Consider the following 288,358-nt stretch of genomic DNA (forward strand, 5'->3'; position numbering starts at 1 on the left):
GTCCATGCCTCGTATCCGGTTGGCAAAAAAAACCGGATCGGGTGAAAGGATCCCATGGCCGTAGGGATGCAGATACAGTGAAAGGATCTTTAATCCCGGCATTCCACACGATTCCATACATCCCGTAATCCACCGCCAATCGAGCAGCTAAAGTTCGGAATTTTCAAGTAGATATTGGCCGTTGACCTGGCACTTATAGTTTGTTACTGTTGATTTTCGTTTCAGCATAGTTTCTTCTGTTTTCCAGGTGGTTACGGTTTCACAGGTACATTTCCTTGATGATTTTTGAAGTGAAACGTCTTTGGGCGCGATGGGTGTAAAATTTCAAGGCCAAAATTTAATGTAAATGTTTTCGTGAAACGTTGTTGTGAAACAATTTCCGGCGCTAATAGGTTGCGGACGGTGCAGAGAACTTGTCGGGCCGCTATGCGTCAGGCGGGCTCCACGTGGCGGTGTGCGGCTCAGGTTGAACCCCGCCATGCTGCAGGGATAGGCGGGTCGCGGCGGTAGGGACCCGGCTGTGCCTGACGCCACCCCCGACTGGCTGGCATCTAGCACTGAGTGCAAGGTGAGTATTTGGGCAAAGGGCGACACAACGAGGTTTGAGCTTATTGTTATGAACTGCACCACGGGCCATATTTGCAAGAAAATGTCCTTTCAAGTACGTATTATTTTGATATTACTTGTGCAAATCTGTATTTTAAACAATGTCATATGAGTATTGTTTGTTGTGTAACAAAATAAACTTTTTTTTATCTCCTGAGCAGTTATATTGGAGTAATTTTGTTATATTGTTTATTAATTTATTTAGAAAATTTTATTTTTTGTTTCTTTTTCTCTTTCTGCCATTTTATCCCTTACGATATACTTACGAGTTAAGGTTTGAATTGCCAAAGAGGTTTCACTTAATTCACGTGTTCCGAGTGACATGGCACTTTTTTTTTCTTCAGTATTTTTCACATCAGCTGTAGTTTTGTAATTTAAGACAGGTTTAAGACTGCATTTATAACAGCAAGCAAGTTTCATTATAAAATTGTAATTCATTACACGATTTATAAAATTGTATGTCATATGACAAATAGCTAGTTTACTTTGGCTGAGCAAGAGAAGATTTTGGCTGCCAAGGTGGCGTTAAAAAAAATTAGGGTTTGATTTTGAAATTTTAATAAAATCACGATTACCTCACAATTAAGCACATGCTTATTCTATTACCCATTAATCTAGTAAGTTGTAAGATATTAACTTTTCCTCATTATACCAAACTCACCCTGGGTAATACTTTGCTAAATAGTGGGGGTGAATTTCAGAAATTGATAAATGAGTTAGTGTTGATTTGATAGTTTGTAATTTCTATCCAATGTCATCTCTCCTACATTATTATTTAAAAATAATATTTACCTTTTTTCCACCCTGTTAGGGTAGAATGTCAGACAATGCTAAAAATCAATTGATAATGTTTGGTTGTTTGTAATTCATTTCAAATATCTTGACTTTCACTTATTATCTTTGGAAATTTACTTTTTTTTCATTATAAATCCAAATTTACCCCATTTTCACCACCTTAGCAGTTGAATTTTGAAAAATGAGCAAACACAATAAGTAAATTTGTTTGCATGTTGATCAAACGTATTTTACACACACACACTCTATCGCATATTCACTCTCACACACACTCACTCTCTCAACTCTCACTCACACTCATTCTCTCTCTCACACACTCAACTCTCTCACACACACACAGTTTTCTTCCTTAATTTTTGATCACACGAAAGGATATGAACCATGTGTTTAGTTATGCATCCCTTGCAAGTACGAGGAGACGGAGTTTGTCACATTCATTAACCCGGGTGGACACCACATCCTTGATCACCCAGTCTGAGGTCACTGTCAGCATTTAAATGCAAGTGAAGCAAATCAACGCATGAGAGAACTGTGTCAAATTGGCACCAATCAAATAAAATAGCATAACAACAATCATAGAATTTATATGTTTAATGTCTGGTAAATAACCAACAAAGTCATACATGTTCCACACCATAAAGTTCCAGAATTATATTATTTATATTTAAAAATAAAAATCTAAATTTAGTTTACAATAAAATAAAATTCTATATAAAACCAATACTACTATTCCATGCGCACCCTCACTTACATTTTTTTCTGAGCTAAACACTTGTATGTATAAAAAAAAAGTTACATAGAAAGTAAAAATCACTACAATGAATGTTGACAGACCTTGCGGTTTGATCATTGTTACTTACGCATTGGTAGAAACAGTTTCTGTGAAAAAATATATTCTGTTAAGTATCTGCTTTGAATCAACATTACTCTGTTATTCTTTAAATTATTTAAGGCATAAATATAATATTAATTTTCACATTCACAATGGCACAAAACAATTACACGTGTATAATTATTTGCAGGGAAAATATATTCCCAACGCATATCAAAATTCAATGAAACATGTAGTTAACAGAGTGTTGCAAAGTGCAAAAGCTAATGCTGGCTTACTAAATACAAAGACCCAAAATGCACAATAAAATGTTGTAAAAAAAAAAAAAAAATTCACATTTTTTGGAGCTATTATTATTTGAAAGAAGTACTTGTGTTTTAATGCAATCACATTTACTTTTGCACTTGACAATCCAGATATACATAATAAACATAATGTTTTGAATCACAACTGATTGTACCTCTCTTCTCATTACTAAAAATTCTGATAAAATCCTTTAACAGTACATACAATCTCTCAAGACTTATTAATATAATTTCTAACAGGAACAATATTTTACTTAGCCATTCAAATACATTTGAATACAAATTTATTATCTCCAGTGCTACAGAAGTGAGTAGCAGCAGTAAAGAGATTACAATCTTAAAGAGTAGTACAGTACACCGAGTCTGAGTGCCTACCCGTGCACACCTGGATAAGCGAGCTCAAAAAATAAAATGTGTACGTCGAAGGGAAGGGTTCAGACAAGCGTAAACCCTAATGGCATCACCTACGTCAGTGGTTACTAAACCCATAATCTCGGCCCGAACTAGGGAAACAAAGAGTATAACTAGGGACTGGAAATTTCGTGGTTTCGATGACCTCTAGGATAGACTCCACGATCATCCACGTTCTCGGGAAAATTACACCAGCCTCATTGGCTACTGACTCGTGACACCTGCTAAACTGGGATGCTTGTGATTCGGTACTTCTTACGTTGAGGGTCATTCATTGGCTCAGTCTTTTAGGCAAACTGTGTTCCAATCACTGAAGCGGCAATAAGTTACACGCACCTGGATTCTAGCCTATCGCGAAATGAAACCGCGAAATTTTCCGGTCTCTAAGTATAACTATTAAAATATTTCAATAACATGTGGAAGGTCACCTCGCCAGAAGAGGAAGAAGGGGGAAAAAAAAAACTTGTTTAAGGTTGCAATAGAAAATGCTTGGGAGCATGATACAGAAATGTGGTTAGTGTAAAAACAACAACAGTGATACAACGCAAGGTAGGAAAAACGTCAAATTTAAGCAGTACAATCATAACTCTGTAAAATTAATTACTTGTAGCATCGAGTGTTGGATATTCCCACGAGCTAGCAAGAAGCTAGACGCAGTTGACAGGAGATATCTAAACAAAGAAATGCCTGGTACAACTCTGCATGGTGAGTGTTAAGTGCAAGAATAAAACTTAATTTGTTTTGTAACTCTATCTTTACGCCACACGCACTTAAAATCATCACATTTAATTATACTCTATTTGTGGCTCGGAATAAATAAATATCATTAATTAGTCAACATTACACACCACAAAGAATCAAAATTGACAAACTAGTTTCAAGTCTCGATAAAAATCTGTACAATGAAAAACTTACTTTGCTGTTACGTAGTTCCGAAATCCAAGTGTTTGTGTTTATACAAAATTATGGTTGATGACTTTATCTTGGATGAAAATCGCAGAATGCAACAGGCCACCCTCTATGTTTTAGTATAGTGTCATTCGTAACATTTTAAAACACTTCACTGCTCCATTATTTAGTGTGAGTGTCGTGACGAGCCCAAGAAATTCCACAGCTTCGTGTACAACAATAAAGTGCATTGGATTCATCTTGATGTTTGCGGTGGTGGACCTGAAAGTTCGGAACGACATAAGATTAACAGAAGAGAGGGTCTTTGTTCAGGAGCTAAAGTTTTTTTTATAGCAGTTTTTGCTTCCTGAAAACAGCACAATTTTAACCCGTCTTAAGTTACAATCGAGGAGGAAGGAGAAGATAGCCTCTTGCCACCGAGTGTTAGGGGAGGTCTGTAGCAACTATCTTCAAGCACACAAAAACATTTTTTGTTTGTTTTGATATTGTAGCCAATAAAGAAAAGATGTTTGGTTCACATCTCCAAAATAAAATTTATCTGGATAGCATTCTTGCAATACTGACAATCTTTTTTTACACCCCATATTACCGCAAATTACCCTTCATTTAATGCCGCCATACTGCGGCCCTGTGCATTACAGAAAAAATAAACTTTCCTTCTTCCGATACTTTCTGGCATTCCACAAGCTTTGCTAGAATACACAGCACATCATCATGGCAACATTAGAAACAATATGCACGGTAGATTGGTAATTGTGGACGTACCTCCGCACCTGACCAATCTAATAAGTTCCCCCGCGTAGGAAATTTTTTTTAAATTTAAGACTGAACTATGAGAGGCCTCTTTTTAGAATAGGTTTTTTTTAAACACAACCAATTTCTTGCTTTGTCAAGCACTTTGTGCTTGTAATTTTTTAATCACAGAAGTAAGTAGAATGAATTTTCAAACTAGTGTTCATAGAGAGCCATGTTTCAGCTTGAAGTTTTTTTTCTGATTCATACTGCAGTACATTGGTAGTGGCAAAAAAAAGTAGCCCTCCTACAAAACCTTTATAGCAATATTGTATAAAAAAAATTTTTATACAGCTTCTATTTCGAGGGTTGGTTCTAGCTTAAGGAGCATCCTTAGAGCAAATATAAATACAAAATCTGTACAAAATTGATATAGAGTACCACTAAATTAATAATGTGGTACATATCCCACAATCCAAATAATCTAATGCGCACAAAAGAACACACATTGTTACTTTATCACAATGATGCTAGGGATTAAGGTACATTGTTTACGTTACATAGCATGTAACATCCCTACTGCCACATGATAAATATTAAATATAAAATAATCATTTTGTGTAAGAACAAAGTAAATACTTAAAACCAAATATACTCTACAAAAATGTCAGTTTTGCTGTACAATTATTAAAAAAATATTAGACAACACACGTGCAAGTTTTTACTGCTTCTGGTAGGGTTTCACATGGATGTGGTGGTGAGAAATACGAAGGGAAGCAGTTGGTTGTACTGAACGCAGCCAGCGCTGGCCTGCCCGAAAGAATGATCAGGATCACTTGTTCCAAACCAGCTTGAAGAATGAACTAGGCTAGATGATAAACATAACGGAAAAGCGAAGGAATGAAGACCGAGGTAGAAAACTCAGAACCCTGGACCGTACCCCGTGGCACCACGACATCCAACCCGGTAACCACCACAAGAATCCCCACCGAAAATGTTCAAGCGCAACAGAGTCTTGAGGACCCAGATATAGTACCACGGCAACAACCACGTGTAACCGTAACGCAATTCGACAGTCGCTGCAAACAATGCAAAGGTGTCAAAACCACCATTAAGATGTGACGACTGCAGGCAAAGTCATTTCATGATGCTCACTCGAGACAACCCAGCACACACACTTCCAAAACTACGAAAGCATCAACAGCTACATCAGCAAACAACCCTGAAATAAAATATTGCTACAAACATTTCAAAATACACGTTAACTCAACCAGTATTGACGACTTTGTGATTAAACACAGTTTTTGAAACTGACTGGTTTACCCACAATCGGTACTGCTGAACAGTCTCCAATTTAGATCTCTTTAAAACAGATTGGACTCTCCACAAATCCTCATTCATTAGTAGATTCGTGCAACAACATAGCTACATGAAGTAGGTCGTAAACAGAATATAAACATGTCAACACATCAACTTGAATAAATATATAACAGTATATTTTATGTCTAGTAAGTATTTCACTAGATTCTTCCAAATATTTCACATTCAGCATCCAGAATATTTTTCTCACTACTACTGGCAATCCTCAATCACAATTCATAACCACGGTGGAACTACAACGGTGTTCTGAACTGAAAAAACACTGTCATTGTATTCACATATCTCAATAAAAGTCAAGTACTTTTCAACAGACAAACTGCTCAGACATTTCCATACAAACTGACAATGCCAAATTAGCTTGACGGTTTCCACATACTCACACGTTCCTTTGGGACACTGAAAAGAATAGGCCTGGGAAAGACAATTATTGCCAATGTAGTTCTGTTCACTAGGAAATAAAAAAAACAGTCATTTTCAAGGCTCACTGCCAGTCGGAAACTGCGCGCGAATCACTGTGCCACGGACTCTGTCGCCTGGGACGAATGTTCGGAGTCTGCTGCTTTCAGCACCACTGGAGCTGCCACGGTGGTGCCGGAAAATGCCATCTCCACGCTCCCAAACGTACCGGCGGCCGGCGGAGAGCTCGCGGCAGCCCCGCCGGCAAAGCTACCGGCTTCCGACGCCGACGTGTTCCTCACGCCGTCCTCCGCGAACTTCACCAGACTCTCCATGCTCTCTTTGTCGAAGTGACTCGCCAGCTCACACAGCGGGTCCACCGGGTAAGACATGGAAGTGGCGCTGATCACAGTCTCTCCCGGGGAGTCCTGGACACGATGGCGCTTCGGGTCGCCATAGATGAGACTGTGGATGTTGGGCGACGAGCTCCGGTCGCGGTGCACCGTCCCGACCCCGCTCTCCTGCTCTTCCAGGAACCTGTCCATGTAGTCCGTGATCCCGGGATGCAGGTTGTACTTCTTCTTCTCCAGCCTCGCCTTGTTGGCGAACACGTCGTGACGTTCCGTCTTCTTCCACAGGTAGTAAAACTGGACGAGTTCCCCGACGGACCTCGTGCGCACTTTGTTCTGCTGAATGAGGTGGAAGTTCTTGCCGTAGCTCCGCAGACCGTTTTCGAAGTTGGTGCACTCTTCTTCCGACCACAGGCTCATGGTGTCTGTCGGCTGCACTGCGTTCATCCGTCGCCGCCTCAGCGCCTCCTCCACGTTGTACCCGCACTGCAGCAGCAAGTAGAGTGCCTGCTCGTCGTCCCGCGTGTGGGTGCCCGTGGGGATCACGCTCACGCCCTGCGCGTTGTTCTGCAGCGACTCCCGAGCCTTCACCAGGAACTCCTCGATCTGATCTTCCATCATCTGGCTCGGGTTCCACAGCAATTTGTCGTCGTTTTCGTACGGCAGAGCATCGTCGTACTTGCACAACCCTTCCGGGATGGCCGCCTGGAAGTCGCTGCCGACCATGATGGTCTTCCGCCACTCTTCGTCCGGAATGTAGTCGTAATCCTCGTCTTCTTCGCTCTGGGGTCTCGACAACCGCAGCAGTCGAGCAGGCCCGACGGTGTCGTCCATCGACTTCTCGGGGTGGTCGATGTACAACTGTTGGAGTTCTGAATGGTTCGTCTTTTCTTCGACCTCGTCTTCCGCGGCGACCCTCTCCATTTCGTCGTTCTCCGGGGTGGTCTCGTGATTGGACGTTTCGGAGCTGCTGGACTGCATGTTGTCTGCGCCCTGGTCGCCGTACCCATACATGGCTAGCAGCTGCTCCAAGGGCATATCACTCTCGCGCTGCAACGTGGACACTTCCACCTGTGGGTCCTGCGGTTCCTCGAGAGCTTCTTCTTCGTCTAGTGTTCTCTCGTCGTCATAGTCGTGTATCATCATCTCCACGGGAGGGTCAAACTCCTCATCGTCATTCTTCTGAGCGGTGCCGGTGGCAGCACCTGCAAACACATCACCAATCTCAGCATACCAGCCACGGCGGCTTCAGATCATTCTTTTCAACATCAATGCCCTACTTTATTTTTTTACATACAAACAACAGAAAATCATCAAGTCTAACCTAAAAAATTGAGTTCCTATGTCTAGCACAAATAAATTCAGTGTCACATTAACTTTACTGAACAAAGTTATGTAGGGTAGTTGTACACAACCATGCTGTTGTCAATGTCACACACACACTCATATGCCTCTCATTGTTTAAAGAGTGCACAGCTACGGTGTGTTCAAGAAGCTTTTCCATACATCAATTGTTGCTATTTTCTAAACAAATTCATATATTTTAACTGGGTCTAACAAATCTTCTGTAGAACACATTTAGCCGTGGCGTGCACATAAGCATCGCCATCTACCTAACAACAAAATGTAATTACGCAGTTCTGTAACACGCTGCTAAATAGCAGCACCCTCACGTGCTGTTATATTATAAACACTGAAACACTTAGGTTCATTATAATATTCTTCTATGTTGTAAATCAAATTCTTTTAAAATGTTGTGCAAGATCCAGTTAGATAATTAGACACTAGGTATGGCTGTGCATTTATCCTGGGGATGACAATAATTGCATGCTGTATGTTCTAATATAAACGTGAGTTACCTAACGTCAACAAATACTGCAGACTCAAAACTTGACTTTTTACATAAATACCAAAACCTTATCTTCTGTGGTGCTATTTAATACCATTTTTTGAGGTAATCATTACTCCCAAAAAAGCTATATAAATTTCGAAAGCATAAGAAAATTAATATAGAGTATTCCATAAAATAATATGCTATGCTCAAAACAGCAAAAATTTTAATTTAAATTACATTAAAAAAAATTGTTAAAATCGTTTAAAACAAATAGTGTGTTTCAATTACTGCGCCTAAGAAATAAATAATGAATATTATCAGATGATGCTCTTGAAGAAATACAAAAGGAAAAAGTACAGCCAAAATTCTCAATCAAAATTTTACCTTACAATATACAAAAAAAAAAAAAAAAAAAAAAAAAATACAAAGTTGAGTCTAAAAGTTTTTGATTTGTGATTTATATCTGGCAACAGAGCATGCCGAGACAAGGACAGCGTAAATGGCAGACACTGTGCATTGGAAAGAGATAATAAATGCTCTTTTAAAAGCACACTGCAAACTAAGGATGAGCACTGCTATAATATCTGACCTCCGTTCACTGAGACGATGTTCCTCCTCTGGGGTCGAGATATCTTCTGTACGGGCTGTCTGTCTGTCATCTGGTCATCACAAGGTGGGGATCCAAATCTTCACTCACACATGCGCACATCTGAAATATGAAAAAAAAATTAGACAATGGTGTACCCAGCTAAAAACAGAAGGGAGGTGGGGGTAGGAGGGTTTACTTCCCAGATAATGCAGTGTCTCTATTTTGTATTGAGTTCCCGTTCAAAGTGTTGAAACACTCACAACCAATTCAAATTTAATTTAATTCCTTCACTTTTTATTTTTCCCACTTTGGAAGACCGAAGAGGGCTCCCCCCCCCCCAACACACCCTTTGCCATCCATTTCACCCTTGTACGTCCATGTGTAACTGAGAAGTGAACTAATTAGTAACTGGCATGGTTGGCAAAGACTTTGTAGTAATCTGAAGCACACCGAGCTTGAATATTAGAAAAATAATCGCAAACGTTTAGCACAAATCAACCTCAACATTAAAAAAAATTCAACAATCCATGTGATTTCAGAATACGTGCAGATGTGTCACTCGTACAAGTTCTAACGATGAACATGACCACACCTACAAGTCTTGTTTCATTTATGACACACTTTTGAATTCATCTTAATCTCTACCCGAAACTGCGTGCAAATCGTCTACAACACTGACTGCCTGCCTGGTTCTCCCAGAACATTGACTTCTGCAAGCTGTTCCTCACAAGTGAGCCACGAACTGGCATTAGGGTGTAACTGCCTAGCACCTAAACATGAAATAGTGCCGCAGAAGTTCCACGTGATTCTGAACATGTGGGCGTTATATAGGTTTTCAAATGTTTGGCCGATTGATACACACACATAAGGTAAACCCAGACCCAAACACACACGTATGTTCTTTGAATGAATCTTGCAGAGGGAAAGAATGATCAACAATTTTTCAAATACTTTACAACTGCATAGAAAAGTGGTTAGGTCAGCAAAATTCAAAATACTACAAATAGTGCAGAAGATTGGTTACATGGATAATAAAGGAAGACTAATGTGTTCAAAAATTACAAATTCTTAAATTTATTCCTTTTTTATTTTTTCTAAAATGTCGCAACTCTAGGAATAACACAATTTCCATATTTTGCCAGAGACGTAGTTATACTCCGCCATAATTAAATGCATTACACAACTATCCTTACATCTAGTGCCGAATTACCCTGAAGTATATACTTATACATACTTGTCCCTAAAGTGACATCACAGGGGCTGTCTGAACTAAAAGGGAAGTATGCAAGTAAATGAACCTGTGTTAAAGCATCGCAACTTTCATAAAAGGGTTTTTAAGGATATATTTGATATGCCATATATTTAAAGAGTTCAAAATCATTTTCATTTCATATTTGACTATTATTAAAATTTTTTATTAACTAATAAATATTTAAACACGTTCACAAGAACGATTAAACTAATAAACAAACAGATAAACTGATTGAAACTATAAAACAAAGGTAGAATAAAGTTATTACCATAAATTCATGTAACACTAATGTTAAAATTTACTAATTTCAGTTTAACATTGTTTTCAAAATAAATTTAATTTGTTGAAAAAGAAAATAAACAACCTTTTTGGCTAGCAAATACTATTTCAAGAGGTTAGTCATCGGGGCAAGTGAAGTTTGCAAGGATACAAGTACACAACTGTGTACTTAAATTCTGGCACGGCCTAAACAGAGTATAAAAGCCTACTGTTCTCAAGTTAGGAAGAATTATGGTCAGGATATGAATGGAATAACACATTTCAAAGACCCAAATACAATTTTTCTTTGAAAAAGTGAGCAATAGTATTTTATTCAAAGAATTAACAGACTTAAATTCATTATGAACTGAACTCTAATAAAATTCATAATAAAAAAACAGCTAAAACTTTTTCAGGTTATTAAGTTACCTAAAAATAAAATCACTACAGGTATATAAAAAAGTTAACTACATTATTAGCACTAAACAATATTTTGTAAAGAGTGTATAATTTAAAAAAGAAAAACACAATTAAAAGTACCCTTTAAAAGAAGTATATCAAAACAAAAGCGTTTAAAATTCAACAAACATAAACACAAAACACAATGATCACCTAGCCAAATCCACAGATATGGATCAAATATTGTAGGAGGACAATATAGGAAAGTCGTCAAAAAAACGAAGATACGTTTTTCAGTGTACTCTAGCGGCAAATCCTGATTCTACGTCGTTAGTAAATATTTGTTAATGGGTAATTTGGCCATTTAGAATGTACGTTTTCCCCCCAGGTTTTCTGCTATCAGGGTTATTTATTATGACAAGAAAAGTTCCTGGAATGTTTGGGTGCATCAATTACGATGTTGTTAACTGCTCGAAGTCGTTTGAAGTTAAAATTCTTTAGGCACATTGGTGCCAAATTAGTCATTTGAACACTGGGGGACATATTAAGCTTTTTTTTTTTGCCAAATAAATCTCTGTGATATCAAAAATGTTTCGGAAAACATTTTATAAATTTTAATAGTTACATAAATAAATAGTCGTAACTTAAAAAATATGTTATAATTTTAGGACTGTAACTGTTTCTAAAAAAATATTTCCAAATTCCTGAAAGATGTGTTTAGCACTGTGGTATTATGCGTGAACAACGACCTAGAGATATATAGACTGCTTATCACCCTGCTTTCAGCGCCAATTGCTGCTGTCGACGGCATACTGGGGAACTACATCCGAGCGAGAGAGACAGAGAGCTGATTTGACAGAATGGTGGGCAAAACATAGCTGTAAAAGCATTGGTTCTTATGGGAGAAAGATGCAAGTTGCTAGTAAATTCCCTAAAAATGTAGGTTTTTCGCAATTTTACAGTTTTTGAGGGTAATAATTAAATATGGAACGAGTGAAATATAATTTTAAATACAGTTTCATCGTAATGCGACGTGTAGGTACGACATTAAATGCGCTATAAAATAGCTAACCCCTCTTCGACCCAAAGTTTGTGATCAATAAGTAGATCAGTTATTGAACCTATTATATATGTATTTCGTATAGGTAATTTGATACATTACATGGAATTTATCTCATTACTAAGTACCTACTATTAATTTAAAATAATCGACTGCAATGGAATAATGACCACTTTTAAATGATTTGTGTGGGTTTGTTATTATTGTAGTCGTATTCGTTCATTACGAGTTTTAGTTGTGTCTTTACTGTTGATATTTCAGATTCAATGCAATTAAATAATTAACTTAGTACACTGCCACTTTTCTGCTGTCAACGTACGTCGTCTGCTAACAAAGCACTGTTTGCCCACCATTCTGTCAAATTCAATTGGAATCAAAGATGGCCTCCCACTAGCAGTCTATATATCTCTAGGTCGTTCTGCGTGAATAATGTACACAAAAAAAACTAGATCCTAATTTTTTACATAATTTTTCGTGAAGTTATTTACGAACTAAGCAATTTACAAAAATTCAGTTTTAAAGTTTAGTATTTTGCGTTGTTAAAAGTTGTAAGCTTATTGTACTTTTGTCATAATGTTTAAAGTTAGGTCATTTAACATGATATTTAAGTCAATTAATTTTTTAGATTGTGAAAATGTTTTTCGATTATGAATACATTTTTTTTTCATACAAATGTATCGCATATGAATTATTTATTCTACGACAACAATATTTCAGACGACGAGAGCTATGCCGATATCGCCTATTATAATACAAGAGAATTTGAATTTCGCGGACATTCTTCAGGCCAAGCCGCTAGGATTGCCTCAATTAGGTGTCGCCTGCGTTCGTCATGTTAAAAGGTTTAAGTTTTCTATTTTGTTATACTAAAATATTTTCTTTTATATTTAACTCAATTTTAGTGTTTCAAATTATAATTCAAGATAGTTTATGATTAAAAATTAATGAAAAATATTCGAATATTTTTATTGAAGCCACTTTAAAACTAAAACCAACTATAAATATTTTACTTTTCTAAACGCGTTTCTAAATGGTGGAATATGGCCGCATTTATTTCATTTATCGAATGTTCACCGAGTACAATCATTTCAGATATGACTATTTAGAGATTAAGTGAGGAACGACTACTATATTAAGTACTTAAACAATTATTTAAATTGCTTAAAATATTCTCCAGTTAGTTCTCTTTGACCCAATATAACATACTATATTCCAAATCCACATAAGTTAGTAATTTTTTGAATTGAATTCCACTTAGCTTTGAGTATCGATTGTAAACGAGTTCAATTTAGTTAACGCGCTTCGTAATAGCAAATATCATAATATTACAATATTTGGTAATAGTGCGTCTTACTATCGAACAATCGATACAAAAGTTTACGGTTTTTTTTTTTTTCGATCTCGTACAGCATAGCTAAAATTTTTGCTAAATTTTTTGTGTCATTTAACACAAATTTCACAGCCACGTAAGTTTTGATAATCATACTTAAACATTTCTGTTTTCATGCCCATATTAACACCATATATTAACACAAAAGTGGGTTTATCATAACCAAACCATGCATCGATACATTTCTTCCGCTCAAAAGTGTTCTGTCAAAAATGTGGTAGCTGAGCCATAAAACATTCAACTTTTTGTGAGTAAGTCTGGGAACAGGTTAAACTCCAAGAGCCGTGAGATTGTATTGCATCCGTATACCTCAATTGGACGAGATTTTGTACGACACGTTTCTGTGGGCTTTGAGCCAACGTATGAAAGAGAAGCTACCAATGAATAACCATAGGCGGAAGTGTGACTATGGAGTGAAAGTGATTAAATTATTTGCGAAATGTTACAGAACCTAGGAATAGAGTATATTCCAGGAAATTTGTCAAAATTATTTAAAAATTTAAAAACTATTCCTCAAGTTTTTGAATGGTATTGTGCAATAGAGACTGGTTATGGCAATTAGCTTATGCAGGGGGTGTTGGGGATTGCTCCCTCGTTCCTCAAAAAAAAAATCCCATTAACAAATTGAAAAAAATCAAAAGCTACCAGTGGGAAAAGTGGGTCTACCCACCCTCTCCCCCCTGTTAAAGTCTTAATTCGGCTCCTGGTTAAGGTAATATTTTTTGCTCTTGTAAACAGGATTTGAATCTGGAGTTTATTCTTAGTTTTAAGATGCACTGTAGTGCAGTATAATAATACTAATATTATAAAGCTGAAGAGTTTGTTTGTTTGAATGCGCTAATCTCAGGAACCACTGGTCCGATTTGAAAAATACTTTAAGTGTTGGATAGTACATTTATCGAGGAAGGCTATAGGCTATATTATATTATCAATAACATTAGGGATCCTTACTAAAAGTCCAATTTAGAATCAAATGCGTTGGAGGGGGTTAGATACAACATTCAGTACACGTACGAAGTGTGTGTTGACAATGCCGCAGGTGCTAGAAGTTTATTTCTTATTGCCTATTAACATTGTTACCACGCACTAGATGCCTTATCATTCTTAATTTTCCCATACAAGTAAAAAACACCCGTGTGATATTAACAACGAAGCAATCAGTACCCTCATATAGAATACATAGAGATAGTGTGAGGTGTATATGTAGATACAAAGAGATAAATACAGATAGAGAGATACATAGATATATAGGACTATAGATGTAGATAGAGATAAATATATATTTAGAGACATGGCTAGATTATTTGTATATATGTGTAACTACTTCAAACATATTACAAAACAAAACTGAATGAGGCATTGCAATGCATGCCGAGCATTAGCTAGATAATGGAATCTTTTCAATATTAGTAATCCCTTATTTTTCAGTTTTTTTTTTTCTATATTGCTTTATAGAGTCTAGATTACATACAGACCAGGTAAATAACTATAAACTGGCAGAACAACGTGTGTCGAGATCTGAAAGTGATATAAATTATTTTGCACACTTGACATTCAAATTAAGAAGACAATTACTAACTACATCTGATCTCTAAACAGTTCCCCTTCACCCTGTGTTCAGCTCGGGCAACGCTGGGTACTGCAGCTAGTAATAATATAAACTCATTGAGCCTACTTATTTTGTTTTTGCCAATACATACATGTATTTTGTGCTCGTGTCTACTTCCTTGAAGCACTTCATCCTTGTTAAGAAACTTGCATTGAAATATTAACTGACTGGTACAAAAAGAGATTAAATTTTGTAGTATACATTGAAGAGAATGACAAAGCCAAATATAAATTCATACATATTTTAAAATTATCTAAAAATGTTTATATATCAAGTATAAAAATTTATATATAATTTTTAGTGATAGTATACAAACATTTTTAACTATAAATGAACTTCAAATGATCGTCATAAATTACATAGTTCATGTTGTCTTTGATACTGGTGCAGATCATTAAAAAAATTTTAGTTTGTAGATAAAGCTGGATTGTTTTAGATTTTTTTATTTTTTTTGCTTGTGTGGTTAACGGCTTTCGCTCACAACCAGAACTATTTATTTATTCGAAGCTTTCTTTACCATATCGTATCAATCAAATCTCTGCATGTAAATTAACACCCATGCCTTAACCGGGACTTGAACCCAGAACCCCTCGCACCGCAAGCCGGTGTGCATCCGACTGCGCTACGGAGGTCAGATTGGTTCTAGAAAAGGTTATGGGCCATTTAAACTTGAGCAAGTATTGGCCAGGAGTGTATGCAGACATTCATTTCATGGGATGGGGGGGGGGGGGAGGTGACATCCCCCTCCCATTCCTACCCCTGCCTCTGCCCCTGATTTGGGCCATGGGCCATGCCCGGTGTATACGTCTCTTGAGTGTTCATCATGAAATGCAAATGAGTTTTAGTAATGTTTAAAAAGTGAAACAAAATCAGTAATGAATGTAATAACCTGTCTCCCAAATACATAATGATTCATGATACACCTCATTGGTGGCAGGGATAAATAATGTGTGACAGTCGTGTTGCACGGGTTGTGTGTGTTCAATCCCAACATCCTGGCATGACTTACCTCTATGAGCTCTGAGTCAGTACTCCAGTGGTTCGGCCAAAATGTTATATTGCCTTAAACCTTTGTGCATAACCGTTTCACGTAAAACACCAATCAAACAAAAACAAACCAGTCTGTAAGCTTGAATGTTATGCACCGCTACCATTGTTTTTGTCCATGTGTGCTTGCATGTTTTACAGAAATAAAACTTACTGAAATTTCACAAAAAAAAATAAGTACACAGTAAACCCCTATTATATATAATGTTCATGCCTATAATGTTTTCCTGCTTATAAAGGACATTTTTTAAAGTTCCAACATTTTCCTCATAAGAACAATGTATATACATCCTGTGTGTAACATTTTACGAATAAGTATTTTGTGCTTATAACATTTGTTTTCAAAAATTCTAGTAATGCAAAGATTTTTTTTTTAAATCTCTATGTATTATTATTATTATTATATTATTATTCACAGTTTTGTGTCTGTTGGCACAGATTTTCTTACATTTCTTGCAATTCTGGTGTATTTTCAGATGTACATACATAGTTCTTCAACATTTTAGTTTGCTAACCATTCTGCGATGACAAAAGAAAAATAAAGCCTTTTAAATTGTTTGTAGAGATGAAGTCATTTCATCGTAGATAAGAATCCATAAAAAAAAAGTTTAAGTGGTTCAAGGTACATATACTCCAAACGTTATCATGAATTGTGAAACAGTTTTCCAGAAATGTGGCAGTGTGTGTGTAGAGACCTACAAGCTGAAGCACCCTGAAGTTGAAGGAAAATTTTTGGCTGGGTTGAAGCAAATCGGAGCATTGAGTGTACCCATCAGTGGTTTTAACGTGAAATTTATTTATATAGCTTGATGAGTCCATTAGTAAAAAAAAATTCAAACCCTGACAAGTGCTAAATAGATATTTCCTGCTCATAATGTTTCCTTAATTATAATTTTTTTTTCTTTTGCCCCCTTAAAACCATAACAGGGTTCTACTGTACAAACTTCTTGTGGTGCTATACAGTAAAGTGAAAAAAATAGAAGGAAAAAAAATTAAACCTCACTTCAAAAATATTAACTGAGAGTTGAAAATACTCAAGCAGTGTCGGAAAAATGAGTTAAAATAAATACCAACCCATCATTACTGACATAACCAGTTGGGAATAATGAGTGTTTGGTAGAGTGTTGTGCCTCACTGTTTTGCACAAAGACTTCAGACGATAGGACCTCCCTGAGTCTCTTGGGGTACCGGCTTGGTGCTTGTAAATTGGTGTCAATATGTGAAGTTGGGATGGAACTCTCAATCCTCGACATATTAGGGTCATGGGATAGTGATCTTGGGATGAAAATTAGGTACCCAACTGTGAAATAAGTGTAGTCTGCCTTTGGGCTGTCAGTAATTTATAGTTAATATAATTTGATTTAAAAATTTTTAAAAATTATGTTTTGAAAATTATAAGTGACCTTGTATAAATCAACGTTTACAATGATTGAAAAAAAAAAATTACTTCTAGGCTGACCAACAGAAAGATCAAATTTTTTACAATTTTTAGATGTTACTTCAGATTTTTAAATACATATGTCATAATCTCCATCCAAAATATAATAATTTGTTTGTAGGTTACTTGATTATGCCTGTGAATGTAATAAAAACGTAGGTGCCTTGTGCCTTATTATTCATTTTAAACCATAAGTAGGTAAAATATATTTTTATTCCTCCCCAGACACCACTACCCCCTATGTAACCCGAAACGAGTGTATCTGTGGGTAAACACACAGACTATGTGGGGAGTCAGCGAGCTGTACAGAGTGTGTAGTGCATTATGCAGTCTGTGCGCACGTGCAGTGAGGGATGGTGCACCTGAGTGCGCGTGTGTTTCAGCGAGTCATGCTGCCGGTCTGTTGCGCAACAGCATGCACGAGGCGGCGCGAAGGCCTCGCTAGCTCCAAGGTCCGCCCTGATAAGCCCGGCTGATGGCGCAGAGAGACATGCCCGGCACGAGGGTGTGCGTGGTGGGGGCGGGCGCGGCCGGCCTGTGCGCGGCGCGGCACCTGGCCGAGACCCCGGGCCGGTTCGTGTTCGCCGTGTTCGAGCAGACCGCCGAGGTGGGCGGCACCTGGATCTACACGGACCACACCGGCTGCGACGACTGCGGCCTGCCGATACACTCGAGCATGTACCGCGACTTGAGGTGAGACCCCTTTGGGGGTGGGGGGCGGGCCGACTGAAACGAGCACACGCCGACCCAGGGCTACCCGCAGGGGCGCAACAACAGGGGGGGGGGGGGGCAAGGGTATTTTGCCCCCCCCCCCCCCCCCCCCCCCTTCTGAAACTTTGAAGTGGAGGCAAACGGGGGCAAAGAAAATGCTGTGTAATCAATTTTTAGATAATAAAACTGCTTAAATAGCACCATTTTCCACCTTGAAATGCAAATTTTCCCGCCCCCCCCCCCCCCCCCTCCCCGCTTCAATAGGAGGGGATCGATGATTCTTTATAAAAAGGTATATTGCCCCCCCCCCCCCCCTCCCTTGGAAATTTAGTTTTTTGCGCCCCTGGGCTACCGTCACATCTTTTAAACGCTGCAGCTGATGTACATGCTCTCCTAGTGTCGAAGTTCCGTGTCTCGAGTGATGAACCCAGCACGTTGATAACTTAATGCCAAGAGAAAGCTAAAACAGAGGAACAGGGTAGTCTCATGCTTCAAGCTAAAGACGTAACCTACCTGAGACATGTACTCGGTAGCAACTAAGCCTGATTACTAGAGCCAAGATTTTATGGTGTTGTAAAATTACAAATTTCATCATTAAATTTACAGGGATTAGGTCTTTATCATCATCAAAAAATTAAAACAAGTGCATATCAAGCCCAATTATATTGATAAACTGCAACAGTTTGAGGTGACACACTTCATATGAGTAAATTAAACAATACTACTACATAATATATTGATGGAAGTAAGTTAATCAAAATTCTGCAACAAAATTTTTTTTTATCGTAACGTGCCCACCGTCGGACATAATTCTTGTATGGTGGGCACAACACACTTGGACAGATACAAGGTTATCGCTGAGAATGTATGGTCTCCCACCCTCTTCGGCCTCGCAGCAGACAGGACAGCCGCAATTGGCCAACGCATGAGGACGAAAGCAGTGACAACAATACAACAAGCACAAATACAGTAAAATAAAAATATATTTATATATATGCAATTTTAAAAGCCCAAAATTTTCATACATGTACATTTTATTGTGATGTTTCTCTATGGGTCTTGGAACAATAACTTTATATAATCAGCTGCTTATATATTTACTTTACTTTGAAAGCACCATACATAGAAACTAATTAATTTTTTTTACTTTGTACATAACATTTTAGGTTTTTAAATAGAAACTTAAAATAAAAAAGATTTATGAAATGAATTGTGTATTTTAATAGCTATAATGAGGTAATTGACGTGAATTTAGCTGCATTTCGGTGTTATGTGGTGTTGATTTCCATTTCGATGTTTGGTGGTTTATTGACATCCATTTCGGTGTTTGGCAGTGTACTTACTTAATTTCGCTGTTGTTTCGGTTTTACAGCTATTCACAGTATAATCTTGTCTCTTCTAATTACTCTTGCAATTTCAAAAGAATTTATTTTAATTTAATTACCACATACATAAAAATGTCTTTATGTATTTCATTCCTACGTAATGTTTCCACATAGGTATGATAAATTGTGTAATTTTAGTGAGGTATGCTTGTAGACTTATCAGGTATATATTTAGTGCAGAATGTAGACATGATATTTGTGTTGGTTGGCATGTTTTCTTAAGTAGCAATTCTTTTCTAGGACAAATCTCCCAAAAGAAATAATGGCATTTAATGATTATAAGTTTGAAGATTCACCTGACTCATTTTTGCATCACAGTGATGTATTGAAGTACTTGAAAAGTTATTGTGAACATTTTGCTCTGTACCAATTTATTAAGGTAAGCTTGCAGCATTATGTGTCTGTGTTTTTTTCTTAAGAGTTTTTGGGTTTGCACATTCAGGATTAGCTAAACCTCATATTTGTCATATGCAGTAATTCGAAAATTATTTGGTATTCATGAATAATTCAATATCCTGTATTCATGAATAATTTTATATTCGGTTCAACATTTAAAATTGAATAATTTAAAAATTATTTGTTATTAGATAGGTCTATACCGTGTGGGACTTGTTCACAAAATAATTTACTGGAAAAAAATGTAACATGTATGAAGCTAAGATTATTTATTGAGAAATTTTGATTTATTTTCTGCAACATTGTTCACATATAATTTTTGTGTTTTAATTTACAAATAAACAGTGATTATGAGTTAAAATTATTAATAATACTCTATTTTATGCATGTAAATATGTATTGTGGATCAATTTTTCTTGGACTCCTGTGAAGTGTGGAAAAAAAAAATTCTCTGTATGTTAAAATTTGAGTGGAAAAATATTTCTGAATATTTGCAAAAGCCTAGTCATATTTAGTTTGTATAAATAATGTGTCAGTGTGTAATAGTGTTACACGGTAGTGTTTATATTGTTTTACATACTGGTACAAGAAGTAATCACTTATGAGGGCACTATTATAACAATTAAGCAAAGATAGTGGCCAGTTTCTCCATCCTTCCATTCCTTTGCACTTTTGGTGCGGTATCAGTTTGCATTAAAGAGATAAACTTATGTCCACGTAGAACTCATTCATTACTTAACACCAATCACGTCGAGCAGAACAGGACGGTGGGAATCTATGGTCGTTGAACCATAAAACATATTACGTATCTGCACCTTACGTAAACCCACCATATGTATCTGCAGGATAAAGTGGAATAAAGTAGACGAACATTGTAGAAATCATACGTGAGAATTTTACAGCGGTGTTAACAAATGTATTTGTTTGAAAATAAATAAAAACAGGTTGCACACACATTATGGGTTATGTATGCTGTTACTTCATTCCTCATAATGAATGAATGAATGAATGAATGGTTTAATATCTCCCTGACATCGTCATTATTCATACGCAGTAGAACGGCTGTAAATATACCTAATGTTTTATGAGACAGGGACATGTATGACGTAGGCTGCAGGATATTTTCTTCTTCTGTTATTCCAGTTTCGCACGCACGTGAAGGAAGTCAGGCCGGTTGATAGAAACGGCGAACAGGCGTGGAGGGTAGCGGTCGAGGACTCTGCAACGAAGGAAGAGAAGGTGGAGGAGTTTGACGCAGTCATTGTGTGCAACGGGTACACCTGTTTTATTCATTCATTGTTCCTACACCAAAAAAAGTCGAATCACGAACATGCTAAGCTGATTTTTATATCTATCCGCAGTCAGTATTTGAAGATCAAGAAAATTATATTTTGTTTTATGCAATTTAATATTTGCTTGTTACAAAGTGGAAGCAAAAGTTTGTACACAAATAAAAAACTTGCATCACTTTATTATCTCTCGTAAATATTGTTATCTAATTGTGTACAATTGTGCAGACATGTGCCTGTTTATAGAGATTTCCCAGCACTGTTAGAAACAGATTGGCAGAGAGGTGATTAAATATGTATTCAAGTGCGCTTACATCATCATCTTGCCAGTAAAATATGGATGTATGAAATGTTGGTTCTTCAAGAAGTTTTCAAATGCAACCATTAATAAATTTTATTTATTCATCTAGGATCACAACAGAGCGAAAGATTGGTGGTTGTTATGACCATTTGTCCTGTCTGACATGTCTGTTCTGCAAAAAAAAAGAGTTTGCCTTTTCAAATTTTTTGTATCTCTTTGGTTCAGTATATTCTTTCATTGTGAAACCCTTCTTCCTCCTTAATTGGAAGAGGGGTTGCGTCCCCGACTCACTCTGGGCGCGAAGGGAAAAAATAAATATTAAAACCAGGCATAAAAAGCTAAACAATATAAATTCCCCACACCACTGCCCAGGGGTCAGGCCAAAAACTTCAAAGGATATAATAGCAGAGTAACCATTAAACAAACAAGAGGCAAGACTGGACGTATGTTATTAAAAAATAGAAATTTGCAAAAATAGTATTTACTATACATAACCATACAAGCTTAGTTACAAAAGCTGACGTTAATAATGGCAGCATCTTATCCCCATTTGCGATACTAACAATAACCTTTAAAACATCATAAAAATATAAATACTGATAACAACAAGTATAAAAATATATAAGGACGTGAGGCGTGGCCACTATAAAATATCAAAATTTACTGACTGCCCTAATACCAAAAATCAAACAAGACAATCAATACAAATATATAAAAATTCTACAATAATAAAACTGAAGTACAACAAATTTATTTAAATAAAGTTCTTAAACTCTCAATCAACGGTTTAGTCTTTCTTCTGAAGTTCGTTGCTAAAGACTTGCCAAAAAACAAAGTTAATATCCTAGGCGTGCGCTGGCTTCCTGACCTTCCTCACCAACTCCAGAGTCTAATGCCACGCCGGGCCATAGGTACGAATTCACAAAGGCGTGAACGATGATCAAAAAAAAATTATCTTATTTTTAAGGGAAATGTAGCGAAAACTCTTCACGTAACATAACCATGTTACCACAGAAGTATTTATCATATACTTCAAACAAAGTCTTACTTCTTTATTAACTTGCCAATGATTTCATAAAAACGTAGAATGGCTGCACCAACCAACATCAGGCTGCGCATGTAGCCCAATAACGATCGCACCCATTTAATAATACTGCACAAGCTGATTATATTAGCTAAATGCAACTTTAAGTATGCAAATTCCGAAGACTAGGTCTCAAAAACAAATTGCAAAATGTTCGTTTCTTCCAAACTTATACTTTTATTACAACTACAGGCAAACGGGCGACCAATTTAAAAAATCCCAACACTGGAACAACGTGTGAAACGAATGGGCCTCTTCACCAAACAGGCTAATAAAAGTTCCGTCCAAATAAAATTTAGTATGGGAAAATACACAGTTCACTAGGTTTGCCAAAAACCAGTGCAGCACCACGAGGGTAAAAATCAAAATTGCGGCCTCTCTTTACCTTGATAAGTTCAGTATCACAGGGCAAACCATTGCCCTGTCACCCAGCGTGGAGCCTCCACCCCCATACTCTTCGTCGCCCGTTGCCGTCCGGCACACCAGTCCGCGCCCTCACATGGTTCTGTCCTCGACGGTCGCTCGCCACACACTCCACGCGGCCCCAGCTGATTTTCACTCCCGGCAAGCCGAATGTCTGACGTCATCAGCCAACCGCCGGGCGCTCGCCAAGTGGCATTTACGTGAAACACAATCGATGTTCTTAAACTCATAATCGATAGCTACCAAACGGCGTATAACTAATTAACAGAAACAAATATAATTAAAAAAAATTTACAGATAAATTAACATTAATTAAAAAAGGCGTAAAAATACGTGAAATAAAAAACCATGTAAAACTAGAGACCAGCAACAAAAATAAATTACACGTAAAAATGTGGCCCTGCCGGCCACAACTGCTTTGTGATTGTCAGCTGATACCAATCAACAATCCATTCCTTCTCTAAATGTTCTATCCAGTTGGATCCCTTTCATTGGCGTTAATTTTTTTTAGTAGTTATTTTGCCAAGTTGCTTATTAAAACAAATGGGGGAAAAAAAAAAATCATAATTTTCAAAATTATCTTGTGCAGGATTTAATATTTCCAGTATTTGCTGTGTTTCATGCATTATTTTCCACAATTATTAGAGCCATGTTCAAATAATTAAAACTGAAAGACAAAGTGATGTTTATGTTAGTTTATAACTGTGAATGTAATTCATGTTTAACTCTGCCAGTAGATTTCAGTTGATGCGTTGATGTAGTGTATATATAATCTTGGTAATATTTAAGGGAAAATTGAGAGAGTCTTTCAGTGCTCATGATGGATGCTTATCATCTAACCTCAATAACAAGCAAAGTCACGTGTTTTCATATTGCAAATACACTTACATTACAAGGCTCGGACACAAATTTTAACATAGAATTCTTTAAAATATGTGAGCGTGATAAATATAAGCAAATTGTGTTTTACATTACATTTCTGGACACGAATCACGCATCCACATCCACCACTAGAATTACTAGAGCAGCCATGTCAACTATTGAATTATTTGTTCAGAAGACTGAAATTTTAAACTATATAATGAAGTGGCTCCGATGAAAGGCAAAAAGACTTGAAAAATACTAAACTTTGGTTTTAGACCTGATCTTCGACAAGTAATTTTATTAAAATACTGCCCATCATGTTACAATTCATTAAATGGTTAATATTATAAATTTTCTCTTTGTAATTGTGAGGTTTCACTGTACATCACAGATGACAGCACAGTGATCGTTAACACATTTCTGTGTCTTGACGTCCACTGCATTCACGAAATCGCTCCTACCAAATGTATACAGAGAGCTAAGATATTACACACCAATAAATGTTTAGGGACTATAGTACTTTTATGTTTGTATTTCTCTGGGCAAATCCGGGTTACAAACAGTCACGATATCAAATCGTAACAGCTTAAGAAAATTGGGAAGATGTATTTGTCTGTCCTGCTTAAAAATTTTTTGAATAAAACAAAATACTATTTTCAGAAAAGAAAATTTGTTATTTCATGGCAGTGCCCTGAGCAAAAACATTCATTCATTGAAACATAGTTTTCACTTTGGAAAAAAAAATTAGAGCTCAGAACCAGTAGAAACTCAAGCTAGTACTATTATGGTTTGAGAAGTGAGGAATTTCGATCACTTTGTCTCCATGACACCATCCTATTTCATGTTGCTTCTGTTAAAAAATTGTTAATTTTTTATTTGCAGGCATTTTTGCACACCGTACATCCCAAGTATCCCAGGCATTGAAGATTTCAAAGGTGTTCCAATACACAGCCATGTCTACCGCAACCCTGAAATATACAAAGAGCGGACTGTCATAATACTTGGTGCAAATTCATCAGGGGTCGATATATGCCTGGAAGTGTCAAAATATGCCAAGCTGGTAAGTTAAGTTTGTCAGAAGTATATCTGTGGATGCATTCAAGTACTGTGTGTTTTTAACAAGGTTTGAACTGCTAGCAAACATACTCTGCTACAAGATAACTAACAAGGCAGCTACAGAGAATCACAATGAAATTAATTTGCCAGTGCCAGCCTAGTCAGTCAAAATCTTTATCTCTTGAACGGTGAACTCACCTCCTTCCCTAGGAGTGAGCCTAACAGACTTGCAAGTTACACCGTAGGTCATGCACTAACAGACTTGCAAGTTACACCGTAGGTCATGCACTAACAGACTCGTTACCAGGAGCCCGCCCAGTGAGCCCTGAGCTCACTTTAACTCTTTACAAAACCCTTGGCCCTTTCCTCCTACTTTCCAGAAGGTTTCGGCCCAGCCGACCCCAAATTTTGCAAACAGGGTACAAAGTAGCTGAGTGGACCCCACGTCGCGCGCGCTGCGAGGGACATTACCCTAAGTTGGGCCGCAGAGCGACCCAGAAATGTCGGCACGAGGCAGTGTCGGACGCGCGACCGGCCTCAACGTCACGCGTCGGTGTGTGCGACGCCAACAAAGCCACCGCCCGGGCCTGCCACTTGCTCCCGTCACCGACTTGTGCCGTTGCGTAACTGTGCCAACCCACACAGAGCCTGCACTGAGGAAGACAGAACTTTAAAGACTGCTACGCCAAAAAATTTCAGGAACGCGACAATGTTAACCAGTGCATTTACTACCGTACTGATTTGACAGTGTCTGAATAAGTCCTAATGGAAGAGTTGTACTGCGCACCATAAGGAAAAAATTAGTCATCCGTCTGTTATGCTGGAGATGGTGTGGCAGTATAAAAGGCTCGTTTTCATCTTCTGTTCTCCCCTCTTAATCCAAGTGTGGTCCTGAATTCGAGTTAAAAGATTACTTTTTTTTTTACTTCTTTCCATTAAATAATTTTGCCGATAACAATGTACACATTTCCATTTGATTTTGCGAATATTTAAAAAAATACTATTTTGATATTCGTTTTGCATCAGAAAGCTGGCATTCGCGCAGGTCAGGGCGTGAAAGTGTTGCACTTGGGTCGCCAGTGGGGCATGCGTGTTGGAAGGTGTACCTGAGCCACAACCTGCCCCCGCTGGGAGTGAAGGCCGACGGCGTGGCCCAGGCATCGTTCCCCAGCAAGACCGAAGCACGGAAGCTCGACAAAGCACTGCCCTGCAACATAACGCAGGTCGCCGGCATCGAGAGTTTCTCCGGAGGTGCGTTCGTCCTGCGAGACGGGACCAAGTGCCATGCTGACGATTTGATTTTCTGCACAGGTTGGTGGACATTAAATTTACGTTATTGATTGGTTTAAGCATCGGAGAGCACGGGGCTGGTTTTGGATGTTCGTCGCAGACATTCTTTGTCGCGTTAGCTGCTCTTTTTTCACCTATATTTGTTTGCAGCTTGATTATTTATTTTATTTTATTTTTTATTTAAAGGTATTAATTACATAACTTCACCAAAAAAAAGTGATTTCAAAGATTTTAGTTTGTTTGTCAGAAATGGGTGGAGATTTTGACGTGATACCATCTTACAAATCGATGAACGCCGGCTGCACGCACGAAAAATTGTCACGTTCCGTCTGAGCCGAGCGTGCAAGAACCGGCCAACCACAGTTGCGAGAATATCTTCTATAATATCAAACAGGTTAAGGCGGGCTTTTTAACTAATTGTTTGTGATTATATTTAAACAAATTATTTAAATTAAATTCGCAAAAAACTGTAAATAATATTTGAAAATTAAAAAGTATGCAATTTTTCATCAATGTTTTCTTATGACGTTATCACGTCAAATTATCGTCCGTAAACCGACTTTACAGACAAACCTTCCCCCGCCTCTTTTTTTTTTTTTACGGTGGATTGCGATAAAACCAATATAGCACCCAAATTACATTCATTACAACACTGACGTGTGACGTGCAATGTGCGGCGCACGCCTTTGGTTGCTAACTCGTTAGCCCCTCTCTTCCTGAACATGTGTGTGAGCCGTGGCAGATGGGCTCGAGGTAGCCCGTGCCCTCTGCCCACAGTCGCATTGCCCGTTGCCATGGCGACCACGCCAGCATCTTTAATGTAAAAAAAAATTCTCAAATTTAGAAATGTTCTATAAACAGTTACTTTTTCAACACTAAAGGTATTAATATCGAAAAGCATTAAAAATCTTAAAATAAATACAAATTTTTTTTGTGTACCCTTTCAATACAAATAAAAGTTTCTTTGTTACCAAAACCGAAGTTACAAAAAAATTGAAACTAGTGAGTCTAAAGAAAATTTTGATTGTTAATTGTGCATTGAATGACCTTATATTAATACATAATAAAGCAAGAGATACTTTTGTGATCACAGGTCTTGTTTCATAGGTTATGAATACGCTTTTCCATTCCTGCATCCAAGCTGTGGAGTTGTTGTGAAGGACAAGATGGTGTCACCGTTGTACCAACACCTGATACACATAGACTTCCCGACTCTATGCTTCGTTGGACTTCCGATGTCCGTGATACCGTTCCGCGTGTTTGAATACCAGGTGAGTTGTCACATTCGTAGTTGGGCTTCGTATTAGGACTTCCCGTTGCACAGAGGACTAGACTGCTGTGGCAGAAGTGTTTCAAATAAGCCTGTTCAGTTAAACAAGTACATATATGTCTGGATGTCAGTCTGCGAGCGATCTGGTGCATTGCACATCATGTGACGAGAGTCGTTTATTACGTATCACGGTATCAGCAGTTGTAGTTTTGAAAATACATGTCCTAGTTAAAGTAAAATTTGATAGTTTGTTTAGCAAGTTATTACTGTTCTCTGTAATAGCATGTTAACTATTTTTATTTCCTTGAACAGATTGAATGATTTGCTAGTTAATATTATGTCTCTCAAATAAACACGCAGAGGATACCTAAGATATGAGAGTTTAATTTTACATTAAAGTCACTGCTCTACAATGCTAGCTAGTGCGAGGTTAATTTGATACGTGTTTAACTTAAATTGTGCTTAAAAAATCCAATTTGTAAGTCATTGGTTAGCAGTCCAATACATAGGTAAGTGAAATTTAAATTTTATCAAAACCAACTTCATATTAGTATTTATAGTCCGGAAAATAGCTTTGTAGGGCTCAAAAGGTAACTATAACTATATTGTGAAGTTCTGTGTGTGTTTTTAATTTGAAAGATAATTTTTACTCTGATAACTTTGTTTTATCGATGTGTGAATATTGATGTAATTTTAAAAATAAATCACTTGCAGTCGACATTTACATCGGATGTGCTGGCACTCATTAAAATTATACTTAGTATTAAATAATGGTCATTACAACATTAGGCAGTAGAAAGTTTAAAGTATAATTATTATTTTATCATTAGGTGTTCTAATACTCATACACATTAAAAAAATTTAATTATACTTTATAATTGTGTGTTAACTAAGATCAAGATTTGAACAAAAGCAAGTTCTTAAAAGTGTAAATTTTGTACACAACTGAGCCAAATTAGTAAAATAGTCCAAATTAATCGGGCACTTTTGAAACTATCGAATATCAGTATAGTTATTACTGGGATAATAATCAACTCCTTCCAGCCTGTGGCCGGGTGAGGATAGTAAACTGTCTCCATCTGCTTCTGGCCCTCCACCATTCTTCCTTTGCTCTTGTTTCCTTCTTCTCTCTCTCGCACTCCTTTAATCATCTGCTCTTCCCACCTCCTCCTTGGTCTTTCTTGCGCCTTCTTCGTGTTTACTTCAACTCCATCATTTTCCTAGGCAGCCTCTTTTTTCCTATTCCCTTCACATGACCATACCATCTCATTTTTTGCTTTTTCCATAATCTCATTCAAGTCCTGTACTCCTGCTCTTGCTTGCACCATTTTACAGGAATACCAAATAAAAAATAATACAAAGTTCAATAATATTTCAGACAAGTTGTGATAAACTGCTGTGTGGCAAGGAAAAAATACACTTACTTGTTACTGTTTAAAAGGTATCTGATACGTGATACCATGATGCAACTGTGATTCAGATCTCATTTTCAAAAAATCATTCAATATTAGACAAAGATTAATAAGTTATACAGTGTTATTGTTGGTGGTTAAAGTAAACAAACACCTGTACTGGGGAAAAAAAAATTTAATAAAAATAGTAATTTCGGTCCCAGTTCTTAGTTTTGCCGGTTATTGGCAAGTTAACCAGCACCAAGTACTCATAATGTAATCCCGGTACCAGAGAAACTTTTACAGCCAAACCTTCCCAAGTGCAATAGATTTTTGGTAGAACCCATAAAACACCATTGTAGGGGGACATATATTGCCGACGACCCACGCCTGTTTTTGTAACTTCTTTTTCAGCACCACATGAAGAGTACCGTGTTTTCTCGCATAATCGTCACAATTTTTATTCTAAAATCAAGTTTAAAAAGTAGGGGTGCGACGATTATGCGGAAAAAAATTTTTTAGTTACCTAGATAAAAACAAAACAAATTCATGGAAAGTACGTCTATTTAAAACGTGAAGTATAAAAGAGCACGCCAAACTATTTAAATTAATAAGTCATGCAACAAAAAACCTTTCAACTTTAAATAGAAGAAACAAAATCTGTGATCCAAATGCAAGCCGAACGAACGCTTAACTATCACAGCAGTAAGTACACACTCCACGAAAGAGAGCGGGCCATCAGATGTAGTTAACTCGGCACTCGACAGAGAGAGTGCACTGTATGCATTCAGCGAGATATCGATATTCGGCTACGTGTGCGCGCTCTATACGGGAAGCAACATAACCAAACATTAATGATTGCAACGAGCGCTGGCTACATTTTTGTAAGTGGTACACCGCGGCAACACAGACGAAAAGATGACGGTTATAAAGTTTAAAAACGTTTAAAAAAAAATTTACACATCAGACAACTTAAGTGGAACCTTGTTACTACAAGAGCCTACAACGGCGGCAAAAATTCTCGTAACGAGTACTCGTAATAACTCAATATAAAAATTAAAGTCAAGTTAGATTCTGGACCGTCCAAACAGTCTTAATTTCACACCGTCAAAGACCGGCGCCGTTCGAGATCACGGTGGGAAGGTATGTAAAGCGGTGAAAAAAAAAAAAGGAGCAAAGGAAGGAAGAAAGGAAGGGTGTTGGCTGGTCTATTTTTATATTTACCCCTCCGCCGTCTTAGGATGGGAAGCAACTGGCACCGTCAAGAGAAAGAGGGAGGGAAAGAGAGAGAGAGCGCATGTTGTTTGTCACCAGTCCGTCTGGCACCCGCGTAGCCACATAGCTGTCCGTATTTACTGCGTGAACATTATTTTTTTAACGGACTGTGTTTTTCCTTTATAGAAGATGCCATTCAAATCACTCGTACTTACGAAAGGGCCAACAAGGAGGCACTCGTAATAACCGGTTTAATTTACTATGATTTACGTAGTCAAACTGACGCATTACAAAACTGTCGTAACAACGAAGGTCTCGTAGTATCCCGTACTCGTAATAATGAGGTTCCACTGTACATATTTCCGTTAATTAAATAAGTAAGAGGTAATGTCCGAATAAATATAAGATTTCTATTTTAAAATACATCGTTTTATACTGAAAAAATACCCACACAAAATGCTCGGAATCTAATAGCGGGACCAAAAACATCATGCGATGTTCACGCAAGTTTTTTTGAATCCAAATTTTGACGACCAAAAATATGGGTGCGACGATTATGCGATAAAAGAGGGTAGAAGTAAATGTTCATAAATATTTGAAAATTCCTGGTGGTGTCAGTGCACAGTTTTCATCCCCTTCCCATCTATCGTCTTCACATTCTTGGCCTGGCCTGCCTAGATGAAAAGATAACCCCACCGGAATGTGTCGGAACATAATAAATATAAGTGTTCTTTATGCAGGTATCCCTACCTTTTTTTTTTGTTCATCTTTTCACTTGGAGACATGGATGATCATTTTAACTAAAATAAAACTATCATGATTTATAGTTGGTTATTACTCAGTGTATGTAGGTGTTTACTACCACTTTTGCAGACCTTCATCACTTTTAACTCAAACAACGAATAATGTGTGTATATCCTTATTCAACAGACCTTTTGTTAACTGAAAGGTTACATCCTTTGCCCTTTATGATACATAGATAACTTGCTATTACTTTGATGTGTTGCTACTTCCATGTTAGTTTTGTTATTTTTGAAGTGAAACTTCTAATGCGACTTCCAACAAGGTTGCGTTAAACGTTTAATGCTACCATGGAGGGGGTATGAAAGCACTGTTGCGTTCAACGCTCCTGGGGAGGGGGAATGGAAAGAGACAGAGCGAGAGTGAATTCATGGCACTCGAACGCATGCGCGTAGTACCTATACCTGTTACAGGCCAGCGCGAGCGTTAGCAACGAGTAGCGTCCAATATTCCAACCACATGCGCGTGGTATTCTTGCTATGCAGCGAAGTTAACTGTGTGAGCGTCGTGAAATTAGCTGAAATACATACTGGTTGTTCTATTTTAATTTATAATATTCATTATTTCATTTACTTGTTTTTTTTTTAGTTTGATTTGATACAATATGATTTCACTAAAAATCAATTTCTACCCCTTCCTATTTTCATTTCCACATTACAAAGTTTCACTTCTTCCGCGCGGAGGGACTGCACGCACTATTTTTTTTGTAGTTTATTTAATCTCTTGTAAACAGCGTCTAAGATGCGACTGGAAATTGTGTGGTCAACTTAGAACCGAGAACTGGGGGAAAAAAAAAGTATAAGTGACACGTCTGTCGGCTCCAGGTGACGTTCTTCCTGAAGACGCTGGAGAAGAGCGTGGCGCTGCCCAGCAAGGAGGACATGCGCGCTGACACGGAGCGCGAGCTGCGGGACCGGCTGGCCAGGGGCATCCCGACGAGGCACTTCCACCGGCTGGGCGACGGGCAGTGGGCGTACCTGGAGCAGCTGGCCCGCTGGGCGGGCTGCCCCCCGCTGCCGCCCGTCGTCCGCAAGATCTACGAGAAGACGGGGGAGCTGCGCCGGGGCAACCTGCTGTGCTACAAGGAGCACAAGTTCGCCATCACCGGGGACGACAGCTACGAGGTCTGGCGGTGAGCCCGTCGGACTACCCCACCGCCCCTTTCTAGATGCGTGCGGTATTTCATTCAGGCGAAAGATGGTGCTAACAAATGCAGATATATTATTGTATTTTACAATATATTTTTATAGCTGAACCTTAAACATGTACATTGAAGTAAAAAAAATTTATACTCTCATTCTTTTCCATAGCCATTCTAGATTGTGAGGCAGTGACGAAATATTTCAATTTCTTTCATTGGCTAAAAATTCCGTGGCATTTATCTGTGATAAAGATCATTGCAATACTTTGAGGTCTGGGCTTGATTTACTTTGATACGAGAACTACTGCATGGGCGCCACCGTATGAAAGGGCACACTCCGGCAGAGTCTCCTCACGGGGCGTGACGTTGCCCGTGTGGGAGCGAGATTCAGACCCTTTAAATTTTGCACGCCAATCGCCAAGACCTGGCTCGCTCTCAGTGTCGGGCACGCTTTAACGATTAACGCAGTGTGGCTCTCGGGGCGTCCCACATGCCGCCGTGCAGTAGGTGTTACTCACACATGGGCACAAGAAGAAAGGCACACCATTTAAATCATACGTCTAGGTTTATTAAGAAGTTACACGTTACCATATGCATCGTCCTTTAAAACAGTTAAAAAGTCAGAGGCACGAATCAAGTATATGTTGCGGTGTGGTTCGCACATTTGGCCACACAAGAATTACGTAAGGGTGGTTAAATACTCGTGGAGAGTAATAAGAATAATTATTTAAACAGCCTGCCAGCCGAGATTAGCCCTGAGGAGAAACTTAAAAAAGATCTAAAGACTTAAGAACATGAATGTAAAACTACTTATCAGTGAATACAAGCGGTGAGGTCCCCGGGGTGCTGGGCATCTGCTCTCGGCCGGTGATGACGGACTGGGGCGAGTGAATGCTCTGCACGGGCCACACAGCGTCTCTCGCTCCGAACCAAACTACTGTTATGTTTTTATGATAGCGTGCCAAGGGTTATTAAAAACTGGACACACAAAACACACTTACAGTCATTGCGTGCTTTCTCGCGGCTAGAACGATTAAAACGTAAGTAATTTAAAAACTAATATTCAAACAGACTAGCTTCGGCTGGACTCAGGTCCACCTTGGGAATGTTCGGTGCTGTCTTTATTTTATGCAATATTAAATATAAGATTTATCAAACAAAACCGTCCGGGTAGATCTGCCGTGCCGCAAAATGCTTGGGATAAAAAAAAATAAAGGTTTACAATTTATTTTATAATTATGTAAGGGGACGGAGCACTGAAGCTACGGCGCCCTCTCGCGGGAGTCTGTGGTGCGCCGTTCAAACACACGTCACGCAGCACACATGCATGTGCGTGTCGGCGGTGCCAATGCCAGGAAGGAGTGGTTAGGGATGTCGTGGGACCGCAAAGAGAGCGGAGTCTGACCAGGCTTAAAGAGGCAAAGCCCCGGTCGAAATCAACCTAATGGTATAAATATGCTAATTAGTTCATGTGATTTGTTTTCTATTATAGTATTAATTGCTTAAAAAAATGATAAATCTTATTTTGCTAAAAATAATTATGGAAGGTGAAAAAAAGCTTGCAGTACATTTTATAATGAAAATTTTTTTTGACACTTGCATACGTTTAAAACGGTTAAACCTACACACCTTAGTCTCCTCAACTAATATTAATAATTTATTACAGATGTCACAATGCCACTTTTTTCAATTATGATGCTGTCAGGCAAAGTTGTTTTTTTTTTTTTATGTATTAGATGAAACCATGTTGTAAATAGGATAGGTTCCTGCTGTGTGTCATTTTGTCTTTAATTTTCGGCCATAAAATAGTGAGGTCACCTCTTAATGTCCCACGGAGGCATGTTACTTGTTCAAAGACTGCATGTCAGTTCTGCCCAGTGCAGAGGTGTGCGTGACGCAACCGGCATTGTCACCCTTAACTCGCAGCATGCTTTTTGAAATGCTCGTGTGCCCAGCTCTCTCAATAGGCATTAATTCTCCATTATTTTACTTGCTGAGGTAAAATTTCAAAAACGATATAAAGTACCACACAATCAACGTAGAAAAAATTTATTTGGAAAAACTTGTGCACAAAGCACTATAATATGACACATGTTAACAAACAAAACGGAATATATATACTATTTACTCACTGCTTCAACACTAGACCTCGTTTCAATAATCTCTGCTGCATCATAAATTACTTCAAAAATTCAGTATTAGAACATGCGGTAGTTTCAATCAGGTACTTCAATCACATTATTTCTTCATAGACAGCATATATAAAAGGAACTTTAAAGAATTCAATAGATCTACAAACAAAAGTACTCAAAATAGTCTAAATGTTCTATCAACTACATATTTGCTTTTACATCAATAGATATGTTGCCCTAATGTGGTGAAATTATTCAGCATGTTGTTTGACACAAAAGTAGACGATTGCCCAAAAGTTCTTTTTCTTCCATAAACTGTGCCGCAATACAACCATTTGTAAACACAGCCAAAAGTCAACATTTGACATACTATGTAAACGAACAATTTCATGTGTCATCTTGCTCGACACAAACAAATGGAATGCTGAATGCAGCTTGAGGCAGACTATGAGTTCTGCGCTGGCTGCTTTCCAGACATCTCTTCGTCCAGCTTCTTGCGCTCGCTTGCCACGAGCAGTCTCAGCTCCTCCTGCGACATACCGACACTGCCGTCACGATACAGCACACTACAGCCAGGTTTCATCCCAAGAAATTGCCAGTGTCAAACAAAACATCCATTAAATTAAATCACATTTCCCCAGAAGCAACAATGTTAATGCCCCAGGTTATGTTCCTAAACCTTCTGCATTGCAGCATGGACATAAAATGTTTAACCTCTAAATTTCAGACAGCACAAGAATTCTGTTAAAGAAACTTGGTCATAAAAATAATATAACAACACAGACGAACGTAGAGGGCTAACAATGACGAGAAAGATTAAAAGCAGGCAACGCAGCAAACATATAAACACTACGATGAAGATAAACAACACGACACTAGCACTGACGAACAGAAGGTTTCGGGAACTGGACATCTGTGACTGATATTGGACACTGGGAAACTATGGGTTTATATATGTTAGAGCTCCTCTCCTTGCACAGCCAATGGCAGACGAGGGCTATCCTGATTGGCTGTGCACAACAAAGGGTGATATTATTGGCTGATGTATTGCTGTGAGGGTAGTTGGTTCGCAACTGAGTTGTGTAGTAAATTATTTTCTTTTTTAATTAAAGGTATCCATATATTTTTTAATTCAACATTTTGTAGACTGATACTATTGTTTTTGTGAGGATAAATGCTGATTCCTTAAGTTTCCTTTTAATTGGATGTTCTTCCTGTATGAGAGATGCAGCATTGTCCCAGCGTATTCTATGGCTGTTAACCCAGGCATTTTCGGCAAGTCTAGAATTTTAGTTTCAGCCTTCTTTTTGTTATTTTTGTGCTCCTTAATGCATGTTGGAAGGGCCCTGCCAGTTTCTCCTATGTAAATGCAATCACATTCGCAGGGGATCTGATACACACAGTTCTGACATTGAGACTTATCTATGGCTGGTTGTACTTTGGTAATCAAGCTTTTGATAGTGGATTTGACTTTCAAAACTGTTCTTAGTCTGTGTTTGTTTTCCAAATGTCTCTTTTCTTATAAGAGACCACAAACATAGGGAATAATCAATGTGCCACTTGATTTATCTGTAGTTTTTTGTTGAGTGATTTGGGATTTGTTTGATGTTAAGTGCTGTTTTATGATGTCAGGTGGGTGGCCATTTGCTAGAAGTTCATACTTTAAGTGATTTTGTTCATCAGCAACTGATTTCTTGTCGGAACAAATAACTTAGCTCAGTTGATTAAAGTATGAATTATGCCAGTTTTGGTGCTTTTCAGATGGTTGGAATTGAAATGAAGGTACTAGCCTGTAACAGTTGGTTTCCTGTACACAAAATCACCACCAAAGTGTACAGGAAACCAACTGTTACAGGCTAGTACCTTCATTTCAATTCCAACCATCTGAAAAGCACCAAAACTGGCATAATTCATACTTTAATCAACTGAGCTAAGTTATTTGTTCCGACAAGAAATCAGTTGCTGATGAACAAAATCACTTAAAGTATGAACTTCTAGCAAATGGCCACCCACCTGACATCATAAAACAGCACTTAACATCAAACAAATCCCAAATCACTCAACAAAAACTACAGATAAATCAAGTGGCACATTGATTATTCCCTATGTTTGTGGTCTCTTATAAGAAAAGAGACATTTGGAAAACAAACACAGACTAAGAACAGTTTTGAAAGTCAAATCCACTATCAAAAGCTTGATTACCAAAGTACAACCAGCCATAGATAAGTCTCAATGTCAGAACTGTGTGTATCAGATCCCCTGCGAATGTGATTGCATTTACATAGGAGAAACTGGCAGGGCCCTTCCAACATGCATTAAGGAGCACAAAAATAACAAAAAGAAGGCTGAAACTAAAATTCTAGACTTGCCGAAAATGCCTGGGTTAACAGCCATAGAATACGCTGGGACAATGCTGCATCTCTCATACAGGAAGAACATCCAATTAAAAGGAAACTTAAGGAATCAGCATTTATCCTCACAAAAACAATAGTATCAGTCTACAAAATGTTGAATTAAAAAATATATGGATACCTTTAATTAAAAAAGAAAATAATTTACTACACAACTCAGTTGCGAACCAACTACCCTCACAGCAATACATCAGCCAATAATATCACCCTTTGTTGTGCACAGCCAATCAGGATAGCCCTCGTCTGCCATTGGCTGTGCAAGGAGAGGAGCTCTAACATATATAAACCCATAGTTTCCCAGTGTCCAATATCAGTCACAGATGTCCAGTTCCCGAAACCTTCTGTTCGTCAGTGCTAGTGTCGTGTTGTTTATCTTCATCGTAGTGTTTATATGTTTGCTGCGTTGCCTGCATTTAATCTGTCTGGTCTATGTTAGCCCTCTACGTTCGTCTGTATTGTTATATTATTTTTTATGACTAAAGTTTCTTCAACAGAATTCTTGTGCTGTCTGATATTTAGAGGTTGAATGTCAAGTGTCTGAAACTTTTTTATAAGGATTTTTCCATGTATAACAATACAAAATTGCATTGGTGTATGTCAAAAATAGTGAAGTAGTGAATAATGTAGTAAGAGTGTGATGCTAGCTCCTAACTGCCATCATTTTAGGTGTAAAATTTCCTCAAAAATATTTATTTTGAGGAAAAAAATTCCCATTTCAACTGGAAATTTCCCATTTTTGTCCTTAAAATGCCATTGGCTTAGACATTCCGTAATGAGGCTTGAAATTCACATCTACATGCCTCTCAAGCTTCCGAGGTCTTGACCTTTACAATTTGGAAACCAACACCATTTTTAATTATGGCGTAACTGTTGCAATTTTAGCTACGCCATCATTAAAATCCATAATTATTATGATAGCAAATCTAAAAAATTTAATTAATAAAAAATTATAAAAATATTGTTAAACATAGGTACTTCGTTCGAACTCGGTGAGGGCAATAATAAAAGATGGCAACAGATTCATCCTCCATGGAAGCCACTGACAGACTGACTTCCCACCACTAATGTCACGGTGTATATATCGAAAGCTAGTATGATGTCACATCAACCATCTTGTTTTTGCCCGCTAGAGTGCATTAAGAATTTATTATAACTGTGGCGCCTGCCATCTTGACTTTTGGGTGCCATCTTGAAAATCTGTATTTATTTAGCTATAAAGTTGGGAAAAAATTCCAAAATCCGTTAAAAATATTTGCAATTCATGTACTGATTGATCGATTAGTTCATATCCTTGTTTCGATCCCTGGCGATGCAAAAAAATTTAATTTTGTGTAAAAAATAATTTTTATAAAATATGGTGGTAGTCCTAGAAGCTTAGTTTTCTAGCCAACCAGCCTCCAGTAAGCCGTTATGACAACAATCTTGGAACTTTGTATTTATTGACCTAGAAATTCCACTATTCATCAAAAATATCACTCATTAATTTACTGATTCATTCAATCAATATATGTCCTTGGTTCGATACTTGATTTATGCAAAAACAATTAATTTTATGGGAAAATAATAATTTAAATATGGCGAATAGTCCTAAAAGCAGCTTAGTTTCTTTGCCAACCGGCCTCCACTAAGCAGTTATGACCATCATCTTGGAAATTCGTAATTAACTAGCTATAAATTGGGAAAAAACCTTTTTTACAAATACAATTTAGTACATAATTTCTATTCTACTAAAGGAACACTTGCTAATGTTAGCAATCTTATAAAAATTTAGTTTTGCTTTGGTTTTGAATGATTAATTTTTAGCTCCAATCAGTTTACTGAAGACAGAGACCAGCCAGATGCTTTGTCTACATAGTCTTTTTCTTTCCGACTGATTTTCTCGATACTGTGTTTAACAGACTGCTTCTCATAGTAGGAATTGTAAATGAGGGTATTCACTGTCTTCAATGCACACTTATTCACTTTGTCCTCCTTTTGCCGTATACAGACAGTGAATATTCTCATTTACAATTCCGACGATGTGAAGCAGTCTGTAAAACATAGTATCGAGAAACTCTGTCGGGAAGAAAAAGACTATGTAGACAAAGCATCTGGCTGGTCTCTGTCTCCAGTAAACCGATTGGAGCTAAAAATTAATTATTTCAAACAGAAGCAAAACTAAATGTTTATAAGATTGCTAACTTTAGCAAGTGTTCCTGTAGTAGAATAGAAATTATGTAATAAATTAATTGTATTTGTAAAAAATATTTTTTTCCCAAATTTATAGCTAGTTAATTACAAATTTCCAAGATGGTAGTCATAACTGCTTAGTGGAGACCGGTTGGCAAAGAAACTAAGCTGCTTTTAGGACTATTCGCCATATTTAAATTATTATTTTCCCATAAAATTAATTGTTTTTGCATAAATCAAGTATCGAACCAAGGACATATATTGATTGAATGAATCAGTAAATTAATGAGTGATATTTTTGATGAATTTCTAGGTCAATAAATACAAATTTCCAAGATTGTTGTCATAATGGCTTACTGGAGGCTGGTTGTCTAGAAAACTAAGCTTCTTTTAGGATTACCACCATATTTTATTAAAATTATTATTTTTTACATAAAAATAATTTTTTTTGCATCGCCAGGGATCGAAACAAGGATAAGAACAAATCAGTACATGAATTGCAAATTTTTTAAAATGAATTTTGGAATTTTTTCCGAATTTATAGCTAAATAAATACAGATTTCCAAGATGGCGGGCGCCACAGTTATAATAAATTATTAATGCACTCTAGCGGGCAAAAACAAGATGGTTGACGTGACGTCATACTAGCTGTCGATATATACACCGTGACATAAGTGGTGGGAAGTCAGTCCGTCAGTAGCTTCCGTGGAGGAAGGATCTGTTGCCATTTTTTATTATTGCCCTCACCGAGTTCGAACCAAGTATGTAAGTGTGTGTTTTAAACAATATTTTATTAATTTTTAATTAAATTTTTTAAAAATTAAAAAATTTTTTTTCGATTTGCTAGCATAATAATTACGTATTTTAATGATGGCGTAACTAAAATTGCAACAGTTACGTTATAATTAAAAATGGTGTTGGTTTCCAAATTGTAAAGGTCATGACCTCGGAAGCTTATGAGAGGCATGCATGTGGAAATTAAGCCTCATTACGGAATGTCTAAGCCGATGGCATTTTTAAGGACAAAAATTTGAAATTTTCCCTTGAAAAGGGAATTTATTTACTCGAAATAGAGAAATTTTTAGGAATTTTGAGAAAATTTACAGCAAAAATTACGTCACAATCCAAGATGGCGGTCGGCACCAGGCACCACATCCTGAACTCTGTGCTCGGAACAATTATACACTACTAACTGTATTACATCTCTTTTTTTCTCTCTCAAAATAATAAACAATCAAACACAAAATTTAAATATATTTGAACGGTTAAATGTATATATTTAAAATTAATATTCAGTATTCTAAGTTTATTGTAAATTAGTTAATTATTATATATTATGTAATCAGGAATTGTTTTTAAATGATAAAAGTACTGTAGCAGGTGGTTTGAGATTTTATACCTCACACAATTACGTACTTTAACTGTTTAACATATTTGAATTCTGTGCTTAATAGTTTAATATTCTAAGAAAAAAAATGAAAATGAAAAAAAAAAAAAATTAAAACAGTACACGTGGGTATCAAACCCGAGCCGGCAGACTGCCAGGACATGCGTTTGACCTCTGCACCACACCACTGACTTGACAATACTTTAAAACAAATGCCTGAAACAGCACTTCTACTTAAAAAATGTAAGCCTTACCAAGCACCCAAACAAATGGGGAAGGAAAAAAAAACTGTGGCAGGATTTTGGAAATATATCATATTTTATACTAAAACTCTCATTTAACACAATGTTAATTATGGGTTCAACTAATACCAGCGCCGTTAGTTCGAAGGCTGCAGTGAGCTTCATTGAGCCGACGCAGAATAAAGGTAAGTTGCCAGACCTATTTATATGATCATGTTCAAGAGCGAGGGTGAGAGAGAACACAACAGTGACATGATTGTAATCTGTGACTTCACCAACTGAGATGGACAGTGCTTCATCCGTCATATCGCAACTACGCTGGTAAATATCCACCAGTTGCAGAGCTGTAAAACAAGAAAATGTTCGTAACCATCCGGCTCTGTGACTACTACAGCAAAGTTTTCAGCGGCACATGCATGTATGGGGCTGGTGAAAACAACCCCTCTTTCAAAATACTAGAATATTTTAAAACTAGTAGGTAGATTTTCATATGTTGGCACTTTCACGACACGTGTGTGCAAATTGGCCTGAAGTGAGAGCTCGCATACTTTCAGATGACAGATGGTTATACAATTAATGTTGGGGGGGGGGGGGGGGGAGAGAGACTTGTACTCACAGCAACATTTTCTTCTTCCCATAACTAGAGGCTGATTTACTATGTTATTTTTTGATACATGTAAATATTAGTTTTTTCTGAACGCAATGGAATAGTGAGAATTAAATCTGTATTATTAGTTGAAAAAACAATGATCACACAGTGCCTGTACAATGACACGTAGTGTTTTATAATGGTTAATATGTGGTCCATTTTAAAAACCAATATGAAATTACCAAACTTAGGGAGACAGTGGTTAAGAAAACACTGCTCTTGAGCAATGATTTTTAAATATCTTATTTTTATGATTTTCAAAATTAAATATAAACCTTAGCAAGATATGAGAGTATTAATATTAGCATGGTAATAATCATGCTGGATTTTAGAGAACATGGTAATTTTGGCACAAATTGGAGAATCTGGGGTAAAAAAAAAACATTATTTTTGTAGAAAATTTCTTTTGGTATTGTCTCCTGTCAATCAGAGAAAAAATTTGAAATAAAATACTCATTGGCACTACACCTGGCCGTTTTATAAATTTTATCAACACAGTATTTTTCCATGATGAGGAGTTGGCCCATATTGTTCAACCCACCAGCCCGACCATGCATGGCCATTAAAGACATTGCCAGCTGGGTGGCTTCAGGGGCTACTAGGGCCCACTAGGGACTGGAGAGCACTCACCTCCCAGCCCAGCTCGCCGGCCAGCTGGTAGCAGCCCTCGTCACACTCGCCCCGCCAGAACACGTCCCTCGTGCCGGAGTCGAAGTCGAGGCCGCCCGACGCCCGGAACCACCTCTGCACGCCCCGTCGCTCCCCGGCCTTCTCCCGGTTCACGAGCAGCCGCGGGACGGACTTGCCAACCCTGCACCGCAACACTCCAGTTGTACCGCTGTTAAGCTCGGGACAAACAGTAGATCTTCCTCGTTTCAAACAAGTTTGCACAAATTACTGGACACATCAAGTGACTCATAGAAGAAAAAAAAAATAATAGAAAATAGCAACTACTAAACAAATATTGATTCTTATCTTCTGAAGCATTGTGAATAATTTCCCAAGTCCAATAAAAAAAGACAGTTTGACAACATTTTACCAAATTTAAAGAAAAATTATGATGAAAGAGACTCTAGTTTAAAAATTACATTTTTATAATCAGTGATAAAGAGAGACAAATATTCATGAGCAGAAAAAAAGAAAAGAATGGTTAGGAAAAAATAACATTGTGTTTAAGATACACGTACCTTGCATAGCTTAACGCACAGGGCGTAAACCAACTAGGCAACAACTAGTGATCATAAGATGAAGAGTCATGCAAACTGTAGGAATCCAATCACAGACCTTTTTGCCAAGTGAAAGATGCCTTAGGAACCTGTTTCAAGGGCCTACTAGTTACGTTTACAACCGTCTTATCTTACACATTAATAATAAATACATATTCACACCACAACCAATAGTAAAAAAACCACTATTGAGATTGAAAAAGCAAACATTCACTCACAAGTCCAGGAGAGATGCGAATGGCTCAACTACCAGGGATGAACCCAGAATAATCAGCAGGTCGCACTGGCTGAAATCTGAGCGCGTGAGGGCAAAAAACCGACCAGGCAGCCTCTCCCCAAAAAACACAATGTCTGGTTTGACGACTGCGGAACAGGTGGTGCACTTTGGGACGAGTTCACTGGCTATGCGCTCTGCAAAACATTGAAAGCACACACAAGGTATTATTCAAAAGCGATTAAAATATAATGGTAAAATTTTTTATTAAGTTTAAACTGTAAAGTTAAAGTCCTCAAACTAATTAATTTAAATTGTGTAGTTATTAAGTTTAACACCAATAAAGTCAAAGCTAACAAAATATAAGGTGAGAGTACACAGAAACTTGTGGTTGACTTCTCGTTTGAATCTCCGTGACAACATGACAACACTCAGTAAAATTTAAAAAAAATAAAAATAAAAAAAAACACACTACTAACAGGCATGTGAAAATTACAGTTTTTTTTATGCAAAGGAAAAATAATGAAATGTTTCAAATACCCTGCAAAGTCAAGTTGAATTGCGGATACGGTTCTCAGTGAAGCAGTATTACACTTATTGTATAAAATACAGGATTGAAGTAAAAAGTAAAATAGTCATTTAACATTTGTAAAGTTTGAACTGTTTAAGAGATCAACCAATTTTGACCTATGTGTAACATCAATTATAAACATTTATAAAATAACCATGCAAAATATTAAAGCAGAGATTCATAAAAGCAAACAAGAGTGCCACCTTTTGAGTTTTTTTTTAAGTAACCAACTTTAGTCATGCAAAACATATACAACATAAAAAAAAAAAACTATATTTATGAGCGAATCTTAGACTTCCGATGTTTAAGAGTTTTGCAACAAATGCGAAGCTTGGCACTACAACCGAAGCTTCAATAAAATGAACAGCAAATTTCCTGAAAATCAAATTGAATATTAAAATGAGCTTCGACTGATTCGCTTGATCAAAGCTTCGCACAGGCCTAACTAACATATTATATTAAGTTTTGGAAAATGGTGACCCATAAAAAGGTTAAAATAAATTAATTAATATGTAATGAATTTTTTTTTCTTTCTTTCAAACTGCTGCATTATGGTAGTGGAGTGAACTGTAGCATGAACCCAGCCTGCCTCTCATCCAGTCGAGGGGGTAGAACCTGCGACAGCCCAGGCAGTGGGAGGAGGCGAAGGAGCCGTGTGCTTCGACAATCTTCTCGGCCGGCAGCCCGGCGGCCCTCTCCAGCGTGTCCACGTTCTGCACACGACGCCACACGCCCTCAGCACTGCGGCTGTTCTACTTCTCTGCAGAACACAAGTCATCAAATGTTCACGCTTTCGCAAGGGTGGACTTAAAGGGAGGAGGGGTTCAAGCCTGAAATTCTACAAGGTGGCCACTCTACATGGAATTCTAAATTCCTGGTTATTTCCAGGTTTTAAAGGCTCTGAATTTAAAAATTCCGGGCTTTGCCTTCCATTATTTAAAAAACAAGTCCTGCTAAAGTTGGGCAATTCAATGAATTCAACAAGCAAATTTATTATTTGATGTCTTGCATGTATAACATTCTAACAACCATAAGAATTTCTCTCTTGTTTTTAATCTCTTAGGAACACTTCTTGTCACCATGGATACTCATAAAAGATATTCCAAGAATTATGAGTATAACAAGTAACTTAATTTCTTTCGAAAAAAATGTACAAATAAAGAGTTATTGTTAAGTATATATTGGGACATAGCTACTTTAACATCTGTAGATCTAAATTTTCTGCAAAATGGATTTAAAAGTTAAGTGTTATAGCATCCAAAATCCAAATATTTCTCACAGTTTTCTTAATTTGACAATTCACATCACAAAATTTTAAAATATTTCAGTCACTCACTTCGAAGGAACAGAATCTTCAGTTCACAGTTATATGAGACTCATGCACACACAATATATACTGTTTAAGAAAACGTTTTGCTAGTAAATTTTTTTTCCCCTCGTCCTTCCTGCTATCCACATAAGCATGGGGAAATTCGCGCTGCTTCCAGCATGGGATTTGTGAATGAAAACTGCTCCAGACAGCGAGAGTGTTGTCTGTCCGTTTACGAAAAGCACTAAGAGCTGAGGACAGATGAGATCATGTATTTCGTTTTGAAGCTGTGTTTTTAGAAAATTGAAAATGGTTGAAATTTATGTTTTTTTTTTTTTTTCAAAAATAAAGTTTAGGCGTTGGAACACCCGTACAGATCCTTGAAAGCACTCAAAGGAGTTGCATTACTCATTACCAGAGACCTCCAAAATTCGCTGTTTCTATGGCCTTCAGGATAGACCGCACACGCCCCTGTACACTCCGGGCAAATAACGCAAGTTCATTGGCTGCCGACTTGTAAGTCGTCCCAGCTGGCTTGTCCGTGATTCGATCCTTCTTTGGTTTGAGCGTTTATAACTGGTTGAGATTCGATCCAGATGAACAGTAAGCCAGTAGCAAAATTATCTTAAGAGGTATTATGTGTTTGAATTCTAGCCTATCACTGAATGAATCAGCGAATTTTGCAGGTCTCTACTCATTACACCTTTATCGTCATTTCTCCGCCACGTAATGCTACGGTCACCGCTCAGATCTCGCAGAGAGCGACACAGCGACACCGACCTGAGTGTAGAGGCGCAGCAGCAAGCCCTTCTCGTGCAGCAGCCGCACGAAGTAGTGGCACGGCGTGGGCTCGAAGCGCGCCAGCAGCAGCTCGCGGGCCAGGGCGAAGAACGGCTCCGGGTTCCTCCTGAAGAAGCTCAGGGTGAAGACGGCCTCCGGGTAGGGCAGGCGGTACTCCCGCAGGCTGTCGTACAGGCCGACGCCGGGCGAGCGGAAGTCCGGGATGCCCGCTGCTGTGTCACGTCACACACGCAACGGTCGGCTGCTTTAAGGGCCATCGATCCCTGGATTAAAAGCACTTAGGTAACGCTTTCCTGTCGTTAGATAGTTCCTTACATTAAAAATATGAGTTCCTGTAACAAAAAAAAAGAAAAAGAAAAAAAATTTTAAAATGCTTTTGTGGAACTTTTAAAATTAAATTTGACTCATGCTTTGCAGAAACTCCGGCATTAAGGAAGTTCAATATGTTTTTCAATAGACAGGTTTTTACTTAAGAATAAAGTATATGGAATGCAATGTTGTATGAAGTTTCTTTATATGGTGATTTAAAAATACAAAATATTAGTTTTAAAATCCTATGCAAACACACTTTTTTTCCAAGTTGAACTTTAACATCTTTCAACACTAAATTAAAATGAGTAATGTATTAAAATGTAAAAAAAAAAATGTTAGAACACACACCATTTTTTAACATTTAAATGATGTATATCTTAAACAACGTTGAAATTTAATTGCGTGGATTACTTGCTGGAGAAGCTGAGATAAAAGCTTGCATTCTTCTAACAGATGCCCTCTAGTGGCAAACAGACAAACTTCTTGGACTCGCCACACATTATCCCTCTGCCCCCTCATCCTGGTTGTATGAATGGAGCTGAGGCGGGTTTGACGCCCTATCGGTGGTGGTGACTCACGTGGTCTGCTCGCAGGCCATGGGGGGAGGGGAGGGGGCGCACAGAACAGCAATGCCGGGCACAGTGCGTTGTGCGCATGAAATAATTTTTTACTTATCTTGAGTGAGGTCGTAATTCGCAACGGGTAAAGTGAAGAGGTCGCAACAGACTAATTAAAAAGTCAAATACCTATGTATGATATCCCGAAAACTTACAGGTTACACAAAAAAAAAAAAACTAAATGAACATCAGGTAGTTTTTTGTGCAATTCATTTGCATTCGTTACCTTGGTTATCGATTAATGTTCATCTACTAAAATGTTTAAAAAAGAAGATAAATTATTTGTTCTTGCCTAAACAATTTTACTGACGTTTATATTTGCTTACAGCCTTTTTATGATTTTTTTTTACTGTAAATTTTCTAAAAAAAAAAAAAAAATTAACATATTGCGGTTTGTAGTCATGATTTGTCTGTTATTTTAATCTTAATTACACAGTTTCACGCAAGTTGCTGACATCTGTCGAATTAATCTAAAAGTATTGTACCAGCAAAACTGCATAAACGACTCTAACCAAAAGTGAAGAGCGTGAGAAATATTCTGTTTTCAAATTTGAATTGCCATGAAAACAAGTACCAAATGCTGGTTAAAAGATGATACAGCAAATCACTAGTAAAACAATGAAAAAAACAACCTAGCATGAAATTCAATATTCTCAACTTAAAAGTTATTTATAAAGGCACTGTCACATTGTCAAATATCTGTTTCCAATATATTTGATAACAGAGTTGGAGGGGTAGTATTGGGGTGGAAAATTGCTCCCAATTTTCTCCATCAAATAAATTTGGACAGATGACTTCAAATATGTTTTAAATCATGTCACACTATCAAAGTTTTGTTTTTGTCTCAGTTATCTCATTTTTCAAATTTAATCTCAATTTTGAAATTAATGCATCAAAGTGCTGGATGTAATTATGAATTTGTTACTCTATTAGTGCATTTTTAGAGTTTTGAAAATACATAATTTTAATTCACAATAATATTCATTAAACAATGAAATAAATGTTGATTATTTTTGAAGTAATAGAAACATAATTTCATTTTTACACATTTTTTTTTCGCACACTATATTTATATTAAAATTGTTTTAGTTACCTCACTTTAAAACCTGTAATTGTCCATACGGTGTTCTCAATTTTAAAGAATCTTCGTGACAGTAAAGGATGTAATTTCTGTTTTTGCTAGCACGATTTTAAATAGCCGATTTCATTCAACATCCAATATATTTTAGAACTGTCCTGTATGGAAAATGTTTGATGAAAAGTTAAGTCATCCGACTTGTCAAACAAGCATGCTGCGCTAGTGACTTTTTTGGTGACGTCTTAACCATCCAACTTTATAGCACCATATATTAGAGGGTGTTGGAAGCGAAAATTTGACAGTTTGACAGGGTCTTAAGCAGTATAACCCAAGCAACACACAGACTAATATTTACAGGTTCTTTCAATCGCATCATACTTACAAGTTGATATTCCAGCACCAGCCATGACAATTATGTTCTTGCATTTACCATGTAGGATATACTGTGCGATGCCATTTAGAGAAATATCTTCAAGGATCTACAATAGTTGAAAAATAGCCTATATCAACATGCAAGAATTAGCCTTCACAACTAAAACAACAATAACAACAACTAGCAGTTCACCCTGAACTGAGACCTCAAACATTTACGTAATGTAATGATCAAAGTTATACCTACTTATTATCATATCTATGGGCACTATCCTCTTTCAATTCCAAGCCAGAAATTAAAGTAATGTGTGCAACTTTGAAAGTTATTTTTGAAAATTAAATATATTGAAAATCCATTAAACAAATTCGCTATATATGAATAAAAGAATTTTATTGGCATTACCTCCTTACCTACCAAATTTCATGACAATCCAATTAACAGTTCAACAGTTATCGTCAGACAAAGTCACACACATCTGCATACATACAAACACCAAATAGTTCTGGTTGTTTGGATGAACTTGTTTTGCTTTGTCAATAATAATAATAATAATAATTAAAAGATGCTTGTATTTTTCTAAACTTACTGTCATTTGATATTAAAAGAACCAAGGTTGTATTTACTCCGCATTATCTTCCTTACTGAAAGAAATTCTGGGAAATCCTATTAATAGGTTATGTATTCGTACACCACAAGGGTGAAAATGCACAAAAATTCACCCTGCTAATACTTCAATTTCCAACCTGATGGCTCAATAGTTACATATATTTCAAAACTTGCAAAACAGTTTCAACTTACTTGTTCCTGTTTTTGCTCCTCATCCGAGGATAGCCTTAACTTCCTTGCGAAGAACTGCCACACTCTTCCGATGCCGCTAGTTCTCGACGGGCTCCCAGACTCCGAGTGCTCGGCTGACCTAGGTGGACTGTCGTTGTCCAAGTCTAGTAAAAAAACAAAACACACCCCTTTATTACAGTACGTAACTTTTAACACAACCATACACCGCCGTTAAATTACCCAACCATTTAGGAATTTTACTGAGGGTGATGTTAGTGGTAGCTTGCTGGAAGTGAGCAGGATAAATAAATTAAATTAATTATATTGGCACATAGAAATAATACCACCTTGTGTGCTGAAGGAGGCACTGGAACACTACAAGTACGTACGTAGTTTCATTAACTGTGAAGGTTCTAGAGTCGTGTCTCACAGGAAATAAGTTAATTATATCGAAGTGAAACGTTGGGTAGGTCAGCTACATTAATAACACACAAAATCTTTGTTACTATTATAATTTATGTGTTTTCATGTAACTGACCTTACATAACCAACCTTTCACTTGATTTTCTATTCACCTTAATTTCCAGAAGCTGCGACAAGTGAAAAACCCACTTGCACTCAGTAAAAAAATAATGTAGCCTAGAAAGCAATAAAATAATTAGGCTTGGATTCCAATAAAATTTATTTGGTACACATCTTACGTTGCCACTTTTCCACAAAATTAAAATAAAATTCTGCAAATACATTTTTCCAACACTAGAGACATTCCTGTATTTACCCTAAAGACAGCGTTAAAAAAAAAAAATTAATAGTTCATGAGAAATCACACTTTCAACTTACTTTAAAATGCCTGTGCACTGATGGTTCCACTGCATTTATTGTTAACCCATACGGGTTTCTGTGTTTATATTGGAGAACTTTAGTCAACAGAGGTATTGTTTTATAATGAAAGTAGTTAAGTAATATGACAGCATATTGCAGTCGTAGGGAAATATTAGCGTTTATATTTTCTGTTTGTTTGTTGACCTAATGTGTTTGAATTAAGGAATTTTTTAAAAATATTTTAATTTAAAACAGAGGGTATGTGCGGGGGACTAGATGTCCGAGGAGGGAAGTGTCCCGTCAGGAGTGCCCCAGGGCAGCTGCTCTTCACCATCATGGGGAATGACTTAGGGGAAGAAACAACGATAGGGGATTGGAACGTGTTAGGTGAGGATTGTGTATTGGCTAGTTGTGTGGCTCAGTTCAGGAGAAGAGTGAGAGAGAAGTAGGGGTAATGCTTGCCACCGGGTTTTCTACCCATTCTCAGCAACAATAAAAATAAAAATAGTGTTTTGAATCACGTACCAACAAACATTCATAGGTTACGTTTAGTGACGTACAAAAAATACTTTAAAATATTGTGGACGGTTGGTTGGGTTAGTATAGTGACATTGAAAATACTGTGAAATTGCGTTACTTTAGGCTATCGACGTTAAAAATACTTAAAACTACTGTGGATGGTTGGTTGGGTTAGTATAGCAACATTAAAAATACTATGAAATTGTGTGAACAGTTGGTTAAATCTTAAATTGGTAATTCGTTAACAACCATAAGAGAATTTTAGTTTTTTTTAAGCTAACCTTACCTAATCTACCATTCAATACTTGAATAAAGCTCATTAAAACAAACACACAAACCGACGGCAGCAGCGGAAGCAGCAATGCATAGGTATTGAAATGTGAGATAAAAACTGTGATTTCTCAGAAACTAGTAGAAATTTATTAACACTGTTTCCAAGGTAAATACAGGAATGTCTCTAGTGTTGCAAAATGGTATTTCCCTAATTTTAATTTTAATTTTGTGGAAAAGCTATGACGTAAGATATTTAGCAAAATATTTTTTTACTGACGCTTTGCAATATTTCATAACCACCTTGTTTTAGCACTGTTATTTAAATAAAGCTATAATTATTTTACATGAAAGGTTTGCTTGGTAGTAATGGTGATTCACAAGTTTCTAATAGGTGCAATGCTACTAGCAATTTTTATTTCCACTGATTCCTTGAAATCTTAATGCATTCCTCATAACAACAATTTACCCAGTTACTAACCTAGGTTAGTATGATAGGGCAGGATGTCATCTCTGTAATTTACATGTCTAGCCTAGTTTATCACAGCTTTGTTGTATTTAACATCAATCACTACAGTAATTTTTAGAATTGCTATTCAGTAAAAATAAAATTCTAAGGGAAAAAAAAATTCTTTGGTTCACTGGATTACATTTGATGATTCTGAAAAACATTCCAATATTTCAATAAGTCTATCGGTTGTTTACGGTTTTGAACAGTTAGATAGGTACATTACAATTAGTTTAATCGTGAGGTCAGGTTAAGTTATCTGCATTTAAAATACTTAACGACGTTTCTCGGGTCAGATAGTGATCAAAAACACATTCAGGGAATTTTATACTTTATTTATTTTTTGATGAGCACCTACTCTAGAAAATCTTCCTGATTTTTTTTACCTACAGCCAACAACTTAGTTGGAATATTATTACACACAAGAAAATATTACTTACCGCTGTTTATTTCTGGTTTCATCTCAATTGGGAAGAAGGAAAAAAACTTGATGTCTGTTTAGCCGAACAAAATAAATCCTCCAAAATTAATTATAAAGGTATACGTCACAATACACATTTCACACTCCCCTCACTGACGTACGCTTCTAATGTTGATATTAATTATGTTTAAAAATACTAATGTTAGAAAAAAAAGTGAAAAACAATACAAAGTGCAAGGGAAACCTACGATTCACTCGTCCTTCACTCACGTTGGCAAGCCTTCTTTCAACAGACGAGAGAGCCGAACGTCCGATCGAGCATCTTTGGGTTTTTTTTTTTTTTTTGTTCATTGTAAATAAATATACAACTCATGATAACTAATGGTCAATTAGGTTAAGTTAGCTACATTATAAATACTTTAAAACATTGTGTACGGTTGATTTGGTTAGGATAGCAACATTAAAGATACTGTGAAATCATGTAAACGGTTTCCCCCAAATAAATACACCTGTTGTGGTACAAAAAAAAAGAGATCATGAACTTCGGGTTTGGCTCCCTCGTCTGTGAAAAGAAGGTTTGCCAACGTGAGTATTCGGGTATGTCCAGAAGGACGAGTGAATCGTAGGCTTCCCCAAAAGGCAATCTATGGACTCATTAGGAAAAGAGCGTCCCAAGTAGGAAACATGAGAAAATTAAGTTTTGAGGTTTCAGCGTTGGCTATATAAGCTAATAGGTACCTATAAAATGTTGGCACTTTTGAGTGTTTTTTTTTTCATGGAGAACGTTTTTATATTTGTATGCTATCCATTTTTTTTGTAACTCTCTACTAAATTAGACTTGCCATACGTCCCGGTTTCGCCGGGACAGTCCCGGATATACTGGGTTGTCCCGGTGTCCCGCCCGGTTGTTGAAATTGTCCCGGTTTAGATTCAGGGCACAGTTCCTTGGAAATAATTGAGCAAAATTATTAGATCAGAGAATGATTAATCTACTCTTGTGTGATCAGTAACATTTTGGTAAGTAACACTCTTACATGACTTATGGAATTGAAATATGGGGAAATAGTAGTTTCAGTGTGAACATTTTTAGATTACAAAAAAGAGCTATTCGAATTATTTGTAATAAGAAACCAAATTCCTCCTGTAAACCAAATTTTCGAGAACTAAATATTTTACCATATTACTCCGAATATGTTTATCGTTTACTGTTATTTACAAAAGAAAATGTGGAAAATTTTAAAGAAACTCATTTTATCGATTATTATGAAACTAGGTATCAATATAAACTCAAACCTAAGTGTTTTAAAACTACGTTATATGCAAAGGGAGTTCAACATAAAGGTATTACGCTTTTTAATAAGTTGCCTAAAAACTTATTACTTCTAAACAATCATAATGAATTTAAGAAAGAACTCAGAAATTTTATAATTAAAAAAATTTTTTATTCAATATCAGACATCAATGATTTTTAACATGTTATTATTAGATATGTAATACAGGCCTTTTGATATATTTATAATATAGAAAACTTTATTCATTGATTTTAATCTGTGATTGTAATTTGTAATGAGTGTTGAAAAAGGAATTTATGTATATATTGTAAATATGCATACTTATATTAATTTGACTAAGCCCATATCCCCAAGTGTATTATGAAACACAGGCCTTTTGATATATCTATAATATGGGAAATTTTATTCTTTAATTTTAATTTGTGACTGTAATTTGTTATGAGTAGGTATTGAAAAAGGAATGTATGTATATATAGTAAATATGTATACTTATTTTAATTTGACTAAGCCCATATCCCCAAGTGTAATGCTTGTAAGGGGATCTAGTGGTGGATTTTAATAAATAAATAAATAAATAAATAAACACAGTAATACAAATGTACAGAAGTCGGCAGCAGAGAAGTCCTTTGGAGGCGAAACCTGCAGTCGACGTAACCTTGAATCAACCAATACGCATCCCGCCCCCGCGTGATTGTCATTGTCAATATGTTTCCCCACTAGCAGCGCCAAAATATACCTACCACTTACGAAACTGCCCGACTTGTACCGAGCACTAACGGAATCTCGCGGTAGTCGCCAAGTGAAAAATACGAGTGGTACAACAAGTAGAAAACTGTTTTGTTTTGTAAAAATATCATGTTTGTGTACCATTATGAATAAAATAACAAAGATTATCTATTCTATATTTTAAGTGTTTTTTACATTACTGTTTTAATAAACCCCCCCCCCCCCCCCCCCGAAACCGACATCCCTAAAACCTAAAGTAAAAAAGACAGAAATGTCCCGGTTGGTCCGTGAAAAAATATGGCAACCCTATACTAAATGGCACTGCAGCGTATCAGCTTCTATATCGTTCAACCGATCATGTACACCAAATTCCGGTTATATATAAATAGAGATACATATATTCTGAGATATAGAGAAGAGAGAAAGACTGAGAGAGATCAATATAAATAAGAGATTTATATAGAAATGAAAAAATTACAGGTATATAGAATTAGAGAGAGGGAGAGAGAGAGAGAGAGAGAGAGCGAAACCTTTGTACATGTGTACTTCAAACAAATAAAAAAAAAAGAGTCATTGCAACCCATACCAGGGATTAGCTAGATAATGGAATCTTTTCAGTATCAGTAATCTATTAAAGGTAAAAATAGGCTCTGTATCACTCAGATGTAGACACTCAAGTATGATTCCTGCCAGGTATTGGAGTATAACTCGTGACACTCTCGCCACATGAGCGAGACAAGCTAGCGATCATGGTCAGCGAGAACCCAGATGCTAATGTGTGATGCCACACATGAGTATCTCCCCCCCCCCCCCCCTTTTTTTTTTCCCCTCAAATCATTAACATATTTGTGCGAAGTAAAGCTGTGCCGTTTACATTTCTGGGGAGAGAGGGAGAACAGCAGCTTTTCTTTGTTGGCAAGCGTTCTGTGAGCTCAACACCAGTAAGGGGCTTGGCAAATATTTATTAATGCTTCCATGAAGACTCCCAAGTGCTATCTGCGCCATTACACAACCGGAGGCTCACTAGAAGAAGCAGCTAGCGTACCAGGACGACTGCACCTGGCAGTTGGTGAATGCAGCAACACCTGTTCCAGTGCCCCAGGTTTGTCTCCCTGCGAACAACACTGCATCTCTCAGAGCCTGATTTTTTGAAGTAAAAAAAATCTTTGGGTACAATGAGAGTAAAATTTCAAGGCCGACTTTTAATGCAACGTTTTCTTGAAACGTTTCTGACGCGAAAATGACAGAGAATTAGGTAATTGGCCAAGAGAGCACTATGCTATATACGTTGCTGGGCTCGTTTCCGTTCTCCCCTTTGTGCAATGATTAGTCCCCCTTCCAAAAAAAAATAGAACTGAGAGAGATAGATGAACGAAAGATGTCAGACAAGACAGAGTGTGCGCGGATGCGCTTGTTTCAGAAAAATATGTATAGGTATGCTAAACAGTCAGCTGTGAGTGCCCTGAATTTTTAATTTGCTACCAGCGCGCTCGCGTTCTTCCTCGTTCAACTTGTAGCATAGAGAGCGCATTTGAGACATTCCCTGCATTTCCCGAATATATAGCGCTACAATTTATGAAGTTCATATTTCGTTCAGGGATTTGGTGTGTTCCAAATGGTAGAATTGTTTGAAGAAACAATAACACACACAGTTTGTACTAATGGTGTATTTCAACAGTGAGTAATATTTATTGTTAATAACCATTATTAAGCCGGGTCATTCAGGACGCGATTGGTGTGCTGGCAGTAGACATGAACCTAGAATAATCCGAGCCAACCATGAAACACAGACACAGACAGTGCCACAGAGTTTTGACTTTAAATCATTTCGCTCTAGTGACACAGAGTGCGTCTCTACTAGCAAACCTAGGAAACAGTTCGACTCCACAGTAAATATTTACCGCAGAATTAAGTGTAAGTATAGTTCTGCCAAACGTCGAAGTGTTAACCCTCTCATGACTCTCATTGACATTTTAAACTTTGAGTTGGTTTTGGCGATGAAAAAAAAAATTTAATTTCGAGGCACATATAGGAAACTGGGGTATTTGCGTGACTTTCTGTTAATTACTTCATTATTTTTATATTTTATTTGTTGCGCGTTTTTCTGTGTTCCTGACTGCAGACAAATGAATGAGGACATCCACTGCACTTCTGTCTTGCAAGGCTGTCTGCTCGTTGCCCTAACGACATAGGACCAGGGCTGTTGAGACCCACCAAGGTCCTGGAGAGCAAATAATTAAATTGGGCTTATTTTCATTCACTTAATGTTATGTACAATTAAATATACATCTATCAACAGGCTAAAAGTTACTGTTGCCATTACCATGACCATGATCTGGAAAAAAATTTCATAACTTGTAAGGTTCACGACGGATTTTTATCAGCAATAGAATTGTAAATTTTTATTCTACTAACAGGTCAGGACCTGATTAACCCTTAGGCTAATTAGTCTGCAGCCTAGGGCGCGGGGATCGGGGGGGGGGGGGGGGCTGAGATCGTGTCTTCGCATGCATTATTAATCTAGCATCATTGCATCTACTACATATTTCAACTAGACCGAGACAAAACACTAAAACTAAATGGGCTGTGAACTGAAAAAGCTTGGGACTACCTGATTTTAACAATAAATTTTGAAAATTTTAAAAAGCGCGCGTAAAACAAACACTGACTTGTCACCTGGCAGGGGGCACGTGCCTCATATTAGCCTGGAGCGGTCAGAACTCCTGATCAGTCGCTGAACAGGTAGACACAAGCGTGGAATAGGTACTTACCTCGTAAATCAGCAGCTCGACACCCTCCAACATCTTCCTCCATCATTGTAACCCCTCTTCATGTGGGGAAGCCTTCTTTTCACAGACGAGAGAGCCAAACCCCGAAGTTCGTATGCTCGCTTTTTTTTTAATTTTTGATTTCACAGTATCTTTAATGTAGCTATCCTAACCAAATAAACCGTCCACAATGTTTTAAAGTATTTATAATGTAGCTAACCTAACCTAATTGACCATTAGTTATCATGAGTTACAATGAACCAAAAAAAACAACCAAGATGCACGATCGGGGGTTTGGCTCTCTCGTCTGTGAAAAGAAGGCTTCCCTCTTCATGTAGGCCCTGCCCAGGGTCTTACTTACCCTTTTTACTTCGTCACGGGCGTTAACGCAACAGCCATGCTCCACTTTGACGGATTGTGCAAGGTTGGGGGGGGGGGGGGTGGACGGGGGTGTGGCCCCGGCGGGTGCTTACGGCCATGAGTGGGCAGGAAATTATCTGTTACTGCGGCCGTGACAGGCGGGGGCCGCCCTGGCTTATCAGCGGCGCCGCGCCTGGCCCAGGGCAGATCGCCGCAGCCCGGGACCGCAGCTAGCACCGCGCAGACGACACAGCTCCGCGCCTCCACGGCTCCCCGAGCGAGGTCAGTTCTCTCGCGGCCCCACACGTGGGGGCGCCGCCCCTCGCCGCCGTGCGATCAGTCCATTTCCTAACACATCATCACAATTTCATTTCCAACTAAAACCATTTTTGAACGTGATAACGTCATGAATCGGTGAACGCCCGGCCTTCACGCGCGGAAAATTTGTCACGTTCCGCCAGCGCCGAGCGTGCGAGAACCGGCCGACCACCGTGCGAAAAAAAAAAAAAAAAAAAAAAACCTTTATAATATCAAACAGTTTAAGGCGGGCTTTCTAACTAATTGTTCGTGATTATATTCAAACAAATTATTTAAATTAAATTTTTCAAAAAACTGTAAATAATATTTGAAAATTAAAATGTAGGTACTATGCAATTTTTCATCAATGTTTTCTTATGACGTTATCACGTAAAATTATCGTCCGTAAACTGACTTTACAAACAACCCTCTATTATAATAATCTTATGATCTGATTATAATTCATTTACAACACATAACTTAATAAAACATTTTTTTCCATAGCCCTAAAGAATGATGTCGACTAGAATGTAGGCTACACCATATATATATATATATATATATATATATATATATATATATATATATATATATATAGACTTGCCATACGTCCCGGTTTCGCCGGGACAGTCCCGGATATACTGGGTTGTCCCGGTGTCCCGCCCGGTTGTTGAAATTGTCCCGGTTTAGATTCAGGGCACAGTTTATTGGAAATAATTGAGCAAAATTATTAGATCAGAGAATGATTAATCTGCTCTTGTGTAATCAGTAACATTTTGGTAAGTAACACAGTAATACAAATTTACAGAAGTCGGCAGCAGAGAAGTCCGTTGGAGGCGAAGCCTGCAGTCGACGTAACCTTGAATCAACCAATACGCATCCCGCCCCCGCGTGATTGTCATTGTCAATATGTTTCCCCACTCTAGCAGCGCCAAAATATACCTACCACTTACGAAACTGCCCGACTTGTACCGAGCACTAACGGAATCTCGCGGTAGTCGCCATCTCCAACAGTCCACCAGTCACGTACTACAATAGCGTGTACACGTGTGCAGTATTAGTTATTAATTTATTATTAATATTAAGTATTAACTATTCATCGTCATTTCAGTGTGTTTTACAGGAGTTAAATATATAGCCTTAATTGATTTAATAACTATATTTTAAGTGTTTTTTACATTACTGTTTCCATAACCCCCCCCCCCCCCCCCCCCGAAACTGACATCCCTAAAACCTAAAGTAAAAAAGACAGAACTGTCCCGGTTGGTCCGTGAAAAAATATGGCAACCCTATATATATATATATATATATATATATATATATATATATATATATATAAAGGCGAATGCTACATACGAAAAATTAACCCAAAACGGCATATTTCATTAAAAAAATTAAATAAGGACGTGTTTAGTAGAAAAAAACTTTTACACACAATTAAATTTAATATGGAGAAAATATTAATTTATTAACAATAATGTGCAAAAACATGAAGTATTAGAAATAAAATAATTTAGGGTAGGTACTACCCCATTAATGTACAACTTGCCAAACCCCTCAGTTTAAAAAATAAAATTCTAAAAGGTCTTGTAAACGTGACTTACACGTATCGCATTAATTTTAAGATTTACAATGACTTGCGTTGTTAGCAATATACTTGGAAATTACTTTCTTGTTATTAGAGAACATTCAGGCATTTTACATACCGGGCTCTCCCGGGAAATCAACCCCCGAAATTGTGCATTACTATTTTTATTGTTGCGAAACAATGCCTTTACAAAACCACATGCGCCATAGTGTAGTCTAGGTTTTCCAGTGTGACATATACTCATCGAAAATTCTGATATAATCGTTTTCTGGAGCATGTTTTAAATATTTCCTTCAATTTTTTTTTTATGGAAGTGTTTTTGACCCAAACATATAAAAATATAAAAATGATCTTGTAAAACTGCCCACACAATAAGTTACTTTCAACACTCGTGACGCCTTGTGTTTAGCGCTTAATAGCTACTTATGAATAAATCAATAAATACGTTTCGTCTATCAATAAATTTTTTTTTATCTTCTTGCTATTTTTCCATAGTGTTTTTCATGGAAACGTCCTTCATATGTATTACGTGTAAGTTAATTATAATTGCTCTGATATATTTGAATAAACAGTTTCTCAGTGATTTAAAAAAAAAAAATCATTTTAACGAATTAGATGAGAATTTTCTAAAGTTAATCATGATAAACATTGCTCATTGGTCCAATATACTTACTCTCTTTTTCAAAGCAAGTACCTAATACGTTTTTTTTTGTTTTGTTTTTTTTAACCATCCGGAATAATTTGGCGCATGGGGATCAGAAATGAAAAATAAATTTTTTCCCCGTTTGTTTTTAAGATTTAAGTCCTTTTTTTTTAGTTTTTCATAACTCCATATTATAAAATTGAATTTCATATGGCAAGAAACAACTTTTCTATAAGGGCCCGGATTTATTTCTTAAGTATTACAACCGATAAATTTTTTAGAACCATACCTGAAATGCCCTGACATCAAGTGCACTTATATTTAAGCTTGAATTTCTATTAATTTAAATGCAATTTCTTCCCCTCAACCCCCCCCCCCTCCCCACACCCCCACCAAATCATTATACTCGGACTGCGCTTAACGCAAATGTCTTTCCCCAGTTTTTACAGGTGTTTTAATTTCAAGTTCAATGTATTTTATTTTAGACTAAACAAAACCGACGTAAAGTTCTGTAGTGCAATTAAATTAAACACAGAATATAAAATTTGTATTTTAAAATAAAATAAAAAAAATATTCCCGCTCAATGATAGCCGTTTTAAGCAACATTAGTAAATCCAACAGTTCAGGAATCAATTTTGATGATTTCTAAAGTGCCTTACTACATGTAAGAATAATTTCAAAGTTTTTCATATTCATTGTGCTCGATTCGTTCGTTATCGTAACAGACCCACCAACAGAGCTGTCTCGTCAGTTGACGCCTGAGCTGACGAAATTATCATAAAATAATTTTACTTCAACTATACTGAAAGCTGTAATCCTATTGGCGCTGGTTGCCTGTGGTTGCCGGAGTGATATGCTAGGACGTCGCCTCATGAAACCTTCCAGCCAATCCCTTCCAGCCAACTTGCTTGCAATGCCGAAATTGTGCGGAATCTGAGGTCTGTCATTTGTAATCTCATAAAAAAATTTCGACAGAAGAATTACGTGATCTGCAATCTCTTTTTCCTGGGCAGTGTTTAATACTGATGGTCTTCCTATATTAACTTTTGAAAGATCGTCTGATTTCAGTCGTCCATGGACTGATGCATATGGAATTCCATAGCATTTAGCTGCTTGCCGAAATTATTTCTTTTTTCCTTCTACTGATTTGTCAGCTGCAATACATGTTCCAGCATTCCATGACGATTTTTGTGTTCGTGTTCTATGCCGAGGCATCAGTGAAGGGTACTACATAATTGTAGTAAAAAATTGTATATTATTAACATTTATTGATAAAAATACATTTTGGGGTAATTCCGATCAGCATTGATTGGATATACCCCGAACTACAATGTGGCAACAACTCGCATCTTATACAGCTGACGGAAAGTTAAAGCAATTTCCAAGTTCATTATTATCTTTATACTTCCTTTTTACGTATGCACAAATAATTCTAGACCTTACTTATACATACTTTATTATCTACCTTACATAATATGATCAAGATCTATTAGAAGAATTATGGACGAAATAAACAAAACATTCTAGTTGCCATCTCTAAGCAGGCAGTGTTGCGCAACCTTTCTGAACGTTCTTCATTTATGACCCGCTAGAGATTAGCGTCTTACAGGCGACTTAACTGAAGCGAGATTTCAGAGATCGATAGTGATCGGAATTACCCCGATGATCGTAACTCTCCCACTTTACCCTAAGTATAATTGTTTTTGATGGAACTTCTTTTGAAGAAAAAAAAATGATTGTCTGTAAAGTCGGTTTACGGACGAAAGTTTAACGTGACAACGTCATAACAAAACATTGATGAAATGATTGCATACTTTTATGAATAAAATTGAATCATTTTTATTGAACTATCACTATTTTTTGTATGGGTACAAAGAAGGAGTGAAATGAAATATACAATTTAATTGATAAATTTACTTTTATTTGCACTCATTAATTCAAATATGTTTATTACTTTAACGAACAGATTATTTTAACTATAACTTTTATACATGTTTGCTAGTTAACTTCTTCCAATCTGTGTTATTCTGTTAAGGATAGGACGATGATAGGAAAAGTAGGAAACGAATGGGAGTGTTTCAAGGATGATGTGAAGGAAAATGGTTACCCAACACCAAGATGCAGTCAAAAATAATATATTTGCGCCACGGACTCTGCAGCAATGCTAGGAGGAACGGGTTAGCAAAGAGAAATGAAAATGTTACATTGAAATGCATGAAAACAGAATTACGCCACGGACTCGGTCGCAATGCTAGGAGGTTCAGGTTAGCAAAGAGCAATATAAAATGAGCGTCACGGGATACAGCGAAACGGGACAATGTTTGTAACGGGAATCTTTTTCTTGCGTGCAGACGGCGTTCATCGATTTATTAGACGTTTTCACGTCAAAAAAATCAGGCTGAGTTAATTTGGTATTAATATGCATCGTTTTGTCACATCTTATGTGAATTAAGTGATAAATAAAAAAAATACAACATTTAATCGAATTCTTCATATCCGATCGACTCTATAATTTACACGTAGTATTATTGGAAATGAAGAGCATGTGATCAATCACACCACTATGTCAATTAGGGCCAAAACCATTGACCAAATGTATGCGTAAGTTATGTACCTAGCCTGCATATGCACCTGGCGTTTCATTGCGAAGCTAATGTTCGCAAAGACAAGTCAACGAAAAACCGCAATCAGTTGCTCAAGTTTCGTACACATCTGAGTTGCTCATGACAGAGAGGGCGCTTAGCCTCGCCACTGTAAAAATGTATTTTGTGTGCAAAATATGGAGCCATCGCTGATCGAAACAGTACATTTACGAGTAAAATTTCTTGCCTTAATCATCATGGCAGGTTTCTAAGTAAAAATTCAACAGTCAGTTAAATCAGCAAACACTTTTATCTTATCTCGTTTTTTTTAATAGCTGTTCTGTCACTGCGATATCTGTTACGAAATTTCTTTACAACTTTATCAGCCTAACATACTCAACCAATTTGATATAGCTTCACAAAGAAGTAACATCAATACTTTATCTTGATTTTTAAAACTATTATGGGAGCTGAGTCTTTTCTTGACCTTCGTGTATCGTAACCTTCAAACATCGTAAGAGCTGGTAAAAGCTCAAGGTCCAGTTGTCGTGTTGTACTGCTCCGGCGTGCTGCAGAAGGCAGTGGAGAACCTTCGCGGTATCACCCTGCCGAGCACGGTGCCACACCGCAGATTATCGAGCTCGGAGCCCACCATTAAGGCGACCGTCTGCCCGGGCATACATAGCTTTAGGGGGAAAAACCCCCACGTGATTTGAATACTGCTTGATATATCCGAGTGGTATTTGTTTACGAAAAGCATTTAACGATGGTGGATGAGTAGTCCTGTTTTCATTTTTGACGTGATAACGTCTCTTATAAATCGATGAACGCCAGCTGCACGCACGAAAAAGCATGACTCATTGTCACGTTCCGCCCGAGCCGAGCGTGCAACAACCGGTCAACCACCGTGCGAGAAAATCTTCTATAATACTAAACAGGTTAAGGCGGGCTTTTTAAAAGCAGCAATTTAAAAAAATTAATTTATTTGTCCAATTTCGCCATTTCAAATTAACAATTTATCGACATTGATTTGATTTCAGTTTATTTCTATAACTAATTGTTTTTGATTATATTTAAACAAAGTATTTAAATTAAATTTGCAAAAACTGTAAATAATAAATGAAAATTAAAAAGTGTGCAATTTTTCATCAATGTTTTCTTATGACGTTATCACGTAAAATTATCGCCCGTAAACCTACTGTGGCCGGCAGGGCCACATTTTTACTTGTAATTTATTTTTGTTGCTGGTCTCTAGTTTTATCTGGTTTTTTATTTCACGTATTTTTACGCCTTTTTTAATTAATGTTAATTTATCTGTAAATTGTTTTAATTATTTGTTTCTGTTAATTAGTTATACGCCGTTTGGTAGCTATCGATTATGAGTTTAAGAATATCGATTGTGTTTCACGTAAATACCACTTGGCGAGCGCCCGGCGGTTGGCTGATGACGTCAGACTTTCGGCTTGCCGGGAAGAAAAAAATCAGCTGGGGCCGAGGGTTTGTGCCGAGCGACCGTCGAGGACAGAGCCATGTGACGGCGCGGACTGGTGTGCCGGACGGCAACGGGCGGCGAAGAGTATAGGGGTGGAGGCTCCACGCTGGGTGACAGGGCAATGGTTTGCCCTGTGATACTGGACTTATCAAGGTAAAGAGAGGCCGCAATTTTGATTTTTACCCTCGTGGTGCTGCACTGGTTTTTGGCAAACCTAGTGAACTGTGTATTTTCCCATACTAAATTTTATTTGGACGGAACTTTTATTAGCCAGTTTGGTGAAGAGGCCCATTTGTTTCACACGTTGTTCCAGTGTGGGATTTTTTTAAAAGGTCGCCCGTTTGCCTGTAGTTGTAATAAAAGTATAAGTTTGGAAGAAACGAACATTTTGCAATTTGTTTTTGAGACTTTGTCTTCGGAATTTGCATACTTAAAGTTGCATTTAGCTAATATATCAGCTTGTGCAGTATTATTAAATGTATGCGATCGGTATTGGACTACAGGCGCAGCCTGATGTTGGTTGGTGCGGCCATTCTACGTTTTTATGAAATCATTGGCAAGTTAATAAAGAAGTAAGACTTTGTTTGAAGTATATGATAAAAAACTTCGGTGGTAACATAGTTATGTTACGTGAAGAGTTTTTGCTACATTTCCCTTAAAAAAAAAAAATAAGATAATTTTTTTTTGGTCATCGTTCACGCCTTTGTGAATTCGTACCTATGGCCCGGCGTGGCATTAGACTCTGGAGTTGGTGAGGAAGGTCAGGAAGCCAGCGCACGCCTAGGATATTAACTTTGTTTTTTTGGCAAGTCTTTAGCAACGAACATCTGAAGAAAGACTAAACCGTTGATTGAGAGTTTAAGAACTTTATTTAAATAATTTGTTTGTACTTCAGTATTATTTTTGTAGATTTTTTATATATTTGTATTGATTGTCTTGTTTGATTTTTGGTATTAGGGCAGTCAGTAAATTTTGACATTTTATAGTGGCCACGCCTCACGCCCTTATATATTTTTATACTTGTTGTTATCAGTATTTATATTTTTACGATTTTTTAAAGGTTATTGTTAGTATCGCAAATGGGGATAAGATGCTGCCATTATTAACGTCAGCTTTTGTAACTAAGCTTGTATGGTTATGTATAGTAAAAATTATTTTTGCAAATTTCTATTTTTTAATAACATACGTCCAAAGTCTTGCCTCTTGTTTGTTTAATGGTTACTCTGCTATTATATCCTTTAAATTTTTTGGCCTGACCCCTGGGCAGTGGTGTGGGGAATTTATATTGTTTAGCTTTTTATGCCTGGTTTTAATATTTATTTTTTCCCTTCGCGCCCAGAGTGAGTCGGGGACGCAACCCCTCTTCCAATTAAGGAGGAAGAAGGGTTACACTACTTTACAGACAACCCCCTTTTTTAGTTTTAAAATTATTTTGCTGAGAGGCGGTTTCTAGGCATAAAACTCCAGGTAAAAAAAAATTCTGAAATCACTCAAGGGACTTGCATTACACTTTCATCCTCATTTCCCCGCCATATAATGTAATGGTGCACCACTTAAAACTCATAGTTACCCCATGCACGACGAGAAGACTGCGCGCCAGTCCACAGTCTCGGGCTTAAGGGCGACACCGCGCTAGGAAAACCACAGAGCGTCGCACTTACCGTCTCGCCTCACCAACACACATACACCCGCGACTTTCGGGCCCCCGGTCGTTCCACAATGACAAGGAAACGTTAAAAACATTTTCACAAAACGGATCACAAACTCATAAAGATATTTACGTTTCACTATCCGTCTGACGCTTCTATTGTACGGAAACGTAACAGAGTGAGATAGAATTTGAAGGTTAACGAAAAAATGAATTCAGTGGAAAAAAATGTTTTGTGATACGAGAACATAGCATAGTCATGATTTACATTTTTTTTTTTAAATAAAATAATAAACCACAAAGTAATGACAGAACATTAGTTGTACTTGTGCGTGAAACGTATTTTACCGTGTATATAAAAAGTAAACAAATATGGGTACCATCGCGACCAAATACTAGGCTTCTATTGGTCGCACGGAAGAGCTGGCCGTTGTAGATACTCCCGTTTCACTCCGTTTACGTGATACATCTCCGCTTCCGTGCCATTGTAGATCGGGCCTAAAGCTTTGTCTCACACGACAAGTTAAGTTTGTTATTCCAATTTTGTCATTACTTTTAGTTAAGGGATTTTTTCTTTAAATTGATTAATATAGCCCTTTGTGTTTGTTGTTGGGTCACAACTTCTTTCTTCAGATATTTACCAAACGTTATTTTCCAGCTGCAAAAGGTCACGCACTTGCTTAACCATTTTACCGCTAATATATATCTTCTAGTAGGGATATTATTGTTGAAAAATTTTGAGACAAAGCATAAAATGCAAGAGAGCTATCATGGTAATTGACAAAACAAGTATTTTAATAATAATAAAAAATTACATGAAAAATAATAAACGAATTGGCGTGAACCCAAATCTTACAGTAAGTACGGATTGGTTGCCAGATTAAAACATTGATTTAGTTCAAAAACAAGAATTGACTAAGTGTATTGCTTGTCTTTTCTTCTTCTTGTAATGGGATTTACTTCAATAGTGTGATCTCGTAAATAAAACAATAATTGTAGAGATTACTACCCGCATGCTATACATATCAAGTTAGGTATGTAAAGATAATATTAAAAACCTAATTTCAATTGCAATCGAGATATTAACTCACAATTTTATTGAAAAATAACAGAAAGTAAGCATCATGATACCCCAGGATAGGACACTACCTCAGTGCTGTTAGATATCTTATTAACAAAAGAAAATAATATTTTTAATGTTAAACATAATTTAACTAAATATTAGTCGAAAATTTGTTCAATGTACTCACGTATATGTACCTTGGAAATATTTACAGATGCTTCAGTTCTTATTTTATGTGTGTGTGTGTATGTATATGTGTGTATATGTATATATATATATATATATTTCAGCTTACGTTTTTTAAAAAATAACCTTGACAATCACTTATGGTCTAGCCGTGCTGATTCAGAACGTAACAGGGCTGGCTGACTTGACGATGAGGGTGATAAATTACGATTGACGTGTCGTCATCAGAGTCGTTGGCCGCGACTAGGCGAGATTGGAGCAGCGACGGAATGAATGGGCTGGAGAAACTGGAACACCCCGAGACAACCTAAGGACTCGAGACGATTCAGCGTACTCCTGGAGCACCGTCGACGGCGGTTGCTCCGGGCAATGATGGAGCATGTATTGTGACTTCCATGTTCTCTGTACTGGTGTTTGCGTTAAATAATGTGGATTCCTTGCTTTGGTTTGATTGTGCTGGAGTAACCAACGCTCCATAAACGATAACGAATGACAAAACTGTTTTGGCGGGAGAGGAGTTCTTCGTTTGAGACTTATGTTGCCACACTTATAAAATAGTAACATTATATAAGAATATTAAGACAATTAAGTTTATTTATAATAAAAAATCTATAAATTTCCTAAACTATTTAATTTTGCATAACTTTTTTTTTATGAAAAGTGTAGTTGATCTATAACTATGCATTTTTCATTGATATGTAAAATCCAAGGAATTCTTTAAAGGAATCAAGCTAGGCGAAAGTAAATATTGCGAGATGAATTTGAGCATTATTGTAAATAGCTATTAATTTACAATTCTAGTAAGATTTATTATTTACTTCAAGTAGTACTAAATGGAAACATTACATTCAAGATCACAGCAAAATGAAAGGTGGTGATCGAAAGCAATATTATATGTATCCAGTCAACTTCTTCAGCATAGACAGGCATGAATTATAGAAAACGGTAATTGAAATTTTAGCCAACAAACAAGTAGCCAAAAGGAGTCCCAAAGTTCTGCTAATCAGAATGAATGTTTAAGCATTATTGTAAACAAGAATGTACTATGTAAGAATTTTTTCATGTAAAATGTAATTGCTTTATAATGAAAGTAGAAAGGAAAATATAAAAAGCTGTCAAATTAACCTGGCAATTATATTGTGGTGTTTCAGAGAGTAAACAATGGCTGCAGAATCCAGTGCCCTGACCAAAGAGGACTTGAAAGCTCTACTGAAACCTACTCTTGATGCAGAAAGAGCCAAAATAGAGGATATCTCAATAAGATATCTGACCAAACCGGGAGACAACTATGGCAGCACTATGCTGGCTATTGACGTGCGTCTCTCACCAGGTCCTAGGACTCTCCCAATTGTAGCGAAGATGCTTCCCAAGTCTATAGCTCTGCAGGAAGCATTTCAATGTGAAAGGACAGTGAGGAAAGAGATTTACTTGTATACGCGGGTTCGTCCTGCCTACGAGCAGATCCAGAGAGAAAACAATGTACCAGAAGACAAGTTCATCGATGTGTTTCCTGTGTGCTACGGTGCAAGAATTTCCTCGAAAGGTGATTCAGGTCCTGTCGATGAGACTTCTGTCATCCTGCAAGAGAACTTGAGGACCCAGGGTTTCGAATGCGGGGATCGCACCATCGGCCTCAACCTGGCGCACTGCAAGCTCGTGGTCGACAAGTTGGCGAGATTCCACGCGACGGCGGTAGCTATGAAGATCAGGAAACCAGAGTTGTTCAAAGAAACAGTTATCCCGGCGGCTGATCCTCTCGTCATGGGTGATGTCGACATAGTTGGCATTCAACCACTTAAGAACATTCCCGAATACGAAACAATGAAGGAACGGATCGAAGCTGCAGTGAAGAAAGGCTGTGCCCTCTTTGGCACTCCCCAGACACCCAGAGAACCGTTCGCTACAATTACGCATCTTGACCTCTGGACGAACAACATCATGTTCCAGTACGATCCTAGCTCCTCCAAAGATCACCCGACTAGTTTGAAGTTCGTGGATTTCCAGATAACTGGCTATGGTTCTCCGGCCAGGGATCTGCTGTTCTTCCTGTACTCGAGTGCACAACTACAAGTTCTGTCCAAGCACTACGACTACCTTGTTCGTCTGTACTACGACAATTTCGTGGATTGCCTGAAAGTTCTGGGATGCGACACCACTCCTTTCTCGTTCGAAAATTTTATGAAGGAAATGAAATATGCATCTGCAATAGAGTTCTACCACATTGCGTTCATGTTACCACCAATCAGTGTGGCTCCTGAAGATGCAGTCAGCACAGCTGACATGACTCACGACGACCTTTCATCATTTGCGAAAATCGGGAAATCATATACAGACAGAGCAAGGAAATTTATTTTGGACTTTTCTTCTAGGAACTGGATTTAAATTGTTAATGTTTCCAGCTTGAAATGTTACAAATGTATTCTACTTAAGGAACTGCATATACCAATACTTGTTAATACTGATATGTCTCTAAAATATAATTGCTTAGTTAAAAATATATTTTCTCCCATGAATATCCTATAATATAAAAATGAATCGAAAAATGTGTTGGTAAGCGCATAACTCAACAACGCCTGGACCAATTTGGCCAATTTTTTTTAAATGTTCGTTGAAGTTCAAAGATGGTTTTTACAGCGAGAAAAATTCGAATAATTGCCGGAAAAACCCTAAAACCAGCCCTTTTCTTTTTCCCATACAAACGTTTTCTAACTAAAACGAGCACTCATTGTTGTTTAAACAATGTAGGTATGTTCCTAACGTCAAAGAGTCAATTTGCACTTAATTACCTCTGTACAAAGTTCAATCATATCTATCAAAACAATGTGCGTTGGAGCACAGATAAACAAAAAAAAAACCGAAATCGAATAGTTCAATTTGGTCGGCTTCGCGATATTATTTCATTTGTTTTATTTTAAAATGCATCAGTTTTCAAGTCATTACATCAGTCAAACAAAACCAGCGTTACCAAAAGTATTTCATAAGTTTAAGTTTTTATTATTTCATTTCCCTATTTTAAATACGGCTTGAAGGATTTGAATCCAAGTCATATCAAATTTTAAAAAAAAGTTGAAGCAACAACAAACTATCAATGTCAGTGGGTTTTTTTCTTGGATTTTAGGTTACCTACCCTAATGAGTTTGCTTTTGTCAACTTATACACGAAACAAATTCTTACCTATATAGTGTTTTGTGCAGTGTTCATTTACCTATGATCGCTAATTATTGCATGTGACAAAATAATCTATAATATAGATATGCCTCCTATTAGACGAATCAATTTAGGTAGAAGAACCCGAAATGCTACAAACCAAGCTAATTATCGATCTAATCATGCACTACAATGAAAATAAAAATTATTATGTTTCACATGATTAACAATAAAGAGATTACTTATTTTTTTATTTATCTTTTTATTTATATGTTTTATTTAATTATATTTCTTATTCACAACACCCTATCACCAGGGTGACGGTTCTGTTCAGGAGAATTTTTTGCCCCGACTATAAAATATGTATGAACAAAAAAATGTCACATTACAAATAATTTTGACAGGACTTTATTGCAATTTAATTAGGCAGTACGAAGTCTGCCGGGTCAGCTAGTTAGTTATAAATAAGGCTAAATGCCTATTCACTTCCTTTTCCATTGTGTTTTTAGTTACTTACCAAGAAACATTGAATTGAATTGTTTATATTTAGAATATATTATTATTATCTTTTCATAAAATATGTTTATAATTCTTTGTTGTGCAAGTGATGGAAGATCCATTAGTTTATTTAAGAATATTCTGTTATCTCTGTGATCTTGAACTTGATAGATATGTGTATTCCTGGCATGCTTACACATAAGAATGCAATTCATTTGCTTGTAAGAACTACCATAAAATCAAAAGTCAATAAAACTTCCGAGAGGCAGAAATAGTTTAAAGGTTCACGTTCGCGTAGTCGATCTTATCCTCCAACATTGCTTAATTCAATGAAGTAAACTCTGGAACGAACTTGAATGCTGCACCAATGAAATGTCCACCCACCTAAACACAGTGTTACTGAACTGGTTTGAATTTTATTATATAGGCCTACACCTCGCCCATGTGTCGGTCACCATACCTCAACTCAAGTGCCTCTACTAATACCCCATATTCGTTCTGGTCTGGAACTGGAATGGTCTGCAGCAGCTCTAGTGGAGATCCTCGCAGGGCCAAGACGAGTGCCGTAGCCTTTTCTTCATCGTCCCACCCATTCACTTCAGCAGCTGCCTCGAACTGCAGCCTGTAGACAGCCCACGAGGATTGGCCATCAAAGGTGGGTGGCTTGAATTTTGGGTGACATGTTGCGCCTTCCACCTTCATGTCTCCGGAAGATCTACTCTGTTTCGTAGCAGATGTAGCTTCCTTGAGCATCCGACGGCATTCTTCAGTTACCGGTGCTACTCGCTGTTCGGAACCTGCTAGAGTTGAGGTAGCTGTTGCGCTGTCAGTTCTTCATGTTCTGCGAGATGCGCTTTGCCTTCGAACTGTGTGCTAGTTTATTCGATCTTCTTCATTTATTATTTGTTCTTCTTGATGTCCTCTATCTCTGTCTTCATAGCATTCTTCATCTCCTCTTGGCTAATCTTCTTTTAGGTCTTCATCTCTTCTTGGAAGTTCTTCCTCTCTTCTTGGCAGTTATTTTTCATTCTTCATCTCCTCTTGGTTGTTCTCTATGTTATAATTCAAGTCCTCCTGGCCCTTCTTCATTTCATCATGGTTACTCTTCATTTCGGCCAAGAATGCCATTACATTCTTAAGTTCGTCAGCAGCCATCTTTCTTTACCACATAAAGTAGCAACCTGTCACTATAACTACTATTATATGAACTACACTATAAATTGACCTACGAACTAATCTAACCTTTAACTTCACTACAAATACTCTCAAAACAAACTACATTTCCTAACACTAAATGCAATCTTGAAAATTTTAAATCACTTTTTTAAAAATTCACTATAAACTAATTCTAAATTCTGTAACTAGGGCTATCCCACTTCTGAAACCAAAATGTTACGATTTATAACGAGGGGAGAACTGGGTTCGTAAGGGATAACCTAATTAAGTTTTATTACAGGTTTATTGATTACTAATATTGAAATTAAAAATAAATAATCGAACTTAAAAATGTCTGATCACAAATCACTGGCACTTAAAAATGTTTATTCACAAGTCACTCAATGTCTGTTCAGTTCTGCAGTTCGCACTCCTCACAGAAGCTAGGCTTAACAGTGGTTCGCCCCTTACCTCGCGCCTGTCCACACATGCAGTATCCAGCCACTCAGACGTTGAACTATCACGATCCAGTCGAACACCACGTCGCGCCTTTCACGAGGAGGGGAGAGGGTCTCAAACAGTATTCACTGATGTCGCACTTCCCTTCTTTCGGAATACGCTCGGAACTCCCGCGGAGGCAGGCGTCGCTGCTTAAGTACTTACGGCGCCCTTCTAGAACAGACGAGTCGCGTCATCCTGGGCCGACCCGACGCACGAACAGTCAAGAAGGGCGGCGTCCATTCTCTCTGCTCCGCGCGGCGGCCCGCGGGAAATCCCAATGCCGTTAACAGCGCCGAGGCATGACGATGAACGGTGCTTCGGAGGGGGAAGGGGTAGAGACGACCCTTGTAATCCGCCCAGACATGCGTGGCAGGTCTTACGTCTGCGTACGGCACGGGACATGGCGAGTGACTCCAGTGGCCGTACAGGGCCGCCAGCCAGCTACAACCTGTTGCGTGTCGCAGTCTTGTGTTCGTAACAATACTTTGTTTAGGACATTACAATAGATTTTCAAGAAAACAGTTAAACTTTACATTCTGTTTATTTTAAATAAAATTGTGATAAATAATTATATAAAATAAATTAAATATAATTTATATAACTCAATATTAAATTAGGTTATTTACTCAATTCAAGTATTTTAATAATGATATGTAAATAATGTCCCTTCAAAATTTAAAATACTATTTCGCTGCTAACTTAATCGAAGCAAAGTTTATAAAGAATTCACTTTTTTTATATAAGGAAAATGTAAATAAGAGAAAATTGATGATACATAAATTTCTTAGTATTTTTTTTTAATTTATCCCCTGCTGAAAGTATTTAGCTGGTTACAGTTACCATATTAAATATATAACAATAATGTTTGGTAGGGTTAGAAAATATTACTTTGGCACCAACTGAGCAAACTCATCCCGGTAAATCAGACCACTCGCCAACCACATGTCGTTGTATGAATGCTATAAAATAACTTAAGTTTTGTTGGAAATAATTAACTGGAATTAAATTTTCATTGTACTGCTTCATAATAAGAGCAGATACAAATGAAACCAAATGTGTAACCAGACCAACTATTGTCATGTTTCAGGAAGAGACAATGGCCGCAAAATCCAGTGCCCTGACCAAAGAGGACTTGAAAGGTCTAATGAAACCTACTCTTGATGCAGAAAGAGCCCAAATAGAGGATATCTCAATAAGATATCTGACCAAACCGGGAGACAACTATGGCAGCTTAATGCTGGCTGTTGACGTGCGTCTCGCACCAGGTCCTAGGACTCTCCCAATTGTAGCGAAGATGCTTCCCAAGTCTGCAGCTCTACAGGATTATTTTCAATGTGAAAGCACTGTGAGAAAAGAGATTTACTTGTATACGCGGGTTCGACCTGCCTACGAGCAGATCCAGAGAGAGAACAACGTACCAGAAGACAAGTTCATCGATGTGTTTCCTGTGTGCTACGGTGCGAGAATTTCTTCGAAAGGTGATTCAGGTCCTGTCGATGAGACTTCTGTCATCCTGCAAGAGAACTTGAGGACCCAGGGTTTCGAATGCGGGGATCGCACCATTGGCCTCAACCTGGCGCACTGCAAGCTCGTGGTCGACAAGTTGGCGAGATTCCACGCGACGGCGGTAGCTATGAAGATCAAGAAACCGGAGTTGTTCAAAGAAACTGTTATCCCGGCTTCTTTACCACTCACGTGGAATGACACAGACCTTCATCGTACACAGCCACTTATAAACATTCCGGAATACGAAACAATGAAGGAACGGATCGAAGCTGCAGTGAAGAAAAGCTGTGCCCTCTTTGGCACTCCCGAGACACCCAGAGAACCGTTCGCTACAATTACGCATCTTGACCTCTGGACGAACAACATCATGTTCCAGTACGAACCTAGATCCTCCAAAGATCACCCGACTAGTTTGAAGTTCGTGGATTTCCAGATAACTGGCTATGGTTCTCCAGCCAGGGATCTATTGTTCTTCCTGTACTCGAGTGCACAACTACAAGTTCTGTCCGAGCACTACGACTACCTTGTTCGTCTGTACTACGACAATTTCGTGGATTGCCTGAAAGTTCTGGGATGCGACACCTCTCCTTTCTCGTTCGAAAATTTTATGAAGGAAATGAAATATGCATCTGCAATAGAGTTTTACCACATTGCTTTCATGTTACCACCAATCAGTTTGGCTCCTGAAGATGCAGTCAGCATAGCTGACATGACTCAAGATGACTTTTCAAGATTAGCGAGCTTCGGGAAATCATATATAGACAGAGCCAGGAAATTTGTTTTGGACTTTTCTTCTAGGAACTGGATTTAATTTGTTAATGTTTCCAGCTTGAAGTGATAAAGATGTAATCTACTTAAGGAACTGCATATACCAATACATGTTAATACTGATATGTCTCAAAAATAAAGTTGTTTAATTAAAAAAATATTTTCTCCCATGAATATTAACTAAAATAAGGCTAAATGTCTATTCACTTCCTTTTCCATAGTGTTTATAATTACTTATTAGATTGAACTGAATTTAGTTGTTCGTATTTAAAAATTTTTCTTGTTATCTATTCATATACATAATTTGTATATTTATTTTTGTGCATTTGATGCAGGATGCTTTAGTTGATTTAAAGACATTAATTCCTCTCTGTGATCTTGAATTTGATAATTATGCCTTTCGGGAATGTTAACACATAAAACTGCAATTTTTTTGCTTGTAAGATCTACCTTAAAATTAAAAGTAAATACATCTTGCAAGAGACAGCAATCGTTAAGGGTTAATGCTCACATGGTCGAATAACCCCCAACATTGCTTAATTAAAAGAAGTTAACTCTGGAACAAGCTTGAATGCTGTACCATTGAAACGTCCACCCAAGTAAACACGTTGTTACCGAACTGTTCTGAATTTTACTCACGATGTTAACGTGTACCTCGGGAATGTAAATGAAAACAGATGCGTTTCGAGTGGGGAGGTTGATGCTGAACTGGACGACATGCATGGAGAGTGCCATAGTAACGAGGCTTAACTATGTCCTTAAGGGTGAGATGATTCGTGGGTTCCCTCGTCCTGGTACCAGGATATTCACACACGGGAAGCCTGCTTTTCACAGGCGAGAGAGCCAAACGCCCCATCGTGCATCTTCGGTTTTTTTTTGTTTCATTGTAAATGTGTTGATAAAAGGATACTAATGGTCAATTAGGTTAGGTTAGCTACATTATAAATACTTTAAAACATCGTGGACGGTTGATTTGGTTAGGATAGCTACATTAAAGATACGGGAAAAAAGCGAGCATGAACTTCGGGGAACTTCCAGGTGTCCCAAAACCCTGGAGGGTTTTAGTGGATTATAAATCAGAAGGAAATAAAAAAAATTGTGTAAAAAATACAGCTTTTTATATTTAAGTATAAATATAATGCTCTATTATTACCTCATGTCAGACGAGTGCAGAATGCAAGACATTTATAAATAAAAATAAACTTTATGGCATTTCAAAAAGTAATCAACGGCCGAAGATTCGAGTGTACTGATCAAAGAGGACTTGGAACCTGTTGCGGTCTACACTTTATGTGGAATAAGCCAAATTAGAAGATATCTCATTAAGATATCTGACCAAAACAGGAAACAAATATAGCAGTACTATGCTGGCTATTGATGTGTGCCACGCACCAGGTTCTATAGGACTCCCCCAGTAGTAGCGAAGATGCTTCCCAAAATCCAAATATATGCAGGAATCATTTCAATGTGAAAGAATGGTGAAGAAAGAATATTACTTGTAATTGCGAATTCGACTAACCCATGAGAAAGTACAAAAAGAAAACACCATACCATAGAACAAGTATCGCGATGTGTTTCCTGTGTGCTACGGTGCGAGAATTTCCTCGAAAGGTGATTCAGGTCCTGTCGATGAGACTTCTGTCATCCTGCAAGAGAACTTGAGGACCCAGGGTTTCGAATGCGGGGATCGCACCATCGGCCCCAACCTGGCGCACTGCAAGCTCGTGGTCGACAAGTTGGCGAGATTCCACGCGACGGCGGTTGCTATGAAGATCAAGAAACCGGAGTTGTTCAAAGAAACTGTGCTTCAAGCAGCTGCTGGTCTTGATAAGATAGACATGGATCCTACCCCTGCACAACCACTTGAAAACATTCCCGAATACGAAGAATTGAAAGAGCGAATCAACACTGCACTGCAGAAAAGCTTTGACTTATATACTTCTGCTAGTCCAGTAGTACCAAACGAACCATTTGCTACAATTACTCATCTTGACCTCTGGACTAACAACATCATGTTCCAGTACGATCCCAGCTCCTCCAAAGAATACCCCACAAGCTTGAAGTTCGTGGATTTCCAGACCACAGGGTATAGTTCTCCGGCCAGGGATCTGCTGTTCTTCCTGTACTCGAGTGCACAACTCCAAGTTTTGTCCGAGCACTACGACTACCTTGTTAGACTGTACTACGACAATTTCGTGGATTGCCTGAAAATTCTGGGATGCGACACCACTCCTTTCTCATTCGAAAATTTTATGAAGGAAATGAAAAATGCATCTGTAATAGAGTTCTTCCACATTGCATTTATGTTACCACCACTCAGTATGGCTCCTGAAGATGCAATCAGCACAGCTGACATGACTCACGACGACTTTAAGAAAGCTTGTAAGTTTGGGTCGACTTTTTTAGGAAGGGCTAGCAAATTTATTAAGGACTTTGCTTCTAGGAACTGGATGTAAAATCATAATTTTTAATGCTTTTCTTTAAAATAATGACCTTTTAGATTTTTAACCTATAATGTAAATTAATTATATAAATAAAATAAATAATTGAAATTAAAATATATACATATTTTCTGTAGGGCAATGATAAATTAATTGAACTGAATATTCTCTTTTCTAAACATTGCAAAAACGTAATTATGATTTTTTTTAGTAGTCCTCTTTGTGATCTAGTTTTCACCATATACAAAATGAATTAAAATTTATTACAAATTTGGATTACGTTACTTTGATCCTTGTCTGCGAGACAGCATGCAACACTTGTGTTTTGATAACATCAATACAGCAGATTTCATGGTTTTTAATGTCGTACAAATGATTTATTTTTGTACATTTAAATTGTCTTGGATTTTGGGATAAGGCTTACGGACTAACTTTACAAACTGTTCAACCCAGAATCGACGGTAAAAATTTATTTCGGCTGGTATCGAACGAAATCCTTTCCCATGAACTAGCAGTTTATTGCCAATGCAGGTATGATGGCAACTGTTTGCTTTAATGGCGATAAACTAAATTATTGATTTTAACTAATCTTAGTAGGCAGAATGATTCCTTAGGTTGTAGCAAATGATTAGAGAAATGGTTAAACTGAAGACAATACTTTTTATTAAACAGTCAATATTTGAGAGACAAAATATTTTTTTTCTTACCATAGTACATACATCACATAATAGACATACAGTTGTTCATCCAATGGGGAATTGGTTTAAAGACAATCTTCCCCATTCTGATCGCAACTTCCTTTGGCTAAAGTTTACTGAAGGACAAAAACCTTGGGAAAACAATTGTTTCCCTTCTCCTTAAACAACTTCAGATCCGCCACTGCCAAGATTCTACCATGTGATGTATAGACCTATAAACGTAAAGGTAGGTTTCAAATTTACAATAGTAAATTAAGTAAAAATACATCTCTTCAGCCATAAAAATACTAAAAGGCCACTCTTCAGGTTACCATAGATCGTTCAACTGCTTGTACTGCTTACATCACTTTACATAATTTGACATTTTTCTTCACTAAAAATAAAGTTTTCTTTACCCCACTTACTTTTCATTTCAAGTTAAACACGTAACTAGGAAGTTCTGTGCTCAAAATAATATTGGTGAAAATCTCTTCTCCATTTTTGATAAAGTTATCGTTTATTTAGGGATGTTATAAAGTTCCTCCACTTTCGTTTTATTTTTCACTCTGACACAACTGCAACGTCAGATTCGGATTGCAATGATTTTTATCATTGTTACAATTTTTTTTTTTATGAATTCGTGGCATCCGAGTTCTGTCAGGAAGTTTGAAATTCCGAAGCACGTTTGCGCAGTCAGAAACATTTTCACAACCACAGTATTTTAGACGGTTCGACTAGACAACAGTACGTTCAGCGTCGGGATAAGGGCATAGAGCAATGATGATTATAGACTAATCCTGGTATTCTACAGGCGATTCAATCATTGGCTTATTGGCTTCACACAAAGTTACAATGTAATCACGCAGACGTGGCCACCCCCTGATTCACAAAGTTGGGTCTGAAAACCTTTTTTGCTCGGAAACAAGAACAACCTGAAACAAGGACGGTGCTAACGGAAAGAGAGAGGGTGAACGCGCAATGCAATCCACGGCTGGGACCCGACATCCCGACATGCGGGAAACGGGGCGGACGTTGCCGTGCGGCTAGGTTCCTCGGAGAGGGGGGGGGAACTCCCGGTTCCCCTCTTCATTGCGTGGCTTCTCGTCTAACCTCCCACTCCCCCCACCCCTCCCTCATGGCGGCGCGGTGGCAGGACCAGGGGAGGCGTGTCTGGACCGGCACTCCGCTCCGCCATTGGTCGGCCCGAGGCGGGGGGCGTGGCCTTCCCTCGGCGGCTTCACTCGTCGTCCAGGCGCAGGCGTCATATGTCGGGCAGGTGGTCGAAGGTGGGCGCCGGCTTGGACAGCTGGCCGAGCTGTCCCAGCTGTCCCCGCGCCTCGGGGCTGGCCAGCTGCGGCAGCGACGTCGACCCGTTGCTGTAGCTCGCGTTCTGCGCACACCCCCCCCCCCCACCCCCACCCCTCCCTCATTCACGTGTCTCACAAGAGCCTCCAGAACTCTCTGATCTCAGCTCATTATTCCCTATTTTCTTTAAACGTATTTATTTAATAGTTTTGTTGTTCATTTAGAAATTTCAAGGCCAATATTTATTTGTATATCATTCACAAATCAATTTTTTTTTAAAAATTGTGGCACTGACATTGTAAAGGAGGTAAGTGCGCGTAATTCACCACATTGCCATTTTCTCCGGGAAAATGAAGGCTCTACCGAAGATGCGAAAGCGAACGTTAACCAAAAGTACCGCAAATTTTTTAATCATAATAGGTACGATAGAAATAGGTCAGAGGTAGTGTAGGTATTTATATTCGTCAAAAAGTATTTTTTTGGCGTGACAACGCCTAATAAATCGATGAACCCCGGCTGCACGCACGAAAGTGTCCCGTTACGCACATTATCCCGTTACGCTGTATCCCGTTACACTCATTGTACGCTTGCGCCGCATCTAGGTATCTCTCTTCCACTATATTGGAACAACCATCGATTAGACTTTTTCGGGGCGCATTAAACTTGAAACACTCCCATTCGTTTCCTACTTTTCCTATCATCGTCCTATCCTTAACAGAATAACACAGATGGGAAGAAGTTAAATAGCAAACACGTATACAAGTTATAGTTAAAATAATCAGTTCGTTAAAGTAATTAACATATTTGAATTAATGAGTGCAAATAAAAATTAAATTTATCAATTAAATTGTAGATTTCATTTCACTCCTTCTTTGTATCCATACAAAATAGTGATAATACAATATAAAAAAATGATTCGATTTCATTCATAAAAGTATGCAATAATTTCATCAATGTTTTGTTATGGCGTTGTCACGTTAAACTATCGTCCGTGAACCGACTTCACAGACAACCAATTTTTTTTTTCCTGGAAAAAATAAATAAATCCTAGTCCTCGGCCAGAGAGGAGAGAGGAGAGAGGAGAGAGGAGAGAGGAGAGAGGAGAGAGGAGAGAGGAGAGAGGAGAGAGGAGAGAGGAGAGAGGAGAGAGGAGAGAGGAGAGAGGAGAGAGGAGAGAGGAGAGAGGAGAGAGGAGAGAGGAGAGAGGAGAGAGGAGAGAGGAGAGAGGAGAGAGGAGAGAGGAGAGAGGAGAGAGGAGAGAGGAGAGAGGAGAGAGGAGAGAGGAGAGAGGAGAGAGGAGAGAGGAGAGAGGAGAGAGGAGAGAGGAGAGAGGAGAGAGGAGAGAGGAGAGAGGAGAGAGGAGAGAGGAGAGAGGAGAGAGGAGAGAGGAGAGAGGAGAGGCGCTCACCCTGGAGCGGTCGCGCAGCCGCCGCAGTCGCTCGAAGTGCTCGGTCTCTGCGCGCGGCAGCTTGAAGCTGTAGTCGCAGAGGTAGGGGTGCAGCAGCAGCTGCTCGCAGGACCAGCGGCGGGCCGGCTCCACGTCCACGCACCTCTGCGCACAGGGCCACTCTCACTCTCTCTCGCGGCCGGCCACTCAACCCCAGGGCCGGCGCGTGATGCACGCGCCCTCTGTCCTGCGCGGTAGAGCGTACAGCTGGGAAGCCTTCGTTTCACAGACGAGAGAGCCAAAACACGAAGTTCCCCCGAAGTTTACATGATTTCACAGTATCTTTAATGTAGCTATCCTAACTGAATCAACCGTCCACAATGTTTTAAAGTATTTATAATGTAGCTAACCTAACCTAATTGACCATTAGTATAATTTTATCAACACCGCCATATTTATTTACAATGAACAAAAAAAAAACCCAAGATGCACGATCGGACGTTTGGCTCTCTCATCTGTGTAAAGGCTTCCCGTATAGTCTTCGACCTAAGACACACTTAGGTCCTCCCCTAAACTGGACCCTCCCCTTACACACTTAGAATAACTTAGGCTAGGAAAAAAAATCTTAACTTTTCATCTCCTTCAACTCAACTGCAGTGTGTTCTAAGTCAACGCTTGCACACAAACATGTAACTTTTGGCATGCAACGTTTGGGTTTGAGGTTGAGCTGACCAGCTTCGGAGGTATCATTAATTATTTTGAAACCATATTTACCCTTTTTTTTTCCACCCCCTTAGGGTTGGCAATCTGTAAAATTTATGTTTACCCTAGTGTTCGAGTTAGCCAAATACCTCACTAATAAAAAAAAAAACGAGTAATAAAAATCATGGAAGTAGTTTTAGATTGATGCCGGAACAAGCTGACAAACACAAAAATAAAAATTCCTCTTTAAAATTATGTTAATAGCCATTTGCAATAGTTTTATCATAATTTCATTCAATGTATGAACTTTTTTCCCCCCTAGAGTGTAGATATTACGTAATTTTTAACAGTAATGTTTTATGCCATTTTTTTTTCGGTGAGCAATAAATATTTTCAAAACAGTTTTAGATTACAAAAAAAAAAAAATGTTAGTCCAAAAATAATTGCCATGAGAGAATGCATTTACCTATTAGTTGTCCAAGCCCCCAACCCCCCGCGTGGTAGACTCTTTTCTACTCTGTCCCAACTCTTCTTCCAGATCCGTCCTTCTGTTTTCCCGTAAGCCTCCTGCTCGATACTAATGCATGAAACTTTTGCATCCCGCATGTCAGAGCCCAGGGTTTTTCCCTGTGTCTATGCAGGTTTTACCTGGGCCCAACTTATCTAGTTTTTAGTCTAGTATGGTCAGTGAGGCGCCAATCGCTGCCATGGCTGGCCAATTGCCCCTCCTAGCACATGATGCATGCTTCCTCTCCCGCATGGCTTAAACCCTGCGTGATTAGAGCGTATGGGCTTCGGCCTGAGACGCACAATTAAGAGTCTTTCCCTAACCCAGACCCCTCCCAAACTCAGTTTTTAGTTAGGTTAGGAAAAATAAAAACAAAAAAAATCCTGTTAGTATTTCCAAGTACTTCTGTTAAGAGTACTGAGGGTTCTCGACCCTGTCTCGTGACAGAGCCTAGACTTTGAATATATATACTGTATAGAAGTCGCCAGCCCAGGTTAAAATTTCTAATACGGTTTTGAGGTAGTTGGTTAATTCACCGCCGCAATCGCCACCATCTCTAGGGCATCGACTTGTGGTGGTCCCTAGCGGACAAGTGTCGAACTCTTCAAACACCCCTTCCCCCCTCCTGTTGAACGACCTTGAGCTGCAGTGAATGATGGATGGTGTGGTGCGGGGAATGACAGCGGGCGACAGTGCTGCGCTCTAACGTGTAAATAACAACTAAGACGATACAGGGCGTTACGGCAGCGCACCGCAGCGGTGAAGTTCCCAAGCTGCTCATCATACGCTCCTGAAAAACGTAGAGTAAATCCTATCCACTCGCGACTTCTACACAGTATATATATTCAAAGGCCTAGACGAGGGTTCGGGTGGAGCGAGGAGTAACCCCGGAGGTGAGGGGTGGAGGGGGCTGCTCGCCTTGAGGAAGTCGAGCGCGCGGGCATCGCCCCGTCTGAGGCGCGCCTCCAAGGGCTCCGGGCTCCCGGGGTCCTGCAGCGTCACGCCCAGGAAGAACTCGTTGGACCTGAAGATGCTGAGTTGGCGCGACGACAACTCTCCTGCGGGACAACACACACACACACACACACACATTATACATACCTATATAGGGTGCATGTATACACTCTTGGTGGCGTTACAACTATTATTAGTAGAGACCGGAAAAAAATTCGCGGATTCATTTTCGTGATAGGCTGAATTTTCAAACCATGTGTACAGTTCTGCTGGTTCTGCTATTGGCTCGCAAGTTTAACTGGAGCTCTCTGGGCCAATGAGATACCTACTATCGACCAAAGAAGCGTCGAATCACGAGCTACCCAGTGGAGACGCCTCACAATTTAGTACCCAATGAACACGCGTGTTTACTTGAGATGTGCAGAGGATAATGGAGGCTATCCTAGATAGAGGTCATTGAATCCGCGAATTTTTCCGGTCCCTAATTATTAGAAATTTATTTATTTTATTTATTAATGTTGTGAGATGACTACCAACAGCGATTAGCCATGGTGGTAGCCACCATACATAAAAACAAACACACACACACAAAAAATGACAATTAACAAATACAAAACAAAATTAATTAAAAACATTGACACATACACCAGACACACAATCTGAAGTTATACCTAGTGTGAATAATAATTATTCAATTATTGAAACATAAAGTAAAAGATAATACAAAAGGAAATGTAATGCATTACAACACCATGGAATGCAACCAATTAACAAAAATAAAATAATAAAAGGACTGGAGTGATGATATAAATACGTTCAGTAAAGTACAAAATCAATCAAAATTAAAAAATAATATCAGAAGTCAATATCAATATAAACACGTGTATATATATATTTTTTTTTTTTTTTTTTTAGTAAAATATACGAGATGGATTTTAATTGACAATGAAAATCAATATTAATGCTGAAAGTTTATTCTAATTTTTTTTTAAAATTATTTATTGCAAAATAATGATGTAATTATGTATAATGCAAATGAATTACACGAACGGGAGCATAACCTCATTTATGTAAGTACACTTGAATTTAAACTTGGAGAAGTTTATAAACATATTTTTTTTATTATTTAATATTCACAATAAATAAATTTTGAAAGCACTTATATGTAATTATATTTGAATTAAGTGAAGGAAAGGCGTGGTTCTACGGAGAGAACGGCACAACGCCGGCATCGAACCCGGCCGTCGAACGCGGCCGTGACGGGTGGACGTCAGAGCCCGAGGGTGGGAGGGCAGTTGGAAATGACGGGATCCACGCGTGACGTTAGAACGACAACACTTTCAAAGGTCATAACTTATAATTCTTCGAACAAACCACATAACTTAAAACTCTTATAAGTTAGAAATATCATAACTTTGAAAAACACAACGCCGAAACACATAACTTAGAAATATCGTAACTTAGAACGCCCTTAACTTATAACTGTGACAAATTAGAAACCACAAACTTAGAAACACGCATCTTAGAAACTGTAACTTAGTAAATCGTAACTTGGAACTACCGTAACTCAAGAACACACGCTTTAGAACCGTTATTACTTGGAGACACAGAAACTTAGAAATATACAACGCCGAAACACGCAACTCAGAAACCACATAACTTATAAATTTATATGTTGTTTGTTTCTAACTTGTGTTTTTGACGTGACAAAGTCTAATAAATCGATGAACGCCGGCTGCACGCACGAAAAAGTGTCCCGTAACGCGCGGTGTCCCGTAACGCGGTGTCCCGTTACGCGGTGTACCTTTGCGCGGTATCCCGTTACGCGGTGTACCGTTACGCGGTATCCCGTTACGCTCATTGTACGCTTTCGCCGCAACTATCTCTCTTCCACTCGATTGGAACAACCATAGATTTGACTTTTTCGAGGCACATTAAACTTTAAACACTCCCATTCGTTTCCTACTTTTCCTATCATCGTCCTATCCTTAAAAGAATAACACAGATTGGAAGAAGTTAAAATAGCAAACACGTATAAAAGTTATGGTTAAAATAATCTGTTCGTTAAAGTAATAAACATATTTGAATAAATGAGTGCAAATAAAAGTAAATTTATCAAATAAAAAATTGTAGATTTCATTTCACTCCTTCTTTGTATCCATTACAAAATAGTGATAATTCAATCAAAAATTATTCAATTTTATTCATAAAAGTATGCAATCATTTCATCAATGTTTTGTTATGACGTCACGTTGAACTATCGTCCGTAGAACCGACTTTACAGACAACCAATGTTTTTAAAAAGTGACGACAGAAGCGCGTGGAGGACTCGAGGACGGGCAGTTACCCAGGCACTTCCTGATGAGGTACAGCTGGTCCACGTCCGACTTGCCGGGGAACAGCGCCTGTCCCTGCACCAGCTCGGCGAACACGCACCCTGCGGGACACACACACTCCACCTCAGACAAGCACCTCCTGCGCCTTCGCGAGACACTCCCTGGGGAAACACTCGCCACCAAAAAACAACAAAATTATAGCCAAACATCAGCAGTTTAGATGCACTGACTGGCCATCTGATAAAAGGTGATGGGTAGAGACCTGCAAAATTCGCGGTTCCGATGGCCTTCAGGATAGACTGCACATACCCCTGTACAGTAGCGGATCCAGAGGGGGGGCTAAGGGGCTCAAGCCCCCTCCAAAAGCATCTGGGTCCACTATTTGCTTTAGTGCTTGCCTTGATAAAGCCTAGCCTCAGCTGGGTCAAGCCCCTCGCAAACCAAAATCCTGGATCCGCCACTGCCCCTGTACATTCGGGCAAATAACGCAAGTTCATTGGGCTGCCGACTTTGTTGAGTCGTCTCCAGCTGGTTTTGTCTGTGATTCGATCCTTCTTTGGTTTGAGGGTTTTATAACTGGTTGAGATTCGTCGAGATGAACAGTAAGCCAATTGGTAAAATTATCTGAGAGGTATGTGTGTTTGAATTATAGCCTATCACCGAATGAATCCGAGAATTTTGCAGGTCTCTAGTGATGGGTTAATTGGTTATTTGAGTAAACAACATCTATGTTAAGTCACTTTCAATAACTTTCAAGCAGGAAATAAGCCACCAATTAGTGACAATAGACAGGAGGTAAGGGTCCAGTGGATCAGCTACTCCAAAAGCAAACTCCAAAGGGTCTCTGGGCAGTAGGCTACTCAATAGAGTCCATTCTCAGGCATAAAAGAAAACAAGCCTATAAATCTCTGAACCTCAGCATATTAGGAGCAATAGGCTCCAGCCTGAGACACGTCTGCAGTCTTCCTTAACATAGACCCCCCACCCAAAAAACACACTTAGTTTTAGTTATATTAGGAAAAAATAATTATTATTATATCCCATCCCTGAATACATCTGCTGTAATGCAGAGCGATGTTTTAGTACAAAATTACGTTTTGACATGACTAAACCCCGAAATCCAATACAGAATTAAATGTAATTAAAGTGGAACTTTTTTTTTCGCTAGATAAATAAAAAGAATATTATTCAAGTATACGATGTTTCTGTCGTGTGACTTAGTGACACTTGCAACGTCCCAAAATGTGTCCGATGGATGGACACTGATCGCCGATTGGTCCACGTGTGGTGTGGGCGATGGTCAGAATACATAGGTCAACTTTAACTTTTTGACCCGATCTGTGTCCTTTTTTAGCATAGAAGAAGCAGAACACTCATGATATCTGCTGTAAGGCAAACAAAAACAAAAAAAGACGTTGCGGTAGGAAGCCAAGTAGTCCAAGATGAGATTTTGAATAATGATGTCCGTTTGCGAGACCGAAGCGTTTCAAAGGCCGAACGCAGGAATATATATTTTTTTTTTGGCAGTGTGATTAGAATTCAATTACTAGCATTTACGTTTTGCCTTATCGAATAAAATAAATATTTTTTGACTCCAACAACTTTCACAAGTTAAATGGATATTCAAAATTTGGCTGCGTTCTGATTTACAATGGATGAAAACCACAAACAAGAACAATCTAAATCTGGTGTCTACTTCATGAATCAGTAGTTTCGGACATGGCAGACAATGTGAGGGCATCCACGCAGGGACGAGTACACGGGCCGCCAGGGGCGTGGACTGTCGCACTGACCGATGGCCCAGACGTCGACGGGCGGGCCGTAGAGCGTGTCCCCCACCAGCAGCTCGGGCGCGCGGTACCAGCGCGTCGCCACGTAGTCCGTGTAGCTCTCCCCGGGACCTGCAACACCACTCCGTGCATCTGTGCCAGCGAGGAGGGACGGACCAGGGATCTGTGCCAGCGAGGAGGGACGGACCAGGGATCTGTGCCAGCGAGGAGGGACGGACCAGGGATCTGTGCCAGCGAGGAGGGACGGACCAGGGATCTGTGCCAGCGAGGAGGGACGGACCAGGGATCTGTGCCAGCGAGGAGGGACGGACCAGGGATCTGTGCCAGCGAGGAGGGACGGACCAGGGATCTGTGCCAGCGAGGAGGGACGGGCCAGGGATCTGTGCCAGCGAGGAGGGACGGGCCAGGGATCTGTGCCAGCGAGGAGGGACGGACCAGGGATCTGTGCCAGCGAGGAGGGACGGACCAGGGATCTGTGCCAGCGAGGAGGGACGGACCAGAGATCTGTGCCAGCGAGGAGGGACGGACCAGGAATCTGTGCCAGCGAGGAGGGACGGACCAGGGATCTGTGCCAGCGAGGAGGGACGGACATGGGATCTGTGCCAGCGAGGAGGGACGGACCAGGGATCTGTGCCAGCGAGGAGGGACGGACAAGAGATCTGTGCCAGCGAGGAGGGACGGACCAGAGATATCTTAATTTGTATTGATTTATGAATAATATACGTCAAAGGCTGAACACAAACGATTGATTTAAAAATGTATTCATCACGATTAAAAGCTCAGGGGCTTAATAGGGAGGGGCTGGGAGGCGGGGCTTGTGCGACGGGCGCCGCATTTTCGGGAGGGGCCAAACCTGCAGAGTAATTGTTACTACAGATATTTACTTCAATATCGTAGTGTTAGAACATAAAAAAGGGTTGGAGAGCAGATGACCTTATTTGTTATGAAAGCCACATACATGTATCTCTTCAAATATATAAAAACTGGTATTTATCGCAATGTATTAAAAAAGCTGCAATTAAAACTATTTATGTAGGTACCATTTAAGTTGAATCAAAAATATTTGGAATAGTGGGATTCATATGGGTGGCAATATGAGGTGTAGTGTTTGGCTGGTTTGCCCCGCGTGGAAATTACGTAGTCTGGTTACGTCCTTGCTCTTAGTTCGTTCTAGGGTTGATTTAAAAATTGGCCTGAAAATGGTTAAACAAACACGCATTGAAACACTCGATAGGTTATACTTATAGTCCCGGAAATTTCGCGGATTCCTCTGGCCTCAGGATAGAATTCAAAGTTATAGGTGTGCTCGACCCATGTTTACTTTCCCATTGGTTGATTTCTTAGCGAGAACACTTTTATCCTTGTTATTTGGCACTACCTGATTCGCTTACTTCTCTCCTAGCTGGGCATCGTTGGCTCACGGTCGTAGAGGGACGTGTCCAGATAACTGCGGTCCAATCACGAACACAGTGCGACAGTGTGGAGGTTTGCATTCTAGCTTGCGACTAAACGAATGAATGCGCGAAAATCCCGTGGCTCTAGTTATACTACGAAGCACGGGAGCGCAGTAATGAAGGACGCGGGGAGACTCCGACGCACGAGCAGACGAGAAGCGCGGAGCACTCACTGATGACGCGGGCGAAGCCGAAGTCGCAGAGCTTGACGACGCCCTGGCTCGTCAGCAGGATGTTCTCCGGCTTGACGTCGCGGTGGATGCAGTTGTTGAGGTGGCAGTAGGCGACCGCCTGCAAGGTCTGCCACACGATCTGCCGGACGAGCGGCTCGGGGCAGCCGTGCATGTGGCGCTCCAGCTCCGACAGCACCGTGTGGTCGCAGAACTCGAACACCAGGTGCAGCTTCTTCTTGCGGCGGAACACCTCCAGCAGGTTCACCAGGTTCGGGTGCTTCAGTCCCTGCGAGCACCCCCCCCCCCCCCTCCATCACACACGCGGGAAGCCTTCTTTTCACAGACGTTAGAGACAAACGACCGATCGTGCATCTTCGGTTTTATTTTTGTTCATTGTAAATAAAAATGGCGGTATTGATAAATATGGCGGTGTTGATAAATATGGCGGTGTTGATAAATATGGCGGTGTTGATAAATATGGCGGTGTTGATAAATATGGCGGTGTTGATAAATATGACGGTGTTGATAAATATGGCGGTGTTGATAAAGGTAAAGACCATAAACAAGGCAACGGTATTTATTTGTAATTGTTTTTAGAGGAAAATACCTAATTGAAGAAACGTACTCCGTGGATTTGAATATTTTTTCATACCGTATAAAATCTAGAGAAGTCTTTGTCTTCCACAAAATTTTTCGGGACGTCCCATATTCCCTTGCAATTTTTCGCAACTGGTAATTTTCAGGTAAGGAATTATGCTATTTCTGATTGATTTTTAGAATAGGTACTGAATCGTTTTGTATCTAACATGTTTGTAAAAGTTACGAAGGCTTTATACTAATGGTCAATTAGGTTAGGTTAGCTAGGTACATTATAAATACTTTAAAACATTGTGGACGGTTGATTTGGTTAGGATAGCTACATTAAAGATACTGTGAAATCATGTAAACGGTTTCCTAGCCCTGGATAGCTACATATTAAAAAGTTATTTGCTAAGCAACCATAAAATGATTTTACAGTATTTGTAATGTAGCTATACTTACCTAATATAACCAACCTTTCACAATGTTTTAAAGTATTTATAATGTAGCTAACCCATCATATGCTTCTTTTGACTATAAAAAAAACAGATACCGTTTTATCTTCATTTACTGAATAATTATTATTTAAATTACTTCTTGCTAATTTTAAGAATGACATCTTATAAGTTAAACCCGCGCATTTGGAGAATAAATGCCCACGAATTTTTTATTCCCCCAAATAAATACACCTGTTGTGGTACGGAAAAAAAAGCGAGCATGAATTTCGGGGAACTTCGGGTGTGGCTCTCTCGTCTGTGAAATGAAGGCTTCCCTCAGACCCACACCTCACACATCCCGCACACAACACAAGTACGTCGACCGTCGCTACCTCGTCCCGAACAGTTTTCAACCTCAGTTTCTATCGCCTAGACTATTTGTAATATTCAGTCACTTTTTTTTTTTTAATTAAATGGTTGAAACCAAGATTTCTTTGAATTACATCTCCTTAAAGAAAAAATAAAATTGAAATTTTCGGATGATGCTCTTGATGAAACACGCCAAGGAAAATTTTATCACAATATTCTCATTCCAATTTTTTTTTTAATACAATTTTTCAGATACGTTAAAATTTTTTCCTCCAAAGTCGTGTCTTGAACTTCAGTGCTCTATGGCGTGCGTCTGGCAACAGCGCAGTCCGAGGAGGGAGAACGCTCTGCAATGGGAAGCCTTCTTTTCACAGACGAGAGAGCCAAACCCGAAGTTCATGCTAGGAAACAGTTTACATGATTTCACAATTTCTTAAATGTAGCTATCCTAACCAAATCAACCGTCCACGATGTTTTAAAGTATTAATAATGTAGCTAACCTAACCTAATTGACCATTAGTTATCATGAGTTACAATGAACAAAAAAAAAAACCCGCCGAAGATGCACGATCGGTGGGTTTTGGCTGTCTCGTCTGTGGAAAGAAGGCTTCCCGACGCTCTGCAAGGGACCAACCTTGAGCAGGCGGATCTCCCGCAGCGCGATCTTGCGGATGAGCGGGTCGTCCTCGGACTCGACGAACTTCTTGATGGCGACCAGCTGGCCGGTGTCCCTGTTGCGGCACTTGAACACCATGCCGTAGCTGCCCTCGCCGATCTTGCTGATCTTCTCGTAGCGCTCCATCAGCCGCGATGACACCCGCGACCTTTTGGGAGAACAAACCCGGGACTCCCGATCACCACGTACACTCCCTCATGGATCAGCCGTTTTTTATATACGTTTGAGTGCTGCAGGGATTGACTTCAGCGAGAGGGGCAGTCGTATTTCTCTGAATGTATATAACATGGTTTAACTTATCGTAACTATATCCAAAAGTTTTATTTATTTTTTTGACAAGACCGCCAGGTCAGGTAACATCCTTGTTCAATCCTGGTTAAGATTAGGCCATCCAACTGTAAATTAATGATGATAACAGTCTTCCTAAGTTTCCTTATCCATGGGCGTCGCAACCGAGGAGGGGACGGGGAGGGGGAAACGTCCCCCCCAATAATAAAAGTCTTCAATTTCGTCCCCTCCAATAATATATTTAGTTTCGTAGTTATATTAAAGAAATTATTTCTGTGATATAATCCATATGTTGCGCATGGTGCATTTAGTCCAATCGTGGTAACGTGAGCACTTTTTAATTCGATCTTCGTGTAGAATAGAAATCAGGTCCGATACCGAATACAGATGTGTTAACTGTGTTTTTTTTTATTTACAAATTTGTTCTCTGATTTTTTTTTTTTTTTTTTTTTTTAGAAAAAAATAAATTATATATTGCAACCAACTATAATTAGAATATTTAGGAAAGAAAAATGCCTTAAAAAAAAACCTTTTTGCACCTTCAAACCCCAAATTTTCCCGGGGTCCTTTATTCCCAGGGGATGGATATTCCTCAACAACTAAATCAATTGAAGTCGTCGTCCCCCCCCCCCCCCCCCTAAAAAAATATATCCTTGCGACGCCCATGGACGTGCAATACAACAGCTCTTCGTGCAAACCATTACCTACAATCCCGCTTAATGCTGCTGACCCGGGCAGGGCAAACATCCCGGGATACAATTTTCTCATATTTTTGGTTTCTTGCAAAATACGAGTCAACCATTGGATCTGCATGTGTAGTTATGTGCTTGAATTAAACTTAAAATTGATCAGCTACAACTTCACTCCTAACAATTTCTTTTTTCTCGTAGGATCAGTATGTTCCAACAATATCAAAAAAAAAATGTTCACCCAAAACTTAAAATCTCTTTTTTTTTTTGTTTTGTAGGAAATCACCAATCTCGGGAACCATGGGGCCTATGGAGCGGCGGTTTTATCTCAAATTTAGTTTAAAATAAAAAGTTAATAATGAGTTTTTCGCTACCAAATATACTGTTGAAACTATAATATCCAAAAAGCACCAGGAATTTTGTTGGATAACTCCAGATTCGGATTCAACATTTAAAAAAACATAGGGAATGATAGTAAAACTGACTCCTTGATTTTTTTTTCAGCGTAAAAACTACAATTTTCCTGTAATTTTTGTTTGATCACTAAAACCTTTTTGTAATTCTACATAGCCATGCCCGAGTTATTAGCTTTGTATTTGGCTTTTCATATTATTGTTAGAATTTGTCTTAGTGTGGTTTTAATAAATCGTTTTGTGGGTGCCCACAGGTTAGTGGTCTGTAATAGTTTTAGCTTTATAGCATAGTTATTTGGGTATTATATTTTTACATATTCCCAAATTATTCCTACCTCGTTTAGAGTTAGCACAGTGAACGTAAATAAATATTTAAATTTATTTGCTACTAGCCTTTAGTTAAGACTTCATCAACTTTATATTTGTTTACTTAACATCTTAATTTTTTTTTTATTTCCTGTTGGTGGGAAAACAAGGTACGTATGTTTTTTTTTTTTTTTAAATAATATGGTAAAGTTTAATTTGGTTTCGAAACACTTAACTGCTGCTTCCAGTGGAGAGTCGTTTCTACAATATTAAGTAGTGTTTAGACGCATAACACAATGAAATTAACCATCAACGAAATACCTCTGTATGCCATATAATGACATTATTAATGGGACTCTTGTTAAATACTTAATGGCAAATAAATTTCCATAATAATCGCCTATGTGTTTTAAAGATACGTTTGGAATGCTGATCATGAACGAGTTAACACTTTCATTATCTAAATTTAAACATTTGGATATGTACTTCCTCACTGTGTAGTTACTACATTAAAATAGCTATTACTAATGTACGGTGGTTGCGCGTGTGATGTTCCGAAGTTTGGGAATATGATCACCTCAGAGTAAGCAATGTTGTGATCAAAGCGGCAATCACATTCTGTACTTACCAATGCGTCATCCTTTCTTCCGGGTGTCAATAAGATAGCCGTAAACTCCTTTGGTGTTCCATTGTTAACAGGGAAGTTACAGTAACATCGTTGGAATACTTTAGTGGTTGCTCAAAATCTCACTCCATCTATCCTGGAGGATTCTTTTCAGCTGCAAGTTCAAGTATACGTAGCGAAGGCGTATATTTTATCTTACATACTTAACTTAAAGAAATAATCTATCATGGTCTTTTTGGTAAGGAGCAAAACCTGTGTCTCTAAAAAATCACGGATAACTCGAAATCATTGGTAAATGGAACTAATGCGATTGCAGTGTTTTTTTTTGACGTGACGTCTAATAAATCGATGAACACCGGCTGCACGCAAGAAAAAGTGTCCCGTTACGCACATTGTCCCGTTTCGCTGAGTCCCGTTACACTCATTTTATATTGCTCTTTGCTAACCTGAACCTCCTAGCATTGCGACCGAGTCCGTGGCGTAATTCTGTTTTCATGCATTTCAATGTAACATTTTCATTTCTCTTTGCTAACCCGTTCCTCCTAGCATTGCTGCAGAGTCCGTGGCGCAAATATATAATTTTTGACTGCATTTTGGTGTTGGGTAAGCCATTTTCCTTCAAATCATCCTTGAAACACTCCCATTCGTTTCCTACTTTTCCTATCATCGTCCTATCCTTAATAGAATAACACAGATTGGAAGAAGTTAAATAGCAAACATGTATAAAAGTTATAGTTAAAATAATCTCTTCGTTAAAGTAATAAAATATTTGAATTAATGAGTGCAAATAAAAGTATATTTATCAATTAAATTGTAGATTTAATTTCACTCCTTCTTTGTATCCATACAAAATAGTGATAATTCAATAAAATTTATTCAATTTTATTCATAAAGTATGCACTCATTTCATCAATGTTTTGTTATGACTTTGTCACGTTAAACTATCGTACGTAAACCGACTTTACAGACAACCAATTTTTAACAGTTAAATCTCAACACAGAAAAATAGTGCTGCATAAAATATTGATAATTTTCTCTCAGTACCACCACACTCATTATTATAATAATGTTAGGAATATAATTTTATGTATACCTGACATTATATTGTGTGTATAGTAAAAACATTTGAAATGAATCGCATGCTTATTTTGCAATGGTGTGATATCGGCAGTACTGTGAGATTGGCGAGAGCGAATGGGCCGAGAGTGGCCAGTGGTATTGTTGGCGGGCCTGTCGCAGCATGCTGATGCCCCTGTGCGACCCCCACACGGGCATGCTGCTCCCTGGCGGGCAAGGACGACACCACCGTCTCGCACCTGGAGGTGACGGAGCGCGAGCCATGAGGGAATAACGCAGCACGTCTATAGGTTGCTTGGCCAGCGGGTTCCGTCCACAATGCAGTCGTCATCTTCAGGGCGGGCCTTTACTCTCGTGTCATCGATGGCGACTGCGCTGCGGACCGAAACGCCTGTGCACCCTTCCTTCGCCTTCCACGCCTCCCCAACACCCATAAGTAGAGACCTGCAAACTTCGCGGGTCCATTTCGTGATATGCTACAATTCAAATAATTACACCTTAGCGCTGCTTCTGCAATTTGTTCACTGTTAATCTGGAGCAATGAGGGCCAATTAGAGACCCTCACTCATAGAAGTGTCGAATCACAGGCCACCCAGTCGAGACGACTCACAAGTCAGCAGCCAATGAACAGGTGGCATTTGCCCGAGTGTGTAGAGTGTAGTAGAGTCTATCCTGGAGGTCACTGAATCCGCGAATTTTGCAGGTCTCTACGCCATAAGCCAATCGGTCTCAGAAAATGGCCGCCAAAGCCTGTGGATCCGTAATGACGTAGCGTGCACCCGTAAACATAAACTTCAGCTATCGCAGCTTCCTCGAGCTGGCAGGATGTAGGGCGGGAGGAGGAGGGGTCGGTGTCATGTGATCACGCGATGGTAGCCAACAGCCGGAGAGAAGCAATCCAGGGCGCCGAGGAGGCCAAAGAGGCCGAGGAGAAGATAGGGGCGGGACTAGACACGAACCATGGCACGAAGGCCGATGAGAAGGAAAGCCCCGATGATTATACGACTCCAAGCAGTTCATTTAATTGCATTTGACACTAATTCTGTGGTGTTATGGAAGAGAGGGTTAAGTCAAAAAACATCAAATTTTAAGAGAGGTGGAAGAAAGTCAAGGATTATTTGAAGGATATGCCTTTTGACACTTTATATGGTTTGTAGTTTTGTGTTGCCTGTGTAAAATATCAATAATTAATAATATAACGACTAATATTTGATCGTGAAAATAATTTTAGACTTTCTTCCACCACTCTTAAAATTTGATGTTTTTTGACTTAACCCTCTCTTCCATAACACCACAGAATTATCATCATTAGAAGAATTGGTGCGTAAACTCGGACACAAAATTTGAAGTAGAACAAACTATTCGCATTTTCAAATACAAAACCGAAATTTCTGGGCGCGAATCACACACGTACATTCTGCGTCCGCCGCCGGAACCGTGAACATTGCTTGCCAGCCTCGACTGAAGATGGCAGCACGAAACAAACGGAAAATATGAACTATTAGAAACGGCTCCGGGGAAAATTATTTGAAAAAAAAAAATTGGTTGTCTGTAAAGTCGGTTTACGGACGATAGTTTAACGTGACGTCATAAAACATTGATGAAATGACTGCATACTTTATGAATAAAATTTAATCATTTTTATTTTAATAATAAAAGAATAAATACTTGAAATTATACTAGTAATCAGATTTTTAAAATGCAAGAATAATTAAACTTTATTGCCGAAATTGTTGTGGTAATAAACAATGAAAACCACATTAACTTTTCACTTCACTTTATAAACAGTCGAGTGGAAGAGAGATAGATGCGGGGCAAGCATACAATGAGCGTAACGGGACACAGCGTAACGGAACAATGTGCGTAACGGAAAACTTATTCGTGCGTGCAGCCGGCGTTCATCGATTTATTAGACGTCACGTCAAAAAATCCTAAACCCTGACACTTAAGTACATGTTTGTATATTTGTTTTTTGTTTAAACGACTGAAATAAGTCGGTAAATGATTACCGCCAACAAACTTTAACTTTATTGAGCTGAGTAAAAATTATTGTATTATGTTATTTTAAAAAAATTAACAAAAAAAATTATGAAAAGATTTGAAGCTGTGTAACCGAACCCGCTGACATATTGACAGTTTTCTCAGGCAAATTTTTACTATGACTAATTTAATTTGCGAAATATATTCCAGGATAGTTTCACTATAAAAAGTTTCATTTGGCACAGCAATTAGTTCTGTATGTACCGTAATTTTTACTTAAGTGACTATATAAGGGTTTATATTGCTACACGTTCCGTTCTTCGACTTACGTTCTGTTAGTCCTACTGAGTGCTAAAATAACACATAAAAATAATTATAACTTTTCAAAGTTCGGCAAATTCTATTTTCATTACAAATTTGAATTATTTTTTAAACTTCGCGACCCCGGAGAAACCCCCTAGAAAAGAAACGGGCTCCCCAATTGGAAGCCACCTGAAAGGTTTGTTTTTACCACCCACCGTCTCTTTGGTAGCCTGACTTGTTACAAGGGATTGTATTCCTACCAGAAAAATGCCGCCATTTTGTCTGGGCAATCCGCCTTGGAGGAGCCGGGGCGCGAACCCGGGTCCTACAAGTCACAAGGCAGGCGCTCTACCCCAGAGCCAAAGTGGTAGAGCGGCAAACTGCAGTCTTCTTAGTAATAAGAGTGTTTACTGCAGTTTGGTTTGTCATTCACACGCGCTTACTTTTAGCAGTAAATATCAGTAAAACAAAACTTTCACTAAAATCAACGAGACGACATAGAATTACATTGACTTTACGTTACGTATTTGTATAACACGTTAGATCATTATTTTTGTGCTCTCTTAAAACACGAATAAAATTTTTGTTCCATAACAGGAGATTGCCTTTATTGAAGAAGAAAAAATTTAACGTTGAAAAAAATTATATACTTATATTAAAATATTTACGAGAATTCTGCGAATTTTAATTACACTTATTTTTGGGGTAAATTATTTTATTTTCATTAATAATGTCAGCTACCTTTTACAAAGTGAGAGAGCATGAACATGAAACCACAAAAAAATACATCTTATGCGTTTAAAATATTGAGTGTAAAATATTCATGTCTTCGCGAAGATTAAAAACATGCCTTCGACTGCATGCGAACCGATTTGAGAAAACACAATAATTTGAACAGTATTTATTGTATTTGAAGTTGGTCGTAAGAACCGGGTTTGCAAGAAAATGGCCAAAACAAAAATGTGAGCTAGTGTTTCCGTGATCGCCAGCATGTGTGAACATCTAACCTATGTAACCAACCAATTTAACGTATAAATATGTAAAATATTGCCGAGCGTGATAAATACATATACGCAAATACAAGCGCGGCTCCAGAAGGGGGGCGGTGGGGCGATAGCCCCTCCCGAGACCAATTTCATTGATTAGTGTATATTTATGTTTACTTGAATATTTAATATCATATGTTAAACTTTTATCTCATCAAAAGTTGCATGGAGCTACTAAGGTTCTGTATTTGAAACCTGTAAGTTGTAAATAATATTCCCAAGGCCAATATCTGACCACTTTCATTTTTTTTTTGCAACTACGACCTTTCTTTGGCGATAGCCCCTCCCGAAAAGTCATCCTGAAGCCGCCATTGCGCAAATAGTGTTTTCAAATTAAATTTCTCGACCGCAAAATCACACGTAGTTCCGCACCTGCCACTAGAATTCGCTGCCGAAGCATCTACCTATATCAGCTATTAAATCAATGCGTGAAATAAAACTTCTCCGGCTTTGGGCCAGATTTTCGACATGGAATTTTATTAAAATACTGCCCATCTGGTTTAAATATCACTGAACAGTTAATACCGTAAATTTTCCACACACGTTATGTGACTATAAATTAGAATATAACATTAATATATGCCTATTTAGTATGAAATAATCAAACTGACTGAGCTATGTATTTACTAATATTATAGCAATAAGATAAACAATTAAAATTTAATCATATATAGTTGCATAAAGCACATCGTGTATAATCCTGTAACTAGTTATTAAAAAAGTTATAAGAAAATATAACTGGAACGTATAAGCCAGGAAAATTGGCTCAGACATTGCGTAAAAAAATATTTAACAATTTGTTGGTTTCCTAAAGCATTATAAATGATATCTTCCAAAGTTTCAAGTATATTCAGGTCCCCCGGGTTTTGAATTGATTCTATACAAATAATTATATTAAAATACTGACCATTTTGTTAAAATTATTCAAACAGTTAATACCATAAAGTTTCCACACATATTAACTATATTATATGGCATTCCAAAAATATTAACCTGAAACATATGTTATTGTATATTGTAAATTTGTTTTTTGCTTAAACGAATGAAATCAATTTGTAAATACTTCCTACAAATAAACTTTTAACTTTTCGAACTGATTCAACATTATTATTATATTATAATGTTATCAAAAAAATTCCCAGTGCCGAGTTTTGAACCACTAACGTAACTTAAAGTTTCCAAGCGCGCGTTCTACCACTAAGCTTTCGGAACAATTTAATGTTCAGGACGGAGTCTATGCATTATAAAATTTTTGTAACGTATTTTCAAACCTGAGATTATTTTATACTATGACTTTTTACTGGAAAATGTTGGTAACTAACAAAAACAGGTACGAGTATTTTTTTTTCTATCAAAAATGAGACGACATAAACAGTTCTCCTCGCCGTGGTTAGTACGAGACACCAGATTTCAGTAACTGGACATAACTGACATACGTGCATATTTACAAATTACAATGTTCAAAATCGTTTCAGCTGTAGGCGAAAACGACCTTCCACCGCTGTTGCATGCCAATGATAAGCTTCTCTTTGACAATAGGCTATTCGACATTGGTTTAAGTGTGCGATGAACTCTGCCGTATCATTTAACTCTTGCTCAATCGTGTTACTCACTTGTTTGGCACGTGACACATTATCTGACCGAGCCTCCCAAAGATAATGACCAAAGATAAAATCGTTAAAAACCATTACTTCAGATATTTGTGTTGTAACTTATTTTATAAGTGTAACATCTTAGCTCTCGCTGTCCGGAATGGGAAGCCTTCATTTCACAGACGAGAGAGCCACACCCGAAGTTCCCCGAAGTTCCCCGAAGTTCATGCTCGCTTCCCCCCCCCCCCCCCCCCCCTCCGTTCTATCTCATTGTATAAACCGGTGTGGCATTAAATTTTGTGGTCGATTAGGATAGGTTAGCTACACATTATAAATACTTTAAAACATTGTGGATGGTTGGTTATATGAGGTAAGTATAGCTACATTAAAAATACTATAAAATCATTTTATGGTTGCTTAGCAAATAACTTTTTAATATGTAGCTATCCAGGGCTAGGAAACCGTTTACATGATTTCACAGTATCTTTAATGTAGCTACCTTAACCAAATCAACCGTTCACAATGTTTTAAAGTATTTATAATGTAGCTAACCTAACCTAAGAGTTTATAGGGTAATTTAAAACTCACTTGTAATTTATGCTTTTACTATATTTATTGCATACTAATTATCTGTTATATGTTCTGTTTCACTTTTAATAATACTTTCAGTAGTTTCATATGCTGTAATTAATAACTTATAAGTAAAATGTAATTGTATATTTTGTGTTTTTTTTAATGTGTGAAATTGTATATTTTGTGTTTTGTTTTTGTGAACCTTTATATATATATTTTTTTTCCTATATGTACTTGACATGTATCATACGCCATAAATGGGGTCAAAGGATATTAAATAAATAAACAAATAAATAAAAATAAAATAAATGACCATTAGTTATCATGAGTTACAATGAACAAAAAAAACCGAAGATGCACGATAGGGCGTTTGGCTCTTTCGTCTGTGAAAAGAAGGCTTCCCCTACCGGAATTCGGTGGGAGTGAGTTCGTGAATGCGACGGGAATGTGTAAGCACGTGGCCGCCATCTGCGGTGCATGGGCGAACCAAAGTTCACAAAGCTAGTATTAACTGTTAAAGTGAATTTTAACAAGATGGGCAGCATTTTAATAAAAATTACTTGTCGAAACTCATGTTCTAAGCCAGGGTTTAGTTGTTTTTTTTTTGACGTGATAACGTCTTATAATTCGATGAACGCCAGCTGCACTCACGAAAAATTGTCACGTTCCGCCTGAGCCGAGCGTGCAAGAACCGGCCAACCACCGTTGCGAGAAAATATTCTATAATATCAAACAAGTTAAGGCGGGCTTTTTAATTAATTGTTCGTGATTATATTTAAACAAATTATTTAAATTAAATTTGCAAAAACTGTAAATAATTCTTGAAAATTAAAAGGTATGCAATTTTTCATCAATGTTTTCTTATGACGTTATCACGAAAAATTATCGTCCGTAAACCGACTTTACAGACAACCCCCTTTCTTTACAGTGTGAATAGTCAAAGTTACCCGATTAAACATTTTTGCCGCATAAGAAGTACAAAGATCCCCCCATCCCCCTCAAAAATGTATATCATGTTTTATTTTATTTTGTATTGTTATCAATAGTAGGGTTATTTATGATTGCGAAGCAAACCTTTTTAGTTACAGCATCTAATAATTCGGTGAAGAGTGGGGATTGAAATTCTTTTGAAAAATGCTTGTAACTCGAAAACGACTCTTCTTGATTTATGTTTTTTTTTTAATTCAGAGCCGCGATATATACATATCATGTTCTCGGATTAACGTTCAGTTATGGGACATTGCATATAAATGATTAATTATTCACTTTTAACAAACAAGCACTTTATTGTAGTGCACTTGTTTTTAATTGGAACATATTCGACATACGCAAAACTTATTACTTATTAAACTAAACTTATTACGTCACTAAAATGGCTACGAGTTTAGTAGTCTCTCGCGTAAATACTGATTTGTGAGCTGATATGTTGAAGCACTTTTTATATGCCCCAGCCTCGCAATTGCGTTAAGAAAATAAGTGTGGATACTTATGCAAAAAGAGGAAAAAAATCAGTTGTCCAAACCGCAAAATCCACATCAAAACTACGTGACTTAATTCTCTGTACCTACTTGAAAAAATCAGGATGCAGTTTGAATTTTTTTTAAATAGCTACAAACGAAATCACACTTTTTTAAAGTTACTTTAAAACTGAATATTTTTTAATAATTAATTATTCCATGCTACCAAAAGTTTCAAAAATTGCACACAATCTATCAGGGGAGGAAATATTTATCTTAGTAACTCAACTCATGGCTGTTTTTTTTTCTAACGCCGCCACAATGTCAAAGCTGAGGTATATGCATTCTAAACTGTAGGAACGCACACAGCCAGTGAATGTTAACTCTCGTTTTGCCTGCATTTTTCGCACTCCGCCATTAAAATATCATAGCTGATGTCCTTCCTTGAGTTCTTCATAAGTAACGAAAAGAAATACATTAGCGAATAAATATCTTCATGCTGTTTCGTGCACTCAAACACAAACACACACACACACGTGCAGAGGGAGAAAATAAAAAATGTATAGTCGGAACTGAAATTTGTTCTGAAATGCTACACACACAAAAAAATATTTCTAGAAATATTGTTGCGTGTTCGAAAACTCACACGTGATAAAAAAAGAGTAGGAACTTAAATCAATTCGAATAAGTGCTAAAGATTTTTCACACCACTACACAAGACCAAGCTGAAGAAGTCTGAAATTATTTATGTACGAAGAAGAAGAAAAGTCTGAAGAAACATTTCCCTACTAGGAATGTTTGAATGAATGTATTCTTACTTGCTATCAAACTTTGGCATGATCAGAAGAGGGAAAAAAGTAATGTAAATTAAGTCTCATGTCAAGGCTGCAATAACTGTTATTTCACACGCGACCAAAAAAGTCAAAGCTACAGTGTGATGCTTCAGATAGCTTTGAAGAAAAATGTTTGAAGAAATATTCTTGCGTGCACTCAAACTCACATCGTCAAATGCAAATGTTAAAGGGTCAGTTTCCTAACTTACTTTGCATACATCGTTTTGTATTTTTTTTCTGGTGATTTTAATGGAATAAATAATATAAATATAGCTGATAGTTTATAAATGATTTTATCACTTCAATAATTGTTATTCAATGTAATTGATAACTTCAAAGGCCAGTTTATATTTCAAACTTAACATGAAATCATTTAATACAAAATATAAATTGGCCCTACTATTCTCAAAACTACTTGAAAAAAATTATTAAATTGATAAAATTCAATTATAAACCCTATTTTAACTATGAATTTATTAGAAACTGCGAACAAAAACACGTATCTATAATAGTTTTATGGATTGATAACAGTTTGATACTTCGTTATTACTTTTATCTGAAGGTTATCTATAAAATTGCATTTGTTGTTCTGTCACAAATATTTCAAACAGATGTCAACATAGGGTAATATAATGGGTGTGAAAAATCGGACGAGTGATAATGACTACGAAGAATTTTTACACCCACTATATCACAATAAGTGGATACATGTCGGGGGATATTTGTGTCGAAACAACAACTGCAAGGGAGGTGGAAGCCTTCTTTTCACAGACGAGAGAGCCAAAACCCGAAGTTCCCCGAAGTTCATGCTTTTTTACCCGTATCTTTAGTGTAGCTAACCTAACCAAATCAACCGTCCACAATGTTTTAAAGTATTTGTAATGTAGCTAACCTAACCTAATTGACCATTAATATCATTTTATCAACACCGCCATATTTATTTACAATGAAGGGAAAAAAAACCGGAAGATGCACGATCGGAAGTTTGGCTGTATCGTCTGTGAAAAGAAGGCTTCCCCAAGGGAGGTATATCAAGTTGAGATAAATTTGTTAAATGAAAGGAATGACGTGTGAGGTTGGGGACGTGAAGATGGAGCGCCGTCCAAGCACAAAGCAGAATGAAGCTAGGTGTGCTCACAACGTCACACGGCGGAGGGGCGCGCGCATGTGTGTCCACTCACGGTTCCGGCTTCTGCCTCCTGGAGAAGAAGAAACTGGCGAGCAGATCGCGGGCGTTGGGCATGGCTGGCCTCTGACCCGGGACCTCGCCCCCTTCAGTTAGTCCCCGTGCCGGCCTGCCGTGTGGCGCTGCGGCGGGTCCAATGACAGGCTGTGACCACCGGGTAGGGGGGGGGGGATATCCCGTCTCTGACTTCCCCCAGTCCTCCTGTGCCGTGTCCACCTCCCGTCAGCTTCAAACATTCATGTTCCAGGTGTGTCATTACAACAGCCGTGTTTCTTCCGAACCGCACTGGTCATCGGGGCCGGATCCATTATTCACGATATTAAAACTAGCTTCAACCCGCGACCTCGCGTGGAATATAGGTCACAATTAAAGAGTAACTCGAAAACGGTTTTATGTAACCGCGTGCGCGAGTACTTGCTTTGTTGTTTTACTAGCTTTTGCAGCGCCGCCTACGCAACATGGCGACTCCTGAGGGTAGAGCGTTTTGAGTTCCGCAGTTTTGCGAAGGGTGAATCTGTAATTTCAGTTCAAAAGTAAGTTTTAGTTTAAAGTTTTATTTTGTCGGAAGTCCCTGACCGTTGATTTGGTCGTAATGGTCGAGACGACAGAGCTCTTTTTCGCTGGCCTCTTAAGTTCACCTGACATAACGCCAAGCGATTTTTTTTCTTTTTATTTTGGGGCTTTATAAAAGATTCGCCAGAGTTGAGACAAGGAATTGAAGAGGCTGTTGCTTCCATTACTCCGGACGTGTTAACCGAAGAGTGGGAAGAATTGGACTTTAGGTTGGATGTGTGCCGTGTAACTAAAGGTGCACATATTAACCTTTGGAAGAAAAACTGGGTTAGTTTACCGTCAATTTTAATGTTTGTTTTGTTGTAAATAGTCTTAATTAAACTTCTATAACATACCATTGAAACTGCATACATTATTTTATGGATATCCTGTAGTTTTAGAGCTATGTATGCAAGCGGAAACTATGAAACTCGTTATGAATGTTATTCCAATACATATCGTGCGATATTCCATCAGTTTCACTGGGTTAGATTTTTGCGTGATAGTGTAACAAAATAAACAGACAACGAAAAAAAAATGTTTTTGCCTCTTTCATAATTTCTTCTTGCCAAATCTACCACAGGCCAGACTCCGTTACTATTCATTTCACTTTCAGATACTGACTTCTAGATTGCGTTGTGTGACTGCTGGAGCCAAACAGCCAGTCTCTGGCTGAATGCGAGAGCAGAGGCCACAACGGAGCACTCGCCTCGCGCCAGGGCGTGCCGGGTTCGAATCCCGGTCGGTGCGGAAACAGAAGGTAGTCGCGCCGTGGGAAACGAGGCGGACGTTGCCTAAGGGGCCGGTGCCTCGTCTCACGTCTTCCGCTCCTGAGGATCACGCAACTACAGGCCGTGAAGATGAAAACTGATCAGTCAACTATTGTTCAGATTTGAGTTTCCCCCTCCCCCCCCCCCACACCAAAAAAAAATACGATGAATAAATGAGCGTGCGAGTGATATAATATCGTGATATAAATATTTATTTTAATTTCATTTCATCATTTTTTTAAGTGTAATGAACTATCTATGTGTTGTATAATGTGAATTATTTATATAATATCGTTTGTTGGTTTATAATAATATAAATAATTCTCTGAATAAGATTACCAATAAACTCTGAGTTATTTATTCCTTAGTAAGGCCACTCACTTGAGTGTAGACTCTTTGATTAGTTTGAATTGTTTCTGGGCGCCACTCTTATATAATACATAAGAGAAAAAAAAATAAAATAATATAACACTTCAGATCTAGAATTGATATGAGAGTGATCACCTGCAGTTTAGGGTTAATAGACAAACACATATACACTGTGGATTAATAACAGAATAAAATACAATTAAATAAATAATTTTTAATCAGACAAAATTATAGATACTTATTGGTTTGACCAGTGGTATACTATTATGTTTTTAACCAAACAGGATATATGTTGCACACATGATAAAATACCACAAAAGTTCATAAATTCAAATTACCGTGTCTGTTGCTCTCACTTTAGATCAAATTTAGTGTTTTAAAATATAGTTTATTACCGTCGTCATTTAATTTAAATTTAGTGTACCTCGGCTGAATTCAGTATATAAGTATGGTAGAACATCACGAGAAACTCCGTCTCGTTTCACCTCTGGGTAGGAACTAAGAAAGTGTAGGTCAGAATAGTAATTGGCTTATAAATCGTTTATCTGGGTTGTACTTTACTCGGTTCAGCACAAAAATCAATGTTTATATAAATGTTGGCAGGATCAAATACGTTTATGCAGAAATACGGTCCGTTCAAAATAGCCTTATGAGTCAATTTTACTCACGTTAATTTCACTCCTAATTACACACCATATAGGATGTGCCCTATATAAATTACTTATAATTATGTTTGTACGGCGATTTAAAACATCCCTTCAACTGGATGATCTGATTAGCTCGAAGAATTTTCAGATTTTAATGGGATTGATACCCAGGCTGTCTAGCCGACGCCGTCATTATTCCCAACTTTTTTTCTTAACTTCAACAATCACGCTTAACTTAAGCAACCTGGCCTCTCATTGGCCGACACACAAAGATCGTTGACTTAATTAATACATCAAAACAAAATACAGACATTCAACAACACATCTGAAAACACTAAAATGTCTCAAATTTAAAATGTGAATTTTCAACAATGAAAATTCTTTTATGCAAATTCCGTGCAAAAAGTTCAATTTGCCGTTAACGTCAATTGTCTCCTAGAGGGTTCTTGCTAATTGAGGCCTCTAAGTCACTTGGGCTACGCTATAGAGTTTAGCACTCGTAGATACGTCCAACGGACAACAATATAACATAGACATGAAAATGTAAACAAATAATAATAATAAATTTAAAATGTTATTTATAATAAAAACAAAACACTTTCTGTGCACGGGACAGTCATGTAACAGCACAGTAACTTCTTTGGGCGCGACGAGAATAGACTTTCAAGGCCGAATTTTACGTGAAACGCTGTTTGTGAAACGTTTCTGACGCTAAAAGGACAGAGAATAGGTACTCGGCCAAAGAGATACAAAGAGAGCTCTATGACATAAACGTTGCTGGGCTCTTTTTCTTTCTCCTCTTTGGGCGATAATTTATACACTCTCTCTCTCTCTCTCTCTATATATATATATATATATATATATATATATATATATATATATATATATATATATATCTTCTGTTTAACCCCTTACGATAAACATAAGAGTCTAGGTTTGAATTGCCAAAGAAGTTTCACGTCTATTACGTGTACTGATTGACAAGCGCTCTTTTTTTTATTTATTAAAGACAATATGTTATATGAATCATAAGTGTATTGTTGTAATTTGTTTTTATGCAGATTCATGTTTGATTGCTTATATATTACTTATTATAGGTAGTTCGTGTTCAAATAAAGTCAGATAACTGAAGTACTTGCGCCGAGTGCTGGTTCTTCACGGGGGGGGGGGGGGGGTGGAGGGGTGGAGGTGGGGAGAGCGAGGTTCAAGGGGGGAGGGAGGAGGGTTACTGCAGTGGTCAAGCCTTGCATGACCCTTGAACCTCGCGTGTGGGTCCTTGGGGGAGTTGGGGGGGGGGGGGGGCTGGCCGACACTCTGGGGGTTAGTCCCTCCCCCCCTGCACAGCCGCACCAGGGACTTCGTGCTTCTTCGCGATTACCGTGGGGCCCGTCTCGTTATAGCCGCTGCCTTGGAGCACCCTCCCTCTGGCCTTTTCCCCTTGCGACAAGGGTGCAATGAAAATACATGTTCAATACTCGCCAGACATGTGTAAACATCTAACCACGGTAACTATCAAAATTCATGAGTTCTCATGTTTAAGATAAATTTGCAATACGAAAACTCGGGACACGAGATTAAATGTAGAAATATATATATTTTTTAAATAATGCCGAGCGTGATAAATCTGTGCGAATTGTGTCTTCAACTACATTTCTTGGCGCGAATCGCACGTAGTTTCCGCACCCGCCGCTAGAATTCGCTGCCAACCACCGTGCGAGAAAATCATCTATAATATCAAACAGGTTAAGGCGGGCTTTTTAACTAATTGTTCGTGATTATATTTAAACAAATTATTTTAATTAAATTTGCAAAAACTGTAAATAATATTTGAAAATTAAAAAGTATGCAATATTTCATCAATGTTTTCTTATGACGTCGTTGCGTAAAGTTATCGTCCGTAAACCGACTTTACAGACAACCCCCCTTTTTTTTTCCATACAGTATAGTTTTGGCGTGATTATGTTTGTCACAGTCGTGATTTCGCAAGCGGACCAGCGGGCATTTTGAGAGAGGAGCCTGTTCATCCCAGGCCTCGGGGATCTGCCCCCGCGCCGACCACCAGGCGCGTTCAGGCGCGGTCTCCGCGGTGTTCTGGGCGCTACAACATGGCGCCGGCGAGGCCAAGGCAGTGGCTTGGACCACCGAGAAGTGTGGGAAGCCTAAGATGTCCATCAAGTTCTGTCCCTGCCCGAACACGCCCGAATATTCACCTTCGGCCAACCTCGGGATTTTTTATATATATATTTATATTTCTCTGTTTATTTTAATGTAGCTATACTTATCTAACTAACCGTCCACGGTGTTTTAAAGTGTTTGAATGTAGCTAACCCAACCGACCACTTTTAATATTTGAATTCATTTTTTCCTGCGCAAAAATAAAACAAATGCCGAGGTTGGCCGAAGGTGAATATTCAAGCGTGTTCGGGCAGGGAAGGAGCTTGATGGACATCTTGGGCTTCTCGAGAAGTGTCCGGCGCCGCTGCTCGCCCCGCCGACACGACGCGCCAAGGCCGTGTGGTTCGGAGAGCGGTAACACGCGGGCCCATCAGACCCATTAGACCGCCGAGGTGCACGCCACGTCATCGACCAGTCAGCGTCCGCCCGACTGCGCCGTGTAGCAGCTCGCCCGGGCAGGGGAAGCCTTCATTGTAGATGGCTCCAGCCTATCCCACGAGGGGCAGCCTTCTTTTCACAGACGAGAGAGCCAAACGTCCCGATCGTGCATCTTCGTTTCTTTTTTTGTAGATTAGGTTAGCTACATTATAAATACTTTAAAACATTTGTGGACAGTTGATTTGGTTAGGATAGCTACATTAAAGAGACTGTGAAATCATGTAAACTGTTTCCTAGCCCTGGATAGCTATCATATTAAAAAGTTATTTGCTAAGCAACCATAAAATGATTTTACAGTATTTTTAATGTAGCTATACTTACCTAACATAACCAACCGTCCACAATGTTTTAAAGTATTTATAATGTGGCTAACCTATCCTAATCGACCGCAAAATTTAATGCCACACCGGTTTGTACAATGAGATAGAACGGGGGAAAAAAAAAAGCGGGGAACTTAGGGTGTGGCTCTCTCGTCTGTGAAATGTAGGCTTCCCCGAGTCCGCCTGGGGGTAGCTCTGATCACCCTCGCGTCAGGGTCGTAGACACGGGGGTGCAACTGGGGGTAGCTCTGATCACCCTCGCGTCAGGGTCGTAGACACGGGGGTGCGACTGGGGGTAGCTCTGATCACCCTCGCGTCAGGGTCGTAGACACGGGGGTGCGACTAGGGGTAGCTCTGATCACCCTCGCGTCAGGGTCGTAGACACGGGGGTGCGACTGGGGATAGCTCTGATCACCCTCGCGTCAGGGTCGTAGACACGGGGGTGCAACTGGGGGTAGCTCTGATCACCCTCGCGTCAGGGTCGTAGACACGGGGGTGCGACTGGGGGTAGCTCTGATCACCCTCGCGTCAGGGTCGTAGACACGGGGGTGCGACTGGGGGTAGCTCTGATCACCCTCGCGTCAGGGTCGTAGACACGGGGGTGCGACTGGGGGTAGCTCTGATCACCCTCGCGTCAGGGTCGTAGACACGGGGGTGCGACTGGGGGTAGCTCTGATCGCCCTCGCGTCAGGGTCGTAGACACGGGGGTGCGACTGGGGGTAGCTCTGATCACCCTCGCGTCAGGGTCGTAGACACGGGGGTGCGACTGGGGGTAGCTCTGATCACCCTCGCGTCAGGGTCGTAGACACGGGGGTGCGACTGGGGGTAGTTTAGTTTCCACTCACGTGGCGCACAGAAGAAACAATTCTGCACTTTCACCACAAGAGATACATTCCAACTTTGTACAACACATGGATATGGTCTTTTTCGCATACAAGAAATACTTTTTTTTTCTAGATGGTACTGAGTATTTCTTACGAAAATTGGCGCATAACTGGGTATTTTAATTGATACTTCATTCAAGCTAAAGAAATTTTAATTTTTTTTTAAATTAACCACGGATAAAAATACTCATATATTCAATAATTGGACTTTATTTTGTTTTATTGTGCCTATTAATGTGTGCAGTTAATACTGAACAGTTATTCAGGAAACGGAACTGGGACGATACAAAGCATAAATGCTCGGGTAAGAATCCCGACTCCAGTATTACTGCGAACGCTGTTTTTAGCGATGCAATTGTTTTCACGTGAATGTATTAATATCTGTAAATTTCACATGAGTATTTGTTCTATTTACAAAAATTGGTTGTCTGTAAAGTAGTTTTACGGACGATAGTTTAACGTGACAACGTCATAACAAAACACTGATGAAATGATTGCATAATTTTATGAATAAAATTGAATCATATTTATTTTAATAAAATAATAAATACTTGAAATTATACTAGTAATCAGATTTTTAAAATGCAAGAATAATTAACCTTTATTGCCGAAATTGTTGTCGTAATAAGCAATGAAAACCACATTAACTTTTCACTTCACTTTATAAACAGTCGAGTGGAAGAGAGATAGATGCGGCGCAAGCGTACAATGAGCGTGACGGGACACAGTGTAACGGAACAATGTGTGTAACGGGAAACTTTTTTGTGCGTGCAGCCGGCGTTCATCGATTTATTAGACGTTGTCACGTAAAAAATAAATTTACAGTGTGACAACACATTGGCCTGTTTGACGCTTGTTGCTTGATGCGTAAATCTCTCTCATTTGCTTGTGTGTGCGGGACTGAGTTCGATGCTAGGCTGCTGAAGAACCAGTTATGTCTCAACAAAAAAAAAACACCTGGGTGTATTCATGATTCCAGGCCGTTTTTCGTGAAGCTATTCGATATGAGGAAGGACTGTAAATATTCTCGTCAATGCATAGGTATCTAATAAAGGATCAAAATGTTATCTCATTAAGAAATTTTATATTTATGCTTCTAATTTATGAAGAAAATAGTTTGCGCAGTATTCGACGATCTTAGTTTCTAACGTGAAATCACAAAAATCATCTCTGAGAATTGAAAAAAAAAAAAAAAAAAAAAATCTTAAATATGTCAACTCTGAAAAAAAAATTCCCTTCTACGTGCCTGTTTCCACTTCTTAGAAAGAAACACACAAGTGAGTAGGAATACGGCGTGCACGAAGATTAAGTCGTCTCGAACTAAGAATCACGTTCTTTTTTAATGCGAGGAACATTCTTCTTTGAAATGTCAGTCAGTTTACCGTAGTTTACAACAGTGTTGTTGGAAATCACGGAAAAGTTGTGCACTGAAGATTTAAATTATTGCCTGTGTTTCCGTGAACGCATTCAATTCGAATTCGGGAGGCATTCATCGCCGATCAGTGTGATTGCAATTCCGTGTTATCCCCGCGCGTCACGAAGATATCGAACCGGCTTTTATCCTCTCTCGGTTCTTGCCGCGTGCACAGACTTCCTTCCTTCCGGTGCCAGACTAAAATAGACGCCTGCCTGTTGCTTCAGAAATCGTGTCGCGGTGACGTCAGAAATTACTCTCTATCCGCGCCAACAGAGCTGCTAATAACTCCAGTCCATCCGTATGAGATAGTCCAAATAAACACCAATATGTGCTGCGAACTTTAAACCTGCTTGATAAACGCAAGCGCCGGTTTATTGGTTGGATCATGAACGGCAGGTTTATAAACTATAATAAAAAAAACAATAACGCAAGCAGTGTTACCACCATTCATATTTAGAGTGAAGTGTTCCGATTATGCATAGACGGCGAAAATGTCGTTTTTATTACTTGTATTACATACATCACGTTTTCACGGTTAAACTCTTGCGCAGTGAAATAAAAGAACACTTTTAAATCAAATCATTAACAATTTCAGATGTTTTAGTTAAAAAAATATAAATAAATATATATATATATATATATATATATATATATATATATATATATATATATATACCACTGATACACGCTTATTAGCAATTAGAAATTTGTGCTGATTACATTGCAAGGTAAAATTAATGTGATGTAGTCTTCTGAAACAGTTTGGAAGGGTTTAAATTTATGTTTCCTTCCTTTTATTAAGGAAGGGGCCATAACACATTTGTGCTAATATGTAAATTACCTAAGGGGGAGAGATAGGAACCGAAACTTTACTTGGTTTCAAAAATTTGTAGGCCATTATTGCAAATTTCTATCCTAAAAGTTTCAACAATCGAGTTCATTTAAACGTGGTACCTATAATTTACTGGAATCCTTGAAGATAATAGTGACTTCATGCTACAAATAGTTTCTCCTGTGAAGTATTATTTTTTTTTCTTTTCAGAATGACCAAGCCTGCAATAATACTGTCAATATATAATAGGTCATCACTAGTATCCCATCACTGATAATTACGCAGCATGGAATACCAAAAGTAAACGTGCGCTCACTTTATTTTTACACTACATGACTCAGATAGTTAAGGTCAATGAAATAGACGCCCTTAAAATGCGACCAAAAATAAAGTTTTTTCCGAGGGATGTTATTCGTTCAAGCAGTCGTTACGTCACATGCCTGCGTTCGATCAACGGCACCTTCGTGATACTGGCGTGGAGCTTAAACTTTGATTTTTGGAAACCGCTGGGCGTCGCTTGACTTATTCATTCGCAGCGGCGGACAATGCATGGTTGGCGACCCTGAAAACAGAGTAGCGCTGGAGCTACCTATACGCGGAAGACATGACCTCGGCAGCAAATTATACGTCCGAAAATAAACTCTCTCGTGAATTATTTTTTTCATGCTGATGCGCTAACTTCGCATTTTAAAATATTCAAGCTTTTTTGTTTCTCCGGGAATCGCTTCTTTATTTCCATAACCACGGTATTATCTATGCGTATCTATACACAAACGCACTCCTAAGTGCGATTCACTCTCTGCCCTAATAAATTCTAGATGAGCTAGAAACTTGAAATTTTGCGATTCGAAACGGATGGAAAATTTAAAAAAAAAATGAGAAATCTTTTAACCCCCGGAAAAATAATTAAGCAGGAGACTTACTGTTGTGTTTCTACATGTATGTATGAACACATTTCATAGCAAAACCTTTCACGAAACCTTTACGTTTGAGCTTTATTTCCAACATAGATGAATGAAATTGATACAATTTATCTGGTTTTTTTTTTTTTTTTTTGCAAAACTCCGCAATCCCGAAGTCAACACTGATAACCTCTGAAGTTTACTAGGTCAATTGTTATTCGTATCTATCCTATAACCATTCCCCAATACATTGTACTTTTAACATGTAATCATATAAATAAAACAATATGTACTGATTCTGGAAACTTGGTTTGTGAAAACAACAATTTATGGGTACAAATTTCATCACCTTAGTTAATATTATCCATTTATTGTACATTATTTTATTTTTGACCCTTGTCACGAATCTCGAATTCGAGATAGTTGGAACTAGTCCCATCACTAGGGGGCATGCATATTTCACGAAATGCTTCCGTGACACTGTATCACTATCACTGTCAGTGTTCCGTGACTGGATGAGTTTCTTTCAGGTGCGTGTCGATTGTTACAACACCGCCACAGTAATTCAGTGCGGAAGCAAACGCCTCCTGAGTGGCTAGGTCAAACAAGGCAACAATGGCTTCTCTCGCAGACGGCCGCCAATTGCAGGGAAGAAACCGCTGGCTCGGCGTTCAGGTTTTTTTTTCGCGAAAACTGCCTGGCCCTACCCATCTCTAATTTTAACAAACTCTTAGTTTCATTTTGATTAATCCACTTTACCAAAAACCTTTAGCTTGTTTATAACTCTCTAGAAAAAAACAGCTAAAATGCATGTACACAGGTTGAGTCATAACTCTCAATACAAATGGTGGGAACAGTTTCGTTTTCAGCAAGATGAACTAATTGAAAAAGAGACGCGACTAACGAAGAAAGAGAGCGGATGACATTGTTTGGTTGGCCAAGGGTGAGGCACGTACTTCCGACACACTGCTGACGGCAGATATAACCCGTGGCGGAGCAATGCCAAAAGCGCGGGCAAGCAGGTCTGTAACGGATGAAGGCACGTGAACGCGGGTGCTGTGAGCGACGGTCAGTTGTGTGAACGGACACCGAGCATGCCCGAGAATGTTCCTGGTTTCGTTAGTTCCGTCCTTTTTCTCGGGAGAGGGAAATTATTACGTCAAGGGCGAGGTGAAGAAAACAAAATGTTAGGTACTGTATGAATAGCAATTCACACTGGTTGTCGGGACTGTAAAAGACAAGGTGCGGAGAAACTCATGGTGAGATGAGGGGGGTTTGGCGTGACGGGATTTCTGGTCTTTTTTTCACGTGTAAAATCTTATCTCTCGGTATACGGCATTCGGTGGGGCGGATAGCAAACTGTTTTTAAGTGAATTTTAACAAGATGGGTAGTATTTTAATAAAGTTCTTGTCGAAACTCATGTTCAAAACCAAGGTTTAGTAATTTTTTTTTTTCAAGACTTTTTCGCTTTTATCGGGGCTGTTTCACATTATAGTTCAATATCCTGCGAATCGAGCGATTCCGATAGTCGACGCAGATGCACCAGGCAGCGAATTCTAGCGGCGGGTGCGGGAACTACGTGTTATTCGCGTCCGGAAACGTGGTTGAAAAAACACGGAACTCGCGTACATCTATCACGCTCGGCATTATGTCAAATAATTCTACGTTGAACATCTTGCCCCGAGTTAAGTATCGGAAGTGCATTCGCAAACACGAGAACACACGAACGTGCAAGTTACCGATGTCAGATGTTACACATCTCTGGCGAGTGCCTACCTAAAGACTCGCGCACTTTTTTTTGACGTGATAACGTCCTATAAATCGATGAACGCCGGCTGCACGCACGAAAATATTGTCACGTTCCGCCCGAGCCGAGCGTGCAAGAACCGGCCAACCACCGTGCGAGGAAAATCTTCTATAATATCAAACAGGTTAAGGTGGGCTGTTAACTAATTGCTCGTGATTATATTTAAAACAAATTATTTAAATTAAAATTTGCAAAAAACTGTTAAATAATATTTGAAAATTAAAAAATATGTATGCAATTTGTCATCGATGTTTTCTTATGACGTTATCACGTGAAATTATCGTCCGTAAACCGACTTTTACAGACAACCCCCTTTCTTTATTGAAGGAAACTTTGACGCGATGGTCTTGAGACTCGTGACCGGCCATGTCAATGCACCATCACGCGAACCAGACGAGACACGCGTGGTCGGACGGGGCCACTCACCTCCTGGGCAGCAAGGGCAGGTGGTTGCCGAACAGCCAGAGCCTCCGCTCACCCAGCCATCCTTCCATGGGGTCCCGCACCGGCCCGACTGTCCGCCCGCACGCCCGCCTTCCCCCTCACCCCATCCCCCTACACATCCGGCCCTACCCCCTCCCCCAGCCACCGGGGGCGGCATCGACCCATCGACCCACGCCCGCGGTCGCGTGCCGCGCCGCCAACAATCGATACCTCCGACACGATCAGCGCTCGAGGCGAGCACGCAGTAAGTAAAGGCTCGGTGCGCCACGGCTTTCAGGGGGGAGCCTTCTTTTCACAGACGAGACAGCCAAAACCCGAAGTTCCCCGAAGTTCGTGCTTTTTTCCCCGTATTTTTAATGTAGCTATCCTAACCAAATCAACCGTCCACAATGTTTCAAAGTATTTATAATGTAGCTAACCTAACCTAATTGACCATTAGTATCCTTTTATCAACACCGCCATATTTATTTACAATGAACAAAAAAAAACCGAAGATGCACGATCGGGAGTTTGTCTCTCTCGTCTGTGAAAAGAAGGCTTCCCGGCTTTCAGGCGTGTCCTCGCGTGTGTAAGGGACATCAGGATAGGTGTGGAAGGGGGGGGGGGGATGCCTAAACAATCAAAACATTCCCACCAAACAACAGGCATGCCGCAGCTTAACTCCGAATTGAATCGGAAATTTTAATAAATTGCTTTTTTTTTTAACTTTCATCCTTTATAAAACTAATGTAAGGTTTCTTAGGTTATTATATATTTATTTCTCAGTTATTATAACATTTATATATGTTTTACATTAGTCAAAATATCGAATGTAACTCGAAGTGACTAGATGGCACTCACATACAAGCTTGCTTTCGTGAGTGCTAAATTTCCTGGTTAATTAAGTGAATATTGTTAACAAAGTGTAACAAAAAGGGGAGGGGGAATCAATTATTATTATTATTATTATTATTATTATTATTATTATTATTATTATTATATATCTCCACCCGCATGCGACACTCCCGAGCTTCCATATTCGCTACTGTCCAGGAGAGATGCGCCCCTATCAGAGGCGTAGCACAGGATTTTATTTCTGGGATGGTTGGAAGCGAACAGTGATACATTTTTTTTTACGTGTAGCATCTTAACTCTCTATACACAGCATTTGGTAGGAGTTATTTCGCAAATGGAACGGAAGTCAACGTGAGACATGTTGCTGTCATCTGTGGTGGATGGCTCAAACCAAAGTTCACAACTATTTCAATGAATTTTAACATGATAGGCATTATTTTAATAAAATTCCTTGTCGAAAATCAGGTCCAAAGACAGGTTTTGTATTTTTTTTTTTATTTTTTTTTTTTACTCATAACTAGAAATATTGGTAACTTTGAAAATATGTTAATGCTGGCATTCAAATAAAGATACCTATAGTTATTATTAAAAGTAAGAGAGAGTGCAGCAATACAGCATTCATCGTACTGTAGAGACTCATGAAATTGTTACATTTATTTGACTTTATGTCTTGGTGAACTTTTCACTGTTAAATTTTAAATGTTGAATCTGTTCAATAAGGTTAACACATGTTTGTAGGAAGTATTTGCAGAATAATTTAAGTCGTTTGGACAAAAATAAATGTACAAAACTAGTCCTAATGTCAAAGTATGTAATTATTTTTAAATGTTTTGGGTTAATTTCACACTCGGCATTATTTTAAAGAATTTTCTTCATTAAAATTTTGTGTCTGAATTTTTATTGCAAGTGTATTGTTGCGACACGAGAACACATGAATTTGCTTGGTACAAAGGTTAGATGTTACACATCTCAGGTGACTACTGGAACAAATGTGGGCAAGTTTTGCAGTACTCGCACACATTTTTTTTTTAATTTGGTTTCTAATGCACAGTATTTGAAGTGCAACCACAGAAACAATTTTATATATATATATATATATATATATATATATATATATATATATACACACACATATATATACACACACACACACACACATACATATATATGTGTGTGTGTGTTTGTGTACACACACACATGAATATATACACATGCACACACACATACCTCTATTCCACTATGTTAAAGAAAGATGGCTACCAAAATCTTCACTACCTCCTTCAATAAATGTAAATAACACAGAGCACAAACTAAATTATAATTATAATTTTAAAATAACGTGCACCAAATTTTAAAAAAAAAATTTATTTTTCAGAAATACTGTCACAAAAACTGACATCAGACAAGTTTTACCGTCCTTATACAACATATATTTTACAGGTATGTAGTACAAACCTATTTACACTCCATTCACAGTATGTACTTCTGAAAGGTCTAGAAACAATCATCATCAACATCAGTTCCCCGTTTACAAAGAAACTACTTTTAAATGTAAGTTCCTCCTGCAAGAGTCTTCAAACACATGCTAATATGTTATATTCTCACTTCTGGTGCTGTCCTATTAAGGAAACCTTCACCTACATCTCAGCTGTCGGAATCTCACATTACTGTCAAATGTCTAACCTCCATTGTGAGGTCGATTAAGTCTCGAATAACTTTACTTTATGAGGTGCTTTAGCTTCAGTCCTGGTTAAGAGATGGTTGTTTGTGGTGTTTTGCTTATTCTCATGTGTACCAACAGGAAGTTTCATGTTGCAAATTTCATCATTACAATTTTAAGGTTTGTGAAGAGAGGCAGTGAAGAAAAATATAAGTTAAATTAATTTTAACAACTCTGGATTCTCTGATTTGAATCTCCTTTCTGAACGGGCGTCACCAACGCTAAAAATGTTACTGTTTTGAAGCATTCTGTATTTGCATGTCTGTTGTCCATGGTTTGCTGCTAAATAACGTGAACACTTGAAAAATGTACTAGAAGTCTAACAAAAAAAAACATGTCTCCAATGTATAAAACAATATTTCTATTAATAAATGATTTGGGTTGAGGAAGAGGAGAATGGTGGCTGGTTCCCGATTTGGAAAGCATGAGATGGGAGGGGGGGGGGGGGCAGAGGGGGCAAAATTCCTGTGGCCCAGACACCAGGGGGGCACTTTTTTTATACTTGGATCCTTGAGAGGATGGTAATTACAAGTCTTTTGTAGATAGGACTTATAGGAAACCCTAAGTAATGCGATGCGTAAAGATCACATTTAAAGTTATGGCCTCAGTGACGTTTACAGTCTTTAAGATTATTTTTTTTTTACATGTGGGGTTTAAAACATTGTATATAATTCATAGAGAGGGGATACGACAAAATTATTTGCTCACGGGACTTTTGTTTCTCGCTACAGCCTTACGTCTCAGCTAACCCGTCAGCCTGAAAGTGGAGACTTATCACTGAAGTACGCAACAAAAAGGAGGGAAAAGACACCACTGCGTGCACCCAAGCCATGAGGAACACAATGGACAGCCCTGAGCTAGTGAGCTACGGCATGTGGTCAACTCTTGGTGCACAGTGCAATGTAAATTTTCTGTAAAGAAGTAGGAAAGTGTGATTATTTACGGTGAAGTCTTCTTTACGTCCAGGTTGGCCACTGCATGTGTGAGAAAATGTGCATCATGCTGCGAACAGAAACTATATGAAGATTTTTATAATGTAAGTAACAAATACCTCCTGCAAAACTAAAAATAAATTTCAAGCGGACCTTCTTTGAAAGGGTAGGTGTACAATCTTTGCTGATTCCATCTCAAAATAAAAAATAAATAAAAAAAAAGATATTACAAACACAATAAATAATGTATCTTCTCATAATGTTCAAAGTGATATATTATGTAGGAATCTGTAATGTGCCATATTGTAGAACTGATATGTGATGCATGTTTCATTTATCCTTTACACGTAGTCTGTATTTTTTTTTTACTTGGGAATGTTGTAGAGACTGTATAATTTCAGGAGTACGAATGGTGCGTTATTTAGTCAGAGCATATTTTTTTTTTGGTAAACTCAGCGGTCATACTGATTGCTAACTACTTGGGTTGAAAGTTCATCAGTCTGTATGTACAGTTTTATACAAAGAGAAAATTACGAAGAACAAGAGGATGAGAGCTACAACATAATTTCTGATTAAAGTACTACCAACTTACTAATTAAAGAGAAATTAGAGATTTCAAATAGAAACATTAATCTCAGATGCACACCTTCCAGGTATGCTGAGAAATATAACTTCAGGAAATCTAACAACTTTTTTTTTTCCATGAAGAACTGAAGTTTTAAAAATAATGGAATATCTAACGCACATTATCTATCTCTGTTATATTTTGTAGTCTCTTTCCTCAGACATTTTCTGCTTGCATTTTTGCTGTTGTCATCATTATATCATATTGGCAGTTAGATTATTTATTATTCTCATTATTTTAAGGAATAGCATAAAGCTAAATTAAGTAGACCTTTAATTAATATTAATTATTAATATTACCAACATATTTAACAAAAAAATATATAAAAATAAACAGTAAGAGTAACTATGGCTTTTAACTGCACAAATGCAAGATATACTATCTATACAACTTTAATTTACTTTTTTACTAATGTTCTCAAAACTATCACACTTACAAAAGAGTAGTACCTTCAACATTTTGTAGAAAAAACATTTATCCTAACAAGATTATATTTACATGGGTTTATGGTAAGTACAATAAAAAATACTGTTCTTGATATCTAAAATTCAGTTCACAAGTTGATATATATAAAAATAAATTATTTGTAAATTTGTAGACACAAACAAGTGGTTTACATTTCTACGTAAAAATGGTTAACTGATCTCTGCCGAGAAAGTGATAATTTCTTCTCAGTCCTGGAAGTGCCACAGTAACTTTACGGGAGTGGGCATACCACTGCCACACAACTGGACGGACAAAATTTCTATGCATTATCTGCAGGCGGTGGAGTGGTTTTCGTGGCCGCGGACGAACCATTCAAGGCAACTGGTTCGTTCTCAGAGGTCTGCAACAAAAATCGCGAAGCGTGAAAAAACGCGAGGAAGGAGCTGGCGAGACAACGTGACACCAGTAAGGCTAGCGCTAGTTAGCTGCGACACTATGAATGCATCGTACCCATAGTCTCTTGCTGGATTTCTACCTTGTAAGAGGGATTGTCGTACGCCGACTGGCTCTTTCGGGTGCCCGTTATCGCGGCTTTCGTCTGCCCGTATTTCCGCACCAGAATCAAGAGCAGGATCAGGGCCGCCACCACGGCTAGGGCCGCGATAATCGCGACTCCGACGAGAGCTCCGTAGTAGTCACCGTGCTCCGGGAGCGACTTTGGCTCACTCTCCAGCTTACCTGCGCAGACAGTCAACACTGTGACTGATCACTACACCAAAACACGACCACCTCAGTGGAATACACACGCTTAAATCCCTATAAATATGCTATCGCAAGACAACTCACAAAGAATGGAGAGGGAACATCACAACCCTTTCTAATAATCAAAATATTCACTAAACAAACAAATCGAAATCATTCATTCACTCCTGCTTACACTCCTTTATTCAATTCATCCATTCACCCACTACAGCATTATTTGTGTTTCACGTGCATTCCTGTAACATTATAATGTTTCTGTAAATTGACTTTACATGTATGTGCATGAAATGTACATGAAATATTGTGTGGGCTGTTGTCAGATACATATGCAACCTGTAAATTCTAAAACTATTTTTTTTTTTTTTTTTAAATGAACTGAAACTAATCATTCCAAGCTGATGAGTTGGTATAATCACTGGAATGTTTTAATCATCTATGAGAACAGAGTGTAATTTAATCTAGAAGTACCTAAACTACATATGCGTAAGCAGTACAGACCTTGTGTGGATTTAACATCAGGAGCTGAGCCTGGTTTGGTCATAAAATCCTGGACATTACTTTTCTTTATCTTCCCATTCGTTAAGTACACTTCGAGCCACAGGCGATACCTGTCAACAAATGAAACAAAAACAATTCTTGTAACCACAATGTGACAATATTTATTTTTTTTTAGCTTGCATATAATTTCATTTTTTAAAACATTTAAATTTTAATTTTCAGGTTATGTAAAAACATTTTTTTTATATATATTTTGATTTAATAGCTTCATCTTAATTCTGCTCAGAGAGAAGCAATTATTTTTATGGTGTTACTAATTTTAAATACTATGTTTTTTATTGATTTGAGTTGGATTCAACCAAGAGTTTAATCAAGGGGCTATTGGGGGGGGATATATATCCCCCCCCCCCTTTTCATAAATTCTAAAAAGTCTGTAAATATATCTCATAACCACCAACAAATGGAAATAATTAGAAAGCAAATGGCGGGGAAAGTAGTTCTTTTTCCCTCACCTTACACATGCCTGAATTTAAATTCTGCATACACTATTGGTTTCTACTGTATTACTTAATTTTTTAGGCCCATTATGTTACTGCAGTATCAAAATGCAGCATAAATGAAAGCAAGTATCTTCTAATGGCACTTGGCTTTTTACTGCAGTTGAAGCCAGCACTTTTTGAACTGACAATTGAGAATTTTATGATATTCACATTAGCGAAGGGTGGTATTCAAAGTTGAGAAAGAAACATTTAAGCATCAGAAATTTACACACCAGCTCTTTGATTTTTACTACATACACTAACTGAAATATTTGTTGGATTATTATTGTTCTTTATAATCTAAAATTACAAAAAAAAAAATGTGTAAAAATGCAATATTTACAGTAAGGTATAGAATCCATTTCCCCCTTTCTTTCTTTCTATCTCTCTCTCTTTCTTCTAGTACAGTCAGAATATGTGAGAGCTGAGTTTCAGCGTAAGAAGCAGACAACAGACAATGGATTGTGGCATTTAAGAGTGAAGTGAAGAAATTTCAAAAATTTAGTGTCTTTGTTTGAAATCTATTAATGTTAAAATTAACATATTTAGTTTCTCTGTATAAATAAATAGTCATTTTACCCTTTATTAAAGTAGGGGAATCAACAGTTCCTTTGACCCCATGGTTATTCGCCTCTGGATTGTTATTATGTTCAGGGAAATACACGGGGGAGGGGGGGGGGAAGGTTGATTGGGAGGGGGCGGATATATCCCCCAGAAATCCTAAGAAGTCTATCATTCCCACCAACTAAAGGAAAGTATTTGAAATAAAACAAAATATAAAGAGGTTCTATTCTACCCCCTCCCCCCGGTCTATAAATTTCTCTTCTTTTTTTCCCCTCAAATTATTATTATTTATTTGTTAAAAATAAGCAAATTCTGGAAACAGTGACACAATTATGTTTCTCACTTTTAAGTATGATGATTATATGGAAAAATTTTTAGGTGAACATTATAGACAAAATTCCTGTTGCAGTTTTACAATAAGTACAAATAATTTTTTTAGCAATGTAAACTATCTATAAAATATTTTAATTTAAATTTTAGTAGCAGACACGTACATCATATTGTATTTTTAAATTGCATTGAATTTATTTTTCCTCTACCAAAACTCATAAGTTATCATTTGACTTGATGCTTAGAGTTTGCATCCATAAAATTCCTGGAAAGTTTTTTATTTTTTAGTTTGATCATTAAAAAAAAACGTTAAGTCACGCTTGCACGTGCGAAGATGTTTTTTTTCCCTTGCCTGGTGCCGGGCTTCAAGTCCTGGATCAGGGTCTTGGGCTGCGAGTCCCTCTTGGCGATCTTGAAGCTGCTGAAGTCCTCCTTGCCCGAGTCGCTCTGGTAGATGGCGCGGAAGATGTTGACGTACTTGTCCTCCGGGTAGGGCACGCCGCTCCACGTCAGCTCCACGGACATGGACTTGATGTGGTGCACCTCCAGCTTCACGTCGAACTTGTACAGGTCTGCGGCACGAGGTTCAGGGGCGCGTCAGGCCCCCCACAGGAGGGCGGCGTCCGGCACAACCGTCACATAATTTACTGACGTGATAACGCCTTACAAAACCGATGAACGCCGGCAGCACGCACGGAAAAAACATGACTCATTGTCACGTTCCGCCTGAGCCGAGCATGCAAGAACCGGACAAACACCCTACAAGAAAATCTTCTATAATATCAAACAGGTTAGGGCGGGCTTTTTAAAAGCAGCAATTTAAAAAAAAATTTGATTTTTTTTGTCAAATTAACTCATTTCAAATTATCAATTTATTGACATTGATTTAATTTCAGTTTATTTCTATAACTAATTGTTCTTGATTATGTTTAAACAAATTTTTTAAATTAAATTTGCAAAAACTGTACATAATATTTGAAAATTAAAAAGTATGGAATTTTCCTTCAATGTTTTCTTATGACGTTATCATGTAAAATTATCGTCCGTAAACTGACTTTACAGACAACCCCCCACCCCCCCCCCCCCAAACCCTTTTTTAAATTAGTTCTTCAAAGTTAAATTGATATCACGCTAAATTCTCAGAACGTCAATATTCACACACAGAAATTTAAGTGATTACTTTGCTTAAGTAAAATAAATAATAGTTTAAAAAACCTAAAAAACACGCTTTATATAGAAAACCAAACTAAAAAATAGAAAATAAATTTTAATAAATTTGAATTAAGAATAGTGTTAATTTTTTTATAAATATAAATTAATAATAGTGTAAATAAGAAAATAATATATTTTATTTTAAAAAAAGCGTGGGGTGCATGGTGTCAATAGTTATAAATATTTTATTGACAGATATGAGTAGAAGGTTTATCATTTCGATAATATCTTAAAAAGCACCCCACGCTTTTTTTTAAATAAAATATATTATTTTCTTATTTACAATATTATTAATTTATATTTATAAAAAAAATTACACTATTCTTAATTCAAATTTATTAAAAATTATTTTCTATTTTTTAGTTTGGTTTTCTATATAAAGCGTGTTTTTTAGTTTTTTAAACTATTATTTATTTTCTACTTTTTAGTTTGGTTTATTTTTAAAAGTGTTTTTTTTTTCCTAAATTTCTTCCAGGTAAAAACCCTTAAACTATAAGTTTTGCTCTCTATCCAAATATGATTTTTGATATATCATCTGTCAAACTTATCCATATTTTCCGTGTTTGATGTCTTTTATTTAATGATTTACTGACCTTGGCATATTTTGGAGTATTTGTAACTGCTTGGTGTAAATTTGCAGGTTGGTGTTCGAGTGATTTCAAAAATCTGCTTATCAGGTGTAGCTATTGAGGTTATGCATATGGTGTTTGATTTCCCATCTGCTGTTGGTTTCACAGCAAAATCAAACCTCAATTTTTCCATGCTTCGTGAAATATTTGCATAAAATGTTGTTTAATAATAATGTTCACTCTTAGTTAAATGGTAAAATGAAACAAAGATGTAATTGTGTTTCTCTATTTAACGAAAGAAATAACATTTAAAGCCCTTATTTCAGGTTTTTTTTTAATATTTTTACAAATATAGATAATATTCTCTTCAAAAAAGTACATTGTTCACAATAATCATAACCCACTCTCACTTTTCATTTAATTAAATGTCACAATATTTAGTAGGCTTTGTTTATATCGCGCAAAAGACAAACTGAAAGAAAAGAGTTCGCACATGAGCGAAATGGTTTTCTTTACATATATGTCTTTGGTTAATTTTACCAATAAATTGACAAAAAATTTATTTTGCAAATTGATTAATGGGATAATCTTATCACATTAGTGTATTGTCATCGGTCCTCGATAAATCTACAAAGTTTCAATGAAATCTGGCCGTTTAAAGTGGGTCAAAATCGCACCCAAAGGAGTCGGTTACAATCATACATACAAACATACAGGTGAAGCTAATATAAAGCGTGTAAAAAAAACTCAACATTTTTACATTGGTTTTTAATTTAATTGTTTTTAAAACTTTGTTCTTAAGTCAAATGTCTGATGGTTTCATTTAAACAAGTCGTAAATACGATTATAAATATTAATGTTATTAAATACATGAAATATGCATGTCAAGTTTGTTTGAAAGAAATTCTTACAGAATTACGTGTGCGAACCAAAATTAAATAAAGTCTTCTTCGAAACGCAATTACTGTCGATTTTGCGTGTGTGAGGCATGTTGGGCTATATTGGGAGGATGTACATTATTGTAGCTCACTAAGGATAAAAAAATATTATTTCCATAATAATATCTCTGTAACCTTATGTAGCTAGGTTGCTCTATTATTTCTTAGATTTTCTTTAATACTGATCCCTCAAAACATATGTGCGCCAGTTACTTCTGCAGTAAAAATTGAGTGTATGTCAGCTTTTGGTGTGCAAAGAGTACAATAGATTCCCTTACCTCTATTTTCATTATTAATATTTTCTTTCGTTCTGGAGGTTTAGAACATTCAAATAAAATTTTGTGTTTCATTAGACAAGACACAAAATTACAAGCAAGCTATTTTCCTCAGGTTAAATGCACAACAGGTAACACATCTGATGCTGAACCTCAGTGCATCTCACAGCTCTGTTCAAGTCCATTACGTTGCATCGTTTTTCTGACTCCCTGAGTGTAGTTCTGCGCAACATGTTACGAACGCATCCTACTTATGTGTCAAACAATAATGTGGAGTGTTTTATTTTTAACTTTTAAACTAACTTGTAAACACTTTTTTTTTTTTCACATTTATTAGTTTGTTTTTTTAACAACTGTCAATATAGCCATAATGTTGTTTGTTAGATCTATTACTAAGACGAATTAAAATTTTAATTATAAACAGAAACTTTTTCGTCTGTGCCTAAATTTAGCTTCGAGAGGTTAGTGTTGACAACTTATACAATCATGTCCTCCCCTCCAGTGTGGGACGAGGCAACTCTTAGCTCCGAGCGTGGGACTAGGCAACTCCCAGCTCCGTGCGTGGGACTAGGCAACTCCCAGCTCCGAGCGTGGTACCAGGCAACTCCCAGCTCCGTGCGTGGGACTAGGCAACTCCCAGCTCCGTGCGTGGTACCAGGCAACTCCCAGCTCCGTGCGTGGGACTAGGCAACTCCCAGCTCCGTGCGTGGTACCAGGCAACTCCCAGCTCCGTGCGCGGGACGAGGCAACTCCCAGCTCCGAGCGTGGGACTAGGCAACTCCCAGCTCCGAGCGTGGTACCAGGCAACTCCCAGCTCCGTGCACGGGACGAGGCAACTCCCAGCTCCGTGCGTGGGACTAGGCAACTCCCAGATCCGTGCGTGGTACCAGGCAACTCCCAGCTCCGTGCGCGGGACGAGGCAACTCCCAGCTCTGAGCGTGGGACTAGGCAACTCCCAGCTCCGAGCGTGGTACCAGGCAACTCCCAGCTCCGAGCGTGGGACTAGGCAACTCCCAGCTCCGTGCGTGGTACCAGGCAACTCCCAGCTCCGAGCGTGGGACTAGGCAACTCCCAGCTCCGTGCGTGGGACTAGGCAACTCCCAGCTCCGAGCGTGGGACTAGGCAACTCCCAGCTCCGTGCGTGGTACCAGGCAACTCCCAGCTCCGTGCGTGGTACCAGGCAACTCCCAGCTCCGTGCGCGGGACGAGGCAACTCCCAGCTCCGAGCGTGGTACCAGGCAACTCCCAGCTCCGTGCGTGGGACTAGGCAACTCCCAGCTCCGTGCGTGGTACCAGGCAACTCCCAGCTCCGTGCGTGGGACTAGGCAACTCCCAGCTCCGTGCGTGGTACCAGGCAACTCCCAGCTCCGAGCGTGGTACCAGGCAACTCCCAGCTCCGTGCGTGGGACTAGGCAACTCCCAGCTCCGTGCGTGGTACCAGGCAACTCCCAGCTCCGTGCGCGGGACGAGGCAACTCACCGTGCTCCTCGAGGGTTTTCACCAGCAGCGGGTGGTCGGCCTGCAGCTCGGTGGCCTGGCCGGGGAACGGGATGAAGAAGATCCTGATCTCGTAGGAGGTGCTGGGACGCAGGTCCTCCAGCGTGTAGCCGGTCACGGCGCGGTGAATCAGGGGCGTGGCGGCATACACCTGTACACGCACGCATGCACGGTTCCGTCAGACCACATTTGGGAGCTCATTGTAAATTATCATACAACTAGAGTCAAGATTTTGTGGTTCATTTTATGACTAATTTTTGTTCTAATACAGGAAATTTGGGTGTATTTTTTTTATGACTCCTGTTTATACATAAATATAGCATATTATTCCACAAATACGATACAAATGATGCCTATTTCCCCGGTGTCATTTTGACTGATGAATGATGCCACTTTCACGTTAGTTACAATACAATAATTTGTAATAAGCATGTCTGACGAGTCGGAACAGTAAAAAATAAATCGGAAAGTATTTGTAACTGTTCGAAAAATGTACAAACGTTCCAATGTAAAAATGAGTTACTAATAACTAATGTAATAACTGCTGCAAATTAAAAAATATATACATCTAAACAATTTAGTACTTACATTTTGGTACAAGCTTCCATTCATTGAATTTAATGTATTAAAAGATTATTCTATTGTGATTTAAATTGGTGTTTTTTTTTATTAAAAATGCTGATATTTTATGATTTTAATTGCATTTTGGTGATTTGTGGTGTATTAACTTACATTTTGGTTTCATATGGTTTATTGACATGATTTTCGGTGTTATTTCCATTTCATTGCAATTCACCATATAAAATTGTCCTTAATAATTATTTATTTATTTTTATTGAGGTCTAACACCTTGTCAACAGAGGGGCTATTACAGAGAACACACAACAACACGAATATTATGTATATTATGGATATTAGAGATATTAGGGGAGAAACTAGTCGAGCAACTGCCTGCAGTGGAAAACTTATACTGGGAACGTGGGACAAGGTTTCAACATGGTACCTACTCAGGAATGCAGGTCCAGTATATTGCTGCTAAGCCACCTCGATTAGTATGATAAAAAATGATAATGGTATGTCCGCTCTGCTGCAAAAGTAAAAAACTATCAAATTTTTCTTTCCTTCATTTTACATGAATTATCGTAAAACACTAATCGAATAGTGCAAACATAGCCGATATCCGCCACTGATATATTTACTGCCACCTTGACAAAGAAATTTCCTTTTGCCAAGCCAAGCCCAAATGCTCTCTTATCACATATAACATCCATGTCCAAACCATTTGCAATCTTAAGGTGACTGAGAATTATCATTCAACAGAAGCTGATTTCAGTAACTCAAAGAAAAATAGTACAGTAGTGTCTCGATTATTTGAATTAATGTGGTTCGCTGCAACCTTGAATGAGCAAAATCTCGGATAACACAGAGAGAATAAGAAAATCGTCTTGGTTTTCAGATGGCTTGGCGGTATCATTTTTCGGGGTAATTATTTCCCAGGTTTCTTCGGCGTGAATACTTTCACGTCGCTCCATGATTCGCCCAACCAGTAAGTGATATTTTTGAGGTTAAATTTTTAGGCTAGCGACAACGGTTAGATCATTTTCTAGGTTCTCAAGCAAATGTTTCAACAGTATTTGCCGGTGCCGGTGCTTTGTGTCAGCTCAGATGATACGGAACCTAGGATAATTAAAGCTAGGTTGACGAATGCCCTACCGTACACTGAAAATTCTTGACTTGTTAGTGACTTTCCAGCACCTTCACGAGCACTAGGAGACGTGGAGGAGGAGCGGGAGGGCCTCACCTTGCCGTCGATCTCCTTGTAGCGAAGCTGGATGCCGTCGATGAAGTTGAGCTCGTGCTCGGTGAACTTGCGCCACGCCAGCCGCACCCACGTGGCGTTCACCTCCGCCACGACCAGCTCCGGCTCGACAGCTATCAGCGGCGGCAGCGTGGTCCCGGGGGCCGCTGGAACACGCACCGACACGCTCGTACGGGCGGTCGCCTGGCCCCTTCGCAAACCAGCACTACCGAGTCCTGTGCACTCCCCTCAGTAGAGGGACACTTCAGCAAAGGGAGAGAGACGGGGAGGGGGGGTTCAGGACCGGAAAGATGACGCCACCAATAGTCCGGAGCATTGCTACGAGAAAGCGGAGAGTGTCGAGTATTTATAATTATTATTCTTTTTTTGTCATAAGACATAGAGAGTGGTGGGTCTGGTTCCAATCGCCAGCCTTGTTCATAACAAAAGATAAAGTCGAAAAAATTGCACTTGGCCGCCGTGACTTCGTGAGAAAAGCTATACTTATTGAGGTAATATAAAACATGAATATCTCAGAAATCATAAAAGTCTTACAAGTCTTTTAATAAAAAATAGGTTTGTATAAATTTTTTTAATATAATTTTAATACATAGTTATGTCTTTCAACCTAAGTCCTAATAAAGATTTATTATAAATATGATCTTATTGCATAAGTATGTCTTTGACACATGCCCTTTTTTCTCATAATTATCATAACTATTTTTTTTAAATATATTTTATTAAAATTTTAATTTAACTATTGTCTTATGTAATAACATGTGCTATTAAAATAGTTTTAAAAAGTTTTTAAATATAATGTAAATATAACTATAATATTACATCATATGTAAGTCCTGTAAACTATGCCCTTTCATTTTTACCACATATAATAAAATTATGCTATAAACACATTAATGTTTTAGTAATTAAAACTTTATTAAATTTATAATCATATCATATAGATATGCCTTTAACATAAGCCCCTTTACCCATACCAAGTATAACTTATGCTAAAAAAAATTACATTAACATTTTAAAATAAAATACAAATAATTATTTATATTTTAAAAAAAATATATATGATGGGGATTTTAGAGAGAATTATGTTTTCTGATCAAAAAAAGAAGAAGAAAAAATAGTTTGTGAACGTGAGCGTTGTCCCTTCCCACTTGCGAAGAGCTACTGGATCTGCAAGGTGTCTTGTGTGGTCGTCGACGGACAGGAAACGGGCAGGGCAGCACCTACCATGTGGCGATAGGAAACAAGCGGCATGGCATCTACCGTGCGGCGGACAGGGAACAGGCGGCGCGGCACCTACCGTGCGGCAGGGTCTTGACGACCAGCACCTCGCTGCTGGGGGAGTTGGCCAGGTCACGCAGCATCACCGCCACCTTGATCTTGTAGGTGGTGTCGGGCTGCAGCTCCCCCAGCTCGAACTCCAGCTGCGGCGTGGCTATGAGGTCGTGCGGCGGCGCCAGCACCTGCCGCTGCCACGTGGCCGGGTCGTCGTTCCTGCGTCACCGGTCCCCGCAGCTTACATCAGTGCGATACATACAGACACAGAGCACAACTAGAGGGGGGCAGGTGAGGTTTGTGTCCCGGGGACCGCATTCGAACGGCGCTAAACTGGCAAGAGTTAATTTTACTATAGATATTTTCTTGATATACGTATCAGTTTTAAAACAGCACATTATGCCAATGAATACTAAAGTTTTTTTTAAAGCCAGGCCGTGTGTCTTTTTTTCTTATTTAAATTTAATACAAGATTGTTGCAGTTTTATACGGCTGTTACAACTACCGCAATAGAACATGAGCTATAAAGTTTACTGTAAATTGTTGAACGAGTTTCAAATCTATTTCTTAACTCTTTATTTCAAAGACTAATTTTTTAAGCGAAATACAATAGTTAGTAAAAAAACTAAAATTTCCCCTTGGCATGTATTTTTGAAAATCATTTCAGTACATAATAAAAAATATTTTTCTTATTCCTCAAATTAATTTGTCTTTCAATTTTTTTCAAATCCTCCCGCCCCTAAAAACTGGCGCTCTGGGAGAATACCCAGTTTGCCCCTTTGTAAATCAAGGCCTGATACGGCCCCTCTCCAAAATATCATGGTCCCTCAAAAGCCAATGGTCCCAGGGCCCTGCCTGCTCCTTCAGTAACGTCCAGCACTATCCTAGTTTACGGAAATTCTAGAAGAACTGACCAGGGGTCAAACTCAGAATGAAACTACAGGGAGGCCATTTCGTTAACTGCACAGACACAGAGACATAAAAATTATAACGTAAGATAATAAGTTTTCTCTACACCATCGACAGCCCATTAGACGCTTGAAACGTACAGCTTATCTGCGGTGTATCGCAGCTCCACCCTCCCGTGCAGTCCTACCAACACGGGGGGAACGGAGAACACCAGCCGCACAGTGTTCTCGTTCACAGCTTCTATCATCTGCACTGTCACCGTATCTGCAAATAAAAAAAAAAAAAAAAAGCTTGATTTCGTCATCACAAAGTCCTTTGCATTCACAACACTACTAAGATTAATTAATCACTTCGTATCAATTCACAATGCACAGTGTTGACAACTCACAAGAGTGAATTCATCTTTGCCTCACGACATTATGTAACCAGCAGTGTATGCAAAATCCAGTACCTCAAACTTACGACCAGAGTGAGGAACTTTGATATTTATTTTTGTTGAGTCATAAAACTATGTGTTATGAAAAATTTTCTTTAAATAGTTTTATTTTTTATTGTTTTATGTTATTTTTTAATTCCAGATCTTTATAAAGAACTATTTATTAAAATGGGTCTATGTAAGTTTTGTTGCCAGCTGTGGAAGCAAATGAAACTAAATTCTAGTGAGTGATTGTGATACAATTAGTGAGACAATAATTTAATGATGAATATTTCCTTGACTTTTTACAAATATCAGATAACATTTAGAACATATACCATATGTGGCAGGTCCGTGGAAAGAAACTAAGGGCTGGGGGCAAATTAATTTGTCTGGCCCCCTCCTTATTCTTTAATGTAAAACTTTTTGAACTACACCATCAAAAAAAAATTAAAGACTAAACGTTATCTGGGCCATAGCTGTAAATGTGATTCACACATATAGCATAACTTGTAAGGTTTCCCACTAATTCTATCAATAATAAACTTGTAAATCTTGTCCTATCTGGGTAAACTCATGCATTAAAAATAAAAATTCTGTAACTCAATTGGGTTTCCCTGGTATCCAGAGTCCCCCCCCCCCCCCCCAACCCCGAACCTTACTGCTCCGTCTTGACGGCCTTGCATATATGGTGCAAAAATCAACTACAAAAATATGTAAATTTCTTTAGTGAATTATCCACAGAAAGGGCAATCAAACAAAAATAAATAGTGAATTCCACATGAAATACTCCAACATGAACAGTCAAATGGAGACTTGAGGCATCATAGTGTGTAACAGTGCTATCTTTGTAATGTATCTATGTGTTTTGTGCATGTATCTATGCACTTCCGGTATTAAACCAGTTGGCAATATGGCCATCCCAAGAGACTTGTGGTTATTGTTTTCCAGTTCATAATCCATTATAATCCAGATCATAACAATCTTGTAGCATTACCTCGGTTAGGCTGTCCTGGAGGCATTCGTCCATCTGGTAGCACTGAAAAAAAAAATCACATTACATACTTAGAACATTTATTACAGCTTAAATTAATGCATTCCATTCGTGAACTATAGCTCAGTGAAAACAAGCATCAATTTGTAACAGCCACCCACATAGGTGGCAATTCAATAAAGACTTGAAGAGTCTGAGACTTAGAACGCTTACTATGATAGCACAGGCATTGGCTTAAAAACAAAAAAAAAAAATCTTAAAACAAAAAAAAAAATTGGTAGCCCGAAGGGGCGTGTGCAGAAAGTGTGGAGTGTAGAGTGGCCAAACTAGTTCTATCCACTCGTCCCCTGAGCCCCGAAATTAAATTCTTTGTACGCTCCTGGTACCCAGAATAATTATATAAATATATGCTTCTAGGTTAAGGACACACATGTTTATTCGTTTTTTTAATGAGCATTAATTAGCACTGAAATATATTTATTACATTCAACCTTTCTACATTTTATTTCGCAGCCATTTTAAGTATAGAATTATTAACTCTGAAGCCAAGATACGAAGAATAAATTAGATTTCCTGGATAGGAAATATTTCCTAATTATATCTATGCTTAAAACATGGTTTTTGCATGTGATCTGCAAACAGTGGTCACTTGTGGGAGAGTTCGTGACTTTAAATTTAAAAATAGCAACGACTTTTATAAACTATCAATGAAAATCGGACAAATAAACTTATGAGTAGACGACACATTATCAAGTGATAACAAAATTGATGAAATGCATACATGCAGGAAGTTTGGTAATTGAATTTCACACTGAAATGGTTAAATTGCATCAAATATAAATGATAAACGTACAAATTAAGAAACCGATTTAAAAAAAAAAAAATACAAATTTATTTTACCTCTAAGGCAACTTATGCATAGTTCCAATAAGCGGTAACATCTCTCAGATGAGTTGATCGTCACAGTCAGCGCAATTTATTTTACCTCTAAGGCAACTCATGCATAGTTCCAATAAGCGGTAACACCTCACAGACAGATGAGTTGATCGTCACAGTCAGCGCAATTTATTTTACCTCTAAGGCAACTCATGCATAGTTCCAATAAGCGGTAACACCTCACAGACAGATGAGTTGATCGTCGCAGTCAGCACGAACCTGTGTGCGTATAGTTAAGGGCGGGCTGCGGTAGCAAGTCCACGTGCTGTCCGGGGAAGTAGTGGGGCGGCGGCAGCAGCCCCTGGTACTGTAGCTGCAGGACCTGGTCTGGCGGGAGGTGGAGTCCAGGGGTGCCGGGGGGTGCCTTGCCGGCGGGGGGAGGGGGCCTCATCGGGGGGTGGAACAGCTGCGGCAGAAGGCCTTGCTGCTGCAGGCGGCCCACCAGGATCCCCTCGGGGCCGGGCCGAGCGGGACGCCTCCCGTGGACGGTGTAGTGCGGGGGCAGGACCCCCTGGCGCTGGAGGTGGGACAGGATCTGCTCCAGCTCCTCGTCGGTGGGACCTTCCTCGTCCGTCTGGGGCCTATCTTTGAACGGGGGCCCGCCGAAATACCCCGGGGGTCCGAACGCGTGTTCCTTGCTCCCGGCGGGGACCTCCGCCGGCTGTCGGGGGTTCAGCCAGACCTCGGGAGGACCAGGTCTTTGTGGGTGATAAGGATCGCCGTTGAATATTTCGGGAACCCTTCCATCTGGTTTGTTGGGCAAGGGGATGTTTGTGTAGTATTCTTCACCCGGTTGGGTGGGCGGCAAAACCGGATGGACCGGTCTTCCGGGTGTGACGAATTGTCCCTGCGCCACATCGGGCTGTGTCACAGGCGGTTCAGGAGGCATGGACACGGGAATGTGAACAATTTGGTGAGTTGGTAATGTTCCCTGCGAAGGAGGATAGGCGTTCCCAGAAGGCAATATAGGATAAGGAATTTCTTGTTTATTAGAACCCATAATACCACTTAAATTAAGTTGAGGCTGATGTTTCATTTTACCAATAAGGGACAAATTTATTTTTGGATCTGAAACGTGCTCTATTGTAGGCATTGTTTTATATGCATCCGGGGTGTTTACATCAATAACTGTGTTTTGCTCGTTTGGCATTGTAACTGTAACAGGAAGAGAAGTTGTGTTAGCTGATATCTGCGAAGGAAGATTAAAAATCATTTTATTCTGATCCTGGTGGTCCAGCCTGAATGGGCCTGGAATTAGCATCTGATTGTCAGCAGGGTTTGGGTCAGCTACCTGTATTTTTGGTGAATCTTTAGGCTTGTTGAATGGGAAATTGGACAGATTTATTGGACCTGGTAGTTTAGGTAAAATATCTTTTCCTTGGACTCGTTCAGTGGTCAAAGGATGGGGCAACCAAAGGTTTGGTTCTGTCGTTGTGGTTTTGTTTTGTTGTTCAGTCCCCTTCAGTTCAGAGTCTCCTTTCACCGTCCCATTGGTAGTTGAAAGTTGTTGAGTGCTGTTCATTTCTTTTGGTACAGGCATAGTTTGTCCTCCAAGTCGCAGTACAGTTGAGTCATTGGAAGCTCCTGCAAAATTTAAATTACAGCATGCTTAATAAAACCAGTCTGTTGATGATGAATACAGGCTCACTCATGTTATGCTAAGGATTTTCTTTACTACCGTTGCCAAGAATGTAGTTCCACTCCCATGTATTTCAGTTAATTAGATAATTTTAGTATCAACCCTTGACATTCGTTTTTGCCAATTTCTGACAAAATTCAACTTAAAAATACATGTATATTACTGAAAGAAAACAATTAGAATGTGTTCAAAAGTTTTCATACCAGCTAGAATGTGCTGCATCTCAGCATGGTTCAATATTACTCGACTTTGCAATATTATAATTGAATTATTAAAGTCACTGCTCCATTGCCCCCGAAGGGGATTGGGAATTCCTATAGGTTGCCTGCCAGTTAAGAAGTACGTTACTTGAGGGATGATTCTATCTTTAAAGTCTAGTAACAAGGGTGATGTATTAATTACTGCTGCACGAATATTAATGGACTCAGTCAATGGAAAGCATCAAGTTCCACGCCATAATCATTATTTGCACAGGGTGGCCACGTCTGCATGATTACACGGTAAGTGTGTGAAGCTATTTCCTTTTTCTTCGGCTAATTGCTGCGCCATATTGGTTGGACGCCCAAAACAATTAACAGAAGTTCAGTGCTTGCATTGTGGAAACAGTCTTGAAATTACAGTTTTTTTTATAAAAGTGTGACTGTTTTTAACGACACTGACTAACCATCATCAGAAGTTAACAAGCACCGTTTTCGCAATATTTTTTTGGGCAAACAAAATGGCGATGGCGAGGTTAAAAAAAAAAAGACTTCAACTATGTCACCGCATGCCGTCCTTTGAATACATACTCCCAACTCCGTGTTCACTGACATGGACCTGTGGAGGCGGGCCGCTCACCTGGGGGGTGGGTCTGCGGACACAGCCAGTACAGGCAGCAGTCGTCCCCGGGCAGGTGTCCCAGGGAGGCCAGGCCGGGCGGGCACGCCAGCTCCGGCGGCGGGCTGGGCGCCACCGGTGGGCACGTGGGCTGGCACGTGACGTTGCCCAGCTCGCAGTAGCAGCGCCGCTCGCAGCCCGTCAGCTTGCCGGGCAGCTCCTGCCAGTTGTCGAAGCGCTGGCCGCCGAACTCGCACGAGCCGTTGTCGCGGCACACCACGTGGTCGGGGCAGCAGTGCGGCGGCGAGGGGGTGAAGCCCGCCGGCCGGGTCTCCCACTCCAGGCAGCTGGGGTCCAGCACGTCCAGCCCGAAGTCCGTGGGGCACTCGATGACGGCGCAGTGCACCTCCGAGTCGGCGCACGCGCAGTACTCGGCGCAGCCGTCGTGGAACTCCTCGCCGTGCCCGTAGGCGCGGCCCTTGTGCTGGCAGCCGCGCGCGCTCTGGTTGCCGGCCGCCGGCTCTGCTGCAACACATCAGCGTGGCCTCCACGTTCGATTACAGGCCCTGGGCCCAGGATCGGAGACACCCCCCTCCACACACACAATCTACAGTTACATGCTACATTATAATTGCATGCTTATTTCTTACCTACACTCTTTTCAGAATGTTATTTAACCTGAAAATACAGGGTAAGATCTTTGAATATATATACTGTATAGAAGTCGCGAGTGGATAGGATTTACTCTACGTTTTTCAGAAGCGTATGATGAGCAGCTTGGGAACTTCACCGCTGCAGTGCGCTGCCGTAACGCCCTGTATCGTCTTAGTTGTTATTTACACGTTAGAGCGCAGCACTGTCGCCCGCTGTCATTCCCCGCACCCCCCACCAATCAATCACTGCAGCTCAAGGTCGTTCAACGGGAGGGGGAAGGGGTGTTTGAAGAGTTCGACACTTGCCCGCTAGGGACCACCACAAGTCGATGCCCTAGAGATGGTGGCGATTGCGGCAGTGAATTAACCAACTACCTCAAACCTAATTAGAAATTTTAACCTGGGCTGGCGACTTCTATACAGTATATATATTCAAAGGTAAGATTAAGGTTACTATTATGTAAGTCCAAACTAAGCTTTATTTATAAAATGATTTTACTTAAAAATAACCACAGCTAGTATGTATATATAATATATAAACGGGGCTGGGCCCAGGGGTCCACCCAGCTCCACCCTTGTGGGGGCCATGGCCATCAGACATTTACCACTGTGTCCGGATGCCGTGGGGCACCTGGAGTTACGAAGCCTCGCGCTGAAGGGGCCTTGCCAAAGCATGAATGTGGATAAATGTAAACGTCTAATACATGTTTTATGGAAAACATTAATTCAGTACATTCTAAGTTTTTTTTTTCTTTCTGTCTGTTTATCGTATGCATGTAGGCCAAAATATAAATAGTAGCATGCAGAGCATACAAGGCACCCTATCCAAAGATAACTTTTGTCGGTTAAAATTCCACGAATCCTACATATTTTCACCCCTGGTCAGTCACCAACTGCAGTGAAATATCTTTAATCCGGCAAGGTCTTGACCACGGCCATACCGGAATACCAAAAGTGAAGATGTGAAATGTGAAATGTAACCTGTATGATTATTTGACCAACATTTCTGCATGCCTTGTTGCAGTCATCTTCAAACTTTTTATTTCCACTGGTGTGGCTTTTAAATCTTATACTGTAGTGATTGATATTGAATATGAGTCCATATCATTAAAAACATTTATTTATTGTGAATATTAGTGATATAAATTGTGTAGGTATAAATTTTTTCAAGTGTATTTATTAAGCGAGGTTACATTCACATGTAGGTATATAATTAATTTGAATTATATGTAATTTATATTTATTAATTATTATTTACTATCTATATTATTAATTAAGATCTATAAAGATTATTTTACTGAATTAAATAATTAATTGTATACTCATTATATTAATTTTGAACACCGAGTATTTATTTAAATTTCTTAAATTGATTTAATTTATACTTTACCAACCGTATCTATAATATCACTACAATCATTTTATTATTTGCATGAAACACTAAAGTCAGTTATTGATTACCCCAAGTAAGTACATCTTCTAACACCCCCATTTTTTTTCCCCTTGAGTTGGCGGTAGTGTTAAGATTGTTTAGGATCCCGAGGAGGTGGACAGAGATTAAGAAGGGATACAGATGGAGAATTAGCCGTCAGACGTGAAGCCTTTTTCTCCCCTTATTTTTTTTATTTTTCTTATTTTCGCATACCAATATGGCGGACGTTTGTTTATATCTTTATCGGCTGTTCAAGCCTGCTTTTTATTAACGACTGCAGTTAAAGCTGTTCGGAAGAAACTAAAGATAGAAACATTACTGGTTAATATGTTGTTTTTTTAGTGTATGAAAAATCCAAAACGAATCTTCGTGTAATGATATGAGTTGACATTTATCTCAGATGCACTTGTAAACAAACGGCCGCCATGTTGGTACGCTCGTAAACGAACGGCCGTCATGTTGGTACGTTCGTAAACGAACGGCCGCCATGTTGGTACGCTCGTGAACGAACGGCCGCCATGTTGGTACGCTCGTAAACGAACGGCCGCCATGTTGGTACGCTCAGTGCACTGCGATCCGCACCTGGAGGGGCAGGCAGCCACACCTCGGCCGTGTTGCTGACGGCGCCGCCGGCCCGGGCGCGCACGTAGTACTTGCGGCCGGCCGTGAGGCCCGCCACGACGAGGCCCGGGCCCGGGTCGCGCCGCGCCCAGCTCTGCTGGTCCTCGCTCAGCTCCACGGACAGGTTGGCGGGGCCTCCCCCGGGCAGGCTCAGGCGCACCGCCGACCCGTTCAGCGCCTCCGCCGCCAGCGGCTGCAGGGCCTGCTGCTCCGAGCCTGCCGACACGTCGCGCGAGACGCTCTGGGTGACGCCGGCGAACCTGGCGGCGCGGAGTCTAACTACTTGCGAAACTTATCACGGTAGTGACATCTAGCAGCGTGGAGTGGGAAACAAGGGAAGCCTTCATTTCACAGACGAGAGAGCCACACCCGAAGTTCCCCTAAGTTTACATGATTTCAGTATCTTTAATGTAGCTATCCTAACCAAATCAACCGTCCACAATGTTTTAAAGTATTTATAATGTAGCTAACCTAACTTAATTGACCATTAGTATCCTTTTATCAACACCGCCATATTTATTTACAATGAACCAAAAAAAAAACCGAAGATGCACGATCGGGCGTTTGGCTCTCTCGTCTGTGAAAAGAAGGCTTCCCGGGAAACAACATAAAAAAAGTGTCTTGCGCTTCGCCGATGCTAACTGGCCAGTGTTATTACGATATTTGACTTGGGGTTAATAAGTTGACCGTGTGGCAGGACCCAAGAGCTCTAAAGACGCGGGGGCGCTACACTCATATAAACATATCCTTATATTTACGGAGAAACGCTAGGTACAAATTACCCATGGATAATTTTCGTAAATTTTACGTGAAAAAAATTCACATACGTTGGACAACAATACGGAAGAATAATCTTGGTTCACTAGCAAATAGCAAAGTATTCAAACATTTTTGTTTAAACTACATACTTAAGAAACACTTGTTATGTCTCACACGTACGTGTGCGTGTGTGTGCGCGTGCTATAAACACCACCTGTTGACAGTTGGTCGTACTAATGTGCACGCGCAGCCATCTCGAGTCGTGATTGTCTACGAATATTCAGCAAAGCGTAAATAATAACGACCAATATAACAAAAAAATATATGTACAGTGGATGTTATCAATGTTGGTAATCATAATAAAAAAAATTTATTATGAATGTCAAAGTATTAAAAAAAATACTTAAAATGAGCATGATGTGCCCCTAGAAAATTAAGTTCGCCGTTAGGTAATTTTTACTGAGGTTCTAATTTGTCTCTATTTGAATTGTCACTTAAACAAATGTTATGCCAAAGAAGAACTAGCGACCAGGGGGAGGAGGGGGAGGCTCACCCGCCTTGCCGGCGTCCTGGTCGTGCAGCGTGACGTCACACAGCAGCACGGAGCAGCACGAGTCCGCCGGGTCGGGCACAGACACGCAGCGGTCCGACGAGTTGCTGGCCGCCGGCGGGCACCTGCGCACACGCCCCGTCGAGCGTTCAACCTTTGAATATATATACTGTATAGAAGTCGCCAGCCCAGGTTAAAATTTCTAATACGGTTTTGAGGTAGTTGGTTAATTCACCGCCGCAATCGCCACCATCTCTAGGGCATCGACTTGTGGTGGTCCCAAGCGGACAAGTGACGAACTCTTCAAACACCCCTTCCCCCTCCTGTTGAACGACGTTGAGCTGCAGTGAATGATGGATGAGGGGTGCGGGGTATGACAGCAGGCGACAGCGCTGCGCTCTAACGTGTAAATAACAACTAAGACGATACAGGGCGTTACGACAGCGCACTGCAGCGGTGAAGTTCCCAAGCTGCTCATCATACGATTATGAAAAACGTAGAGTAAATCCTATCCACTCGCGACTTCTATACAGTATATATATTCAAAGGTTCAACACACGTCCCCTCCACCCCTCTCCACGAGCACTGCCAACAATCACCGGGAAGCCTTCTTTCCACAGACGAGAGAGCCAAACGTCCGATCGTGCATCTTCGATTTTTTTTGTTCATTGTAACTCATGATAACTAATGGTCAATTAGGTTAGGTTAGCTACATTGTAAATACTTTAAAACATTGTGGACGGTTGATTTGGTTAGGATAGCTACATTAAAGATACTGTGAAATCATGTAAACGGTTTCCTAGCGCTGGATAGCTACATATTAAAAAGTTATTTGCTAAGCAACCATAAAATGATTTTACAGTATTTTTTATGTAGCTATACTTACCTAATATAACCAACCATCCACAATGTTTTAAAGTATTTATAATGTAGCTAACCTATCCTAATCGACCGCAAAATTTAATGCCACGTCGGTTTATACAATGAGATAGAACGGGAAAAAAAAGCGAGCATGAACTTCGGGGAACTTCGGGTGTGGCTCTCTCGTCTGTGAAAAGAAGGCAACCCGTGGACTCACTGCCAACAATCACCATAGAGCCTGCAGTTCAGTGCAACCTCGTCTGTCCGGCCCTCTTCGACCAGGATCTCAGGATTTACACACATTCCATTTTAACACACACACAAAAACCGACAGTTATTCAACACGGTTAGCGAAACTAAAGGTAGAAAACAAGTGAGAATCGCTTGAACAAAAGAAGGCTCACCTGCATTACCGCTCCAATCGAGTACTTAATGTGTATTTTTTTTTTTAGTTTAATTTTTTTAAACTTTATTTATATAGTGATCGTAACGTCCGTACACTGCACAATTGGGCATTTTAACCATATATAGCACACATAATAACGCACCAACAATAACAAAGGTTCGCGCGAGACGCAAATGAGATGGATAGCGCTTGGAAGAAGAGCTCTGGCCACAACCAAGATGGCGGTGCAAAGGAGCGCGTGGAGGGGGAAGGCCTGCGCTCGGTATCACCTTTCCTTTCCGCACACGTGCAGTGCCGGTACGTGTTAGCGCTACGTCTGAGGCTACGACCAAGGCGTACAGAAGTAAACAGATATTTCACTCTCGGGTTTAATTTATAATTTCTTTCTTTCCTCTTTTTCTCTAAAATCGGTCATTAACGATTCTGACACCACCAACCACACAGCATTAAAACAAAGAAATTTTGTTTTGTCCCGGACAATATCAGGATCTAGGTTTCCCATCAAAATTCTTCGGTTCAGGATCTAGGTCCTTTAAAAAACACAACGATCTTTTGACGAGCGCGATTTAAAAATTCAAGGACTCCGAGTGTAACATTAGTTGAATCGCACCTTTATATATATATATATATATAAATAATTATATATATATATATATATATATATATATATAATTTTATATATATATATATACACACACGTAGAGTCCAAGCTTCGACAGAAGTGAAACTTCTTGCTTATTATATCAATATCATTATTAGGTATAGGAAACAATTCTCTTTGACTGAGGTCGCAGATTATATATATATATATATATATATATATATATATATATATATATATATATATATATGGCAGGGGAGAGGTACAAATGACGCAACATATACTTACATACTTGCCTACTTTTACTCGTGCATACTGGTGCAACAGCATAATTTAGCGCTCGCATACTTGCATATGTATGTATATATATCAGATATCTTAAACATAACCTATTAATCAGTCAGTTCAAGATTGCATATGCAAGTATGCGAGCGCTAAATTATGCTGTTGCACCAGTATGCACGAGTAAAAGTAGGCAAGTATGTAAGTATATGTTGCGTCATTTGTACCTCTCCCCTGCCGTATCCCCCATCTCGCAGTGGCGTAGCAAGCGGGTGGCAGGGGGAAGGGGGGGGGGGCCGCCGCCGCGACGGTTTCGCGTTACTGAACCCCCCGCCCCCTTCTTTTAATCCAAGAGGGGGCGCCATTTTCAATTCTGGCCAGTGGTGCCAGTCACCTTAGCTACGTCACTGCAACCACGTACCTAACTATCTATCCTCCTCATGCGTTCGGAATTTTCGGAACGCTCGAAAATAATTGTAACCCTCTCGGCAAAAGAAGTTTCACTACAAAAAAAAATACGTTAAATGGTTTTCTCAACACCAAAATGTTGTACGAATCAAAAACAATCATTGTAGCAGTTTGTTGACTGGAGGTTGGGAACGGATCGCGGTGGAGAGGACTCTGACTCTGACTCACCGCGGCTTGCAGACGACGCGGCCCGCCTCGCCGCACTTGCACACCGCCTCGCAGCCGTCCTTGATGACCTCCCCGCGCTGGTAGGACTGGTTCTTGTGCACGCACCCTTCCAGCGGCTCCACCTCTGCGCACACGCCACGACCACCCTCGCCCAACTCCATCCACGGGGCGACTGAAATGCTGCCCCTTGGAAGGGCAGCCCTTCAGGATTTTTCTGACAGTGGTTAGTTTGTAAAGTGACCTAACCTAACCTAACGTAACCTAACCTAAACTAACCACTGTCAGAAAAATCCTGAAGGGCTGCCCTTCCAAGGAGCAAGTTTTCAGGATTATTTAAACACTTAAAGAAACATGTTTTCAGAAATTGGATGGGCTGCCCTTACAGTCGCTGTACAAATAAACCATTGCCAGAAAAATCCTTAAGGGCTGCCCTTCCAAGGGGCAACAATTCAGCTCCTCCCCCCCCCCCCCCCCCAAATCCGCAACGGCCATCTGCCGAGGCTTAATGCTACATGACTTCGCGATTTCATTTTATTCTCGTTCGCTTCATAACTCTTTTGTAATTTATTGTTTCCAAGTCACAAATATACGCATTAGTTAATTACCAAATTGTCATATTATGCCGGGGCGAACGCAAAAAAAAAAAAAGAGGGAGAGATATGAGGGGATATATCCATCTTCACTACTTTCCAAAAAAAATTGAAATAATTTGAAATCAAACAGCTGAAAAAAATGTTTATATGCTACACTGCCCCCCAACCCCCCAACCCCCTTTTATTTATTCAGTGAAATTCTGAGTACGCTCCTGATATTAAAAAAAAAAGTATTATTATTTTCCACCGCTTTCAGGTGTTATTTAGCATATGAATATCTGTTGAGGATATTACAGAGTAAACCCTCAATTAATTATTTATTTATTTATTTATTTATTTCGAAACGGCACAGACAAGGACAAAGAGGTCGCTACGAATAACTCGGTGACCATATCAGGCGAGCACTACCAGCAGGTAGGCACATCTGCAGTTGACCAAACATACCTGCGTAAGGTGAGCGTGCCACATATTAGCAGTGACCGAAGAAAATAGATAAAAAACTGACACAATTAAGCAAAAAAAATAACAAAATATAGGGGCAGAATAAACACGATTTAAAAAAACAATACAAAGAAACAAATCAATATCCGTTATAAAACACAAGAATATTAAATGAACAAGATGGCGTGACACCACGTGTTCCACTTATGGGTGGGAGGTTGGTCTGTTCCTTGAACGTATTGTTGGAAGACTGCGGATCTGACCCATGGACCTCTCCACTGCCGCCGAGGTCGACCCCGGAGCTGAAGGGGGGGGGGGGGGGAACGTGACGGACGTTGCCGCGTGGTGTCTGGTATGGTTTCCTCGGGGTGCTCCCGTTTCTCGTCTCGTCTCGTCGGCCCCTCGTTGTCTCTGGCGAGACCCCAGGGGTGTCGGCGAGACTTTTGAGCTAAATCTATTTCCGTTGTCAATTCCTTCTTCCTCTCGACTAAAATAAAACATTGAGATTTTTAAAAAAATATGTAAGTTTAATGGGTACTACAAAATATTAGTCTAAGTATACTGTGGAGTTGCTTGGGTTCTGGGTTGTAGCCGCGTAGAAGGCGAGTAGGTAACTGCTCCCTGGTGATGGCGACCGAAACGTCGGTGATATCTTCGCCTTGGCCGCGGCTGCAACCCAGACGGCAAGCAGGCAAGGACAGTTAGTTGGAGCAGGAGGAGGAACAGGAGGAGGGTGACCCAGTGGCACACATGCACGGCGCTCACCCGTGTCGTGCGAGCACACGAGGATGGCGCAGCAGGGGTCGTCGACGGGCTTCTCCACGCAGGCGGGGTCGCGCTGGTCCAGGCCGCGCCGGAAGAAGGGCCCGTCGCAGCGCGGCGCGCACCGCAGCTGTCCCCCGGCCTCGCACGAGCAGGCCGCCTCGCAGCCGCGGTGGAAGTGCTCGCCCACCTGCGGCCCGGACCACGCCTCCAGCACTCCCGGCCTCCCGGTCTCCCGGCCTCCCAGCCTCCCAGCCTCCCTGTCTCCCAGCCGAGACCTCCAAACTCCCAGCCTCCCATCCATCCAGCTTCCCAGCCTCCCAGCATTGCAGTGCCATCATCAGGGAGCAAGTAAACCCAACTGCTCCTCGATGATGGCGACTGCAATGTCGACCCGAAAACGTTTGGTGAAATTATTCGCCAAAGGACACCAGGCTACAACCTTAGAAGCCAAGCTACTTCAATCTTGGGGGTGGTTGGAGGTTGTTGTGCCAAATTATAAAGTTTTGCACAACCGAAAAAAATAAATTGGTACAAACATTGTGATATATTGTTGGGAAAAAGGGGAAAAGGAGGGGACACCATAATGAGCCAAATTACGTTATCCTTCTTCCCGCCGCAAGGGAAAGTAGTTGGGATTGTTGGCAGGTCTCCAAGGTCAAGAGCCTCTAGCCGATAAACAGACTAATGTAGGTAAGGGAAGTCGACAAATTGGATCCGTAACTTCGGGATAAGGAGATGGCTTCTGAGGACCGGGGTGTTTCGGGTTTGGTCGGGAAGTGGGAATATTGGAACACTGTCACTGGAGATGGTGTCAGAGGCGCGCGTCCCCCCAGGCCCTGTTGTCGGCCGCATCGCCCACCTTGTAGGTCCGGCCGCCGTCCTCGCACGAGTCGTTCCTCGCCGGCGGGGTCGAGGTCGAGGTCGTCATGGCCGAGATGTCGATGTCGTCCAGGGACAGGTCCTGCAGGGACCCGCGCTCCGAGGAGGAGGAGGGGGGCGTCGCGGCGCCGGCGTCCAGCCCCATGGCGCGGCCCTCGCCCGCCGTCGCCGGGGACGTCCCTGCTGACGGCGGCGTCGTAGGCGGCGTCGTCGTGGAGTTCGCGGTGGAGTTCGCGGCGACCCTCTCCGTCGTCGTCGGCGGCGGCGTCGTCGAGCTGGAGTTGTCCGGCTTGCTCGCTACAACGACAGAGGAGGAGAAAAAAACACGCTATAGTCGCAGTGGTTACCAAACCTTTTTTTCAGCTGGCGACCCACCTTTCCCTTATAGGTAGGGACACCTGTATTTCGCGAATACATTTCGTGTCCAAAATACTGTAGCTTTTCTCCTGTGGTTATTGGCTGAGGTCGGTGAGAGGTGTCGACCCGCTCTTGACGGGGGCCCAATGAGAATGTGGTCACCGTACTGCTGCGCCCTCACAATTTGCCATGACTCTTAGAAAAAGCTACAGTGTTTTGTGAAATACCTTGACATGAAATGAAATCGCGGAATGCAGGTGTCCCTACTTATAGGAATACCTCCACGGTCCATCGGTCCATGGTGAAGTAAAAAAAAAAAAAAACCCTTATTTGCATCGTATCCCTTCCTTATGTATATATAATTTACAATCAAATATTACATATTGTTACGAACGTGAGCAAGGCCGCGGCGCGTGCAGGTTCGGAGCTGGCTGGCGGCCGCCGCACGGCCACTGATATCACGTGGCCGCCGCAACGTGAGACGTTCCGCGCGCGCCTGATAGATTACAGTGATTGTCGCTCCTCACCCCCCCCCCCCCCCCCCCCCCCCGCGAGGTGTGAGGTGTGTAAAAACCGAGTGACTGGAGAATAAACATTTTCAAGTGTAACTGATTACTAGGCATTTTTAGAAGATTATTTTGTTAGTGATGTAAATATTGGCAATCAATAAAACTATGTAGTAAAAATGTTTAATTGGGCTATCCATTTACGAACCCGGTAGTTTTCCCACGACGATTATTGTTTTAATAATCGTAACAATATATATATATATCCTTTTTTAATATACTGATTGATTATTGATATACAATTTGTGTTCTGATTAGAAAATGGTTGACAAAATATAAGCACTTTGTAGCAAAACAGTCATTTATTTAACAATAGATATGTGTTTGCACACAATTCGATTTGTTTCGATTTTTCTTATCTTTCCTGATGGTTTCTGATAGTTTTAGGATCGAGTCGCGACCCACCGTTTTGGGAACCGCTTTACTAGTGCATTACGCTCTCTAAATTATTCTTGCAATCGGGGAGGTTGGTTGAAATCATTATTTTGGCAATCCACCATTGCTGATATTTCAGTCTGTTTGTGCCTGGTGACGAGAACAGATCTCAGTCACCGAAACGTCGCAACTGTTGTGTTCGTATACGCTGTCGTCGTCGTGTTGTCAGAATACCTCTTTTTTTTTATCATCATCTGTCAATGTTTTGTTCAAAGTCGTTTGAATGTATTTATTGATTGTTGTTACCTTAATGTGTTCGTCTGTGCTGCGATACTATTCTAATTCCTTTCACTTAATTCTGTGTGCTGTCACAACATTTGACAGCGGCTGTTTTTTGGATTGTTTTCTACGTGTTTATGTACTCATCTTTCTTTGTCTGTTCTTCGGGGGTTTTTCCCTTATGACATGCAGTGTAAACTAGCAATGGTGTATGTCCAAAATAATGAATGTAATTAGTCCATTACTTGTCGCGCACAAGGGTGGCCCTACAGTGGACCTCCCCTCTCACCCCCTCCACCCTTGTGAGGTGACGCCAGGATTTCACACAAGTTGGAAGCATGACGGACGTTGCCATGGGCTGGTGGAATTGTCATGTGTAGGGACAGGAAAAATTCGCGGGTTCAATGACCTGCAGGATGAACTCCACAGTTTTACGTACACTCGGTCAAATGCCACCCACTCATTGGCGGAGGTGAGTTGTGAGCCGATAGCAGAGGCAGCACTGAGGCATAACTATTTGTATTTTAGCCTATCGCGAAATGAATTCGCGAATTTTTCCTGTCTCTAGTCATGTGTTGCTCTGTACCTGTGTATGGTAGTTGTTTAGTTACATAGTTGTAATAAACACTTTAATATATTTGCTAATAAAATAAGGCTTACGACTGTGATTTTCATTTTGCGCGTAATAACGCTGAAAAAATACTAGGAAAAGTTTAAACCTACCTAGAAGGGTGGGGAAGGGTGACATATATGTCAACCTCGAAGCGGATGGTGGGTGAAACTAATGAGAAATAAATGCATTTAGTACTTCATCACGAAGGGTGCAAGATAATTTTTTTTTTCACTGCAAAAAAAATGGGCGGAATATACGCTCGTTAAGATTAGTCGTAACTGAATCAAACTACTAGTTTTAAAAAAAGAACCGAGACATATGTGTATTTTTTATAAATAACGATCGACGTTTTTTAAATGCCGTATTTAGTTGTTGGGTAAGAATCAGGACCACTTGAGGCAGATGCAAAGTGGCGCAATTTCGCCGTCACAAAGTCCACGAACGCACGTGAAGAATATCAAGGAGTTACGAGTCCTGGTCTGTTCGAGGCTGCTTGAACAGCTTCCGACGGGAAGCTCGTAAACATTGCAAGAGTATATCAGATGCGCCCAGCCTGCAGCGCCATCTCTGGAGGAGTGTCGCAACTCGCAGCCTACGTCGACTCAGCCAGTTCTCCCGACCGCCTCATCTCTAATAAAAGATTCCTCCTCCCCATCGGGTGGAAAATTCCTCGTCGCACACACGGAAAGAGAGTGAAGAGCTCTTACATTTGCCCGTCGGTCAGGCAGGCGTCGCAATGACGCCTCGGACGATGCGTCAGCAAAACATCGAGTCATTGTGGACACATTCTCCAGGGGCGTAAATAGGCCGGGGGGGGGGGGGGGGCGGGCTTCCCTATAATCAAGAATTCCCTCACTGAAGGGGCAGGCCTACGCGTGGCTGTGGAAGGAACGGAGTTGATACACGTAAACGTTTAAAAAAAACTATGTTTTATGGAAAAATTGTTCTGTATATTTTAAAGTTTGCTGCTTATTGTATGCATATAGGCCAAAATAAAGGCAGTATACAACGTACAACCATACCTTTCGAGAGATGACACCTGTGTCAGTTAAAACTCAAGCGCAAAACTCTTCCCCCCCCCCCCCCCCCCCCTTCCCAGCGTCCATTAGCTTCAGCTTTTGTTTGTGCATAATACTGCTTCAGAGTTTTGGCAACGATTTGTTAAAAACATAAACGAATTTAATTAACTTTCAACTCAAAAAGAGTAGAAGAAAAACGTAAAAAAAAAAAAAAATACATACTGAAACTTGAGAATGATAAACTGTTCATGTTATGTTAGACGCCATCTTCGTCTCTGATATGAACCACGCATAGTTCACCAACTCGGGAGCTAACTTGAGTTCGTCTTGCGCATTTCAAGTTAACTAGTCAAACGAAGGCAGAAGAAGAAACTCAACTCGCTCTTGGAATACCAGCCTGCCAGTCCAGACATACTCCTCGAAATGTCTTTCATGACAATAAATTGAGGCGTGTTTAGTTCAGTGCAGTGCGTTCTATGGTTGATCTGAACGTTTGTATTCAATTTTCTTCGAAGTCATCTTCGACCACATCTGCTCAGGAGTTAAATAACATCTGCCTGGCTCGCTCTCGCTACAGCCGGCAACCATTCAGGATAAATTTTGACGTGACAACGTCTAATAAATCGATGAACGCCGGCTGCACGCACGAAAAAGGATGACTCGTCCCGTTACGCCTTGTCCCGTTGCGCCTTGTCCCGTTACGCCTTGTCCCGTTACGCTCATTGTACGCTTGCGCCGCATCTATCTCTTTTCCACTCGATTGGAACAACCATCGATTTGACTTTTTCGAGGCACATTAAACCTGAAACACTCCATTCGTTTCCTACTTTTCCTATCATCGTCCTATCCTTAACAGAATAACACAGATTGGAAGAAGTTAAATAGCAAACATGTATAAAAGTTATAGTTAAAATAATCTCTTCGTTAAACTAATAAACATATTTGAATTAATGAGTGCAAATAAAAGTAAATGTATCAATTAAATTGTAGATTTCATTTCACTCCTTCTTTGTATCCATACAAAATAGTGGTAATTCAATAAAAATGATTCAATTTTATTCATAAAACTATGCAATCATTTCATCAATGTTTTGTTATGACGTTGTCACGTTATACTATCGTCCGTAAACCGACTATACAGACAACCAATTTTTTTCTTTCCATAAGCTCGTTAAGCGAAATGATAACAAGAAGGTGTTTGTTACCTATATAATACACTTGTGACCTTGAATAATTTACTCGTCCATGTTGCGAACTACTAGACGAATCCTAACAAGCTTACGTGTTGCCTCTAAAGCCGAAAACAACAACAACTGAATCCAAATCAAAAGTCTTCTCGAGAAAGTATTAAAATTATTGACAGATTCTCTAATTTTTTTTTTTAATTTTTTCCCGTAAGTTACGATCTGTGCATGAGTCCTTTTTTTTTTCTGCAGGGACCTTGATGTTATGAGCCAGTTTTATTATTTTTGATTACTACCGCAGTTCTTTCAAAATGTAAGAGAAGATGATTTTTCACGAATCATTTAATCGGCAAAGAATTCTATTGAATGATAATTTTAATCCACAAGTCACTGCGAGTTCGGATCGAAAAGAAGGCAAGGTACCTGGATCTCCCCAGTTCCTTTTTTTTTTTTTTTGCCACGTTCAAGGTTACGCCTGTAATGACCTTCACGCAGGCAACAATAATAAAAAAAAGAAGAAACAGCCGTGCGTACCTCCTAGCGCGCGAATACCTTCGTCACTACTACTTCAGGATGCGGACGCCAGAACTGGTTCCTTCGGAGAGGCGATCTGTACCTGCGTCGAACTGCCCGTCCCGCCTTTGGAAGTCACGTGTTAGCGGCTCTGGTTCGCCTTGCAGCCGCCAGCGCAACGCACATCGTTAATTTCTCCACCTCCCTCCCCCCTTCCCTTCCACAAACCCCAAATGAATTGTTTATATCTACAGCTGAACGTCATCTCGTCCACTTCCGAGTATAAAATCAAAAACCGGTAAGTATATACATTTGCAAAATCCTCGTTGTTATTTTAAGATTGGCTGGATTGCAACCGTTTAATCAATTCACAGGATTTTTGAATTGTGTCATTTTTTTTTCCTTTATAAATTAGAAGCAAATAACAAGCAAGTAAAAAATTAAAAAAAAACAAAAAAACACTGGACCAAATTGTGGCGATTACGTGGGATGTTCTGAAAACGAGTTCCCCCCCCCCCCCCCCCCGGACAAAGAAGTTGTTCAACATCAAAGTAAGAAAACGAATTGCCGGAACAAACTGAAATCATTCCCGGATGTAGGACGGGAGGGGGAAGAATGACGCATGCGCAGAGAGAACATGAACACATGAACGTGTTGGAGCTCGGTCGAGCGCAGACCAGCACAGCAGAGTAACGTGTGTTGGAAGCATTGTCACAACCGGGGGTGCGTGCTGTCTCGTGCCTCGAAAGACGAGGTGCGACAGGCTGTGAAGAACTTCCTGAAATCTCTACAAAGGGTGAACTTTGTAAAGTTTTGAAAAATGGCCATAAACATTGTCCTCGTCAACGAATTCGACAAAAAGTCAGTCACGATTTTAATTTTAATTTTCCCCCGTCCAATTTGGGAAGGGGGGAGGGGGGGGGGAGAGGCAAGGGGACATTCTTATTTTTTTATTCCCACAGCTTACCGAAATCTCTCCGGCAAATATGCTAGGATCATTTATTCCTTTACACGATTACTTCGACAAGTTCCTTAAATTACGTTATTTGCATGTCCGTCCAGACATGCGAACACAAGGGTGTTGACACTACTCCATGTTTTAGTAGCGCCATTTTCAGTCGATTGTGTTTCAGTACAAACAAGCTAAACCATTTATGGTATGTATGTGTGTATATATATATATATATATATATATATATATATATTAAACTTGCAAACTATTTTTTCCCCTGTTTTTAGTTTTTTTTTTAGATTCGTAAAAAAAATTAATTTGAGTTTAATTTAAACCTCTTAGAGGAATTAAATGTCACATAAATATGTACATGACTGATTTTAAGATTTATTTTGCTAACACGAAGGAAGAATGTTTGTTTTACAATTACTATTTTTTTCAATATTTTTTTGTGAGCGGAAACTTTTTTTGCAAGCAGGTACCATATATATATGAGCTATCAAAACGGTGTACTGATCATTGTAATGATATTTTGAACGATTTGGACCCTTTCAAAAGAGCAAAAATCTCAATGAAAGACATTTTGAATTCTTAATTTTCTTGCAGTTAAGATAATTTCTGATGTAAATAATGTATTATTGTTATTTCATTGATAATGAATTAATTTAAAATTGACAAATTCAGTTATATTTTTTTAAGTGTCTTTTGTCATGTGTTTATGTTTGTGTTGTTCCATTTTATTGTTGTGTTATTATTGTGTTTTGTGTATGTTATTGTTATTTTTTTTTTGTAATATTTGTTAAGTGCCTGCCTGTTAAAGGCTCTGACTGTTGGTAGGCACTCAAATAATAATAAATAAATAATAAAATAAATATATACATACACACACGCACACACACGTGCGCTTCCGCGCACCTGTTTACTGCGCGACGCAACCGAGTCACTCGATGAAATGTTTTTGCGGGCGGTGTTCCCCACGCATCTCGCCGGAGATCTCAACTCACGACTGGAAAGGAAGCCACGAGGCTGGCTTGGCTGCACGACTGTGAAAGCAACGGGAGAAACAAAAAGGCGGAGGAGGGGGAGGGACGCGGTTGGAAAGGACATTGAATAGGAACCGTGGAGCAACAAGAGAGAGGAGGAGGGGGAGATGGAGGAAGAGAGAATGGCCGCCTCGACCATAGGTGCGTGTACGTGCGTGAGCGTTCTTACCCGAGTGTGTGTGTATGTGTGTGCCACAAACATCCGCCCAAGTGCACCTGGGTTTCAAAGGCTGTGAGCTACCGCCATTATCCTCCGTACGACGACAGATTTTTTTTTTAATCCGGGGACTACGGCAATGCCGGATTAGCAACTTTGCCGGATTATCGGACGCCAACAGTTTTACTGCAAATACCAAATGTAAAACTGTAAACTAACTTGCTATAAAAAAAAGGAAACGATAAACTCTGAGCGAACTAAAATCGCTGGCAGCGCAGTAATGCCAACTGGCGGCCGAGATCAAAACTCGGAACTCACCCGAAAAAAAAAAAAAATCTGAACGCGTGCGGCAAGATTTGTGTCGGATTTCAGAATATATGTGGGTGTTCTATAGTTGAAGTCAACTGGGTATGCGAAACACACGTAGTTTACGCACCCGTCGCTAGAATTCGCTGCCAGAGCAGCTTCGTCGACTATTGAATCGTTCTATTTGCAGGCCGAAATTTTTAAACTATATAATGAAACGGCTCCGGTAAAAGAGAAACAAAAACTTTTAAAAAAAAATTAAAAAAACTTAAACACGGCTTCGGAATTGATTTTCGACAAGAATTTTATTAAAATATTGCCCAACTTGTTGAAATTCATTAAACAGTTAATACTGTAAAGTTTCCCTTTGTCTTTGTGAACTTTCATTCGAGCCATCCGCCACAGATGGCGAAAACCGTGGTTACACATTTACGTTCCATGTGACTTCTGTTCCATTCACGGAATTACTCCCACGAGATGCTGAGATGTTACTACATCAAAAATTCCCGGATGTTGCATCGTGGTAACGGCTTCGAAACTCGCCTAACAGGGAGAGGCTAGCAAGTGAGCGCAACGCAAGGTGAGTCACGCACGCCGAGACGAGCACACCTGCACTGCGCATGCGCGCGGCTGTGGGCGTCACGTGCTGCGCGGGCATGTTGCGCAGGAAGTGACGCAGGGGTGTGGAGGGGAGACGGGTGAAATTTCACAGCCGTGGGTTCTTCCCATAGAACAAGGAGGGAGATATAAAAGTGCGACTCTTACAGTGGAAACTGGAACTTGACGCTATCTGTTGGTTGGACCCATAACTACTAGCAAAGAAACTGGGGCGGTAGGTGGTAGCTTTATAAATTATTATTTTAATTACTTGACTACTAATTTACTTAACAGCAAATATCGGTATAGGACAATATGACGAACTCTGGCCAATTAGTATTGGCAAAGCGCGAGACAATTTACTGCATTGCTCCCAAGCTACTGTCACAGACGCGAGAGACCAGCCCGCGATGCCAGGAGCAGGCTGTCAGCCCTGCACTGCCACTAGCGTCACGCGCCGTGTCACGCGCCGTCCACTGACGTACGTAAGGCATGCCACGCGCGCCTGACCGGATTACAAGGGTTGTCGCTATACCTCCCCCCCCCCCCTCCTTTCGCTCCTCGTGCATCGTCCTGCCTCGGCAGCTGTTATCCATCGCTGAGCGGCCTTGGTAATTCCGCGGTCGCGAATTGGCGGGAATGGGCGCCGCCTTTCTGGATTTTTCGGGCGTCGGGTCGGGTCGGGCCCGGGATTGACGCGACACGTCACAGGCGATCTCGTCGGTTCGAGAAGGGCGCCCCAGGTACATAAGCAGCGACGCCGGCCTCCACGGGAGTTGCCGCGAGCGAATGTAAGTGCGACATCGGCAAAGAGGGTGAGAGACCCCCCCCCCCCCCCCTCGAGAGTGGCGCGACGCATAGCGACGAGATCGAGAGAGTGCGACCGAGTGGCGCGAGACTGTGTGTGTGTGTGTGTGTGTGCGGACAGGAGTATGGCGAGGGGCGAACCACTGTTGAGCCTAGCTCCAGTGAGGAACTTGACAGACACTGCGTGACTTGCGAATAAACATTTTTAAGCGCTAGTGAATTGTGATCGGACATTATTAAGCACAATTATTTATTATCAATGTAAATTTTAGTAATTAATCAAACTTAATTGGGCTGTCCCTTACGAACCCAGTTCTCCCCACATTAGCTCGTAACACTAATTTCACACTGATCTTTTGTACCATAATTCCCGTTCATTGACAATAATAATTATCGGGTGTGGATGGATTGGAGGCATAGCATTATTTATCCTTTGGCATACATACTAAGTACGATAATTTCTCCCTAAATCCCTTCTGCGCCCGACAATGTCTGATCTTTTGTACCATAATTCCTGTTCAATGACCATAATTATCGGGCGTACCGGATTCCCGGGATTCATCTGCCTTTGTGGCCCCGAGTTCGTCACCGCGCCTTCCAGCGTCCTGAGCACAGAGGAAGGAAGATAATTAAAGAGTCGCAACTCAATGCCAAAACTAACGCTCTTACTTTTTCTTTGAAAATCAGCTAACTGTGTGGTATTCATCGCCAACCTAACAACTTAAAATTAGAAAACTTTTTAAAAGAAAATGTTGTCCACCTTGATTTTTTTTTTGTCGTTCATTGCTGGAAATATTCAGCCTGTATTTTTCAGATTATTTTCCAAAAAGGAACAACAAAAAAAACAATATGTTAAGTGCTTTAACTTTGGTTTCAAAACTTAAAAACTGCATAACTGCAAAGTTAGTGTTAAAGATCACAACATCAGTTTCAATTGCAAAAAAATATACACACGTGCACACGTCTGCACAGGTGCACGAGGCCGCCATGCTTATTTCATTGCTACCAACATAATTCAACATTGTCTAAAAAAAATCCAAGGTAATTTGAAATTATACTCGATACACCACTCCGTTAATACACCATTTCATAAATTCTGAACGAATAATGATTGTGAAATTACCTTTTTTTATTAAAGTCATTCTGTTTTAAAATTTTTTTTATGTTTTTATGTTTGGAACTTAATTTATGAGGTTTGGCATTTCTCAACCGCACATCTCTTTCAGTGGCCGTGTCCCGCCCGTTCAACTGCCGCAGCTGGCGCGGCGTTTCTGGGACTCGCTGACGGAGCGAAGGCGAAGTAGCTCACCACCCAGCCACCCATCCACCCATCCGCCCATCCACCCATCCACCCATCCACTCAGCCACCCAGTCACCCACCCGCGTGACGCCATTACAGTTTTTTGACGTGACGTCTAATAAATCGATGAACGCCGGCTGCACGCACGAACAAGTGTCCCGTTACGCGCATTATCCCGTTACAATGTGTCCCGTTACGCTAATTATCTCGTTACACTGTGTCCCGTTACGCTCATTGTCCCGTTACACGGTGTCCCGTTACGCTCATTGTACGCTTGCGCCGCATCTATCTCTCTTCCACTCGATTGGAACAACCATCGATTTGACTTTTTCGAGGCACATTAACTTGAAACACTCCCATTCGTTTCCTACTTTTCCTATCATCGTCCTATCCTTAACAGAATAACACAGCTTGGAAGAAGTTAGATAGCAAACATGTATAAAAGTTATACTTAAAATAATCTGTTCGTTAAAGTAATAAAATATTTGAATTAATGAGTGAAAATAAAAGTAAATTTATCAATTAAATTGTAGATTTCATTTCACTCCTTCTTTGTATCCATACAAAAAAGTGATAATTCAATAAAAATGATTCAATTTTATTCATAAAAGTATGCAATCATTTCATCAATGTTTTGTTATGACGTTGTTACGTTAAACTATCGTCCGTGAACCGACTTTACAGACAACCAATTTTTTTTTTTTCTCGAGCACTAAGCTTCTCGATGGCCATTGTAAAATCAACAGGGTCGCGAATGGCATCATGCGTGATAACGATGCGCATAAACAAGCTCATTAACGCGTGCTTGGCACTTTCACGACGCCGATGACAAAAATTTATACCGTTAATTCTGTTAATAGTGTTTGCAAACTGAGTCAGGTACAGATATGATTGCAGTTAGGCCCGTTTTAGCCTTATTTGCAATTATGGTATCTTTGGCAGTGTCCTCGAGACATACCGCGTTGACAAGTGCACGTTGTTATTGAAAGTTTAAGTTTCAAACTTGATTCTGGTTACACTTATTTCTATCACTCTCACGTATATTCTACATATAACACTTTAAATTCAATAAATAATCACTGATGGATTTAGGGTAGAGAAGGAAACAATATTGGATTTCCATAGATTATTCTTAGACAAAAATATACACTATAGCATAAAAAACATATTTAGAAACTTGGTGTCACTAGACATTTGACTTCATAGTTAATTTAAAAATTCTGTGTTTTATAATTCGATACTTATCTTTGCCAACCCACTTTTAAGCTAAGTTATTCCTGCCAGTTCTCAAAACAAGTACATATGCCTTTGAATTCACATGATTGATTAAAATACACAAACATATTCTCTCTAGTTGATCAGGCCGACAGTTATAAAGTAACATCCTGATGACATTGGTCCCTGTTAAAAAAAAAAAAAAAAAAGTTTAAATTCAGTCCGCATCGAATCACTGGTGAAATTGTTCGATTGCTAAATGATTTTCAGTTCAGAGCTTTTTTTTTTTTTTTTTGCCTCTGATCAGAATTTAATTGTTGGTAGCAGAGCGTGGTTAAAGGAAAAATGCAGCATTTGAGCTTTCAATAGAGGCTACAGTTTTCCCAGCACAGCGAATGGAATGCGCTGGACTAGTGTAACCTAAAACCCCGTACAGCAGGCGTATATTAGCGTATCGAATCATTATGACATGCGAGCGAGCTGAAGTGTTTTCTTATCTTTCCTTTCTTCAAACCACACGACCCGTAAAAAAACATAATCGATGTGGTGGGAAGGCGCACCCACCTTTCGGAGCGTAAATTTCCTTGCATGTGTTCAAATTGTGCTTTTTCTAAAACAGATAGTGTTACCATTCAAAGAAGGCACGTGCATTTTTTTTTGTCTTTGTCATGTGGGTTTAGAAAAAACATTTTTAAAAATAAAACACTTTTTTTTTTTTTGCAAATGGAACAGAAATATTTGTGTAAAATTACTTATGCGCAAGAATTCCGTGGAAAGAATTAAGTCATTGAAATAATAAAATAACAGCACAGACGAACTCAGTGAGCTAACAACGACGGGGCAGTTTCAACAATAACAGTGAATGCGGACAAACAACAAAACCTGGACACCGCAGCAAATTTTTATTTTCATGGCTAAATTCCCTCCGCGGAATTCTTGTGCTGTCTGATATTTCGTGTGTTGTACATAATACCTCTTTAGGTTCATCGTTGGGTTTATTTATTCGACATCAGCTGATTTAGGCTTGTTCTCTGTGGATTTTTTTAATGTTTTTATTTTTTAAATTCCGTTCTTGATTTTTTTTTTCCCCCGTGACAAACAGTGCAAAACTCCAATGGCGTATGTCCGAGTAAATGCAGCGAACCCGCGGAACTCCCGTGCCTCTAAGTAGGGCAGCCTTCTTTTTCACAGACGAGACAGCCAAACGCCCGATCGTGCATCTTCGGTTTTTTTTTTCAATGTAAATAAATATGGCGGTGTTGATTAAGGATACTAATGGTTAGAGACCGGAAAAATTCGCGGGTTCAATGACCTCTAGGATAGCCTCCGCTATCCTCTTGCATTTCTCAAGCAGACACGCGTGTTAATAGGGTGCTAACTTGTGAGGCGTCTCCACTGTGTAGCTTGTGATTCGACGCTTCTTTGGTCTATAGTCTCTCACTGGCCCAGAGAACTCCAGTTAAACTGCGAGCCAATAGCAGGACCAGCAGAATTGTACACATGTTTGAATTTCATCTTGTCGCGAAATGAATTCGCGAATTTTTCCGGACTCTACTAATGGTCAATTAGGTTAGGTTAGCTACATTATGAATACTTTAAAACATTGTGGACGGTTGTTTTGGTTAGGATAGCTACATTAAAGATACGGAAGAAAAAACAACATGAACTTCGGGTTGTGGCTCTCTCGTCTGTGGAATTAAGGCTGCCCCCTCTACGTGCGGCCACCCAGCGCGCGACAGTAGCGCCCCGCGGGTAGAGGGGGCGGGCCGCCAGCGAGGTCGTAAACCTCGCCCAGGGAGGACACACCACCGCCGTGACTCACCGCGGCGTCGTCGTGCGTCGAGGCGGCCCCGGAGCGAGCATCGCCGACTCCCGCGTACACCGTTGCACGCACACACGCGGTGCACGGAGTTTCGGAACAAACCATGCGATTTGAAAAAAAAAAAAAACAATGCTCAACGCATCCGACTGGCGTCTGTTTACGGAAAAGCATTACAGAATGCCCTGAAAGCGGATAGATATTTCTGTTTACGTACTTCGTTTTTTTTTTTTTTAACTTTATTTTTATGATAGTGGAGAGGCTAAAAACGCGTGTTTTCATAATAACTTTTAGACATGAATATTTCTGTAAGGATTCTTGAAAGCACCCAAATGAAGAAAAATGTGTAATGTAAGTCCCGTGTGTCTAAAAAAAAAAAAATTATACTGATAACACGCGTTCTAACTCTATTTACTATCTTAAAAATATAGTTTTTTTTATTTTTAAACGTAATATGGAAAGAGAACCACCCATCCCGTCGGTGCATTCTTAAATGTTTTTTTTTTTTTTCGCAAACAGACGTCACTCTGGTAGAAATGGAGTATATTTCAAATGGAGTGTGGTTTCTCCTGAGGGCCCGGGCGAGCGAAGTGCCAGCTGCAGGTTGCAGAGGGCTGCATGGAGGCTGCAGGGAGGCTGCAGGGAGGCTGCAGGGAGGCTGCGGCGGTGCTGCACCACGGAGATGCCGCGGCCGGAAGCAGTGCCTCTGATAGCGTCTCCGCCCGGCGTGGGAACGGCAAACACTCTGACCTGCATGTGCGCTCGGCTCGCTCCCATTCACAAGGAACCTTCAAGCACCCGGAGACCTCTTCCCTCGGAGACAGCCGCCTCGCCGATATTATTATTATTATTATTATTATTATTCACATTTTTACTCTTTACAGATTTGGTATTTACAGCAAGACACTCCAGCACTCAGTGCTCTTTTGCCTAATCTAAGTTGACACACACACACACACATATATATATATATATATATGTGTGTGTGTATGTGTGTGTGTGGGTGTGTGTGTGTGTGGGTGTGGGTGTGTTTCTATTATATGGTAATTCTAAAACATTATTTTAATTAAAGGAAATTTCAAATGTATATTTACTGGTGTACCCAAGGTCTCTAACCAAAATTCAGCTCTGTCGGAATTTTTTGTTATTTTTTGAAATGTCTATTTTGACCGGACTAGCCGAGTATACTTTAAACTTTTGTAACTAACAGTTTCTTGAGCAGTGCACGAGTGTCGTGATTAGGTCGACAATGGCGGGTCCCGCCCTTCTGACGAAGCGCGGAGAACACGTATCACTGTTCCGACGTGTCATTACGGCTCCCGTCTGGCGGTGTTACGTCGTGACGGGGGAACGCAGCGCTGAGAAGCAACCCCGCGACCCCCGCGACCCCCGCGATGGACGGATAAGGTCCGGGGCGTCTTGCGTCCCGAGAAGACAGAGCGCGGAACGGTCAAACAAAAAAAAAAAAAACTAGAAAACAACAGAATATAATGAAGGAAAAAAAAACACTAGAAAACAACAGACCCCAAAAGAGTGCCTTACAACGGAATACAACAAAAAAAAACTCAATTGCAACGTAAACTAATAGGTATAATACCTTACAACAGAAACCACCAAAAACCAAAGAAAGCAGATGGCCATCATGTAGCTGCCCTGATTGTATGTCTTTTTTTTTTTACTTCGATAAAAAATTACACACAAGAAAAAAAAATTCCTGTACTTTTTCAAAAGATTCCTTTGGAAAACCAGTTGCCAAAAAAAAATAATTTGTAAATACTACAAAAAATGATATTGTAATTATGTACAACGCGAGGCTCTGTTTATTTTAGTAGGTATGAATATTCAGTAATTTTTTTGCGAAAATAGGCGCATAAATTTATATTTTTAATTGCTGTTTCTTTAAAGTTCACTTGTTTTTAAACTTTGGAATGACAGTTGAATATTCAATCATTTTAATGGACAGTTTATTGGATCATGCTTGCTACGTGCGCAGTTAATCACTCGAAAGCTATCCGGGGAACTGTATTGGAGGTACTGGGACAACATACAAAGCATAAATTCCCGGGTAAGAATTCGAACCCAGTATCACTGCGAACATTTTTGACGTGACAACGTCTAATAAATCGATGAACGCTGGCTGCACGCACGAAAAAGTGTCCGTAACGCACATTGTCCCGTTACGCTTTGTCCCGTTACGCTCATTGTACGCTTGCGCCGCATCTATCTATCTTCCACTCGATTGGAACAACCATCGATTTGACTTTTTCGAGGCACATTAAACTTGAAACACTCCCATTCGTTTCCTACTTTTCCTATCATCGTCCTATCCTTAACAGAATAACACAGATTGGAAGAAGTTAAATAGCAAACATTTATAAAAATTATATTTAAAATAATCTCTTCGTTAAAGTAATAAACATATTTGAATAAATGAGTGCAAATGAAAGTAAATTTATCAATTAAATTGTAGATTTCATTTCACTCCTTCTTTGTATCCATACAAAATAGTGATAATTCAATAAAAATGATTCAATTTTATTCATAAAAGTATGCAATCATTTCATCAATGTTTTGTCATGACGTTGTCACGTTTAACCATCGTCCGTAAACCGATTTTACAGATAACCATTTTTTTTTTTGTGATAGAGTTGTTTCCGTGTAAATGTACATAAATGTGCATGAATGTTTCCGTTCCATTTACAAAAAAAAATTTAAAAAAAAAACTGTTCCACAGCGCGCCAACGAGGGGCAGGCATTGTCCAGGCCTGCCACGTGCTGTCCGACCCGGTTCGCTCGTCGTGCAACGGACGCACGCGCGCTTGTCGCTGGCTTCCGGTCGACACGGCACTTCCGCGCCCGCGCGGGGTTAGCGCCCGCGCGCCCCGGCGTCGCACAGAGTGGCCAACGTAACGTCTCGAAAAGTGCGTAGAATAAATATATTAATAATGTTCGCAGGCTTTCACAGCCATTGTCTGAAAGTGGCTTGGCTCCTGGGTTGTAGCCGCGTCCTTTGGCGAATAATTAACCGACGTTTTCGGTCGGAAATTGCAGTCGCCATCATCAGGGAGCAGTTATCTATCAGTAGATGACGGCGACTGCAATGTCGACCGAAACGTCAGGTGAATTATTCGCCAAGGACACGGCTACAACCCAGAAGCCAAGCTACTTCAGAATAAATATTGTTTTTATTTTTTCAAGACGCCCCGAGAAAAATATTATTTTTTTTTCCTCTATAGATATACAGTTTCAAGTTGTAGGGGTTAGTGACGTGTCGCGACTTGCGTGTTTTTTTTTTTTTTTTTTGTAAACTACCGTAGTAGTTTTCATTGCGTTAATCAATAATTGCTGCGCGTCCTTTTTTGCGCTCTTGTGCGTTTCTCGGCCAGTTTTATCAACCCGGCCTCAGAGACCGGTCGAGCGGCATTCTGGCGCGCGATGAAGCCGTGACGTAGTAAGGCACCCGGTGGGCGTGTCGCGTCGCTCCGCAGCCGGCGCGGCGTCTGTCTTCGCCGCCAGACGGCGTGCAAAGCAGCGGGTCCCTGGAGAGTGTGACTGAATCACACGTTTAAAAATATTTGAAACCTGCTCTCTTTCCATAAAGGGTTAATTTAATACCGTACTAATAGAGACCGGGAAAAATTCGCGGATTCATTCGGCGATAGGCTTATACCTTGTAGATGATTTTGCTATTGGCTTACTGTTAATCTGGACGAATCTCAACTAATTATAAACCCTCAACCAAAGAAGGATCGAATCACAGTCAAACCAGTTGGGACGACTTACACAAGTCGGCAGCCAATGAACTTGCGTTACTTGCCCGAGTGTACAGGGGAATTCGTAGACTATCCTGAAGGCCATCGAAACCGCGAATTTTTCCGGTCCCTACGTACTAATTTTTTAACATATATGCATGCAGATTTCGCGAAAAGATTTCGAGACTAGATGAAAGTCAAAACACTGTAGCATCGTCTGTGTTTCGTGATTGGGTGAGTTTCTCCCAGGTACAAATCGATTGTTACAACACCAATCACAGTGAGTCAGTGCGGGAGCAAAATATATATATATATATATATATATATATATATATATATATATATATATGTGTGTGTGTGTGTGTGTGTGTGTGTGTTTGTGTAGGGGCAGGTGTGTGTGTGTGTATATATATATATATATATATATATAGGGTAAAGTAAGGTAATTTCGTGACACAGGTAATTTCGTGACATTTTTTATGACGTTTGTAACGAAAATACCAGCGGTTTTTTGGAGCTGAATTTTGGTCTGGTAGTTTCAGCGTTCTCCGCTAAATAGTGTGGTATGTATCGTTCGTGTCTTGGAATGCGTCAACGTCACAAAACAAAAGTTTTCGTAAAAGTGAGCAAAGTTTCGTTAAATATGAGTACTCTTTTGCAGGTTTAACTTCGAATATTCATAAAAGGATCCATGTACATGGTATGTTAGCATTTAATACACAGTTTTGTAGAGAATATAAACCTCTTAAAGTGTGAATAATTGTATGATTTTGTGCTTCTGCATACAGTTGTTATTGCTTATGTTGTTCATGGCGTTTCTTAGCATTTTTGTCCTTGCTAAAGATAAATTTTCAAAGCCTTTAATATGAATTGATCTTGTAAGTTTTCTAAGCTTGTTAGAACAAAATTATTATGAGAGTTTGTGTTGTAAATTAAGTTTACAATAACTTAGTTTCACTTAGAAAGCTAATTATAGTGTGTCACGAAATTACCTATATCACGAAATTACCTATATCACGAAATTACCTATATGCTATCACAAAAATACATTGGCTATTTTTTTATTTTAAAGTTGAATGATGAATAAAGCAAGAAGTAAATACAGCAAATATGACTCCAGACAGTTAATTGCAGCTGCTGAATTAGTTAAACAACAAAATTGTTCACTTTATAAAGCCTCCGAGGAAATGGGTGTGCCATGGAGTACACTAAGAGACTATTTAAAAAATATCCCCTGTGAAAACAGAAATGAACCTCTGCCAAAACTAGGAAGACCATTCGCTCTCACTTCAAACCTAGAAATTAGTCTGTATAATTACATCATAGAGATGCAAGAGTTAGGATTTGGTTTAACTGTTTCTACAGTAAGGAAAGTAGCACATGAACTCGCAAAAAGTGCCGGCCGTGAAAATTTATTAAATTCTGACTGTGAAAGTGCTAGCAAATGGTGGTGGACAAATTTCAAGAGTAGGTACAACCTCTCATTAAGAGCTCCAGAAAACCTTGCAGCATACAAGGCTTATATGGCAAATGAAGAAATCATTTGGGATTTTTATATTAAATTAGAGGAATTACTGGACCGATTGGATATCAAAGAAGCACCTGATAGGCTATGGAACTGTGACGAAACAGGTCTTTCGTATGTCGTGAAAGCAAACAAAGTTGTAACAGCAGTGGGAAAGCGATATGTTTATAAGAGAGTTTATGCATACAGGGGAGAATCACATACACTTTTGGGATGTGTGTGCGCAAATGGGACATGGATTCCGCCTATGATTATTTTCAAAGGTGTCAGGTGGAACGATAGGTAACCTAAAGAGAGATTGTTTGCCTAATGCAATAGTGAAGTTCTCTCCAAAAGGGTGGATTAACAGTGATCTGTTCTTTGAATGGTTCCAGTTCTTTGTAGCCTCCATTCCTCCTGCTCGACCAGTCATCCTCTTCATGGATTCACACGCATCGCATATTAACCCTGAAGTTATTTCGTTTGCGAAAGAAAATCAGATTTTTTTATTTACTTTCCCAGCCCATACAACTCATTTTTTGCAACCGTTAGATGTAGGAGTTTACAAATCCTTAAAATCACATTGGGTCAACGTCTTAACTCCTACATGAAGGAAAATCCAATGGAAAAACCAAATAGAACAAATTTTCATACGATTATGAATGCTGCCTTTATTGGGAGCTTCTGCACTAAGAACATTACAAATTCTTTCAAGAAAATGGGAATTTATCCATTCAACAAGTGTGGTATTCCTAAGGAAGCTTTTGAACCCTCCAAACTAACAAACAAGCCTCTACCTCAAGAACAGCTGGAAAAGGATCAGATATTGGTAGCTGACAAGATCTTGGTCCTGCCATCAATGTCAAGAGACACACTCATTAACAAAGGAAAGAGAAAGCGAGACTCAAGTGCAAGATGCCTTACTCCAGTAGACCTGCCACTTCAACTTTAGATGCTGCCCTACTAACATCGAATCCTGTAATGTCATCATCGAAGGATATCTTATCAACCACAAAGGCTACCCCATCAACGTCCAAGGCTACCCAATCAACTTCCAAGGCTGTCCCATCAACTACTAAGGCTACACCATCAACTTCCAAGGCTGACCCATCAACTTCCAAGATTGTCCCATCAACTTCCAAGGCTGTTCCATCAAATTCCAAGATTGTCCCATCAACTTCCAAGATTGTCCCATCAACTTCCAAGGCTGTCCCATCAACTTCCAAGATTGTCCCATCAACTTCCAAGGCTGTTCCATGAACTTCCAAGAATGTTCCATCAATTTCCAAGAATATCCCATCAACTTCCAAGGCTGTCCCATCAACTTCCAAGATTGTCCCATCAACTTCCAAGGCTGTTCCATCAACTTCCAAGATTGTCCCATCAACTTCAAAAGCTTCGACACCAACATTAGAACCGTCCATATCTGGTCCAGAACTTCGCGAATGCAAGACAAAATCAAAGGAAGTCCAAATTCTTGATGAAGATTGGATCTGTGGTATGTGCGGGAACAGTTATTTCAGAGACGTTCAAATAAGAAATGGCGCTAAATGGCTACAATGCTGTTATTGCTTGATGCCTTATCACGAAGAGTGCCAACCTGCTGATTCTGGGGAACTAGTTTTCATGTATGATAATTGTGCTAATGCTGAAAGTGAGTTGAGCGATGTAAGCATCTAAATAAACTAGACTAAACCTAATTTTTCGAAGGTTATTTGAATTTTTTTTTATGATGAAATGAAGAAAAAAGCAATTAGAATGCATGTTACAAGTTAAAATTATATTATTTGTTATTATAGTTGGTAATTGTTTGAAAATATTTGTATTGTTATTGTATCACGAAATTGCCTAACCCCTATCACGAAATTAGATACCCATATCACGAAATTACCTGTCGAACCATTTAAAATTTGAAATTAAATTTTGTGTTGAAAAGATGTATATAATGGTAAGTATATTACTTATAATGTTAGTATTACACAAATGTTAAACAATTTTGCCCAAATACGACAGTAATTGTTGAATAAAACAATATTTATTAGCGAAAAATTAATTTTATCACGAAATTACCTTACTTTACCCTATATATATATATATTTATACAGTATTTTACACGTTAAGATTGCTTAGGCATATTTTAACGCACTTAGGACTGTTTTAACTTGATGGACAGTGAGTGAAGGCGTAGATAAATACAAAAATGGACACAATAAGCTAGCGCAAGAAGCATGATACGAAGAGTTTCTTCAAACCCAGCGACGATCGATTGCATGACACAGAAAATAAACCACGCACTGATGATTGAGTTATGCGGCAGCTGACTTGATGGAGCTCGCTGGGTCTCTACATCTTGAAAATCAGTGATTTTAAGCTGGAAATCTATGAACTCAGTGCAAATTGAGTATTTTTTTATTTTTCTCTGTTTGTGACAGCCAATGTTCGTCAGGGGCGCCTCAATATAACTGTATTATAGTCCTAGAAGTAACAAATACTCGTGCGTGCTCAAAGTCTTCAATGAGAACGAGTAAATTCACGCAAATTTCGGACCTATATTCATGTATCATTTTCAAGTGAATCACTTGTATTATTTATTAAGCCAAGTATTTGGTTGAAGCACTATCTGGAATGCTCCTGTACAAAAGTTCAACTTTTAAAACGAGAATGTACACAGGGAATGCGCTGTAGCACCCTGAGAGGACGCTCGGCATTGCACAGGCCTGGAGACTTCAACGCTTGGTAAACGAGTATCGTACGTTCGCGTTGATCCAGCAACGCTTGGTAAACGAGTATCGTACATTCGCGTTGATATAGCAATCAGTTAAACGAGTATCGTTCATTCGTGTTGGTCTAGCAATCAACTGTTGCTTTGACAGAAAAAAAATATCTTGCATTACAAGGTGCTGAAAAACTATCTGTGCTAATTTAAAATGTTATTACGGATATAGGAAACAACAAACACAAAAAAAAATACGCTACGTTACGTCTTCAATAAATTAATGTCCCATTCAGTCACATTTTCGCAACTTTGGGGATATCCATATAGACTCAGCAGTGGCTGATTTACTTGATGTTCTCCGGGAAAAAAAAACTCCCCGTAAGTGTCGAAAGATGTCCCAGAATGTCGCAGAGAGACGTGGTTTCAGCTCTACGATTCACATGTCAGGGCAGACCCATCACCTGAACACCAAGTCGACTTGGGCCTGCGGCCTAAATGTGACTATGTGACTTTGGTATAAGGAAAAAACTAACGTTAACGAAATTTATATACTAGCATTACTATCAAAGACATTACAAACTATGTTTTAAAAAAAACAAATAATGACTTTTTTACTGGATATTTTAGCATTAAACTGATAGCTCCTGAGATGTGATTATTTACGGGTACATAAGACAAACACATCAGAAATCCAATTTTGTATTTAAAATTACTAAATATAAAAAAATATATATATTTGCAGCCGAGAAAAAAAAATCGTCAAATAACATTTCTTACAGCAAAAACCTCGCACCTGTGGAAAACAGATGGCCGTCAATAATCACTGGCTTTGTGAATAAAATGCGGATGGTTAGTGCCATAAACTTGCAGGAAACAAGAATTCAATCAAACAAGACATTAACATCGTGCAGTTAGTTACACATATGTTGATACTGCTAGCAATAAAGGTTCTGTGCTTTTTTTTTTACATGGCATAAAACTTAGCTTTGGCTACTTGTCTAAGGGCGCGGTTACACGGGAGTCTGAACTACTTCAGGTGAACATTTTCAGCTGTTGAGTGCGGTTACACACAGTCTCAACATGTTTTGTTCGAGGCCATTTCCCATTTAACTTAAACAGGTTGGCAAAGTAGTTCAGATTGACATATCTTCTACATTAGCCTCTGATTGGCTGTTTAGAATATAAATAGTCTTTTGCAGAAATTCAAGATGGAAAGTGTTTCTGGCACAAGTTCGAGTAATATTTTACCGAATGCAACAAAAAAAAATCAACAGATAATTATATATATATATTTTTTAATTGATCCTGACCTTAATTTTCTTAAAACTGAGATAGGTACTCTCGCTCAAAAAAATAATAAAAAAATAAGTTTAAAAATTTTACTGTGCATGTTGTTTGAATTCCCGATATGTAAAAAAATATTGAGCAATATGTAAACACATTCCATTTCTGTTGATAATGCTGTATAAACAAGTGAGAAAATCCCGCGTTTTCTGGATACAATTACAAAATAGAGATCAACAACACAGTCATTCGTTGACAGTAGACAATCGGTTTTAGAGCTAAACACACTTTTCAGCAACTACCGTGTAACCGTACACTTTCGCGTTTGTAAACGTGTTTACTTAAACATGTTCACCTGAAGTAGTTCAGGGTCCCGTGTAACCGCGCCCTAATTCGACACTTTGCGAACTGGTGTGATCATCATGATAGTTGTGTAGTCGCCCGCGGCGCTTACAGACTAGAAAGCCTGAGGTTGCAACCTGGTGCTGAAGGTCTGGGAGATGTGATTTATGCCTTGACATGCAAAAAATAGGTATAAATAGTTCAACATCTGAATCACAACAAAAAGATTGACAAATACAAGATGGCAGGACCTAAGCTCCCTTAAGGGCAAGTACAACAAAAATATGGAAAAAAATCCAAGATGGCAGGGCGTAATCTCTCTTAAGGCCAAGTATTATTTGTTCTGAACTATTCGTCTCACGCGAGTTTTCCTGAAATTTCAAGGACACCCTTGCGAATAAGTGCTGACCACGCCGCATCAACGGTCGCAGCACCGTCGCTTGTGAAGGGTGTGCGGACAATAATAACACTGCTTCGCGGTCACTGGCCAATCACCACTCACGACACTAATAAAACTGCACCGAGAGAAAAAGTTGGTACCCTTGGGTCCGCCCTTCAACAAAGAGGACGTGGCCGAGCGCGTTTTATCATGTTTACCAACACAACCACCAAGCAATCCCCCAGTAGTCCGAAAGGACCATCACCCTTCCCCCCCCCCCCCCCCCCCTAAACCATAAAACATCAACGCCTTGCTTCTGCAAAGAATCGTAAAAGCGCAGCAGATAAAAAAAAAGCACTACAGGGGAGGTGAAAAAAAAAAGAGTACCCGCTTGCGTCATGTCTCAAAATTCTTTGGAGTGAAAAATAGAGAAGAAAAAAAATTGAGAGGAGTTACGTGAGAAAAACAAACTTTCTGGGCTCTTGGGAAACCACCGCGAGCGTAAACACAGGTGGATACTGTCTTAGACGCTCTTCGTCGCCGTGGCAATTCGCCACTGACGTGCGAGAATCGCGGCGAAGGTGCGTTCCGTTTCTCGCTCACAAAGCCTCGTGTGGCGCGTAGGCCACCCGCCAATTGTTTTATGGTTTTTCAAAAATTTCATTCCCCAGAGTGAAAACGCAATCATGTTGGCTTTACTTTTATTTCAATGATTACTTTAGAAGGGCATGAGGAGGAGGGGGGAATTAACGGAAAGACGCCAACTTGGCTTCAATTTTTTTTTTATTTTTTTTTTTTTAAAGGCCATAACCAGGCCACGATTTACAAACGGGCCAACCGGGCATTCTCCCAAGGCACCAGTTTTTGACGGGCGAGAGAATTCGAGGTGCGAAAAAAAAAAGGACAAAAAAATTGACGGACGGGAAAAAATTAGTTTGACGTACGGTAGAGATTTTATTTTCAAAGATACATGTAAAGTCCTACAATTTAAAGCATAACAGATATACGTGTAATATCCCCGCTATACCATATACCCCCATATACCATACATTAAACAAAACGCTCAATAAAATCAACGGAACATTAACATGAAATGTTTTGAAGAAATTGTTTAAGCGCTTACATTGACTTTACATTACGTGTTGATATTGTCATTGTTTTTTGTGTTCTGTTAACACACGACTTAAATTTTACATTTTTCTAAAACAGGAGAATGCCTTTAATGAAGAAAATATATTTTTTTATATTTAATAAAAGATATTTTATAAAATTTACAAGAAGTCTGTTTGGGGTAAATGATTTCGTTTGCATGACCAATGTCAGCTAACTACCACACGGTGGCTGAACAGCTATGCAGATAATAAAACTTCCATGTTGTTTTGAAACAACTCGGATGAGAGAGCGTAAACATATTCATGTCTTCGCTGAAATTGCATCGGAACCGATTTGAGTAAACACGATCATTTTAACAGTATTGTGACTGAAATTGTTCGTAAACCAGATTTGCATGAAAATAGCAACAACAAAAATTATGTGAGCGAGTATTTCAGTAGGCCTACTCGCCTATGTCTGTATGCAAACATATAAACTTGGTAACGAACATAATTCGTGCGTTCCTATGTTGCAATTTAATTTAGAATACGAAACTCGGACACTAAATTTAACAAAGAAATCTTTGAGATAATCCCAAGCTGATAAAACACATACACGCAAATTGTGTTTTCAACTAAATTTATGGACAATTATCACACGTAGTTCCGCAAAAATCCATTAGAATTCGTTAACCCAGAGCAGCTATGTGGACTGTGAAATCATTAGATTTTTCACAGCGAAAGGTTGAACTATATAATGGAAACGGCTCCGATAAAAGAGCGACGAGGCAGCATTTCCAAAGAGACCTTTTTGCTAACCCGACACTGTTGATTCCGACACCTGCCACGGCAGTTTCAAGAACCGGCACACTCGCGGAATGAAACCATCCGATCGCTCCTCTGGCGGAATTATTCTGACAGCGTCAAGAATCGGGCTCCTGGACTTGGAACCATTTGAAATCGACGTCGGAATCAGAGAAAACAAGACGCTCGAGTGAAGATATCTCGCAGGAGCGCTCCTCCGATCTGTGATCTGCAGCCTAATTCCCTTGGCCTCGTCGCCACTTTCGCTGCTGCAGCTTCGGAGCTTTCGGAGCTTCGGGACGCAGGCGTATTCAGTTATTCCGTGCCGCGGCGGTCCCGCTCCGCGGACGCACAGAGCTTTCCCTCCTTTCTTCGGCCAGCCGAGAGCCCGTGTCCGCCGCCAGGGAGGACCGATGCGATGGAGCGTGCGTGGTTCCCGACAAGGAGAAAGGAGGCGAGAAAGTTAATTGGGAGCGTTCAACGCTGCCGCGACGCTGCCGGTTTAATGGGCGAGACAGGGGAACGAATAGACGCCATATTGGTTTCAACAGTTGTTGATGTTTAACATCTTAGCTCTCGGTACGAGAAGCCTAAGATGTACATAAAGTTCTGTCCCTGCCCGAACACGCCCGAATATTCACCTTCGGCCAACCGCGGGATTTGTTTTATTTTTGCGCAGGAAAAATGAATTCAAATATTAAAAGTGGACGGTTAGGTTAGCTACATTAAAAAAAAAACTTTAAAACACTATGGACGGTTAGTTAGGTTAGTATAGCTACATTAAAATATGCAGAGAAATATAAATATATATAAATAAACCCGAGGTTGGCCGAAGGTGAATATTCGGGCGTCTTCGGGCAGGGACAGAACTTGATGTACATCTTAGGCTTCCCTCTCGGTACATCTCATTTGGTGGGAGTAATTTCGTGAACGCGACGGAAGTCTAACCACGGTGCTGCCATCTGTGGCGGATTACGCGAACCATAGTTCACAAAGCCAAAGGGAAACTTTATAGTATTAACTGTTTCATAAAATTTTTACAAGATAGGCTGTATTTTTTTTTTAAATATTTTTCGCTTTTATTGGATATGTTTTATTATATCGTTTAATATTCTGCAATTCGGATGATTTGATAGTCGACGTAGTTGCTTCGGCAGCGAAAATATAATGAAGTAATCAAACTTTGAAGCACGTATTTTAAGTGTCTTTTCAAAGTGTGAAACGGACTTTATCCATTTTTTAGTAATGTTTGGTATATTTGTTGAGTAATTTAGATTTATTCATTATGAACGCTCAGAATTATAATATCGTAAGCCACGCTTGTAAACATAGGGCTTAGAAAGAAGTCATTTATTAATTGTAGTTTTTTGTAAATATTTTATTGTACCCTCATTTTACGTAATGTCTATTGGTCTTACGTCTTGGTGTAGCGAGCTTTCTTATAAGTCAACACACTACGCCTTGCCATATTTAGATTCTAATAATGTTAACATTATACCTAACTCACAATAACGAGTTGTTTGCTAGTCACAAGTAATTTTGTAGCTACGCATTAACGCATTTTCGACGGCGTACACAAGCAAGGCAATTTAAGCGGTCATCTGTGTAGCCTGTGCAAAACGACTACAATTTTGATAGCCACACGCCCTCAGTGTATTAAGGCTAACGTGCTCGTAATTTAAGGCTATTTATTATTTATGCTGAGCCGGCTTGTACGAGAGGTGTTATTATCGAAGCTCAATTTTTTTTAAATATTATAAACGCATGTCATGACAGTGTGTGAATTATAAAGCCCTTGTGTTCAATTAATAAATTGTTAAGTTGCAATTAAAGTTTCAGAAAACTTACTCTGCCAGCCCCTTTTCCTTTTGATTCCTCTGGCTTGTTTTCACTTTTCAGGACAAAGGTTACAACGTGTTTTTAAGCGCATAAAAATCAATTATTTTGATGATTTCTGTTTGCATTGACAAATTTAAATTGAACCACCGCAGTTTTCAAATGAATAAGGGCGTCTCTTTATAAACCATAATCTCATATCACAATAATTTTACAAAAGAAAAAGAAACTTGAATGCGTAGTTTTCTCTAGAATCCTAAAATCTTAGACGATCACAGAACGATAAATAGCCACGGCATTTACAGTTTAATTGTTGGCGGAAATGTTTACCATGAAAAAAATATGGCAGCTCATCCGACGCAGAATTTTGAACGAAAATTCTAACAATGAATCGAACAAGTGCTACTTATAGCTGTCTAGACTGTCATCTTGACTACTGATCAGACTTCTGGGCTACTAACAAGCTATCGTCCGAATATTCAGAAAGAGTGGTCGAGTAAACAAACAACTAAACTTGAAAAAAAAAAATATTAAGATTTCGTGAATATATATTTCGTAAACACAAATCACAACTCATATCGAAGTCTCACGATTGGACACGCCATCACATTTTATTACCTACTTATTTGCAAATGCGTGACTTTCTACAGCTAGCAGACAAATGGTGACACCTGCCGTTAAACGTGGAACACAACTGATAAATCTAGTACTTGAACCTGATGAAGCAATCAGTGAGAGAATAAATAATTATCTTAATGTTGCCAACATTATTTTTATTTTCCATGTGGATAAAAGTTTACAATCGTACCATATATAGTGTTTGCAAAATGTGTTCTTTTTAGTTAATTATTATAAAAAATAATATTTAATGCAGCAGTGCATAATATTATGCACAAACTAATTTCATTAGACGTCCGAGTGAAAATTGGTCATGCATGTATTAATAACAAAATTGAATCTGCGAAAACGGAAAAAATTAAATATTCTACGTACAGAATCACATCAACCCTAACCATTATTCCTTCTACCATGAAATATTTTTATTTTTTTTTATTTTCAAAACAGCTAAAACAAGGTAAGAACTTCGAGAGGTGGGATAAGTAAGGATGTTTCATGGAGCCTAATAAATTTTAAAATTTCCCCAGCACTGATCACCTTCTCTGTTCAGAGGGTGACGCGACGGGCGACGCCGCGCGATGAATGGCGTCTGTTCCCGGGAAACGCAGGCTTCACCGACAGAAGCGCTTCTTCGCGCCGGGCATTGCGTCACCCGCGCCTGCGCTCAGAAACACTGACTCGACTCTTTGTCCGGCTTCGGAATAGATCTCCGTCAGGTTGTAAGACCGCAGCAGACGAGTTCCTAATCTAAGGCCGATGCCACGCACGCTCTACAAAAAAAAAATTGTAAATGAAACAGAAATATTCATGTAAAATTCAGATATTTGTACATTAAGATGAAAACAATGAAAAACTATAAAATAGGATTCGTAGTTTTTCTGGGTTCTGATTACTACCCGGGCATTTATGCCTTGTTTTGTCACATTACTCCAATAGTTAAAGATATATGTAACACGTTCCATGAACAGCTTTCCAGCATTAACTACGCACATTAATAAGCATAATAAAACCAATTAAAGTCCAATTATTGAATATTCCATTATCTTTTCCATGGTTTAAAAAAAGTATGCTTGAATTAAACATCGTTTAAAATACAATACTATGCGCCAATTTTCGTAAGAATATTTTTTCGTATATGCAAAAATTACCAGTCACGTGTTGTAAAAAAGTACAATATATATATTGTATTACAAACTATTTCTTGGCAACTGGTTTTAAAAGAATTTTTGTAAAAGTACAGAAACATTACTTCTGTACGCTGCGGCAAAAAAAAAAACGTCCGCGGCGTTTTTTTTCTTCTTTTTTTTTTCTGAATTTTCTTTAGACTGCACTGCAGACGCCATCATCAGGCCTACCCTGAATATGGCAGCTGAAATCTGCACTAAAGCCAAGTAACCTTATTTCCTGACTGAAAGAATCTCAAGGATGCATCTGTGTCAGGCGAGGCGGGATGATAAGCGCGACGCTCGCTGGTGCTTCTAGCGCGGTATAGCCTCTGGACTGGCGCGCAGTCTTCTCGTCGTGCACAGGGAAACAGTGAGATTTGAGCGGTGACCGTAACGTTACATGGCGGAGAAATGAAGATAAAGGTGTAATGCAATGGTATCGGGCCTATCGTGTCGTGTTCATCGTGGCATTGTGACTCCAGCTTGAGAGGATACCGGGGCTGCAACTAGCACGTGGAATTTACTATCGGGAACTCATGAGCCTCGAGGTCCGAGTGAAGCGAGAAAGAGGGAGGTTGTTTAAGATCTCCTGAACTGAAGTGTAGATGTTTAGCGTGACTGTAGATGTCTGTCCAGTCGCCCGCGCCGCCGCCGAGAGACGGCGGCCTGGTTCCCTCCTCGGCCGGGGAAAGCCTGCGAACCCGCCGCTGGGGCAACTCGGGGCAGGTCGGGGCAACTCCGGGGCAGGCGAGGGAACTAGTCCTCGTGTTCCAACCGCGCAGGAACTGGATCAGGCTGAAGGCTGCATTGTCGGGCGTCGCGCGAACCGCCCGCCCGGGCGCGTTCCCAGAGTCTGTCTGCTGCGCGACGTGTCGACAAGATTGCGGTTCGATACATCGAGGTCAATATTACTTTGATCATGTGGTTCGATGTATCAACGTCTATGTTATTTCCATTATTTGGTTCGATATGTCGAAGTCCATATTATTAGGGACTGGAAAAATTCTTGGTTTCGATGACCTCTAGGATAGACTCCACGATCATCCACGTTCTCGGGAACATTACACCAGCCTCATTGGCTACTGACTCGTGACACCTGCTAAACTGGGATGCTTGTGTTTCGGTACTTCTTGCGTTGAGGATCGTTCACTGGCTCACAGTCCTTCAGGCAAACTGTGTTCCAATCACTGAAGCGGCAATAAGTTACACGCACTTGGATTCTAGTCTATCGCGAAATGAAACCGCGGATTTTTCCGGTCTCTACATATTATTTCCATTTTTTGGTTCGATATGTCGATGTCCATATTACTATGATAATTTGGTTCGTTATATCGAGGTCCACATTACTTCGATGATTTGGTTCGATATATCGAGGTCCATATTACTTTGATCATTTGGTTTAGTATGTCAGGATCGGTGTTATGTTGAGGAATTTAATTCTGTATGTCGAGGCGGATGTTATTTCGAGGGTTTGGTTCGGTATGTCGAGCCTGATGTTTCGAGGACGACATATCGAGACCAACACCGGACACGTCAAGACTGATGTCTCGAGTCAAGGGCGTAAATCTGTAAGATTCTCTGTGGAAGAAGGGAAGGGGGGATGTGCATCCAAATGTATCTTTAAAAAATCTTGAGTAGCAATACCTACACTTTTGTTGGATAATATCGTTTATTCAACTGTGGATTTATTTAATTTAAACGAAACTCTATTTAGACTTTTTTTATGTACCACAAAGAAAGTGTTTCAGAGTTATAGCGATAGAGTAAATTTTATCTCGGTTTTTTTTAATACATATTATCGAGCATCTATGTCTACGACCGGTCTGTCTCTCAGATACGGCAGCCATATTCGTATAGTTCCAGCCTGCGGCGACCGAGTTGACCTTGACTTGTATGTAACACCTGACATGCTGATATACTCACCATGTCCTTGAAGAACAAAAAAAAACATATAGAGAAAAAAGTACAGTACTGACATCCAGGTATACGTTGGTTTTTTTTCTGCGTGCCTTTTGCATTTTTTTGGGGTTTGTCTCTCGATTTGCCAATAGATTTACCAACTGCCCAAGGTTGCTTTTTTTAACTGAACCTTTTTTCTTTAAAGTATTTTAACAAATTGCTGAAATATTTCAGAAAGATTCTATATTGTATTTATGCAGAGCAAACTGGTTTATGTAAATGTAATTAAACACAGTCATCTTTCGCTGCATTCAAAGCTCGAACAGGCAATCAAATGTGTTGAGATAAAATTAAAGACCTGGAGATATTGCTGAACTTGCTAGTCTTCTGTAGACTTGAGTCAGCTATGCTTGTACAATGGTCGAATTCTTTGAGAGATACGGCTTGCTTTTTGGCACTGACTCAGGGTTGTTAGAGGATATGTTATACATAGAGAATTGTGGCGAAATCATCAAATGAACGGAGAAAGTATGTGTGTTTCAAGTCTACGAAGCAACGAAGTAATTTCCAGGAAATAGTTCGCTTCTAGTGCAATACACTCGTGCTTCACTTCCGTGCAGGAAAGAGCACCTCGACTATTGACGACTACGTAGAGTCGGGTTAACGACCGCCAAGTATGATAGCGCATATCTTACAACTTGTTTACTGGTTTGCGCGACATATAGACGACGTTCTATTTCTCGATCGCTTCCTTGCAGAAAATTATTCTTAGACGCGTTGGAAAAGAAAATTTAACGTTTTTTTTTCATGATAACGTTTTATAAATTGATGAACGCCGGCTGCACGCACGAAAAATTGTCACGTTCCGCCTGAGCCGAGCGTGCAAGAACCGGCCAACCACCGTGCGAGAAAATCTTCTATAATATCAAACAGGTTAAGGCGGGCTTTTTAACTAGTTGTTCGTGATTATATTTAAATAAATTATTTAAATTAAAATTTGTAAAAACTGTAAATAATATTTGAAAATTAAAAAGTATGCAATTATTCATCAATGTTTTCTTATGACGATATCACGTAAAATTATCGTCCGTAAACCGACTTTACAGACAACCAATTTTTTTTTGTCCGTTACTGAGGTTTCCTATGACACACAGAGTAACCAGTAATGGCATATGTTCATAACAACACAACTTGAATCCATCTTCACACTGCAGGCACGGGGGACGTGACCTTGAAACGACTGGCTCGTCACTCCGTCGCCGACGACTATCCTGAAGACCCTCCTGTGAACGGCGAACAGCAAATGACGCAGTAATAACTCCGCAGCTTGAAGGACAAAGACTCGTCTCTCCTTCTGTTTCCTTGAGTATTCCGCACATGCGTGAAACGCGTTGATTGCATCCTCGCAAAGATTGTGAATGCCAAATCCATCCTGTTATTTCACAGCATTTAAACCTCCAATTAAAAAATAACGCGCAACTGAATAAAACTGGAATGGGTTGTGGGTTCCAATCGAGTAAAGGCGAATATTTCACCAGTCACCATCATCAGGGTAGCCTGAAAGGGGGATTTTTTCCTGATCGGCTGCAGCTATGGGCCAATCAGAGCCCACAAGCCAAGCTCGTGCAGACAATGGCCGCTAAAGACTGATCCTCATGAATATTATTTACGCTGAACGTAGGCAGTGCCATCGATTTTTTTACACGTGTTTACATGGTGTTTGATCAAGTGTTTGATAAATCGTTCGATAAAAAAAAACAGTGCATTTGCGAGGTGCATTATTTTAAGAATGTGAATGAACAGTCAGTAAACTACTACACTAGGTAGTAACTGACAGGTTTTCTTTTCTTTTCTTTTTGTCAGTATGTGGTAAATCTTCCAGCCAGAAAATGTAGCGTCAACAGGTTTAAACCGGTTTGGTTACTGGAAAGAACCGGAATTGTGAATATGAACAAGTGCGGCCTACTTTTCTTTTTGATCAAGCAATGCCTATTAAAATGGTGTGCAATACTTAGAAAAACAAGGCGGGGGGGGGGGGGGGGGTAGAGGAGGAAATAGGTCCAGGAAAAGTTGTGTCAGTCAATCACAATGGGGCAGGCGACTCTCGGTACGTCGACAATGGAAGGTTTGAACGTTGGTGTCAATGCGGCTGAAAACCACGTGTCAGAGAGCTTTCGTGCGAGCTACACTATCTTTTGTTTTTGTACATGGAACTGGATTTAATTATATATTTGAAAATTTTGTACATTTACATGAAAACAACTATATCGCTAAAAAATAAAATTGTTCGCAGTGATACTGGGTTCGGATTCTTACCCGGGCATTTATGCCCTGTGTTGTCCCAGTACCTCCAATGGTTGAAGTTATTTGTAAACCGCTCCCTGAATAGCTTTCCAATTTTAACTTAGCACATAATTGAGCATGCGAAACAAAACGAAAAGTCAAATTATTGAATGTTCTGTTATATTTTCAATACAAAAATTTAAATTATGCGCCAATTTTCGTAAGTGCGAAAAGAAATATTTAGTATTGTTTCCAAAAAATACTTAATTATACAAAAATAACCGTAGCAATGTGCTGTAAAAATATATACTATTTTTCTAGTAGTATTACAAGCAATTTTTTTGACAACTGGTTTACACTGGAATCGTTTGTAAAATTACAAAAAAATTCTGTGCATTCATGCATAGACCCGAAAAATTCACGGATTCAATATGCTGAGATTCAAATACACGTACCTTTAAACTGCTTTTGCTTTTGGCTCACTGTAAATCTAGAAGACTTTGCACCAACGGGAAAAATCCAACCAAAGAAGTATCGAATCACAGACAAACCAGTAGCGACAACTGACAAATCAGCAGCTCGAGTATACAGAGGCCTGTGTGGTCTAACCTGAGGGCCATCGAAATCGCGAATTCACGTGTAGTCGTCTACACGAGACGTGTTCCGATCTAACAACTTGTCTCGTCAGGTGTGTATGCGTTTCAGTGAGGCGGGATGATAAGCGCGACGCTCGCTGGTGCTTCTAGCGCGGTGTCTCCTCTGGACTGGCGCGCAGTCTTCTCGTCGTGCATGGGGCAACTGTGATATTTGAGCGGTGATCGTTAAATTATATGGTGAAGAAATGAAGATAAGGGTGCAACGCAAGTCCCTTAAGTGCTTTCAAGAATCTGTACCGGTTGTTTTACGACTAAAGACTACTCCGAATACACGTCTCCAAGCCATTTTTAACTCTGATAAAAATGCAGTTTAAAAACTTAAATCCGAAATCAAAAGTACTTTTCGGCCCTCAGAGAATTCTTGAATGCTTTTCGCAAACAGACCCCTCTCGGATATCTCGAGTAGTTTTGAAATCGCGTTGCTTTTTTTTTTTTTTTTTTTTTTTTCCTGAAGCTCTTGCGTGGCCGCCGGCCAGATCCGAACCTGGCGCGCGTCGCGGTCCTGTCTGCGTTCGTAGCAAAAATGTGATAAATAGTAAGTACACATCAAGCACAATAACGTGTATTAACAGTCCATCCCGGAGGCTGGCGGACAGGACACTGCCCCTCGTCACCCGAGACACATGGGTCAGACGGGAAGCCTAAGATGCACATAAAGTTCTGCCATTCCTGATTACTCCCGAACAATTCACCTTCGGCCAACCTCGGGTTTATTTATTAATATTTATATTCCTCTGTTTATTTTAATGTAGCTATACTAACATAACTAACCGTCCATAGTGTTTTAAAGTGTTTTAATGAATCTAACCTGACGACCACTTTTAATATTTGAATTTATTTTTCCTGCGCAAAAATAAAACAAATCCCGAAGTTGGCCGAAGGTGAATTGTTCGGGTGTAATCGGGAATGGCAGAACTTTATGTGCATCTTAGGTCTCCCGGGTCAGACACGGGGCCAGACGGCGTCACAGCCTCCTGTCCACGCGGCTAACTGCTGCGATGGTCTGTCCCGATCGCTTGGAGCAGACTCCAAGGGGGTTCCCTAGCCCGATGCGGAGTCGACGTGGTGAGCGACGACACCGCTCCGGTACCGGCCCGGACAGCTAACAGAGGTTGGCTGGGCCTCCACCGGACCACGGGTTCACCGGGTCCCAGCGCGATGTAGGCGCCAGCAGTGATGAGGACACAGCCAATTGTCTGGTTAGCTGAGTGTGGTAAAGGGGCTGAGGCGGTGAACATGCTGGGTTGGTGGCCCCAGCCGCTGGTCATTGCCGAAACTGTAATACCCCCCCGATCAAATAAAAGGGAGCTATCCCTAACAGTTCTGTTTAATAAGCTCTGGAATGCATATAAAACGTACTTGGATGCTACTCTACCACCCTACCCTATTAGGGGCGCATTATGTGGGAGGGGAACGTGAGAATGCCGGCCGTAAGGTCGGAATAATATCTGCCGCTGCAGATGAGCTGCGAAATTACCCAGATTAAAATCTCTCCCCGCGTCCCGTTACGCGCGACCTGTATTGTAATTACAGGACCCCCTCCCTTCACACCCTCCCTTCCACATTCACACACACAACTCCATCCTTCCTCAATCAAGCCTTCATCCTACACTCCCGGAACATACACTAGCGGTCTGCGCTTTTTTTATTCTGTTTGTGACGCAATTCCCGCCCTCTTTGTAGACTCGCTCAATGGTGATGACCTCCACGTAATAACAGTACAGGACAAAAAGTGTCCGGGTGTCCACCTAAATCTGTAATAACTTTCCCCTGGCTTTTCCCGAAAAGACAAAAAAAAAGTTCTAAATTGCCCTTAATTATATATATATATATATATATATATATATATATATATATATATATAATTTACCAATTTTGCAATATTCTGGACGAAATAAAGAAAACCCAGTCTTTGCCATACCCATATCTAACCTAGTTCTCTCTCCCCTTCTTTTAAGCCAGTTTATAGTGTGTGTTAAGATCATGAACTCAATCAGCACTTGAAAAGAAAAAAACTTTCCTCACCTCCACAGCGATGGAAAACTCGAGGATAACATTTACCCTTCAAATTATACCATCACTGACAAATTTCCATCATTTTTCCAGGACTACAAATAAATTTCCTGTCTTTCCCTGGCCAGTTCCAACTTCCCCGATTTTTTCTCTGGCTTTCAAAAATTTGGGTCCAAAGAGAGTCCTTACTACGCGTGTGTCTATGGTCATGGACAAAGACTGGAGACTGGAAGAATTCACGGTTCCATTTCATGAAATTAATTATACCTTTGCAAAGCTTCTGCTATTGGTTCATTGTTAATCTGGAGGATTCTTGGGGGCAATAAGAGATCATCAGTCAATGAAGTATCGAATCAAAAGTTATTTATTTCAGACGCCTCACAAGTCAGCAGCCAATGGACAGGCGACGTTTGCCCAAGTATGCAGAGGATCATGGAGTCTATCCTGGAGGTCGCTGAACACGTGAATTTTTTCCAGTCTCTACTCATAACCCAAGATCCGATGACAATGGTTATATGCTGGCTGTAGAGCTTTGTTTAATTTAACATACAGACGCTTAGTGTTCATATTTCTTTGTTAATTGTAATTTTAAAAAAAAGGTTGTCCAACTCCAGCCTTGAGAGGAATTGCATACCATCAAGCGTGGCTCCAGGAAAAGAAGGGGGGGGGGGGGGGTTGTAGGAACGATAGCCCCTCCTGAGCCCATTTTTAATTTTTTTTTTTTTTGGAGGGTATATTTATGTTTAATTCTTTAGTAACTTTTCTTTCATCAAAAGTTGTATGAAACTATTAAAGTTCAGCATTTGTAAATCTTCCAAAGCCAATGTCTGATTTATGTAATGTCATGTTCTGCAGCTTCTTTGCACTTTTTTTTCTTCCGTGATGACCCCATGGCCTATTTTTGTCCATCGAATTCTGACTCACTCCGTGTTGTCATTTTCTGATTTTTTTTTGACGTGATAAAGTCTTATAAATCGATGAACGCCGGCTGCACGCACGAAAAATTGTCACGTTCCGCCTGAGCCGAGCGTGCAAGAACCGGCCAACCACCGTGCGAGAAAATCTTCCATAATATCAAACAGGTTAAGGCGGGATTTTTAACTAATAGTTCGTGATTATATTTAAACAAATTATTTAAATTAAATTTGGAAGAAAAAAAACTGTGTATAATATTTGAAAATTTAAAAGTATGCAATTTTTCATCAATGTTTTCTTATGACGTTATCACGTAAAATTATCGTCCGTAAACCGACTTTACGGACAAACACACCCCTCCCCCCCTTTTTTTTTCCCCCATTCGTGATGATCCTTTGACCGATGTTTGTCCATCGGATTGTGACTCACTCCGTGTTGTCATTGTTCCTGTTATTTTGAAACAGCCGTGGCTCACGTAACGCTGCGTGGAGCCGGGCACGCAGGTTCTTTTGTTCCCGGGCAGGAGGCGGCGGGCACGCACTGGCCGGCCAGGGGGAGGGGGGGGCTGCCAAGGCCAGCGGCGCGCCGGGCGGTGCGTGGCCTTGGACTGCGCGCGCATCTGTCACGGCGCCACTCACCCCCTCCCCCCCACCCTCGCCGCCAGCGACGCGCGCGCGCTCCTGCGGACCCGGCGGCAACCACGTCGCGGACCGCGGCCGGCTTTTTTTTTTTTTTTTTTTAAGTTTTTTTTTATTTACATAAAGTACCCTTTATAGTGTTTTATACAATATTTGTTGACATGCCAGCACTCTGTGCTCTTTTGCCAAAACTTACATTTGTTACATTATAAATTACAATGACAGAAACCGAGAATACAGTTTATTTGAAGGAAAATTTTAAAAACCTTCTTGCAGTGTCCTGGGGGCTTGTTTGCCCAATGTCTTTTCAGCACTATATTTAGTTATAATATATTTACACTTACATCATATGAACTTAATTTTAAATTACACTTAACAAGTAATTATATGAATAAGCCTTCTTTTCACACACGAGAGAGCCAAACGCCCGATCATTAGGGGCAGGCATTTTTCGCGGAAAGATCTGCACACCTATTAGACTGCAACAAGGTATAGGTACCTGCACCTGTGGTTTCTTCCTTGAGATTGGTGGCCGTCGGCGAGAGAAGTCGTTGCCTTGTTCGACCGAGCCACTCAGGACGCCTTTACTTCCACACTGAATCACTGTGATTGGTGTTGTTACAATCAATATGTACCTGGGAGAAACTCACCCAATCACGAAACACAGACGATGCTATAGTGTTTTAACTTTAATCTAGTCGCGAAATCTTTTCGCGAAATATGCATGGCCCTACCGATCTTTGTTTTTTTTTTTTTGTAAGACAGTCGCCAATCACAAGGAAGCAATCGCTAGCTCAGGCATTAGCGTCTTGCAGTCTTATGAGCGATGAAATTATTTTTCGCGAAAAAAAAAAATACATGGCCCTAATGATGATAATGATAAAACTTCAGTGCTCTTGACAACACGGAGCCTATTATAAGCAAGAAGAATAAGTGTTGCCCAATCACGTGAAAACCCGCTAAAAGGATGTGCCCTTGTCGAAAAAAAATAGCTCTCTGAAAATGGCTTGGTTATGTACGCGGGCAAGGTGAGCCCGGCCTGGAGTGAAATGGATCCTGGCTGAAACGTGGCCGTCGGCGTCCTGTTTCAGCGCGACCGCACGTCTGGCGCGCCGGGGGCGGAGCACCGCAGAGGCCAGCACCAGCGCCAGGACCAATAACAAGCCATCTAAAAGGCGCAGGCAGGTCCGGAGAACACTCCATCAACAGAGAACGGAAATAAGTATTTGCAGTCGCCACCATCAGTATGTAACTGCTCCCTGATGATGGCGACTACAATGTCGACCGAAACGTATGGTGCATTATTCGCCAAGGACGCGGCTACAACCCAGAAGCCAAGCTACTTCAGACAATTGCCGTGAAAGCCTGCGAACATTATTTGAGACCGGAAAATTCTGCGGACTCGTTCCATGATACGCTAAAATACAAATAATTATACGTTTGTGCTGCGTCTGCCAATACTGGATGACTCTTGGCCAATCAGTGACCCCTCATTCAAAGAGGTATCGAATCACAAGTTACCCCAGTGCCAACGTCTGTAGGAATATGTAAGCCTACATACAAAGGACTGGAAAAAAAAATCGCGGGCTATATTCCAGGATATATTCTCCATGATCCTCTGCATACTAGATAAAACGACGTCCTGTTCATTGGCTGTTACCCGGTAAGGCGGTCCTAACTGTGTAACTTGCGATGCGATTTTCTTTTTTTTTTTAGACTCTGTAACTGGCCACGAAGTTCCCCCCAGATTAACAGAGAATCAATAGCAGACACAGCACAAAGGTACAATTATTTAATTTGGGCATGTCACGAAATGAAGCCGCAAATGGTGTAGGTTCACACGGAAATATCTAACCGCTCATTACATTACATTACATTACATTAAGGGGGCGGTAAAATTCTTCCTTTTCCACGGATTCATTTCGTGATATACAAATTTCAAATAATTTTATATATTTGTGCTGCTTTTACTGTTGGTTAGAGACCGAAAAATTCGCGGTTTAATTTCTCGATAGACTAGAATCCAAATGCGTGTAACTTATTGCCGCTTCAGTGATTGGAACACAGTTCGCCTGAAGGACTGTGAGCAAATGAATGACCCTCGACGCAAGAAGTATCGAATCACAAGCATCCCAGTTAGCAGGTGTCACGAGTCAGTAGCCAATGAGCTGGTGTAATTTTCCCGCGCACATACACGATCGTGGAGTCAATCCTAGAGCTCATAGAAACCACGGATTTTTCCAGTCCCTACTAGAGACCGGAAAAATTCGCGGATTCATTTCGCGATAGGCTAATATACAAATAGTTATTATACCTCAGTGCTGCCTCTACTATTGGCTCATAGCTCACCTGGATGACCCTGGGCAAATGAGAAACGCCAAACCAAAGCTCTATCGAATCACAGGCTGCTACGTTGGGACGTCTCACAAGACAGCAGCCAATGAGTGGGTGGCATTTGACCGAGTGTACGTATAACTGTAGAGTTCATCCTGCAGGTCATTGAACCCGCGAATTTTTCCGGTCCCTAGTCCCTACTGTTGGTTCACTGTTAACGTGAAGTACTATCGCACAAAATGTTCAGTGGCTCTGTTCCGCCTGTTAAGTTGCGCCCCCTGCTTGAAGTCCCCTCCAGACGCGACCTCCAGGAGACCCGACCACCGCCGAGCTGCTATGCTGGTCACACTCTGGCGCTCACACGTCGGCCGTTACCTTCCTTCCCCCCCTACGGCCATCCCCTCCATCACGCACACCCTCCCCCCTCAACCCCCCCCCCCCCCCCCCAAAACACGGGGACGGCCCAGGCGCGAGAGGAATACAGAGTCGGCGCCGGAGAAACACATCCGAGTCCACGAAAACCATTCGTCTGCCGCGCGATAAGGAACGCGATACACCAGCAGGGCCAACACACACACACACAAAAAATTGTCTGTACTTTTACAAAAGATTCCTATGGAAACCAGTTGCCAAAAAGAAAATTGTAATACTACAAGAAATATATTTTAACTGTGTACAACACATGGCTGTGGTTATTTTTGCAAAACTCACATACGTTTTTTTTCTTTCGAGATAATTTAATATTTCAATTGATGTGAGTAGCAAATACTCAGAAGTCGCCAGCCCAGGTTAAAATTTCTAATACGGTTTTGAGGTAGTTGGTTAATCACCGCCGCAATCGCCACCATCTCTAGGGCATCGACTTGTGGTGGTCCCTAGCGGACAAGTGTCGAACTCTTCAAACACCCCTTCCCCCAACCCCGTTGAACAACCTTGAGCTGCAGTAAATGATGGGTGGATGGTGCGGGGAATGACAGCGGGCGACAGCGCTGCGATCTAACGTGTAAATAACAACTAAGACGATACAGGGCGTTACGACAGCGCACTGCAGCGGTGAAGTTCCCAAGCTGCTCCTCATACGCTCCTGAAAAACGTAGAGTAAATCCTATCCACTCGCGACTTCTATACAGTATATATATATATTCAAAGTTAATACTGGAAAGCTATTCAGGAAACGGTTTCAAAAATAACTTTCAATTATTGGAGGTACTGGGACCACACAAAGCATAAATGCCTGGGTAAGATTACGAACCCAGTATCACTGCGAAAACTATTTTTGGGTGATACAGTTAAACAAAAAAAAAAACATTTCCAGTGCAGGGGGCTGACAATATAAATGGACAACAAAGCTGTTGTCAATAGCGGACGCAGGACAAAAGTACAATTATTTAATTTTTGGCATGTCACGAAATGAAGCCGCAAATGATGTAGTTCCATACGTAGAGGTAGGGCAGTTCACGCGAAGATATCTGAACGCTCATTAGTAGAGACTGGAAAAATTCGCGGGTTCAACGACCTCCAGGATAGACTCCACTATCCTATACACACTCGGGCAAATGCCAACTGTTCATTGACTGTTGACTTGTGAGTCGTCTCGACTGGGCGGCCTGTGATTCGACACTTCTACGAGTGAGGGTCTCTAATTGGCCCTCATTACTCCAGATTAACAGTGAACCAACGGCAGAAGCAGCACTCAGGTATAATTATTTAAAGTGTAGCATTTCACGAAATGAATCCGCGAATTTTTCAGGTCTCTACTCATTAGAAGAGACGGAAAAAAAATTCGCGGATTCATCTCGCGGTAAGCAAAATTTAAACACACACTTTCAAGGTGCTTCTGCCTTCGGTTCACAGTTTATCTGGAGGACTCTGATACAGTGAAAGATCTTCAACTATAATAAATTTGGAATAACTTATAACCTAGTTGAAACTCTCACACGAGTCAGCAGCCAATGAACAGATGACGCTTCTTCAAGTATGTATATGACTGTGGAGTCCATCCCACATGTCATTGAAGCCTCGAATTCAGTCTATCCCAGATGTCATTGAAGCCTCGAATTCAGTCTATCCCAGATGTCATTGAAGACTCGAATTCAGTCTATCCCAGATGTCATTGAAGCCTCAAATTCAGTCTATCCCAGATGTCATTGAAGCCTCGAATTCAGTCTATCCCAGATGTCATTGAAGCCTCGGATTCAGTCTATCCCAGATGTCATTGAAGACGCGAATTATTTTCCAGTTCCTACTAATTGGACTGTCTCTTCTTGTTACTGGCGACAAGAGAAACCTTATACTTGGCCGGGCCATTCAGAACGCGTTTGCTCCCGCGCACAGACTGGCTGCGATTGGTGTGCCCTAGAGGAACCCGGCCAATCACAGAACGCAGAGGCGACGCTGGTATTTTTTCGCGGAGTGTTACAAGCCCTCGTCTTCGCCGACCGACTGAAGCCCGGCGTCCTTGAACTGCGTCGCTTGCGTCGCCTCTTGACGGCCTCCACCTCGGGAGAGACTAGTGCCGGAGGAAACCTCACCCCCAGCCAGCAGGTAGTGACGGGTAGAGACCGGAAAAATTCGCGAATTCATTTCGCGATAGGCTAATAACTTATACAAATAGTTATACCTCAGTGCCACCTCTGCTATTGGCTCACAACTTACCTGGATGACTCTGGGCCAGTGAGAAACGCCCGACCAAAGCTTTATCGAATCACAGGCTTCTACGTTGGGACGTCTCACAAGACAGCAGCCAATGAGTGGGTGACATTTGACCGAGTGTACGTAGAACTGTGCACTGAGAGAAAGGTTTGTTTGCCTCAACAAAATATTTGTTTATATATGGCGAAATAAATATATTTTGTTAATTCAAACAAATATTTTGTAGTAGGAAAGATTCTGTTTACCCAAAAAATGATTTTGTGAACTCAAATGTATATTTGGTTAGGTGTAACAAATTATTTTTGTTACCTACCGAGTTTGGTTCAACTAACGAAATATTTTGTTCCACCAAGTAAATATTTTTTTTTCCCATATATAAACAAATATTTGTTTGATTCAAACAAACCTTTTTCTCTGTGTGAAGTTCATCCTGCAGGTCATTGAACCCGCGAATCTTTACGGTCGCTAGTGACGGGTCGCGCCAGGAGGATGTCTGCTGGCAGGTAGTAGTGACGGGTCGCGCCAGGAGGATGTCTGCTGGCAGGTAGTAGTGACGGGTCGCGCCAGGAGGATGTCTGCTGGCAGGTAGTAGTGACGGGTCGCGCCAGGAGGATGTCTGCTGGCAGGTAGTAGTGACGGGTCGCGCCAGGAGGATGTCTGCTGGCAGGTAGTAGTGACGGGTCGCGCCAGGAGGATGTCTGCTGGCAGGTAGTAGTGACGGGTCGCGCCAGGAGGATGTCTGCTGGCAGGTAGTAGTGACGGGTCGCGCCAGGAGGATGTCTGCAGACCGGCTCGGCGCGGGCGAGCGGTCGTGCCCGACTCGGCGGTGAAAGCCGGCACCTCCGGGTATCTGGTACGAGGCCGGCGCGCGACCCACTCCGGTTCCCCGCTACTGGCTCGCCCCGCGCTCAGCCATCTCGGCAGATTGCTCTCGTGGTAGCCTGCAACCCTACTGCTCCTCTTTCCTTGTGTGTCGAGGACTCTGGACCCCCCCCCCCCCCCCCCCACACACACAATCCACAATCCGCGGAGGTAATGATTAGGAACCTGAAAAATTCGCGGTTTCATTTCGCGGTAAGCTAGAATCCAAGTGCGTGTAACTTATTGCCGCTTCAGTAGGGACTGGGAAAAATTCGCGGGTTCAATGACCTCCAGGCTAGACTCGATCCTGTGCACACTCGGGCAAATGCCACCTGTTCATTGGCTGCTGACTTGTGAGGCGTCTCAATTGGGAGACTCGTGATTCGATACTGCTTTGACTGAGGGTCTATGATTGGCCCACAGTCCTCCAGGTTAACAGCGAACCAATGGCAGAAGTTTCATAAACATACAATTATTTGCATTCTAGCATATCGCGAAATGAATCCGCGAATTTTTCCGGTCTCTACGCTTCAGTGATTGGAACACAGTTTGCCTGAAGGACTGTGAGCCAAATGAATGACCCTCCAACGTAAGACGTATCGAATCAGAAAGCATCCCAGTTTAGCAGGTGTCACGAGTCAGTAGCCAATGAGGCTGGTGTAATTTTTCTATCCTAGAGGTCATCGAAACCACGAATTTTTCCAGTCCCTATACTAATAAGATCACGTCCCAATCACGTGATTGGATAACCACTTCTTTCTCTTGTTTATCACTGGCCCAAGGGACGCCTAGGGCGTATTTTGAGCAATCATCGAGTCCTTCAAGTCTACTTTGCCACCCAGTTGAATCCGTAAAAAAAAAATAATCGCGCCCCTTTGAACATGGTGTCCGCACAACCTTGCTGTGTTCATTCTTTCGGTGACTCTACTTTCCCCCCTTCGCAAGAATGTGCTTCGCACACAAGATCCCACTCGGCAATCTGCCCACGCCTCCAGGCGACTCGCTGATGAATATGCTAGTGGTGACGTCATCGCTGACACGCCTGGTTATTCCCTCCTCCAAGGCCAGTGCCGCAGGCTAGTTCCCTCGGCCGTCGACAGGGGACCCTCTGGGGCGTTGTGACGTCGACCTACCACCAGCAGCCGGCAGGCGTGGACACCGGACCAGGCTGCGCCCACGCGACGGAAGGACACGGCCAACATTCCACCTTCCCCCCTACCCCTACCCCTCCCGGTCCCAGGCCGGTGTCAGGCGAATGTGCTGTAACCTCAGTGTACAATATTCAAAGTCACAGGAATGCTCAACCCATTTTTGACGTTCGTATTTAGATATATTTTTTTTGACGTGATAACGTCTTATAAATTGATGAACGCCGGCTGCACGCACGAAAAAAATTGTCACGTTCCGCCTGAGCCGAGCGTGCACGAACCGGCCAACCACCGTTGCGAGAAAATCTTCTATAATATCAAACAGGTTAAGGCGGGCTTTTTAACTAATTGTTCGTGATTATATTTAAACGAATTATTTAAATTAAATTTGCAAAAAGTGTAAATAATATTTGAAAATTAAAAAAGTTATTCAATTTTTCATCAATGTTTTCTTATGACGTTATCACGTAAAATTATCGTCCGTAAACCGACCTTACAGACAACCCCCTTTTTTCCCTAACCTAACTAAGTGTGTTTGGGAGGGGTCCGGGTTAGGGAAAGACTCTAAGTGCGTCTCAGGCCGAAGCCCATATGCTCTAATCATGCAAGGTTTAAGCCATGCGAGAGAGGAAGAATGATCATGTGCTAGGAGGGGGATTGGCCAGCCATGGCAACGATTGGCGCCATGACTAACTCCCCTCACTGACTATTCTAGACTAAAAACTAGATAAGTTGGGCTCGGGTAAAACCTGCATAGACACAGGAGAGAGTAGCTGGGTGTTATAACAATGTATCATCGTCTGTGTTTCGTGATTGGCGGAGTTTCTTTCAGAAACATGTCTGCTGTTAGCACACGAATCACAGCAATTTCGTGCGGACGCAAACGCGTTCTGAAAAGCTTTGCAAAAAAAATAGTTTTTTCTTGGAGACGGTTTCAAGGTAGGGACCGCTTGCGCTAACGTATATTGATGCAGTGCATTTTTTTTTTGCGAAAAATACCTTCACCTACCGATAGCCAGACCAAAATGGGGAAAATGGTAAAGGTATCGATGGTACTAACTGTTGTAGCTTGGCTTCTGGGTTGTAGCTGTGTCCTTGACGAATAATTCACTGACTTTTCGGTCGACATTGCAGTCGCCATCATCAGGGAGCAGCTACCTACTGTAGGTACATGCTCCCTGATGATGGCGACTGCAATGTCGACCGAAACGTCAGTGAATTATTCGTCAAGGACACGGCTAAAACCCAGAAGCCAAGCTACTTCAGATAATGGCCGTGAAAGCCTGCGAACATTATTGTGTTCTTTGAATTGTTGTTGCAATGGGAAAACCTTTTTTTGGACATACATAGAGACCGGAAAAATTCGCGGGTTCATTTCGCGATGGGCTAAAATACAAATAGTTATACCTCAGTGCTGCCTCTGCTATTGGCTCACAACTCAACTGGATGTCTCTGGGCCAATGAGAAACGCCCCTCCAAAGCTTTATCGAATCACAGGCTGCTACGTTGGGACGTCTCACAATACAGCAGCCAATGAGTGGGTGACGTTTGACCAAGTGTACGTAGAACTATGGAGTTCAACCTGCAGGTCATTAAACCCGCGAATTTTTTCCGGTCCCTAGTTATTTGAAAGTGCGAAGAGTTTATTTGAGTTGAATTCTTCGTCTTGGGCAGTGTCCAGTGTACAGACGAGGACGACGCGGGAAGGCTCGCAGATCTGGGGCACGCCCCTGACCGAGTGCTCCGTGGCCAAGAGAGTGTGGCTGCCTCGCTCTGGTTGGCTGGAGGCTTCAGCGGAGAGCCCCGCTCGGCGGTTGGCCGCCCGGAAGCCACGCCAAGCAACCCGCGGACACCCGCTTCCGGTTCACCAGCACGTCGCGTCCCGTGATACACGGGAAGATACCTGCCCCCAGGTACCGTCCACCCCGTAGACAAGTACATCAGCTGTAACGCCAATAAGTAGAGACCTGCAAAATTCGCCGATTCATTCGGCGATATGCTAGAATTCAAACACATATACCTCTTAGATAATTTTGCTATTGGCTTACTGTTCATCTGGACGAACATCAACCAGTTATAAACCCTCAACCAAAGGATCGGATCACAGACAAACCAGCTGAGACGACCTACAAGTCGGCAGCCAATGAACTTTCGCGGTTTCGATGGCCTTCAGGATGGACTGACTGCACATACCCCTGTACACTCGGGCAAATAACGCAAGTTCATTGGCTGCCGACTTGTAAGTCGTCTCAGCTGGTTTGTCTGTGATCCGATCCTTCTTTGGTTGAGGGTTTATAACTGGTTGAGGTTCGTCCAGATGAACAGTAAGCCAATAGCAAAATTATCTAAGAGGTATATGTGTTTGAATTCTAGCCTATCGCCGAATGAATCCGCGAATTTTGCAGGTCTCTATTTATCAGTAATGATGGAAATATATTTCAGCTGTTTTGTTAAAGTTACCCGCCAGAAATGTGCGTTAAAAAAAGTAACAAAACTGCTCCAGACTGATCCACAGTTAAGCAGTTTTAAGGGTGTATGTCTCGTTCCAGGTCGTTATTTGATTTTTTTTTTTTTTTAAGTTTAAGGTTCCCGCCTACCCGATTACACACACGCGGTGTGCAGAACTTCAGGAATAACCACGCCATTTGAATACCGCTCAAGATATCCGAGTGGTGCCTGATTACTAGAGACTGGAAAAATTCGCGGTTTCATTTCGCGATAGGCTAGAATCCAAGTGCGCGCAACTTATTGCCGCTTCAGTGATTGGAACACAGTTTGCCTGAAGTAATGTGAACCAATGAATGACCCTCAAATTAAGAAGTACCGAATCACAAGCATCCCAGTTAGCAGGTGTCACGAGTCAGTAGCCAATGAGCTGGTGTAATTTTCCCGAGTACATGGAGGATCGTGGAGTCTGTCCTAGAGGTCATCGAAACCACGAATTTTTCCAGTCCCTACTGATTACGAAAAGCATTTAAGGATGCGCTGATCGTCGGTAGGTAGTTTTGTCTCCGGAGTAAGTTGTCAGAGTTATCTTCAGGCAGGCAGTACGCCTCTGTATGGTTGCCCGCTCTGCGTCACGAGGGGGACGGGATACAGTTTACAGGGTTGCCGGAGTTCTCCGACCGCAGCACCGCGGCCGCTGCAGCCGGGAGTCAGCGCAGTGTTGCCACGACACCGCGCTGTCATTTCCCGCACACGAGTCACCCGGTGCCCGCGGAGTGGGTGTCTTTTCTGATTTGAAGTTACGCTTGTATTCCGTAGGTGCACGAATGCTAATGCTTGAAAGTAACTCACAAATTAAGTACGAGTATTGAAGTGTTAAACAAAGATATCTACAACACATTAAAAAAAAGGAATTAGCGTTATTCTCATTATAACCACAAAAAAATATATATTTCCGTGTGTTGTACAAAGTTACAATATCTTTCTTGTAGCTTTACGAACTAATTCTTGGCAACTGGAAGATAGGTCGTAGCACTTGGGTCGTTACCACAACGCCGAAATACCACAAAGCCGAACGTACAATAACGCCGAATACCATAACGCCGAGTGCCAAATTGACCGCAACGCCGACAGCTAGAAAACTGCTGTGTACCACAACGCCGAAATACAGTAACGCCGAAAAATGTTGGTGCGGGGAGAGGGGCAACAGGAGCAAAATGAAAAACAACTGAATGAATTTGGGTACCTAACCTAACCTAGACTAGCCTAACCTAGCATAACCTAACCTAACCTCACCTAACCTAACCTTTGTGGCAGTCCTGCAATGACATTTTTCGGCGTTAATGTATTTCGGCGTTATGGTATTTCGGCGTTGTGGTAACGACCCGCAGGCGGCCTCAGGAGCAGAGGGGAGGTACCCCGGGGGGCAAGAGGTGTCGTCTGGGCCGGGGACAATGGCGGACAATGGCATGACGCAACCCCTGAGAGGTGCGCCGCGCTGGGAGTCGTCGGAGAGATGGTTCGAGCAGACGGAGGTAGGCGTATCCCGTACAAGGGGAGGGGGGAAGCCGCAGGAAATCGAGGGCATTCCCGGGTGTTGCGACGCACCAGTTCCCCCCCCCCCCCCCTTCCCATCCTCCACAACCCACCACGCGCCAATCTCGTCATCCCGCGCAGGCCTTGCCGCGCGCTGTGGTGCAACGAGTAGGTACATACTCTTACAAGTAAATGAATTAATTTTAAAGTATATTAGTTCTCTACAGCACGAAATAGTCATAATATTATTTTTTATTTTTTTATTACAATTTTTGCGTGATTAATTTTTTTCCTGACAGTACGTTGAAGCTTTGCCAAATATAAAAAACCACCTGCTGGTGATAAAAAAAAATAAAGAAGTAGAGAGATTTATTTATTCATACGTGATTTGGATCTTATTTTTTTCTTCTTAGATGCTTAACGTAGGATTTATGTTTGTTTGTTTTTTTAAGTTAATATCTAAATGGTTTGTTTAGAACATGTAAATAAAAAAAAATTAAAATGAAACCTTTGCGCTGAAGTCTAACTGCGCATGACATATCTATGCCCCGAAATAACATGTTAGGATGCGATTCGTGCGTGAAACACGCGTCGGGAAAAAAAATAAAAAGTGACGACTTAGACCTGTAGTCGCTTGGTGTTCCGCCCGGCTGATCAATTAAGATAGCAGTGCGCGCTTCGCCAAACAACACCTCCGCGATGAACCATGTAAGCTGTCTGCATCTACCCGTGCGGCGGGCAGCGACGGCGTGTGGCAATCCCGGAGCACGCGCAGTAAGCCCCGGGCCCGCGAAGCCGTCGTAAACAACCAGCTAATTACACACGTGTTCCCCGACGCGCATTTCACATTTCCGCGCCGCCGCGCGCTTCGTTGGATACAGTTCCTGTGCGACCACTAGCGACTGGAAAAAATCCGTGGTTCAGATGACCTCTAGGTAGATACTGAAAAAATTCGCGCTTTGGATGACCTCTAGGATAAACTCCACAATCCCCTACACACTCAGGCAAATGCCACCTGCTCATTGGCTATTGACTCGTGAAACCTGTCGACTGGGACGCTTGCGATTCGATACTTTTCTGGTTGAAGGTTTTTCATTGGCTCAAAGTCCTTCAGATAAACTGTGAGCCAATCAGAGAAGCAATATAAAGGTACAGTTGTTGGGATTTATAGCATATCGTGAAATGGATCCGCGAATTTTTCCGGTCTCTACCTCTAGGACAGACTCCACGATCCTCTATGTACTCGGGAAATTCACACCAGCTCATTCATTGGCTACTGACTCGTGACACCTGCTAACTGGGATGCTTGTGATTCGGTACTTCTCACGTTGAGGGCTATTCATTGGCTCACAGTCCTTCAGGCAAACTGTGTTCCAATCACTGAAGCGTGCGATAAGTTACACGCACTTACTTGGATTCTAGCCTATCGCGAAATGAAACCGCGAATTTTTCCGGTCTCTAGCGACCACTGCCTCGTGGCATGGGCCCCCACATTCGATCACGGGCCCTGGACCCAGGATCGGAGACGGGGTTCCCCTTTACCCCCCCCCCCCCCCCCCATTTTACTGTCACGTGCTACATTATAATTAGAGACAGGAAAAAATTCGCGAATTCATTTCGCGATAGGCTAAAATACAAATAGTTATACCTCAGTCCTGCCTCTGCTATTGGCTCACAACTCACCTGGACGACTCTGGGCCAATGAGAAACGCCCAACCGAAGCTTTATCGAATCACAGGTCGCTACGTTGGGACACCTTCACAAGACAGCAGCCAATGAGAGGGTGACATTTGACCGAGTGTACGTATAACTATAAAGTTTATCCTGCAGGTCATTTAACCCGCGAATTTTTCCGGTCCCTAATTATAATTGAATGGTTATTTCTTACCCACACTCTTTTTTGGAATGTTTATTTAACCTGAAAATATAAGGTATAGGTAGAGACATGCGAAATTCGCGGATTCATTTCGCGATAGGCTAGCATCAAAACAACTATACCTTCGTACCGCTTCTGCGATTGGCCCACATTTTATCCGGGGAACTGTGAGCCAATGGGAAACACTAAACCAAGAAAGTGCCGAATTACGGACAGCCTAGTTGAGACGTCTCACGCGTCAGTAGCCAATGAACAGGTGTCATTTCCGCGAGTATTTAAAGGACTGTGGAGTCTATCCTAGAGGTCAGTGAATCCGCGAATTTTGCAGGTCTCTAGGTATAGGTAATAATCATGACGTTGCTTGGCTTTTGGGTTGTAGATGTGTCCTTGTGTCGATGGTTGCCGAACGTCCGCCAGAATGCGTTGTAACCAGTTTATAGCCTTGCGCAGGGCTGCGTTTATTAGCACGGCTGTAGATCTGATCCCTTCACCGGGATTCGTTCTGGACTACGGCCCGGGGGTGAGGTTACGGTTGTGTCCCGACGAGGCAGTGCTTGTTCGCTAGCTTGCCCGAACGTCTTGGAATACCGCACTTTGGAGGCGACAACGCGCTAGGAGCACCAGCGCCTCGCTCGAAAGCGGATTTTACCTAACTAAAACTAAGTGTATTTTGGAGGGGTCCGGGTTAGGGGAGGGACCTAGGTGCGTCTCAGGCCGAAGCCTATACGCCTAGTCATGCTGGGATTAGCCATGCAGGGAGAGGGTCGCATGCATCGTGTGCTAGGAGGGGAATTGGCCAGCCATGGCAGCGATTGGTGCCATTACTAACTCCCCTCACTCTTAAATCTGGACTATAACTAGAGATAGGTTGGGCCCAGGTAAAAATCTGCATAGACACTGGCACATTCGTGCGGGATGCAAATTGGCATGCATTACGTGTAGGAATTTACAGGAGACAGAGGATGAAGTGTTGGACAGAGTAGAAAAGAGTCTACCATGCGGGGGGTTGGGCACTTGGACTCGTGGTCCGCTTTGTTTTTTTTTTATTTATTTGTATCTGGAATATTTTGACCAAGGACGCAAGCGCCCCGGGTGGTGAGTGGTTACACTGACCACTCCCTCCGCCGCCAGAAAAAAAAAAGATAAATGACTTACAAACTAGCCATTTCGTAACGAAATATGCAAACACCCAACTCAGGGACGCTGAGCGTGCCTCCGTGGGACGGATGTCACGTGGTAGTTCCCGCGCGACATTTGGTCAGCGTCGGCGGGGGCGGGGGGGCGGGTACGGGGGGTCGCGTGAAGGGGACTGTGAGAGAACCGTTACGCGACCGTCCATTCTTTCTGCGCGGTCTCTCTCTCTCTCTCTCTCCCTCTCTCTCTCTCTCTCTCTCTGCCCACCCGTGCACACACACACGGTGCGCAGAGCTCCAGGAGAAACATAACGCGATTTGAAAAACAGCTCACAAGATATCCGGATGGGGTCTGTTTACGGAAATAATTTAAGACTGCGCTGCGGGACGATACGTATTACGATTTTAAACTGTTATTTTTAGGCATAAAACCACCGGTACGGATTCTCGGAAGTTCTTAAGCTGCTTGCATTACACGAGTCAGATTTGGTACAGAATCAAAAGGTTTATATTCGACAAAAAAAAAGTCTACAAAATCTTAATGAAGACAATTCTAGTAAGTTGTCAAAGTAATTTATTGGAAAGAATTTTAAATAATATCATTTGGAAAAAAAATGTTGTAAGCCTAAATTTTTGAAATTGATGAAATACAACTTGGCATTTGGTAGGCGGGATTTCGTGAATGCGACTGAAGTCGCGTGGAACGGAAATGTGTAACAACCACGGTGCTGCCATCTGTGGCGGATGCCGCAAATCAAAGTTCAAAAAGCCAAAGGGAAACGTTACGGTTTAATGAATTTTAACCAGTTAAAATTCACTGTCGAAAATCAGGTCCAAAGCCGGGGTGTGGTATTATTTCAAGTCTTTTTTTTTCTCTCTCTCTTTAATCGGAGCTGTTTCATTATATGCTTTAAAATTTCTGTCTGCTAATAAAATGACCTCGTCACCAAATATTTTCAGCGGGGACTCTTATGTTTGTCACGTTTGTCACGTGTGCAAGATATTTAGAAAGTCGCTTGACATAGTCTGCAGTGTTTTTTTTCCCCTTACGGTAACTGATTGGTATGGCGGTGTTGGTTGGTGGTACATTTGGAAAACATTTATTTCAAACGCACTGCAAAGAACTTCGCTCTTCCGCCGTCAGGTAGTGGGCTCTGACAAGACGCTCGAGAAGAAAAGGGGGAAAGAGGAACAAGAATAATGGGTGAGTGGAGAAGGGAGAAACGTGAAGGAATTTACGAGCGCTTGTAAGCCTTACGACTCACAACTAGGAGAACAACAAAACAGCTCTATGGTGGTGACGTGTTAGTGAGACTGTAGTTTATCAGTCGTGAAAATATATTTTTTTTTTGTTTTGTTTTGTTCTCCGCTCGCTTGCAGTAAAACTAAACGGCGTAACGTGACACAGATGAAAGAAAAAAATAGTGCGTGGAGTCCCTCCGAGCGGAAGAAGTGAAACTTCACTGTTTACTTCGCTGCATAGCAAGAATACCACGCGCATGTGCTTGGGATCTACCGACTCACTCTTTCTCTCTCCTACCTTCTACCTTTATGTATCTTTCTTTCTCTCTCCCGCCTTGCATTGGAATATTGGACGCTACTCGTTGCTAACGCTCGCGCTGGCCTGTAACAGGTATACTACGCGCATGCGTTCGAGTGCCACGCATTCACTCTCGCTCTGTCTCTTTCTATTCCCCCTCCCCAGGAGCGTTGAACGTTTAACGCAACAGTGATAAATGTTAAAGCATTCTGAAGTTTAACAGCTCATAATTTTTTTTCCACGCTGATCAACATAACTATATATACATAAAATGCGAATTATCATGAACGACTGATGAATGGTCGATAAAGATGAAAAATAAATACACGGAGAACAAAATTACTAATTCCTTCCATATGTGCTACCTAGGCATGTAATTTTTGACATCAGTTGATTTGGCTAGTTCTCCGTGAGTTTCTAGTGATATTTTCTGGGCATTCTTGGGATTTTTATATGAGAGTAAACCAGCAATAGCGTGTGTTCATGAAATTGGTTAGAGAAGAAAAGGTCACTCGCTGAAACAAAACAAGCTGCGAGTTAAGACATTACGTAGAGCGAGTGTGCCGGCAAGAGTGAGTGTGCTGGAAAGAGCGATTGTGCTGGCAAGAGCGAGGGTGCTGGCAAGAGTGAGTGTGCTGGCAAGAACGAGTGTGGAGGCAAGAGCGAGTGAATTCACGAGCTGGTAGTTACGCTCCTGTGCAAATGGACCTCTACCAGCGTAATAACAAAGTCAGTGACACTCTGGTAATCCTCGGCCGGGTGCTGGGACGGCTGCTAGCCGCGATGTTGCAACAAGGAACGACTGTTAATCTCCGGGCTAATGTATTTCAACCCACTTTCCTTACAAGGGGCCGGCTTACGAAACCGCCTGTCAAGTTATGTACCTCTGTGTGTGTGTGCGTGTTGGTTTGTAAGAGCAGTATATCGGTAGTATACCTGTTGGCCGATGATGTTTACACCCATTTTTAAAACTGTTGCCAGACATATTATAAATAATACATTCCAAAGCTGCCACTCAAGCTGCAGATTAATATTTGAAATAATTTAAATAATTTTAAATTTAAATTTATATTTAATTTTAATAATCTAAACCTTAAAAATCTGTCTGAAATTTTTAAAAAAAAAAACTAAACTGTTGAACTTTGAGTATTACGGTTTGGCTTTTAATAGCATTTTAGAAACATCTCACACACATGTTTATGGAACTCTATGTATTTTAATATTATAACTGATAAAACATATATATATATATATATTTGGTAAATTTTTTTAAGTTCTCAAGCATTTAGATAAATATAAGGAACAAACGGAAATATCTGCCGTTTGTCGAGCAACCGACATTTCAGAAGCCATCCTCGTTGCGCCAACATCTTGAACATGCCGAGAAAACATTATTTTTATTTTTTTACGACATATATTTTTTCGGTCATCACGTTCGACAAAAAACTGCGACATGCTGGTAAGAGCATCTCACCTGTACGCAGACGAATACTCGGTGAACTTAAAAACATTAATCGCTTTGAGCAGGGGCAAACATCTGTAGGATACGTTCAACAATCGCGTTTCGCAGTTACGTTGTTGCAAGAGCATCAAGTGGGCCCAAAATGTGAGGGGGGATTTTTTTTATTCCATGGGGGACATATGGCTCCCCTTTTTCTCTCCCCAGCCCCTCCATCACTATCGTGGATTTACAACCCACGGCTGTGTGGAGGGTCACTTGTTACGTTAACTGGCACTGACAACAACCAAAAAAAGGCATGGACCCTTGACATACTCGTCCACCATTTTGCCTGTCGAAGCACTTGAGTGCAGCTGCAGTTCGTGCCTTCTGAGTCTACGTGCCATCAGGGCCGGCGCGTCCATACAGGCGAACCAAGCAACCGCCCAGGGCGCCAAGTAGCTGGGGGCGGCGCAGCACGACACATAACAGCTGATATAATATGTTTAACGATTATTGAAACTAGATGAAAATGGATTTTTGTAACAGTTTGGAATGTTTATAATGATATAAGTAGTTATTTAAAGTCCACGGTGACCTGTTTATGATTTGTAATAAGTAAAAAAGTAAAAAAAAAAAAAAAAAAAAGCCTGCTTACATTTGATTGTTGACAAAATCTTAGGCTTACGTGATGTATTTTGAGGCAAGGAAATTTTTTTTGGGGTGTCCGGCCGGGGGGAGGGGGTGCATTAAGGTTTTTCGCCTAGGGCGCCAATTTACCTTGCACCGGCCCTGCGGGCCATTTAACTTTCCACTAACATCTGGCAACATTCCTTAGCGTGCGCGCTTTGTATTCCACATTGCTAGCCTTTAATTTTTATTACAACCTACTTCTTGGTTTTTTTTTTTTTTTTTTTAAGTTTTAATCCGTTTAAGTATCAATTTTGTAATAGAATTTGAACCATCCTACGTGGAATATTTTCGCGCTACTGATAAAAGAAACTAATAACATTTGCACACGGCGAAGAAATACCGGAGACTTCAACGCAAGAGTAAGCAGCGTGCTATTAAAAGAGGTGACTTGGAACCCTCGAGTATTATCTTTTCTCATTTGAACAATTAAAGCAATCTACACAACCACACTTAAGGAAGGTGTGCTTAACGCTTGGCCAATCCAACCCGTGTCCTTGCAGCATGAGTGAGTGGAGCAGTGGGTTTGTGTGCCACCTGACTTAAGGCCCTGGCACACTGTCAAATATTTGTCTCCAATATATTTGACAAAACAGTTGGAGGGGAAGTAATGGCCGGAAAATGGCTTCCAATGTTCTCCATTAAATATGCTTGGACAGACAACCTCAAATATGTGTTAAATAATGTCACATTATCAAAGTTTATTTATGGTCAGCTATCTCAAACTAATCAATTTTTTCTCAATTTTGAAATTAAATAATTAGAATTTGTGCTGGACCAAATTTTTTAACTTGTTATTATATTTGTGCAGTTGTAAAATTTTTGAGCATGAATAAATTTAAATTCTAAAAAATATTCATTACATAATGAAATGCATTTTCAAGATGTTTTAAAGTTATAGAAATATAATTACATTTTTACGCATAAAATGTTTTCGCATACGACATTCATATTAACATTATTTTAGTTATTTAAACTTTTATAACCTCTTTAATCGGCCATGTGCACATCGCCATTTTAAAGAATATTTGTGACGGAAACGGATGTCATTTCCGTTTTCGCTAGGCACGATTTTGATTGGCCGAACGCATCCAACATCCAAATTATTTTAGAACCCGTCCTATATGGAAAATATTTTATGGGAACTCGAGTACTTCAACTAGCATGGCTGCGCTGGTGATGTTTTAGGTGACGTCGTGACTTCGTTTGACACAACATACCCTCCAACTTCGTTTGACACAACATGCCTTCCAACTTCGTTTGACACAACATGCTCTCCAACTTCGTTTGACACAACATGCCCTCCAACTTAGTTTGACACGACATGCCCTTCAACTTCGTTTGACACAACATGCCCTCCAACTTCGTTTGACACGACATGCCCTCCAACTTCGTTTGACACAAGATGCCCTCCAACTTCGTTTGACACGACATGCCCTCCAACTTAGTTTGACACAACATGCCCTCCAACTTCGTTTGACACAGCATGCCCTCCAACTTCGTTTGACGCAACATATTGGAAGGTGTTGGAAGTGAAAATTTGACGGCGTGGCAGGGCCTTTAGTGCACGAAGCAGCCGAGGCTGGAGAGAGAGAGAGAGAGAGAGAGAGAATGTAAGAGTAAGAGAGACGAGGAGTGCGCTGCGGAGAAGAGAAACCACGTACAAACACGCGCAGCGGACGAGTGCAGAGAGAGAAGCATAGGGTGGTCAGAAAGTTGATCACGAAACGCCTGTTGTGACCTTGGCACGGATCGTAGGACCACGCTGACGTTCCACTACAACTGCTGCTTGATTTACATCTCGTACGTCGCTAAAGTTGAACGTATTTCTTGGAATGTCAGCAACTGATCATCCCCGTGATGAATTAAGGACGTCAAATACAACATACATTTTGCTGTGTACTAGCAACTTTCCTGTTCCTTTGGATTGGGAGGTAGAGAAAGTTGCAAACCAACGACAGTGAAGGTCGTAGCTTTCCAAACGGAAGATCTCTACGAAAAGAATGTCCCAAAATACAAATTACCAAATTCCAGACCAACTGTTTCAAGGCCTTATAGATATAAAGATTTAATGTTTGTTATGCTCTTAGCCAATGTGTCAACAAAAATCAAACGAAAAGAATTCCCTTAGGTTCCCAGGTCTTATTACAATTTTTTTCTCTAACCAAAACATGTAATACTTAAACACACAACCAAAATTAATTTTTGCACCACTTTCTAACACTGCTATAATCACGACGTAATTAAAGATACTTCAATGTTACGACAAAGTTGTTTACACAATAACAAACCACCTGGAAACAATACACATTGTGACGTTTGTTACATCATACTCCGAGGAACCATCACAAACGGAATTCAACCTCGCGTACATAAAAATACAACACGGCTCAAAAGTGCTTTCCACAACGGCATTGCAACATAACAAAAACTGCAACCAGGTACAGTCTGTTCCTTGAATTATTCTTACTAGGTTCGTCTATGCGCCTCTGTTTTGTCGATGTCCTGTCCAAATTAACTGTATACTATAATAGTTGGGTTCCTCTCTTTGTAGCTGTGTTGTATAGAATTTGGTTTTGACGTGACGTCTAATAAATCGATGAACGCCTGCTGCACGCACGGAAAAGTGTCCCGTAACGCACATTGTCCCGTTACGCTCATTATACGCTTGCACCGCATCTATCTCTCTTCCACTCGATTGGAACAACCATCGATTTGACTTTTTCGAGGCACATTAAACTTGAAACACTCCCATTTGTTTCCTACTTTTTCCTATCATTGACCTATCCTTAACAGAATAACACAGATTGGAAGAAGTTAAATAGAAAACTTTTTTAAAAGTTATAGTAAAAATAATCTCTTCGTTAAAGTAATAAACATAATTATTTGAATTAATGAGTGTAAATAAAAGAAAATTTATCAATTAAATTGTAGATTTCATTTTACTCCTTCTTTGTATCCATACAAAATAGTGATAATTCAATAAAAATGATTGAAATTTATTCATAAAAGTATGCAATCATTTCATCAATGTTTTGTTATGACGTTGTCACGTTAAACCTTCGTCCGTAAACCGACTTTACAGACAACCAATTTTTTTTCTTCTGTATTTGCTGTCTTGTTGCAACTGTCCCGTCTATGTATTTAACATTTGACTATTTGGCTGATTTGGCTTGTTTTTTGTGTATAAGATTTTCTCTATCCGTTCTTCGGGTTTTCTCTCTTACATACAGTGACAGCCAGCAATGTCGTATGTTTACATTAAAGTTTTAAACATGCAGATGCATTTAACAGGATGAGCTTGTGTCTGACCCTTTCATTAAAATTCCTTGACTTACACAAAATATTTATATATAAGTGTGTGTGTATGTATGTATGTATGTATGTATGTATGTATGTATGTATGTATGTATGCATGGGCGTAGATCCCGGGGGGGCCAGGGGGGCCCGGGCCCCCCCTGGAATTAATGGGCCCCCCCCTTGGGGGGGCCCCACTTCGTGATTTTAAAGTTAATGGTGTACACATCATATATATATATATCAGATTATTATTTACAACGACAACAGACACTTTGACATGCTTTATATTCCACCTTCGAGTTCCGTAGTTATTTTCCCTTACCCCTTCTGCGAAAGCCATGGTATGGAGTTTTCCAGTGAGAACTTTGAAACCCTTAATTCCTAGAAACCGTTCATTCCAAAGGACGAAGCTAGGGTAGGGTTCCGTTAGCATTTCCTCCCCATTGTTACCCACACTACCTTGTCCTCTGAAACGACAGTATTATAGGTTTCAGGTAGTCTGTTTTTAAAGTGGTTTTGCTCTCGTGTGCGCCAGTCATCAACATGGATAAGTTCGTGACGCGGAAGACACGGAAAACAGAATCTGATTCTCACCTGGTGAGCTTGATTGTTTTATAAGTAGTGACAATTATTTAGGTAATATATTTTATTTAAGTGATTATGTAATATTTTTTCCAGTAAATAAACAACTTAATACTTTAACAGTAATTATAGCAGAATTTAGTTTATTTACGAACTGAAACTTATATACCATTTTCTGGAATTTTTTAGCTCATATTCATTCTGTAAGGCTAGCTGCTCTGTACGTTACATGTGAATATACAGGGAATAATTTTTTTTTTTCCTCGTCAATATGGAATTTAAAATCACTCCCCTTTTATTATCAATCGATAATTTTCACAATTCATGGCCGATAATCACTTTATAACATTTGTTATTTGATAACTGCAACACTGCACGAGTAAACAGAAGTAAGAGTGAGAAAGAAGTATTTAAACGTTACACATCCGTATTTAAGTTAATAAGGAAGCAAACGCGTCTCTTTAATAACTAATCAAGCGGCATATTTTAACTAAATAATTCACTGCCAAAACACTGATTATACTAAATATAAGCCGAGAAATGTATGTAGTTCAATTAGCTGAAGGATAAATTTCATAGTTCTATCTCCGAGATTTTTCATTTGTGTCATTAAGTTTTTTTTCTTTTTTACCTGGTTGATGCCTTTACTAAATAAAATAGTCTTTAAGGGTTTTAATATGATTCGATCGTTCATTTGATGTTTATCCGTTTATTAGCTTTGGCGCTTTGGGTTTTTAGGGCGCATCAAAAACTGTGAACAAAGAATTTCACGAACAGCATTTGAATCGCAGTAATTATGTGATGTGGCATAAAAAAAACACGACAAAGTGCGAGTCTAACTCGCGCACGAAGGGTTCCGTACCATTATCTATAAAAATGGCAAAAAAAAATCATGTCTGTTGTATGGGAGCCCCACTTAAATATTTATTTTATTCTGTTTTAGTATTTCTTGTTATAGCGGCAACAGAAATACATCATTTGTGAAATTTTATTCTGTTTTCACGTTTGTTGTATGGGAGCCCCCCTTAAATATTTGTTTTATTTTAATTTAATAATTGATTTTTAAATTGAAATTAGAATAAACACTTTTGGAAAATGGTAATGTATGGGTGGGGTGTTATATATTTGCATTATATTCACGTATATTATTTTTATATATTTTTTCATAGATATTTTATGTATTTAGGTTAGCAAATTATTCAAACATGTTTGAGAGATCACTGCTTATAGTCATTAATTAATAATTACTAAAACATATGTTGCTCTGCTTTATTGTTAATATCACTTACGTAAAAATAAAGTGTATAACATACGAGCTTATCATCCAGAGAAGACTTGTTTCGGTTGACCTCTAGCGTAAAATTCTTAAACCACATAATTCACGGGCCCCCCCTGGAAATCCTACAGATTTGCGCCCATGTATGTATGTATGTATGTATGTATGTATGTATGTATGTATGTATGTATGTATTGTTACGAACGTGAGCAAGGCCGCGACACGTGCAGGTGCAGCGCTGCCTGACATCATGTGGCCGCCGCAACATGAGACGCGAGGTAGATTACAAGTAGCGCCGCTTCCCCTCCCTCAGTCCTTCCGCTCACCGCGCGGCGCTGATAAGACACCTGACACCTCACAGCTGCGGAGTCCCGCGCGCCACCTGGCAGCTGCCGACACGTGTTTCGAGAGATTTCTGCCGTCGGGTCGGCGCGGAATGACGCGACTGGCCCCAGCCGCGCTCGTGATTTCTGGAAAGCGCCTGGGCTGACATATAAGACGAGGACGCCGGCCTCGAAGGGGGAGTCAGAGTTCCAGGCGGGAGCTTTCCTGCGGCGGAGTTTCCGGGGCGATATTGCCGCGGGCGCGGCAAAGTGGCGAAGTCGGACGAAGGTCCCAGGGCAGGAGTTCAGTAGAGTCAGGAGTTTTCCCGCGGCGGAGTTTCCGGGCGATAAAGAGGCGAAGTCCCTGGACGAAGGTTCCGGGCGATAGTGTCGCGGGCGCGACGGAGTTCCGAGCGAGGCGTCGAGTGGGATCTCGGCGAAGGGGAAGTGCGACGGCGGCGGCGGAGTGCGGTGACGGAGATCGACGAGGAGTGCTGCGGCAAGAGTTGCGCCAGAGGTGCGGCCCAGCGAGGTCTGCGGTGTGTGAAAACGAGTGACTGGGGAAGCAACATTTTTTTTTAAGTGCAATTGATTATTTGCCATTTAAGAAGATTAATTGTAAGTGACATAAGTAGTGGCCATCAATAAAACTGTGTAGTGTAATAAAATCTTTAATTGGGCTATCCTTTACTAACCCGGTAAATCGCAACATTATATATATATATAAATTTACAGACATTTTATAAATTTGTACATTTACGTGAAAACAACTGTATCAACCACAAAATAGTGTTTGTAGTTATACTGGTCTCGGATTATCTGTGTTGTCCCAGTATTTCCAATTGCTAAAGTGATTTTTTTTTTGTAAACCGTTCCTTGAATAATTTTCCAGTATCAACTGTGCAAGTTTATAACCACATTAAAGTTTAATAAAGTCAAATTATTAAAATATGGATTATCTTTTCCATTGTTAAAAAAAAATGTTTTAAATACAAGATTATGCGCCAATTTTTGTAAGAAATATTCAGTATTTCGTAAATGTAAAAATAACTATAGATATGTGTTGTACAAAGTGACAATATCTTTCTTGTAATAATATTACAAACTATTTTCTGGTAACTAGTTTACAAAGAAATCTTTTGTAAAATAAGAGTGTATGTATATGTATGTAAACAAAGAAAAATGGACTAAGAGATTTAAAAAAACCACAAATGATGACAGCACAAAAAAAAATCTTTGTTTTTCTTTGTTTGTCGACCATATTCCTGTTATTGAATATTATGTGGTGTTTATATCCTGTTGACAACAGTAATTTTTTTGCTTAATTTGTGTTTTTGTCTTTTGGGTTTTTTTTTTTTTTTTAGTTTTCTTCTACAGACATACATGTGCTCAGCAATGGCGTTATGTCCAAAAGCTTACATCAAGTCATGCACTCCCATTGCACAAATCTTTCGAAGATAATAATGACCGTGAAAGCCTTGCGAACATTATTACCGCAGTGTATGTGTTTATATATTTCCGTGAAAATTCCGGGTGCGCCTGGTTATTCCCCCCCCCCCCCCCCCCCCCCGCGATGCTGGGGGCTGGGGAGCCCGCCGAGCTGGCAAGCCACGTGTCCACGGGAGAGTCGTGGTGCCTCAGGAGGACGAAGGGAAAGTGCCGGCGTCGGCCCGCGGAGGAAAACATTCTTGCGGCCAGTTCGTATTGCTCTTTCTTTATTTCTTTTCTTTCTTTCTTTCTGGACCTCCTCTCGGCCGCGGGCCGTGAAATCGACCTCGCCGAGGTTTGCCTTCCTGGTTCGGAGTCAACACGACTGCAGAGCCGGCGCGCCGCGATCGAAGACTCCACGATGGAACCCCAAACACAGCCAAAATTGAGACCTCTTAACGGTTTATTTTTCAACCTTCTTAGTTCCCCCTCTCCTCTTTTTTTTTGACGTGACGTCTAATAAATCGATGAACGCCGGCTGCACGCACGAAAAAAGTGTCCCGTTACGCACATTTTCCCGTTACGCTGTGTCCCGTTACGCTCATTGTACGCTTGCGCCGCATCTATCTCTCTTCCACTCGATTGGCACAACCATCGATTTGACTTTTTCGAGGCACATTAAACTTGAAAGAAACACTCCCATTCGTTTCCTACTTTTCCTATCATCGTCCTATCCTTAACAGAATAACACAGATTGGAAGAAGTTAAATAGCAAACATGTATAAAAGTTATAGTTAAAATAATCTGTTCGTTAAAGTAATAAACATATTTGAATTAATGAGTGCAAATAAAAGTAAATTTATCAATTAAATTATAGATTTAATTTCACTCCTTTGTATCCATACAAAATAGTGATAATTCAATAAAAATGATTCAATCTTATTCATAAAAGCATACTATCGTTTCATCAATGTTTTGTTATGGCGTTGTCACGTTAAACTATCGTTCGTAAACCGACTTTACAGACAACCAATTTTTTTTTGCTTATTGCAAGCTTGTATGCCACAAAAATGCGGACACAGTATACAACATGCAAGCACCGAATCCAGAGATGACGTGTCCACTCTTCCCCTCCCCCCACCAAAGCCCGGACAGTCCCGGTTGGGGGAGGGGAGGAGGGGGGAGGGGAAACGTGCGAGTCCTACAGACCTGCTCCATTTCATTATTAAAACTAACTAAACTCCGAAACCAATGAGGCTGATGTAATTTTCCCGCGCGCATAGAGGATCGTGGAGTCTATCCTGGAGCTCATTGAAACCACGACTTTTTTCCAGTCCCTATTCATCGGCCGGTGACTTGGGAGGCGTCTCGACAGGGTCGCGTGTGTCGCGCGGGGCACCTCGGCTAAGCCCACTGGCTTCTCTGTACAGGGAGGCGGCGGGGCGCGCCGCCAACTGTACCGATAACGGACCCCGCGACCCGGAAGCCTCGCCGGGCATCGAACCGCGGGACGCCGTCGCCTCGGACAACGAGACGCGACGACGCGGCGCAACGCACGTCTCACAACTGCCGCGCTTCTCGCGCTTCCAACACGGCTGCCGTCGCTCGGCTTCTGGGATGTGGCCGCGTCCTTGGCAAAATGATTCACCTTGACGTTTCGGTCGACTTTTGCAGTCGCGCCATCTTCATGGGAGCAGTTTACCTACTACCGACTGCTCCCCGATGATGGCGGACTGCAATGTCGACCGAAAACGTCGGGTGAATCATTCGCCAAGGACACGGCTACATCCCAGAAGCCAAGCTACTTCAGACGTAATTCTTAAGAAAATTGGCGCATATATTTTTTTAAAATATTTTCATTGATGTTTCGTTCAAACATGTTTTTTAAGCAATGGAAAAGACAATCGAATACTCGATAAATTGGCTTTATTTTGTTATGTTATGCACAGTTAATACTGGAAAGTTATTCAGGGAACGGTTTGCAAATAATGTTAGCTACGGCATGGCAAGGCAGGGCAAGGTAAGGCAAGGCAGAACAGGGCAAGGCAAAGCAGGGTAAGGCAGGGCAAGGCAGGGCAAGGTAGGGTAAGGCAGGGCAAGTAAGGCAAGGCAGGACAAGGCAGAGTAAGGCAAGAAAAAGCAGGGCAAGGCAGGGTAAGGTGAGGCAGGGAAAGGTAAGGCAAGGCAGATCAAGACAGGACATGGCAGGGAAAGGCAGGTCAAGACAAGGCAAGGCAGGCAAAGGCATGGAAAGGTAAGGCAAGGCAGGAAAAGGCAGGTCAAGGTAAAGTAAGGCAGTACAAGGAAGGAAAGGGCAGGGCGAAAGCAGGGCAAGGCAGGGTAAGGTAAGGCGAGGCAGGGTAAGGTAAGGCAAGGCAGGACAAGGTAGGACAAGGCAGGGTAAGGTAAGGCGAGGCAGGGTAAGGTAAGGCGAGGCTAGGTAAGGTAAGACGAGGCAAGGCAGGACAAGGTAGGACAAGGCAGGGAAAGGCAGGGAAAGGCAGGGCAAGGTAGGGAAAGGCAGGGCAAGGCAGGAAAAGGCTTGGAAGCCAGTCAATCGCCCCGGGCCCCACGCCACACCGTTTCGATTGTGTGAAAAAAAAATTGATAATAATCGGGAAAAATAAGTATTTAATACTATAAGCGTGTAATTCAAAGTGCTGGTCAGCAACTTTCGATTTCAAATGAGGTTTTCGTTATTTCGTATAAGAAAATATATGTTTTAAATATTTTAATTTTCTCATACAAAGCCTCGATTTCACCGCGGAGTTTGATTTTTGACATTTATGAAACCTACCTTTTTTACAATTAGCAAAACCATAGACGAGATTTAAATTACTGGTTTTACTTACATATATATGTGTGTGTATGTATGTGTGTGTATATATATAATATTTATTTATTTTCCAAGGTAGGTCTTCCTGAACTACCTTGTATCCCTGGAGGTTGTCCCATACCTCCCAGCCACCCCCCCCCCCCCCCCCCCCCCCCATCAAACAGGATGTAACCAATCATGGCCCCCGCAAAGTCCGTGGTCGCCTCTGGGTCCCCGCACCAGGCCGTGTCCCAGTAACCGCGCTGCGTGTCACATGCGTGTTATCGAGTGTAATGGCCACGCGCGGTGTTGCATTGTTGCAGGCGCGGGCTGTCCGCCCACGAACACTCCGGGCCGTTCCGACGCAAGACACGGAAGCGGAGACGGACGTCACGTAACGGGAGTATCCATCTACATGGGCCCCTTGACGGACCAGTGTTCGGCAAAGCCCAGCTGTTCCGTTTACGTTCTTCCGTGCGACCAACAGAACGTAGATATTTGGCCGCGGTGGTCGCCATGTTTGTTTACGTTTCAAACAAATGAAAAATAGTTTCAACTACAAGAATATAAATATATATAATGTTCTTTCTCCCCATTTGTGCCCTTTTTTAAATTTAAATATATATATATATATATATATATATATATATATATATATATGTGTGTGTGTGTGTGTGTGTGTGTGTATGTGTGTGTGTGTGTGTGTGTGTAAATCCTAACAATGTTTGTTCTCACGTCTGAATATTTTTTTTTCTCAATTAAATTAGTTTTTTTTCGTAACCGTGAAATCCAATCTCACGGGTTGTCATTTGTTACACGTTTCCGTGCATCGTGCGGAAGCGGCAGACGGAAAGTTGAAACGCAAATATCTTGCGGGTCTTCAAATACCACCAAAATCCTTAGTGGGCGAAGGATTCTATATTCGATGAAAAAAAAAAAAAAAAATCTAAGACTGAATATTAGAAGAACTGAATTAAACTATATAAAATTCAAAACTGTGACAACCTCTGGAGTTTACCTATCCTGTTATCATTCCTCAAGATATTGTACTTTTAACATTCATGAATGAATAATTTAAAAAGGTTAAAACGTTTCAATAGCGTAGATGATATGATTCTTTTCTTGTACGATATTTTATTTCGGACCTTTGAGAGCTTAGATTCGAATTCGAGGGGTTAATTCGAAGTAGGTACTCTTTGGGACTCGACCGATCACCAGTGTTTACGTTCAACGGGCCACGTACCTTGAGCAGCTTCGTCCTGCAGCCCAGCCGCGACGGGCGTCAGCAGCAGGCCGCAGCACCACAGCGCCAGCCAACCAGCGCGCGGCGTCGTCGTCTTCGCCATGTCCCGGGCCGAGCGGTCGACCAACCACCGCACATGCACGCCACAGCACTCGCCTCGCACGCGCACAACACTTGCAAGTCCCGGAGCGCCTCGCCTCGCCTCGCCTGACCGCACTGCGCGACCTTCCGCTTGCGACTGGGGGCTACCTGCGTTCCTCGTGCCGCTGTTCCGCCCGGGCCTCGGAACTACGGTACTCCCGCGCCGAAAATACGGTACGCCCACCTTAACTATGGCACGCCTCACCGAAACTACGGCACGCCCCGCCGAAAACTACGGTACTCCTCCGAACCGGCGGAGAGACAAGTCTTGCCTCGCCACCTATTGTTCTTTGGTTGAGTTTTTCATTTAGTACTGATTACTTGAAGAAAGGCCAAACAATTCCAATAAAAAAAAAATTGCAGAAACTCAACGAGAATATCTCGGTATACGGTATTTGGTAGCATCTGTGTAGGAGGGCGCGAAGCAAAGATCACAAAGCCAAAGGTAAACTTTAAAGTATTAACTGTTTTAATGATTTTTTTAACAAGATAGGCAGTACTGTAATAAAACTCCTTGTCAGGGTTTTTTTTTTCATGTAGGTTTTTTTTTTCGCTTTTATCGGAGCCGTTTCATAATAAAATTAGAAATTTCGGTCTGAAAATGGACTGATCCAATAGTTAACGTAGCTGCTCCGGCAGCGAATTCTTTTTTTGCGGATGCAGAAACTACATATATGATTCGCGTCCAGAAATGTGGTTAAAAAAAAAAACTCAATTTGAGTATTTTTTTTATCACGCTCGGCATTATTTAAAAAATAATTCTACGTTAAAATTTCTGTGTCCGAGTTTCGTATAATAAGTGTGTTTGCGACCTGAGAAGGCGTGAGTTGGCTCGCGGCCGAGGTTAGATGTCACACGTCGCTCCCCGTCGCAGGAGTCGTTGAAAGAACCCGACGAGGATGTTCCTGGGAGCCTTATATATACTGTATAGAAGTCGTGAGTGGATAGGATTTACTCTACGTTTTTCAGGAGCGTATGATGAGCAGCTTGGGAACTTCACCGCTGCAGGGCGCTGCCGTAACGCCCCTGTATCGTCTTAGGTTGTTATTTACGTGTTAGAGCGCAGCACTGTCGCCCGCTGTCATTCCCCGCACCCCCCACCCATCATTCACTGCAGCTCAAGGTCGTTCAACGGGAGGGGGAAGGGGTGTTTGATGAGTTCGACACTTGTCTGCTAGGGACCACCACAAGTCGATGACCTAGAGATGGTGGCGATTGCGGCGGTGAATTAACCAACTGCCTCGAAACCGTATTAGAAATTTTAACCTGGGCTGGCGACTTCTATACAGTATATATATATTCAAAGCTGGGAGCCGAGAACAGCGGGAAACCTTCATTTCACAGACGAGAGAGCCACACCCGAAGTTCCCCGAAGTTCATGCTCGCTTTTTTTTCCCCGTTCTATCTCATTGTATAAACCGGAGTGGCATTAAATTTTGCGGTCGATTAGGATAGGTTTAGCTACATTATAAATACTTTAAAACATTGTGGATGGTTGGTTATATTAGGTAAGTATAGCTACATTAAAAAAATACTGTAAAATCATTTTATGGTTGCTTAGCAAATAACTTTTTAATATGTAGCTATCCAGCGCTAGGAAACTGTTTACATGATTTCACAGTATCTTTAATGTAGCTATCCTAATCAAATCAACCGTCCACAATGTTTTAAAGTATTTATAATTAGAGACCGGAAAAATTCGCGGGTTCAATGAACTCCAGGATAGACTCCAATATCTTCTACACACTCGGGCAAATGCCAACTGTTCATTGGCTGTTGACTTGTGAGTCGTCTCGACTGGGTGGCCTGTGATTCGACACTTCTATGAGTGAGGGTCTCTAATTGGCCCTCAGTCCTCCAGATTAACAGTGAACCAATGACAGAAGCAGCACTAAGGTATAATTATTTGAATTTTAGCATAACACGAAATAAACCCGCGAATTTTTCAGGTCTCTATTTATAATGTAGCTAACCTAACCTAATTGACCATTAGTCATCTTGAGTTACAATGAACAAAAAAAACCGAAGATGCACGATCGGACGTTTGGCTCTCTCGTCTGTGAAAGGAAGGCTCCCCGACAACAGCGGGTCTCGTGGTCTGGGGGGGGGGGGGGGGCGCCGCGCGCTACCTCTGCCGGTGAAAGTCGCAATTAAGTTTCCATTGCGACGAGGAAACTCTTAATGGTAGGTGGCTGAGCCTCTCTGTGGAAGTAGTTTCGGAATAGCTGCCTACGCGTCCTTGTCAAGTGTCTTCAATAAGTAACAACTCATTTTAGGTGAGGAAAAACTATTAGCAGGGACTGGAAAAATTCGCGGTTTCAATGACCTCTATGACAGACTCCACGATCCTCTATTTACTCGGGGATATTACACCAGCTCATTGGCTACTGACTATACATAATAAACATGCAGGAAAGATGACAGCAGCAGAAGCGATTGATTACACGTCATGGGAACATGACATATTAGTCAAGGTTAAGAATTATATTTGCTTTGCTTGGTGGGGGAAACCATCCGCACCTCAACGAAGCAGTCACCATACTCAAAATAACTAAGACGTGCAGGCTACATGCAATAATGTCCTGGTTTACCTTATTGTGTATATAATTGAAAAATAAGTAAATAATTATATTTTAAAAAATTGTTTTATTTCTCGTTGTCTGATTTTGACGTGACAACGTCTAATAAATCGATGAACGCCGGCTGCACACACGAAAATGTGTCCCGTTACGCACATTGTTCCGTTGCGCTGTGTCCCGTTACGCACATTGTTCCGTTGCGCTGTGTCCCGTTACGCACATTGTTCCGTTACGCTGTGTCTCGTTACGCTCATTGTACGCTTGCGCCGCATCTATCTCTTTTCCATTCGACTGTTTATAAAGTGAAGTTAAATGTTAATGTGGTTTTAATTGCTTATTAAAACAACAATTTCGGCAATAAAGGTTAATTATTCTTGTATTTTAAAAATCTGATTACTAGTATAATTTCAAGATTTTATTCTTTTATTATTAAAATAAAAATTATTCCATTTTATTCATAAAAGTATTCAATAATTTCATCATTGTTTTGTTATGACGTTGTCACGTTAAACTATTGTCCGTAAACCGACTTTACAGACAACCAATTTTTTTTCTAACTAAGACTGGGTGCTTGTAGTATTTCAGCAGTCATCTCCTACCAGTCGTATCCATCTGATGAGACCGTGTCCTACTGAGTTGAATTTTCGTCCAAAGCTGCGTTCTTTTCGTTAAATGCACATAGTGAATATATCGTCAGGACTGAATATACGATATCGATATATATAGTATTTTCGATAAAAATTATGTAAATATGGACTTAGCTCCATTGTAAACTATCTCTATCAAATAGTGTTTATAGTGTCTTAGACTGGAGTCAAAACAATGCGTTTCTGTCGCTGCAGCTAAAACTAAGGCTATAGGGACTGGAAAAATTCGTGGTTTCGATTACCTCTAGGATAGACTCCAAGATCCTCTATGTGCGCGGGAAAATTACACCAGCTCATTGGCTACTGACTCGGGACACCTGCTAACTGGGATGCTTGTGATTCGATACTTCTTACGCTGAGGATCATTCATTGGCTCACAGTCCATCAGGCAAAACTGTGTTCCAATCACTAAAGCGGCAATAAGTTAAACGCACTTGGATTCTAGTCTATCGCGAAATGAAACCGCGAATTTTTCCGGTCTCTAATTATGGCGGAGTTATTCTTTATACCGCTTTTCGTAAGGGGCCCGCCGAGTCAGGGGTGTTGGTGAGGCGAGATGGTAAGAGCGATGCTCGCCGGTGCTTCTAGCGCTGACTCGCCTCTAAGCGCAAGGCTGTGTGTGGACTGGCGCGCAGTTAAATGGGAGAGAAATGGAGATAAAGATGTTAATGCAAGTCCCTTTGAGTGCTTTAAAGAACCTGTACCGGGGTTCCGTGTCTAAAAAAATATTCTGAAAACATGCGTTTTATTACTTCACACTCTTTTGAAAACACAGTTCGGAAACAAAACTTACGGAAACGGAACAACTCCTCCGTCCTCGGCGTATTCTTAAATGCTTTTTTTCCGTGAACTGACACCACTCGGATGTATCCGGCAGTTTTTTTTTTCAAATGACGTACGCCGTATGCGCGGTCAACCAGTCTCTCAGGAGTGCACGCATCGAACGTGTTATAACAACTGACGTGAGGATACGAAATCAAATGAGCAGAAACCGGCAACCGCTCTCCGGTTCAACCGCACAGCGTGACCACGGCAAGGGGGGTACCGCGTTAGTGGTACGGGTATCCGTGATAATGGCACGGGGGTACCGTGGTAAATGGTACGAGTACCGTGATAATGGTGTGGGTGTCATTATTAAGGTATGTGTACCGTTATTGTGGTACGAATGCCATGATAATGGTATGTGTGCCATTATTATGGTATGTGTACCGTTATTGTTGTACGGATACTGTAATTATGGTACGAGTGCAGTAATAATGGTACGCAAAGATGTGGTGAAGGGGTCCCCCCTCTACAAAAAAAAACACATCTCTCGGCGGGCACTGCAAGGGCGGCCTACATACCTGGCCTCCAGGGGCTGGTCCGGGTCACGTGCCCGCCAGGAATCCGGAGATGAGGTCAGCACCGCTCGGTACCGCCGCCGCGCGAGTACACGCCGCCTCCGTGGCCGCGCCATAGCATGTGTCATTTAGTACTGACAGTACCACCTGAAGCACCACCAGTGGCGGATACAAGGGGGGGCACCAGGGGCAAGTGCCCCCTTCCCCCGGAAAAACCAGTTGTCTGCTACGTTAATATTGCCGACAAAAATGGATTGTTTCTGAAACCAATAAAATATTTTAAATATAATAAATGAATTTCTTGTAGAATCATAAAATCTTGGTGGTCCGATGTTATGTGTGGTGTGAGCAGATTAAATACAAATTTAGTAATTTTAAGAATTTTTTTTTTCTCTGGCTACTCTGAAATCCTAGAGTAGCCCCCCCCCCCCCCCCTCCGAGGTGAACCTCTGGATCCGCCGCTGCCAGTGACTCACGCATCCTCCTGTCTCGTCTGTGTCCTCGAGCAACTCCGCGTGGTGCTTTTGCAAGAGAGGCAGTTACGGAACGGGAACGGTGGTATAATCTTTGAATATATATACTGTATAGAAGTCGCGAGTGGATAGGATTTACTCTACGTTTTTCAGAAGCGTACGATGAGCAGCTTGGGAACTTCACCACTGCAGTGCGCTGCCGTAACGCCCCTGTATCGTCTTTAGTTGTTGTTTACACGTTAGAGCGCAGCCCTGTCGCCCGCTGTCATTCCCCCGCACCCCTCTCACCTATCATTCACTGCAGCTCGAGTTCGTTCAAGGGGAGGGGGAAGGGGTGTTTGAAGAGTTCGACACTTGTCCGCTAGGGACCACCACAAGTCGATGCCCTAGAGATGGTGGCGATTGCGGCGGTGAATTAACCAACTACCTCAAAACCGTATTAGAAATGTTAACCTGGGCTGGCGACTTCTATACAGTATATATATTCGAAGGTATAATGTACCCAAGAGAGCTGTACGCAGACCACAGCTCCCAAGGCTCCTGGTGCGGGACTGTGCGTTGCGTGTCGATGATGTTTCAAGAACCAGATGAGAGATGGCCGTGCAGTGACGCACGCATCCGAACGCTTGTAAAAGATGAAGCGGTTGAGATAGCTCGTTCACAGAAAGTTATGTTCATTTCTCTCCCGTTTAACTGCGCTTAGAGGCGACACCGCGCTAGAAGCACCGGCGAGCATCGCTCTTAACCTTTCGCCTCACCAACACGAATACCTACACCCCTGACTCGGCGGGCCCCTTATACGAAAAGCGGTGGAAAGAATAATTCCGCGACAGTTTTTTTTAGCTGCAGCTACAGTAACGCATTGTTTTGACTCCAGCCTAAGGCACTATTTATAAACACCATTTGATAGAGGTCGTTTACAATGGAGCGAAGTCCATATTTACATAATTTTTTTTTTTATCGAAAATACGATTTGTCAATACTGTCTATAATTTACAATTTTATGTATGGTTGCTATTAGAAGGTAACGAGAAGGAATGAGGACTTCGGGTTCTCAAGGTCACCCCCCCCCCTTCCCCTTTCCACTAACAACTTTGGATCCGCTTCTCAAGGTGCGTCACTTCTGAAAGAAGAACTACTTCAGAATTTCGGTACAACACACTTAAAATATACATATAAATATATTATATATTTTTACTTTTAGAAGTTTATTTCTTGGAAACTCAGTTGCCAACGATATCACTTGTAAAACTGCAAGGCAGAGATTTGTACCAATTGCAATTTTACAGAGCTCTGCTTTGGTTTTTTACAAGAGATGTCGTAGGCAACTGTTTCCAAGGATTTTCCTTGCAAAAAGTACCGTGCAAATTTTAATCCTTTGAAAAAGTGCACTTTTCTGACAGGGAACCTTTTTATTAGAGGTTTTTTAGTTTGACTGTCAGACGAATATTCTTCTGTCATTTCTGAGAACAATACTGGTAGATAGTTGGCCTGTCTAGTTCTTCGGAAAACAAAATACTTTTTTATGCATAAATTTGTATAGAATGTCAGCTTAATGTTTCGTGTCACTGTGACAAAAAGGGTACTTCCTAATGGAATGGTTCATGACAAGACTCCTTAACCGCGTTACTTGCCCATTTGAAGACCAAAGAAATAGCGAATCTTGGACATAACCACCAAAAATTTGGTTTGGTTGGACTCGGGGCGATGGAAGACTACCATAATGCCAGTATTCCGCTTGGCCTCTTCGAAAATAGCGGAAAAGTGCCATACGTCCAAAGGACGAGATGGAATTCTGCCATATTTTCTTACACCCACTGGCGCAACAACAGGGGGGGGGGGGCAAAGAAAGAACTGTGTAATCAATTTTTAGATAATAAAACTGCTTAAATAGCACCATTTTCCACCTTGAAATACAAATTTTCCCGGGGGAGGACCCCCGGACCACCGCTTCAATAGGGGGGATCGATGATTCTTTATAAAAAGGTATATTGCCCCCCCCCTTTGGAAATTTATTTGTTGCGCCCTCCATGGAATGAGTACAGAAGCATTGCCCTCGAAGTAGTGTATAGAATACTCAGTAGGTAGCAATGTCAACCCTCTATCTGTTTCTCAGGTTAACTTTAAAGATTACAGATAATTGCAATAACAAATCACTTCCAGATCGCGGACGAGAATAAAGAAATGTTTCCAAAAATGAATTGTAGGTAGCACTCTATTCTTATGACGACGATTAAAACAAAAGTACAGGTAGTACCATAATTCCATATACATTCTACGGAATGAGGAAAACGGCCTTACTCGAAAAATTGTAATATCAATAGCTTCATAGAATTTACATTTTTGCACACTGGAATAATTGAAGTAATTGTAGATAATTATTTAATGAGTGCAAATCCAAAGCAAATATTCAAGGGTTTTCTTATGTAATATTTTCATTATTAGGGTGACTGAACACAAAAAACTCAGATATTTCTATAATAAATTATTTTAAGTCTACAAAATCTGTTTAAAAAATGCTGAAATGCGATGGAAATATTTTTGTGTAGTGTAGTTTGTTGGCACAGGGCAAGCACCATAGGCGCTCTAGGGGAGACATAGGCTCGCACATCGAATGCTGATGGACTTTGCTCAGGCTTGCAACCTTTTTAACTCTGCTAAAATTTAAGTATTTTTTATATTATGAAATAAAAATAATACTATACGTAGCATATTATTCTACTTCATTAAAACTGTCAGATCAAATTTTAATTTGAATTTGTTGTGCCTTAAAGCACCTATTAACGAATTATGACATAAAATAACAACAATAAACACATGACATACGCTAATACTTATCAATAACTATGCGACAAAACAACCTTAAACAGAAATTAAAATGGTGTATACAAAATAAATATGTAGATTAAAAATTAATTTTTGCTTAAGCTTTTTACCTCTGAATGTTTCTTGATTATTCAAAAAGAAATTTTTTACACATTTTGTCGTTACTAATGGTTTTAAAAGGGTTGCAAGTTGGAATTCTTAATTCAAACCTAGATATTATGTCTGTCTGAACCAACAAAAATGGTAACAAAATGTATATAATAAAAGTGCATCACTCATAAATAGAAAATGCAGATAGGTTATACCTATAGAAATGTAGAATATTCAAAATAATTTAAATGCTTGAAATTTTTAAATATTAATTTAAGAACTTTTTTCTGCACACTTTCAATTCTTTACCAATTAAAATCATTTGATGTAGAGAAAAGTTTTAAATATAATAATACCTAAAGATCTTCATGTGTTACAAATAACATTATCTACTTGTTGGTGAAAAAAAACTTGGCATCAATATAACTCGAAGGTCTTAAAAGAGCACACTGCGTTTAATGTCATTACTTACTATGTGATAATTCTGATTAATCGTATTTCAGAGAAGTTTGTTAACTTGAAAATCATATCCGGACAGCTGAAATATCTTGCTGAATAGTTTCACAAACATATTTCCCAATTTTTTTTTTCCATCAATTCTGATTACATTTGGAATATCATTTATTACAAATCAAAGATTAGTTGAGATAAACTACTACTTTACCGTACTCCTAAAACCATGAAATTGCATTTGCAAATTAGTAATATAAACGCATTGCTTGACGAGGCCTAAAATTGATAATATTTTCATCATAAAATTGTGTTGGAAAGTATCAAATATTGAAATTAATAGAACATTTTATTTATATCTGGATGTTATACTGGCACACACGATCTTGATTGAAACTATGTGGTTTTTTTCAGATATAATATCCATGTGCCTATAAATATTTTTTCGTCTAAACTTCTAAAATACTACATAACAAATATTCAATAGTTTATGATTAAAATTTAAATGTCAATGACAATTGAAGAAAATATATACCGATAAATGTTTGAACACACAACATCGGTATACAACCACTCACTGACTGATACACAATATTTTATGTTCAAAAGCAAAATGTTTTAAATGTTTGTTTGTGCTTTATTTATAACATATTGGAATGATAATGCTACAGTTACTAAAAACTAAAACGCTACAAAACTAAAAAAAAAATTTTTTTTTGCAAAACTCCGTTCCCCCGGAGAAACCCCCGGAATGGCCACCGCATGGGGAGCCCAAGAAAAGAAACGGGCTCCCCATTTGGAAGCCACCTGGTAGGTTTTTTTCTGTTCCACACCACCGTTTCTTTGGTAGCCTGACTTGTTACAAGGGATTGTATTCCTACCAGAGAAAATGCCGCCATTCTCTCTGGGCAATCCGCCTTGGAGGAGTCGGGGCGCGAACCCGGGTCCTACAAGTCACAAGGCAGGCGCTCTACCCCCAGAACCAGAGTGGTAGAGCGAATACTTGCAGTCTTCTTAACACTGACATGATGTTATTCCACGAGTTTACTGTAGTTTCGGGTGTTTTTAATACGTGCAGTAACATCTAACCTCGGTAACGAACATATTTTTGTGTTCTTATGTTGTTCGTTCAGCATGAATTATGTAATTTAATAACAGTGTAATATAATTTGTACCTATAACTAGTCTGGCAATTCTTTATTTGATTTCCTGCAAAACAATTTTACAGTCCCGTTGTACAATAATTATATAGAAATAGCGACTAGTAAACAATTATGTAAGAGCTTGCAATGTCGGTGGTAAAGTTATTTTGAAATAGATTATAGATATTAAAAGAGTGTGTTTATTCAAAGTAAGAGTGTGCTTACAAGCGTGAAGTTATTGTACAAACATTTTATTTATTTGGTTAACTTTTTTATATCACTTTTGGTTTTCTTTTGTTTTACCGTGCTTAATATGCGAAGCTAATACTGGTAAGCTATTCAAACAACTGTTGCAAATAACTACCTAAATATTGGAGGTACAGGAGCAACACGAAGCATAAATGGTAACACTATTTTGTAGTGATACAGTTATTTTCATGTAAATGTACAAATAAACAAATATGTAAGTTTAGATGAATATTTATATTTCATTTACGAAGAAAATTTACGGTGCACAACGGCAAACAGAATAACTTAACAGATAAAAATTGAAAAAAAAAAAAAAAAAACGGCTATACAGAGACGCACAGATGAACCCAGCGATGTGAATAAACAATGATGACAGCACATAGGAATAACGTAAGCAACAGTTGAGCGAAAAAAAAAAAAAAAAAAAAAAAACATATTTTGAAAACCACATCGATGTTAGCGCAGACTAGCACAGTATATGTTCCTAAGAGAACAGGGGAAAGAGGTGCTGGTTCGTTGGTATAACTTGTCTCGCGTATTTCTTACCAGTTTCCCATATCATCCTATTACAATATTTGTTAGTAATATATTTTAGTCTTCCTCGTTGTTTACAGATATAATTTGAAAAGTTTTTAATATGGTTCCTAAAACGAATTGTGTGGCTTGTGTCAGTATACACAATAATTTATTAATTTTTTTTTACTGAAAATATAAGTTATTGTGCAAGAATTATTTCAGGAGCAACATATGAAGATGTCAACATTATGTTCACGAATTGTAAGTCGATTATCTAGAGAAATGTGTGTGGTAAATTAATTTACTTCACTTCAGCCATTGTGTGTTTAAGTTTCACTGCCAACCTAAATATGCCAGGTGACGCTGTGAGTTTATCACATGTTATTTGCTTGAATATTAAACAATGTAATTACATTTCTGAAAGTTTATTGATTGAATTAATAACTGACTAAATAATCAAAATTCTTAAAACACCATAGATTGTCCAAAGGTCCAGATATCCTGTATTAAAGAATATCTTGCTCTAACGTAAAGCTAGTTGAAACTCTGACGAACTATTACTTTATTTGGAAATGTAAATATTTTAATTGTCCTGAGATATAAAATTTATGAACTGTTAACGAGTCTAGTGTCCGCCCTATCGGCAACGATAGTAATATAAATTGTGTAGAGTTTAGTAATGAGAATACAAGCTCTAACAGTTCTTCTCCTGATATGTCATATTTAATTAGTTGTTTGTTTGTTAGTTGATTTCAGTATCTTTATTTTTATTCCCAAATATAATTGTTTAATTTTGGTCATATAAATCCTAGAGCATCCCACTTTTAGATTGCAGTGTGGAAGTAAATGGGTGCATTCTCTCTCTCTCTCTCTCTACACGCCGATTGCCGTTAGCGCTGTCCTTGTTTCTCCGTGCGTTGTTGCCAAATATCAAACGAAATTAAAATTTTAATTTTTGGACCAAGCTTTTTTTCATATTGTAAAGCATCGAAATACGCATCAGGCAATGCTTATTTTGAATACTTAACAATATTTTAAGTGTCCGAAAAAATTAAAAAACATAACTTATTCACTGCGAACTGTTTTGAAGTATTCCGAGATGTTTCACATCAAAAAAATATATCCTACAAGTGTATTTCGTTCAGATTTTTTTTATTAATAAATTAATGCCTTAGGACGCCACAAAACAAATGTTAAGACAAAAACTGTACAGGTTTCACTTAAATAATTTTTTTAATATATCGAAATGCATTTTCTCACAAACTGACACATCAAAAAGTTGACCAGCGGGAATTTTTTTTTTCTATTAAAGATAGATGGGGGACGAAAGCGTGAAAAATGTTCACAATGAATTGAATTAGTTTTTAAAAGCAGCTCCATTTCAATTGCTTCTACAGTTTCCGTGGAAATAGCTGTTAAAGATGTGTCTTATCAGTACAAGAGCGCGCTGCAATAGAGGTTTCTCTCACAAGCTGCCGTCCTTAGAGGAAACAGGATCATGTGTTTAGATAAGTGGGGTTCTGTCCTGCAAGCAATTTCAAATACATGGCTTCCTTAGTCAACCGTGTGTATTTCCTTAGACACGCATTTCTGAAAACCAGCCTGCCAGTTAGTATCGCGTCTCGCGACGAAGCAACGCGTTGTGTCCGGTGACTCGTTACAGTTATAATTTTGACAAATTATATATTAACATTGGTGATTTTATTTTCTACATTTATTATTACGTACATATACAATATGGAAGATAGAACACCTAAAATAAATCATAACGGTAGGCTACGCGGGAGGGAGCGCAAGATTGTGTTGAATGTATTTGAGTATCAAAAATTTATTTAGAAAACATTTTTTGGCTTTAGGTACTCCGAGTTATCATACGTTAAAACGGATGCGATATTATTCATATTATGGGAGTTGTTGCGATTTTTCTGTTTTTCAAAAAATCTTCCCCATTCGACCCAATTGTTCGGATTTTTCCCATAACTTACTCGACCGAGAATTTCCATTACCGTATTTTATTTAACATTTTGAACATGGCTTGTCCAAAAATACACTATTTATCGAGCCCATGAAAATGTTATATATATATTATATATATATATATAATATATATAATATATTTTTTTGAACATAAAAACTATAAGAAATTTTCGTCTACAATAGGTAGTTTTTATTTGAAATTTACATAAAAGTGCATTATTACAAATTTATATGTGTAATAGTATAAAATATTATAAATTACGATATGATTTCTTAAAATGCTTCTTGTTCGATCCGAATTTCAAAGACACACATCTCCCGGAATTCGTAATGTGTTAGAGATTTGGCAACAGCGTGCGCCATAAGCCGTGTACTGCAATCTAAGAGTGGGACGGGCATAGCAATTGCAAGGACCCCTCTAGGAACAATTGAAATTTAAACGGTAGGTAAATTGCTAATATGACACTGTGTTTATTAATGTAAATTTTTATAACTACGTGTATTTATTTTAAATGTAATGTGAGATTTTGTGTTCCGCGCTATTGTTGCGCGCGGAATTGATGTATTTTATTAAAAATATGTGTAACTATCATTAGTTCTCGGCCAATCAGGAGCCGTATTTTAAATGTGGCACGCATTGTTAAATTACTTAAATTAAGAATTTTTTAAGGAGAATGTAACGGCCTATAAATGAATGGACACGTATATGACATCGTCGGAAATTTATCCTGAAGAATAACTAATTAGAAATAGGCATCCGCACAAAATGGATGAAATAAACGGATTGTTTAAGTATCAGTGAATATTAACAGGGCTTTATCCAAAAGGATAAAGATTCTAGGAGTGTATAATACGTGAGTAAGAAATGACTGTCTGCAGGGGCGTAGCCAGGGGGGGGGGGGGTTAGGGGTTCAACCCCCCCCCCCTTAGCAACAAATCTTTAATTAATTAATTTTTTATTCATCACTCAAACAAATTTCATATTAAAATTAATAAAATTTTTACCATTATAATATTTAAATTTAAGTACCTAAAACAGCTAAAATAGCACTATTTTACACCTTAAAATCCAAATTTTCCCGGGGGAGGACCCCCGGACCGCCCACCGCTTTAAGTGTGGGGGGGGGGGGGCATGCTTTTTAATTCCCCCCATATACAAATCCTGGCTACGCCACTGACTATCTGTTACTCCATTTCGTTAGTACGAAACACGTATCATACCCATTCTTAGTTATTTTGCGGCCTAATTCCAAGAAAGACATTGTGAAACTGAAATATTGTAACATTAATTACATACGTGAATATAATTTGACACTGTGTCTATCTTTTTAATCACTGTCTCTGTCTCCCACTGTCTGTCTTTCCTATTCCATCTCTTCCAATGGCTTTGTTATATTATATATTTGGCTGTTCAATAATTGGCATTCTTTGGGCATTCCTAACGCCACGGTTATCACAATCACAAATTAATTTTGACAAGCGTTAAGTACTAAAAATGTATCTTTCTTTGAGAAGGCCACAAGAGCACTCTAACGGTGCTAAAGAAAGCAGACAAATTATAGTTTCTAAAATTTATCTAGAATGCGCTGATTGTGAGAAACGCTTACGTAACGTTTAATCCAAGTTGGAGAGATAGAAACATCACCATCTTGGATTCAAAAGATTTTAGGGCTTAACAATTTTCATCGTCTAGTATTTCAAATTAGCTTTAGTTGAGGCATAGAGAGTACATTAATTTATTTTATGACATAATATTTTATTAATATTTTTACAGTAGCAAGCATTCTTTGAATTAAATCAAATCTGAACTTCAGTGATTTCACAGAGAAATAATTTTGTTGCAGCCAATCCTTGACAACTGTAATTATATAATATTATACACTGTGCTTTAATGAGAAAACATTTTCAGTAAAAAGTTAAACTTATTGTTATTACCAAAAAAATCCAATAAAATCCAAAATGGTGCAACGATCATACAGCATTCTGATTGTGTCATTTGTTTTGGTTTCTATTACTTTCACTTTACTTTAATCAGCTAAAGCTTAATATTTTAGCCAAATATTATAATTTCAAATTTAATATATTAGTAAATTATATCTTCTTTTAATTATCTCTTAAAACTCTTATTATTTTTTTAATACTTTGAATTAGCTGTTGTCATAAGGCTTAATAACTCAGATTCACGTACTGTTATTTACATATAAGGAATCCTTTAATTTAGAATAAAGGTGTGTACATGTGTAGTCGGTTTGACTCGTTAAAATTTTAAAAATTTAGAACGTATTTTTTAAAAACCTCGTTATGCACTGTGTACCTAACCCGAGCGTACATTGTGAAGTGAACCAGTGACAACGAAAATGTATTGGGTTTGTAATTATTTTACCAGAATTTATGTATTTTTATTCGCTCATCTGATTCCACGAGGAGTAATTAACGTATCAATTATGGTTGTTTCAACAATAATTTAAGACTTATAGATTTACCCAGTTGAAATTGTGATTCAGAACCTATAACCCTCTAGATGTTGCCTTGGAAATTTAAGAGGTGAGGTGTGGAATGGTGCATTATTGTTGAAAATAGGAATTAGTTACCTAAAAGTTATTGAATTTTTGAAGTACTAGTGATAAAGTTTCAATAACAAGCGGAACTGAAATCACTTAACAGGAAACAAAACTAATATGATGTCACGCAGGAAAAAAAATTAGGGGCCTAGTGTTTATTGTAAATTTTGAAAGAAGAATAAGTATTTTCTTGGTTTAGTCACCTTGTTTCGAAATATTAATCACCCCAGTTTTCATTGCAGCCCTAGACTTTGCGGGGCTTTGGGCCATTTATTTTTGCAGGCCCTGATGTTTTGGAGGTGGGCCTTATCGATGGAAATGAGTGAGCCTACATTTAATGTTTGAAAGTATCCTCTTTAAAACAACTTTTGGAGCCAACCTGGAACTAAGTTTATATGATAGTTTTGTGATAATTCTGAAGTAAGCCCACTTTACGTAAAAAAAATAAATCCCAAAATGATTAATTTTACTTCCTTGCATGTTTTCCAATTGTCTAAGAGGTGTGGTAATACTTAAATAGTTTACCAGTAATTTACCATTTTAAAGATTGTTATGTTAGGTTAGGTACATTGAAAATACTTAATAATAGTTTGTACGGTTGGTTAGTGACATTGAAAATGCTTTAAAATTTTGTGAACAGTTGGTTAACTACATTAGATATACTAGTAATTTTATCTCGTCGCAGCTTTTCTGTAAATAAAATAAAGTTTGGGAGATACCTATTTTGAACACTAAAGACGTTCCTCTATTTACCCTTAAACAGCGTTTCTTAATCCCTTCTACTTTCTGAGAAATTAACGTTAGTAATTCACATTTGATGGCCTATGCAGTGAAGCGACTGTCGCCATGTTGTACTTTGATTGCATTGCCGAGCCTGTGGTTTTCCATGCATAAGAACGTGTATATTTTTGATTTGGATATTGTAACGCAATTTAACGTAAACAATAACTTTAAAAAAAAAACACGTGAGTCCCTACTGTGCAGCCAAACCCAAACGTCAACCCTTGACGGGATTTTTTTTCAGCAGTACAGAGGTGCTAAGTGCTGACATGTTAGGTTTTTTTTTTTTTTTTTTTCACAGAGAAATAGAGAAATACTTTTATAATCTTAGCCATGCTCTGTCAGGTCCCGGAGCCTGCCAGTGAAGGCCTCGGAAAGCTGATGCTGCGTGGGCGTGATGAGCGGGGAAACGAGTCCGCTCAGCGACACAGTGGCAGTCCCGACTTCCGGCCGCCTTGGGCACGACAAGAAGCACACAGAAGGGGGTGAGACCGGCCATGGTCCCGGAGCCTGCCCAGTGAAGGCCTCCAAGAGCAAAACTGTCCCCTCGTCGCGATGAGCGGGGACACGAGTCCGCTCAGCGACACAGCGCCAGCCTTGATTCGTTCGGGCCGCCTTGGGGACGACGGGATGCCGACGGGCGTGGGTGAGAGCGACCCCGGTAGCGGGGCGGACGGCGCTCGACCCACGCGATGCATTGTCGCCAACTGCACAAGTAACAGTGCTGCGTCCTGCGGGGCGGTGTTCTTCGGGCTGCCCGCTGAGAAGGACAGGTAATTTTGAAAACAAACGAAGGAAGACAAGCGTGTCACGTGGTAATTGAATCCAAAGATACGGTAATGGATGAGTTTGTGTCTCATTCTATGTCACATTTTTCCGCAAGTCTCTTTGTTCGTAGTATTTTTGGGGTAGTTTCTAGTCTCATAACAATAATTATAGGTTTCAGGAAAACAGCTGTCATATTTTCATTTGCTTCATATATATAATTAAGCTGTATATGTTACGTTTGTTATCTTTGCTAAGTGCATTTATAAAGTAAATCTTATATTCTAAATAATGAAATTTTATCTAAATAATTGAAAAAAGAATGCAATACAAAAGGTGCAGTAATAAAAGCATGGGAGTAATTACAGCGTGATACCATGACAGTATTGATGATGTCACCAGCATGGAGGTGCTGTCATTACCACCACTACATACTTACAGTATAATCATAGGAATGTATGGATTTTGAGTGGGGAACATTCACAGGCTAGGTTTTCACAAAATTCTTTTCTTTATGAAACTACTTTTGGGGATTGTAGTTCACAATACCACTTATTCTAGTATAGAACATGATACTGAAGATATATTTCCCGCAGTATCGTATCATGTTCTACAATCACGCCCCATTTATGACCTATATTTTGTGATACCTACTATATTTGTGAAATTTAATTGTGTATTTTTTTTTTTACCATAATTTAAACTTCTTAGGTATCATAAAATATACTTCAGCCTACCTATTCTAGTATAGAACACAAGGGTGCCATCTATGCAGATGGCATGAACCTAAGTTCACAAAGCCAAAGGGAACCTTTTATAATATTAATTGTTTAGTGATTTTTAACAAGATGAGCGGTAGTTTAGTAAACTTCTTTGTCGAAAATTAGTTCCAAAGAAGGGGTTTAGTAATTTTTTAAGTATTTTTCGTTTTATCAGAGACGTTTCATTATAGGCCTATGGTTAAAAATTTATGTCTGCTAATCAAATGATTCACTAGTCATAGCTGCTCCGGCAGCAAATTCTAGTGGCAGGTGCAGAAACTATGTATGATTAGCATCTGGAAATGTAGTTGAAAACTTATTGTTTGTTACCTAGGTTAGATGTTACACATCTCTGGCAAGTACTGAAAGACTATCTTATATTTTATTTTTATTTCACTACAATTTGTCACACAACTGTTCCATACCTTCCACAGATGATACTAACTGGAATAATAGACAGTAGTACTTTATGAGATAAAAGTAATTCAATTCATAATTAATTCATGTTTTAGCAAGCTAGGTAACACTTTGACTAGTAAGGGTAGACCACCAAATTTCTTTATGCACAATGTGTAAAAATCACATTTTAAATTTTATTAATTAGTTTGCTTATACTTCCTTACGTACATGAACAATTATGTAGAAGAGTGGTAGCCGGTAGCTTTGTAATATGGCATTCAGAAGTTTTCCGATATCTTTATTCAGGTGCCAACACTGGCTGAAGATTTGTAAGCAAGAGGATTTGGTAGGCAAACCTACTAACAACTATGTCATCTGCTCGAACCACTTCATAAAGGATCACTTCAAAGATGCGTCGAAAACGGCGCTGACGAATCTTGCAGTGCCGACCGTATTTGACATGGTCTGTGCCAGTGAAGCGGAGCAGCAGGACGGATGCGATGAAAATGGTGAGTGAGAAACAAACGACAGAGCTGATAGTGCTAGAAGACAATAAAATCGTTTAAAGCATGCCGAATTTTGTAAGACCAATTGTAAATCTGTATCTAATATTGACATGGTCCTAAAAAATTAGAAAGACTTGATTTAGTAAAATGAAGGACCACAGTGAATGCTTTTCTTTTGAACTATTTATTAATAAGATTAACATCTAGACGTTAGGGACAGACGCGGCCCACAAGATAGTACCGATGAGGAAACACTGGAAACAGTGTATAAGGCCACCAAGAGCAGGAGTCCAGGTAGTATTGTTTGCTAGCGTTACAACACCGCCGCTAGGACAACAAATATGTTTGCCGCAAGCGACTCGCAGCAGGCGACCTTCATAATAGCTGAGGTGACTGGATAAGCGGGGCAATTGAGCAGGGTGGGGAGGGGGTAATGACGTAAGGAGGCGACAGAAGCAGCTGAGAAGGGAGGGAGAACCTGACGGCGAATCAGCAACGTGGAATATTCAAAATCGACTCATGGGATGGATTCGCGCTGTTGTGATAAAAAAAAAAGTCAACTCATTCAGGGAGGGCTTCTTAAGCCAGGGAAACCAGTCAGTTGGGGTCAGTCAGTGGGAATCCACGCAACATGGACGCCAGGATGATGAACTGTGAGTGACCACGTCATAATGGTTCAAGCATAGATGTTTCAAGTTTTTTGGCTATAGGCCAATGTAGGTGTCCTAAAGTTTGTAGAACTACCTTCTCTCTCCTCAAGAAAAACTTTGCAACCAGTCAAAACTTAAAAGCTGCTTCTTTTTTTTTTAAACTACGGTAGAGTAACATGAAAAAATTAGTAATTTCGTTAAATAACTTGCAGAAAATCGAAACATAATTTAGAGCCATTAGATAATTGAGTAAATTAACAGTGAAAATTTCACGGGTGAGAAAGTATAAGCTAAAGTTGGTAGGACTGTAACCGCACAGACAGAAAATGATCCACGAAACAAATGAGGGTAAGAATACCGAGATGGAAATGATAGACAGCATGACTTGGCAATTTAACACCTTATCCCCGCTAGGAGAAATGATGCTTGTTTAAACATATGTTTTTTATAAGATTTAATGATTATAAAGTGTACTGTTGTCAAAAGTTATGTGACCAGTCAGATGTCCAGTAATGGCTCAAGTGAATAAAAACAGATTGTGGTTTTTGAAGCCAACTGATTCATGTTGTGTTAACCTCTTTGTTTACATTTGAAAAGGGACTCATCACCCTTCCTTTCTTTTTAAAAACGTTAAAGATGAGTGGTGGAGAACCATCCCCTGTAGTATTCTGATATGCACGTAGGGCCTTAGGGATATCATGAATTAATAGATAACGATTCAGGTAGAATACACATCCATTCCCCTTCCCCATCATCGTCATCACCTTTTGCATTTCCACTTTCCTTTCATATCCATCTTTACGGTCGACGCAGGATGAGGAAGTCGCCAGCCGTAACAATAATGTGTCCAACACATTTTTTTTTGGTGTGGTGGCTTCTCCTGCAGAAATAGTTGGATTTAGAAAGTTTTTAAAATATTTGCATTTATTTTCTCACTGCTTCTTTTTTTATTTTGTGTACATACATACATTGAGCAACAATTTTTATGTTATCACATAATATGACTTTTTAACACCGGTGCGGTGTCATTTGTAGCTAAACTGTTCAGATAACTTGTTTCTGACTGAAACTGATTTTAATCTGTAAAGTTTATTTGTCCCAAGTCATCTGTTACTGCACCCATCGTTAACTGCTGGTGCGCAAACCGTGCTACTAGTTGTAACTGTTTTCTTACTTCTTGCTCATGAATAGTCGTAATTAATTATGTGCCCCCGTCTCTGCGGTGGGGCACGTGCTGCAAGAATGTACAGTCACGCGCAAGCCCAGCACTCACCTACAACCCTTCACCATTCAACACTGATACAAATATCTCTATACAGGATACATCTAAAACACAAGTCAAAACTTTGGTTACCCAAGCAGTACTTGTATGGGAGGCAGAATTATCAGTGGACATAGGTCCGGAAATGATTCCCTTTATTCGTTAAAAGTCATTACTGTGTACAATTGATACGCTGGATCCATTTGCTATGGAACGCTATATAGGCAAGATATACAACTAACCATATGCACAGTGTGCCCACGGTCGCCACAGGAATCCAGCGTATTTGTACGTACGAATAGCTTTGGCGATAAACAGAAGCATTTCCGGACCTAAGCTCTTTAACAATTCTACCTGCTCTACGTTTCGTGTGTATGTACAGATTTAATATGTATATTTTTGTAAAATGTTTTGAGAGATTAGTTCCTTTTAAGTCCATCGAACCAGGATTCATCAGATTGATGGTTTGTAGCGCTGGTGTTTCAGTGGAGTACGAGGTGAATGAAACGGATGACGAATTCGAGGATGACGATAGTAAGTTTGTCAGTGGGCAGCTGTGTAGGCTGTGTGGATCTCATTCGCAAGACGTCGTCTACATCTTCAGCTCCGCCGGGAGCAGTATGGAGTTGGCCAGCAAGATCAACTCTCTGCTGCCCATCACAGTATGTGTTGTTCACTCACCTCGTCTCGGTCGTAGCAACCGTTGCAGAGTTTCCGACTTGTCTGTTCCAGATCACTTTTTTTTTTTCATTTATGTACATTCTGTTGATTCCACCTTAGCATAGGCTCTGGGATATAGAGCTATTCAAGATAATAAGTTACATGTATAAATCATTTTCTTTAAACACAATGAAATTATTTAAACATTAAGTAAATATACATAGACAAAATCAATAGAAGTTAACAAATTTAACCTAATTAACAAAAGTAGTTCAACAGTTTTATTTATTGCAGGTAACATTAAATTTACTGGAAATTAATAAATATCCAAGAAAAAAATATAACTGAATGGATTAGGAATGTGTCATATAAGTAAGTGTATAATTAAATTAAAATTATAAGGTTGTAAGTTCAAGCTGTACAAGTTGCAGTACCCCCCTGACTGTGTAGCAGTCAGATGCTGCAGCAAAACCGGACACCTGTCCAGAATGTACACATTATTCAAACCAAACTTAAATATTCTTCAGGCTGAAAATGTCTATAAAACTACAAAATCCTTATGCACGAGAGCCCAGTGTAATAAACCAAATAACTTGTCAAACAAACAAATTAAGGATTGAGCATTAAGAAACGTTTCTCAAAAATTTATTAATCCATTAAAAAACTAATTAAGGCTATGCTACTTGCATAAAGATCATAATGATTTTACAACTAGAATGAAAAAATAAATACAAAAATTATTCCACTAAAATTATTATGATCGCCTAGCTGCTATCCGCAGTCGGTAGCTTACCACAACTTAACCCTTTACAAAACTTATTCTAACAAATATTTACAAACTTAAATTTGTACAAAAAACACTATGTGTGTAAAAAAGTTATTTTAGTCCTTTGTTTTTACTATACCTAGTTCCTATCACCATTGACCCTACCAAGCTTTTAGTTTCGATAGGCCATTGACTCACCTAAAACAAATCTGTGCTTGCTTTTCTCGCATGCTCGGCAAGTTCTTTGAGATAAATATAGTTGCTGCTCTGTGACATTCATTTTCATAAAAACATTGCCGTGCAGGAAGCTATGTACAAATTAGGGGAAAATTATTGAATTGTGCACAAAAAAACTGCCAACAATGACAAACACTGTCCGCACTCCAAACGGGCTTGCAAGATTTTCGCACAAGCGTAGTTCAGGTTGGCTAACATTTCCAGTACTAGCCTACTTAAAATGTTTACCGCCAAAATGCAAAAAAAAACTCACAGTTTACTATTTACTTGATTAGACATTTGGCCATTTCTCCTTAAACCATTGATATAAGCAACTTCACAGGGCAAAAAAATACCCATAAGTTCATAGCAAAACACCATGCAAAAATAAGTAAACATTGACAGCTTACACGGGCTAGGGGACAGCGCCAAAAATTGTCTAGGGGTTTTTGAAAAATATTTTAAAGCTTCTCGTTGAAAATTAAAGACATTAGAACGTCTTTTTACATAACATGTAAACTAACCAAGTTTGATGCTGTTTTAAATTAAAATGTCACCAAATTACCCAGCCCAACTGATGAAGTTACTCCAACATACAGCTAGTCGAAAGGGGCGGGCTTATCTTCTTACACCCAAATCCCTTACACAGCCGCAGGGCTGAACACAGTATCGGGCAGCCAAGTAAAAAGTTTATAGCATGACCGAAGAATAACTGTCCATATTCTGTAAGTTAAAACTTGTGTCTATAAGACTTTCAACCATAATCCATTTATTCATTCGTTAAGAAAGCATATTCTATCTTAATGTAACCAAAACCTTGATATTTATTCAATGACATCATCCACACGACTGAAATGAAATAATAATTTAATGTTATCTGTTTATGTGGTGAATGTAGGTGGGTAGCGGTGATCATCTTCCGAAGCAGGTCTGCGTATCTTGCGTCACCAAGCTGAACACCTGCAAAGACCTATTCGAAACGTGCATGAGGACCGATGAACATTTGAGGTACTTGGCAAGAAAGAAGTTGTTCAGGTACACATTTTAAATTTGAATCCATTTCGGTGCATCGTTATTTGGTTATGTTTATTTTGTATTTTTATGACCTAAGAGACTAGGAACACATGTTTATGCAACTGACACACGGCTGTTGTTTTTCACAAACAGAAATAGATTTAGGAGTTTTCCAGAAACTCTTGTGCTAAATTTAAAGAGCATAATAGACATATTTCTTTTGATGCAATTAAAGTGATCAAATTCTCTAATTATACAATAATTGATGGTGCTAGTCAAATAATTGCTGAGAACTGAAGAGAGAAGTAATGAATGATTGATGATTTTTTTTTAATTTTCGTGTAAATGCAATAAGCTAGTTAAGAGTGGTATGTGTAGGTAATCATAAATTCACCGGGTAAATTTTTCATTTTTATAGGATTTTTCTGTTTCATTGTGGTTTCCAAATAACCCTCCAGATGGATTTACAGTTATTGATTTAAATTAAATCTATTTATAGTGTGCATAAAAAGTGAATAATTTAATGTGTTTTTTTTATAGGTCTAGTCCCTGCACTGATGTGTGCCCTTTAAATTCAAAACAAAATCATAAAAATAAAACAGATGACTGTGTTGACAGAAGTCGTGGGAGTCCAGAAATCCATTTAAATTGTGATCAGCCTGAATTAGATACATCGGGTAGTTATGACAGTGATGCGAAGCAAGGAAACTGCAATCTTTTTAACATGGCTTCGGTTAGTGATTCATACGTATGTCCATTTAATTGTGGAGGTGCAATGGTTGTAAAAAGTGTTTTGTTGGATAGTGGGAATCGAGAAGATGGTTTGAGCAAAGACTTAAATACTTCAAGTAAGAATTCAGGAAATCATGCAGATGAAGACGCCAATGGTTTAGGGCCACAAAATGTCTCAGCAGTGAGAGAGATTTCTTCAAATGTTGTTTATGAATTGACAGATAGCGCTGGCCAGAAGTATGCAATACCAGAGTGGTGCCAGGCAGGCACGAACATTGACAACTTAGAAATAATCATCCACACATTGAACCCAAATTTTGAACTGGCCGACGAAGATTGTCCGACAGCTACGCAGGAAGTTAAAGAAGAAGTCCGTGACAACGCGTGCCAAGTTTGCAATGAGACGTTCCCGAACTCGGAGCTGTTAGCGGAACACTCCAAGGGCCACCGGGACAGCGCCTCTCTCTGCACCTTGTGCATGGTTCGTTTCCAGAGTCCCGCCGAGCTGGCTTCTCACATGGCGGGTCACAGGGGGAACCACAAAAAGATGGTCAAGATTGCCAATTCCAGGAGGTTCGGTTGCTCCGTGTGTTTGAGAAAGTTCAACAACGAGAAGACTTGGAGGCGACATTCCTGCTCCCCGAGCGAACACAAACTGTTGCGGTGCTCCATTTGCTCGAAGGTGTTCCACACGGAAGAGCGCTTGGCCTTCCACAAGAAACTTCACAACGGCGCGGAAAAAAACTACTGCGAGAAGTGCTCGAAGCATTTCGACACGGAAAGTCTTCTCTACGCCCACTGCAGCTTCGCGCACAAGGAAGACAAGCCGTACGCCTGCGGCTTTTGCAAGGAGCGGTTTTTCTCCGCGGCGGGGCTGGTGGTCCACGAGTGCGTTCGCGGGGCCGACAGCTGCCTCGAGTGCGGGGAGTGTCGGAGGAGGTTCCGTAGCAGAGAGGCTCTGACGCGCCACCGCGCGACGCACGGGCCCGTCAGGGGCCTCCAGTGCGAGCTTTGCGGGCTCCTGTGCGAGCGGAAGGGCGCGCTGAGGCGGCACGTGCTGGCCCACCACCGGCCCCCCGACCACTCGAAGCGCGGACACTCGCTGATACACTACCGCTGCAAGCCCTGCGGCAAGACCTTCACCGGGTCCCGGGACGTGCTCGCTCACGAGAGCACTCATCGGGGCGTGGACGCGGATGGGTCCACGTCGCCGCCCCTCGTTTGTGGATTCTGCACGGAACGTTTCCCCGACCCGCGCGTCCTGGCCCGGCACCGGAGAGAGTCCCACCGCGACGAGAAACCCTACGTGTGCAGCGTTTGCGAGCTGTGTTTCCGCACGCTCCACGAGGCGCGGCGCCACCGTAGGACCCACGCCGAAGCCGGCGGGGGCCTCGGAGCAGCGCCGGGAGACACCGCCGCCGAGAACACGCTCGTGTGCGAAGCGTGCGGCGCCCAGCTCTCCGGCGGCTGGAAGCTCCGCGCGCACATGAAGCTCCATCGGCGGGAGCCGGGCGGGCGCTCCGCGGGAGGGAAGCCGTTCCCCTGCGGGCAGTGCGGCAAGAGCTTCTCCCAGGGCTCCGCCCTCCACGTCCACGCGCTGCTGCACACGGGGGAGAAGCCCCACCCCTGCGACCTGTGCGGGGCCACCTTCCGCATCAAGGCGGACCGCGACAACCACCGCCGCACCCACACCGGGGAGAAGCCGTACCGCTGTGAATACTGCTCCAAGGAGTTCCGCACGGGCCAGGTGAGTTGTCGTCACCTTCTTCCAATTACCAGGGTGTGTACTGCGGCAATAAGTCACGCAAAAAGACCAAAATTCTCAGGAACTTTTATTCAAGTTTATTTTAATATGTTATACATTGAGACCGGAAAAATTCGCTGGTTCAATGACCTCCAGGATAGACTCCAATATCCTCTACACACCCGGGAAAATGCCAACTGTCCATTGGCTGCTGACTTGTGAGTCGTCTTGACTGGTTGGCCTGTGATTCGACACTTCTATGAGTGAGGGTCTCTAATTGGCCCTTAGTCCTCCAGATTAACAGTGAACCAATGACAGAAGCAGCACTAAGGTATAATTATTAGAAATTTAGCATAACACGAAATGAATCCGCGAATTTTTCAGGTCTCTAGTTATACATGATTGAAAATTTACAGTTGTGTGATTTTTAACTCTTAAAAGGCAGTTTTCCTGTATACAATTTTAAAAAGAATTTAAGAAATAAATAGGACATTTTTCTAAGTAATAAATATATATCTAATTGTTGTCAATTAGGATAATGTTTCAAAATAATTCTAAGTTTTTCCAGTGGTAAATTTGGTCTGGTTAGAATATTTGTATTGGAGATGTGAATTTGTCTGAGGAAGAGCATTTAATTAAGATAGCATAGAAAATAGACGGACGTATGGAAGGCTTACTGCTTCAGTAGCTGCTGGCATTTCTGTTAACAGCGCTCGGACTAGTGTGTACTGTATTAACCATGGCCGATCCTGTCGCGACATCCCTGTTCGATGTATTAGTTACAGTCTTTTTTGACCTTGTAAGCAAGTTGTTGGGCACCAAAAAAAAATAGGAAAAATTCTGGATAACAGATAATAGCAATAGACATGTAAAAATTAATGTCCATTTTATGACATATTTAATATGTAATCAACAAACATTCAAAATGTGTACATAAAATAGTCTGTTAACAACAAATGTCCATGATAGATACGGAACCCCTTGGTGTGCATGTTTGCCCTATACTTATTTGAGCTTGTTATTTAATAAAACTGCAGTTTGTACTATTCTTTAATAATAATTATTGTAAAGTGGTTTTCTCTTAAGATACTGACAAATTAACTTAAAAAAATGATGATTTTTTTAAACATGCTTTTATTAGTTTCATTTGTATCTAACAAAATATGTAAACAAATCTGGGAAGTCTATTTTAACCTACCTCTAATTGGCGTATCGATTTGAAACTTTGCAAGTGTGTGTGAACCGGACGACAGTGCAATAATTTGGTGCCATCGAACTGATCTGATGGTGGAGCCAGGAGGTGGATAGTGGAACTCTTCAATGGCTACTGGTAAAACCCCTTACTTTTTAGTCCCATTACTGACAAAAGAGCGTATTTTAAAACAAGCTTTAACTCTTTAGTGGTAACTGATAAGAGCATGTGTTTTAGTTTGTTAAAACAAAATAATAATTTGTAATAAAAAAAAGTAAATAAGGTTTTTTTTATTCTTTTCTTTGATCAGAAATTGCTCAACGTAGTCAGTGGCGTAGCCAGGATTTGGGTATGGGGGCCCCCCCCCCCCCCCCCCCCCCCCGTATTAAAGCGGGGGAGGGGGGGGGGTCTGGGGGTCCTCCCCCGGGAAAATTTTTGGATTTTAAGGTGTAAAATTGTGCTATTTTATCAGTTTTCAGTTATTAAATTTAAATATTGTAATGGTAAAAATTTTATTAATTTTAATATGAAATTTGTTTGAGTGATGAATAAGAAATTAATTAAAGATTTGGTGCTAAGGGGAGGGGGGGGGGTTGAACCCCTAAACCCCCCCTTCCCTGGCTACGCCCCTGAACGTAGTAGAGACTAGATAAAAAAAAATATATAATGAAGTTGGAACCGTGGGTGTACCGCAGGTTTACTACCAGCACCGAATGATCCACACGGGGGAGCGGCGGTTCCCGTGCGACGTCTGCGGCAAGGCGTTCAAGCGCTCGCACACCCTGGTCGTGCACAAGCGCATCCACACGGGGGAGAAGCCGAACGTGTGCGACGTGTGCGGCAAGGGCTTCCGGCAGCGCACGGACATGCGCAAGCACCGGGCGCTGCATGCCCGCCGCTGAGCTCCGGGGCGTGCTTGCGGGATGCAACGGGGCGTCACATCTGTTAGTGTTCGCAAAGAAAATTTTTTTATAGTCATGGACGGTACACGTCGGTGTGTGTATATTTTCCACGCAAAAACTTGGTACTCGCAAGCACCTACTTGTTAAATCCAAATCACGCCACATTAGTAGATAGCATCCGTGTGAATAGAGACCTGCAAAATTCGTGGATTCATTTCGTGATCTGATACAACTCAAATAATTATACCTTAGCGCTTTTTTTGCAATTGGTTCACTGTTAATCCGGAGTAATGAGGGCCGATTAGAGACCTCTCGCTCAAAGAAGTGTCGAATCACAGACACCCGGTCGAGACGACTCACAAGTCAGCAGCCAATGAACAGGTGGCATTTGCCCGAGTGTGTAGAGTGTAGTAGAGTCTATCCTGGAGGTCATTGAATCCGCGAATTTTTTGCAGGTCTCTCTACGTGTGAAGGTGGGGTGAGTCACTAGTCATTATATGAGGTACATAGTAATAGTTAATTTTGTCATCTTTACCACCTAATGACTTAACTCTTTTGTTATTTGGTAATTTTTGTATAAAAAAGCGTCCTCGGCCGTTCCACGCAGTGGCGACTAAGAGTTGATGAGAGTGCTTACCTGCCAGGTTACATCGCCAGCAGTGACTGGCACGATCGTAGGAAATTGATTCCAGCATCCGAACTCTCGTATGATGCACTCGGAATCTGAAGAGAAAAAAAAGTATTTCGTTACTTCCAGAATACTACATCTTTCTCTGGTAACTATTTATGTGTTTTACCTGTACAGTCTATTTGAGAAACCGTTTTCTTTCTCTCACGTCTCAGTGCGATAACTCTGTACTGTTTGCAAGGAAATAAGTATTGTGAAAAAAGTAAAAAAGACTGATTGAATTTTAGCTCATTAATTTTTATTGGTTTTTTTTTTTAACATAATCTGCATGGCAGCACGTGTTTGTAATCTGAAAGGAAGATAATATGGCCTTTGTGGCTTTGCAAGTCATCCTTGCTTTCAGTGGTAACATTTTGCCTTGCCAAAGGTATTTATTTACTGGATGGTGCAGTCTGTAAAATATAAATGTTGTGTTCAAAAGTATTACCATTGACAAATAAATATTTGTTCTTTTGTGCATAAACAATCCAAAAGTCACAATCCAGACCTAAGTTAATATTAATAATATTATCCACTGTAAAACCCACATCAGATGTCTGTTCAGTACATATTGTATGCACCCGTGATAAAGTCTAAGTTATGCAAGTGCTATTTCATGGTAAATTATTAATGGAGGGATATTTATATCATTGTGACCTTTAGGAAAGTTTTCTGATTGTGGACGAGGGGGGGGGGGGGGTGGAGGATGTTGAAGGAAATTTTTGATATTACATATACTATATTGAAATAATCACTGTGATGGTTACTTCATAAAATTAAATTATAATTATTTAGGAGAGCCGATGTAAAGATTTTTTACTAATAACTTTATTGTTTGTGTTGTTACTTTTCATCATCATAAAGTAGCCAACAACTCTACTTTCATTGTGAAAATTTTAAATCCTTTAATCCTCCTTTTGAGTGTGCAGCCAGAATGTAAAAATGGAATTTTTACTGCTAATTATGCGAAATAATTTGCAGCTGATAGTTTTTCTTTGAGTGAAAAGTCTTCAAGAGAGCTGTGTTTGATTAAATATTAAATAATGACTGCTAGCTGCTAATCTCTCTTTAGTGACATTAAATAACTATCTGCAGATTTCAAGACAGAGCCAAGGTGATTGGACAAAGCCCGGTCCAGAAGGGGAAGGGGGTGGTGCCTCACTGTTCATGTTCATATTTCATCCTGTCACAAGCTATTTGTAGCAGTCTTCTCAACTTTTCAGTGTGGCAAGTGTCGTGTCTGTTCTCGCTCACAATAGAACAGTGTGTTCACAATTTTTCACAATATTGACTTGGGTATGGTAGCTTTACCTTTTAAAAACAATGTGAGCAGAGTGTTAAAAAATTAATTAATGATGGAAAATGAGAATGCGGGCAGGCCTGTGTGAATACTAGTTTTTTTTTTTTTTTTTTTTTTTTTTTTTTTTTTTTTTTTCATACAAAGCGAATATCAAATTGAATGTTTAAAATATTCGATAAGTCGAATCAAACTGTGAATTATTGTTCTCGGCGAAGTAGTATTACACTTCTTTTATAAAATACAGGTCTGAAGTAAAAGAGAATAATTGTTTAACATTTGTAATGTTTGAAAATATTAAGTGGGTCTCATGTATAACATCATTCAATAATAATAATAAAGTAACCATGCATAATATTAATATTTAGCTTTCAGAAAAGCAAATTGAGTGTTATCTTTTGATTTGATTTTTAAGTAACCAACTTTATTCAAGTAAAATATGTACTATAAAAAAAACTAAATTTCAATGTTTTAAAGCTTTGCAACAAATGTGAAGCTTCACAAAAGATGGAAAGCTTTGCATCACAACCTAAGCTTCAAATAAAATGAATAGCAAATTTCTTGGCGAAGTCAAATTGAATATTAAAAAAGAGCTTCGATTGATTCGCTTTGTCGGAAGCTTCACACAGGCCTTACTGCATGTTCGCTGTGCGTGGAAGGGAAGGCATAATTTTTACTAGGCCCACTTATTAGTAGACCTGTGTAAAAAATATGTAGACATACTTCCAGATGCTTTTTCAGAAACTTTTCTTTTGCATTTGGTTGATCATAACAATGCTGCCAGAAGGCAAAATTTAGGCCAATAATAATAAACAATATTTTTTTCTTTAAAATAAAATATAACAAGCTTCTTTCTTTACACTCACGCCAATATGTACACCTAACTTGCTATACCCATAGTGACGGATACAGGAATTTTTTTCCATGGAGGGTGGGTTTAGAAATAATGTCTTGAAGACCTATATCAAACTTGGGATTTGGAATATTAGATAATAATTTTCAATATTTGTCTCTTCATGGGTAGGTTTTAGTTCCAGGTGCTGTAACAGCTCACCTTGTATCTCCCAAAACACCATAGCTACCAACTTCACTAAAATGTAGATATTTTCATAACTGCACACACATACATCTGTGTATTCATATTCAAAAAGTGTTGCATTGGGGATGCATGCTGTTTGTTAAGAGAAGCGTAAGCTGCTTCAAACATTGGTAAAATGGTGCTAATACAACCGTATAAAATTTAATTTTAAAAAAATCTGATTTTATTTTAATTATCGCCAGCAAAATGTAGTTTGTAAGAATCTTACAGAAAATTTTGGTTCCTCTTATTTAAAAATGTGCTCAAAAACTGTTCAGGGTCAAATCAAGGAAAACCAAACAAAATTTCTTCCTCCATTCCCGGATCCAAAGACTGGACACAGAAGTGACACATCACGAAGATGTGTGAACAGTCACACAACATCTGTTCCAGGGTTCATCTGTGTGGACGGCTATTAGCGCTTACAGGGCTGTGGCCTGGTCCTGAAATTTTTGGTCAGACTTCAGCACAGTTACCTGCATATCTTTCATTAAATAGTTCATGCAATGGGATTTTTTTTTTTCGATAACTGGGACAGATGCCAGTTTCCGAAACGTCGCACTGTTTTTTCTTTAATAGGAAACCTACTGTGTTCAATTTTGTTGTCGTCATCGTGTTGTTCATAATATCTTTTCATCTTTATCATTGTGTTTATATTATTGATGCATTTTCGAGGTTTTGTTGTCTGCCTGCATTTACTGTTATTGTTGAAACTGTCTCTTTGTTAGCCCACTGTTTTCATCTGTGCTGTTATTATTGACGTGACGTCTAATAAATCGATGAACGCCGGCTGCATGCACGAAAAAATGTCCCGTTACGCACATTGTCCCGTTTCGTTGTGTCCCGTTGCGCTCATTTTATATTGCTCTTTGCTAACCTGAACCTCCTAGCATTGCGACCGAGTCCGTGGCGTAGTTCTGTTTTCATGCATTTCAATGTAACATTTTCATTGCTCTTTGCTAACCCGTTCCTCCTAGCATTGCTGCAGAGTCTGTGGCGCAAATATATTATTTTTGACTGCATTTTGGTGTTGGGTAAGTCATTTTCCTTTACATCATCCTTGAAACACTCCCATTCGTTCCCTACTTTTCCTATCATCGTCCTATCCTTAACAGAATAACACAGATTGGAAGAAGTTAAATAGCAAACATGTATAAAAGTTATAGTTAAAATAATCTCTTCGTTAAAGTAATAAACATATTTGAATTAATGAGTACAAATAAAAGTAAATTTATCAATTAAATTGTAGATTCCATTTCACTCCTTCTTTGTATCCATACAAAATAGTGATAATTAAATAAAAATGATTTAATTTTATTCATAAAAGTATGCAATCATTTCATAAATGTTTTGTTATGACATTGTCACGTTAAACTGTCGTCCGTAAACCGACTTTACAGACAACCAATTTTTTTTCCAAGGCTAAATTCCTTCCATGTGCTGTCTGATATTGAAGTTTGAATATGTTCATCTGTTCTGTCATTGAGTTGTCCATAACACCTGTTTAGGTACATCGTTGGGTTTATCTGTTCCACATCAGCTGGTTTAGGCTGGTTCTCTGTGGGTTTATGTTTTCATTTTTGTTTGTTAATTTGCATGCTTGTATTTTTCCCCTGACAAACAGTGCAAAACTGCAATACCGTATTTCCAAAAAATTGTGTTAAAACAATACAGATCTTATTCTGTTGGTAATCCTGTGGTGTTTATCTCTTTAATAAGTTTTATTTCTTGGAAAAGAAGATTGTGCTTTTCTCAGAGTACATACCTTCAGTGTGAACTAGTATGATCTACTGAAGGGTTAGCTTGCAAATACTGTATCATTTTTGATCCATTATACTCCTAAGCAAACTTGCGAAACACTGAGAAAATGAAGCAGTACGGTGCAAGATCTTTAACCCGGTGCAGTTGGGACCCGGCCGTGCCGCTTTAGTGTTTTTACCTGATTATCAAACGTCAATTTAGTTTAAATGGGAATACCAAATGTGAAAATGTGGAATGTTAACATGCTATAAAACGTGAAACACTGTACTGAAATGAAACCTGACAGTATTGATAAACTAAAAATGCAGGTAATGTAGTAACACAGCCTGGTGACTGAATTCCACAGTCAGAATCAGCCTGAAAAAATTGGAACGTGAGCTGCTGGATTAAAGGTTGTGCCGAACCACAGTACTATACTTACTGTACTAGTAGCACACTCATGTTGGCAACTTTCAAACTGGCACAAACTGTAGCAGGTATATTGTAATTGTAATAGTGTTGTTACATATTATACAAATTTAGGTTGTAGAGAAAAACATATGGTAAATTTCATAATTTGTTTTATTAACCATTGGCATTCTACTGAATCTGTCCAACATGCACAGGTATAGGTTTTAAACAAACTTTACATGTCCCGTAAACTTCCAATAATTCTGCACGGTCGTGACTTTCCTGGTGCGTAATTACGAAAAATGCAGAATCAGTGGACGGTATATCCCTTTATCAATAAAAGCAATCAGAGCAAATACGTGTGTAAGTTGGTGTTCAGCTGCAAATATTGTTCAGGAGGAACTTAAGGATGAACATTTCAATGCAGACACAGGCCAAAACACAACCGGAACTGGAGGCGAGGATTTCCAGATGGGCCATGCCTGCCAGAAACAGGTAATAAAGCCTTAATGATGGTCGAGTTCTGCTGAAGAAACTCTAAGCGCATCAATCAATCCGGGCGATCCCAAACCATGCCAAACGGTCACGACTGCCTCTCCCATGTGACGTGTTAAAGAGTTTTTCGACCTTAGATAAAACAAATTATAGGTTATTAGCTTAAGTTTGCTTATTTGGCTTAAGTTAATACATTCCTACGTAGTGCCAGACCATCAGGTTTTCCAGACTGTTGGATTCTGGACTATCGGAAGTTTACTGTATCTTCATACCCTCAGGTATTTACAAGTATTTTAGCTGCTCAGAATTTTGACTAAAATTTGTGAATTTATGGCCACAAATAAGTAAATATCGACAACATGTAAACAAATAAGTGCTTGCTTACAAATGATCATGGTGTGAACCTTGTGCATTCACAGCTGAGATTGTCGTGTGATGGGTTGTGATAGCATTCCTCGTAGAAATTTGAAAATTAACTATTACCTACCTCACACTTCCAATGGCTCCCACAGGTCAGTGGCATGCAACTTTGGGCCTATGGTGATTTTCTGGAGTTCAAGAAAAGTTCTTCTAGAGAAGATTCAATCAAGGTTAGTTCTGAACTTTTGTCATGAATTGTGCATATAATGTAGCACTTCCATAGTACCTACCTAAAACTTTTTTTTTTTTTTTTTTTTTTTTTTTTTTTAACTTACTTTCCTAAGCAGCAGGAGTATTACAAGCCTTTAGTGCCGTTTCTAACATTTAAGTACCTACCTACTAATTTTTTTTTGGACCATATAGTGTTTGTATTTTAAGATTTATCTTATATTCCTTATTAATTAAAATCAGTGATAGAAATGATTAGGTATGTTTGTACATAATTGGTTGTAAAAAAAAGTGTCGATTATTAAATTGCATTTACATATACTTGAGTGATCTGTCGTACAGAGAAAAACAACCGGTAAACATATTAAAATAATTTTATGCTGATGGTAAATTCAGTGAAATAATATTTTTGCAATGGTAGTGCCTGTATGATTAAATTAATAATAATAGTCTGTATGTTTTATCAGTTCGAGTAAGATGGTAATGTAGTCCGTGGGCATCAAATATTTTTTTTTACTATTGAAACTTATTCCTGTATATTTTTATCATATTAGTAGTCTCGTGATAGCCTGTCTGAGGCTATTGTTGATATAGTTCTGTATTAATAAGTATGTGTATTACTTTTATATATATTATATTCTATGTTCCCTTGAGAAGTGTTGTTCAGTTCGTCTGTCTCATCTTGCTCTCGGCGAGAAGTCAAAAGTTATAAAATCGAGCCCACAATAACTTGGTCAGCCTCGAAGTAAGCAGCCAGCCAGCGTCTCATGCCGTGTTGCGGCGTGCGGGTTGCCCACTTCAAGGCGTTTCTTGCCAGTTTACTCGCCATATTCGACTCACGAAACTGCTACTGAAAATCTAACGGAAAGATCATAAGTATATCATTAATATAATTAATTTTAAACATTACATGTAATGCGATACGCACCGATTAAGTTTACACGTATGTCCATGGTAACGTTTACATTTTTTAATTTAGTTTTGATTTGTAACATCTTGGTGGAGGAAAAAGGAGGGGGTAAAGTAGGGCCCCGGCTGGAAACTGGTCTAGTTACGTGTCTGTATGGTAGTACTGTATCCGTCTAGTTTTTAAACTTTTTTTTTTTAAATTGTAAATTGCTAAAAATGGGTGTTTTCAGTCCAATATTTAGATGTGAAGCTCCCGATAGAGATTCTTGAAAGCAGCAAAGGGACCTGCGATACACGCTTGGATTAATTTCCACACCGCATGTTATGGTAACCACTCAAGTCTCGTAGTAGCACGACGGACGGACGGACTGACTGACCGCGCCAGTCCACAGAGGCGACACCGCGCTGGAAGAACCAGCGAGAGTCGCACTAACCGCCCCGCCTCGTGAAGAGATACGCCCCTGACTGGGTGGACCCACTTTCTGTTTATTCGTTAAGTTTCCGGAAACGTGTGACTTGGTGTATGGTCGTAGTCAAAGGCGTACGCAGGGGGCGGGGGTGGTTTGCGTGTGTGTGTGTGTATATATATATATATATATATATATATATATATATAGCCCTGAAATCCTAAAAAATAATAATAATAATAATTCCCACCAACAAATGGAAAATAATTTAAGAGCATTGAAGGGGAAATGGTTCTTTCCCCTCTTTCCTAAGTGATATTCTGCCTGGTCGGAGCTGAGGCAACTTGGTTCTCGCCGCAGCCGCCAGCGGGCGCTTGCAACAACTGATGACAGCTCTCTGAGCAGCGCCATCCCATTGGTAGGAGTCGCTGGCCAGTGACATCGTTCATTCATTCATATCACAGTTTGATTAACCTGAAAAGTCACTGCTCAACCTGACTGCAGCAAGTCCCGAGTTCCCGATCTGGAGACTTCATCAATACCGAGCAGAAAGGTAACCTTGCCTCTGAAGGGGGCCCCTGGTTGTATCGTTGACGTCAGTTAACAGGGTGGTGACGTGTTTCACGCTCTGTTAAACACCAAGTTTGCTTTCCTGCACATCGAGGAATATCTTAGTGTTAGAACACACAAAAAAAAAATGGCGGGCAGACGAACTAAATTATTTGTATTGAAAGATGCATACATGTGTATAGTCAATTAGTAAAAAAAAAAAAACTGATATTTTTCGCGTACTAGCCAAGTTGCGATGTATGCAAATATTTCTGTTTAGTTGGGTCAAATATATGTGTAGTGGTGGCGATATGAGGTAAAGGTTGGTTCGAGGAGTGAGTGAGATGGTAATAGGGGGAGGGAAGGGAGGGCAAGATGAGTTGTTGCCCCGGGGCGGGGACTCGGGGGACCGGGAGGGCAAGATGGCGCTGACCCGCCCGACTGGAATGACGACCCGGGGCCGCGCGGAGCCGGTAGGCCTTGGGCCCCGCCGGCCGCGCGAGGCGCTCTCTCGCGCGCGCTGTTGCCCGGCTCGTCGACGTCACAGACCTTGCTTCCCACACGCCTGCCATCCTCCATGGGCGTCGCAACCGGGGGGGACACGTCCCCCCTCCCCAATAATAAAAGTCTTCAAATTCGTCCCCTCCAATAATATATTTAGTTTCGTAGTTTCTCCTGATGTTTAAATTAATGATTTTGTGTGGACATAGCACCAGCAGATAATGTTAACTGTGTTTTTACAAATGTGTTCTCTGAAAATATTTTTTTATAAAAAATAAATTATATATTGCAACCGACTATAATTAGAAAATTTAGGAATGAAAAATGCCTAAAAACCACCTTTATGCACCTTCAAACCCCAAATTTTCCCGGGGAACCATGCGATTTAATGTAGCAGGTGACTGTGAAATTGTGGATTGGGGGGGGGGGGGGGCGTGTCTCCGATCCTGAGTCCAGGGCCCGTAATCGAATGTGGAAGCCATGACCGAAATAAAAAAATTAAAAAAAAAACAGATAAGTTATATCATTTATATCGAAGTTTGTAGTCACTTATATATACATTATATATATTTATTGTTTATATAATATTGTCCATTGACAGTGTTGTTACAGTTGTAATCGTCCTGAAAGAAATTTTGTTCCAAACGTCAATTATTATTTCACAGTGGAAACTATGTGTGTAGACGTTGGTCACATTATAACAACAATGGATTCCGTAAAATTATGTGCTATGGTCAAAAAAAATGTCTTGACGGTAAAGGTTGAAACCAAGATGGCGTCTATCAGTTACGTCGTCTCATAAGTTTTAATTAAATGCTATTGATATACGAAATTAACTTTTTTTTTTCGAAATTATCACTTCAAATTTTCCTTTGCAAAATTACAATGTTTACGGTATATTTTAAAAAATTCGTTACATTGTAAAGTTGTGTCTAAAACGTTAGTGCTCTATGGCGTAAATCTGGCAACAGAGCACACCGGATCTCGAACCGCGCTAATGAAAGAAATCGTAGAAGAGAGAGTAAATGCTAATTAAAATACCCACTGTAATCCAAGTATGAGACTAGGAAAAGTTGCGGACGCAGAGAGAGGGGGAATTTATTTCCCCCACCCCCGAAATTATGAAAACAGTTGCAAGATGTCGGCGAAAGGCAGTAGTTTTTTTTAGTATTGCAAGATAAGCTGTCACAGCGCGTGGGACTACAAACGACAGGAAGCGACGCAAGTTGAGATTGATATCCAAACCCCTATTGTTACGAATCCCTCCAAACCAGAGATGGTCTCGGATGTTTTTTTTTTTGGGGGGGGGGGGGGAATAAATGAGGAAATATATATCCCCCCTCCCCCAAATGATTGGAAAAATTTTGAAAACCATCAGTGAGATAATATGTTATTTTGCCAGAAGCCACTTCGTCTAAGGCTGCTACTGTAGGTAGGTTCATATGTCAGTGTGTTAGTGTCATTAGTAACTAAAGTTTTTTTTTTTTAATATATGTGTTCAAAATTTAATTGTTTTCTATTTTTATTAAGTCCCCATCCCCTTCCCTCTTCAGAAAAAAATATTTCTGTATCCGCCACCATCTTGCTTGTCCGGCGCAACTGTGGAGGAACATGCTGTTTCCGCATTATTCTTTCAAGGCTGGGTTACACGTGCCGTGTTGATTTTTTTAAATCTTCTCATCATTGCTAATAGTTACGGGCTAATTTCCGTAAAATTTAAACACGATACCTCTCTGGCATTTGTCACGAATATTTCCAACGGATGTTATTAGCCTACTAATTGTTATATGACATGTGTAAAATATTCGTGAAAGTGTTCGTAATTATCCCACTTGCGTTTATCGTATTGCACTGAGTGAGACATCCGTTGAAAATGTTTGTGACAGAACAATAAATGCGAAAGAGGTATCGTGTTTAATTCTACAGAAATAGCCTTTAACTAATAGGGTACTAATGACGAGAAAATCAAAAATTAAAAAAAAAAATCAACGTGGCGTGTGAAACCCAGACTTAATGACCGTTTATACCTAAAGGGTCTTTGATAAAATTAAATTTAAAGGATGTCTGCCATTTCTGTTGTCACCCGATATCATCACAGAATCGCCACTGAGACCTTTCGTGAAAGGACCAATTGCCTGCGTCCTTTCATGCATCCTTGTGGTCTTCGGATTGGCAAAAGTGACATGGTCTGGAATACATACTTGCTAGTTTAGCCCTGGGTTTGCACTAAAAAATTGCAGTTGCCAGAGTAAGTATTTCAACAATGTTCTTTTTTTTAATGAAACTGATGATTGATATCGGTCACATATAATTTATTGTTGTCAGTTGTGTAGCCATTGGCTTAAAAATAGGTTTTTTAAAAAAAAAAAGGAGAGGTTAGGGCGCGGTTACACTAGACGCAGAACTACTTCAGGTGAACAGGTTAAGGTAAAAATGATTACAAACGCGGAATTGAACGGTTAGACGGCAGTCGGTAAAACTGTGTTCAACTCAAAAAGTGGTTGTCTGTAAAGTCGGTTTACGGACGATAGTTTAACGTGACAACGTCATAACAAAACATTGATGAAATGATTGCATACTTTTATAAATAAAATTTAATCATTGTTATTGAATTATCACTATTTTTTATGAATACAAAGAAGGAGTGAAATGAAATCTACAATTTAATTGATAAATTTACTTTTATTTGCACTCATTAATTCAAATATGTTTATTACTTTAACGAAAAGATTATTTTAACTATAACTTTCATACATGTTTGCTGTTTAACTTCTTCCAATCTGTGTTATTCTGTTCAGGATAGGACGATGATATGAAAAGTAAGAAACAAATGGGAGTGTTTCACGTTTAATGTGCCTCGAAAAAGTCAAATCGATGGTTGTTCCAATCGGGTGGAAGAGAGATAGTTGCGGCGCAAGCGTACAATGAGCGTAACGAGACAAAGCGTAACGGGACAATGTGCGTAACGGGAAATGAATCATCCTTTTTCGTGCATGCAGCCGGCGTTATCGATTTATTAGACGTCACGTCAAAAACCGATTTTCTACTGGTCATCGAATGAGTATGATGTGTAGTATCCAGCTCAGAGCTGCATTGCAGAAGTACTTCGAGACCGACTGAGTGCAACTACTTCACGCCCACCGACGTAGCTCACTGCTGAGTAGTAGCACCAAGGATTATTGTGAAGGGAATACCACTGTGTAACGAACTATGGAGTTAAGTTAGTTGTGTAACACTCTCTTACTAACTGACGTCGAATTGTGTGGTGGTCGTTAACCCGGACCCAGACGACAGAACTACAGTAGAACTTTGATGTAAGCTTTTGGACATACGCCATTGCTAAGCACATGTATGTCTGTAGAAGAAAACTACAAAAAAAACCCAAGACAAAAACACAAATTAAGCAAAAAAATTGGTATTGTCAACAGGATATAAACACCACATAATATTGTTGTTGTAATTGTTTCGGTTTTGGAAAACTATTGTGTTTGTTTCGTCTTTTCGTTTTGTCGTGATTTTGTCTCGTTTCAACTGTTGTGCTGAATTTGTTTTGGGTTCAATATTTTTGTGCTTTCATCATTTGTGGGGGTTTTGTCGTTCGGTTAGTCCATGTTTTTTGTTTTTATTTGTTTGTTGACCATATTCCTGTCATGGAATATTATGTGGTGTTTATATCCTGTTGACAACAGCTTTTTTTTGCTTAATTTGTGTTTTTGTCTTTTGGGTTTTTTGTAGTTTTTTTTTTCTACAGACATACATGAGCTTAGCAATGGCGTATGTCCAAAAGCTTACATCAAGTCATGCACTTCCATTGCACAAATCTTTCAAAGATAATACAGTAGAACCTCATTTTTAACGTACCTACCCGGGATTTACTATTTCCCCACAACTGACGGCCGGGGGGGGGGGGGGGTATTTGTGTGTTTCATTTTCCCTGTAGTATTAGTGCATTGTTTTCCCGCTTCACGCGAAAGCATTTGCCGCAATTATTTGCGTTGCGACAGCTCTGCCCATCTCGCACGAGCTCCGAGGACTGCCGACCATCGGTCCTGCTCCTGAGGACTGCCAGGTTCGAGGCGGGTCGCGCGAGACAAGACAGCGTCGCAGCGCGCGGCGACGTCCCTTCTTCGCGGGAAGCCTTCTTTTCACAGACGAAAGAGACACGCCCGAAGTTACCCGAAGTTCCCCGAAGTTCATGCTCGCTTCTTTTTTTCCCGTACCACAACAGGTGTATTTGTTTGGGATGTAGCTTACTCATACGTCATACGCCGTTCTATCTCATTGTATAATCCGGTGTGGCATTATATTTTGCGGTCGATTAGGATAGGTTAGCTACATTATAAATACTTTAAAACATTGTGGATGGTTGGTTGTATTAGGTAAGTATAGCTACATTAAAAATACTGTAAAATCATTTTATGGTTGCTTAGCAAATAACTTTTTAATATGTAGCTATCCTAACCAAATCAACCGTCCACAATGTTTTAAAGTATTTATAATGTAGCTAACCTAACCTAATTGACCGTTAGTTATCATGAGTTGTCCAAAATAAACATTCACGGACACACGGCAAACGAAAAATATGACGGCGTACAAATAAATACCGTTGCCTTGTTTATGGTCTTACCTTTTATTAACACCGCCACATTAATTTACAATGAACAAAAAAAAAAACCGAAGATGCGCGATCGGGCGTTTGGCTCTCTCGTCTGTGAAAAGAAGGCTTCCCCTTCTTTGCGGAGCGGGGATCGATCCCAGCGCGGACCCCGCGGTACCTGGGTTATCGGGCGTGCCGTAATCATGGTGTCTGTACCACTATAATGGTGCCTCTGCCTCAGCGGGCCTCGTGACCGTGACGAAGCATTCGTGATTTCATTGCGAAGGAAACTACAGCTTGTTTTTTGTTTGTTTGTTTGTTTGAATAATTATTTTTTCTTAATATTACCGTCGGCATTTTAAGTTTGTTCAGTCTAAGTTTGTGAAGTAGTGTTCGAAAGCTCTGATTGACCACAAACAAGGAATTTTCTTTTTTTTATATATTTATGTATTATGACAGTAATATTTTAACTTTTAAAATGATTATTGAAGAATTAATATAAATTAAAATTCTTTATCCAGAATGTACCATATTTATTGGGCGCCAGTGTACCATGATTGTTCTGGATGTTTCGAGCCCCGAAAAGAAATCCACAATCCTCCATCGCTCCGTAACTCGTGTGTGTTAGACCGGGACAATTGGTTATTTTGTGATTTGGTAGGTTTCAACATGGCTGGTCTATGTTACAAACAACTGTTCACGTTCTGCTGAAAATGGAATAATCGTATGAATTCGAAAGTGAATCTTTGAATTCAAGTAACTTTTACCCATATGTAACACAGACCACTTTATCTTGTATACGGAAATATTCTGATATGTTATGTGTGTTCTACAATGTATGGTGTAAGAATATAGGTATGGTGATTATTTTCGTGTATTGAGTTTTTATTCACATTAATTTTTTTATGTGATACTTTTGAGATAAATAAATTTCCTTTACATTATTTCAGTTGAAATTCAAACAAATAATTTTTTTTTCTTTAAGTGATGAGATGTATACGTTATATCTGTTTTTAATTTAATATTTTATCTTTACGTTTTATTTATTATTACTTTATATGCCTTATTGTACTTTATAACAGTTACAGGTGTTTTTTTTTTTTATCTGAAAAGTTAAATTTCCTTTTTGAATACCCCAGAGATAACGCCTTTTTTTTTCTATCTTGTTTTCCAAGCATTGTGAACTGAAATAATCACGTATAGTTGTTGAAAATTCAGCAACCAAAATGTCCACGATATGGAAGGCCGATATTGGGGGGGATGGGGGGAAGGGAGGTGGAGACAATATGCTTAAACGTCGTGTATCAAGAGGATACGAAGTTAATAATATTACGCTCCGTCGACTTGTTTTCTGTTTGCGCGCGATAATAGCAACCGGAGGAATCATTGTCTCTCCATCCCGCCCTGTTTAAAGAGGAGGCAAAACAGGTGACTAGTCGCGGAAACTTCCAGGAACTCCTCTTTCGGTGAGTTCACAGTCTGTTGGATTATTCTCTTTTTTTCTAACCTAACTAAAACCTTTGAATATATATACTGTATAGAAGTCGCCAGCCCAGGTTAAAACTTCTAATACGGTTTTGAGGTAGTTGGTTAATTCACCGCCGCAATCACCACCATCTCTAGGGCATCGACTTGTGGTGGTCCCTAGCGGACAAGTGCCGAACTCTTCAAACACCCCTTCCCCCTCCCGTTGAACGAACTTGAGCTGCAGTGAATGATTGATGGGGGGTGCGGGGAATGACAGCGGGCGACAGGGCTGCGCTCTAACGTGTAAATAACAACTAAGACGATACAGGGCGTTACGGCAGCGCACTGCAGCGGTGAAGTTCCCAAGCTGCTCATCTTACGCTTTTGAAAAACGTAGAGTAAATCCTATCCACTCGCGACTTCTATACAGTATATATATTCAAAGCTAAAACTAAGTGTATTTTGGAGGGGTCCGGGTTAGGGGAGGGACCTAGGTGCGTCTCAGGCCGAAGCCTATACGCCTAGTCATGCTGGGATTAGCCACGCAGGGAGAGGGTCGCATGCATCATGTGCTAGGAGGGGGATTGGCCAGCCATGGTAGCGATTGGCGCCATGTCTAACTCCCCTAGCTCATAAATCTAGACTATAACTAGAGATAGGTTGGGCCCAGGTAAAACCTTGCATAGACACAGGGAAAAACCCCTGGGCTCATTCATGCGGGATGCAAATTGGCATGCATTACGTGTAGGAATTTACAGGAGACAGAGGATGGTCTGGATGAAGAGTTGTACAGAGTAGAAAAGAGTCTACCATGCGGGGGTTGGGCACTTGGACGTCTGTTGGACCCCCGCTGCAGTCCCCCCTCCCCCGGACACTGACGAGGAGACACTCGTTCTGCTTCTACCCCGCGTGGACTTAGTCTTCAAGCCCGGGATACACACAACTTAGAACAGTCATAACTTAGAAGGTTGTCTATAAGGCGGTTTACGGACGATAATTTTACGTGATAACGTCATAAGAAAACATTGATGAAAAATTGCTTACTTTTTTTTAATTTTCAAATATTATTTACAGTTTTTTTGCAATTTTTAATTTAAATAATTTGTTTAAATATAATCACGAACAAGTTATAGAAATAAACAAATCAAATCAATGTCAATAAATGTTTAATTTGAAATGACGAAATTGGACAAATAAATCAAATTTTTTAAATTGCTGCTTTTAAAAAGCCCGTCTTAACCTGTTTTATATTATAGAAGATTTTCTCACACGGTGGTTGGCCGGTTCTTGCACGCTCGGCTCAGGTGGAACGTGACAATGAGTCATGCTTTTTCGTTCGTGCGTGCAGCCGGCGTTCATCGATTTATGAGACTTTATCACGTCAAAAAAATTATTTGCTGAAAAGCACTTTGCTTGTGCGAACTTCTCCGCAGTGGTCAACACGCCTTCCCCCTTCCCCTCGCCGCTGCAGTCCTGGTCGGACAGCAGGAGACATGTGGCTGAGTCCGCGTGTCCGGAGGAGACAAGTGTCTTGTCCAAGCTTTCGTGCATTTTTCAATGTTTTATTTACACGGTGGATTTTATATCTTCAATTCCTTTTTATAATTTTACTTTGCTTATTTTGGACTTAACAAGCCCAAAGGCGCCCATACTCTTGCGAGTATTGCTTCAGCGTTATTATGTAATGAATCCATGGCTGTGTAATTATAGTTTGCATAAACTTATTTTTTTTAACTTTTTAAGTTGATATTTACCTATAAGGTTGTTATGACTGTAATTGTTAGATGTATAAGTGGATTTGTTGGAAATCAGTACGCGGTAAAAAAAAAAATTAATGAGTGCGTGGTCGCCATTTGTGTTAGGAGTGAAACTTCGCGCTTCAATATGCCACTTGAACGATGAAACTAAACAATGAAATAATCTCTGGAGGTTCACAATTGCGACAAACATGTCGTTATCCCCTCTCCTCCTTCGCCATCAAGCGTCCCACTCCCGAGCGCTGCACTTGTCGTTACACCTCCGATTAGTCATCGCCTCTGACTTATCCTGCCGGCCATAAAGAAGTCACTTCAACAAGCGCTATTTTCCGGGGGGTGGGCGAAGGGTTCTTAGTTTTTAAGACCCTCGTCTATCGTGAGCCTAGGAGCGGCAGACGTCTGCGCGCTCATGTGTGTTGAGCGGGTGCGGCGGAGGGTGGGGGGGGGAGCCTGATGCCCCGCCCACGAGTGCTCCGACACGTCACATGCAGGTAGTTAGCGCTGGAATGTGGCGGAGCTGCGCCTGGAGAGGCAGGCTGCCGGCAGACCAGCGCAGCTGAGCGGGCAGTCTACCTCCCCAGGCGCTCCCGGGGCCGTGACTGCAAACTGCGCAACGCCAAGTGGTGTTCGACTTACAACTTTCTTGCGTTTCCGGCGGCCACATCCGAACACAAGTGTTCCGAAAACCTTCGAAGACACAGACCTTATGTGCACGGAAACCCACAAGTGCCTTTTGTTATATACGTCATGTTTACGTTCTGTAATTTTCACGCAGTGATAGAAAATAACTTTTTTTGACGTGGTAACGTCTTATAAATCGACGAACGCCGGCTGCACGCACGAGAAAAGGCATGACTCATTGTCACGTTCCGCCTGAGCCGAGCGTGCAAGCGAGAGCGCGGAACAAGCGACAGAGAGGCACGATCGGCCTAAGCGTTAGGTTGTGACGCATCTATCTCTCTTCCACTCACGTTATCAGGTAAAATTATCGTCCGTAAACCGACTTTACAGACAACCCCCTCTTTTTTTAATTAAATAAATGACAATTTACTTTGTTTGCCTTGATAAATATGAATTATTAAAATAAGCCTGGGGTAAAAGTACTACTTCTAATATTTACAGTTTTAAGCCATAGGGTTGGCGACATTTCGCAACTTGCTTGTTTTATAAACGACTGTGACTCTTGCGTTGCTTGCGTTTAGCGCTCCTTGCGTGGTTCATGAAGCCAGCCTTACAGACCACGGCCAGGCGGGGTGCGTCCCCACCTCTGTGACCTTGACCTTGTGACACTGCCCCCCTCCTCCCACCTCTAGGGCTCGGAGCTCGAAATAAGGCCACAGGTTTGAAGAGCTTCCATCGTTGAGTTGTGTCTCGTCCGTAGTTAGCGTCCTTCGTTTGTAACGGACGGTGTCGCTCTGTTTTAACCTGTGACGTTTGAAGGCAGCCTAAAAAAAAATTTTGACGTGACAACGTCTAATAAATTGATGAACGCTGGCTGCACGCGCGAAAAAGTGTCCCGTTACGCACATTATCCCGTTAAGCTGTGTCCCGTTACCCTCATTGTACGCTTGCACCGCATCTATCTCTCTTCCACTCGATTGGAACAACCAATGATTTGACTTTTTCGAGGCACATTAAACTTGAAACACTCCCATTCGTTTCCTACTTTTCCTATCATCGTCCTATCCTTAACAGAATAACACAGATTGGAAGAAGTTAAATAGCAAACATGTATAAAAATTATAGTTAAAATAATCTCTTCGTTAAAGTAATGAACATATTTGAATTAATGAGTGCAAATAAAAGTAAATTTATCAATTAAATTGTAGATTTCATTTCACTCCTTTGTATCCATACAAAATAGTGATAATTCAATCAAAATTATTCAATTTTATTCATAGTAGTATGCAATCATTTCATCAATGTTTTGTTATGACGTTGTCACGTTTAACTATCGTCCGTAAACCGACTTTACAGACAACCAATTTTTTTTAAATAAAAATGTTTTGCAAAATAAAATTTACTTAGTGTCGTTAATCAAAAGCAAATTTTGATTATATTGTTTTTACATTTCTCAGAACATTTTTAAAAAATAAAAAAAATAATTTTACAATAATTATTTTTAGTACATTCCATCACACCTAATGTAGAACTAGACAGAGTAGTGAATTTTAATGGAAATAAATAGTATATTTGGTAACGTTAAATTGATAGAACTTGCAGCAAGTGATAAAGTAAGTAAATAAATCCAACAGCTTTGTTGCGAAAAAAAAATTTATTTTTTTTTGTACCTCGTTGGAATAAAGCCCTAAGGCGAATTACAAATAGTAATTCTAAGTCGAGACGTCTTATTGGAGTGTAATATTGTAAATAGTTTCATTCCGAACTAAGCGAATGTTTCGTTTTTTTATTCAGCCAAAAGTTTACACAAATTTTATTTTAACAAATGTTCTGCCGTAGGAATGATTTTATTAAACCAACAGCAGAGTTTATGACAGCTCAGTTTACGAAATCAATTTCCCCGCAAGTCGAGCAGGCGAAATATTTGTGTTGCAGAAGCTAAATATTAGTTTCGCCATGAACAAACAAATTGTTTATCCACCCAGTCTAACTTTTTCGTTTCAATGGTCGGCGCATGCGCACAAGTCACTAGGCTCGTGATAGGAAGGATACACAACGGGTAGAAAGAAACAGGAAAACAGTTACAAGGGCTAATTTCATAAAACTGCGAGTCTATAAGCTACAAATTATGTTACAAATGAAAGGTTTGCATTTCTTAAACTGAACTGTTTCGTAAAGAAAATTGTGTACTCGTAAAAGATGACACATTTATTAAACTTAACTACAAGTCTCCACGTAAACTAAGAATGTTTATTTTTGAAGGAAACTTCGTATTGATAAATCAATTTTTATTTAAAATTTGAATACTAACTAGAAGTATCCGACAGTGCATAGGAAATTGTCAGTGCTCCAGAAAATTAAAGATCGAAAAAATATATTGTTTGATGTATTTTCAGATATAATCACGGAAGAGGACAAAATAAATTTACTGTCTGAAAGTTATAATTTTGCACTTACTTTAGGAATCTACCCCCCAAAAAACTTGTTGTGTATTAGAAAGGTTCTTTAACAGATACAAAAAAATATATTACCATGGACAGTAAGTAACATATCCATTTTTTATTCTGTAGATTTAAATTTATGTAACATCTTTTTTATCTTTTTGTAGTATAGGTATGTGTTTATGTGGAATGCTCATTTAATTTGACCCTGAAATATATTTGCATTGTTGTTATTACGTATATTGTAGATACTACCACAGAGAATTGCATAAAGTATTTATAAGCCTAATTGAAGGGTACATGAGTGTATAAAAAAAATTACTATTTACTTATGTGTAGATTAAGATAGATAGCAAAAGTATCATAAGATAAATATGTTTTACTCTGTATATAATGTTCCATGTGATGTTGTATACCTTCCACAAAGTATTTTTAATGTAATTTAAATTCTCGTCATAATTATTCAACATTAATTGTCAAAAATTCCATATTATACCGAAGTTGGAAATTGCGTGGTCTCTTAACCTCAATTACATCAATATCATCTTCATCACAGTCAGGTAATATCAAACCAATTATACTTCCAAATGACTCATACAAATTACACTTGTAAAATACTTTACTTTGTTGTTAATACTAGTAGAAGTTATTACACTTATTTCAAACTCATGTAGGTTACAGGAAATGTATGCAACACGAGTGTAATATTACTTGTAGAAACAGCTTGTGACTTTTAAACCTGCGCTTGTATTTATAAGTGCTTGCTTGTAGTTTTATGAAAATACTTCCTTATTTATCTCAGCTTGCAAGTGAACTTAATCGGGACTTGTAGACTCGTAGCTTTATGAGACGAAGGCCTGGTCCTTCGAATAGGTTTATTTAACTGCGAACCAACATACATATATATGTACACACATAAACATGAGTTGCACAAGCAGCGTTAGGCCCTATCGTCAAGGTGATCTACATATGTTCGAGTCCCTGTGAATCCTGAACGAAAGAAAGCACTTAATCCCTGACCCATACAGACACCGGTGGAATTCTTCTTGGATGGATCAGAATGAGCCTTCGTGGCATGGAGTATTCCATGACCATTGTAGAATTTCCTCTGGCCGTCCCAGTTTAATTTTGATTTTTTTTTTTTTTTTTGCGACGTTAGTCAATCAAAGTGTCTTTTGGTGATAACAGTTTTAAAAAAAGACGTTTTAATTACCATTTTTTTTTTTCATTTCTAAATTAAAGTCATATATTTCAATGTATTTGGATTTTTAACTTTCCATAACCGAAGGTTGGTTCAATCACCTTTAATAGTTTTACATTGTGAATTAAATTATATGAGGTGAAAACTAAAACGGAAAGAACGTAACACTTGAAGTAGCTTGGCTTCTGGGTTGTAGACGTGTCCTTGGCAAATCATTCACCGACGTTTCGGTCGACATTGCAGTGGCCATCATCAGGGAGCAGTTACCTGCAGCTACTTCAGACAATGGCCGTGAAAGCCTGCGGACATTAATAATCCTTACACTTGAACTAATTGTAAATTGAAAGAATGTAATTCTTTAAAATTACTTTAATGTTCGTAATTTTATTCGTTGTTTTTGTTTTGATTTTTTTTTTTTGTCGGTTTTGAGTGATACATACAATTGATTTAGATGATGGTGAGCTTGGTAGTCAGACTTGATGTAAGTTTTTGGACATACGCCATTGCTAAGAACTTTTTCTGTTGGTAGTCAGACCGTCGCGTCGCTGCTTACCTGGAGCCGCTGAGCTCTGCAGAGCTGCGCGGGGTCTGTAGGAACAGAGTGTATGTGTGTGAATGTGTGTGTGGGCTCGCGGTACCAACCTCTCGGACCACTGGAGGAGTGGCCTACTTCAGCCGGCGCCCCTGACACCCGGGTCACCCGTGTAGCACTCGTGGACAGTTGGCAGTCTACCTCTCAGGCGCTACCGGCGCGCTCCTCCAAGCCTCTTCAAACGAGGTGGTTGAAGACGAGAACCGAGAACAAACGTGAATCGGTCATAATAAGGACAACTCCCCCCCCCCCCCCCCACCAGAAATTTCTTGCAGTTATTTCCGAAAACCATGGTCACCTGAAATGTCAATCCTGTGTATTACCATTCTGCCTCTGAGCAATGTGTGAGTTTTTTGAAATGAAACTTCTTTGGGCGCGATGGGAGTAAAATTTCAACCTTTTTCGTGAAACATTGTTGGGAAAAGTTTCTGACGCGAAAAGTACAGATAACTAGTACTTGTTTCTAATAATTTCTATATTTTAAGTAGTTTTACCAATAAATAACAGTTTAATGATTTGGTTAAGTTAGTTGACACATAAATACTATAGATATAAGTAAACGCTCGGTTATGTTAGGTTAGGTTAGCTACGTTTAATATATTGCATACAAAGCGTGAACGATTGCTTAGTTATGTTTCATAATTTAGTTATCATATGGCCATAATATCAACATTGGTGAAATATTAAGGAAGTAAATTAAAATTCAACTGATATTTTGGATATAATGTTTTCATTTTTTATTCTTTAAATACTTTCATTAAATCCTATTAATACTATAAGTTTGTTTGTTTTTCGCTCTGCTGTTTTACTCCTTACAATATAATTACGAGTCGAGGTTTGTATTGCCAAAGAAGTTTCACTTCTATCGCGTGTACTGAGTTTACTTTGCGCACATTGATCCGTTACGCTGTGTCCCGTTACGCACATTGTTCCGTTACGTTGTGTCCCGTTACGCTAATTGTACGCTTGCGCCACATCTATCTCTCTTACACTCGACTGTTTATAAAGTGAAGTGAAAAGTTTATGTGGTTTTCATTGCTTATTACAACAACAATTTTGGCAATAAAGGTTAATTATTATTCTTGCATTTTAAAAATCTGATACTAGTATAATTTCAAGTATTTATTCTTTTGTTATTAAAATAAAAATTATTAAATTTTATTCATAAAGTATGCAATAATTTCATCAATGTTTTGTTATGACGTTGTCACGTTAAACTATCGTCCGTAAACTTTACAGACCACCAATTTTTTTTACATGGTTTTTCGTTCCATGGTCCTTGGACCCCAAAGCCGTCGTAAACTCAATAATTAATACATATTTATATATCACATGTTTAGGGACACGATAACTGCCATAATTTTTCACAAATCACTTTCAAACTGATAAATAAAATATAATCATGGAAAATCTCAGTCGAGTTCATAAATGGGTAATAAACGACCAATTTGCAATCTTTTAAAATAATTTGCTAAGTTAGCAGAGTGATTTTTTTTACAGTAGGAATAGTCAATTATACCCCATTATTTTTTTTTAATTTTTTGCCACATAAGTCTTCCGAGACATCTTATTCCCTAAACGTATAGCATAAAACTCAGGGAAAGTCAGAGAATTTACTCGAAATGCTGGAAAAGTCATGGAAATTCGACGAGAACATTTCATACGCCAGTCTTGCATTCACCTCGATTTTGAAAGCATTTTTCGTTTTCATATTTTTAGTATATAGTTATACACACAATAAAATTGTGTATGCGAGGATATGTTATGGGTGTTGGATTATATTTATTTATTTCAGAAAAATTTCATAAAGATAATTTTTTTTTTTTTTAATGTTATACAGGCGAATTTTCAATTTTCGGTCATGGAAAGTAAGGGAAAAGTCAGTGATGTTTTGTTACAGATTTGTGTGAGCAACCTGTAAATTTAAATTATAATAGTAATAATTCAAACAATCCATTATGGCGGGGACTAACTCCCCTTAGGGACCGGGACCTCCCCCCCCCCTTCGCCCTTCCAAGGGGGTGACACGCCCGGTTGGAGAGACGATACTTACATAAGCCCCTCCGACCAGAATCGTGGGCGGGACCTCCCGCGTGGTCCAGGCACGCCAACTGACGCGAAAACACGCCATGCACGTGTTGTTGACGCAGGTCGTTACGTCACGTTGCCCTTCCTCCCAGGGATACATCCTCCTTCCATGTTACGTTAATGGATTGAGTACCAGTCAATCAAGGAAGTGACTGAAGCACCTGCTAGACTGAAATGTCCGATCACTTACTTCAATCGTTTTGAAGGCCATATGTAAGTTTTGAAACTAATCCAAGACACGCGGTTATTAAAATTACTTTTTTTACCAAAAAAATTAAAGCAATTCTTTATTTTATAGTGACCAATTAATACAATATACGGCATATAATTTTTAAAAAAGTAAAGTACACCTCCATATTTATAGTTTATAGGTTTTTTACGGATACAAATTAAGCAGAATATGTGAAACACTCTTTATAAATCTTCTAAACCTATCTTTACATCCAACAAAAGACAGATCGCCTATGATTGGCCGTCAGCCCAGCCAACCAGAATGAAGAGGCCACTGATTGGCCAGCAGCTCCAGCCAATCACAGAGACTCGGCTCCGATTGGCCAAACCAAACAGCCAACCAGAAGAAAGGAAGACTCTGATTGGCTCATAGCTACAGCCAATCAGAAGGCACTCCCATCTAAGGTGAGAGTATTTAAAGGTAGGAGAATACCCTGATGATGGCGACTGCAAGGTCGACCGAAACGTTGGTTAAATCTCCTTCGACGCCGCTATAACTCAGAAGCCAAGCAACTTCATACAATGGTTGCGAAAGCCTGCGATACTTTTTAGCTTCCATCCTCTTTGCATCGTTCCATCAATTCACCGTTCAGGACCCTAAACAAAACACAGACCACTAAAGACCCTAAATATGTAATTCAGAGACTTTGGGAATTAGTTTCAGTAGCTTCAAAAACACTTTAATTACTCAATAACATCTTAACTTATTTTTCTGGTGTTTACTTTAAATTTCCAGCATACCGCGGCGAAAATTATGCTGTAGTGTGTTTTAAATGCTAGTTTCAGAAGAAACTACCCCAAACGCATTCACAATCCATTATCTTACATAAAAACATAAATATATTTATAAATAAACCTATTTTCAAGACATGTAATGCTTGTAAAATTTATTCAAAGCCCCTTAACATGGTCAAAATGAAAATTATTACCACTTGTATATCTTGTAACTGAATGTATTACGCAAACCACCCAATGTGTTCGCTTTCGACAAAAGGGTAGTGCGAGGCAACAGACGAGCTCCAGTGGGGAGAGTAAGTGTGATTAATTTGTGGACTGACATTTTAAGTGATGTAATTTAATTGATAGTGTTAATAGTAGTTAATAAATAAAACTCTATACTTAATTAATTGCGCTATCCTTTCTGAACCCACTCGTAACAGTTAATGTTAGAATTAGGAATAGTCTTAAAAAAGGATTTAGGATTGATTAACTTTGATTTAAATAAATAAATAAAAATAAATTATTATGTAAAAAGGGATAAAGTAACTGTTAAGAATTGTAGTTGGTGTTAGTTTTGAATGTGATAAAGTTTGTGTTAGTTTTGAGTAAAGTTTAGCTAGGTAATGGGTTAAATTTGAGTACAGTTAATAGGACATAAGTGAGAGATAGCTGCTGACGAACTTAAGAATGTGATGGCTTTCTTGGCCGAGTTGAAAAATGATATGGAGAGTAGCCTAAAGGAAATAAAGAATAAAATGGAGAGTAACCAGGAGAAAATAGAAAGTAGCCTGGAGAGGATGAAAAGTGACCAGGAAGATATTAAAAATGAAATAAACATAAAGAGTGAAATAAGAAACAGCCAAGAAGAGGTGAAGAATGCCATGAAGAGCGAAATTGACGATGTGAAAAAGGCACAAGAAGATGTGTGAAACGAGCCAGTGGTGGCTTAAGAGGATATACAGAGTGAGCTAGTAGCTGTCCAAGAAGACAGCTCAGTTCGAAGGAGTGGTGCAATGTTTGAAGCAGAATCTGCCCGAACATGAAGAACTGATGGCACAACAGCTAGCTCAGCTCGAGCAGACCACCGAATAGTGTGTAGCAGACGTAACTGAATAATGCTGACGAATGATTAAGGAAGCTATACCTACTACTAACCGAAAAAGTTTCTCCGGAGAAGTCAAGGTGGAAGTTGCTGCCGGCAGCCACCCAAAATTCAAGCCACCCACTTTCGATGGCCAATCGTCGTCAGTGTACAGGCGACATTTCGAGGCATCTGCGGAAGTACATGGTTGGAATGAGGAAGAGAGAGCTACATCACTCGTCTTGACATTGCGAGGATCTCCCTTCGAACTGCTGCGGACAATGCTAGTTCCAGACCCGAAGGACTGTGCTGTATTGAGCTGAATATGGCAACCGAAACAAGGGCGAGGTATAAAGGGTTTCTTTGAAGACACGCCAACGGCATTCCTCAGAAACCTTTCAGGAGTTCAAGGCTGACATAGAGAGGCTTGTGCACCTTGCTTACCAAGAGGATCCTGCAGAGTTCCGACAACAGCTAGCTATTGATGCATTATAGATAAACTCAGGGATGCAGAGGTCCAGCAAACCCTTCATTTGGCCTGCCACAAGAAGAGTTACGATGCCCTGGCGATAGAATCGGTGCAAAATGCATCCAGAAACACCAAAATCAATACAAGAAGAATGGTATTAGAACCAGATCGCGAGGGAGATACTAATTTCAACACCAGTGAAGGGAAATATATAATCAGGGCTAAGAAGATTTGCTGAAAGGTAATCAAGGCTCCCAGTTAAAGAGGACAGGAGGTCGCCTACCAAGAACTAGGACATATTCAGTGGGACTGCCCGACGTGCAAGAAGACCTCACAGTAAGAAGAGCCACAGGGAAACAAGCAGTAACTGGTGTGAAGGGACACATGCTAGCTTTTTGGGAAACAGCCCATAGGCTTTTCCCTGTAATTTTACTCCAGCTAAGAAATAACAGCCTATTATTTAATGGATGGGTCATAACAGATAGTGCTTACTTACCACCTCAGCATCTAGTTTGTACAGGCATCATTAATAAGGAACACGTGATAATGACACTACTTCCATTGAAACTGAAAACAGCAACTGGAGTACATGGGCAGCTGGCCTGGAAAGGGACTTTGAAATCTTTTGTTGAAATCTCTTGTTTCTCATATTATTGATGAGGTAACCTTAGGAATGGACAAAATGAATCTATGGGCATTTGTTCTTAACATGGAAGGTCAGGCATAGCGACTCAGAGAGGAATCGGTAGCATTAGAAGTGCCCATAATGCAGGCAGCATTTTCACAAGTATTTATATGGAAGAAAATTTTTTGAAAAACAACTACTAACAACGCTGAACTCGATTGGCTGTTGCAGTTCAAGAAGCCAGAGGGACAACTCGCTAGGTGGATTGAGCAGATACAGCAGCATGATTGCCGAGTCGAATGCACGCAGGACCGAATTCACAGCAATGCTGATGCCCTCTCTCGCCGGCCATGTAATTTAGACTGCAATCATTACAAAAGAGCAAAGAAGAACGAAGGAATCAAAGACATCCAACGTACGACTATTGGTAACAGCGAGGATACGTGGGACCATGCCAGCCTAAAAGTGGCACAGCAACAAGATGCTGATGTAGGCCCCATTATAGGCTGGTTTGAGAGGGTACAGAACGTCCATAATGGGCATGGGAGAATCCAAATGGAAAAGAGGTATCCATGCAGCTACTCCTCCCGACAAGCTTACTGCCAGAAATGCTGAAATAAATGCATGAGGGAACCTCGGGTGGCCATCTTGGTGTAAATAAAACTCCATTAAAGATTCATCAGCGCTACTACTGGTTGATGCGTTGTCAGGATGTAGAATCTTGGTGTAAACAATGTGACACCTTTTCAACCAATAAGGGGCCACAGTACCATAGTCGTGGAAAAATTAGGTCTTAAAATGTTGGACACCCATTTGAGAAGGTAGCCATTGACTGTTGGGCCATTTCGTAAGTCTAAGGGTGGTAAGAGGTATATCCTGGTGGCAATTGATTGTTTCAGTAACTGGCCAGATGTTTATGCTCTTCCTAACCAGGAAGCTACCACCGTTGGGGACGCACTAGTATACAACCTCATCTGCAGATTCGAGGTTCCGGTGGAATTGCACTCAGACCAATGCTACAGTTTCGAATTGACTGTATTTCAAGAGGTTTGTCGGTTGCTGGGAATAAAGAAAACCAGGACCACAGGTTTACATACTCGGTCTGGCGGTATGGTGGAAAGATTTAACAGGGCCCTAGAGGAGCGCCTTGCCAAGGTTGTGCCTGACCATCCACAATATTGGGACCAACACATTCAATTATTATTGACAGCTTATAGGTCTGCCATTTATGACTCAACTGGACAGACTCCTGCGAGTATTGTGTTTGGACAGGAGTTGAATCTACCCTGTGACATCAAGTTCGGCCGTCCTCGCCAAGAGCCAACCAGCACCACAGACTATGTCAATCATCTGGAGGAGCGTATGGCAATTAAGCAAGATCAGACTCGAAAAAAAAAACCTTCGATTAGCGACGAACCGATTGAAGACAAGGTACGCCCTGAAGGCTACCTCGATCGGATTTCAGGAAGGCGATTTGGTGTGTGGCTGTACAACCCGCAACGAAAGAAAGACATGTTCTCTAATTTTCAAGCGATGTGGGAAGGCCCATTTGAAGTGCTGAAATGTTTAAATGATGTGGTACACCATATCTAGGGGGGGAAGACGGGACGAATGGAAGTGGTACATTTGGACCGATTGAGGAAATATGCTGGAAGAGATGTGTTATCTGTTCGGGATGAACAGGTTTAAGAATGGGGCAGTGTTGCGAGAGTGGCGGATGCGGGGTGGCGGGGTAGGCCTGCTCGTGGCCGGCCCGCGCGCTGGCCTGCGGTTGGGGCGCGTTCCATTACCGTTACAAAGTCTAGCCGGACTAGCAAAAGCTCCTCACTATCCCCAGCCCCCACCACTCCCGCTTCCCATTCCTCAATGCCTCTGGAGGGTTCGGCACATTCCCAGAGCCCCGCCTGCGTGAAGTGGCGTAACTAGGATGCCATTGTTCTGGGAGCTTCGAGACAATTCAAAGGGGCGCGAGACCATTCCAGAAGGTGCCTGGGAAGGGGGGGGGGATACAAAAATGGTGACGTCAGCCCCCGAGGCAGTGACGTAAAGAGGACGAGTGACCCCTTGGCCAGCGGTAACAAGCGACGAGCCTCGTGTGCGGAGACTGATGCACCGGGACTGTGTCGTGTGCGTTGGACGAGCGAGTAGTGCGAGTCAACTTGTTGGGACAGAAGTGCGAGGTAAGAGACGAGCAGTAGGGATAGCCAAAGTCTAGTCGAGCTTCGGCGGGGAGAGTGAACAGTGGACTAAATGAACGAGTTGATTAATTTGTGTACAGATATTATAATTTTCGTAATTGAATAAATAGTGTAAAAGTTAATAAATTAATATTTATTTAATTAATTGAGGTATTTTTTTGTTCGAACCTGTTTTACCTCTCGCAACAATATATTTAAAATTGGAACGTAATATACGTTATGTACTTATCGACAGTTTGTTTGGACGGTGTTGTGTATATACTTAAAAACCGTGCCAGATCACCGACCTAATTACCAAGCAGCTTACCGCGGCGCCATCTTGAAGTCCGCTGCTCTACCAACGGACAGTGTTGCCAGACGACTACTTGAAGTAATATCCATCCGCCGAATCCCACGATAAGCACAACACGCTGTATTATTTTTACCGAACAGACGGTCTCATTGACTTTGACTTTCAGACGAGACAAGTCAACACCGATGTTGTTCCCGGGTCTCGAACCCTGAGCTGGCGAGCGCTCAACGGCGCCACGGAGGTTAGCACTCCGCCACCGCGACCCAAGGTGCGCGACATCGCCCGAAATAGCCACCGTGCGTTCTTTATGATTTCAACTGTTCTGCACTTTGATCGAAAAGTTTTTTTTTTTTTTTTTTCGTACAGCGGTTCGGTGGAATAACCTAGTTTCAGAAATTTGTAAAAAAATAATAATAATAATAATAAATCTCAATTCTGTAATGTTATTATAAAACAACATTACCAGCCCTTAGTTCGAATCTAAGTTTTTTCGTACCGCATCACAACGGACAACAAATGGATCTAATAAAACTAACTATGCCACCAAGTACGTAAATTATTTTGCCAAGAGCGAATAACTAAGACATTTTTTTTTTTAATGATATATATAGTTCACTATTTTAAAAAAAACTTGTTCGTCAAAGTTTTTTTTTTGTTCATAAATTTGCTAAGATTGTATTTCGAGGTCCGAAAATAGTCCTGGCTTATTTTCCGCGCGGCAGCGGCGGTGTGACGCGGTCGTCAAAGAGTCGAAGTGACGTATTGGCGGGAAGCGAGTTGGTACAGGTTCAGTTCTGAAGTGTTGCCGGTGCTGCGCTCCTGGCAACTTTTAGAGGTTGGTAGCTCTGACAGCTGCGCCGGAAAGGAAAGGCCATTTCAATTGCGCAGGGAAGGACTTACTTCTTTTTTTTAATTCAAAATGTTCACTGTCGTACCCTGTCAACTGCAGAATGGTGTGTTCATGAGAAATCTTTAAGACTAAATCAAGTGTTTTATTAACTTTTTTTTTACAACACTGTGTCAATGCCCACTGAGAACCGAGATACTTTGTTCTCTTGACTTCTGTTTATTTATCACTCGTAAAATAAAGAGTCCCCGCTTGTTTAGGTATGTTTATACGATTTGAGTTTCATATGATAAATAAATATTTATTTATATTTGTGTCTGGACATACTGGGACATAGTGGCGGTTCTCCACAATAAAGTAATAAAATAATAAATATTCCCTCAATTCATTTATGTATCAGTAAATATGTATTGTTTAATTGTACATAAATTTCGAGTGTGCATTGTGGCTTATGGTCAGCTAAAATCAATGAAAAATTGCTAACAATGTTTTATAAAATACAGTGCTAACATTTTAAAAGCTTTACTGCCTGTCATTATCTACGGAGCCTACTTTCTGTCTCTTGATCGCACGAAATAAAGAAAGTTCGTATCAAGTTCAAATTTGTTTTCTTTTTTTTTTCCCCTCCATTCTCTGTGTTCCTGTTCCTCTCCTCGCACCCACGTTTCGTGCGCGCCGCGCTTATGCAGCAGACGACCGCTTCAAAATCTCTCTTCCCGCCGTTACCTATAGCCCATTTGGCATTTTCCCTAGCGCCCGGGTCCTATAGCCCATCGTTGTTATCGTCTCACAGCTGCATAAAGTGAAACGGCGGTTCAAGTGGTACGGGCGCGGCGATGTGGGATAGAGCTGCACGGGCACTGCGCGCTGGGCTTCCTCCCCTCTATCGATTGTGTTCTGTTGGACAGCTCTCTCCTCCCGCGCCGCGCGCCGGGCGGGAGGTTTGGAGGTTAGGCCTTGGCGTATATCCAGCGTTGAAATTCAAAGAATTATGATGCTCTTCTTTTGTACACCACGCTGACCACATGCAACAAGTGATGTTGACACTGGCGATCGGGACCCATCTCGTGGGAACAAAACAACTAGGGGAATTTTTGTTTCGTTTAAACACAATTCATAAAAAAAAAAATGATACTTTTGACATGAATTCCTTCGACTTCGTCTGAATATTTGTCTTAATCAAGTTTACATTGTTCGGTTGGGGTAAATATCAATTAATTCTCATTTTGGATAAAATTATATAATTTTTTTTAATTACACTTATTTAGACGCTTGAAGGTGGCATTTTAGAATGCAACGAAATGCGTGCGTAACATGCAATAAAAATGGTACAGGTTGAAATTCAATGTGCATGCGCGTTTCTGCTATGCTCACGAATTCGTCTTGCGTGTGGCGCATCCGTAGAGTATTTGCTTACGTGCATATCAAGGGAGTACCAAAAGTAATGGTGTTCCAATTAAAACTTAATGATACATAAATTACTTGGAATATACTTCCAAAAAATGTCATTCATAACCTGAAATAATCGTAACTTCACTAAAGACATTACTATAACATTTTAGCTAAGAATATTAGGTTTGGAACAAACATGGCGTCAAGGATATTTACACTAGTTTGATCTCTTTTAATATTACGAGTTTTGCGCTATCTTTTAATTGGTTTATCAAAGCTTTTTTTTTAAATTTAAATACTTATTTAACCTTATCTCCAATAACTATCGTAACACGTTTGACTCGAGCTGGCCCAAAGGGGCGATGTGCAAAAAAAAATTTGTCAGTTTTCAAGTATGCTACGCTTGCGAAGCAGGATGCAGGTCTGGGTTCGAGTCCCCGAAAATTCGATGGAAGATATTCCGTCGGGGAAACTTGAAACTTGAAAAGAACAAAACGTGTAATTACTTTTCATTCGATAGTCAACAATAATAATATCTTCAGTGCATTTCGATAGGTAGAAGATGCTAGTTCACAGTTTATTGTTGAGGGAGAATACAAAAAATTTGACTAATGAGGTTTGTCTGAGTAGTCACAAACGAGGGTAACTTTTAAGCTAAAATGAATTATTAAACTTGTTATTAAAAACACGAGTTCTGTACTTGTCATAAAAAAAATCCCTCGCTGCGAACACGTGCGCGCTCGGGGGTCGGGACGGGGCGAAGGCTGGCGTCGCCGCGTCGCCGCCGATGAAGCGGCCAACCAGAGCCGTGCTAGTGCGCGAAGTTTCCGCCAGGCGCGCTGTGCGACGACACACATCTTCGTGAGGTTGGCACCTCCGTCTCCGCGCGACGCGCGCCTCTCGCACGTCGCGCGTCCAGTCGAAGTTGTCAGCACTGCAGCTCTTCCAACGCTTCGTTGAAATAACATTGTTGCAATCATGGACGTTGGTTGTAACGTATACGCTGTGCAATATTATTCTACAATTCCGAAAATTTTCTAAAAGAAAGCAAGAATAGTTATTTTCACATATGTTTATCTTTTTCCAACAGCTTAGGCATATACATTAGTCACTGTGTGCAATATTTAAATGTAGTTGGCGTAAATTTTCAACTGATAGCTACATTAACATATTGATATATTAAATTGATATTTTTAGCAATACGTCATTTCGATTTTATTAGTACATTTCATGAACTTAAGTTTCCTTTGAATTTACTTTATTATGCCATAAAACGCTAGGTTTGCCGTTCAAGACTGAAGGGGTTAAACTTTTACAATGGTTTGGCTAATTCATTTTTAAAATTGTTGATATTATTTCCTGATAAATTATCATCGTGTCAAGTTTTATAAATGCTTACGATCCTATTTTGTAATAGCGTAGATTATAAGTGGTAATAAAAAATTTGAAAGATTTTTCTAAAACGAAATCATGAATTGAAAATTAGTATCAACCAGGACTTTAATTTTACGTGATGAAAATATATTAATTTTCCTTTGCCCGTTAATGTCAATATTTTAACGAATAACGCTGGACAAACGAGTGAAATAGAAATGTAAAACATCGGCGCGGGGGGCTTGGAGCCATCACTGATGCCAGTTCATCGCCTCGCGCGTAGAAGCCACTCGGCGTGTAACGCGCAGACCAGAGTCGCCCTTACGACCTTGGGAGCTCCCGCGCTTCCAGACGTGGACGGGGCACAAGAGGGCGCACGGAATTGTTGTCTCTCGCTGCTGATGATGTTTCTCATTTAGCCCGCGCCGAACTCCCCCGCTCCCGCTAGCGAACTGCGCCATTTGCTCGCCGGAGCACTAGAGGAGCGGGCTTCCATCCATCTGCAGACGTTTATTGTTCAGTTGATTATGTTCAAAAGTTGATAAAAACGCTGCAGGTAGACGGGTGTACCCTCCAACCTCGCTATTTATTTATTTATTTATTTATTTATTTATTTATCGTCTTTATTGGTGGCGAAGTTAAGGCGGTACGCCTTTTCTTACACCTAACCACTTTTCTGCAATAACATCAAATAGTGGAATATTAAAAATTAAGCATGATATAAGCAGATGTTGACTAAATATTAAGAGAACAAATTAAAATTTTAACTTAATGTTCAAATATTAACTATTACAAAAGATTCAACCATAACTAATTTAAAGTAATTAAAAATTAAGCATAGACATACATAAAAAGGAAAGTGATACAGCAAATAGTATCCAAAAAAATAGGTGCTACTACAAACCAGTCTCTCACATTCACACACAGATTCAAGCAGTAGGGTAGCGGCGAAGTGGTCATGGTAAGCAGTTGTTACAAAGGTGTTTTTTCAGCCTGCTCTTGCTTCCACGTAGTTCCAATTAAAAGAAAAAAATTGGAAATCAAAACGATTGTTTACAGAATAATGCACCAAGATAAAATAAAATCCAAAAAACCTTAGTTGACTCTTACATCTTTTCTTCTTATAAAATCCCTGTTTCCCTTCTGTCAGTTATATTCTAAGGTTAACAAACTTCTATTATAAATAATTAACTGGAATTTTTTTTAAAGTATAAAATGTAGTAAGAGTTTTATTTCAGCATCCTTTGGGAGTTCGATGTTACATGACAATCAGCAGCAAGAGTGCTGATACGATGGTAGTTATAATATTATTTTAAAAAACGAAAAAAAAGTATTGACAGTGTTATTACTTTACGTTCTGTGGGCTTTTAACTGTTTGCTAAAAGGCTTCAGTGTCGCGGTGCTAGTGCGGCAGCATGTGTCGCATCCGTCTTATAGACTCATGAAGATGCTGGAAGAGAATTACAAGGTAAAAATACTGTAGGCGTGACACAAGGCATTGTATGACGATTACATTTTCTCTACATTTTGTTCACAACTTGCCCAGGAGTGTACGCTGTGAAGGAAAATGGGGGTGGGTTCGCCCCCCTTCCCTCGAAGTTCTATAAAATATATATATAATTCCCGCCAACAAAATTAAAAAAAAAAAACTATTGGTTGTCTCTAAAGTCGGTTTACGGACAATAGTTTAACGTGACAACGTCATAACAAAACATTAATTAAATGATTGCATACTTTTATGAATAAAATTGAATAATTTTTATTGAATTATCACTATTTTGTATGGATACAAAGAAGGAGTGAAATTAAATCTACAATTTAATTGATAAATTTACTTTTATTTGCACTCATTAATTCAAATATGTTTATTACTTTAACGAAGAGATTATTTTAACTATAACTTTTATACATGTTTGCTATTTAACTTCTTCCAATCTGTGTTATTCTGTTAAGGATAGGACGATGATAGGAAAAGTAGGAAACGAATGGGAGTGTTTCAAGTTTAATGTGCCTCGAAAAAGTCAAATCGATGGTTGTTCCAATCGAGTGGAAGAGAGATAGATGGCTGCGCAAGCGTCCAATGAGCGTAACGGGACACAGCGTAACGGGACAATGTGCGTTACGGGACACTTTTTCGTGCGTGCAGCCGGCGTTCATCGATTTATTAGACGTCACGTCATAAAAAAAATAAAAGCAAACAGCGGGAAAAGTGGATATAACCTCCCTCCCCCGAAATGTTTTTTGTGTTAACTTCTGAACTTTGTGAAACCGTCGTTCTGTGAAAATTGGGTGCCTTGAACAACGGAGAAAGAAATTATTTCACTAGCATACATGGTTGTCTTGTCTTGATGCAGGAAACGAATCACTGGCCAAGGGAAACACGGATCTGTAGGCATGGTCGTCGAAGGTATTGTCAAGAGGGGTGGAGGGGGAGAGTTCAACCCCCGAGGACCGGCCGTTTGGGTTTCGAGAGTTTTCATAATGCTTGGGTATTCCCTGATAGGACTGAAATTACAAAGTATATCAGCTTTATAAATAAAAATTGTAAACGTTCGCTCGTTCAAAATCTTAAATCTCCAAAAGTTCTTCACAGATTTTTTTTTTTTTTTTTTTTTTTTTTTTTTTTTTTTTTTTTTTAGTTTTTGACACAACGTTGCATTCGAATACGCACCTGTTTTATATATCTATGTCACACATGTGACAGGTAACATATAGAAAAATATATAGATAGGTAAAAACATAGATTTTCAATATTTTTATTTTAAAGAGTGAAATAGATAGAGATATATAGATATAGATGAATATTTAGAGAGATAGAGAGAGGTATAGGTAGGGTTGCCATATTTTTTCACGGACCAACCGGGACAGTTCTGTCTTTTTTTACTTTAGGTTTTAGGGATGTCGGTTTCTGGAGGGGGGGGGGGGGGGTTATGAAAACAGTAATGTAAAAAACACTTAAAATATAGAATAGATAATCTTTGTTATTTTATTCATAATGGTGAAGTGTTTTCAGAATTTTCCCTTTTCTTCTGTTATTTTTCAGACAGCTCCAAGGATGAGCGACCAAAATTTCAAAAGGGTGTGCCACCGTTGGGTGATCAAAAATTCTATAAGTATTTTCAGAATTACTCTATGGAGTATATTTCCTAAAATGCCAATATCTATAATGTAAAATGTGGTCTAGTTGGGCGCCGTGAAAACTCTATAAAGTACTAGTGCTGTGATTGTGTATGTAGCACAACTACTAACCTCTACAGAATATTAACTAAAATATGTCTTGTTATGTTGATAGTGAAAATAAATTATTCTCAAGTTGTATGTACTGGTGTAGTTTGACTCAGTGTGAATACCAAACAATAAAATGTCGTATAATTCCTTAGCAGTATGTCTCCTTCTCTTTGGTGTAAGTATTCTGACCTTAAAATCAACAAATATAAGTAGTGTGTTTAAAAGCATTAACTTCTCTATGACTGCTGATCTCAGTGTAATAAAAACTAATTATTCTTTCAAGACAATCCAAGCTAAATATTTCTGTCTATCTGGTTTAACATACACATGATATGTAAGTATGGTTATCAATCGGAAAAATAAAATATAATGAAAATTTAACTTTTTACTATGGTCAAAATCATGGTTGTATGGGTGACAATACTCTTTTGCAACATATCCAACTGTAACATGAAAAGTGACAGAGTCAATGATTAGCAAGCAACATACAAATACCTTTGAGACAATTATTCATGTTTAAATAGGTTTTTCATTAAACAAAATTTCAATATCCGTTATACTTAAATGTCTTTCAGAACTAATTACGTTTTACGTAATTGTATCACTGAATAATAGTTTGGTTATCAGTCAATATTTTAAATATTATTGAAACACATTTTAACTGGCAAATTAGTCTTTTCTTTGTTTTTACTAGCTCAGTCTCTTTCGGTAGATCAAACTGTCTCAAGACTTCTGGACCTGGGGCTATTCTTTAAACATTCAAGACAATTAATGACTTTAACAGATTTTAACTTTGATATCGTACATATTACTGATCAAGGTCAGTTAACCAGGTCCAGTATGTACAAGCTACAAGTCTTTACGTAGTTAAGTAGTATTAAGTTGTTTTTGCGAGTTTCAAATTAGGTCTTGATCGTAAACATCATAGTTTCAGATATCTTGCCATTAAAATAGGACAGGTAACTTCTCGCTGTTCTTGTTAATTCGGGGATGGGGCAAACAAACCTCGTCGCGTCGTTACAATACCAAGAGGCTGTGGAAAACCTCTCCGAACCCCTGTCTCTCCTCCGATGTTGCTGGTTAGATATCACTCTCCTCCGATGTCGCTGGTTGGGTCTCCGTCTCGATGCACCTCCTCTCGTGCTGCTGGTACTCCAGCAGGACTGGCGTCGGTCACCTGGAGTCGTCTAGAAGGATGATGTCCTCCGGTACACCGTCTACGATGCCGTCTACCGCTGTCGAACTCCTTCCATCTCGCAGATTGATAGTCCTTTTCTTCTTTTCTTCTTAATTCGTTGTTGATCCAGTTCTATTTATGCTGTTAGTCAAAACTTATCGTCGTCGTCGATTCTTTAGTAGAGCTTCGAACATCGGTAACTACCTCTTCTTCATTGTGTAGTTCCGGTATTTATTATAAAATCATCAATTTCACGTAGATTCTAGTTATTCAGTCGTCGTACCAATGTTTTACGTGATATTCTTACATTCATTTATGACTAAATCACGGAGCTCTTTCTCTCTAATCCTTCTCCCATGATAGTAGAACAGAAACTCAAGTTCCAATTTGTTTCAAACAGTCAAAGCTTTCTCTATTGAACACTCTCCGAAATCACACTGGAAATACTAAATTCTTTAAATAAAATATATGCGCAGTCGAGCGTCCAATCACATATACTCTTTCCTCAGTAATGACCCAAAAACAATATTAAAAGGTGTAAGCTCATTTCCTATTCGTCGCCGTTTAACAAATGTTTGCAAAGACATTTCATAAAATTATTACTTAGATAAAACATGAAAATACTTAAAGAGTAAAACCAAATTGACCTGACCATAGAGATACAATACTGGTAAATATAATTCATAACAGGACTAAGACAAAGTCATAGAGGTAAGAAGTAAAATAATAAACATAAAATTCATTTCTATTGAGGGCTTCTCAAATACCTCTATAGAATAGTCCCCTTCAGAAATGTGACTAACGAACTATACTCTGATATAGGTCTTAGGACCATTTCTCATCATACAAACATCTCATCTATATTCTAATTATTTGCAGAAAATTTACATTTCATATTATTGACCTTATTTACATACTTACTTGCAAACATAGAGTATTGTCACCGATATATGTCTTCAAACGGACATATGTGTAACAGTGTATACTATTCTACAGGAGTGTAATATTTCCTCAACTGCGTTATATTATAGTGTCCTATTACTTGTTTCGTTTTAATGTCAGACAGTTCGTAACAGTTACTTCTAATAATCTTCGTGATCATATATGGTCCATCGAAGAGTAGAAATAGCTTCTTAGTAACGTACTTCCAAAATTGGCTTACTGGATTCGTTCTCTTGAGTACTAAATCTCCACAATTAAAACTCATCTTGCTGGAATCTTTCTGGTATTTTCTCCGAAGATCCGCCGTGGATGTCAACTTGGCTGCGACCAACTCTTCAGTTTCCTTCTGTATCTCGACTAATTCTTTATCTTCTGCGGCCAGAGCTTCATCGTGATGTCTCGGTAGTAACGATGACGGTATTATCAATGATCTTTTTCCTGTTAACGCTTCATATGGAGTAACACTGGTAGAACTGTGTACAGTATTATTCAAAATGCATTCAATGAACGTTAATTTACTCATCCAGTTCTGCTGTGTATCGTGGCAGAATGTCCGCAGTATATTACCAAGTGTGCGCATTTGTCTCTCCACAGGATTACTCTGCGGGTGTCTCACCGAATACATGGTGGGTACGATTGGCAGTTTTCTGAGTCCTTCCAAATTTTCAGTAGTTTTCGTATTTTCTGTGTCATCCATAGCAGTTACCATCCAACCTGCAAAATTCAAAATTATTTTATGGCTAGTTAGAAAATCTACCCCGAAAATTACTGGTTTGGCCAATCCTTTTACGATTAATACATTAATGTACTTGGTGCTACCTAACCCTTCTACTTCCAATAAGGTCTGACGATTAATGATGGGACTAGCCCTTGATGTAACTCCTAGAATCTTTAAACTCGGTACTGGCATTCTCGGTAATGATATTCCGGTGCTCTCTATCATGGCTACGCAGTCTTCGCTGATGCAGGATATCTGTGAGCCGCTGTCTAATAGTACAGGCACTTTAACTCCGTTTAAAGTTAACGATATCTCCGGGCATAGCGCTTGTTTCGCTTGAACTTCGGTTTCTGTGAGCTCACTGAGTAAAAATTCACGCTCGTTTTCTTTGAACATAATGGTGTGTATGCTTCGACAATTAGTCTTGTCATTTGCGTCGGGATTCAATTTTATACTAGCCCCGTCTAACTTACAATTAGGGACTGACGTGCGGAGCGGGTTTTCGCCATCCCTAATTAGTTTACCGCACTGTCCTTAAATCCTCTAATTTGCTCTTGTGACAAATTAGCAAATCCAGCAAATCCATTATTTGCATTCGGTGAAATCAAAAATGTGTTATTACCTCCTTGGTTTGTATCTGAGCGTCTGCTAGATTGCATGCGCGGCCATTCCGTGTTGCTTTGCTCGTGACTTGGCGCTATAGAATATGAATTTCTTTCTCCTTGTCGCGCGTCGTGAATGGTGGTGCTAAAGCTGTTCCCTTTTTCAGACGGTACAAACGTTTGTGCATTTATGCTGTACTGACCTCCGGAATGATTATTGTAATTTGCCGATCGTTCTTTCGTTGTTCGATTTTCGCCTGAATTCTCTCTGAAATTAACTGTCCCCTCCTGACGTTTATTCTCCCACTGTGATTCATTTTCGCGTCTGTCTTGTCGCTTCTCGTTTCTACGACGATAGTACTGTGGTTTATAAAATCCGTTACCATATCGCTGACCTCGATATCTATTGTGATACCAATTACTTCCGCAGTTTTCAACGTTCAGTGTGTGAATTTGAGGTTGTTTGTGTCCGCTGTTCTGCCCTTCATTTCGGTTGCGCCAGTTATTGTATAACGGTGTCTGTTGGTTCGTGTTCTTGCGCTCGTTAGTTTCTTTGTGCGTTACCGTTTTATCGAGCTTAACGAGTCGTTCATACGTTAACAGTTGTTCCTTGAAATCTACAATATTACTGTATTGCCGTCCACTAAGTTGTAATTGATAATTGAGTGGTAATTGCGAAATTATCATGGCAATAAACTCTTCGTCTTCCATACGGCAATCAAGATAACGAGTTCTCTCGTACATATCGCTGATATGCGCCTCTAAATTTTGAAATTTACGATTTTCGAATTTTTCAGAATGCAACTGTATTCGCAAATTGCTTTGGATACGAGTATTCCAAAATTGGGATATGAAAGCTTTCTGAAACGATTCGTATGCGTGTACCGAATCTTTCGCCAACTCCCACCAATAATATGCCGTGTTTTTCAAGCAGTGGCTAACGCATTTCAATTTTTCTGCGTCTGTTAACTTAAATGTGTGGCAATATTCTCCAAACTGATTTAAGAATCTTCGAGGGTTTTCATTACTTTTCCCTGAATATGTTGGAACGTCATCCAACCATTTCTTAGAAGGGTGGTGTAGTGTAAGTACCGGATCTGCTGACATAATTGCAGTACTAATATTCGCGGGATTTCGCTCGGCTTCTATCATTATCGATTTGTTTACCGGCGTGTCTTCCTTGTCGGTATTACATTCGCTAGTGTGGTGAGTCGTTAGTTGGGGCGAGAATGTTGCGATGTGTCTGGATTCTCTTTCTATTTCCCCTATTTTCGCCTCTACCATATCTAACCTTCCTGTTAGACGCTCGCTTAAGTGTACTACTTTATCGTCAGTGCGTTTACTGAATATTTCTACACCTTCAATACGAGTGTGTACACTGGAAAACTTCTGTTGCATCTCGTGCTGTGTTTCAGTTAAGTCATGCCTGATTTCTGCTGTTTCATCTGCAATCCTGCCTAAAGTGTTATTTAAGACTTGCACTAAATTGTCTAGTCTTTCGGCGTTTTCTCGCTCCTTTTGTTCCCTTTCTAACTTCTCCTCCTGTTCTATACGCTCCCGTTCTTGTTTCTCCCGTTCCCGTTCTAGTTTCTCCTCCTGTTCTTTACGCTCCCGTTCTTGTTTCTCCTCCTGTTCTTTACGCTCCCGTTCTAATTTCTCCTTATTCATGAACTGGAACAGTGCATCTAGGGTAACAGTTGGTGTCGGCGGCGAATGACCCAACTCCATTTCCTGCTGTGACTCCATACCAGTAGTCTCGATGTGCTGTTCTGGTACTACTTCTCTAGGTTCTCGTTCAGGACTAGAGTCAGAAGTGTCATTGCTACCTCTCAAAAAATATGACTTCCTACCTGTGTCTGTCATCTTGACAAAATAAAATTACTGTCTGTATTTTTCAAAGTGTCTTGAGTTGTTCAAAAAAAAATCATAAAATAGTCCCTAACGTTGGCTTACACGTTGTGCGCCAAAAATTCTGAAGTGTTTTAGGAATTTTCCCTTTTCTTCTGTTATTTTTCAGACAGCTCCAAGGATGAGCGACCAAAATTTCAAAAGGGTGTGCCACCGTTGGGTGATCAAAAATTCTATAAGTATTTTCAGAATTACTCTATGGAGTATATTTCCTAAAATGCCAATATCTATAATGTAAAATGTGGTCTAGTTGGGCGCCGTGAAAACTCTATAAAGTACTAGTGCTGTGATTGTGTATGTAGCACAACTACTAACCTCTACAGAATATTAACTAAAATATGTCTTGTTATGTTGATAGTGAAAATAAATTATTCTCAAGTTGTATGTACTGGTGTAGTTTGACTCAGTGTGAATACCAAACAATAAAATGTCGTATAATTCCTTAGCAGTATGTCTCCTTCTCTTTGGTGTAAGTATTCTGACCTTAAAATCAACAAATATAAGTAGTGTGTTTAAAAGCATTAACTTCTCTATGACTGCTGATCTCAGTGTAATAAAAACTAATTATTCTTTCAAGACAATCCAAGCTAAATATTTCTGTCTATCTGGTTTAACATACACATGATATGTAAGTATGGTTATCAATCGGAAAAATAAAATATAATGAAAATTTAACTTTTTACTATGGTCAAAATCATGGTTGTATGGGTGACAATACTCTTTTGCAACATATCCAACTGTAACATGAAAAGTGACAGAGTCAATGATTAGCAAGCAACATACAAATACCTTTGAGACAATTATTCATGTTTAAATAGGTTTTTCATTAAACAAAATTTCAATATCCGTTATACTTAAATGTCTTTCAGAACTAATTACGTTTTACGTAATTGTATCACTGAATAATAGTTTGGTTATCAGTCAATATTTTAAATATTATTGAAACACATTTTAACTGGCAAATTAGTCTTTTCTTTGTTTTTACTAGCTCAGTCTCTTTCGGTAGATCAAACTGTCTCAAGACTTCTGGACCTGGGGCTATTCTTTAAACATTCAAGACAATTAATGACTTTAACAGATTTTAACTTTGATATCGTACATATTACTGATCAAGGTCAGTTAACCAGGTCCAGTATGTACAAGCTACAAGTCTTTACGTAGTTAAGTAGTATTAAGTTGTTTTTGCGAGTTTCAAATTAGGTCTTGATCGTAAACATCATAGTTTCAGATATCTTGCCATTAAAATAGGACAGGTAACTTCTCGCTGTTCTTGTTAATTCGGGGATGGGGCAAACAAACCTCGTCGCGTCGTTACAATACCAAGAGGCTGTGGAAAACCTCTCCGAACCCCTGTCTCTCCTCCGATGTTGCTGGTTAGATATCACTCTCCTCCGATGTCGCTGGTTGGGTCTCCGTCTCGATGCACCTCCTCTCGTGCTGCTGGTACTCCAGCAGGACTGGCGTCGGTCACCTGGAGTCGTCTAGAAGGATGATGTCCTCCGGTACACCGTCTACGATGCCGTCTACCGCTGTCGAACTCCTTCCATCTCGCAGATTGATAGTCCTTTTCTTCTTTTCTTCTTAATTCGTTGTTGATCCAGTTCTATTTATGCTGTTAGTCAAAACTTATCGTCGTCGTCGATTCTTTAGTAGAGCTTCGAACATCGGTAACTACCTCTTCTTCATTGTGTAGTTCCGGTATTTATTATAAAATCATCAATTTCACGTAGATTCTAGTTATTCAGTCGTCGTACCAATGTTTTACGTGATATTCTTACATTCATTTATGACTAAATCACGGAGCTCTTTCTCTCTAATCCTTCTCCCATGATAGTAGAACAGAAACTCAAGTTCCAATTTGTTTCAAACAGTCAAAGCTTTCTCTATTGAACACTCTCCGAAATCACACTGGAAATACTAAATTCTTTAAATAAAATATATGCGCAGTCGAGCGTCCAATCACATATACTCTTTCCTCAGTAATGACCCAAAAACAATATTAAAAGGTGTAAGCTCATTTCCTATTCGTCGCCGTTTAACAAATGTTTGCAAAGACATTTCATAAAATTATTACTTAGATAAAACATGAAAATACTTAAAGAGTAAAACCAAATTGACCTGACCATAGAGATACAATACTGGTAAATATAATTCATAACAGGACTAAGACAAAGTCATAGAGGTAAGAAGTAAAATAATAAACATAAAATTCATTTCTATTGAGGGCTTCTCAAATACCTCTATAATGGTACAAAAACATGATATTTTTACAAAACTAAACAGTTTTCTACTTGTACCACTCGTATTTTTCACTTGAGTGAACCTTTCTCAATAAGTCCTTCTTCTCTTTATTTTTTTCATAAAATTTATTGCAGCTAAGTCCGAAGTTAACTTTGCACACCATCAAACCGCGGACTGTGGACTCATGCATCAAACCCCGTTCATCACTCCAGGCACTTCGCCTCCAACGGACTTCTCTGCTGCCGACTTCTGTAAATTTGTATTACTGCGTTACTTACCAAAATGTTACTGATCACACAAGAACAGATTAATCATTCTCTGATCTAATAATTTTGCTCAATTATTTCCAAGAAACGGTGCCCTGAATCTAAACTGGGACAATTTAAACAACCGGGCGGGACACCGGGACAACCCAGTATATCCGGGACTGTCCCGGCGAAACCGGGACGTATGGCAAGTCTAGGTATAGGTATGTGTGTAAATAGCAATGTACCCCCTACGAAAAACTATCAATCCCACCAACAAATGTGGAAATAATTTTAAAGAAAACAATAGTTCTATCACCCCCCCCCCCCCCCAAAAAAAAATAATTAAATTCTTCGTACCTTCCTGGTTGTAAACAATGACACATGCTTTTGTTACAAACTTAGTTTTTGTTAAAAGTTATTAAATGTAAAGTTGTTATTTCATGAATAACATTTTCATGAACTTTTAATGAAATATCAAACATTTAACATTTAGCCTCGGACATACAGAATGTTATCAGTTTTTATAACCTCAAAAAAGCTCCCGTTTAGTCCGCATGGCACACAATTTCGACAGTTCTATTGGCTCTAAGTGTTTTGTGTAGCTCTAGGCGACATTCGCGATAGCAGCAAACAGCATGACAATAGTACGGTCTCACACGCTCAGCACAGAACTCGAAGCTACATTCGCACACAACATATCGGTTCGAAAAATTACCAACGTTTTCTTCTTCTTCTTCTTTATTTCTGCAGAAATTTTCATTTTCAAATGTTTGAATTTTTTCCATCTATTATTGTACGAAGCAGTTGATTACCTTAATTCAATAATTTAATTTCGCCATTTAGTTTTTGAACTACTAGGAATGATTAACTACAAAACTTTACCTCGCAAATAAATACCATGTTAAAAGTTTCGCTTGTTATCTGTGAGATACGCATGTCAAAATAATCGCTAGCTATCCTACTCAGCTGACGTATGTAGTGTTTATATAGGACGTATTTTATGCCGTTTAGTCACGGCTAGAAATTCGGCCCACAGCACGGAGAAAAGTTAGAAGTTCCACAACTTCCTGTTCACAGTTTGCGTGCTGTTTTTGACGTGACAATGTCTAATAAATCGATGAACGCCTGCTGCACGCACGAAAAAGGATGACCCATTGTCCCGTTACGCTCATTGTCCCGTTACGCTCATTGTACGCTTGCGCCGCATCTATCTCTCTTCCACTCGATTGGAACAACCATCGATTTGACTTTTTCGAGGCACATTAAACTTGAAACACTCCCATTCGTTTCCTATTTTTTCTATCATCGTCCTATCCTTAACAGAATAACACAGATTGGAAGAAGTTAAATAGCAAACATGTATCAAAGTTATAGTTAAAATAATCTCTTCGTTAAAGTAATAAACATATTTGAATTAATGAGTGCAAATAAAAGTAAATTTATCAATTAAATTGTAGATTTAATTTCACTCCTTCTTTGTATCCATACAAAATAGTGATATTTCAATAAAAATGATTCAATTTTATTCATAAAACTATGCAATCATTTCATCAATGTTTTGTTATGACGTTGTCACGTTAAACTATCGTCCGTAAACCGACTTTACAGACAACCAATTTTTTTTCTGTGCGTGTGTTCTTTTCCGTCGCCAGATATGTGTAATACCTATCCCCGGTAACGAGCTAATTCACGTGTTATCATGTTTCAAATACACTTATAATACGAAACTCGCACACGAAATTTAACGTGGAATACTTTAAAAAAAAATAATTCCAAGCGTGATAAATATACGCAAATTGTGTTTTTAAATGCATTTCTGAACGCGAATCATAATTATGTAGTTTCCGCACCCGCCACTAGAATTCACTTCAGCAACGTCGACCATCGAATCAATCCATCTGCAGACCGAAATTTTAAACAATATGAAATGGCGCCAGTAAAAGCAAAAAATACTTCAAAAAATATTAAACCCCGACTTTGGACCTGGTTTTCTACAAGGACACTGCTCATCTTGTTAAAATTAACTAAACAGGTTCCCTTTGACTTGATGTAAGCTTTTGGACGTACGCCATTGCTAAGCACATGTATGTCTGTAGAAGAAAACTACAAAAAACCAAAAGACAAAAACACAAATTAACAAATATTGCTGTTGTCAAACTGTTTCTGTTTTGGAAAACTATTGTTTCGTCTTTTCGTTTTGTTGTTTTTGTTTTGTCTCGTTTCAACTGTTGTGCTGAATTATATTTTTTTGGGGGGGGGGGTAGGGGGGGGTTCATTTCATCATTTGTGGTTTTTTTTTCGTTCTCTTAGTCCATTTTCTTTGTTTTTTCTTTGTTTGTTGACCATATTCCTGTTATGGAATATTGTGTGGTGTATATATCCTGTTGACAACAGCAATTTATGCTTAATTTGTGTTTTTGTCTTTTGGTTTTTTTGTAGTTTTCTTCTACAGACATACATGTGCTTAGCAATGGCGTATGTCCAAAAGCTTACATCAAGTCATGCACTCCCATTGCACAAATCTTTCAAAGATAAGGTTCCCTTTGGCTTTGAGAACTTTGGTTGGTGCCATCCGCCACAGATGGTAGCACCGCGCTAAAAATATTTACTCTCCATTCGACTTCCGTTCCACACCTGAAATTACTCCCACCAATCACCAAATACCGCAAATTGAGAGCTAAGATGTTTACACGTAATAAAACTGTGTTGTCCCTCATTTCTTCTCTAAGTTTAATTTATCTTTAGAGCGAGAATGTGATTTTACGAGTATATATTCCTATGCAAATAAGATTGATTGAAATATGCATTTCTCCGCGTAGAAGCGTAGACGCTTGTGTGGCATCCTAAGTCTTTTAGTATGAGCAAGAAGACAGATGGATGAAGCAAAAAATTTCGTGTGAAGTTTTATTTGGTCGTAAGACAATAATTTTTGTGAGGATTGGATCTGTTTTTATGTAAATTTATTAAAAAATAATCGGGATAAGAGGTTGTGAGGAAAATAATAAGTAGGTATGTAAAATCTCATTATTCAATTATGAACTTCGAAAATAAAGTAATATCTCTTTAAATTGCAAGGTTTTTTTTGTGCATGCATTTATAATATCGATAGTAGAAATAAAATAATGTTATGAAATCTTATTCTTATACACTTACAGAAGCTAAATTAATTCAATACAATCCTACCATTTTTTTTTTTTTTGTTTTGCAAACACGCTTGCCTGTGTAACCATTCAAAGCTCGGCAACCACTCTTTGTTAAGTCCACCACTTGGTGGACTTACATGTCCACAACCAGCCGCTGCCAGGTCCCACTCGAGAAACACCAAGAAGAGCAGCGATTGCGTTGGTGGGATGACTTCCATTGTCCTGTTTCGCTGACAGAATGTTCATGCTCGGGCTTCATTGCATTGTCTCCGTCCAACTGGCTTGTCCTCTGCAATGCTGCAGTGCAGAATGCTGCGGCTTCAGAATAAAGCTGGGCCCGCAATGATCCGTCGTCCGTCAACCACGTGTCATTCAGCCAATCAGATGGCCCGGAAAATCCCATCCGACCGTCCGTCAAAACCTGGCAAAGTTTTAACTTTCCACGTACGGACGGACGGGGGAAATTATAACCTCGAAAATGTCTGAAAGGCAAAAGATTTTTTTTTAGTTTGTTTATTTGTTAAGTTGCTTGCGTATTATGTTCTTAACTTACCTATGAACACGTTTTCAGTTTGATATTTGGAACAATGATTGGAACACAAAAGAATTAACATGCACGGTAACTCGAAAATGTACTTCATCATTTATAAGTGCTCAGCGTACGTGATAGCCAAACTGGTAAAACTTTACAGGAGAAATTTCCTCGGAGAATATTAGCCTTAATAGTTGTGGTAGCATTCGAATAGAAAAATGCAATGAGCGACGCTCGCTGGTGCTTCTAGCGTGGTGTCGCCTCTGGACTGGCGCGCGGTCTTCTCGCATGGGACTGAGCTTAGACCGTAACATTATACGGCCGAGAAATGAAGATAAGGGTGTAACCGTTGAATATATATTAAATGGTGTAACGCAGGTCCCTTAAGCGCTTTCAAGAATCTGTACCGGTTGTTTTACACCTTAGAATTACTCTAAAAACACGCCTTTTAGCAATTTTAACTCTTTTAAAAATACAGCTTAAAAACTTAATCCGAAATCAAAATTACATTTCGGCCCTCAGTGAATTCTTAAATGCTTTTTTCGCAAACAGACCCATAGTCGGATATCTCGAGTAGTTTTCAAATCGCGTTGTTTCCCCTGAAGCTCTGCGCACCGTGTGTGTGCCCGGGTGGGCGGGGGGCCTTAAAACCTGCAGGTCTGTTCATCCTGGTGAACCCCTGTGGCACACCGGTGCAGCTTTGAAAGTCCCCGTTCCCAAGAAGAAGGCTGTCATCAGTGTGGCCTTTGAATATATATACTGTATAGAAGTCGCGAGTGGATAGGATTTACTCTACGTTTTTCAGAAGCGTATGATGAGCAGCTTGGGAACTTCACCGCTGCAGTGCGCTGCCGTAACGCCCTGTATCGTTTTAGTTGTTATTTACACGTTAGAGCGCAGCACTGTCACCCTCTGTCATTCCCCGCACCCCCCCATCCATCATTCACTGCAGCTCAAGGTCATTCAACGGGAGGGGGAAGAGGTGTTTGAAGAGTTCGACACTTGTCCGCTAGGGACCACCACAATCCGATGCCCTAGAGATGGTGGCGATTGCGGCGGTGAATTAACCAACTACCTCAAAACCGTATTAGAAATTTTAACCTGGGCTGGCGACTTCTATACAGTATATATATTCAAAGGTGTGGCTCCCTGTGCCGGATGCTGGCCGGATATTCGCGCTCAGACACAGGTCTCGTAGCTGTCGGAACGTAGACTGTCAGAACCCAAGTGGTGTCCCTTATTACGTAACGACTTAACGAGGCAGCCTCGAAGAAAGGATTGGTACCTAACTTCAGATTTACAATCTCTATGCTTTTCTTGCTGTTAGTTTTATTCTAACAATAGTCGAACCAGGTGGTCACGTTTGCGTGATTACATGGTGACTGGGTGAAGTTTTCTTTTAATTCTTCAGCTAATTGTTGCTCCATATTGGTTAGATGTCGAAACATTGCCTGATGTGTTTCTAAGTTACGTGTTTTTAAGTTATGACAGTTCTAAGCTGTGCGTTTCTAAAAGTTGATAGTCTTAAGTTATGATTTTAAGTTGTGCTTTTCTAAGTTATGGTAGTTCTAAGCTGTGTGTTTCTAAGTTGTGATACATCTACGTTATGATATTTCTAAGTTGCGTGTTTCTAAAATATGGCAGTTCTAAATTGTGTTTCTGAGTTATGATGTTACTAAGTTATGTGTTTCTAAGATATGGCAGTTCTAAATTGTGTTTCTGAGTTATGATATTTCTAAGTTGTGTGTTTCTAAGTTATGTGTTTCTAAAATATGACAGTTCTAAATGGTGTATTTCTAAGTTATGACTTTCTAAGTTATAGTGTTTCAGCATTGTGTGTTTCTAAGTTATGATCGTTCTAACTTACGACAGTTCTAAGTTGTATGGTTTTAATTTAAAAAATCTGAGTTAAGGCTGTTCTAAGTTGTGATTTTCTAAGTTTCTTGGGTATCCCAGATGACATCCTAATCCTCGGCAAGGTTCGTAAACGCTCGGTGCTACTCGTGTTCCCGTGCGTGCGCTGACACTACCCAGTCTTATTCACCATCGGCCTTAGAATCACAGATGCGACTAACCGGACTTCAGTTTTGTTGGCCGAGGTTTTGGGAGGATTGCATTCATCCAAAGTACACAGAGGCGCCCGAAGTTATGAAGAAAAAAACAATTGGTTGTCTAAGTCGGTTTACGGACGATAATTTAACGTGACGTCATAACAAAACATTGATTAAATGATTGCATACTTTTATGAATAAAATTGAATAATTTTTATTGAATTATCACTATTTTGTATGGATACAAAGAAGGAGTGAAATGAAATCTACAATTTAATTTATAAATTTACTTTTATTTGGACTCATTAATTCAAATATGTTTATTACTTTAACGAAGAGATTATTTTAAGTATAACTTTTATACATGTTTGCTATTTAACTTCTTCCAATCTGTGTTATTCTGTTAAGGATAGGACGATGATAGGAAAAGTAGGAAACGAATGGGAGTGTTTCAAGTTTAACGTGCCTCGAAAAAGTCAAATCGATGGTTGTTCCAATCGAGTGGAAGAGAGATAGATGCGGCGCAAGCGTACAATGAGCGTAACGGGACAATGAGCGTAACGGGACAATGGGTCATCCTTTTTTGCGTGCGTGCAGCCGGCGTTCATCGATTTATTAGACGTCACGTCAAAATTTTTTTTTGAAAAATATCGGTATAGGCAGTATGTTACTACCTGAGAAGCCACTTCACTTACGGCTACTGCTGTAGCGTGTTGAGTGGCAATAGTTATGTAAGGTTTTGAAGTGAAACTTCTTTGCTGAGGGGGGGCTACAGTTTTCGAGCGTTACGAACATTCCAATCGCATGAGAGGTATAGTTGGGTGCGGGGTGGGGGAACCGGTAGAGGAGGAGAGTGCGTCAGCGGCGACGCCACTCCAACTAGCGGTCGAATGGGAAGACGGCAAAAGACGTGTGGGAGGGGGAATAGGTACGTAACGTAGCATGCTGTATGCTGGATGGGGAGACGGCAGGGGAGAGGTAGAAATGACGCAGCAGTGATGCTACGGAATTCTCGTAACGTTGCTTGCGTTTGTCTACCCCTCGGTTTTGGTAACGGCTAACAATTGACACTACCATATTTCTTTTATTTAATTAAAAGTATCTACAATTTAGTTAATCGTGTGGAAAGAGCTATTGTACTGTGCAATTAACTTCATAAGTATCGTTCATTTTAACGTGAACTGTGTAATTGAAAATATATCTAAAAAAAAAAAAGGCGAATGGACTTAAGAGTTTAGCTTTATGAGTGTAATTTATTTTTTAGTAAGTGAACACTGTGATTTGAAATATCAAAAGGACTTATAAAATTGTGGGATAGACTTTATAAGTGAAATTTATGTTCGATTGGAGTTATTTTTTTTTGTTCTTTCATTTTATTCAGCTGGTGATCGTGATTTCACATATGCCTAAATAATAAAAAAAATACAGAAGCAGAGAAGAGGTTTTATGAAAGGCAACATGGGACAAAACCACTAAAAGAGGAGCCAAAAAGGGCCAGAGAATCGGATGCGGAAAAAAGGAATTTTTTTTCATTACTATTCTTAATTATTATCTCTTGTTCAATAAAAAATACTAATAATTTATATTATCTTTGAAAGATTTGTGCAATGTGAGTGCATGACTTGATGTAAGCTTTTGGACATACGCCATTGCTAAGCATATGTATGTCTGTAGAAGAAAACTACAAAAAACCAAAACACAAAAAACACCAATTAAGCAAAAATTGTGTTTTTTATCTTTTGGTTTTTGTAGTTTTCTTCTACAGACATACATGTGCTTAGCAATGGTTTATGTCCAAAAGCTTACATCAAGTTACTAATAATTTATCTCTATCCATATTTAATAAGCAAGAAATTGCACTTCTGTTGCACGTGGACTCCACGCACACTATTTTTTATACACGTGTTCAAATTTCAATTTTTTCTCAATTTTTTATTTAATCTCTCTTTCTCTCCCCTTCTCACGGAAAAAAACAACTCCTGTATATCGCCACTGGACGCACACCTGGGGATCAAACCCGGAACTCGATACGGCGGCAGCGACTAACCACCTCGGCCTCTCGCCAAGTCAACTAAGTTGAGGGAAATTCGTGTCGTTCCTGAAAGAATTTTTTCTCTTCCAAGCACGCGGTAGTGGCGCTGCCCTGCGGGCGACGCGGCAACTGAGTTGGCGGCACTGCGGGCGGCGGTCCCCTCCTCCATCTAGCTCGCCTAGACCACGAGACGTGACCCGTTCACAGCGCGAACGACATCACAGTCAAACACACACGAGGCGGCGTACCTTTTTTTCCTCTATGCACACGCGGGAAATGGAGGAAAAGGAAAAAAAAAAAGAGCGCGTGTAACTCATTAGGTACACGTGATAGAAGTGAAACTTCCAACTTCCTTGGCAATTCAAACTCGTGAGTATATCGTATACCTCCATGGTAGCGTTAAACGTTTAACGCAACCTTGTTGGAAGTCGCATTAGAAGTTTCACTTCAAAAACAATTAACATTGGTTTCACGTCAGGTCGTTTTAAGGTCATGTGAGAACGACGAGAAGTAAAAATATAATATCGAACGTCGATGTAATGGATTGGTGGAATAAATGAGTGTACCTCGAGAAACCTTAAAAAAAAAATTGGTTGTCTGTAAAGTCGGTTTACGGACGATAGTTTAACGTGACAATGTCATAACAAAACATTGATGAAATAATTGCATACTTTTATGAATAAAAATGAATAATTTTTATTGAATTATCACTATTTTGTATGGATACAAAGGAGGAGTGAAATGAAATCTACAATTTAATTGATAAATTTACTTCTATTTGCACTCATTAATTCAAATATGTTTTTTACTTTAACAAAGAGATTATTTTAACCATAACTTTTATACATGTTTGTTATTTAACTTCTTCAAATCTGTGTTATGCTGTTAAGGATAGGACCATGATAGGAAAAGTAGGAAACGAATGGGAGTGTTTCAAGTTTAATATGCCTCGAAAAAGTCAAATCGATGGTTGTTCCAATCGAGTGGAAGAG

The 288,358-nt window shown here is 39.8% G+C and overlaps 7 protein-coding genes across 21 annotated transcripts; 3 read left to right on the forward strand and 4 right to left on the reverse strand.

Moving 5' to 3' along the window:
* Window positions 1-1,604: 1,604 nt before the first annotated feature.
* Window positions 1,605-11,283, reverse strand: LOC134536149 (mesoderm induction early response protein 1). Of its 2 annotated transcripts, none has more exons than XM_063375758.1 (3): window positions 11,190-11,283; window positions 9,140-9,259; window positions 1,605-7,921 (listed from the first exon to the last, which is right to left on the reverse strand). In XM_063375758.1, exons 2-3 carry the CDS (start codon window positions 9,207-9,209, stop codon window positions 6,480-6,482), a joined length of 1,512 nt encoding a protein of 503 aa, XP_063231828.1. In that variant the 5' UTR covers window positions 9,210-9,259; window positions 11,190-11,283; the 3' UTR covers window positions 1,605-6,479. The 2 variants fall into 2 exon arrangements, with proteins under 2 accessions (XP_063231828.1, XP_063231829.1); XM_063375759.1 differs by lacking the exon at window positions 11,190-11,283 and adding an exon at window positions 10,660-11,031.
* Window positions 11,284-13,510: 2,227 nt separating this feature from the next.
* Window positions 13,511-32,365, forward strand: LOC134536150 (uncharacterized). Of its 5 annotated transcripts, XM_063375763.1 has the most exons (8): window positions 13,511-13,574; window positions 18,007-18,285; window positions 19,929-20,067; window positions 21,228-21,358; window positions 24,928-25,105; window positions 26,202-26,412; window positions 27,499-27,662; window positions 31,893-32,365. In XM_063375763.1, exons 2-8 carry the CDS (start codon window positions 18,068-18,070, stop codon window positions 32,202-32,204), a joined length of 1,353 nt encoding a protein of 450 aa, XP_063231833.1. In that variant the 5' UTR covers window positions 13,511-13,574; window positions 18,007-18,067; the 3' UTR covers window positions 32,205-32,365. The 5 variants fall into 5 exon arrangements, with proteins under 5 accessions (XP_063231833.1, XP_063231830.1, XP_063231831.1 ...); XM_063375760.1 differs by lacking the exons at window positions 13,511-13,574; window positions 19,929-20,067 and adding an exon at window positions 16,785-16,940; XM_063375761.1 differs by lacking the exons at window positions 13,511-13,574; window positions 19,929-20,067 and adding an exon at window positions 16,785-16,919.
* A 1,877-nt stretch (window positions 32,366-34,242) lies between these two features.
* On the reverse strand, window positions 34,243-51,306 carry LOC134536151 (NAD-dependent protein deacetylase sirtuin-2-like). The gene is made up of 8 exons (XM_063375765.1): window positions 51,037-51,306; window positions 48,499-48,641; window positions 47,710-47,806; window positions 45,300-45,532; window positions 43,800-43,923; window positions 42,644-42,836; window positions 41,830-42,010; window positions 34,243-34,870 (listed from the first exon to the last, which is right to left on the reverse strand). The coding sequence occupies exons 1-8, from the start codon at window positions 51,056-51,058 to the stop codon at window positions 34,787-34,789; spliced, it is 1,077 nt and encodes a 358-aa protein (XP_063231835.1). The 5' UTR covers window positions 51,059-51,306; the 3' UTR covers window positions 34,243-34,786.
* A 2,732-nt stretch (window positions 51,307-54,038) lies between these two features.
* Window positions 54,039-73,396, forward strand: LOC134536152 (uncharacterized). 5 transcript variants are annotated; one of them, XM_063375768.1, is made up of 4 exons: window positions 54,054-54,137; window positions 56,322-56,445; window positions 69,736-69,963; window positions 72,052-73,396. In XM_063375768.1, the coding sequence occupies exon 4, from the start codon at window positions 72,061-72,063 to the stop codon at window positions 73,279-73,281; it is 1,221 nt and encodes a 406-aa protein (XP_063231838.1). In that variant the 5' UTR covers window positions 54,054-54,137; window positions 56,322-56,445; window positions 69,736-69,963; window positions 72,052-72,060; the 3' UTR covers window positions 73,282-73,396. The 5 variants fall into 5 exon arrangements, with proteins under 5 accessions (XP_063231837.1, XP_063231838.1, XP_063231836.1 ...); XM_063375767.1 differs by lacking the exons at window positions 69,736-69,963; window positions 72,052-73,396 and adding an exon at window positions 66,815-68,158 and having other exon boundaries at window positions 54,039-54,137; XM_063375766.1 differs by lacking the exon at window positions 69,736-69,963.
* Window positions 73,397-76,319: 2,923 nt separating this feature from the next.
* LOC134536154 (cyclin-dependent kinase-like 1) lies at window positions 76,320-113,069 on the reverse strand. 2 transcript variants are annotated; one of them, XM_063375772.1, is made up of 8 exons: window positions 112,935-113,069; window positions 88,985-89,174; window positions 86,966-87,251; window positions 85,342-85,449; window positions 83,560-83,649; window positions 81,177-81,316; window positions 79,070-79,213; window positions 76,320-77,746 (listed from the first exon to the last, which is right to left on the reverse strand). In XM_063375772.1, the coding sequence occupies exons 1-8, from the start codon at window positions 113,000-113,002 to the stop codon at window positions 77,618-77,620; spliced, it is 1,155 nt and encodes a 384-aa protein (XP_063231842.1). In that variant the 5' UTR covers window positions 113,003-113,069; the 3' UTR covers window positions 76,320-77,617. The 2 variants fall into 2 exon arrangements, with proteins under 2 accessions (XP_063231842.1, XP_063231843.1); XM_063375773.1 differs by having other exon boundaries at window positions 76,320-77,707; window positions 112,935-113,032.
* Window positions 113,070-115,138: 2,069 nt separating this feature from the next.
* On the reverse strand, window positions 115,139-213,393 carry LOC134536349 (putative epidermal cell surface receptor). The gene is made up of 17 exons (XM_063376102.1): window positions 213,281-213,393; window positions 208,571-208,836; window positions 142,933-143,249; window positions 142,074-142,260; window positions 140,275-140,398; window positions 137,492-137,613; window positions 136,141-136,395; window positions 133,495-133,998; window positions 130,086-130,127; window positions 128,814-128,937; window positions 127,790-127,983; window positions 126,475-126,638; window positions 124,656-124,824; window positions 120,535-120,754; window positions 118,750-118,859; window positions 118,000-118,227; window positions 115,139-117,889 (listed from the first exon to the last, which is right to left on the reverse strand). Exons 1-17 carry the CDS (start codon window positions 213,391-213,393, stop codon window positions 117,882-117,884), a joined length of 3,147 nt encoding a protein of 1,048 aa, XP_063232172.1. The 3' UTR covers window positions 115,139-117,881.
* Window positions 213,394-222,632: 9,239 nt separating this feature from the next.
* LOC134536155 (zinc finger protein 345-like) lies at window positions 222,633-237,081 on the forward strand. Of its 5 annotated transcripts, none has more exons than XM_063375777.1 (7): window positions 222,633-222,860; window positions 224,687-225,114; window positions 226,573-226,775; window positions 229,170-229,345; window positions 231,224-231,360; window positions 231,880-233,818; window positions 235,703-237,081. In XM_063375777.1, exons 2-7 carry the CDS (start codon window positions 224,897-224,899, stop codon window positions 235,907-235,909), a joined length of 2,880 nt encoding a protein of 959 aa, XP_063231847.1. In that variant the 5' UTR covers window positions 222,633-222,860; window positions 224,687-224,896; the 3' UTR covers window positions 235,910-237,081. The 5 variants fall into 5 exon arrangements, with proteins under 5 accessions (XP_063231847.1, XP_063231846.1, XP_063231844.1 ...); XM_063375776.1 differs by lacking the exon at window positions 222,633-222,860 and adding an exon at window positions 222,890-223,544; XM_063375774.1 differs by lacking the exon at window positions 222,633-222,860 and adding an exon at window positions 222,890-223,366.
* Window positions 237,082-288,358: the final 51,277 nt, after the last annotated feature.

The sequence above is a fragment of the Bacillus rossius genome, chromosome 10 (assembly GCF_032445375.1).
Source record: "Bacillus rossius redtenbacheri isolate Brsri chromosome 10, Brsri_v3, whole genome shotgun sequence".
In the NCBI taxonomy this organism is placed as follows: Eukaryota; Metazoa; Arthropoda; class Insecta; order Phasmatodea; family Bacillidae; genus Bacillus; species Bacillus rossius.

Excerpts from the sequence above, each read along its gene's own strand:
- LOC134536149 (XM_063375758.1), bottom strand. The coding sequence starts at position 9,209 with ATGACAGACAGACAGCCCGTACAGAAGATATCTCGACCCCAGAGGAGG. Across the intron at positions 7,922-9,139 it reads CATCGTCTCAGTGAACGGAG|GTGCTGCCACCGGCACCGCT; the intron begins GTCAGATATTAT and ends ATGTGTTTGCAG.
- LOC134536150 (XM_063375760.1), top strand. The coding sequence starts at position 16,800 with ATGAATTGTGAAACAGTTTTCCAGAAATGTGGCAGTGTGTGTGTAGAG. Across the intron at positions 16,941-18,006 it reads TACCCATCAGTGGTTTTAAC|CATGCACGAGGCGGCGCGAA; the intron begins GTGAAATTTATT and ends GTTGCGCAACAG. Across the intron at positions 21,359-24,927 it reads GCAGTCATTGTGTGCAACGG|GCATTTTTGCACACCGTACA; the intron begins GTACACCTGTTT and ends TTTTATTTGCAG.
- LOC134536151 (XM_063375765.1), bottom strand. The coding sequence starts at position 51,058 with ATGAAACCAGAAATAAACAGCG. Across the intron at positions 43,924-45,299 it reads TGCTGCGCCTCTACACTCAG|AACGTGGACACGCTGGAGAG; the intron begins GTCGGTGTCGCT and ends CGTCGTGTGCAG. Across the intron at positions 42,837-43,799 it reads CCCCCTCGACTGGATGAGAG|AGCGCATAGCCAGTGAACTC; the intron begins GCAGGCTGGGTT and ends AATGTTTTGCAG.
- LOC134536152 (XM_063375767.1), top strand. The coding sequence starts at position 66,825 with ATGGCTGCAGAATCCAGTGCCCTGACCAAAGAGGACTTGAAAGCTCTA.
- LOC134536154 (XM_063375772.1), bottom strand. The coding sequence starts at position 113,002 with ATGGAAGGATGGCTGGGTGAGCGGAGGCTCTGGCTGTTCGGCAACCAC. Across the intron at positions 81,317-83,559 it reads CCTCATCAGGAAGTGCCTGG|GAGAGTTGTCGTCGCGCCAA; the intron begins GTAACTGCCCGT and ends GTTGTCCCGCAG. Across the intron at positions 79,214-81,176 it reads GCGCGCTCGACTTCCTCAAG|AGGTGCGTGGACGTGGAGCC; the intron begins GCGAGCAGCCCC and ends CCCTGTGCGCAG.
- LOC134536349 (XM_063376102.1), bottom strand. The coding sequence starts at position 213,393 with ATGGCGCGGCCACGGAGGCGGCGTGTACTCGCGCGGCGGCGGTACCGA. Across the intron at positions 143,250-208,570 it reads GCAGGACGAAGCTGCTCAAG|CGAGCAAGCCGGACAACTCC; the intron begins GTACGTGGCCCG and ends CTGTCGTTGTAG. Across the intron at positions 137,614-140,274 it reads CGCGTCGTCTGCAAGCCGCG|GTGCCCGCCGGCGGCCAGCA; the intron begins GTGAGTCAGAGT and ends GCGTGTGCGCAG.
- LOC134536155 (XM_063375777.1), top strand. The coding sequence starts at position 224,897 with ATGAGCGGGGACACGAGTCCGCTCAGCGACACAGCGCCAGCCTTGATT. Across the intron at positions 225,115-226,572 it reads CTGCCCGCTGAGAAGGACAG|GTGCCAACACTGGCTGAAGA; the intron begins GTAATTTTGAAA and ends ATCTTTATTCAG. Across the intron at positions 226,776-229,169 it reads GGACGGATGCGATGAAAATG|TGGAGTACGAGGTGAATGAA; the intron begins GTGAGTGAGAAA and ends CTGGTGTTTCAG.